Source organism: Saccostrea cucullata, unplaced genomic scaffold (genome assembly GCF_032062105.1).
Source record: "Saccostrea cucullata isolate Sc308-1 unplaced genomic scaffold, CSIRO_AGI_Scuc_v1 ctg2219, whole genome shotgun sequence".
Lineage (NCBI taxonomy): Eukaryota > Metazoa > Mollusca > Bivalvia > Ostreida > Ostreidae > Saccostrea > Saccostrea cuccullata.
The window spans coordinates 22,228-310,585 of record NW_026930392.1 but is presented as its reverse complement, the minus strand read 5'-3'; the positions used below and the strand labels follow the sequence as shown (position 1 = coordinate 310,585).

Here is a 288,358-nt window from a genome sequence, read left to right as displayed (position 1 = left end):
ATCCGGTCCATATCTTTCTTATGGATATACTTGGTAGGTTCTAATTTCACACAAAGATTGCTTATGACCTAAGGTGTGTCATGACCTTAACCCAAGGTCATTTGAGGAAGTTCAAGGTCTTCGGAAGAAAAATTTCATAATTCGTGTCCGGTCCATATCTTTCTTAGCGATAACCTTGGTAGGTTCTAATTTCACACAAAGATTCCTCCTGACCTAGAAGTGTGTCATGTCCTTGGGTCATGGTCATTTGGGGAAGTTCAAGGTCACTAGAAGAAAAAAAAAATCATAATTCGTGTCTGGCCCATAGCTTTCTTATGGATAAACTTGGTAAGTTCTCATTTCACACAAAGATTGCTCATGACCTAAGGATGTGTCAGGACCTTGGGTCAAGGACATTTGGGGAAGTTCAAGGTCACTTGAAGAAAAATTTTATAATTTGTGTCCGGTCCATATCTTTCTTTATTATGGAAAAACTTGAATCTACTACTTCACACATACATTGCTTATGACCTGAGGTTGTGTCCTGACTTTGAACCAAGGTCATTTATGCAAGTTCAAGGTCACTTACAGAAAAAGTTCATAATTTGTGTCTTGTCCATATATTTAGTCTATTTTTTTTTTATTAAGCTAAGCCTTTGTTTCATTTATAAAAAATATAATGAGCAATTACATTTGCACTAAAAATGTTTTAGCATTTCTCTCTTCTCTTAGATCCATAAAATATTCATGATTTACCACTTCTGAAAAACCCAGCGGGGGGTATTTTGTCCCGTTTGGAGAGTTCTAGTTTTTCTCAGCTTTCCCCTATTAAAACTAGATCAAAATTACTTTTAATTTCTTTTGTAATGAAGACATAGTGATATATAATCACATTTTTTTAAAAAACATTGAATCCAATACTGCATGCCTAACTTAGCGTAATTATCACGCCTTGTTTGACCTAGTTTGTCACCTCAGGCAATTGACCCCCTATAATGAAAACAAATTACAACTAGATCTTTTTGTCGTTCAACAAAAACGGAGGGCTTTTCGATCCACTTAAATCAGGAAAATTAAAAACAAAATCAATATTACACAGTAAAAGACATATGGAAAAATATCGGAAAAGTTCTTTTGATATTTATACTGAATTTGAAACATAATAAGTCTTCGTCCATCCACGGCTAGTCAAAGAGACATAACTCTTTCATGAATTTTTAAAACATAGGACAATCTACTGTTCTTCAATCGTCGAAAACTCCTATATGGGGGCAAAAAGTAACCCCACGGCCCATTATTTTTAAATTGTACTCTTTATGCTTGATGCAAAACCAAAATTAGCTTGAAAATTCGTTGAGAAATAAAAAAGTTAAAGAGAAAAAGCTGTTTTCTGTACTGACCCCTATAATTCCTTTTATTTTAGGGAAATTTATTTCTCTGACCAAACCAGATTGAGAAAATGCTAGAGTCAATATTCAGGTGAAATATTCTAAGAATTGCTTGCTTCCGTTTTGAGATAATGGAACAAGATTGACATCAATTTTAACATAGAAATCTCCATAGGCAATTTTAAGGGAGTCATAAAACCGGAAGTACTCTTCAGATGTATACCAAAATTGAAACATAGAGAGCATACTAGACTACCGTAATTTCGGGATTAAAAGTCGATGGGGTATATAGGTCGAAAGGCTCATTTTCAGCCTTAATTTTTGAAAAATCCTAAGATAGGACGAACTTACTATATAGGACGAGGCTTTGTTTCCCGTTTTCTAAAGATTCTTACGCAGATACTACGTATCAGAACAGGTAAACCCTAAAATTACCGGGGTTATTTCGTGACATGAACGTATCAAGAAAATAAACAGGTATTTTAATGGGTACAGCATTAAATAAAGTTTTTAAAAAAATGTATTTAAACTTCTTTGAATTGTGTTATTATTACTTATTTCTCTCCAACTTGCCTGTTCAATGCCTCCGTAGTTTCACACTGTTATTAAATCAGAGGCATAAATAACACGTAAAGACGTTATTATTTTACAGCTATAATTCGGGAAATACCGAGACCAAAGAATAGTAATTCCGATTTCAGAACAACTTGGACACATTCCTAATAAATTTTATTCAGATATTATTTACCGGTGGACGACAATTACTTCGATGTCCGCCATTTTTATTTTATAATTGAGAGTACATTCACAATTTTACTGTCAACATGAATTTCACGGCTTTGTTTGTTCAATGATGTGTAACACTAATACCCTATCACGGCACGTGGGTTTGTTAATCATGCCCCGCAGGCATTAAACCAACACAGGTTTTAACACCTTTGCGTACACTGTGTAAATCCCTTTATCTATCAGACAATTAAAAATTCTGTTAGAAGTCAATCTTTGTATACCGGTAATTCAATGTACTTCTTGTGTACGAAGCTTTTAATAATTATCATAATTAATTAAAATTTAAAAAAAAACAGTAGTTCTTAGCGTTTTTTTTTTGTTTTGGTAATTAAATTTAGGAATTGAATGGCAACAAATTATTTCACTCATTTTACAATCAAATAAACATAAGACAATAAAAGATATTTTAATATACAATTTCAATTTATCGCTACTAATAAATGGTAAAAACACTACAGTACTGTTGTGATCGTGAAAATTTTCCGTATTTTAAATTTTGATACAGTTGCGGTTTTACTTTTAGTACACGATCGCGACTTCCTAACTTCACAAGATGGATACCGCATGATGTTAATGGATAATACGTTGAGGAATTATTTAATAGATGAAGCAATGTTGTTCTCCTTTGCCATCAACGGATAATTAATGGAATTTATTTTGTAAGAAAGCTATAGAATAAATATTTTATTGTTTACCGGGGCTTTAATTTTTTTTGCGAAAAATAATCAAAAAAGTTACGAAAGTGGCACAAGTTTGCTTTGAAATTGACGTAAATTTTACTGATTTGGGGACATTTTTCGTAAACTTGAGCCTTAAATAGGTCGAATTCTGAATATTGGGCGACCCCAGTGGTTCTGAGGAAAAAAGTATCGACCTATATTCCGTAAATTACGGTACAAACAGATGGGCAAAGGGAGGTATCTCTTGCACAATTATTTTTTAAAGACTTAAGTTAAAAATACAATATTTCAGGTCTCTAAAACTCCTATAAGGGGTCAAAAAGTGACCCCACGGCTAATATTTTTTAAACTGTCCTTTTCATGCTTAAGTCAAATCTGAAAACTATTTGAAAATCCATTAAGAAATGAAAAGGTTACAGAGAAAAAGCTGCTTTATGTACTGACCCCTTAAATTCCTTTCATTTTAGGCATACATGTTAACCTATTGTGATGAAAAATAGGGAGATTCAGACCTCAAAAGCGGTAGCATTGCGCGCGTGTTATTTAACGCTTGGATTATCGATATCTTTCATGTAATATACATGTATATTATAAGCCTTAAATGAAATCAGGTACCTACACTAATTAATCTTAAATATCAACAGCAAAGAAGAAGACAGAAACACCTTAAGTTTGACATAAATTGTACAAATTCAAATATTTTTCATGCTCATCATGTTGCTTGGATTGGCTGCTTTACTTAGCCTTTTGAAGAGTGATCTTTGCTGATATAGCCTAGAAGCAATAATTCTGAATGTTCATTCAGTTTTTTTAACAAAACAAATGATGACATGGTTTAATCTAGATCTAAAACAAGTTCCTATCTTTCGTTATATAAATCAGATTTCCCGCGATGATCGAAAACGAAAGTAGAGATGTGCCACATGGCTTGGTCAATCGAGTGATTTCTATTGACTTTATTGATAAAATTGTGAGCTTCAGTGCTTTTAAAGACGATGTCAAATGTTTTCATCTAATTCTTAAAAGCTGTATCTCCTTTTTCATGGCAGGGATGTTGATTAATTTATTGAAACCAATGTAATCACTGGTAGTCTTGTGTTGTTGTCGTTGTCAAATCCGTGCTTGAAATCTATGTACAAAAAAAGCGTTTGTATGATTCCGAGTCAAATCACGCGATATCTAGCGAGATTTTATGAGAGTGGCTTCAAAAATGGATACCCAAGCGAACCAAAAATACTTTAGACGCAGCTTTTGTAGAAAAGCGGTAGATTTCTGAATTAAATCGGTAGGCGGGAGATGGAGTGAAAAAGCGGTAGACTCCCGCCTAAATCGGGAGAGTTAACATGTATGTTTTAGGGATATTTATTTCCGTGGCCTAACTACCTTGAGAAAATGCGACAGTCAATATTCCTGAGAAATATCACAAAAATTGCTTCCTTCCCTTTTGAGATAATGGAACAAAGGTGATTTAAAATTTAACATAGAAATCTCCATACGTTATTTTAAGGGACTCATAAAACCGGAAGTACTCTTCATATGCATATGAAAATTGAAACATAGGAAGTATATTAGACCCCAATCAGGTTGACAAAGAGAGATAACTCTTACATCATCATTTTTGAAAAAAACTTAAAAATATAATATTTCAGGTCTCTAAAACTCCTATAAGGGGTCAAACTCCTATAAGGGGTCAAAAAGATATTTTTTAGATTGTTCTCTTTATGCTAAAGTCAAATCCGAAAACTGTTTGAAAATTCATTGAGAAATAAAAAAGTTACAAGGAAAGGTCTGTTTTAAAGGATGACCCCTTGAAATCCCTTATTTTCTTGAATTATAATTTTATATTCTTTTGAGTTCGGGGAAATATCAGAGTCATTGTGTATTTAAAATATTACAAGAAAATCTTGATGATTTAAACAGAAAATGGCCCACAACTTATTTCAATTTAACATAGAAACTCCCATAGACTATTTTCAAAGACCCTTAAAACCGGAAGTTCTACTCTGGTCGATATGAAACTTATAAGATATGTTCTACTAATTAGTTCTAATATATTTTTATGCTCAAAATAATTTTCTAAACGTTATTGTAACTTTTCAGAATTTTATCCCCCCTTTTTCAATGTTTGAAGTCTTATATCTCGAAAAGTATCTGTGGTCAAAAATTACATACGCTTACTTTTTTATTGGATAAGGTCTCTAGAATTCATATCTCAAATTTGGGAGTCTAGACACTGAAATTAAAAATGATATAAGGTTTTTTAGAAATTTTACTATTCCTTTTGTCGAAACCGGAAGTGGCAATACCGGAAGCTCTTTTTGTTTCACGCACGAGACATTTCCAAGTGCTATTTATTGGTTATAAAATAAAACACCTATTCTTAAAGGTACTCCCTAAACGCTGAACGATAGAAGTGTTCAGTATAATAATAATAATAACTAGACCTTATTTTTGTCCTTCAACAAAAACGGAGGGCTTTTCGACCCCTTAAAAATCAAGAGCTTAAAAAAAAACTTACATGATTTTAAACTCATAAGGTTCAATTTCACAAAAGTTGTTTTAAGATATATACTGAAATGGAAACATAGCGAGTCTCTATGTCCATTAGCGTCCACTCAAAGAGAAATAACTCTTTCATGAATATTTAAAACATTCGAAAAAATGCTGTTTTTCAATCGTATCAAACTCCTATAAGGGGTCAAAAAATGACCCCACGGATAATAATTTTTAAGTTGTACTCTTAATGCCCGATGCAAAACAAAAAATAGCTTGAAAATTGGTTGAGAATAAAAAAGGTAGATAAAAATAGCTGCTTTCTATACTGACCCTTAAAATCCCTTATATTTAAGGGATTTCTATTTCCAAGACCTTACCATTTGGAAGCAATGCTAGAGTCATTGTTCATGTGAATTACCACAACAATTGCTTGTTTCACTTTTGAAATAATGGAACAAACGTGATTTCAAATTTAACATAGAAATCTCCATAGGATATTTTAAGGGACTCATAAAACCGGAAGTACTCTTCATATGCATATCAAAATTAAAACATCGAGAGCATATTAGACTTCAAACAGGTTGACAAAGAAAGATAACTCTTACACCATCATTTTTTAAAAGACTTAAAAATTTAATATTTCAAGTCTCTAAAAGTCCTATAAGGGGTCAAAAAGTGACCCCACGGACCATAATTTTTAGACTGTCCTCTTTATGCTTAAGTCAAATCTGAAAACTATTTGAAAATTCATTGAAAAATAAAAAAGTTACAGGCAAAGGTCTGTTTTCAAAGTTGGCCCCTAGAAATCCCTTATTTTCCAAAATTTTAATTTCATACTTTAATGATGTCAGAAGTGTATCAGAGTCATTCTGTATACAAAATATTACAGTAAAATCTTGAATACCTTAGGAGAAAATGCGCCATGATTAATTTCATTTTAAAATAAAACTTTTAAGGGTAATAAAACCGGAAGTTCTCTTTTGATACATATGAAACTTACAGTATATGTTTTACTTATAAGTTCTAGCATATTTATATGCCCAAAATAATTTTTGGTACGTTATTGTGACTTTCAAACATTTCATCCCCCCTTCTTCAATGTTTGAAGTCTTATATCTCGAAAAGTATCTGTGGTCAAAATTCACCTACGCGCACTTTTTTCTTGGATTAGGTCTCTAAAATTCAGATCTTAAATTTGGGAGTCTAGACACTGAAATTAAAAATGTTATCAACTTCTTTAGAAGTTTTAGTTTTCCTTTAGTAGAAACCGGAAGTGACTATTCCGGAAGTTGTTCTTGTTTCACGCACGTGAGATTTACATTTGCCATTTAGTGATTATAAAATAAAATACCTATTTTCAAAGGTACTCCCTGAATCCTGAACGATAGAAGTGTTCAGTATAATAATAATAATAATAAACAAGACGAAAACAATAGGTCTTTTCGACAAAAGTCGAAAAGCCCTAATAAAAAAGACGAAAACAATAGGTCTTTTCGACAAAAGTCGAAAAGCCCTAATTAAGAATGCAGTTTATTTAATTAAATCTTACACACTTAGAAAGTTTGTACAATCTTACACTCTGTAAATGGTCTGTTCAAAAATAAAATTATACTGATTCCGATGCTGCCTCAATTTGAATCCCCGTGAATTCAAAGATACATAACTCTTGATTAAATATTTTGTCAAGATTAACACTTGTCAATTTTCGTAAACAAAAAATCGTCAATTTTTAGCTCTACTGCTCAGAGACCAGAAAAGCTTATGCGATAGTAATGCGCCCGACGTCCGTCCGTCTGCCTGTCTGTCTGTAAACAATTTTTCAAAATGCTACTTCTCCTACAGTTTTGGTCTGATTTCAATATAACTTGGCACACAAGTAGACTATAAAATACACTTAGATACACATTTCTGTGCATCGGTTTTTAATTTCGATGAACGGTGTTGCTGTGGTTACTAAAAAAAGAAATTTCTGTGAAATGCTTTCAAAATCTACTCCTCCTACAGTTTTGGTCTGATTTCAATATAACTTGGCACACAAATAGACTACAATAAGATACATAATTCTGTGCATCAGTTTTTGATTTTGATGAACGATGTTGCCATGGTTACTAAAAATAGAAATTTCTGTGAAATTCTTTCAAAATGCTACTCCTCCTACAGTTTTGGTCCGATTTCAATATAACTTGGCACACAAGTAGACTGCACTAAGATACATAATTCTATGCATCGGTTTTTTATTTCGATGAACGATGTTGCCATGGTTCCTAACAATAGAAATTTCTTATTCTTTCAAAATGCTACTCCTCCTACAGTTTTGGTCCCATTTCAATATAACTTGGCACACAAGTAGACTACACTAAGATACATAAGTCTGTGCATCGGTTTTTGATTTTGATGAACAATGTTGCCATGGTTACTAAAAATAGAAATTTCTGTGAATTGCTTTCAAAATGCTACACCTCCTACAGTTTTGGTCGGATTTCAATATAACTTGGCACACAAATAGACTACACAAAGATACACAACTTCTTGCATAGGCTTTTGATTTTGATGAACGATGTTGCTATGGTTACTAAAAATAGGATTTTTTTGTGAAATGCTTTCAAAATGCTACTCCTCCTACAGTTTTGGTCGGATTTCAATATAATTGGCACACAAGTAGACTGCACTAAGATACATAAAATGTGCATCGGTTTTTTATTTTGATGAACGATGTTGCCGAGGTTACTAAAAATAGAAATTTTTGTGAAATTGTTTCAAAATGCTACTCCTCCTACAGTTTTGGTCTGATTTCAATATAACTTGGCACACAAGTAGACTACACTAAGATACATAAGTCTGTGCATCGGTTTTTGATTTTGATGAACAATGTTGCCATGGTTACTAAAAATAGAAATTTCTGTGAATTGCTTTCAAAATGTTACACCTCCTACAGTTTTGGTCTGATTTCAATATAACTTGGCACACAAATAGACTACAATAAGATACATAATTCTGTGCATCAGTTTTTGATTTTGATGAACGATGTTGCCATGGTTACTAAAAATAGAAATTTCTGTGAAATGCTTTCAAAATGCTACTCCTCCTACAGTTTTGGTCGGATTTCAATATAACTTGGCACACAAGTAGACTGCACTAAGATACATAAAATAGTGCATCGGTTTTTTATTTTGATGAACGATGTTGCCATGGTTACTAAAAATAGAATTTTTTTATCAATTCTTTCAAAATGCTACTCCTCCTACAGTTTTGGTCGGATTTCAATATAACTTGGCACACAAGTAGACTATACGAAGATACATAATTCTGTGCATCGGTTTTTATTTTTATGAGCAGCAAGGATCATTTTTCTATTTATTGCTGTTTTAAAGTTTCAAGTCCCAACTGCTACTTTTCTCTTCCTTTGTTTTAAGTATAAACTAGTAGAGCTACAGTCTCGACAGAGACTTCTGGTTCAACTCGTCAATATAACCACGTTTACAGTATATCTCAAATTTTCAGATACACATATTATCCCCAATAAAATTTCTTAGTCCCATCAGGTTTTGAAATACCATATAAGTGGAAATTTTAGCGAGACGTAAATTTAGTGATTTGACCTTAAAAATGGGTATTTTAATTTTAGCGATTTTAAAATGCTCACTTAAGCAGATATAACAACTACAACGCAATTAATTTTTAGCGATATTCAATTTGAGTGATCTCGGGACCCTCGCTAATAATGCCAAAATTAAATCCTCGCTAAAAATTCTACTTATACGGTAATACAAGTTTGACTGTACTGTACACAGGGTTATTTTCACTTTCGCACCTGCCAATAATTTTGCTTCAATTTAAATTTGCCAAGCCAAAGTTCTGTTTAAGAAATAATGCTGTGTTATTTGGAATTCATTCCATTTTAGATTTGCCTACATGTAATTTGGACCAAAGAGGCAAAAGTAAAATGGTGGTGAAAATTTCCCTGTATGAACTATTACTTATAAAATTCATGAAAATATACACTGATTATTTAGTACTCTCAATACTTACAATGCATAAACCCCATCACAGACAGAAGTTGTGGAAAATATTAAGACACTTTTTATTTGTTTTAATGTAAATGTAATGCAGTATGTATTAATTGATTTGAAGATGACTATATTTATCAAGATTTGTTGCAAGATGATGACATTCAAATAAACTAATACTGATAACATATTTTGTAGGCATTAATTTTGATTTAAACAAGTTGAAGGGTTCAGAAGGACATTATTACAATGCAACAGCAAAGGACTATGACTACATACTTAATATCTGTGGCCCAGTAACAAATACATTGTGTGACAGTAAACCTGATCATGTCTCTAACCCTGGAGTGTGTCAAGTCAAGCATGGAGGAACAGCCAAGTAAGTGTGTCAACTCAAGCTTCGTAAGTCTGCTCAGTCAGGCATGGAGGAACAGCCAAGTAAGTGTGTCAACTCAAGCTTCGTAAGTCTGCTCAGTCAATCATGGAGGAACAGCCAAGTAAGTGTGTCAACTCAAGCTTCGTAAGTCTGCTCAGTCAGGCATGGAGGAACAGCCAAGTAAGTGTGTCAACTCAAGCTTCGTAAGTCTGCCCAGTCAATCATGGAGGAACAGCCAAGTAAGTGTGTCAATGCAAGCTTAATAATTCTGCCCAGTTAAGCATGGAGGAACAGCCAAGCAAGTGTGTCAATGCAAGCTTCGTAAGTCTGCACAGTCAAGCATAGAGGAACAGCCAAGTAAGTGTGTCAAATCAAGCTTCATAAGTCTGCTCAGTCAAGCATGGAGGAACAGCCAAGTAAGTATGTCAATACAAGCTTAGTTAAGTCTGCTCAGTCAAGCATGGAGGAGCAGCCAAGTAAGTGTGTCAATGCAAGCTTAGTAAGTCTGCTCAGTCAAGCATGGAGGAACAGCCAAGTAAGTGTGTCAATGCAAGCTTAGTAAGTCTGCTCAGTCAGGCATGGAAGAACAGCCAAGTAAGTCTGTCAACTCAAGCTTAATAAGTCTGCTCAGTCAGACATGGAGGAACAGCCAAGTAAGTGTGTCAACTCAAGCTTAATAAGTCTGCTCAGTCAAGCGTGGAGGAACAGCCAAGTAAGTGTGTCAACTCAAACTTTAAAACAGTAAGACTATAAAGTCAAGCTTGGAAAGACAAGTTAAGTTTGTGTGTCAAATCAAGCGTGAAAACACAGCTTAAATGTAGTAAATCAACCAGTTCAAGTATAGAGGGACAGTCGAGTTGGGGAGTCAACTCAAGCACAGAGACAAAAGATATTCAGTCTGCCAAGTTAAGCATGGAGGAGTAGCCAAGTAAGTGTGTCAACTAAAGCATGGAAACAGCCAAGAAAATGTATCGACTCAATCTTGGTTTGTCTATTTTGTTATGCATTATGGTCAAATTCAGAGATCTGAATCAGATTGCTTCACTAGCCAAGGGTTTCTGATACACTTCTGTCCTCATGAATCCCTGGCCTATGGTGCTATCAAAAATTGTGGCATCATCAGAAATTAAAAGTGTATTACCAGGGGTTCAAAATTTTTTTTGTCATGGTCAAGTCCAGGACTTGAAGAGTAAATTTTAGGCAAGTCCGAGGAAGAAATTTCAGAGTCCATATTTACCTATACATCATTAAATTTATGTAACTTATAATTTATTTTCATTTGTTGCATTGAATGAATAAAGACTATATGTATTAATATATGTTTTATTTTTCCTCCATAAACTGTCATTTAGTCATACATGAGTATTTCAACACAATACCAGACTGATAGATTACTGGTACATTACAATAACTTTTACAAATACTCACTACTGAATAAACCTTCTGTTACAATAGAAATTAGAATGTGCTGTAAGTCACAGCTAAAACCGAAATTTAACAAACTCATTGCCATTTGTCATATAGCAGGAAACATGAGGAATTGCGTAAAAGCAAGAGTCTAACCGCAACGGAAAATAAAAATACGGATTGTATTTTCGAAACGTTCGTGATGTTTTATGGGTATTTTAATGCCCACAAACCCACATTTTTACTTAATACATTTGAGAATTTGCTTTATTTTTAGCTTTACGATCATTTTTTTAACTTATAAGAAAAAGATAAACAAGAAACATAGCCAAGTCCCAGGACTTTGGCGAATTATAAATGCCGAGTCCGGATCCGGAATTTGTTAGTCCGGGACGTCGGGCTTGAGGATTTTTGAACCCCTGATTACAAAAATTAAAGTTTTTAAAGATTTATTTACAAGAAGGTATTGATTAATGTTTTTCTTTTGTTATAATTTAAAGTGCAAATCTACATCTTCAGTCTAGATTCTAAGCCACATATTTTGCACTTACCCTGGTAGTTTAAGATATTGGATGACACCATTTATAGAGTGGCGTGTTACCTTTAAAAGGTCAAGATCTAGTAAATGTCTTTAGACAAACTTCTTGGTGCTAGATCGATTATGACGTCATAATCCCTTTCAACTTTCTTTTTCGCGTACTTATGGCTCTAATAAGATTATGTAGAAAATAAAGTACTTTAATGAATTTAATTCAAATTACATGAAAAGTAGTCCGGATACCTATATTAAATTTGACATTATTTTAAAAAGGAGGCCATGAACATTCAAATTACCATTTTCTGAAAGAATGTAGGCAATCTGGATAAATTTTCTTTGTATGATATGGAAAAAACTTCCATATTCACGACTGCTTTTCTTAATTTTTCATTGGAAATGACAGTTTAACGTATGATTTTTCATCTTGTTTACTTACAAATTATACCCGAAACACCTTATTTGACCAAGCTAAATTTATAAAGCATCATTAAAGGAATTTATTTCTCAGTTTTTCAAAGAAAAAAATTGCTGAATAGTCAAATGTCGATCGAATCCATTCACAACGGAAAAAAAAAACAACTATTTTTTAACACCGTAGGGCAAGGGTTTATGAGGATAGAAGCATATCCAAACCCTTGGCTAGTGAAAGATTACTATTGCTTTCAGTCCAATTTACTTGATAAATTGTATGAATATATTATCTAAGCAAGGGATGTAAATTATTGACCTTGTTCAATATTTGTCTTTTCAGTGATACCTTTGTTACTGGACAGGCCAATAGCAATCTCACATACTATGATGGATTCATCAAAATAAAGTATGAGAATGGAGCTTCGTATAACAGCAAGCCACCAATTCACCGCCGCACAGAGATAACCCTGATTTGTGACCGTCAGGCTGGACCAGGGTCTCCCCTTTATGTGGATGAGGGGTTGACCACTCCTGGAACATATACCTTTTCCTGGAAAACCGAGTTTGCCTGTCCCAGTAGTCCCATAGAATGTACAGCCACAGGGGGAGGCAAACAGTATGACTTATCCAGGTAAACATTGCATATTGGACCAACTTTTCATGTGGTTCTTTTTTGTTGTTTTCTTCTGAAAAGTATAGGATTGGAACATAAGAATGGGACTGTACAATACCAGCATTTTTTAACAGTATTATTATTATTATTATTATTATGTTTATTCAGGCAAAGAGTCAAATTCATTACAAATCATAATACAAATTACATTCAAAAATTAATTAGGGATCGCTTAAAAGTTAACAGTATGGTTCTTTTAACAATGCTTCAATCTATCATTATTTTTGATGGAACAATGTGGTTTCAATAAGATGAATAATTTTGATATGGCAAAGATATCCCCTTTTTGTTGTTGCCCCCTGTCATTGATGATGAATCAACACCTTACAGAGTACAGATAAAGCTGATAATACTTGATATCGCGATATAACTTAGCAGAACTCTTTCGCGATGGAGGTAGGAAAAGTCTGTTAGCTGGGGGCAAATGTGATAGCAAGTGCAGTGAGGCAACACGAAGCGCCGCTCACTTAGCAAGCTCAATAGACTATCGTGTACGAACGAAGGAAATTCGGGTTGTAATCTGCACATTGTTCCAAGTAATTTTTATCTCTCAGCGTTAAAAAAATTCCAAACTCCCAATAATCCTTTGCGGTGCATAGCAACATGGTGGCTAACTTACTTGAAAAAAAATTACAAACAACGATTTAATGCAATCTTCATGCCACAAATTTATTGTTTGCGTTCTAAGTCAACAGGACTTTTTATTTGATGTCATACTTTCGTCACTTAAACGGAAACTTCCGAAAAGTTCGGAATCTCGATCCCAATGCCTGTGAAGTGATTTCTTTTAATTCTTTTTTTAATGAACTGAGGATAGGCAGTGCAAGTCAAAGCTGTGTAAAGGTTTTTGATAATAAATAATTGCGCTCGCCCCAACGGTCGCACTGTAGAACATATTATTTAATGCAGTGCAAGATCGATCATTGTAGAATTTATAAGGACAGATAATAAAAAATCCTGGTAGAATATCTTGCTAAACAATCACTGAACCATCCTAATCATTTTTTGAGAGGAGCCAATCCTAAAATGTTGCATTTTTTACGATATTTTTAACTAAGTGGACTCTTCTCATTAAATTTTCATTAAAAATTGTCACATTTTAAAGATGATAAAATGTTCTAGACTTTTCTTATTTGACAATCTACTGTTTGGAGTTCAATCCTTGGCAATACATTGTACTTTCGGCATAAAATTGTTCGAATCATTCGATTGTCACTACTGTAAACAATGTCATGTGCCCCAGAGATTTAGAGCTTTCTCGACTCCTTCACAAAAGAGCGAAAGTAAGTTAGGTAACTGTGAGGTAATCGCGATATTACGTATTCCTCAGTTTTAGCAATCTAAAATTTGATCTATAATTATTTATACAATATGTAAAACTAAACAGGATGTAAATTCAACAAAGGAAATCTCATGAAGTAATTGAAAAGGGAGAGATGTTGCAAGCATGGCTCAGCATGCCTAATTTTCTTAATAAGGGTAACCTTACAAAACACATAAAACTGGATTTAAGAGGCTTGAGGCTTTTGTTTTCAGAATATCCAGTTTTTTAAAATTTATTTATTAATAAGTACATTAAATATACTTTGAGGAGAGTATTAAATACTGATTGGGGTTTGGGTATTAAGCAAAGTCAGTGATATTTTACCAGTAAGTGAGAAACTACTTGGGATAAACCTAATCAGAGGCCACTTTCCAATCTTAGCTATCAGACAGTGTGTATAGACAAATGTGCAGGATATATTTAATTATTCTCATAGTTAATGAGAGGATGGTATCAAGTAAATGTACTCTGTAGTTCTACAATCACTTTCTGTCAATCTATTTGAATTAACAACTGTATATTAATTGTTTATTAGATTATGCCTATTAATTTAGAAACACTCAGATGAACACTATGACCCATGTTCCTCTATTTTTAGCTTATCTAGAGGTGCAGCACAGGGAAATTGGGCCATAGTGGATGACTCTACCCCTAACTCCAGGGACAAGTTTTACATCAATGTGTGTAGTCCCTTAAAGGAGGTCCGTGTGGGGCCAGGCTGTAGTCCTTTTGCTGCTGTGTGTCAGACTCACTACAAGAATGGACAGGTACCAGTACAACATTGCATTCAATCACTTTAAATGCCAAAGCAGTACAAATAACTGGGAAAAAGAACAGAATATCAAGGAATATCTGAAGATGAAAAGTCAAAGAATGAAGCTATATACAGTATGAATTGCAACTGAATTTACAAGATCAGGAAATCTTTATTTTCAAATTTTATTTGACTGCAATAACTTTCTAAGGAATAAAACTAATTGAAACATATACATTGTCCTATGATGGATGATTTGTAGGAGGAACTGTTGTTTGATAATCTTGGGGAGGTGACATCAGGGCCCACTGTAGATCGGGAGGGTCAGCTTACACTCCGATACGTCAGTGTAAAGAATGAGTGTCAGGATATCAACAACCAGAGGAAGAACTGGACCACCAGCATTCACTTTGTCTGTAAGAGGGGAGCACTGGTAAGTCAAACAGGGGACACTGCTTAGTCAACAGTCGGATTCGGTATCGGTATATAAATACGGGTTGGTCACAAGATTAAATTCCATAAAGCCCGAAGGGCTTTATGATGAATTTAATCTCGTACCAACCCGTATTTATAGCCCGATAGATGTTTTAAAATGGATCTTATTACAGTACAAGCCATTTGTTATCATAGCTTATTTGTCAGACCAAAACTTTATAACAACTGACTATGATAATAACCATAGACAGCTGAGATTCATCTCCGAGGTCTGACATGAACATGATTTAATAAATAACATGCCTGCCGTTTTTACACTATATAGAATGTGTTATATTATGTAACTTCATATTGAAAGGTTTATTTTGAAATACAAGTTACTGTAAACCAACTATTATTCGCGTCATCTTTTATTCATGATTCGTCAGTTTGAAATCAATCCGCGACAACAAATGTTCGTGACCGGGGTTACATTCTCTTCAATTACTTTTTAACATTATTGGTTCGCGACGATAAATATTCGCGAACGATAGTAGGTCGCGGAACTCACGATTATTTCTCGCACGCGAAAAAAAGTTGGTTTACAGTAGCTATTAAACATATCATTTTACATTTTTTACTTACTGTTTTAACATTTTGTATAAATAAATTCACTTTCCTAAAGCTTAATAATCTCCGAACTCAATCTTCTAGATGTCTTGGCATCCATCTTGTTTACTTTCATATTGATCTACTTTCGTTTTTACCCCTATGATCAATTCAATCTATCAATCATTCGTTGGCTTTTTTTACATTGCATATTAAATAAAACACAACAAAAAGAGAAAATGTATATAAAAAGTAAATAAAGAGTATATAAAAACATACAAACGAAAGAACATTTAGTATTTTATAGTTACGGTATCAAAATAATGTAACAACATAACAGTGCATACATTAAAATTGTTTCTATAATTCTTTTTCATTTTTTTTTCAACCTGGAACTGAACATATTCAAACTATTAAGTGTCAGGGAAAAATCATCTCAAACACAAGCCCAATTATTTTCTTCTTTGCACCCAAGCGCTAATTTACACTTAATGGTGCCGTATAATTAGAACTAATTATTGATAACTGATGAGCATGTAAATCAAAGCCGCTTGGACAGGCTGGTTAACAAGTTAATTTCACATCACTTCTTAATTAATTGGACAGTTCATAAATGTGATTAATTATGAACATTGATCAGGCACCAAGCGTAAGAAAGCTTGGGTTAACTGACACTAAATTTATAGATTCAACACATTTTGGTAAAATACATTTATTATCAATGTACAATTCAACGTAAACAAAAGAAGAAAATTAGATTGCACTTGGTTTCCTGTTGTTGTGTAATGTACTTTGTGAAATAAACAAACTTCAAGTTATCGCTCAGGTAAGTGCGCTGGAGTGTGACTTATCCCCCTCAGTCAAGCCAGTGTGTGTAGACAAGCGACAGCGCGTGGCCCACAGGTGTTGACAAGTGTTATCTTTTGTTTTGTTGATTGTCTCAAGAGTGAAAAAGGTGTGAAAAAAATTTTACGGAGGAAAATTTTCCATTATAGTAACCGAAGTTCACACTTTTACCTATGATATTAACGTAAGAAATTAACATTTAGTTATTAAGAAATGGTTTTGTGTTTTAAATATCTATGATAAAAAACGGAGTATGATATAAAACCGGTGTTATAATAAACGGCTTGTACTGTACTTATATTTACATTTGTGACTTATCCATACTTTATATTTGCCTGATTGTGACTTTTAAGGTGTAAAATACATTATTTTTCAAACCCAGCAGCATGTATGTAATCCACTGAACGCACGTTGACCCTTTATGACGTCACTGAGAAATTACATGGAACGTTTATCCATGCGCACATCCATGACCTCTTGACCCTGTACCAGTATTTATACAGTTATAAATACGCATTGCTTTCAGTAGTGTTAATTAAAGGAAAACACTTGCAAATGTAAATATATGTTTATAAAGTATAAAATAAGGATTAATATATTCTGATAATTGGAGAAAAATAGATTTTATTTTATCATGTTTATATTGCTCCATATTAAAGATACACTAAAGTACAGAGTCTGTCAGACAGGGGGGGGCCACTACAGCACTACCAATAAGCTATACTGTTGATTCTTAAGTATAGGAGAGGAAATTATTATATCATAGATATGGGGAAAAGAGATACTCAGAAACTAAAATGACTCGATGGTGTTAAATGTTTTATCTCTGAAATATGTTTTAAAAATCCTGATCAGTGGTCCACTTGTGAATTCATATTCTCTTAATATTATTATGCATGTAAAGGGAAAACTCATGAGCAATACTGTAAACGTATTACATTTGGCGGTGTATTCTTTTTAGCGGCTTTGGCGGAACGCAACAACCGCTAAATCAAGTACAACGCTAAATGTCTCGCATATAAACACATACATAAGAATATGAAGAAATGCGCTAAATCAAGTCTACGCTAACTTATTCAAAAGTCATTTTCTGCCAAATATCGTACACGCTAAATATAATACATTTACAGTATGTAAGAAAAAACCCGTGAGTTATACGATATGAAAAAATACAAGATTTACAGCAAAAGATGTTAGTTAAAAAAAAGCAGCTTCTTTGTATTCTGTATTCAGTATTGTCAGATATGTATGATCCATTTCTTTATTTCACCCCTTGTACATGTATAACTTCTGTCCATATAGACTTAATCATTGAATGTATGCATTCTTGGTTGTAAGATCAGAATTCAAAATTAAATAGGCTACTACGTTTTTTACTTGCCCAGACAATCTGCTATAACCACAGAGTTAAAAATACAAGCATTCTAGGAACTGTTCTACCATGGAGTTTTCTCTGACTATATTTGTTGTCAAATATTATGATTTAATGCAATTTTAAAGCAGATGAAATGATTTCTGACCATTTGTTGTATAAACAGACCAGTGGTCCGAGCCCCCCTCAGAAGATAGGTCAGTGTGAGTATTCCTTTGTGTGGGAGACAGAGACAGCCTGTCCAGTAGCCGACACAGATACCGAGGACGACAATTGTACCATCAAGGACCGCAACTCTGATTACACATTCAACCTGTCCCCATTAAAACAGAGAGGAGAGAAAGATTACTATGAAGTGAAAGCCACAGGGACCGACAAAATTAGGGTTAGTTTACTTCTACCAAGTGGTTGTCATTTAAAATGAAACATTGTGTTTTAACTATTAATGATTATAATATTAAAGCTTAACAAATCATTAAATGGTATAAAACAAACATATATATTAAGGATATCTGATCCTCAGCCAGGAAGGATAACTCCAAAAATTAATATTGAATTTAAAATGCATCAAAGTGAAGCTTGAAAATGATTTTTTTCATGCAACAATTTTCATTTTATTCATCTTTATATAAAGATTCAAGGTTTTTGGAAGTCATAGAAAAGGTCTTATAAAAGTTGATATTTGTACCCTATAATAGGACAAAAAAATTAATACAGTTTTAACGAAATAAGATTTTCTTGAATCCAGCCTTAGATACCAATTGCTTATTAGCATGATATGAAATAAGAAGTGATTTGTGGTGTCTTGTAATTATAGCAAAAGCCTTTTACACAGTGTATTATAGAATACATGATGGAAAAAGAAGACAAAAAATACCAAATAAGTATAAAAATCTTGAAAATTTCTCTGAATGCCTGGATACATATCATTTTTTAACTTAAAATATATTTGTTGATCAATTTCCAATTAGAAAATGTGTTGCTGATATTCCAAATTGCTTTTTCTACAAAAATATTGGAGATTTGACAATTTTCACTATATAATATGATTAACTTTAATCTTTAACTTTAAGGAAATACTGTGGATAAATTTACATAACTTTGTGGATTCAGAGTTACTTTTATGAGTATTTTTGATTACTTAAATGCTAATTTCATAAACCTGAGGATAGGACTACCTTAAATACCGTATATACTCGTCTATAAGTCGGTCCGCCTATAAGTTGGTTGTCTTTTTAAAGGTTAATTTGAAGGGATTTGTCTTTGACCCGCTTATAAGTCGGTACAGTTTTTTGCCAGAATCGTTTGACAGCTTAAATCAATTTAATGCACTGGTGGTTTTAGCTGTTTTCTATTCATATTTTTTTTTTTCGAAATAATGCCGATATTTAATTTTAGATCATTTAACAAATAAGTAATGCCTACTTCAGATAAAAATAAAACTATCAAAATAAGTAAATACTTGTACTATACGTATAATCTTTAAATGTATAAATGTTTATACATATATAGACTTTGTTCTTCAGACGTCGTTGGAAATATATATGAAATGCTAAGTTTCACTTTGCAGACAAAATACCAATATCTTTATGACTCGCCTATGAGTCAGACATAGAGTTTTGGACTAAAATTTAACTCCCAAAACACCGACTTATAGGCGAATATATACGGTTTACAAAATTTTTTTTCACTAATTTGTCAATATTTTTAAATCTAAAAATCCAATGAAATATGGGCCTATACTGTAGATAACGTTTTACAAGAAGAATCATCACATACAATTCATTTGTTCTTGCGGATTCAACAGCAGAGATTGAGCACTACGGGAATACAATGTAAACTTGCCTGTAGGTGTGATTGATAGCTGTTTACGCTCTGTTACAGTTGAACCTTTGTGGCAGTATTAACACCAGTCACTGTGCTCCAGTAGAGGGAGCTAAATCAGCTGCCTGCCTGGTAAAAAACCCTGGATCCACCCAGGGACTGGCCACTGTCAGCCACACTCTTGACTACTCTGAGGACGGACGACTAATGATGACCTTTGACGGGGTCAGACAGGATAATGGTGGGTGACTTACATTTATAGTAATAATTTAAACTAGAAAGTAGGAGAGTCATTGCATCTAGAATTTCCATAAGGCCATAACGGCATAAACTCAATATATCTGTAAATGTTACAGGACAGAGAACACAGGTGATCATTCTGTTCCTGTGTCGACAGAATATCCCCCTGGGGGCCCCTGAATTTGTCCGTAAGGAGGAGAATACTTACTACTTTGACTTCAAGACTTCGCTGGCGTGCCGACCTCAGCCTGTGGACTGCTTGGTTCAGGACCAGAGAGGAAATCAGTATGATTTATCCCCCCTGGCCAGGGCTGGCTCTAACTGGCAGGTGCTGGATACAAGGCCCCACTACTCAGACCTAACATATTACATCAATGTCTGTCGACCTATCAACACTATAGCGGGATCTACATGTCCTGGTAGGTACTGATCTCAAAAAGCAACACAATAGCAAGATCTGCATGTCCTGGTTGGTACTGCATGATCTCAAAAAGCAACACAATAGCAGGATCTGCATGTCCTGGTAGGTACTGAGCTCAAAAAGCAACACTATAGCAGGATCTACATGTCCTGGTAGGTACTGAGCTCAAAAAGCAACACTATAGCAGGATCTACATGTCCTGGTAGGTACTGAGCTCAAAAAGCAACACAATAGCAGGATCTACATGTCCTGGTAGGTACTGAGCTCAAAAAGCAACACAATAGCAGGATCTACATGTCTTGGTAGGTACTGAGCTCAAAAAGCAACACTATAGCAGGATCTACATGTCCTGGTAGATACTGAGCTCAAAAAGCAACACAATAGCAGGATCTACATGTCTTGGTAGGTACTGATCTCAAAATGCAACACAATAGCAGGATCTACATGTCTTGGTAGGTACTGATCTCAAAAAGCAACACAATAGCAGGATCTACATGTCCTGGTAGGTACTGAGCTCAAAAAGCAACATTATAGTGGGATCTGCATGTCCTGGTAGGTACTGAGCTCAAAAAGCAACATTATAGCAGGATCTACATGTCCTGGTAGGTACTGATCTCAAAAAGCAACACAATAGCAGGATCTACATGTCCTGGTAGGTACTGATCTCAAAAAGCAACATTATAGTGGGATCTGCATGTCCTGGTAGGTACTGAGCTCAAAAAGCAACATTATAGCAGGATCTACATGTCCTGGTAGGTACTGAGCTCAAAAAGCAACACTATAGCAGGATCTACATGTCCTGGTAGGTACTGAGCTCAAAAAGCAACATTATAGTGGGATCTACATGTCCTGGTAGGTACTGATCTCAAAAAGCAACACAATAGCAGGATCTACATGTCCTGTAGGTACTGAGCTCAAAAAGCAACACTATAGCAGGATCTACATGTCCTGGTAGGTACTGAGCTCAAAAAGCAACATTATAGTGGGATCTGCATGTCCTGGTAGGTACTGGTCTCAAAAAGCAACTAATAAAATTCAATTTTTATCCGTTTATACATATGGGGGATGGTGTTTTAGTTGGAAATCTACAATATTAAAAAAAACTTTGCTCTTTAATCAGGTTGGGGGGAAACGTAAATTCCGCTATAATAGTGGTATCTCACTATTATAGTGAAATTACGCTATATTTCCTGCCGTGGATACCCTCAGTTTCATTGGATACCATGCAAGATGTTTGAACCGCAAGTCATGGTGGGTATTAAAATGAACAAATACTGTCATGCTTGCATGTTTTGAATTTTAATAAATTTTCTACCGTTGCGTTTAATATTGCGAGCACTCTTTTTTTAACGGAAGTTGCATTTTTAACATAGCAACCGATGATTGCAGGGTATTTAAGCCTGTTTGAATCTCACTTATTCCTCATTAATGTGCACAAATTGATGCTTGTTACAATTGTCAACTCGGACTGGAATGGGTTTATGGAATTAAACAAGAAAAAGATCATTTCTGTCTGCATGGTTACGGGTATGGAGGCCCGTTATGGTAAACGTAAAAACCCAATATGGCAAATATTAAAAAGAGTATTATACTCTTTTTTTATGTTACATGTACTGATAAAATCAATTATATCCTCTGTTTCGCTTTATCTTTATTTCCTCCCGTAAGAGATTGCATGAATATGAACATGTCAAATCATATATATAAACATCACAAAATGAAAATAGGAAAATAAGTACAGATCAAATTAGGAGGAAAAAAGATAAATGTGTACAAAATCCAATTAATAAGAAATAACCCAAAAATACTTAAATAAACGATTGTAGAAAATGTTTCTAATTTTTAATTTGGCTGGCTAAATGTTGTGTAAGGAAAAAAGACTCAATTTATTTTGATGTCAGGAATATTTTACAAGAGTGCCTATAACCTTATTTTAACACATATTCAAATAATCATTAATCGACAATCATTTCAACTCCACACAAACGTATCTTATTTATTAACGCTTAATGGTTATGCACTTAGGCAAGAACGATATAACTTTAAAATCTGAGAGAAATAACTTTAGGTTTTTTTTTTTCTTGTTGTTCAAAAAAACATATAAATCTAATTATATTCATATGAAATGAAAGTATATCCCAAAAAATCGCACTAAAAGTATAAATTTTTCAGACTTCTAGATTTATACCAAAGTGTTGTTGTTTAAACCACAAGGAATTGACTCAATTCAAATTTTCAACAATTAAAAATCGGTCGCAAACAATTTTACATTTAAAAAGTACTTTCACGATTTTGAAAGCATATCCATGCAATGGAAGCACAAGATATTCAAAGCTGAACTAGAATTTTGAAGCGTATATTTTCATCTTCAATAAATTCATAATATTATTTATCATTGACTTTATTACAGCGATGAATCCATCTGATGAGCAAATGCACTAAAATCTCTAGGTACTTATTTTTTTTTCCTTTCAATTATTTATTTGCTTTGAAGACAGTCAAAAATTAAAAAGAGTGAACCACGTGCAGATATACTGGACCTGTATCACGTGATAATGCCCTTGGTTTCTGCAGAAGAGGCTATGCTGCAAGGCGCTTTGCAAAATGTAGAAACAAAATTATCCTTGTATCATTTGCAGCTGTAACATATTCAAAACAATTTTTACTATTATATAGTTAAAGAGTTTTTCATTTTTTTCACCATGCACTATGTGCCACGTCATTACTATCCGGAAAATCATAATTTCCTTTTATATCTATATAGTACTTTTTGTAAACTCTTTTTATATACTAGTGGTCAAAATTATCAAATATCTTGATGAAAAATGAAATTGAAACATTATAACAACGATATTAATATTTAGTTTAAAGCAATTTTTACTTATGATTTTCTACATGTTATCACTGAAGAATTATTTTACTGAACTATTACAAAAATAACTTCTCATTTTCCATGTGTACTATCTAACACAACCACAAGAAGATCGGCCGCAGCAGCAGCGACCGATAATGATTGGTCTTTACGTTTACCATAACGGGCCTCCATACCCGTAGCCATGCAGACAGAAATTATCTTTTTCTTGTTTAATTCCATAAACCCTTTCCAGTCCGAGTTGACAATTGTAACAAGCATCAATTTGTGCACATTAATGAGGAATGTGAGACTCAAACAGGCTTAAATACCCTGCAAACATCGGTTGCTATGTTAAAAATGCAACTTCCGTTAAAAAAAAATAGTGCTCGCATTATTAAATGCAACGGTAGAAAATTTATTAAAATTCAAAACAAGCAAGCATGACAGTATTTGTTCATTTTAATACCCACCATGACTTGCGGTTCAAACACCTTGCATGGTGTCCAATGAAACTGAGGGTATCCATGGCAGGAAATATAGCGTAATTTCACTATAATAGTGAGATACCACTATTATAGCGGAATTTACGTTTCCCCCCAACCTGTTAATTAAATGGATCTAAATGGTACTACTTGACATACAGGTGGTCCTGTAGGGGGGTGTCAGGTGTCCAAGTCTGGGCGGGCGTACAACATGGGATACATCCAGTCCCAGCCTGTGGTGACAGGGAATGGCACCCTGACCCTGAGGTACGCTGGTGGTGACCGATGTCACAAGGGTCAACCCACCGAGTCCTCACGCAGCACCAGGATCAACTTCTTCTGCTCCCCATCAGAGGTCAGAGGTTACATGTTTCTCTTAAAAATGTATCCACTATATTAGGTATAAAGAGTAAATACTTCTTACTGATATGTATGTCTCAAAATTGAGAAATTTATGTTCCAAACAAATACATTCATTTTTGTCCTCTTTATCAAAGTAAGAGAAAAGATTTCTTGCATGAAAAATACAATTGATGTATAAATGTGTTACTTAAAAATGAGAACACTTGTCCATTATTTCTCTCACAGCATAGCCCTAGCTTTGAGGGGGAGACCGACACATGTGAGTACATTTTCAACTGGCAGACACCAGCAGCTTGTAAAGTACAGGTAATTAATCATAATGCTGATTTATTATTTCTATATTATTATAGTATTTACAGTGTATATGTACATGTATGTTATTTCATTTTAGTGAAAAATTTTATATTATCAGTCATGAGGTCATTCATTGTGTGTATAATTTTATATTTTGTGTTGTATGTGTCGTTTTCTGGTTTGACAGAGGATTGTGGGTGAGAACTGCTCTGTATCAGAACATGTGTATGGTTACACGTTTGACTTGACTGGTCTCAGGAGAACAAGCAGTAACTACCAAGTCAAGGCTGGAGATTACTTGTATGAGCTGAATGTGTGTGGACCACTGATCAAGTCCTCTAAGTGTTCCGATTCTACCATTGCTTCCTGTCAGACAAAGCCCGCAGACAGTGGATTTAATCGAGATGCAGGTAATAGAAAGGTCATTGGGAAGTTACTAAAGATAGGTAATATAAAGTTACTAGGTATAGATGATCAAGGATAGGTAATATAAAGGTCATTGGGAAGTTACTAAAGATAGGTAATATAAAGTTACTAGGTATAGATGATCAAGGATAGGTAATATAAAGGTCATTGAGAAGTTATTAAAGATAGGTAATATAAAGTTACTAGGTATAGATGATCAAGGATAGGTAATATAAAGGTCATTGAGAAGTTACTACAGATAGGTAATATAAAGTTACTAGGTATAGATGATCAAGGATAGGTAATATAAAGGTCATTGAGAAGTTACTACAGATAGGTAATATAAAGTTACTAGGTATAGATGATCAAGGACAGGTAATATGAAGGTCATTGGGAAGTTACTAAAGATAGGTAATATAAAGTTACTAGGTATAGATGATCAAGGATAGGAAATATAAAGGTCATTGGGAAGTTACTAAAGATAGGTAATATAAAGTTACTAGGTATAGATGATCAAGGACAGGTAATATGAAGGTCATTGGGAAGTTACTAAAGATAGGTAATATAAAGTTACTAGGTATAGATGATCAAGGATAGGAAATATAAAGGTCATTGGGAAGTTACTAAAGATAGGTAATATAAAGTTACTAGGTATAGATGATCAAGGACAGGTAATATGAAGGTCATAGGGAAGGTACCAGATAAAGGGACTTAATTTTTGTAGGTTCAAGTAGAATAAAATTTGTACGAAAAGACTGAAAGAAAAGATAGATAGTATAGAAAAAACAATGTATATATAGGATATACAGTAATATATACATTTGTGGTATCTTTCCACTATATAAACATACAGAGAGAAAATATCTTCAATTCTATATGAAGTTTGTTGGAGGTCAAAGGTCAATACATGACCGAATCACACGGCGCAATAATATCTACCGTTACTTATTAGCAGAAAATGACTTGCTTTTCATGTATGAAAATAAACAAAATAAGCAAGTAAAATAATTGTTTTATTTACAACGTAAACAAGTACTTCATACATTTTTTGAAGATCAATTTAACCTGTGCACATCGAGAATTTTCGACAGAATCTAGCCTTTGTTTACACGTTGTATGTCACTTTTGTCAACTGCACAGTCTCTTACTTTTTATTTTATCCTAATTTTTGTTAGACCTTAAGTTAAATCTTCATGATATAGGCTAAAACTATATTTTTTCATTAAATTCTACTCACGATAAATGTGTAAATCAATTGAAAAATATCAAAGCATTGCAATCACGCCACGAACAGCTGGGAAACACCTCCATCGGCGTTGTCGTACTTCAATAAACTGCCGCCAGTGTCTCCGCGTGTTAACATCATAAATATACCTTTAGTTGATTAAATCGTAGATTAAATGTTTTTGATCAAATTTAATACTTGATTGCAAATGAACTGGCTCGGACAAGTGTCTCAATTCATCGGATCCATCCATCCCTTTCAGGCGACCGAAATTCCTCCAACTTTTTAACATCAATTCTCGGACGTGTTTCCTGTGTCTTTTCAGCATTAATGATCAATTTTCACAAATAAAATATTCCCAGACAAAAATCTATTCACTATTACTGATCACAAGTAGCCTTTAACAAAATATTCCCTTCGAAATAGATTTCTTAGCCTGACGAATTCGAAGCGTAACCGCCTTTCAAGCCGCTTTACACCTTACGTACTTTTGACGGAAATCTACGGCGACCTGTTAGTGCAATATTTATATCCGAATATATTTAATTTAATTTTTAATTGTCCATCTCAAATGTATATATAAGTAATAAATAACAAGTTTATAAACTTCAATGGGAATTGAAGTGGGTCGGTACGTGATCAAATCTTCTGAGAAGGCCTTCGGCCTTCACAGGATTTGATCATGTGACCGACCTACTTCAATTCCCATTGAAGTTTATAAACTTGTTATTTATTTCTTAATTAAGTTACTGGTCATCAGCTACCAGATATGAGGTGAAGTGACTAATACATGTATTGTGGTTACAAGTATATGTCAAGAACAGGTATATATATCATTAATCTATTTTAATTGGGGTTGTGGTCATTGTATGTTCAGTGTAAGGAGTACCAACAAAAACATGTGGTTTGTTTTAAATTGTATGATTACCTTGGGACAAAAGATAAGCTATAATGCCCCCTTTCAAAGAAGGGAGGGCATATTCCTTTGCTGCTGTCTGTCAATCAGTCTGTCTGTCAGTCCACCATCAGTTTCTTTTCATTTTCTTAGCAGAGCTTGCACATATTGAAATGAAACTTGGTATGCAAATTTATGTAAGAATGTCTAGGTCAAGTTTCATTTCGGCAATCAAGCCATTTTAGATAGAGTTAGGCCCCTTGGACTTAGAAAAATTCCAGTTACCAGTATTTTCATTGCAGAGTTTGCTAACATTGAAATGAAATTTGGTAAATAGATTTATCATTAGAATATCTAAGTCAATATCTGTTTTGGGTATGATCGAGCCATTTTGGACAGAGTTATGCCCATTGGACTGAAAAAAATTCCAGTCATTTGGGGGAGGGGGGCAGAAGTGTTGTACAAACATCTTTTGCTAGCTTTAAATTTGCTGCCTCTTATTTCTTTAGGCCACAGCAGTAGTAGATTGGTGTACAACATTGGGGAGATAACTCTAACCTACAAGTCTGGACAACTCTGTCATGGCAAGTACAATCGCAGCACAGTGATAACATTTGTGTGTGATCAGTCAAAGGCGGGCCAGGATGGACCCAGCTTTCTGAACGAAACAGAGGACTGTACCTACCAGTTTGTGTGGCCCACTTCCAAGGCCTGTACCCCATTTAAAGTCGGGGATTGTGGGGTGAGGGGCCCTAATGGGGTGCAGTATGATCTCTCCAGCCTTTCCCTGAATGATGATAACTACCAGACAATAGACCACATGGCCAGGAAAAAGTACATCTTTAATGTGTGTCGCTCACTTGTTCATCAGAGAGGTAGAATTTTATTTTATTTAAAACCTCATTTTTCATATATCTGTTGAATCAAAATTTTTATTACTCTGCATGTTAAGTGATATATTCTTTAGGATGTAAGGGAATGAAGTGCTTTTTTTTCTACAGTTTTTGTTGTCAAGGTTAACTTTAATCTTGTTATGGTACATTTCACCCTGTAGGTGAGACCTGCCCTTTTAATTCCGCTGCCTGCATTGTTGATCTCGGTGAAAAAGATCCAAAGTAAGTTGTACCAGATTTTTATACCTGATGATAACCTAAGTCACTCAAACAACCTGTTTTTCAAATAAATTGCTCATTGAAATTATTGATCCAATTTTAGCCATATTTTGGTGCTGTACATAGTATATAGATAAAGGGAAATGAAAATCATGAATATTGTAAAACCAGCAGACTGTATATAGCCTTCAAAATATTCTGTAAAGCTGAATATATACTAGTAATAATTTGTAGTCCTGGTAATAAATGTAGTGATACCTTTATACTTTAACTTGTATGCAATAATGTCCCCTGTGTGCAGGTTTAGTTGATCAGTATTCTGTGACTGTTCTATGTAATTTAGCAATGAACAATGATTTTGCAATATCATATGTAGCTAGTACTCTATTACATTATAACTCTGAAACAAAGGTTTCTTGTGTCCATGTAGAGTTTAGATGTAAAATGGGAATAAGTTGACATCATAAATTTTTTGAAGAAGGAAAGTATTTTGAAAAACTGCTCTCTTTCTGTTGACCTATAAGCTAACTAGCTACATTATAATGTACATGATTGTATATTACATGTTTGTTTGATGGTAACTTTGATCTGCAGTTTTGCAATATTTGAATCCAGGTTGACACTGGTCGGGATATTAGTTGATATCATGTTGGAAAAAAAATTTCACGATACATATAATATTGACTGGAAAACAAGTTGCTCAACAGATAAAGATTTTTCACTGTAGATTGTTGAATGACATTTTTACCCCAGTGATTAAAGGTATAGTGTTCTGTTTTTAGGAAGAAATTTCACAACATTGGGGAGGTGAGTGAGCAGCAGGTAGCGTTTTTGGACGGTCACTTACAGCTTGTTTACACAAACGGGGAGGTGTGTGGGAGTCACCCCACCAAACATGTCTCCACCCGGATCCTACTCTACTGTAACAAGGACTCCATTGTACGTAACAGTAGGCTGGAAATCTTTACTTTTATTAATGGATTGTTAGTCTGTTATGTAATGATGTTAAAGTATAACGTTCTCTGTAGGATACCTCCCCCGCCGGACACTTTCAGGTGGGATGTGAACACAGATTTGTTTGGCAGACAGCTGCGGCATGTCAGATGGAATCTCCAGATGTCACTGGAGGAAACTGCACGGTCACTAATCCCAAATCAGGTACGCTTCAGCTTCAGATAAAATCAGTTCATTTCCATTGCAGTTACATTTATTTAATGAGTTTTCAGAAAAATGTGACTCCTTCACAATATTCATCTAAAAACTCGATGAACATACCTAAAAAAAATTCCTGAATATTATTAAAACAAGGTATCTTTTTGACACACTGATTCCCCCCTGTATGGCAGCTTATGGTAAGGGTTGAAGTTTCTCAAATGCAAGTCAAACTCTAAGATCAAGGTCAAAGGTAAAAAAAAAAATTTTAGTATTCAAAGGAAGGTCTTACCACAAGAAATGCACCTGTGAAATTTGAAAGCCCTAGTGTTAACTGTTCAAAAGTAATGATAAAGGTTAATGGTTTCAAAAAGTTATGCTAAGGTCTAGATCAAAAGATCAAAAATATTTATATCCATTGAAAAGTCTTGGTGAAATATATGGAAATAACAAACAGTATTCAAATCAAAAGTCCATAAAACAATACAAAACAGGAGCAGATCAAACACGGACCTCCAAAACATCAGAGGTGGATCAGATGTCATGGAGGAGCAGGGATCCCCCTGCCGACCCGTCACAAATGCCGTGTGCTTTTTGTCATGATTGGGATATAATGGAAAAATCAATACTCCATATAGTGTAATTTTTTTTAACTTTGTTTAGTGAAAACACAAATGAAGGATGAAAGCCTCAACAACAACTGTTCAAAAGTTATGGCCAAGGTTAAAGTGAAAGGGAGTCAAGGTCAAAATTTTAAGCTACCAGACAGCAGATTGAAAGTTTTTACAGACAGAAAAACAGACCAGTGAACTATATATTTCAAAACTTCAGTTAGGAGGGCTGATGTTATCATTTTAATCATTGTATCTTACAAAATTCTGCAAATGTGCCTGCAATATTCAGATTTCATGAAAAAGTAATTTAGACCAACTGTTTGACATCAAAATAGGAGGAATTCTTTTTGTACACATTTCTGCAAATAAGGACCTGAAGTTGAAACATCCACACTGGAAAGCAAAAATAAAAAGCATTAAAATAATGAAATAAGATAGGTTAACAATACACATAAAGTATGAATATTATTAAGCATATTGATAAATATTTCATCTTATCAACTATTCTATTCTGCAGGATATACCTTTGATTTGCAGTCTCTCAAACAAACAAAAGGCTACAATGTGTCGGACAGAGCAGACCACATGTTTACCCTGAATGTTTGTCAGCAAGTCAGTGGAACCAGATGTCAAGATAAAACAGGCAAGTTACCTGAGTGTTTGTTTCAATTAGTGGAACTAGATGTCAATTAAATAAAGAAATGTAATCAAAGACTGCACTAAATTTTGAGTGCTCTCAACATTTTTAGAAATTCACACCTTTCTAAGTCTATAATTATATTTTTTTCTATGAAATCTTGACACAAAATCAAAACACAGAAACATTTTGGATAGTCTTTGTCATTTCTAGCTGTATTATTTTGAAAATATTAAAGATTAAGTAGTAGAAAGGTTATGTTTTTTTAATTCTTGAACATTTACGCTATGTTTTTAACTGTTGCAGGTGCTTGCCAAGTAGAAACAAGAGGCCAGTTGAGGTCATTTAATGCCGGGAATGCTAACACCAAGCTACAATATGACGACGACATTCTGTTCCTTAATTACACAGGGGGAGATAAATGTCACAATGGTCAGTTTGAGCGGAATGTCATCATCAGTTTTATTTGTTCACTGGATGCTGGGCGAGGCCACCCAGAATTCATCGCAGAAACAGACGACTGTACCTATCAGTTTGTGTGGCACACTGAACTAGCTTGTGAGAAACAGGTAAAAACTTATTTCTGAAGCAGATTTTCCAACCAGCAAGTTGCAACTAAAATTCTCAATATATTTTTGTGTTGCATTGTTATAACTCAGGCAACTAAATTATCATTAGGTTTGAATATTTAAGGAAACCTAAGATACTACATGTATACCATACTGATTATTTTGCTACAGTGTACCAGTAACAGTATTTTTTGTAATTGTTTTATAAGTAAAATTAATTTTGACAATATTTCCTCAATATCAATGAATAGAATTAGGCAACAGGCCATGTACAAAGAAAGTACAAACATCTGATTTTAATATTGGGTATTTCTGATTACATTAATGAATAGAACTATTATTGACAACATCAAGATAGCTATTTTACTTCTATATTCAGTGGCATATTTAAAGGAGGGGTAATATTGTGAATCATTTTCATTCCAAATATTTATCACATTGACCGATATTTTTTTTTCCTTTAAGACTATTAAAATCTTGATAAAAAATATTATCCCTTTGAACCATTAGCAATTAAACCAGACCCAAAATAAGACTGACTTCTGTTTTACAAGGTGAGGTGCTCAGTAGAGAAGGATGGTTACACTATTGATCTGGCTCCCCTGATAAAGAAGTCTGGCCATCACCTGGCCGTGTCTACAACCAGACGCGGATCTAACACTAACGGTACATTCTACATCAATATCTGTCGCCCTCTTAATCCTATATATGGAAAGCTCTGTCCACCTGGAGCTAGTGCATGCTGGGATAGAGTAGGAAAGTCACCAATCGTAAGTGTATTCACAGTAAATTGTTTTTCTTTTCTCTCTTAAAAATTAGAGGATTTATTTTAAAGTTTTTGCTTTCTATTGTAAGTTCACCTGAGCTGAAAGCTGAAATGAGCTTTTCTGATCACCTGTTGTCTGTCTGTCTGCCTAGTTGTCTGTTATCTGTATACTTTTCCCCTGGGGATACATAGGACCACCATAGGAAATATATTTTTACATTGAAGTGTATAGGAAAAATCTTTTAAAAGTTTCTCATAAACCACCATGACCACTGGACTAGAAAAAGTAAATCTTATGTGGAAGTTCCTGAGGTAATGTAGATTCTAAATTTTTAAAATAAATAATTACTGCTGGGGTTAGGATGGGGGCTCAATTACATGTATGTATTACAAGGGGGAACATCTAATGAAGAATAGCAGGGCCAAAGCTATGTACTAGGTGAGTGTAATGGCTCATGGACCTCTTGTTCATTATAACTGTTTGCATGAATCTGTAGGCATGTTGACGAACCTATCTTAAGACTAAGAAATGTCTTAAGATATACTTACGACATTTCTTAAGACTAAGTGGGGTTTTTGAAAGTATTCTAACTTAAGAAAGTTCTTAAGAATGATCTTAAAGTTGGGACAGCTTTTGACATATCTTAAGTCTATCTAAAGCAAAAATGGCCGCATTACAGTCATACAACATTTTAAAATGTGCAAATTTTAGCGATTTTTTAATCTTTATTTTAATGAGGGAATTCAGACACTTAAAAAAATACATAAAACACAAAATACACCATCTTGAAACCAAACGCCTATGATTGTTTTTTGGTTCGACGAAATCGTCGTATTAGACGTGACAGAGTATTTAGAGATATTGATAACCCTTTTGACTACCTTGATGATGAAGCTATGATAAAAAGATATAGGCTTTCAAGACCCTTAATCCGTGATTTATTTGAACAATTTCAAAATAAACTCAAAAGTCCTTCTATGAGGAAATCTTCAATATTCTCCTAGGAAAGCATGTAATACCGGTATCATGTGTATTTCTTGTCATATATACCCCCCTTTGATGTTAAATTACGTGTCTGAATGCATCTACTTTCCAAGAATACCCATGGTTAGAATTTTTATGACATTCAGTGCCTCATGCAGATGCACGACATACATATTAAGTGAGATGTAATCTGTTACATGTTACAGTAACAGAATAAAACAATTGAATCTCACTTAACCTGAGAGAGGGAGAGAGAGTTTACATGTTACTATAACAAGACTAGTATAATGTTTTTTCTCGGTGACCTCATAGGTGTAGATACGGCCGCCCTCTATACCAAAAATTGGAGTTCAACCAATTATTCCCACAATTTTTTTCTGCGTAGGATTTTGTCTTTTGGGTGGGGTGGTTGGGGATGGGGAAATCTCCTCCAGTTTTTCATGCTTCCCTCTGATTTTGCGCTGCCTTCTATTTCGTTTCAGACATGTAACAGGGTCATTTCTTCTTCACTTCTTCTACCATTCTACAGTGGTCGATGTTATTTGTCTTAATAATTTTCTCATATATTGCCTACAATGCTTTTTTTCTTTGAAGAATTTGTAGATACGTTGGAAAACTTTGAAAATAAAATGGCTCTGTGTTTCTCCACCTCATCAAGCAGTATTTCGATTTCAATCTGAGAAAATTTAGGGCTTCTCTTTCGACTCATCTGCTGGGTGTTTTCTCGTCGAACCAGAAATTTTCAATGAATAAAGATTCCGAGGAGCAAATTGGCGCGCTTTTCATCGTTCAAGAATTCTGAATAATCAAATTGTACTCTATTTGAATTTGATATTTCAGTATATTGTCGAAATAAGATGATGAATTTAAAAATATATATTATTTATATATTATAGATTTTTTAAAAAAATCATTTTTTTCATATTTTTGTTTACTCTTTTAATATTTTCATTACGATGACAAGGAAAAATGACAACTCTCTGATTCCTGAAAATGGCTTAAAACTTTGCGTATTTCTATGTCATAATGATTTAAGACGTCTTAGTTTAGGATAATCATAAGATAGCTTTGAAAAACAAATTATGATAATATGATGATCTTAAAATTTTACTGTCTTAGGAAATTTTTTTTGTGCAATCTTAGGAAATTTTCATAAACATGCCTGCTGATATCTTTGTGTTATACACTTTGCTTTATGTTGGTTTACAGATAGAAATTAAACTACACGTTTTTGTTTATTATACAGAGTCTAGGTAAAGCAAGGACCCACCCACAAGTTGATCCAGTCACCAATAAAATCTACCTTCTGTATGACCATGGGTCTAAGTGTCCGACCGATGCCTCTACAAATATTACCACTAAAATTATCTTCAACTGCAGACCAGGACCATCTGCTGTAAGTCAGTTATTAATATAGTAATTTAGGGGAAGAACATTAACTATGGCCTCAGCGTAAGAAACACTGCCCTTATAATTTGTAAAACTTTTTTACAGTCTAACTTTGATATAAATGATATAATAATCAAATGACTTTTTAGCTCACCAGAGCCAAAGGCTCAAGTCAACTTCTCTGATCAAAATTTGTCCGTTGTCTGTCGTCGTCGTTGTAAACTTTTCACATGTTCAACTTCTTCTCAAGAACCACTGGGCCAGTTTCAACCAAACTTGCTACAAAGTATCCTTGGGTAAAGGGGATTTAAGTTTGTTCAAATGAAGGGCCACGCCCTTTTCCAAGGGGAGATAACTATGAATTAGAGAAAAATTAATGGCATTTTTAAAAAATCTTCTTCTCAAGAACTACTGGGCCAGGAAAGATGAAACTCTTGTGGAATCATCCTCAGGTAGTGTAGATTCAGATTGTTCAAATCATGACCCCCGGGGGTAGGGTGGGGCCAAAATGGCCAATCAAAGTTTTACAGAGGAGTATATAGAGTAAATCTTTAAAAATCTTCTTCTCAAGCATCACTGGGCCAAGAAAGATGAAACTCATGTTGAATTATCCTCAGGTAGTGTAGATTCAAATTTGTTCAAATCATGACCCCTAGGGGTAGGGTGGGGCCAATATGGCCGATCAAACTTTTATATAGGAATATATAGGAAAAATCTTTAAAAATCTTCTTCTCAAGAACCACTGGGCCAGGAAAGATGAAACTCATGTTGAATCATCCTCAGGTAGTGTAGATTCAAATTTGTTCAAATCATGACCCCTAGGGGTAGGGTGGGGCCAATATGGCCGATCAAACTTTTATATAGGAATATATAGGAAAAATCTTTAAAAATCTTCTTCTCAAGAACCATTGAGACAGGAAAAATGAAACTCATGTGAAATTATCCTCAGGTAGTGTAGATTCAAGTTTGTACAAATCATTACCCCCAGGGCTGGGGTGGGGTCAAAATGGCCGACCAAAGTTTTAAATATATAGGGAAACCTTTTAAAATCTTCTTTTCAAGTACTTCAAAGCCATGATTAGTAATATTTATATGAAATCATCCTCAGGTAGTGTAGATTCAAGTTTGTTCAATTCATGATCCCCTGGGGGGTTAAAATTCAAGCCCCCCCCCCCCCCCCCCCCCCCCAACTTCAGTAAACTTGCAGTTCTGGGTTCGTATGCATAAAAAATCAAAGAATTTTTCTTAAGTACTATACTTATTCCCAAATCAAACTGCTTAACTAAGAAGCATACTTTATGTTCCATGCATAAAAATTCTACGTGCCTTACTTAGTGCATCTTAGCAAAGCATATCACTTCTTGCTTAAAATAAAACGTCACACAATGGTGTGACGTCATTGCGGGTTTTGACGATATTGAATCTCCCGTTCTACGTCATCATCATCGTCTGAGTATGGCAGAGAAAAAACGTAAACCGAACTGGACACTGGAGGAATGTTTACATCTAACGCGTTTATTTAACGATAATAAGAAAATTCCTCGACACGGTGGATTGGTGAATTCCGAAGTCAGCCCCGTTACATAACTGCAATTTTCCTGTTGCGAAATAGTGAAGAGCAATCATGACTTGTAAATTAGTTGGTATGCTACAATTTCGACTTGTTGCTGGTGAAACGAAATCGTCAATCAGCGTCCCGATATGTTCAATTCCTTGTCTATCAAAACGGTAGCGTGTGATAAGTCCTACAGCATTGTATTCCGTAAAGGGATCTAATCTCGGCTTAAAAACACGGCGTTGTCTTTGCTGTCTTGCAGCCATTTTGCTGTGGTAAGCAAAATGCTTAAAAACTTTAGACAAGGTGAGGGGTTGTTTAACTTTAAGCTAATTCTAAGACATATAAGTAAGAATAAGAAACGTCATGCAATCCACTTACAATGTTAAGTGACGTACTAAGTAAAAAACGTCACTCTGCTTAAGGTAAATCAGCACTTGAGCATATACTTAGCAGAATAACAATTTTTATGCATATGAACCCTGATCTGATATGTGCTTTCTCCAAGCCAATGTGCTCAGGTGAGCGCTGTGGCCACTGGGCCTCTTGTTTTTGTTGAGATATTCTATTTGAGAAATCTTTTAGTGAATACTGTAAAACGAGATTATATGGCGCACTACTAATTTTAGCGCCTTTGGTGCAAGAGCCTCTGAGCGCTAAAATTTATTTTGTGCTAACGGATCTCTAAATATTATTTTTTGTGTGTGTTCAAAGCATTCACATAAGTATACATATAAACCGGAACACGCGATTATGTAATGTCGAAAGGTCCTTGGATTTTTATATACACACTAGCACTGTAGGATAAATCGAGAAAGTTCTGCCAAATTATAATTTAATTGAACTATCCTTATCATTAGCACCTTCAAGTTAATGTCGTGTCAATCATCTATCGCCTCGAGGTAAACAGTGCAATCAAGCATGGCGATTGAGTTTGAAGATAATGCCTGATTATGATTACCGTTTATCCAAGTAACTTTCTTTCTAAGCATGCATTGTTTTAATATGAATAAAATGCGCAAGTACTCCACGTTTTCTTTTATTTAAAAAAAAATAACAAAATAAAATCGACATTATGCCACGTCCATGTGATTGCAACACCACAGTTAAGTTGACAAATGATTACTTACCAGTATATACGGGAGTGCTATTGTGTTTCCGTGCTTGACTAACCAAAAAATCAAATACGGGCGTGGATTAAAGAAAACAATATCATATTTATATATTTTGATGACAAGTGCAAGCACCAAAATTTATTTGGGCCAATACATCCACACTTGCATTGTGCTAAAATACATATGCGCCCTCGTTTTACAGTATCTGAATTTAATTATGATCATTACAAACCCTGGATAATCGGATTGTACTTTGACTTTTTAGGGTGTGCCAAAGCTGGAGTATGTAAATGGATGTCAGTATATATTTGAGTGGGACACCAATGTTGTATGTGAGAGAAACAAGACTGAGGTTCCTAAAGGCAATTGTGTCTATATGGACCCCATCACAAGGGCCACCTATAATCTGACAGGCCTCAAAACCAATCAGCCAATTCAGGTGAAATTTTTACCTCAATCATTGCTTCGAAATTAAAGTTTTTGCTTTTTTCTTAATTTTGAGAAAGCAATTGAAATACCCAATCATTTTTTTTTGTTTGAAATTTTTTTAAATAAAGTTACTTTGATTGCACTCTCCATTACTGATTATGATCATTATGTGATAAAATTTTCTTAATACATGTATTCAGTTTTAAGTTGTTCTTTTATTCTTTTTATAAAATGAAAGAAATTGTGTTCTGTTAAAATATTCAAAAAGTCATTTCTAGATTATGCAGCTAACAGTTTGTCTGCAAGTGCACTGCAGATACGAATCTTGAAAATGTATCCTATTACTCTATTAATGTTAAGTTACAACAGCGGCTGTAGCAAACATGTCAGGGATGTGTGTTATACTCAATGTTCATTCTTTCTTTTAGCTGACCAGAAATGGTGTGAAGTACTTGATAAATCTCTGTGAAGGTTTTGGTGCCAATTATTCTGGTTGTGAAGATTCCTCCATTTGTCGCTGGAATGGGGTCAAAGGTCATGGTTATGGCAAGGTCACTACTGGTCAGTTTATCTCTAGTGAGGAACAGCTGAAACTGGTCTACAACAACGGAGAGGACTGTCAAGGTCTTACTTTTTCTCTGCATATTTGTTTTGTGAAATTAAAAATGAGATCAAAAGTGAGCATGTCTAAGTTTTATTGCCGTGAAGCCATGAAGATGAAATGGGCTCATTACATTTCATCTGAATTTTGACTTAAACTCTTGCAATGGCCATAGGGAGTAATGTTTATGAAATCTACATCCTTGTTCGAGTACAAGCTCTGTTACAACACACTTTGAAAAATTACGCACTTTAAAATTTTTTTTCAAAGTGCGTTAAATTTGGGACCAAATTAACGCACTTTGAAAAAATAAAATTTCTTCTCAAAGTGCGTTAATATCGACCATATTAAAACTTGAAAAAATGTGTATGGCTTGGTCAATATTCTTAGGTATGATAAATAATTTAACCTGTTTGATAAATTCTTTGGGGATGAGGTCACTTCAGGATGTGAAAGTGTGAGCTTTTGATTTTTCTATGCTTTGAAAATTCTTTTCTCTCTGAAATGTTTTACTGTAATTATTTTTTTCCAGTTTGCGTGCATTTTATGTAAACTAAAATTTATTGAAAGTTTTCAACGTCGTACTTGTTATGCAAATGCATATATGTGGGTGTAACATAGGCATCGGTACCGGAAGGGGTAGGGGGATTGGACACACAACTGTTTTGCAAAGATATACATATAATTATTATAGGCACATTGAAAATTGGGCTTACCTTGGGGGGGGGGGGGGGGGGGGGGGGGGGGGGGGGGGGGGGGGGGGGTCCACTTTCAATTTGCTACCGACGGCTATATACAATGTATAAGAAAAAAAGAGTTAAGCTGAGAGACCCTCTACTTCTCCTTGTTCTCAATGAGGTTAAATGAGTACATGTAAATTTAAAAGTTTTTCGAAAGATATAATTATTACAAATTGATTCTCTCAATTACTTAAATGTAAGTCTAGAATTTTTTGTTTTATGCATATTTTTTCAAAGTGCGTAATATGTCCCCGCGGTAAAAAATGCATATATACACTCTTAAAGCACTTTGAAAATTTTTTTCAAAGTGCATTGAGTGTGTCCCAAATTTAACGCACTTTGAAAAACATTTTCAAAGTGCCTTGATTTTGTCCCAATTTTAACGCACTTTGAAAATTTTTTTCAAATTGCGTAATTTTTTTAAAGTGCGTTGCCACAAAGCTCAGAATTCAAACTGCAGAATAAGTCCCTGTTGTTTATACCAGAGAATGTCATTAATTATGTTAATTATGTTTGTATACAGGTAACAGCCAGGGAGTCATCAACTTTGAGTGTGAGTTGTACACTTACCCAGGAACTCCCACCATCACAGTAAGAGCCTCTGTTTATAGAGAGTAGAATTAGTTGACCAATCAGTCATTTGTTGGAGAGAATTACTTTGATATAAAAAGCAAAGGACCATAAGATTTTCTCCTCAATTTACATAACTTTTGTATTTTTGTGTCAGTTTAAATGTTCAAACTGTATTTCAATGTATAAATTTGATCTTCTTTTGTGGCCCCACTTAACTCCAGTGGACATGATTTGAATAAATTTGAATCAGCTCTACCTTGTGGAATTATTCCAGGATGTCATGATTTAATGAACTTGAAAGTCTTCATTAATTATAAATGCTTTCACACAAAAAGAGTCTAACTCTCTTTTAATCTTTTCTTAATTGTTTCTCCCTTCATTTTAACAAACAAAACAACGGTTAATGTTCATATAGTGTTGTACAATTCATAATATATAACTTAAAAGCAAGAATGTAATATGTTTTACGGTGTGACCGTTGGGGCGAGCGCAGTTTATTTACTATCATAAACATACACATGTACTGTCTATCATTCAAGAAAAAGAAAGCAAAAAGAATAAAACAAAACAATAAAAAGAAATCATTTCCCAAGCATTGGGATCGAGATTCCAAACTTCTCGGAAGTTTCCGACAAAATCGGAAATACCCGAACCGTTGAAGTGACGAAAGTATGACGTCAGATAAAAAGTTCTGTTGACTTAGGACGCAAACGCTAGTTTTATGGAAAAGAGATTGCATTAAATCGTTCTTTTCAAGTAAGCTGTTGCTATGTTTTAGCCACAATGTTGCTATGCACCGCAACATGTTTTCCGAGTCTCAGGGAAGCAACCGACATAACTTCGTCAAAATTCGTAAGTTTCCGGTGACGTCATTTGTATCATTTCCGAAGGGCAAGATGAAGGCTGGTGTTGTAGCATGGGGGTATTTTTTTTAATAAGGTAAGGCAAAATCATTTCGTTACAATTTCGGTAAGAAACAATGTTCCTTTAATTTTTTTACTATTTTTGATTTATTCGCGCAAAGGACATTGGGTAGTGCAGGAATTCTGGGAATGTTGCACAGAGAAATTTGGCTGACGTATGTACAGATTTCAATCCGAATTTCCTCTGTTCATACACGTTAGTCTATTGAGCTCGCTTCGCGACACTCGCTGCGCTCGCTATTACTGTCCCGGTTAGGTTGGTAACAATGTATACAACAATTATGAGATAACAAGATATGTGACAATAAGTAAATGACAAGCTGAACACTCATTTCAGTTCACCAGTGAGTGTCAGGGGACATTTCACTGGGGTACCAGGGCTGTGTGCCCCACCATAGCTGACCAGTGTACGGTGGCCAAACATGGACATGTATATGATCTCAGTGTGTTGTCACGGCAACAGGGAAGCTGGAACTTAACAGATGCACAAGGAAACACGTGAGTGTGTTCAACAATCAGAATTAGTGGTCTGTGATAAGTGTACACCTGTATCATAAAATGTAGTAGCTTAGTACACATACATTCATCACCTGCATACTTGCCAACTCACCCGATTTCGTCGGGTCACACCCGATTTTTCAACCCGTAACCCGATTATTTTTTATGACCCGGCGGGTCATGCTTATCACCCGATTTTTGCTGAACAGCCCGAAAATCTCCCGATTTCCGGATTTGGTTCGTAAATTAGGTTGCACTTTTAATTTCCAGTTACAACCCAAGCTTAAATCTACGTAAACAATGCCGATGGATTAATTATCAGTGCAGGTGTGAACAATTAACTGGGTGAAATGTTTTGACAAATCAATGTTTGAAGTCAATTAAAATGGCTTCCGATAGAACTAGATCGTTATCAGGGCCAACAGGAACAAATTGAACCAAACAAACGTCTCTGATTGAACCAAGAAAAAAGAGAAACGATATTTATGTACATATCAAAGAATCTTGGAAAAAAAAAAACTTTCATTCTAGATAATATAAAGTGATCGAAGACAGTGTAGGCCTAAATTCACATTTAAAACATATTGCAGTAGTTAGTTAATTATGAGAGAGGAAAAATAACTTCGATCAAAACTGAAATTGGTATACTTTCAAATTTAGCAGAAACTGAAAAGTTTTTTGTTTTTTTTTAAATGCACACTTACTTCAGGTCAATACTCAAATATGAAACCTTCAATTCTCATTTTTAACATGTAAATTAAATCAAATTATCTATGAATTTTTTGTCATAGTAAATTAAATCCTTTTTCAATAAAAAAAAATTCCCAATACACAAATACTTTGTATATATATATATGTATAAAATTTAATCATGGTAAATATGTCGTGAATGTCTTTACGCGTTATGACCAGATTTTTTACTTTCCAAATCTGGTCATGACCAGATTTTTACATGCTGGAGGTTGGCAAGTATGATCACCTGTTGATTAATATTGCATGGATGAAACAATGTTCATGACAAAAATAATTCCATTATGATTTTCAATTTTCATATAATTTCTAATTGGATGGAAAAACTGTGTTAAACAAAAGTGTTATAAATTTATGGTTTGTTTTTATCATTTTGTTTCTATAGTAAGTATCTCTTTATTAAAGGAATGAATTAATAGCTACCCATTTTATACGGTATAAACTGGGTTGGGGCAGTTTATGCTTTATGAACCGCAAATCAAATACAGCATTACAACCAGAATTAAATTATGTTCCTTTGTAGTTACTGGATAAACATTTGTCAGGGTGTTCACAATGGGCCGGGTACAGGGAGCTGTTCTGACCAGTCTGCGGTGTGTCGCCGTACTCCAGATGGCAGGGTTCACAGTCTGGGAATGGTCACCTCACAGAGCCTTGTTATAGGGGGTATGTCAGTCATGTGACATATTATTCCTGTTAATCTTCTTGATTGCATTGTCAGTTTGAGTAATTTTATTACAATCTAGCTGTTTCCCACTATTGTACCAAGTAAAGTAGCCTGGTGCCAAGATAAGAGAACTTTCAGTCAGCATATTTTTATGCCCCCAGATCGAAAGATCCCAGGGGTTTATTGTATTTGTCCTGTTAGTCTGTTCCTCTGTCTGTCTGTTGTCAACTGTAACTTAGACCATAACTATTGAGAAGGTGAGGTTATGAATTTCATATTTCACACTTGTATTCCTTGTGACAAGACCTTTCTTTGGGTACCACCAAATTTGACCATGACCTTGAAATTTGACCTACTTTAATAAAAAACACACACTTTAACCATGGCCATAACTTTTGAATAGCTGGAGCTAGGGCTTTCATACTTCATATACTGTAGAAGTACTTTTTTCTGCGAGGTATTAATTTATGCTCTGTACGCAATCACAAATTTATGCGGAAATTTGTCCAGTTAATATACATGTAAGGTATATAGGGACGGTCTAAGAAATCAGTGTAATTTTCTACCTGCGTATTCAACAGAAATTGAGATTCCACATAATTATGACACTGTGGAAAAAAGTACATCTACAGTATGTATTTAATATATTGTGAAAAGACCTTTAATTCTTTTTAGCTCTTCTGAGCCAAAGGCTCAAAGAGCTAATGCTATGGCCATTTGTGCGGTGTGTGTTAACTTTTTAGAATATGGGCCATAACTCAAGAACCCCTTGGCCAATTATTGTCAAATTTGTCACAGGGTATCCTTGGCCCAAGGGCTACCATTTATACTAAAATTAGGGGTGGGACCCTAAAACAAGGGGAGATAATCCCGAAAATAAAACCAAAAGTACTGGTTGCTAAAAAATCTTCTTCTCCAGAACCACCAGGCAGATTTTCACCAAACTTACATACAAGGGTCGGGATATGTTGAAGATTAAAAATTGTTCAAGGCATGACCCTGGGGCAAAGGGCGTGGTCTCAAGGTCACTTCAAAGTTGACCAAAATTTACATCTATTAAAAACGTTGATATTTTGCTGACTATAAAGACTAGGATCATCAAATCTTGTAAGTTGATGCATCTCAGGACTTGACATCATGTTAATACAAAAGTAGGTCACGGTGACCTACTTTTTAAATTTTACGGGCTTTTGTTTTCAAATTGATTTGGAGGCATATTTTGGACACTTTAAGGCCTATGATCATAAAACTTTGTCAGTTGGTGCATCTTGGGTCCACTAACAACATCAACTTAAAAGTAGGTCATCGTGACCTACTTTTTAAATTTTATGGCTAATCTTTTCTAAAACATTTAGTCCCATTATTTCATACACCGAGAGGTTTAGAATCACCAAATCTTGTAAGTTGATGCATCTAGAGGCCTTAAAACATATTTATCAAAAAGTAGGTCACTGTGACCTACTTTTTGAACTGTGCAGGCATTTGTTTTCAAATTGTTTATAAGGCATATTTTGAATACTATTAGACCTATGATCATCAAATTTTGTCAGTTGATGCATTTTTGGTCTTCAGAAAATGTCGACCAAAAAGTAGGTCACTGTGACCTACTTTCGACATTTTATGGCTAGATTAAAGTATCTCGGGTACTAATTGGCTTAGAATCATTAAAGTTTGTTAGTTGATGCATCTTGGGTTTTCGGAGATTAACGACCAAAACAAAAAGTAGGTCACAGTGACCTACTTTTGACATTTTTGGGCTATATTTTAGTATCTCAGGTACTTATTGGCTTAGAATCATCAAACTTTGTCATTCGATGCATCTTGGGTCTTCGGAGCATGTCGACCAAAAAGTAGGTCACAGTGACCTACTTTCGACATTTTATGGCTAGATTTAAGTATCTCGGGTACTAATTGGCTTAGAATCATTAAAATTTGTTAGTTGATGCATCTTGGGTTTTCGGAGATTAACGACCAAAACAAAAAGTAGGTCACAGTGACCTACTTTTGACATTTTTGGGCTATATTTTAGTAACTCAGGTACTTATTGGCTTAGAATCATCAAACTTTGTCATTTGATGCATCTTGGGTCTTCGGAGCATGTCGACCAAAAAGTAGGTCACAGTGACCTATTTTTGACATTTTATGGCTAGTTTTTAGCTGCAATAATGTAGCCCTCTCCGATTTTTTTTTATCTGATATTTTCTGGAGAGGGCTACAATTCCATAGCATCTCCGTAATGGTGCAAAAATATTTTTTAAATACGAGCGACTGCAGGCCGAATAAATTGTTTTTACATTCAACTTACTTCTAATAAGACGAGATTTTTATTCACTGTCGACATCATAGCTCGTTAAACGCGAAAACCATGTAAAATAAATCTGTGTGATTTCTTCTCGCTTATTTCGCAGCCATGACAGTTCACGCGTGACGTAGTGAGAGTTGCGCTTGAAATTTTGAATAACTCAATAAAGCAAATGTCGAGGTAAATAAATAATTGTGATGAATAGTAACACTAAACATCGATGAATAAAATCATTCCATGTGTCATTCTTTCGTAAACAGCGATATTTAGGCTTAAAATAAGGTAATTCCAAAGAAATCCGCTCCCTGTAGATCCTTAATCTCATTGGCTGTCTCAAAATAAAATCTGTCAAGGTCAGTAAACATGGCAGATAAATTTAAGTTGTGATGTTGACATACACGAAAAATACTGATATATTGATTGTTCTGTATATTTCATGTTCGATTTATGTATGGGATAACTACATTTTGGAAGTTCAGGTAAGGCATATAAATAAAATAGCTGTTTACAGACAATTTGAGACGAAATCCGTGCGGGAGCGATCCACTCCCGCTCTGCGCCATTAGAAAGATCCTAAGGAGTTGTAGCCCTCTCCCAAAAAAAAAAAAAAAAAAATCGGAGAGGGCTAAATTATTGCAGCTAGCTAGTTTTATGTATCTCAGGTATTAATTGGTTTAGAATCATCAAATTTTGTTATTTTATGCATCTTAGGTTTTCGGAGCATGTTGACCAAAAAGTAGGTCATGGTGACCCACTTTTGAATATCTCAGGTATTGATTGGCTTAGAATCATTAAACTTCAGTAGATGCATCTCGGGTTTTCGGAGAATGTCGACCAAAAAGTAGGTCAAAAAGTATGTCACAGTGACCTACTTTTGTCATTTTATGGCTATGTTTAGGTATTTCGGGTACTTATTGGTTTAAAATCATCAAACTTTGTTATTTGATGCATCTTGGGTTCTCGGAGAATGATGATCAAAATATAGGTCACGGTGACCTACTTGTGACATTTATGGCTATATTTAAGTATTCTAGGGTAAATATTGGCTTAGAATTGTCAAACTTCAGTGCTCCAAGTTGCGACTAAAATGGTCGCATTTGCGACCAAAAAATTGATTTTGCGACTAGAAATGAAAACACACTTGCATTTTCGCGACTGAGAAAATTTGGGCTGAAAACGTCCAATTTTTAAGATCGGGATCGAGATTTCATTTGTAAAGATTCTCTATCAAGAAAATGTTTGCAGACATATACTTAAATACACTTTACAAAGCGTTGCATGGACTTAGATCACGTAATGTTATGACAGCATGGCATGCTGTACAAAGTTTGATAGAACCTGAACCAGAGACGTGGACAAATAATGTTCCTGATAGAATGGCACCCAAACTTCGTACACTTTAAAAGATCCGACCTTGTTATTGAAGCATTTGACCAATTGCTTGCATATCACAATGAATCATGATTGTATTATCATGCTAAGGCCATAATAAAAATATTCCTAGATTCTCATCCCCGCCCGCCCCGATTTTATACCCCCGCCTCGATTTTTTTATTTCTGTTTTGCTTTGTCTTAATTCTGATCGGGATTGATATTCATCTACCATTCTACTTTCGTTTTAAATCCCGCGAAAATCGACATGATTTTGACAGCTGAAAACATAGTCATTGCTGTAATACATGCGTATATATATATTTTAAACAAGGGTCATGGGTTGAAAAAGATTGGTGATGTGAAGTAAGAGATAATTGAACCTTTACAATGAATTTTATTCGGGTATTGTAGATGAAATTACACCGATTGACCAGGTCAATAAGAAATCTGCAAAATTGAAAAAATAAAAAAATATAAGATAAAAGCCGCCCGCCCGTCTCGATTTTTAAAAAAATTCGGATGAGAATCTAGCAATTTATTTATTATGGCCTAATAAAGAGTGTTTTGGAGGCATTTATAATGACTGTGTAATGGGTTAGGTACGTAGTAGTAAGTAAACCTGACAAACAGCAGGCAAAGTCCTGTCTCAACAGCTGTCAAGCTTGTATTTTCATTTGATAAAATTTTATTTCTGTAATCAGATTACTTGTGTTCTTCTGTACAACCACAAGGGTACATGTATTCAATAAAAATATTTCATTCAACCTAGCAAATTTTTATAGTCACAGTAATAAGTAATCTATGATATAATAAAGACATAATACATATCCTTATTTAAATTATCAAGTTTTATTTACAAAGTGTATTTTTTTTTATGGCGAGTGAAATATTTGATTATGGCGACCAGAAATTCTGAAATGGCGACCAAAAAAATTTTTAGGTCGCCATTTTGCGACCTGAGAGCAAGTGTGACTTGGAGCACTGAACTTTGTCAGTTTATGCACCTTGGGTTTTCGGAGAATATTGACCAATAAGTAGGTCATTGTGACCCACTTTTGAATATCTCAAGTACTTATTGGCTTAGAATCATCAATCTTTGTCAATTAATGCATCTTGTGTCCTCAGAAAATTTCAATCAAAAAAGTAGGTCACCATGACCTACTTATAGTATTTTATAGTTACATCACAGGGGCATCTTATCCACTCTGTTCTCTACTTCACATATAAAAATACACAAGGGAAGAATCGAAAGTAGCACACGATTTTTAAAAAAAGTCAAACAACAACTTACTTGAGAAAAGTTACACAAATCCTGAAAGGAACTAGCGCAAATAATGTCCTAGTACTTATCCAGGCTAAAATATTCCAGATATATCCATCGAAAATAGCTTTTATCCAACTAAAACCCCAGCTTTCTGCACAGTGTGAATCTCTACGCCCAAGAAAAGATAACTCACCCAGATGACAATAGGGTAGTGCCCGAAGTCTTCCAATGGCACTCGGAAGGCCTCGGGTACTACCCTTTTGTCATCTGGGTGAGTTATCTTTTCTTGGGCGTAGAGATTCACACTGTGCAGAAAGCTAGGGTTTTAGTTGGATAAAAGCTATTTTCGATGGATATATCTGGAATATTTTAGCCTGGATAAGTACTAGGACATTATTTGCGCTAGTTCCTTTCAGGATTTGTGTAACTTTTCTCAAGTAAATTGTTGTTTGACTTTTTTTAAAAATCGTGTGCTACTTTCGATTCTTCCCTTGTGTATTTTTATATGTGAAGTAGAGAACAGAGTGGATAAGATGCCCCTGTGGTTACATTTAAATATCTTCAGCCCTAACTGGCTAAGAATCATCAAACTTTGTCAATTGATGCATCTTGGGTCTTAGGATAGATTGTCTAATTTAACAGAAGAGTGATTCAAGGCCCTTGGGCCTCTTGTTTACCTTGACCTAAGAGTTTGACCCACTTATTTATTTAAAACTTTAACCTTGGTTCTAAACTTTGAACAGTTAGAGCTAAGGCTTTCATATTTCACATGTGTATTCCTTGTAACAAGACCTTCATTTGGGTACCAAACACTTTTGACCTTTGGATTTTGACATGCATTCTAGAGAATTCAGTTTTTGCCATAAGCTGCCATACAGGGCTATCAGTGTTTCACAAATTAAACACATCTTGTTTAATTAAATATACAGTAAGTGTATCTCATTCAGGCTAGTTATTTTTCAGCCTAGACTGAGCTTATGAAGAGAGCAGAAAAGAGTTGTGTGTGCACACTGATTTCCAAAGTGTTAGATGTATTTTTCCAGAATTTGTATCCATTATTTTTTTTTATTTTGACAGATGATGGGAAAACATTAAAACTTGAATATTCCAGTGATGATTTAGCCTGCACCAATAAACACAGACGGAGTGATAACCTGAAGACGAGAACTGTTATACAGTTTGAGTGTGGTCATTCTGTTGGGGGACCAGTGTACATTCCCAGGTAATCAACACAGTTATAGAATAATTCACATTTCAGAAATGATGATGGACAGCGTTGGACTGCTGTATAGATAGTATGAACCAATCAGAGGGCATCAGAATTCCAGATCATTTACTTATTTAACTTATTTATACTATAAAATCACGTATTTTCATGGGGTCAAATTTTTGTGGTTTAAGGAAAAATATATGTTTGTGGGGATTTGATTTCATGGATGGAGGATTGTTGAGTAGTTATATCTGTAAAAAAAAATACATTTCATGGTGGAGGTAAATTTTTGGGTCCTTTCATACCTTCAAAACCACAAAAATTAAACCCCTATGAATATTAAGTGATTACAGTATCATAATTCAAATACACAAAAATATTTTCACTTTTCTCTCGATTTTTTGTCCTTAAATTAGTTTTAGGACATTTTTGAAGTTTTGAATTATAATAAAGATAGGGATGTCAACGAATAGTCGACTATTCAACTGTCAGTCGAATGGACCGATGATGGAATAATGAAACGACATTCGAATATTAAATAAATGCAGGAAAAGGAGGTGATTTTTAACTCAAAATTAATAAAGCGTCATTCCTCAAACCATCATAGTATCTGCCCTCAGACGAATAAGAGCTTCAACACAGTCACAGTATATAAATAAATTTCCACATTGTATATATGGAAAGTACAGTTACTGTAATAATATACCGCGATAATTATGTCTCAATTACTGACAATTAATGCAATCGAATGTTAAACTAAGGAAAATAAATATTTTGACATCCCTAAATAAGAAATTAATTGAAATGTTCAATATTTACATTAATTCAAAATTAATTTACAGAGGCTGAGCATATGTTTTTTTAAAACTCTCATCGATAGCGTAGCGAAAAGAGTTTTTGATGTATAAATACGCTATCGATAAGAGTTTTAAAAAAATGTTCTGAATAGTCAAATATCGTTCGAATAATGCAATCGAATGTTTGACTAAGGAAAATAAATATTTTGACATCCCTAAATAAGAAATTAATTGAAATGATCAATATTTATATTAATTCAAAATTAATTTACAGAGGCTGAGCATATGCTGCCCGTGTATTACGCATTTCTTGTTATTGATATTGTAGACTCTCCAGTACCCGTGATTGTGTGTTTGAGTTCAAATGGAAGTCCATCGTTGCCTGCCAAGTGGAGAGGTAATAAAATTATTCTTTATATTATTATAAAGAAACTGTAAAACAAGGTAGCATTTCAATGATTGTCAAATGATAAAAGAAATAAAAATAAAAGACTCTTTAAGAAATTTTTGCTTTGAATTAAAAAGAAATGGGTAAATATTTGTTTCATTATAGACACAGTGTTCAAGAAGACAAAGGCAAAATAATGGACCCCAAATCTGGTTCTATGATAAATATCACTAAGTTGTATGGGTAAGTTGTCTAACAATTTGTAGCATAGCTCCTTATGAATAAAGGATAAATTATTAAAAATGCAATTTGCCTTCTTATTAAACATCATTGTCCATAGTGCATGTTATCATTTTAAGAATGAAAGGTTTGTTTATTTTGTTTTCTTACTATAGATTTTGACTATTAGTAAGGTGTATATTTACAATCATTTTTAGAGGATTTATTCCTCCTCTCAGTCAGTTTTGAAGGTGCATTTCCTAGTGTAATAAAGGAAAGGAAATTGTCTTATAAACTAATTCATGCATGTGACATCTGGCATCTTTCTTTCATGAAGTTTAAAATGATCTGTATTGTCCATTGAATGATACTTTTATTTTCATTTTCAGTATTTTCATATTTATGCCCACTTAACAATTAATTTATGTTGAATGAAAAATCCACCCCCCTACAGAAAAAAGTCAATGTATACACATCCCCATCAGTAAAAGTTGTGAAATGTCCACTGTTTTTTCTTCTTTATCAGCCTGTACACTGTGTCTGGTGGCTCTACAGATTACCAGATTGACTTGTCAGGAGAGAGAACCTCCTGTTCTGGGCAGACAGTCGTGTGTAAGCTAGACAAGTCCCAGGATACACAGACACCTGTAGGACTCAAAGCAGGCCGCCAGTTCTATATTGAAGGTAGGGTGAAAGTTTTATATCAAAGGCAGAGTGACAGTTTATATTGAAGTTAGGGTTAAAGTTTTATACACTTTTAATTATGGAAGTTAGCCACTTAAAATTGGAAGTTACGATTCTCGGGCCTGTGTGCAACTATTTTGAGGTAGCTGTTTTGCAAGTTTTATCTTGTTTTTGATACAATTGTGGCGGTCAGCCAGTGGCCAGATAGCTCAGTCGGTAGAGCACCTGACCGGAGATTCAGGGGGCCCAGGTTCAAATCCCGGTCTGCTCTGCTGCATTTTCTCCTGTTCTGTTCCGTTTGGTGCCATGCCATGCCCTTGAACTGACAGGTGAGAGGCCTGCCATGGATTAGCGTGGGTTGGGGTCTTTTGGGGCCATAGACCTTTAAGGAGGGAGGATCATGGCAGTTAGCCTGGTTTGATCGCTGATGGCCAGATAGCTCAGTTGGTAGAGCACCTGACTAGAGATTCAGAGGGCCCAGGTTCAAATCCTTTTCTAGTTTGAAGCATTTTTCTCCTCTCCCATATGTTACACAATGAAAATTTGAATATATGGAGACCAATCTGGAAATAAAAAAAATTTGCCGTCATTGCCTCAGAGTTTAATATTGGAATAAATCTGAAATTTTATTGAAAATTTGAGTCTTTTTTCAGATGACATTGTAGAAGTGGAGCTGAAAACAAAAAGGAACTGTGATAAAGATCCTCAGAAGAAAGTGACCAGTATAATACAGTTCCACTGTAACCCTGGTGGAGTGGTAAGTTACCAGTATTATACAGTTCCACTGTAACCCTGGGGGAGTGGTAAGTCACCAGTTTTATACAGTTCCACTATAACCCTGGGGGAGTGGTAAGTTACCAGTATTATACAGTTCCACTGTAACCCTGGGGGAGTGGTAAGTTACCAGTATTTTACAGTTCCACTGTAACCCTGGTGGAGTGGTATGTTACAAGTATTAAACAGTTTCACTGTAACCCTGGGGGAGTGGTAAGTTACAAGTATTATACAGTTCCACTGTAACCCTGGTGGAGTGGTAAGTTACCAGTATTATACAGTTCCACTGTAACCCTAGGGGAGTGGTAAGTTACCAGTATAATACAGTTCCACTGTAACCCTGGGGGAGTGGTAAGTTACCAGTATTATACAGTTCCACTGTAACCCTGGGGGAGTGGTAAGTTACCAGTATTATACAGTTCCACTGTAACCCTGGGGGAGTTGTAAGTTACCAGTATTATACAGTTCCACTGTAACCTGGGGGAGTGGTAAGTGACCAGTATTATACAGTTTCACTGTAACCCTGGGGGAGTGATAAGTTGCCAGTATTATACAGTTTCACTGTAATCCTGGGGGAGTTGTAAGTTTCCAGTATTATACAGTTTCACTGTAACCCTGGGGGAATGGTACACGTAAGTTACCAGTATTGTACAGTTTCACTGTAACCCTGGGGGAGTGGTAAGTTACCAGTATTATACAGTTTCACTGTAACCCTGGGGGAGTGGTAAGTTACCAGTATTATACAGTTCCACTGTAACCCTGGGGGAGTGGTAAGTTTCCAGTATAATACAGTTTCACTGTAACCCTGGGGGAGTGGTAAGTTACCAGTATTATACAGTTTCACTGTAACCCTGGGGGAGTGGTAAGTTACAAGTATTATACAGTTTCACTGTAACCCTGGGGGAGTGATAAGTTGCCAGTATTATACAGTTTCACTGTAACCCTGGGGGAGTGATAAGTTACCAGTATTATACAGTTTCACTGTAATCCTGGGGGAGTGGTACTTGTAAGTTACCAGTATTATACAGTTCCACTGTAACCCTGGGGGAGTGGTAAGTGACCAGTATTATACAGTTTCACTGTTTTACAGTAACCCCAGGGGAGTGGTTTGATCATATAAACAGTATAGGGGTTAAAGGGGGTGATAATTTTTAATATGAAAAAAAAACAAGTACTATTTTGGACACCACTTTTTGTTTTTTGACAGAATAACCCTGAATTTCTGTTTGATTCGGTGGACTGTACATACATGTTTACTTGGGAGAACCCTTTCACATGTGCACATCCCATTGTGTAAGTTATTCAAAATTATATACAAGATAAATCGGAATTTATAAATATTTTGTCTAATATATTTTAAAAATACCAACTACATGTAATCATTTCTTACTATTTCATGAAAATAAAGTGTTAAGAAAATATGATGATCGATTAATTAATATTAATTTCCACAAGTACTGTGATTATTGGACTGTATGGTGTACCTGGTTATTAACAGTGTGAATCCTCAGCCTATAGGAGATAAGACATCATCACATACATCATCATCCAGTGTCAAATCTAAAACAGTGGGCACCATTGTAGCTGTCTTCCTTACCGCCATTGTTATATGTCTGCTGCTGATCGTGTTCCATAAGAAGGAGAGAAGGTCTGTAAATACAGTATTGACACATATCTATTGTAAGCATATTAAGGAATGCACAAACACATAACATACATGTACTTAAAATTAAAGTGTGTGATTTTGTTGCTTTGGTTGTTCCATCATTGTTTTAGACCACATCTGTGAAGCCTTTTTAGTTAAGATGAACGTGTGCTGAATCAGCATTCCTGGGATTATTCATTCAATAGAGAGATGATTGCACCATTTAATTTTTAGAGATGATAGCATTATTCAACAGTTAGAGATGTGAAAATACCATTTGATTATACCCCTGTTCTTGAGGAGAGGGGGGTATACTGTTTTACCCTTGTGTGTCTGTCCGTCTGGTTAGCTGTCTTTGTCTATGCCTAACAAATTTTTGGTTGAGTTTTCTCAGCAACTACTCATGGCAGATGCTTGACATTTTAGCACATTCTTTGCTGAGGCATGCATATACAGGAATCATTATTTTTCAAATCTGCTGTCAGCTTCTTGGTTATCATGTGTGTCTGTCCAAACCATACATAACAAATTTTCGTCGCAATCTGATGTCAACCTCTTGGTTATTATGTGCATCTGTCCGTACCATACATAACAAATTTTCGTTGCATTTTTCTCAGCAACTACTCATTGCAGATGCTTGAAATTCTAGCACACTCTTTGTTGAGCCATGCCATATGGTGGGATCAATTTTTGTATGAATCTGACATTAACTTCCTATTTACCTGTGCATCTGCCAGTAACTGCACTTGTGTTTATTATTGTGGTCATAGTGTATATTCTCATCAGAGCAGGGGTATTACCAGACCTGGGGTAATGGTAATGTGTAATGGTAATGCATTGTAATCATTACATTTTTTCAAAGTAATGGGATGTAATGTGTAATGGATCCATCTTTCAATTACAAGTAATTGTAATGTAATGCATTACTTTAAAAAAATGTCAGTAATGACCAATTACTTTTCAATTACATTTCAATTACATTTTGTATATTTGTCTTTTTTGTTTATTTTTAATCTGAAACAAATAAATATCACTAAGAGATTATTTATTTTATTTAATAATGTTAGTCTTAAAATTAAAATCCTATATCCTACAATTTTTTTTAAATATATTAAATGGTAATTGATAGACATACTAAATAATTGTTTTAATAGAAAACTTCTTGACAAGACAATTGTAAAATCAATTGAAGAGAACCAGAGAAAAAATATTAGAAGAAATCATTAGGTTTTTAAAAAGAAAGGTATCGAAAGAGTGACATTCATACATGTAGAGTGAGACTTCCTGTTAAATTAAGATACATATTACATTTTTCTATTTTCCCCCTTTTCATTCTGGTAAAATGGACTTGGTAAACATGATACAAAATTAGTAGGATTTATTGTAGACATAGATCTAGAGAGAAACTAAGGCCAAATATAAATATACTGATATTTTTGGTAGCTTAAGGCCTCAAAATTCAAATCCTGTATTTAGATACAGTGTACTTGTAATTATCACCTTTGGTTGTGTTTAATTTATAGCTTCATTGATTATTCCTGTTCAGCTAATTAGAAGTGCTAATTGATCCGTTAAGTATTTTAATACTCATTTTACATTTATAGCATTATCTGTTAATTAAATATTAGTTTACATAAAACATGTAGAAGGAAATGTTTAATAAACAATTTATTAAAAAAACAACAACAGGGAAATTATTAACATCAGATATTGAACAAACAACATTGAAAGTGTTTCTTTGTCAACTGTTGATTGAAATGGTAAAGTACATGAACATGATACATGAATCCAAAATCCAAATACCACTCTGATTTATAGATCTGAGGAAAAGCATATTAATCGAGCAAAAAGTGTGAAAGTTAATTTATAGGTGTAAATAGTGTGGTCATATTAGTTTTGTGTTTTTCTCTGATAAAATCTAATGTGTAATGTAATTCATTACTTTGACAAAGTAATTGTAATCTAATTAATTACTTTTCTGAATGAGAGTAATGGTAATTGTAATGATAAAAGTTCCAAAGTAATTGTAATTAAGGTCTTCCGTTTCCAACGGAAGACCTTCTACTGATTCTGAAGATTAAGATTATTCTTATTATTCTTTTTTTTTTTTTCTTCCTAGACGCCAACTTTGAGGCCTCATATCTCACTCATTTCTCAATGGATTTTGTTCAAATTTTCAGACATTATAGACGGTAATAAACTCTATCAGAATGCTGTCGATAATTTCAAAAAGTCACTTCCGGTTTTGAGTTATTTCCCTTTAAACGAAAAATTATAGGCTTTCATTTCCAGACAAAGGCTCAGAGACAGAAATTTTACTGGTTTTAGATAACAGAAAGATTGAAGTTGTGCACATCGATTTTTGTTTTTCGATTTCTCTATTCAAAATGGCGCTATACAGGGGTCAAAAAATAGAACGCCTAAAAGAGCGAAAATTTACACATGTTTTCCTTTTTATCTTGAAAACTAAAAATATTTTGTTAAGACATGTTGAACAAAAGTTGTGCATAATTGCAAGAGCTTTCATATAATTCTATTCAAAAGGGGCTGGCCCCTATGATTAGGGATTTAGGGAGCTTAAAAGTTTTTGCTTTATAGTTCAAAAACGGTAAATATTTCGATCTGGATTATATGAACAAAATTGTTCTTTGACACCTTTTTAATCTGATGAAAATGTTTTGTGTTCGATTACACCGGGGGTATTGCGTAATACGTAGTTGAAAGCAGGCCAGGTAAACAGGTAGCGTTTTTCTTTCGGAAAGGAAATCAGACCTCTTCATGTGTATAATTTACACAAACTTCCTATCAGTAATAAATCCTATGGTATTTAATGTTAATTTTCTAAATAGGGCTTTATACGTGCTTTACGGTTCACTAATAAATTATTTATAACGATTAGTCTTTCTTTTTTATTTATTATTAATTAGTTTTACAGTGAAAAGGTCTTCATAAACGGAATATATTAAATCCATCTTTCTACATTGATTATTATAACAATGATAAGTTATTTTAACTTTATGCATCGAATAATTCACGATCATTAGTTGTATACATTTGGCGATCTACAAGATCGCCTAGATGTTTTTGTAACAGTTATGTAATCCAACGCGCAAATCCCACGCTGTCTATCTAGGTCACTAGTGTACCAGCCACCTTGTCGTAAACAATGCAAGTGTCTGTGATCGTGTTTAAAATCCATTGTGTACAAATACCTATCAATTTATAGAAAATCATGTTTTTAATTTATCGAATCAATAATAATACTTCACCGATCTCTCATTTAATCGTAATTCGAAACACTGGTGCATAAATCATTTTGAATTGTGATCGCTTTCTTTGGACTGTTCACGCAAAATTATTTCTCTATTCCATGTAATGTATTTTATTTAAATTGTAATTGAAAAGGGGCTTCGGCAAATAATTATAATTAGTGATGGAAGTCTTGCGATACGTAATGTACTATTATGTACGTTTTATTTTTAACATCACTCTTTTGTTTCTTCATTATTTTTATCGATAATAATAAACATTGAACGTTAAAAAAATACTTTAAAATATACTATTATTAACGTTATAAACAGTTTACATCCAGCTTTGTCACTTTGTGTCTAAAATTTTGTAGCCCAGTCCTCATTTACAAGCACATGTCCGCAGATATTAGCGGGTATGTCGATTTGAAAATCTGTTGTGTACTCCGATAGTTACAAATGGAAAATTGGGTTTGAAATCATGTCGACTCCTTTCATATCATTCAATTTCACTTTATTTCAGCTTGTTTTAATCAATCGTAATCGCTTGTGCATTTATTCCTTTCAAGTTTTATGCCTTTTGATAGCCGGAAAAAAAAAACACGAGCAAGGTTTACACCACTTTTTCCTGTATTTATCGAAGTGGTAATTGTTTTATGAATCTAAACTACATGTACGTAACACAAGTGAACTTGTGATGAAAATTCATTAAAAGAAAATAAAGCAAGAAAAAGTTAAAGTTTGTATTTTGCAAAATAAATCAAGTCACATAAAACAAAGACGAGTTGTAACGCTCACACACGGACACACACACAAACGTTTTGGTAACTCGGAATAGTCCAGAGATAAACTATATTTTTCTTAATGACGGAATGTCCAGTGCATCTAATTTTCACGTCCTGGATTGTCCACGGCGGATCTAAAACTGACTCTCTCACACAACATACGGGATTCACTCAAACTTCAATTAACTCATTTACGCAATTATCACACATACGAGTCGGACACTCTTTGAGGCAGAGGATTGACACTAATTCCTAAAATAAATATTGAGTGACAAATTACTTTTTGCTGTCTAAACATTAATTGCTAGATAAAAGAATGTGAGCATATGTCAAAAATAAGCATTGAAAATAATTCTTTTTATAAAATTAACTTCTGTTACATTTTAAAATAATTCTTTTTAGAATTTACTCTGTGACATACGCATGCATGATAATAGTAAGTGGAGTTAACGTTTCTAATACACAGGGGGAAATCCAACATGAAATTAAGCACTTTTGAGTTTGCAGTTATTTGCTACTAAACTTGAAATGATATTGTACAGAATGGTATACTATTTCGTCCAATAAACAGAATATTATACATGCCTTTACATGTACAATGTCAGTACGAATTTAATTGACGCAAAGCATCAAATTGGCATTGGCTGCAAAGCAAAACATTCTTTCACATGCAAGGAATTCTAAGCTGAAATAGTTTTTCAATTCTATTTCAGGCTGATTTCAAAGCAAAATAAAAAAATAATTTTACCGCATTTGCTCATAAATAGATTTATCGATGTTAAAAAAACAAACATGTTCAATGATGTATAAGAAGAATTTATTGTCATCAAAATGAAGGTGTAAGCCTGTCCGACCTCGATACCCTGGATCTTTATTACGTGATAATGCTCATGGTTTCTGCAGAGCAGGCTATGCTGCAAATCGCAGTGCAAAATTAAAAAAAAATATCTTCATGATCTTTGTGTCATTTGTAGATGAAGAATAAGTTCAAAACAATTTTTACTAAAAGTTGAAAAACTCCTCATTTTTTTTTATTCACCATGCACTATAACCACATCATCATTATCCTGAAAATCAAGAGATTTCTTTTCAAATCTTACACACTCTCAGGCTGGGGAGTATCTGATGTAAACTCTTTTTTATGACCATAAATTATCGATCATGAGATATTAATGGCAATGAAATTGAAATATATTTCAACATTTAATATTAAGTTTAAGCAAGATTTTAAAATATTTTACGCATGATTTTTACTTGTTATAATTTACGAATTATTTTATTGAAGTAATAAAAAAAGAGTCTCATTTCCCCATGTGCACTCACTAACACAATCACAAAAAGATTGACCGCTACCGCAGCCGATAATAATTACATGTTTTATATGTATGAACTTTTACATAGAAGACTGACCAAACATATACATCCAGAGCTTTCAGAATACGGTTTTACAAAATTAGAAAATTCGTTATTGCCAATTTATCATGAAATATAAATTGAGTTCTTTCCTTAATTATTGAATTCCTATGTATTTAACTAGGTTCTTAAATTATCGATTCGCTCTGATATTTGGTTGTATAATGATTACAGTGATATAAACGTCAATCTGGTCAGTCGTTGTTGCTGGACGACGACTTGTTTTCTCCTCTCACAATGGTAGCGCGTATGAACAGCGTTATGAACACAAACTTGTAAACAAAACAAGTAACAGCTTTTCAAAAAGTTTGCCTGACTTAATATATCAATATCTGTAAGAGAAGTGATAAACCTTTTGAGCAATACTTTTTTGCGTTTTTGAAATACACTGTATGTCTTTTTACTTGAGAACCTTGTAAAAATATTTAATTATTTAACTTGTAGAAGAACGATGCCTTTGCTGCATTCTGAAGATCGAGTTGTTAACAGAATGGTTAATGTACGTGGGTTTTCTCCCACTCCCCGGGCCTTATCTAGGGAAGAAGACTACATATGTATTGTTAATTTATACGCCATGACATCCCCCCTTTTCACAAACTTTGAAAATAAACATGCCAAGAAAACCTTAGCATTCTCTCCGTATAGCATACTTAATAAAAGCCGAATTAACATTAATCTGTGATTCTCCCCCTGGGAGACATGCGGAAGCAATTAATGTCTGCAGTTTTGAGGGAGGGATCTTAAAATTTACTGGGTTAAAATTATTGGTAGAATATTAGTTATTTAGAAGCCTTTGCCCCCCCCCCCCCATTGTTCTTTTTCGGGTGGGAGGGGGGATGAAATTTATTATAGTAAAGTAATTCTTCAATAAAATAAGTTGCCTTTCAATTTTTTTTTACGTAATTCAATTTAAAAATATTTTTTCTCAGTACAGATAAATTGACATCGGGTTGTTGAAGTACCGCGTGGAAATATAGATAAAAGAGTACCAAATTTCCGGAAGTTTACATCATTTCCTGGTTGATCTAGATGGAGACGAGTACTGAATGGGTAGACGTTACCCGATTGGCTATGTGTATATTTTCATTTTAAAGTGAATATTTTCTTTTGTTTTTTTTTTCTTATTTTCTTCAGTCCAATATTTTTTTTAAAAATAAACGTATTTTGTAAATAAAGATATTTGACAGTAACTTTTTAGGGTATTTGTACTACTTCCTGGGGTGGAAGTTTATTTTTTCTTTAACTAAGAAAGCTTAAAACCTAGGATCCACCCCCAGAAGTCTGCTGCCGTAAATTGTCTTGCTGGCGTTTTGGGAATATGGGTGATTTGCATCAATTACACTTTTATTGACTCCATCGCTGTCGAAATCGGACGAGATTTCTTGGCATGAGCATGGATGATGTATATAGACCCTTTATCTGTGGAATATGGAGTAAAATTTATTCAATGTAATGATATTATCAAAATATACTATAGAAGGGACTTCTAACTCCGTTTTTACTATGAACAGGAAATGTAGAAATTTTTAACATCCGATGATGTCGATACATTCGAGTTTGTTTTTCGACCTCTGACGAAAAGACCCTTGATGATGCGATTGACTTTTCTGCAAGTAAATTGATCTACCCCTGGATCTAAATTTAAAGCTACACCTATTCTGAAATCTGTTTTCAAATCATTCATTGTGAACATTTTAGAGAATTGATATAACTAAATACATATGTTGTAGGAAAGTATTTTCTCCAATAAAGTAAACATGCAGTAGTAGCTTGTGTTCATTGATCTTTTTTTTTTCTGAAAGGTGGGTACTATAATTTTTTGGGAACGAAATAGGTAAAACCAACATTTAGGCCTTTGTGGAAAAGACATCCAAGATTTCGCACAGGTAATTTCTTTCGTAAGATCGTCTGGAACTGCGTCGATCGTTTGTGAACGGACTAGTCGATTAAAATTTGGAATAAACCAACGGGGGGGAAACATTTTTTTTGTTTTGCATGTCCATATTCTGATACTTACGATTCATATGTTGTTTTAAAGGAATAAGATAAAATTTGTAGACAGAATTTCTGAATCATAAGAAGATGGAGGTTAGAACCTTTATTTAATTCCATGGAAGTTTGCACCCCCATTCACACAATAGAACACTCCAAGAAAGGGCGCGAAGATCGCTTACTTGTGACATTTGGCGCGAAAAGAGCGATTCACCCCTTTCGTAGAATATAAATAGACTGATCCAGTAGTATAGAAATGCAGAAAAAAAGATACACGGACACGTTGAAACGGTAAATCACATGGAATAATCTGTTTCATGCAAACAGAGTAATTAAGTAAATACTGCATTATTTTGCATCAGTAAAATCATTGTTTCCCTGAAAAATGTTTCTTTAAAAATGCAGGCATAAGATTTCCAATGTAAATCAGCTTGCGCAAAATCTAGCTCTCTAGATATGATCTATTAGTTTCGGATCAAGCAATTATCAATCCTTATACAGCCTGACGCCGTGACGTCAGGCAATAAACGGCAATTCACAATCAAAGTACTCAGAAGTACTGAAAGCCGGGTCATTATATGAACAAAGACCGTGGTGACAGTTTAAAATCAATTTCAGACGTATAGAGGATATGTTACATACAAAAATATCTCAATGGCATGTATATTAAAATGTTTTAAAAATTAAATAAAATATAGCTAGAAATTAACAGCGTAAAATATTTATCACATGTATCGTTTCGGGGTTTTATATACAAACAGAAGTAACTAATCACAGATGCAGCAAGATTAATTAAGGTCAAACGACTCTGCACTGATGTGTCCTCAGCGGAGAGTTTTACATCAAGTCATTAATGGTGTTCCCTGCATTTGTGTTAGCCTGATAGTACAACCTTTATTTATAGAATATGACGCAGACAGGGATACCTGGTGAAAACCTTTCGCACCTTTTAAATTGCTTTGTAAAATATTAGTCAAAGGAGCCAGGAAAAATATTAAACAATTTTATATTTTAATAAAAATATTCGATTTACTATTTCTAAAGGTGTTTGCATGGATTTTGTTTTCTCAACAGCGGCTGGGCGTACGCACTATATATTTACTCGTAAACTCAAATTGGAGGTGAAGAAGCAGCATTTCCCATTGCTCACCGTCGCAATAGCCGGGCATTGCTTTACGAACAATGAGCCCGGCTAAAAAAGGAAAACCAGAAGAAAAAAGATGTCTGTATAGATGAAAAACACAACTTATAAATTTGTTTTTGAACGACCACATACGTTTCTTTCTTTCTCCCATGCATTTCGACTATACAGAAAAAAGATCACTAGAACCTTTGGTTATATTAAAAGAAAGGTGTTGGACCTTCAAATGGCACTATATCCGAACAGCTATTATACAGTCTATCAAATATCACGGCGTTAATAAAAGAATTATTTAGATATTTCAAAAACTACTAATTTCATTCTAAGAAAAGCCACGCAGCTGTATACAGACATTCCAAAATAATGTTTCATGGAGCGACAGGTTGTTAAATTCCTCTCATCACTATAAGTACCCCATCCCTTAAAATGAATAAGAATGTCCTTCCGTCTCTCCTTCTGTCACACTTTGCCTTTAGCTCAGTTCAAAGCTCAGTTTCAAACAAACTATCCAAGATATTTTTATCAATCTTAATATACTGAAAGAAAATAATTAGAGTTATGCAATTGCATTAACATTTTTTAAAACTAGACTTTATATACATGTATATACCTCACTTTTCTTAAGTTAGTGTTTAGCTCAGTTTTAAAAATACCATTTAAAATGCTGCTATCAAACTTCACATGTTGATGCATATTGATGAGAGCTATTTAATGGCATCACCATTTTTAACTTGGCCTTTCTTTCGACCTTGACCTAACTCTTTTTATCTCAATTTTAGCTCTAACGAGAGTTAGTTATTGCTTAGCACAAGGTCATTTGGAAAGATCAAGGTCACACATACAAGTATTCCTTTACAGTCTTTTTCCTCTCGAAACATTGTAAGTTGCTTCTCTTACAAGGTTTTTTACTTGTATATCTCTAGTATGTGGCTTTTGACCTCGACTCAAGGTTACGTCTTCTAGTTCGTAACTCCAACGGAAGACTCTATTCGTTGCTTTGCAACAAGCTCGGCTCTAGTTTAATGCATTACATTTCAAAGTAATTGACCCCAGGTCTGGGTATTACTAGTGAGCATTGGCTCACAGAATTCTTCTCTTTCAAAATATGATACGATGGCCTAAGCGGTATGTAAGAATTGTTGTATTTTATTATAGGGATGCTGTGATCTCAAGAATAAGAAGCTTTACCAGAAAACATTCCGCAAGTTACAGATATACTGAGGTAAATAAAGGAAACAAAGGATTGGATATTGTATGTTGTTTTAGAATCATAAAATTAATAGTTAGATTAAACTTCAGTCAGTAAATGATTACTAGTACATGTTTGTTAGATTAAACTTCAGTCAGTAAATGATTACTGGTACATGTTTGTTAGATTAAACTTTAGTCAGTAAATGATTACTGGTACATGTTAGTTAGATTACACTTCACTGTCAGTAAATCATTGCTGGTACATGTTAGTTAGATTAAACTTCAGTCGGTAAATGATTACTGGTACATGTTTTTTTGACTTCAGTCAGTAAATCATTGCTGGTACATGTTAGTTAGATTAAACTTCAGTCAGTAAATGATTACTGGTACATGTTTGTTAGATTAAACTTTAGTCAGTAAATGATTACTAGTACATGTTTTTTTGACTTCAGTCAGTAAATGATTACTGGTACATGTTTGTTAGATTAAACTTTAGTCAGTAAATGATTACTAGTACATGTTTGTAAGGTTAAGACATTGATTGTTGTTGATACTGTTGTGAGTTTAGACATTGATTGGTGTTGATACTGTAGTGAGTTTAGACATTGATTGGTGTTGATACTGTAGTGAGTTTAGACATTGTTTGGTGTTGATACTGTTGTGAGTTTAGACATTGATTGATGTTGATACTGTAGTGAGTTTAGACATTGATTGGTGTTGTGAGTTTAGACATTGATTTGTATTGATACTGTAGTGAGTTTAGACATTGATTTGTATTGATACTGTTGTGAGTTTAGACATTGATTGGTGTTGATACTGTAGTGAGTTTAGACATTGATTGGTGTTGATACTGTAGTGAGTTTAGACATTGATTGGTGTTGATACTGTAGTGAGTTTAGACATTGATTGGTGTTGATACTGTAGTGAGTTTAGACATTGATTGGTGTTGATACTGTAGTGAGTTTGGACATTGATTGGTGTTGATAAAGTAGTGAGTTTAGACATTGATTGGTGTTGATACTGTAGTGAGTTTAGACATTGATTGGTGTTGATACTGTAGTGAGTTTAGACATTGATTGGTGTTGATACTGTAGTGAGTTTAGATATTGATTGGTGATGATCCTGTAGTGGGTTTAGACATTGATTGGTGTTGTGAGTTTAGACATTGATTGGTGTTGATACAGTTGTGAGTTTAGACATTGATTAGAGTTCATACTGTAGTGAGTTTAGACATTGAGTGGTGTTGATACTGTAGTGAGTTTAGACATTGATTGGTGTTGATACTGTAGTGAGTTTAGACATTGATTGGTGTTGATACTGTAGTGAGTTTAGACATTGATTGGTGTTGATACTGTAGTGAGTTTAGACATTGATTGGTGTTGATACTGTAGTGAGTTTAGACATTGATTGGTGTTGATACTGTAGTGAGTTTAGATATTGATTGGTGTTGATCCTGTAGTGGGTTTAGACATTGATTGGTGTTGTGAGTTTAGACATTGATTGGTGTTGATACAGTTGTGAGTTTAGACATTGATTGGAGTTGATACTGTAGTGAGTTTAGACATTGATTTGTGTTGATACTGTAGTGAGTTTAGACATTGATTGGTGTTGATACTGTAGTGAGTTTAGACATTGATTGGTGTTGATACTGTAGTGAGTTTAGACATTGATTGGTGTTGATACTGTAGTGAGTTTAGACATTGATTGGTGTTGATACTGTAGTGAGTTTAGACATTGATTGGTGTTGATACTGTAGTGGGTTTAGACATTGATTGGTGCTGATTCGGTAGTGAGTTTAGACATTGATTGATATTGATACTGTGGTGAGTTTAGACATTGATTGGTGTTGATACTGTAGTTTCCTTATTTTTTCGTGAGTACTTATTATGGCAAATGGGCTCTTCAACGTCAAATCGTGAGAATAATACATGTAATTCACAAATGGATGGTTGATTAAGAGATTTAACATAGATTTCAGTACCATAAAAATGAAGGCAAGTAATTCTATTTTGATGTGGTGCTTATTGTGAAATTACTGATTATTAATTCCATGCATATATTTAGGAATTTACAGTATGTATAAAATAAGGCAAATACACAGATGTTTTCTGGAGATTAGGAATATTGCTGTTTCACAAAGCCTGTTATCCAATACTTGAATTCTCTGAGAGAACTTTATGAAAGGAATGGACTTAGTACGATAGTCAGATAAAATGTGTCTTGACAGGGTCATTTTATGCAAAAAGTGAACTAATCTCTTTTGACTGTGTAGAATTAACAATCAGACATTGATTGGTAAATAGTAAAGCCATTAATTGGTACATGTAGAATAAAACAGTATTGGATTTGTACTTGTAGAATATGGCACGTAAAACATAGACTGGATCATTAGGTATTTGTCAAGGCACCTAAACATTGATGGTACATTTTGTAATAAGTACATAGAAAACTACACTCAGAGATTGTATTGGTGTATTTTAGAATTACATGTGTAAAGCTAAGTCAATGGAATCCAAAGACTCTAATTTAGATACAGTTGTTATTGTTTGTTTTTTTTAGTGGTGATTACAGGTCCATTGAACAAAATTATAACAAAGATGAAATATATATAGAGATAAGGAGTATTATTATATATTAATAATATAAATGTTTCAAGACTGAAGTAAAAGAAGCAGTCTCTGTATCATATTGTCAGTCATTAAATTACAGTTATAAAGATAACACGGGAGAGTGATAATGACCAGACATAAGAGGTAGTTGTAAAATAGGGTCTTATTGTGTTTACAGCTACCCTCCAGTGAAGATGCAGATGACCTTCTCCCAGAGATCTCTGCAAATGACCTTGGAATAGAAGGGTCAGTACAGACTTCTTCAAATGATGATGAAGTCAACATTTTACAAAGTGAGGCTCCTCCTCCTGTGTGCAGTTACCATGACGACAGTGATGAAGAGCTATTAGCTTGATGACTGAAATCCTAAGATCCATATCAAACTCACCACTATCATAATGTTCTGTGATGTGTGCCTTTATGTCAAATGTAAAGTGAAAGAAGAATGCAGTTATATGACAAAAATGTGCACTTGTGAAATATGTGAGATGAACATTGGTGATTGATGTGTGAATGTGTGGTGAGCACTGGTGACAAATGTTTGACTGGGTAGTGTGGATTTAGGACAAATGTATATCTATGTGTTGTGAATTGGTGCCAGATGTGTGACTATGTGGTGTGTACTAGTGGCAAATGGGTGGTTGTGTGGTGTGCTATGGTGACAGGTGGTTGTGTGGTGTGCTATGGTGACAGGTGGTTGTGTGGTGTGCTATGGTGACAGGTGGTTGTGTGGTGTGCTGTGGTGACAGGTGTGTGATGGTGAAACTACAGGTGTATGACATTGTACACTGGTGACAGAGGTTACTGGGTATTACCTTGATATGTAACTGAATTCTGTCTTTCATTTTGACCACTTCTGTAGTGTAAATACTCTTAAATCTCTTAATGCTCTCAAGAAAACTTTATGATGCTTAAACTGAAAGTGTATGTATTTATTAGGTCAGTGACCTATTGCTATCCGTTTTCATCAGTCGTCATGCTTCGTGTGTTAACATTTCAGCTTTATTTCCAGTTTTGGCAGAAAGCATCTATGGGTGAAGGGGAACAAAAATTAAGAATTATATGGTCCCTGCCCCCCTGGGGCCTGAGGGATGGGGCCAAAACCACTAAAATTAATGCAATCTTTTAAAATCTTCTTCTTTACTCCAGGACATCAAGCAGTCAATCTGTTGGCATGATTGTTATCGACACTGAGCCCTCTTCCAAAATTGTGAAATCCATGGCCCCAGGGTCAGGGGTTCTAGTGCTAGGGCGGGGCTCAATAGATTATACAGTGAAAATGCATTATTATACCCCATGCAACAAGTTGAGTAAGGTATAATGTATTTTACCTTTCTGTCAGTCCTGGTTTTTTTAGCTCACCTAATGGGATTTTTCTGATCACATTTTGTTTGATGTAGTCTGTCTGTCTGTAAACTTTTCACATTTTCAACTTCTTCTTAAGAACCACTGAGCCAATTTTAACCAAACTTGGTACAAAGCATCCTTAAGAGATGTGGAGTTTAAATTGTAAAAATAAAGGGCAAAGTCCCCTTCCAAGGAGAGATGATCAAGAAAAGACAAATATAGGGTGGGGTCATTAAAAAAATCTTCTCAAGAACCAATGGGCCATAAAAGCTGAAACTTATGTGGAAGCATCCATGGTTAGTGTAGATTTTAGATTTTTAAATCATGACCCCCAGGGGTATGGCGCAGTGTTTTCCTTTTATTTCAAAGTAAAGGGTTAGAGATCAGTTGTAAAAGTCTTGGGTATGAGGTCTATGAACAAAATCTCTGTGGACCTTACAACAAATTGTTATTTCAAAGCGGCATTTTTGTCAAGTGGTCAATTTGGTCGGTTGCTGGTTCTTAGGGAAAACACTGAGGGCGGGGCCATAATAGGGAATCCAAGTTTTACATAGAAATATATAGAAAAATCTAAAAAAAAAAATCTTCTCAAGAACTAGTGGTACAGGATAGCTGAAACTTATGTGGAAGCATCCTGGGGTAGTGTAGAGTCTAAATTTGTAAAATCATGACCCCTGGGGGTAGGGCAGGACTACAATAGGGAATCCAAGTTTTACATAGAAATATACAGGAAAAATCTTTAAAAATCTTCTCTAGAACCAGTGGGCCAAAATAACTAAAACTTATGTGGAAGCATCCTGGAGTAGTGTAGATTCTAAATTGTTAAAATCATGACCCCAGGGGGTAGGGCTGGGCCACAATAAGGAATCCATGTTTTATATATATAGGAAAAAATCCTCTCAAGAACCAGTCGGCCAGGAAAGCTGAAACTTATATGGAAGTATCCTTGGGTAGTGTAGATTCTAAATTGTTAAAATCGAGATGGGTTGGTGGGGGGGGGGGGGTGGGGGTAGAGAGCCACAATAGATATAAGAAGATGGGAAATGTGATAAAAAACTGCATCACCAAAGTTACTCAGGTGAGCAATGTGGTCCATGGGCCTCTTGTTTTCTCACAACCCCTCATAAACTGCTGTACAGAATTTTGTCAAACTTTGCAGACATTTAGGACACAATGTGTAGATGTGCATATTACCAGGAAAATCTGATTCCTTTATTTTTTCCGGGAATTTCTGCACTTTTACACTTAGATTTTTGGCGATATCTTGAATATAGAGATGAACAGTTTGTCAGCGCAACTACTGTAGAAGCACAAATTTTCGTGTGGATAAAATTTCATTGATTTGTCATCTAAAACAGTTTCGTGGGCATTTAATTCCGTTGTTTTGAAAGTTACCCTATTCAGTTTATAATCATATAAAATTTCGTGTGGGATTTAATTTCGTTGATAATTGTTAATAACGAAATAAACGAAATTTAATCCCCCACAAATATTTGTGCTTTTACAGTACTCATAAACCGCTGCACTTTGTCTGAAAATAAATTAGTAATTAGTGCTTTGAAATCTGCTCTTTGGTTAACAATTTATTATGAAATAAATTTTGAATTATAAGGCCCCAGGATCAGTGGTTCCTGTGGGATGGGGTGCATCAGTGTTGGTTATAAAGTGGAAATATATTTTCACTTTGTTACTCTGATCTACCTCTGGGTATTAAGTAACCGAAGAAAGCATGCTAAGTGTATAGTTATGATAAAAACATTGGTGCCTCTTTTAAAATTATGAATTTCATGTCTTTTGGTTTAAAAAAAAACATGAACCAAATTCAATTTTTGGAAAGTTATTACATGATACTCAGGTGACCTATAAATATAAGACCTGTTGGCCTCTTGTTTTACAGAACAATTTGTATAGTTTTGAACTTGTGTATGTTAATTTATGACTGTGTTTAAATTTCATCTGTAGAAGTTTACATTGCTACATGTTTAAGCCCAAGCATTTATTCTCACTCTGGGCTAATTGATTTGATCAGCAAAAAAGTTTCCCATATTTCATAATGGTATAATTTACTTCTTACAGTGTTCATGATTACCAGTATATACATGTGATTGAGTTTACAGATTACTGGTTTTGACAGTGTGAAGTCAATGATTTCAGTATGTGTCCAATTCAGAGTAAAAATTTTGTTTGTTAAAAATGAAAAAAAGTTAAACTTCGATAATTTTGAATATATCTGCAGGAAGAAAACTGCTCTTTGCATATCAACATAATCATTCATATTATACAATAGTGAGGAGAATTACATAGAAATGAATGCAGTATGGTTGACAATTCTGTATTTGATTAGACTTGGGTGATAATGATGACTTGTGATATTTAGGAACTTTATTTATGGAAATTCTAATATATTGTGAACAAAGGATGAGTTTTGAAATATTGGTGTCTGTGATGACAACATCATGAAAATGTGAAACCCTGATTATTTTACTGCCTTGATGTTGTTTTGTTATATTCTTTCTTTGATTTAATAGAAGGACAATTTATAAATAATAAACATTGTATTCATTAATAAGAATTAAAGTTTTGTTTATTTGCTCTAAATGATTCATTAACATATGAGTATGTTTTAGGTCTGTTTCATGTAAGTGCCTCAGATTGTTTATGCCCTTGAAATAATTCTGTCATTATTTATTATAAACACTAGGTAACAAAACATATTTTTGATTATTCCTGCCTTCATAATTGTCTGATGCCTTTTCAACTCTTCTGGGCCAAAGGCTCAAAAAGCTAAATATAAATATCATTCCAAAACTGGTTTTAAACACGAACCAAATTCAGTTGCTGGAAAGTTATTACCATATGTGATATTCAGGTGACCTATAAGGCCCCTGGGCCTCTTGTTACACATAATAAAGATGTGATCTCTAACTAGCAAGTTGCTTAGGTGAGCGGCTTTTTATCTGGTAATAACTACTTATTAAGTCGTAATAAGGACTTTTTATTAGCTCACCTGAGCTGAAAGCTCAAGTAAGCTTTTCTGATCACATTTTGTCTGTAGTCTATCTGTCTGTTCGTCTTTAAACTTTTCACATTTTCGACTTCTTCTCAAGAACCACTGGGCCAATTTTAACCAAACTTGGTACAAAGCATTCTTGGGTGAAGGGGAATTTAAATTATAAAAATAAAAAGCCAAGTCCCCTTCCAATGGGATATAATCAAGAAAATACAAAAATAGGGTTGGGTCATACATAATCATCTCAAGAACCACTTGTCCAGAAAAGCTGAAAGTTTTGTGGAAGCATCTTGAGGTAATGTAGATTCTAAATTGTTTAAATCATGACCCTGGGGGGAGGGGGAGGCCAAAATAGGGAATCCAAGTTTTACAAAGAAATAGATAGGAATAAACTTTAAAAATCTTCTCAAGAAGCACTGGGCCAGAAAAGCTGAAAGTTATAGTAAGTATTACTAAGTAAGTAAATATTTTTAGCTCTTCTGAGCCAAAGGCTCAAAGAGCTAATGCTATGGCCATTTGTGCGGTGTGCGTAAACTTAGAATATGGGCCATAACTCAAGAACCCCTTGGCCAATCAGTACCAAATTTGTCACAGGGTATCCTTGGCCCAAGGGCTACCATTTATACTAAAATAAGGGTTGGGACCCTCAAACAAGGGGAGATAATCAGGAAAACAAAACCAAAAGTACTGGTTGCTAAAAAATCTTCTCCAGAACCACTAGGCAGATTTTCACCAAACTTACATACAAGGATCAGGATATGTCGAAGATTAAAATTTGCACGGGGAATTACCCTGGGGCAAAGGGTGTGGTCTCAAGGTCACTTCAAAGTTGACCTAAATTTACAATTAATAAAAACGTGTATATTTTGCTTACTATAAGGAGTAGGATCATCAATTCTTGTAAGTTGATGCATCTTACGACTTCACATCATGTTAATACAAAAGTAGGTCACGGTGACCTACTTTTTAAATTTTGCGGGGATTTGTTTTCAAATTGATTTGAAGGCATATTTTGGACACTTTAAGGCCTATGATCATCAAACTTTGTCATTTGATGCATCTTGGGTCCTCGAACAATGTCAACTTAAAAGTAGGTCACCATGACCTACTTTTTGAACTTTATGACATCCTTTTAAAAACATTAAATCCCATTATTTCAGACACTGGGTGGTTTAGAATCATCAAATCTTGTACTTTGATGCATCTTGGGACCTTATAACATATTTATGAAAAAGTAGGTCACTGTGACCTACTTTTTGAATTTTGCCGACATTTGTTTTCAAATTGTTTAAAACGCATATTTTGATTATCTTCAGACCTACGATCATCAAACTTGGTCAGTAGATGCATCTTGGGTCTTTTGAAAAATGTCGACCAAAATGTAGGTCACGATGACCTACTTTTGACATTTTATGGCATTATTTAAGTATCTTAGGTATTTATTGGCTTAGAATCATCAAACTTTGTGAGTCCATGCATATTTGGTTTTCGGAGAGTGACGACCTAAAAGTAGGTCACGGTGACCTACTTTTGACATTTTATGGCTTTATTTAAGTATCCCTGGTACTTATTGGCTTAGAATCATCAAACTTTGTGAGTTGATGCATCTTGGGTTTTCGGAGAGTGACGACCAAAAAGTAGGTCATGGTGACCTACTTTTTTTATTTTGTGACTATAATTAAGTATCTCTGGTACTTATTGACCTAAAATCATCAAACTTTGTCAGTTGATGCATCTTGGGTTTTCGGAGAACGTCGACCAAAAAGTAGGTCACAGTGACCTACTTTTGACATTTTATGGCTATATTTAAGTATCTCAGGCACTTATTGGCTAAGAATCATCAAACTTTGTCAGTTGAGGCATCTTAGGTTTTTGGAGAATGTCGACCAAAAAATAGGTCACAGTGACCTACTTTTGAATATCTCAGGTACGTATAAGCTTAGAATCATCAAACTTTGTCAATTTAGGCACCTTGGGTTTTCGGAGAACCTCGACCAAAAAGTAGGTCACTGTGACCTACTTTTGACATTTTATGGCTATATTTAATTATATCTAGTACTTATTGGCTTGGAATTATCAAACTTTGTCAGTTGAGGCATCTTAGGGTTTCATTGAATGTCCAACAAGAAGTAGGTCACAGTGACCTAATTTTGAATATCTCAGGTACTTATTGGCTTAGAATCATCAAATTTTGTCAATTTAAGCATTATGGGTGTTTGAATAATGTCGACCAAAAAGTAGGTCACTGTGACCCACTTTTGACATTTGATGGCTATATTTAATTATCTCTGGTACTAATTGGCTTAGAATCGTCAAACTTTGTCAGATGATGCATCTTGGGTTTTCAGAGAATGTTGACCAAAAAGTAGGTCATGGTGATTTACTTTTGAATATCTCAGGTACTTATTTAATTAGAATCATCAGTCTTTGTCAATTAATGTATCTTGAGTCCTCAGAAAATTTCAATCAAAAGGTAGGTCACTGTGACCTACTTATGGTATTTTATAATTATATTATAATATCTTCAGTTTTAACTGGCTAAATATTATCAAACTGTGTAAGTTGATGCATTTTGGGTCTTATGATTCTATTAGAGTTGGAGGCTTCTAATAGAAGTGATAGGTTGTACAATTTATCAGAAGAGCGATTCAAGGTCCTTGGGCCTCTTGTATTATAGTGACATGTGTACAGACAACAAGTAAATACAATATAAACGTATATACATCACACCCGGCCCATTGGACCTATATGTCACTTTAATATATGTACAGTATTACTATAAGTTATATGGAAGCATTCTGGGGTAGTGTAGAAGATATATGAAAGCATTCTGGGGTAGTGTAGATTCTAACTTAAAGGTACTTGGACACAGATTTGAAGTTAATATTTTCTCTATAATATTACGACTTATATATTTTAAAAGCATTTCACACAAAAATTAATTAAAAATATTATCTCATTTAAAAGTTAATAAAATTTTAATTTTTTTGGCGGGTTTGATTGACACATCCTTGCACTTTCAGAAATTTTAACTTTATACTTAATCCTTTGGAAAAGTGACAATCTTGTTGTGTATGAATGAAAAATATTACTACTATAATCCAGAAAATTCAGAGTAGACATGTTCGAAAGCAAAACAAACACACAATATATTGTCAGTCCGTGCAGTTGTGGTGAGCAGATTTTGGCGATTAAACGCACCCAGTGAATCGTTACAAAAACTGTGTACATAACACAAGTGTGCTTGATTTGCTAAACTCTGTACACAATGGAATGACAATACTTGTGAAGGAGTTCTGCTTTCTAACATTTCTACTCTGAATAAAATTATTTTTCTGGATTTAAGTTTTAATATTTCTCATTAATACACAACAAGATTGCCACTTTTCCTAAGGATTAAGAATAAGGTTAAAATTTGTGAAAATGCAAGGATGTGTCAATCAAACCCGCCAAAAAAATTAAAGTTTTAATAACTTTTAAATGAAATAAGATTTTTATTTAATTTTTGTGTGAAATGCTATTAAAATATAAAATTCGTGATATGATACAGAAAATATTAACTGCAAATCTGTGTCCAAGTACCTTTAAATCATGACCCCCTTGGGTAGGGTGGGGCCACAATAGGGAATCGAAGTTTTACATAGAAATATAAAAAAAAATTTTAAAAGCAGAAAAGCTGAAAGTTATGTAAAAGCATCCTGGCATAGTGTAGATTCTAAATTGTTCATATCATGAACCCTGGGGTAGGGCGGGGCAACAATAGGGAAAGGGGATTTGAATTTTTTAATACTTGAGAATGTAACTTTTTCAATAAAGCTTATAAGTTTTTCCCTATATATTTCTATGTAAAGATTTGATCCATCATTGTGGTCCTGCCCTACCCCCGGAGTCATGATTTGAACAAACTTGAATCTGCACAAACAGAGGATGCTTCCACATGAGTTTCATCTTTCCTGGTCCAATGGCTCCAGAGAAGAAGATTTTTTTTTTTAAAAATCCTATATATTCTTAGGTAAAACTTTGATCCTTCATTGTGGCCCCGCCCTACCCCCTGGGTCATGATTTGAACATACTTGAATCTACACTACCTGAGGATGCTTCCACATGAGTTTCATCTTTCCTGGCCCAGTGGTTCTGGAGAAGAAGATTTTGAAAGATTTTTTCCTATACATTCCTGTGTAAACCTTTGATCAGTCATTGTGGCCCTGCCCTAACCCTGGGGGTCATGATTTGAACAAACTTTAATAATCTACACTATCTGATGATGCTTCCACATGAGTTTCATCTTTCCTGGCCAAATGGTTCTGGAGAAGATTTTTTTAATGATGTCATTAATTTTTCATTAATTCATAATTATCTCCATTTGGAATAGGGCTTGGCCCTTTATTTGAACAAACTTAAATTCCCTTCACCCAATGATACTTTGTGGCAAGTTTGTTTGAAATTGGTAAAGTGGTTCTTGAGGAGAAGATGAAAATGTGAAAATTTTACGACGACGACGACGACGACTACAGTGAAAACGACAGACAACGGACAAATTTTGTTCAGAAAAGCTCACTTGAGCCCTCGGCTCAGGTGAGTTAAAAAAGTTCAAACTTATGTGAACGCATCCTTGGGTATTGTAGATTCTAAATTGTTTAAATTATAACCCTTTAAGATTGTCAAGGTATATAGGTATACAAAGGGGGAATCTGTTAAATGACAGAATGGCCAAAGGTACTCAGGTGAGCTATGTGGCCCATGTGCCTCTTGTTAGCTCACCTGAGCCGAAGGCTCAAGTACTTTTTCTGATCAAAATTTGTCCATTGTCTGTCGTTGTTGTCGTAAACTTTTCACATTTTTATCTTCTTCTCAAGAACCACTTGACCAATTTCAACCAAACTTGCCACAAAGTATCCTTACGTGAAGGGGATTCAAGTTTGTTCAAATGAAGGGCGAAACCCTCTTCAAAATGGAGATAATTATGGATTAATGAAAAATTAATGGCATCTTTTAAAAATCTTCTTCTCCAGAAACATCGGGCCAGAAAGATGAAACTCATGTGGAAGGATCCTCAGGTAGTGTAAATTCAATTTTGTTTAAATCATGACACCTGGGGATAGGGAGGGGCCACAATGGCTGATCAAAGATTTACATAGGAATATATATGAAGAATCTTTAAAAATCTTCTCCAGAACCACTGGGCCAGGAAAGATGAATCTTCTGTGAAAACATACACAGGTAGTGAAGATTCAAGTTTGTGCAAATCTTGACCCGTGGGGGTAGAGCGGGGCCATAATGGACGATTAAAGTTTTACATAGGAATGAATACATCGGAAATTTTGTAAAACTCTTCTTTTTTAAGAACCAAGCCATGATTGGACATATCTTTATGTATTAAGCATCCTCACTGATTCAAGTTTGTTCAAGTCATGAACTTGCTGGTATCGTCGGCCACAATTGGGGATCAAAGTTTTACCTAGAAATATCAAGTATTTTTTTTTTTCAGAAAAGCCATGTTTAATCATATTGATATGGAGGCATCCACGGGTAGTACAAAGTCATACTGGTTCAATTGAGGACTCCCAGGGGTAGGGCTTGGCCCTAATGGGGGGGGTTCAAATGAATAAACAGGGGGGAAATATCTGCAAAGGCATTTGTTGTATGAAAGCATCATCAGTTAGTTGGTAGTTTAAAATTCCAGACACCCCCTCCCCCATGTAAACTCAATACTGAAGTATTCTGCTTTTATTTTCTAGCCAATGTGCTCAGGTGAGTGATGTGGCCCATGGGCCTCTTGTCTCGTTATTTCGACTTTCTTTGAAAAGTTGTAATTTAACGATTTTTTTTAATCTCATTTTAACGGCTTTTTATTTCGTAATTACGACCTTCTTTAGATAAAAAGTCAATATTACGACTTAAGAAAGTCGTAATAATGAGATTGTTACGACATAAATAATTGTATTAAAGGGGCGTGGACACAGTTTCAACTGATTTTTAAAAACCAATTTTAATGTTTACAATTCATCATCTATTGATTAGCAAAAATTTGAACATCATTTGTTGATTAACAAACCAGATACAGAACTTAAAGTTCTTCATAATGTAAACAAGGCTCGTGCCTTGTTTTTGTTTACATATAGAAAATATCATATTTATAACAAAATGAAGTTCAGTGAATCAATAGTAACTGTCAAATCGTATTTAAATTTAACTTTTATTTGAAATTATCTACTTTGAACCTACATATATAAGTATATTAACCTGTGTAAACAAAAACATGACACTAGCCTTGTTTACATAACAAAGGTTTGGAGCTCTAAATCTGTCTTGTATCTGGACAACTGGCGTTCAAATTTTTGTTGATCATTAGAAAGACCCTAGTAAAATATTTGTAAAAATGAAAAAATAAATTTTGAAATTTAAGCTGAAACTGTGTCCATACCCCTTTAACGAGATAAAAAGTCGTACACGATAGCAAATATACATGATGCATAAGCTTTCACTGAATCCTAGTGAAGATTCATTATAAATCTCGCCCCCGCGAAGTTATTCAGAAGCATTTATTTTCTCGCAAATATTCATTTCATTATATTGATATCGATATCACTACATGTACATGTATAAGATACAAAGATATAAATAATACAAGTTTACAGCCCTTTAAAGTTTCTGTAGGTATTCCCACACTACATTGTATCATTATTTTTTCCTTTCAAATTACAGTGTATGCCATAAATATATATTTGAATGAGAAAATAATTTTTGGTATAATTATATAGGAAAAAATGATAATGTGGAGATATCTTACGGCTTTCATAAAACAAATTTTGCTCTTTCATTCCGTCGAACCACAGATATATATTGACTTCATTCGACGGTGATAGTGCTATTGTGGCTATTGTTGTGTGATGTGTTGTATTTGTATTGTTTCATCTTGTATATTATTAGTAACATTTAGTTTCTTGAACATTCCAGAGTGGTCAACATGTTCGGTCATTTGATCTAGAACATTCTTAAATTTTGTGTATGTCCAGATTGTTCCAGTAATATCATGTTTTAATAATTTCTAGAATATTCTAGATTTATGATACTATATAAATACCCTGTCAATTCGATGCATATACAATACTTTTGTCGTATGAGCACCATTGAGATATAACTGGGATATATATTTTCACTGGGACATTGTGTGCAGCAACAGACACTTTGATGTATGTATTTTTAGATTCTTGCTAAGTTTGTACTTTATGATTTGTATATATTAATGTTAATAAATTATTGTTAAGTTTAAATTGTGTTATTGATCTTTGCTGGCATTTAGGGTTATTCTGACCCATAACAGAATTGGGGGCTCGTCCGGGATAAAGAATTTCTTGCACTTTTGCAGTTTATTGTCAGAATTTTGTTTATTGAACCGTTAAATTTGATTATAAGCCAGCAGAAATCAGCATGGTGTTTTCGGTCACAGACTTTCTTAGTTCACCAAGTATTCAGGTTTTTGATACGTTAAAAAAGGATGACTTGATCGCATTAGGTTGGCATTTTGGGTTAGATGTTAAATCCTCTCAAAAAAAGCAAGACATTAGAATTAAGGTTGCAAACAAACTAGTAGAAGAAAACATCTTTGAAAAATACGATCTTCCAGAATACACAGTTAAATCAGAGTTAGGCTCTTATAAAATGGCAGAATATCAGTTTCAATTAGAGTTAGAGAAAATGCGACTTGAAAGAGAAAAATTAGAAAGAGAAAGAGAAAGAGAAGAACGACAGCGTGAACGAAAATTTGAATTAGACAAATTAGAAAGACAAGAGCAGTTTGAATTAGAGAAATTAAGATTACAGCACCAACCAGAACCGTCATTTGTCAAGACTGAATTTGATGCAGCAAAAAATATTAAGTTAGTTCCAAAATTTCAAGAAAAATCTGTAGACAAATATTTTCCCCAATTCGAAAAAGTCGCAGAGAATCTTAAATGGCCACAAAATGTTTGGTCAACAATGTTACAAAGTGTACTGGTTGGAAAAGCGGCTGAGGTATACTCTGCACTAGGGGTAGCTGAGAGTTCAGACTATGAGAAGGTCAAAGCATCAATATTAAAAGCATATGAATTAGTACCTGAGGCGTATAGACAAAAGTTCAGAAAGTATAGAAAGTTTGATAATCAAACATTTGTTGAATTTTCACGAGAGAAAGAAGATTTATTCGATCATTGGTTTAGATCTAAGAAACTTGATAAAACTTTTGCTAATTTGCGCCAAGTCATCCTGGTAGAAGAGTTTAAGGAATGTGTTTCTCAAGATTTGAAAACACATTTAGAAGATAAGAATGTGAAAACTCTTGAAGAGGCAGCAGTCATATCTGATACTTATGCTCTGTCTCATAAAAAGAATTTTGTATCAAGATCTCAGACTAGCAGTAATTCTACCAATTCAGACACATATAAAAAGAGTGGTTCAGGGTCTCAGTCTTTCACAAGTTCCCAGTCTCCATCCCAAGGTGGTTTTAAGTCCGGTCCAGGACGTGTTGAAGGATCGTCTGGAATAGGGTCGCTTCCTACTTGTAGTTATTGTAAGAAAAAGGGTCATCTGATCAGTGAATGCTTTAAACTTAAGAGAAAAAGTGATTTTGATAAAACTCAACCACATGCTTGTGCGGCAGTTAGAGGTGATAGAGAAGCCTTAGTTTCGATTTGTTCTGACAATCCTGATGTCCAGGGTTCACAGTCCAGTTCTGTTGATTCTATGGAGGATTATAAGCCCTTTATGTCTCAGGGATTTGTTTCACTCGGTGACTCTAGCGAAATAAAACCTGTCCAGATTTTGAGAGATACTGATGCTGCACAGACGTTATTGTTAGAGGGTGTGCTTCCTTTGTCTGAGCAGACTTCTACTGGTGGATCAGTTTTATTACAGGGTGTGGAGCTAGGCGTCATTGATGTTCCCCTGCATAGAATTAGTTTGAAGTCAGATTTAGTTACTGGACCTGTTATCGTAGGTGTTCGACCTACTCTTCCCGTTCCAGGCATTTCCTTGTTGTTAGGCAACGATTTAGCTGGTGGGAAGGTTGTACCTGATCCTATAGTTTGTGAGAAAATCAATCTAGATGTCATGTGTTATGATGAAGATGATGACATTTATCCAGCCTGTGCTGTTACTAGAGCGATGGCCAGAAGACGAGAAATGGAGGCAGACCATACTCAAGCCTTTGACGAGACGAATTCCTCTGTTGATATTGATTTGAATGACACTTTCTTATCTGACCTTGATGGCACTCAAACAAACATGGAACCACACAATATCAAGAAGCCAGTGAAGAATGAACTTTTACCAAAATTTAGTGGTGAGGATGTTGAGTTACATACACCATTAAGCCAATACAAGGACATCCTCAGCCGAGAACGTTTACTCTCTGAACAACATAAAGACCCAGATATCATTCAATTTAGTAAGAGGGCACTTCCACCAGAAGAGGCTACTAAAGTTGGAGAATGCTTCTATATGAAAGATGGCATCCTTATGCGAAAATGGCGACCACCTGATGTTTCTCCAGATGAAGTGTGGCGTGTTGTTCACCAGATAGTGGTCCCAGCTGCTTATCGTCGAGATGTCATGAGTTTAGCTCACGATACACCTATGGCTGGTCATTTAGGTATCAATAAGACTTATAATAGGATTTTGAGTCATTTTTATTGGCCTAAGCTAAGAAAGGATGTTTCGAAGTTTTGCAAGTCATGCCATGTCTGTCAGATGGTAGGTAAACCAAATCAGAAGATACCATCTGCTCCTCTCCAACCCATTCCAGCTTTTGAAGAACCGTTTAGTCGAGTGTTGGTGGATTGTGTAGGACCTTTGCCTAGGACTAGGTCAGGAAACCAGTATTTACTTACCATTATGTGTACATCCACTCGATTTCCTGAAGCCATACCTCTAAGGAATATAAAGGCAAAGAGCATAGTTAAGGCCCTAACCAAGTTTTTCAGTTTTGTAGGAGCACCCAAGGCAATTCAGTCGGATCAAGGCTCAAATTTTATGTCGGGGTTGTTCCAGCAAGTCATGCATGAGTTGGGTATAAGGCAATATAGATCAACTGCTTATCATCCTGAGTCCCAGGGAGCGCTAGAACGTTTTCATCAAACCCTAAAAACAATGCTGAAGACCTATTGTTACCAATATGAAAAAGACTGGGACGAAGGTGTTCATCTTGTGCTATTTGCTGCACGAGAAGCAGTCCAGGAGTCTCTTGGGTTTAGTCCTTTTGAATTGGTGTTCGGACATACAGTTAGAGGTCCTTTGAAATTGTTGAAGGAAAAGTGGCTGACTGAGACTAGTGATCTTAATCTTTTAGAATATGTGTCTGATTTCAAAGAAAAACTTTACAATGCTTGTAAATTAGCACAAGAAAATTTGAAGAATTCTCAGATGAAAATGAAAATGTGGTATGACAAAGATGCCAGAAATAGGGTGTTTAAGCCAGGTGATAAGGTTCTTGTATTTTTACCCATTCCTGGTCATCCTTTACAGGCCAGATTTCATGGCCCTTATGAAATTGAAAGCAAGATCAGTGATGTAAACTATGTAGTTAAGACACCAGGTCGACGTAAAGAGAAACGGGTTTGTCACATTAACATGTTAAAAGAGTATTTTGAAAGGTGTGACCGAAATTCTGTAAAACCAGTTTCCACTTTAGCCAATGCTAAGACTGTTCAAAATTGTTTTGAAAGTGATACGAGTGTAGAGATGAATGAGAAAGATTGTAATCAGAGTGTCCACTTAAAAAACTCAGAAATTTTAGCTGATTGTGATGCAAAACTTGGACATTTGAACATTCACCAAAAAGAAGAAGTTCAAAACTTGATGAATGAGTATCATCAAATCTTTTCGGATGTTCCAAAGAAAACTAATGCAGCTTGTCATGATGTCATAGTTGGCGACGCTCTGCCTATCAAACAACATCCGTGCCGTCTCAATCCAATAAAATTGCAGTACCTAAGAAGGGAAGTGCAGTACATGTTGGACAATGACATTATTGAACCTAGTAAAAGTAATTGGAGCTCACCGTGTATTCTTGTACCAAAACAGGACGGTTCCTACCGATTATGTACAGACTTTAGAAAGGTGAATTCTGTTACCAAAACCGATTCATATCCAATACCTAGAATCGATGACTGTATTGACAACATTGGAAACGCGAAATTTGTCAGTAAATTTGACCTGTTGAAAGGCTACTGGCAAGTACCGTTAACGGAAAGAGCAAAAGAAATATCTGCTTTTGCTACACCAGATGGACTTTACCAGTATAAAGTAATGCCTTTTGGCATGAAAAACGCACCGGCTACATTCCAAAGGATGATTCACTCCCTTCTTCAAGACCTTGAGAAATGTGAGGCCTACATTGATGATGTCGTCATATACAGCAACACATGGGACGAACATCTCCGAATCATGCGTGCTTTATTTGACATTTTAGCTAAAGCAAACTTAACTGTGAATCTTGAGAAGAGCGAATATTGTCATGCTTATGTAGAGTATTTAGGTCATAAAGTAGGTCAAGGTTATGTTACACCCATTATGGCTAGAGCGGAAGCTATTTCAAAGTTCCCGATTCCTACAAACAAGAAAGAATTAATGAGGTTTTTGGGCATGGCTGGGTTTTACAGAAAATTTTGTCCAAATTTTTCCTCAGTTGTTGGTCCACTTACAAATCTTTTACAAAAGAGGGTTAACTTTGAATGGACAAAGGACTGTGAAAAATCCTTTCATAAAATCAAATCTGTCCTTATGAGCAACCCAGTTCTGTCAACTCCAGATTTTTCTAAGCAATTTAAGCTTACTGTTGATGCTAGTGATGTTGGAATCGGGGCAGCTTTGTTTCAAGAACATAGTGATAAGGTAGATAGAGTTGTTTCTTATTTTTCAAAGAAACTTACAAAATGTCAACAAAAGTATTCCACCATTGAAAAGGAATGCCTTGCTTTGTTGTTAGCCTTACAGCATTTTGATGTTTATCTGAATGTTACTTTGCATCCAATTCTTGTATATACGGATCACAACCCCCTGACATTTTTGCATAAATTGTCAAACAAGAATCAAAGACTGACTAGATGGAGTTTGTTGTTACAAGAATACAACTTAATAATTAAGCATATCAAAGGCAAAGACAATGTTATTGCAGACGCCTTGTCAAGAGTATCGTAAACATTCTAGGTTTTGTATTAATGTACCTATGTTTTAATAATATAAGTTTTCATTGACATTCAAACTTTTTAAGGGGGGAGGTGTTGTGTGATGTGTTGTATTTGTATTGTTTCATCTTGTATATTATTAGTAACATTTAGTTTCTTGAACTTTCCAGAGTGGTCCACATGTTTGGTCATTTGATCTAGAACATTCTTAAATTTTGTGTATGTCCAGATTGTTCCAGTAATATCATGTTTTAATAATTTCTAGAATATTCTAGATTTATGATACTATATAAATACCCTGTCAATTCGATGCATATACAATACTTTTGTCGTATGAGCACCATTGAGATATAACTGGGATATATATTTTCACTGGGACATTGTGTGCAGCAACGGACACTTTGATGTATGTATTTTTAGATTCTTGCTAAGTTTGTACTTTATGATTTGTATATATTAATGTTAATAAATTATTGTTAAGTTTAAATTGTGTTATTGATCTTTGCTGGCATTTAGGGTTATTCTGACCCATAACAGAATATTTATATATTATCTTTTCTGGTTACATGTTACAGATTTTTTGATATTTCAAACAGTCCATTATTCATTTGTCAGTGTTTAATTTCTCAAACCGTCTATTATTCACTAATATCATGATCGAACTGTCAGGGTTTTAACCTCTTGAGTTAGTTTATTTTCTAACTATGGTCATTTTGATATAACATGTTTCTGTGTCCATACACGGAGACGCGGCTGTCGATTGGAAGAATTCAGACTGGGCGTTTAAAGTTTGACTTGGAATATTATCCTCAGACAGGATTATTTGTTATATAAAAGGGTCAATATGTATGCACATTTTGTTTTATCATGGATTTAGGGCAACGAATCACTGGAAAACCATGTGCCCCCTCCCCCCTCCTCCTACTTCGATCCGCTATCATTTGCGACAATATACTTTTTGTTTCAAGCAGACTTAGACGTTTTTTTTAGAACTCTACATCTCGCTCTACAGATAATACTTTAACACAGAAACATATGAACGATTAGTTATGCATGTTGAAATTGACTAATTACATGTACACTAACGAAGAGCTTGCTCTAAATATTGGAAACTAATTATTTTTATACCTTTTATAGTCTTTCTTTTTGAAAAAAACCTATTCTTACTTGACAAGGCCCGGAGTCACGGGCTCTTCTCAGTTTTAAATTATCGTCTTTTCCAATGAAAAATAAACTTCATAAGAAATTTGATATTTATTTACACCGCGAACAGTTCATGAAAGTTCATTGTGTCGTGAAACGGAAAAAGTTTCGTGCGAAATAATTTTATTCATCGTGTATACTATATTTTGAGAATGTTTGCAATAAACTAGGCAGAAGAGGCGTGCGGTGATGTCTATTAAGTAAGTAAACTTCAGATAAAGGTCACAGTGAAGTGTGACAAATTATTCCACGACCTTTTTGAACCCCTTATCGAACACAGAATCAACGTGTTTACCTGTAGCTGCTCTGGGATATTATTAGAAAGTGAACGAACAGCTCCACCACCAGGCGCGGAATCTGAATCCAACAAGCACCCAGATATATTGCATGACTATTTTAAGGTAGGTATTCAAATTAATTCTACAGTTATATTTTAGGTATAAAGTATTTGGAGTCGATTTGTCAAAATTTCATAATGCCGCAGAAAGAAATTTGGAAACGAGAGTGACTTTACGAGTACATTTTCCTTTCTGGCTCTTAATTCAGAAGATATGGCCTTTTAAACATAAAAAATATCCTTGGAAAAACGTATTGTCAAATATGTTTTAAGCTTGTCATAAAAGATTGCCTTAGGTTAAAAGAAGCATTTATTTAGTAATATATCATGCAGAGAAAAGTAGATGCACATATTTAATGAATGTTTACAGACATTAAATCGTTTAACTTAAAGAACTATATTCGGTATATTGCATATCTTTGCCCCCACAAAAATCAAATTTTGAAAAATTCTTAAAAAGTGTTGTATTGTTTAAATTGTATGAAAAATACAAATTAGCAAAACATATAGCTTCAAAGTAGGTTATTGACAATTTTTGTTTTTTGACGTCACAAACTAGTCGGATTTTACATTATTTTTTAAAAAAGGACAAAATGGACAAAATTCCAATAATTTTAGCTATACTAGAATAGGTTAAAGCCTTACTACATGTATGGGTTATAGCCTCACTACATGTAACTGCAGAACTGTAGCTCTCTGCTTGAGAAAATTCGGACAGATAAACCAGAGAGCTACAGATCCAAGCGTTGTAAAAACCCTCGATTTACGTCAACGATTTTTTGTCGCTCACTATGGGTATTTTCCCGTGTATTTTATACTTTCCCCAGCTTTGAACATAATTTTAAACGGTATTTAATAATTAATCATACATTAAACTTCAATTCCTGATCATTTACTTACCTCTCAACGCTAACAAATGGCTGTTTGTGGTTACGGACGTCGAAATGGAACTCTTTTAAACCGACATTACAAAACTATACACAAGACTGTTTCGGACCGTTAAAAGGTAAACAAAGTATAAAATATAAGAGTTAAATATTTGAATTATTTAAGGAATGAATTTAATAGCTACCCATTTTATACGGTATAAACTGGGGTTGGGGCAATTTACGCTTTATAAACCGCGAAGCGGTTTATAAAAAAACGTAAACTGTTCCAACCCAGTTTATACCGCATAAAATGGGTAGCTATTAAATTCATTGCTTATAATTTAATTTTCATTCATTTAATGTAAGAAAAAAAAAATGATTGTTCTAACAAAATGACTTCATTTTGTACAAAATTTGAATGTAACCTCAGGCGGATTGATACGTTTTTGACGCAAGTCATTGTGACGTAGGCAACCCATTTTATACGAAATAAAGTAAAAATTTTTATCCAATCAAATACAGCGTTACAACCAGAATTAAACTATTATAGGATACCATTCTAAAAGCCAGAGAAAGCTTAAACTATACGAAATAAATACCTAAAGTAGCGACAAAAAATCGTTGGCGTAAATCGAAGGTTTTTACAACGCTTGTATCTGTAGCTCTCTGCTTTATCTGTCCGAATTTTCTCAAGCAGAGAGCTACAGTTCTGCAGCTACACTACATGTATGGGTTATAGCCTCGCTGCACGTATGGGTTATAATCTCACTACATGTATGGGATATAACCTAACTATATGTATGGTTTATAATCTCACTACATGTATGGGTTATAATCTCACTACATGTATGGGTTTTAACATCACTACATGTATGGGTAATAAACTCACTACATGTATGGGTGATAAGCTCGATCACAACATTTATGGGTTATATCCTTGATCACAACATGTATGGGTTATAACCTCACTACATGTATTGGTAATAATCTCACTACATGTATGGGTTATAACCTCACTACATGTATGGGTTATAACCTCGATCACAACATATATGGGTTATAACCTCGATCACAACATGTATGGGTTATAGCCTCACTACATGTATGGGTAATAATCTCACTACATGTATGGGTTTTAACCTCACTACATGTACGGGTTATAACCTCGACCACAACATGTATGGGTTATAACCTCGATCACAACATGTATGGGTTATAGCCTCACTACATGTATGGGTAATAATCTCACTACATGTATGGGTTATAACCTCGATCACAACATGTATGGGTTATAACCTCGATCACAACATGTATGGGTTATAACCTCGATCACAACATGTATGGGTTATAACCTCACTTCATGTATGGGTAATAATCTCACTACGCGTAAGGGTTTTAACTCACTAAATGTATGGGTTATAACCTTGATAACAACATGTATGGGTTATAACCTCACTACATGTATAGGTTATAACCTCACTACATGTAAGGGTTAACTTATAACCTCGATCACAACATGTATGGGTTATAAACTCACTACATGTATGGGTTATAGCCTTATAGAAATTATCACTAATTGTACTAACGCTTCTTTAATCACTAGTATTTCATCATATGCTAGACGTATGTAATTAGCCCCTTCACGGTAACTGCGGTACTACTGCTTTGCAGGGCAAAATAATAACTTTTGGCGAAGTTTTTGTTGACAGATAATTAAATGACGTATCTTTAACAATTACTTTTACGTCATATTTCACCAAACTATATCATTTTGCCCTGCAAAAGAGCAGTACCGCAGTTACCGTGAAACGGTCTATTGTATTCTCGAAAAGTTAATAATGTTACCAAGCTTCAATTTCTGAAAATATCTGACAATTTTCTCAGAAGTTTGCTAATCTCATACTCTCCACCTCACAAACTAATTCTTGGTTCTTAAAGTTTTTTCTGGAGCACTTTGTTATTTATCGCTTATTGCCCATCCCACCCATCCCTATCTTTTAACCTTTTTATTAGCCTTTCAATTAACTTCCTAGAAATCTTTCACCCCGTAGAATATTTCATTCATCAACTTCTGCCTTAATATTGGAGAATTGGATTGATACAAAAAAGTTGCGCTCATCTTTGGATTACGGAATTATTAATGCTAATTACAATTGTCCATTAGCATGCCCTACATCAAACGTGGTCGATAATGCTACAGTGTAATGATTGTAATTCGTATCTAATATGTATATTAAAAAGATGGTTGGGTTTCTCATATATCTACATGTATTCAATTTGAAATATTGGGAATCAGGTCTTACAAACAATCTGTTTGAATTTCCGTGGGAACCATTTGCGCGCCGTTGTAAGCAGAATATTTTAATGTTGTTGTTGTTCTTTAATGCCTATCTCGAGAACTCTTTACTCATAATTCTTTAATAAATTATTGTGCGGCATCTTCTTAAAATGAACACTTGGAAATAACAATGAACATGCAACGTATTTTGTGGATTTTAGGGACTTTATTACCTGACAGCTTAACTATGAAGTTTGACGATATCTTGGTGAGGATAGGAGAGTTCGGATTTTACCAGAAGCGGCTCTACCTGATTCTCTGTATACCTGCTATAAACGTGGGCTGTTACATGATGATGTTAGTCTATACCATGCATATACCGGCACACAGGTGACAGACTTTTTCACTGTAAAGTCATTTCGATAATTACTGATTATATACTGACAATTCGCTGATAAAGAACAAAGTACGGTATTAGCAGTAAGAAGATGGGCGTATTTGGCGAGTGATCTGCAGGAATCATTTGTACGAAACATTTATGGTTCAAATGTCCATGATTTGGTTGGCTGAACATATCTAGTCAGATTTTATCAACATGTCCATAGGTTTTTTTTTTATTTAGTTTGAAAGACATTGTGAAATTGTAACATTTATGTCCGTTTTTCCTAGGGGTACTATAACATAGTAATGTTTCACAAAAAATAAACACCTAAAATATTTAATGCACGGATGCATGATACGTGTACATGTACACTGTAGAATAGAAGATTAGAATTGATTTCGCTAGAAAACCAAACTGATCCAAAATTTATCTAATTCAAAATTTTAATACATCAGTACATAAAACGTAACTGACAAAATAAATGGTTGTTTGCAAGGAAAAAAATTAACGCCCCATGCCAGGCTCGAACCTAAAACTTTCTGCTTCGAGTGCACTGAACAGGTACCCCAACTTACTGAGCTTTCATCGCCACACATGTACAGATGATTTTAAAAGGACAGAGAAGCACCACATTCACACATTTGGATTTTTTTGGGGAAAGTTCATTTTTCGTGGTCTCTGGGTCTTCTCTCCATTCTTTAAAAAAGTGTATTCGTTTCTTTGAATTAAAATACACACAAATAACATTTCAAAATCATGGAGAGAAGACACAGAGATAGAAAAATTTTAAAATAACGTGTTTAAAATCGTACCATTTTGTACCAAATGTCTGATCTGGACAATTTTCAAGTTATTTTTTAGTAAATCAAAGCTCAATTTTGGGAAAATATTTTCCTTTCCTGTTGCACAAGAACCCGATAAATAAAGAGAATGTTAAAATTTCATCTGACATGTCGATAGAATTCCTGCCGAAAGCCAATCAAAAGCGCCCTCATTCTTTGCCGCAAAATTGCTAATCTTTTATACATATAACACCGTGTGTATCCAAACATGCGGGGTGTATACTATGTTGTGCGCGGGGTGTATGCTTCCGAAGCGAGAGAAAGGGGGTCGAGGTACGTTCTTTGTCCGTTTTCTCAACTTACGGATATTTTTCGCCATAAAGCAAATAAAAATCCTGATTTCTATGTAATGTCACCCTAACACTAACAGTTTAAAAAGCTAAACATTTTCAGGTATATTTCCGCAAATATTTCGAAAGATTCTGCGTCGCCATTGCATTGCATTGCATTGCACAGTCATATTAGGCCTATTTCCGCGAAAGCGAGGTGACATTAAGAGCCATTCTCTGTAATGATTTGAAATTTTATATAGGAGCTGTGGCACGCATAGTCTCAGAATTTCTCCAAACTCTCTATGATAAAAGTCATTGATACTCTAAACTGAAATCAGGCAAAAATTGGTTGCTATGTTTTATAGTTACCATGGCAACATGCCGTAAAGTTCGAAAAATGGCATTTCTTAACATGTTTAGAGTCCCATAGTTAACATTTGCGGCAAAGCAAACAATTGGTAATGACTGTTTCCAAAAGCTGAAGGCCAGATGTCTCAAATGCATGATAAACATGTTTGGTAAATCAACTATTACATACGTTACTATGGTAACAAAGTATTCAAAAGTTAAAAAAAATATTCATTGAATTTTATAAAGTCTTACACGTAAAAATAAAAAGCAATTATAGGATGAAATGTGACCAAATAATAGAAAAAAGAGCCTTGAAACATATACCAAGAACAGAATATGATATTTCATTTTGGTTGGCAATGGTTGCCAAGGTTTTTATACCACAGAGAGCCTTCAAAGTAACATTCTGTATGTTTAAATCTGATCTTATCTTTTAGAAAAGCACATTTCCTCATAACTAATGATCAATTTTACAAGATGTTGGTGTGCTCTAAGTTTTCCCATTTGAAAAAATTCAGATTAGATTCTTTAAATAGAGCGTTGCTATGGAAATAAGCAGAAAATATATGCTTAAAAACCTGAAAAATATTTACTTTCCTTGGATACGTACCCTTAAATGTAGATTCCCAAAACTTTTATGATTGATATTTATTAACAGCTAACTTGACTTTTAATTTTGACTATCATCCAATCTCTAAGTGGATGCAAGAAGTTGGCACACAGGGTTTAATATTGATATAAAGTTCACAAAATCGAACATTTTCCCTTCGTGGTAACCATAGCAACAGTGTTGTTTTATTCATCAAATTTTATCAATATGTGATATTCAACTTCAGTTCTAACAGATAAGAACTATTCAAGCTGAGTCCTTTAATTTGTTTCTTGATTAAATGGCAATTTAATTCTTAATGCAGCGAAAAATAATTCACTTTTAAGCACTGGTACTTTGTTTCCATGGTAACACTGCAAAGTAGCAATTATACACAATATTTCTTGTGGTTTTGGTGTTGCAAGGTCCTAAGGATGCATATTTGCCAGTCTTGAATTTTCATGTATTTCCTCAAGTCAGTAGCATTAACCCAATCTTAGTTACTTGTTTTGCATGGTTACGCTGTGTTACCATGGCAACCATAAAAGTTATTTATAGAATAATATTGCTTATACTTATATACTTAAGGTCAAACATTTTCATTGTTTTTCTAAAGTCTTTGATTGAGTTTGAGCATGTAACACCTACCATTAGTGAATACGGAGTGTTTTTCAGCATATTTCACCATTTTAAACGTATTCCAAATGTACCCTTGGTTACCACTTACTTAGAGATATATTCTAAACAGTTTCTTTACAGTATAAGAGACATCAAGGTGTCATGTTTTTGTGAGAATGGTTTGTTTGCTTTTTCTAGTTTTTATTAAGCCACAGTCAAGATTTAAAGTAGCTGAAAATCTCGATTTTTCAAACTTTTCCGGCTGTTGCCATAGCAACCGAGACACATAGCAACGAAATTTTGTTTGATATTTGTTTCTGGTGTCAAGTACTAAGCATGAGTGAAGTTTCATCAAAATCGGTGACCATGCGTGGCAACAAAGTTTAAGTGGTTACAGAGAATGGCTATTAAATCTCATTCTTCTGTCCGTCACAAAAACTTTAACCTTGCCCATAACTTTTGATTTGGTGGAGCTATGACTTTCATATTTCACTTGTGTATTTCTTATGACAAGACCTTTCTTTGGGTGCCACCAAATTTGACCTTTTTACCTTGACCTTGGAGTTTGACCCACATTTACACAAACATTCCAAACTTTTTACTTTGGCCATAACTTTTGAATGGTAGGTACTAGGACTTTCATATTTCACAAATATATTTTTTTGTGGCAAGACCTTTTATTGGATACCAACAACCTTGACTTTTTGACCTTGACCTTGGAGATTTACGTACTTATGAAAAAACTTTACCTTGACCATAACTTTTGAACGGTAAGGACTAAGGATTTCGTACTTCACATATGCAATTCTTGTGAGAAGACCTTTCATTGGATACCAAGAACTTTTACCCTTTGACCTTGATCTTGGAGTTTTAACTACTTTTTAAAAACTTTAACATTGGTCACAATTTTTGAACGGTAGATACTAGGACTTTCATATTTCATATATGGCGTCTTTGTAGCAAGACCTTTTATTAGATACCAACAACTTTGACCTTTTGACCTTGACTTTGGAGATTCACGTTCTTATGAAAAAAACTTTAACCTTAATGGTCATAACTTTTGAACGGTAAGGGCTAGGGCTTTCATACTTCACATATGTAATCCTTGTGAGAAGACCTTTCACTGGATACCAACAACTTTCACCCTTTGATCTTGACCTTGGAGTTGACCTACTTTTAAAAACTTTAACTTTGGCCATAATTTTTAACTTTTTAACGGTTAGGATTAGGGTTTTCATCCTTCACATATGCATTATTTGTGACAAGACCTTTCTTAAGAAACCAACAATTCAGACCCTTTTACGTTGGAGTTTAAACTACCTTTCAAAAATATATCCTCGACTATGACTTTTGAACAGGTGGTGCTAGGGATTTTGTATTTTACAATCATATTTCTTGTGAGAAAAACCCTTCTTTGGGTAATTATATATACATGTATATATTTATTTTGCATTAAAAAAATTCAATCTTCTTAATCTTGCCATTCGGGGTCGTCAGTGTTTCACAAACACATCTTGTTCCTTATATTGAGAAGAGACAGAGCTTTCATATATGACATGTGCATTACCTGTGACAAGATAATTCCGAGCAGATAAATACTTGTGCAGACAAGCAAATTCAAAGAATTGTGGTCCTCCGCTTTCGGTGTCTTTGTGGGTGAGATGTTATTTTTTTTATGACATATTGTGTTTAATATGAACACCCTATATCATTTATTTAGAAATTATCATTAAAGTTGATTTTTTTTAAATGTCAATCGTGAGGGTCAAGGTCAAGGGGTAAGAAACCATAGCATATACGTGTATGCAACTTCCAGCTGGTAAATCGGGGCTCGCAAGCTCGTGCATTTGTACAGCCAACTTGAGACAATATTCACCAATATAATGTTCAATAACCCTATATCATGTAAAAATCCTACTCCTAGCAAGGTAAGTATAAGTATATACAGGTGTATGTGCATTATAAATGTGCGCTTTATATTGTCCCAAAACGTACAATAACATGTTATAAAATCTTTGCAATAATGAGTTAGATATACATTGGAAACACATGTCACTTAAGGACAGATGATACAAGCAAACTTTTGTCAAAGAATTCGAAAATAACAACTTGGGTCATGTTTGAATAGATGAAATTAATAACTTTCACCGCGTAGTTTTTAATTTTTTACTCAAATTCGGACAAAAATGGAATTTAAAATGAAAAATGTTTGTATAGATTTATAAGGATGGTTTCAGAAGGGCAGACTTTTGAACATCACAGAAGGTTTACTATTTCTTCATATTCTAGAAATTTATTATTTGCATCATTTACAATGAAATTAGGCTAAAAAATATTATCAATCCAGGCAGCCATCAATTTTTTGTTTGTATCATCTGTCCTTAATCCTTAATTGAAGTGCAAGCAGAAAACCAACATCTACGTTCTAAAGTTAAGGTATCCGAAACAAAAAGTACTAATTTGTATGCGCCCGGATCGATAGATCCGAGGCGTATATTGTTTTTGTCCTGTCTGTCTGTCTGTCTGTTTGTTTGTCTGCAAACTTTAACCTTCGCCATAACTTTTGAACCATGAAAGATAGAGACTTCATATGTGGTACGCATACACCACTAACTAAGCTCTTTCAAATGACACCAAGGTCAATGACCTTGTGACTTTGACTGTGGCCTATATGCTAAAAATAGTTTTTTTTTCTGCAAACATTAACCTTTGCCATAACTTTTGAACCATGAAAGATAGAGACTTCATATTAGGTATGCATATTCTACAAATCAAGTTCTTCAAATGACACAAAGGTTAATGACCTTGTGACCTTGACTGTGACTTATATGCTAAAATTAGCTTTTTTCAAACTTTGTTGCCGCCGGGCGCATAGCCATAGTGTTTCACAAACACATCTTGTTACACTTGTAATTCAGGTAAAAATTGTGAATACATGTATATTTATTTTAAGTTAATTTTTTCTGTGGTATTTTTATTTATTACCTACCTACGAGATGATAAGGGGATACGCAGAATGTGAAAAGTTTTGCACCCTCGCTTGCACGTTATGAGTTCACAATCTATTACAATTCCATTATGTTTGCATGTATTACATATTACAGAGATGAAAAAAGAATTTTTAAACTTCATTTACTTTTTTCTTGTAACGCATGTTTATGACAAGGATGGATCCAGGAAATATGCCTAAAGCGGGAGGGGTGGCATACAAAGCAGAAACAATCATGTACAAACATGTACCGTAAGAAATATAGTTTACTGATGCAAAGGAAATGGGTCCTTATGTTCTAATTCACCAGTTCAACCGAACATAAATTATTTATAAATTCAAAACTCCAACACATGTTTAGGAAGGGCATCGCCTGCGTCTGTGCAACAGACATTTATTACACATAAATGTTACAAATATTCTAAATATTCTTCTTTGAAACAACATTCTACAAAATGAAAAACGAAAATGTTAAATCATATCAGATATATACATTATAAAGTAGGGTGGGTGGGCGGGGACTTGTTGCACTAAGCGCAGCGAAACCTCGAATAACCTCTAATTCTTAATACCTGGAGACAGGTAAACTTCCTATTCCGCACGATTTCATTTGAACTCATATCAATCGTTAAAATCCAATCAAATCTTAGATACTATAAATACTACCTAAACACGTAAACAAACAACACAACGTGTTTCCGACACCAATTATAAATATATTAATATTTTTAACCACAAAACTTTCATACACTCTCAAAAATGGATGGAAAAAACATTTGATAAGGGTAGGCTTGTGATGGACCAAACCGACATATAATTGTTTGTGGAATATCTGTAAATGTATACAAATGCCTCTTATAAATATTATAGGATTAAACGTTCTTTTTGAAAAATTTATCGATGTGTAAACTCTTGACATTTTACTCACAAACTAAATAAAAGTGCGAATTTTTAAAAATATCTAAATTATTTCTCTTTGAGGCCTCCATACAATCCGTTATTTCTGGACGGCGTAGGAATACATTTTACCGTAAAGGAACGTAATCGAGATGAATTTCGATAGAGTTCAACTTAAATTGTCAAAACAATCGATAAATAAACTTACAACAACTAATCGAATGTTGTTTAAGTCAACAAATATCGTAATTACGAGTTTACTTCAGAATAGTTCGTCTTTGACCATGGCCATGTTGACATAAACAACAACTCTCATAGCGAAAGTGAGCAGACCGACGACGCCTTCAATTTTCACTTGTTTATTCAAATATTGAGGAACAATATAGAAAGTAAATATGAATTTGATGCTAATAGGGCAAGAGTTTGAGGTACGTTTCTTTTCCCTGTCAAAACGATACAGACTGAGCTTATTTTCTACGTATGAACGTTGAAATAGCGATTTTTAAAATTCACACTCGTGATCGGACAGTGACATAAACATTTTCACGGCGTCCATCAGTTAGGCAGTCTAGTATTTGCCAGTTTTGTTTAAGCCCTAATTAAATTTAAAGTTTCTTGTATTCATTATTTAGCCAGAACAGACCCAGAAATAACTGCTTTCATTGTTTATTCGATAACCTAGTAGTGTCATCAAGAAAGTAGTTCTGATTGAAAGAATTTATCGATGTGTAAAAATTTTCTGGAACGTGTTCTCGTCCAATCAAAACACAGGAAATCAATAGATAAAATGAAGATTGGAATTATTCAGTTGTATTCTATATATCGGGGAAATTATTGGAGAGGGCCCGCCCCTCCCCGGTTCCTACGGCTATGCTTTTTCAAGAAAATTGAAACTCCCTTTTTATTGAATGGTTCTATTGCTTATAAAATTGAATTATCTGAATTTTCCCAGAAGCATGAATGGCCAGGACCCGTAATTATAGGTGAGCATTTACGAATGGAGACAGTGGTCATTCAAAGAATGACGTGAAGAATGGTGTGACCTATTGTTTAAGTAATGGAGAGGTCATTTGCACCAACTCAACCATGAAAAACAGGAAGAGTTGGGTGACCTATTGTTAAAGTAATGGAGGGGTCATTTAAAACAAATCAACTATAAAAGTCTATACCTTACTGATTCTTTATCATATCAATATGGAAGCATCTAGCAGTGATGATGAAATTTTCTTGACTCAGCGACATTACAAGGTTGATACTACAAACAGTGACTATGACACTGATAATTTAGTATCTGATATACTTGGATTAGAAGAAGTTCAGCCCAATCTCAAAAAACCTGTTCAAAATGAGCCATATGCGCCTCAATGCTCCGATATTAGCGATGCAGATGACGATTTACTCGTTCTGACGGCAGAAAAGGTGGAAACAGAATGCCGATTTAGCGATCTAAAAACGGACAAGGAAATTTCAGAACTACAAACAAAACAGTTAAGTTTTCAAGTTTTACAGATGTATATTTCTATTTTAATAGCATGTTTTAAAGAACAGGATAATTTACTATAAGGATCGAAGATGAAAACAAGATGCAATATCAAATTTAGAATGATGATTATTTTCTTACTCAAAATTATTTCATTTCAGGTTTGCACCCGCAACTAGATCGAAAATACGGTGGGCCGTCAGCACATTCAGAGAGTGGCAAAGATTTCGGAATGAAATGTCGAAAAGTCGATCGGATATTAGTCCCATTCTTGTTGATATTGACAAAATGACAATGGATGAGTTGAAGTACACAGTGTCACGTTTTATATGTGAAGCCAAAAAAGTAGACGGATCGGAATACCCCCCAGAAACATTGTATAGTTTTGTGATCTGTTTACAGTTATACATGGATACCCTTGGATATAACTACAAGTTTTTAATTGATGATGAGTTTTCTCAAATAAAAAACACCTTGGATAATGTTATGAAATCAAAGGCCAAAGATAATGTCGGTGGCGCAAAAAAACAGGCTTTACCAATTACAGAGGACGAGGAAGATATATTGTGGTCTAAATGTATTCTAGGGGACACCAATCCTGAACAGCTTCTGTATACATTACTCTATCTAATTGGCCTTCATTTCGCTTTACGTGGGGGACAAGATCATCGAAGTTTAAGAAGAGGAGACCGTTCACAATTATCTGTTTCTGAGGATGCTCAGGGGAAATTTCTTAGTTATACGGAGGACACATCAAAGAGTAATCAAGGTGGATTAAAACATAGAAAAATTTCCAAAAAATCTGTCCAAGCATATGAAAATAAGCAAATGCCTAACAGATGTATAGTGAAATATTATGAGAAATATATTAGTAAGTGTCCCGATGTAAAAGTGTGTGACGCGTTTTATCTTCGCCCACTTGCAAAACCAACTGAGGAACAATGGTATTCTGTTCAGCCCATTGGTAGGCATAAACTTGCAAATGTTGTTTCTGATCTGTGCAAACAGGGAGGACTACATGGATTTAGAACAAACCACTCGTTACGCGCTTCAGCAGCAACTCGACTGTATCACGCTGGCGTGGATGAGCAGCTTATTTCGGAGGTAACTGGCCATAGATCGAATGCTATCCGGAACTACAAACGAACAACCGCAGCACAAAAACGGAATTTGAGTGAAATTCTCCAAGGACATAAAGACAGTGATATTGATATCAATAACAATAGCCATTGTAAATGTGTCAAGTCCGGATCCGATTTTCAAGTCTCTGTAAATATTTCATTTAATAAAAAGTGAAGTAATTTTGCTTGAAATAAAAATTATCAAAAGTTATTGTGTTATACTAAATATAACAATGGTTGACCTACTTTCCGAACGCTCCATTCCTTATAAATAATGGAGCGTTCAAACAAAAGAATGACGTCACAGGTGGATTTTAATCATACGTTGATGGCCTAACGGTTCACCTTTCAGAAGTGTTAAGTTAAAACCTAGGGTTAGTAGGGTAGAACCATGTAACAAATAAAGATTATTTATTTGTAGTTTAAAAACAGTACATATATGAATAAAATACCAAACAAACGTTTATATTCAAAACAAAATATATTTACTGGTTTCAGGGAGAAAGTCAAGATGCAGGTGCATTTTGGTTAGTATTATTGCAACCTCACAACATCTGAGGATGAAAAATATATTTAAATACAGAAATCAAGTAAACTGATTGAGAACCAGGAAATAAGGTAGTGAATGTCAATCCCGAATTACTTCTATGGTCAAAAAAAGAATACTTTAGTATTTTGCGTAAGTCTACATAATTTTGCGTGGAGTTATCGCCCTTATAATATTAAATGACATCATTTTTTTTGCATAAATAGTCAATTTTGATAACTAAAATGAAAAGATCAAGAATAGACATTCCTTATATTTCTTGTAAGATAACGATGAAAATGTTTTCTTTATTATGGAAAAAGAATTATTTCCACTTCTTAAATTGTAAATAATAATAAAACATTGATGTATAATACATATGAATAGTTTATTTCCTATAAGGAAGAAGTAACTGAGTTAAACAAACAAAACCAAAAAAAGAAAGAGAGAGTGAGAATGTGGTGAATATGAGAGAAAGACAGAATGGGAGGGGAGGAGGAGTGAGAGGGAGATATAGAGTGAGGGAGAGAAAAGAGGCTGAGAATGGGGGATCACTATCTCCCGTTCTATCTAAACCCTCTATGATCTCCCTGCACTTTCTCTCCTTATCACATTTAGCCTCCTACTATCTATCATAGAAGAGAGAATGTGAGTGAGCAAGTAATAGTGGGGAGAGAGAGGGGAGATTGAGAGTGGGGAGAGAGACGGTGAGAGCGGGGAGAGAGAGAGGGTGAAGCGGGGAGAGAGAAAGAGAGTGGAGAGGGAAGAGAGAGAGAGTGGGGAGGGAGAGAGTGAGGAGGAGTGAGTGAGAGTGGGGAAAGAGAGAGATAGAGTGAGTGAGAGTGAGGAGTGAGAGTGGGGAGAGTGAGGAGTGAGAGTGGGGAAAGAGAGAGAGTGAAGAGTGAGTGAGAGTGGAGAGAGTGAGTGAGAGTTGGGAGAGAGTATGAGTGGGGAGAGAGACTCAGAGTGGGGAGAAAGGAAGGTGATAGCGGGGAAAGGAAGAGAGTGGGGAGAGAGTTTGGAGGGGATAGAGAGAAAAGGGGCATATTAATTACAGTATGTGTTGGTTCGTCTGTCTGTCTGTTCTGTATATCTGTAACAAATAAATCCACACAATGTTCAAAATAAATTAAGATGTAAACATATTTTGATGAAATATGAGTAGTCATTTAGTGAATACTAATTTTCACTAACTACTCTTAAGTTATACAGACAGACAGACAGACCGATATTAATATTCCACAATGGAAGCAGGTGACGAAAAACAAAATCAATACCGGAAGTCCTGAAAATGTTTTTCTTGTCGAAATCCTTTCATTCTGTCAATTATCTTATTACTTATAGTTCCCTACTAGTGAAACTGGAGGGGACTGTATATTTCCATCCAGTCTGTCCGTCTATCTGTCCCTCTGTCTGTTTGTCAGTCTGTCTCACTTGGTTTTCCGCACTTCATTTTAAACGCTCGAAGATAATGAGCTGATTTTTGTTCATCTTCGCAAGCCAAGGTTTCTGATACTCTAATTTCCTCGTGAACCATTGGCATTTTCAAATCTGCCAGGCACGTACAGACTGCGTCATCGACAGAAATAAAGACGCGTTTTAATAAAAATTAAATCGATTTTTTAAAGAATAATTAAAAAGCAGAAATTGAGTTATGTTTATTTATTATTTATATTACAAATCTGAAGCTTCAATATTGATTCTTAATCACATATTTAGAAGATATTGGATGAAAGCATAGCTATTCATAGAATTGCATGTTATCTTATGGATCGTTATTTACTTGCGTTTTTCATTCCTGATATTAAAGAGCCATGATGTATCCAAAACGCAGATATCGTCACCTTCAAAAAACAATTGCTGATTGGTCTACAGCGTGTACCGAATCCCAATCAGAACTCGAACCCCCCAACCCCAAACTTTTATTAACACCGTATGCCAAGGGATTGTGAGGAGAGTAGCGTATCAGAAACCCTTGACTAGCGAAGATGAATTTTGGTATGTGAGTGTATCTTGCTTTTCGTTCCACTTCGACGTTTTTTACGGAATTACCTTCTTAATATTTTTTCCCAGGGTTTTTTGCACTTTTTTCTAATCGCTTGCAGATATTGAGCTGATTTTCAGCATGGTACTTACCTTGATTATTTATAGATTAAGTTTGCATTTCGTTCTGCTTCATTGCATGGTTTTGACGGAATCATGGCATTTTTAATTTTTTATAATTGGGTTCACGATTGGGCTCGCAATGCACTAAATTAATGTCGTGATGCACTTAATTAATCTTTTAAACGAGACTGTCATGATTTGAAGCTTTATAGTGACAAACCATAGATCAAGTTTGATTTTTTGGGCATAAAATTGTTTTTAACCACGTAAAATGAGCTGTTCTGATCAAAACATGCATACACTGTATGTGTCAAATGGCATTCAAAGACGTCGTCTTTCTTTTTAAGGCAGATCGAAGTAATTCCAAGATATTTTATTCATAAACAAGTAATAACTGAAATGTCCATATTTTTGTGTCGCTTTTTCATACACAAGGTCTAATAAAATGAACCCTAATGAGAAAAGGGGATCCCGGTGGGGGACATGTATCGCTTATGCAATACTCTCAGAATGTTTGATCATTTTATTTAGCAAATATAGCAAATATTGGCTAATATCATTTTTATGCTTCAGAACCATAAGTTTTGCAATACAACTGTTAAATTATAAGTAAGGTCAACTACTAGAAAAAAGACAACTCACTATTTCCAGTTTTTCCTTTCTTCACTGTAATTCTGTAGGACAATTAAAGTTAAGGTACCCTAGGATGGATAATAAAAATAAGTAGATAAATGCATAATAATGATGGAATATTAAAACCAATAGAAACTTCTTTACATTGATAAATATTTCAGAGTGTACGTTTAGAATTTCAGATGACGCATAGCATGTTAAAATTATGAGGTCGCGTCTGAATTTTTCGTAAAATCTCGACGTTCTATTAGTACCACTCATTCTTTCATGCATTCTTGTTTATATGTAAAAAAAAAAAAAAAACTTGTATTATTTGTATTCATATACCCCAGTTGGGATCTTTGTCTTAAATAAAAACTTGAAACTTGAAACTTGTTCTGATATGAAAGGTATTTTCGTAATCGTGAAAGGTATTTGGCGTTATTTTTTAAATGCATACATTTGAGTTATATATAAATTATATACCATTTGATTTTAAAAATCCTAGTCTTTTTAAAATATTATGAACGAAACAGATCTGAAACGCGGCATTTTTTGACCAAAACTGTACTTTGTTCTTTGAAAAGTCACTACAACAGACAGCTCGGTAATATTTAATTTCTTGCATCGGCGTCGGAATCGGGGGGGGGGGGGGGCATTGCAAACATATACATTCTATAGGCATTGAAAGTTTGGGTTTACCTTTTTTTGTTGGTCTACCCCCCCCCCCCCCCCACTTTCGATTTGCTTCCGACGCCTATGTCTTTAGAATATCATGTATACATTGTTACTATTTATAGATGTAAAATTCCTGGATATGAAAATGATACATATCTTGAACAAAATGAAAAGCACAGACAACTGATAAATATAACCATTCCGCTCCCTGAAGATCCGCATTCTGTTCTGAGATATGACCGGTGTCACGTCATCGGACGAGAGAATAACGTCACGACTCTTAGGAAATGTAATGAATGGGTTTACGATACATCAGTGTTCGAAGAAACATTCTCATCAAAGGTTACCTTTAATATAAAGATTATTTTGTTCATAAATTCTTTCGAATTTTTAAAGTTTTGGTTTTATCACAGAAAAGGTTTAAGATCACTTTTCTTTGTTTTAGGTGAATTTAGTTTGTGACGATGCTCTGAAAACCTCCCACGCCCAGATGATATTCTATTTCGGTGTGTTGGCTGGCGATGTGGGGTTTGGGTGTGTTGCCGATGTGTACGTACATTATACGAATGTATATACCTATGCATATATAAAATTAATTTGGAAAAAATTACAAACTTAGAATAATTTCTGTTATTAGATTTGGTAGGAAGAAGGCCTTGGTAATTTCTGCAGTTATTCAGGTTGTGTCAGCAGTCAGTGTGGCCTTTGTGTCCAATTATTACGTCTTTGTTATCCTGAATTTCTTTGTGGGAGCTGCATGCCATGGCGTCTTTGTTCCAGCTAGCGTTTTAAGTAAGTATTTAATTATGTTTGTATTAATAAACACATATTGAAATACCTTCTATTGCATATATTATACTGTTTGTTCATTCTCTCAGAAGAATTTTGAAAAAAGAACGATTTACATGTACAGTTACTCTGCAGTTTCTTGCCAAGGTTTGCATGTACATGACTTTCCAGTAAAAGTGGTACTCGTAAGGCTCTTGGATCCCTGTTGGAGTTTTGACGTTTAAACATGACAGTACTAAGTACAGGTAGAGACTGTTACTGAGAGTATGGTGTGTTCCCATTTTGCCTTAGGGTCATACGCAATGTAGTTTGAACTTTATTGGATTTTTCCCTGGAGTTGAAGAGTTCCAGTAAGTGAAAGACCCCTGTGAAATTCTTTTAATGTCTATATATGGTGTTGTACACCTCTTCTTAAACAAATTTGGATGGGAAAAAATCTTAAATTTAAGTTTAGTATATTTTATAGATTTTTGTTTGAAAAATGCAAGAATTTTCATCATTTGATATGTGCTCAAAACCCCTGGTACTGCATGCTGATTTTTTTCTAAGAACATGTATGGGTAGAATAATGTTAAATATAGAATATCTTAAAAAATTATCAGTAAGTAAGGTACGTTGTTTATGTCCTTAACTGTGAAATTCAGGTAAGAAAAAGTTAAAAAGTACTAAGGCGAAATGGGCATAAAAAAATTAGTATTTGTAAATATTATTACTATGTTGATATAAAAGTTTAAATAATTTTTTTTTTGATTGAATTTAACAGTTAATGGGAATTTATGAATACAGTGAATGAAATAATACATGTAATACCAAGTATTTAAAAAAAAATACTTTAAACTAAATATATTAAATCTTCATCACCTTAATTCACCTGAGAGCTTACTAAGGCGAAATGGGAATGCTAAATATTACCGTTAAGGCGAGGGGAATAAACCGAGAGTACTAGTATCAGGGGCAGGAGAAAACGACAATATATGACGTATTCACTCTGAATTAACGAAGTGTTAAAGGAAGGCGGAAAATGGACAGATCTTCTCTGACCCTCTTTTGAAACAGGTTATTTACATGTATCTAATCATGCAAATCCTAACTAAAATATTTAAAAGCAGTCAAAAGAAACTTCGGGAGAATGTATTCGAGAAGTAGTGAAATTTATAAAGATGAGGGTACTTGTGAAAACTCAAATATATTACTAAATGATAATGTATCTCATTTGAATCGATAATTAAACTATAACATGCTCGAACAATTTCTGAAACATGACATTCTATTGACAAACAAGTTGAAGAGACAAGTATACATACGTAGGACTCCAAAGTGCGATGGGACTCTAAATTAAGTCCGATGGTTTGACACGCCAAAGTCCGATGGCACAGAAAACAATTAACGTCTATGACGTCACAGTACTATTGCGCAAAAATGCGATGCCACGCCATGCCATAAATAAATGCAAAATATCATAATTTCACAGACTAATCCTAGTCTTTTGGATGTAGGTGCGAAACTAAGACTTAACAGTCGAACATTGAGTATCATCTCTAACCTAACTATCACAGGTGGGTGCAGGACTAATCTAAATCAGTCCAACAGTGTGCAAGGACTAAACCTAAAATCTCTCGGGTGGCTTCGAAGAAACACCTTAGTGTTTAAGGACTAACCCTTATCACCCGAATGGTGTACGAGGACTAACCCTAATACCTCTGGTGGGTGAAAAAAAGCAATATCAACAAAAACGTATATGTGAGACGAATACTGAATCAATGGATTTTGAGTGCAGAATAACGACATAACGTCGGACTATTGTGACGTCATAAACGTTAATTGTTCCTCCGCACCATCGGAATTTGGCGTGTCAGACCATTGCACTTTAGCGTCGCGCGTAGGTAACGAACCATCGGACTTTGGCGTGACCATTGGACTTTGGCGTCCGTAAAGACAACGAGCCACCGGGGTTTGGCGAGACCATCGGACTTTGGCGTCACCATCGGACTTTGGAGTCTTACAACATATCAACAATCTCGTTTAAAAAGTCAACATTTAGCATTTTCATGGTCAATGATATTATCAGCAAATAGTCAAATGTTTACTGACTTTTTCCAACAAATTGTTATGTTTTTATTTATACACTTATCAGTCTACAGATTTAACATTATTCTGATCATGGCAAGGAGCGTATTGCGGTCGTGGCCGATCGACAGGGGAGGTAAATCCTCTGTAGCATCTGATCCAAGCGATGATTTTATCAGATGTTCATGTTTACTCTACTCCCATTTTGTATTTTGAGCGTGTATACATACTGTTCATATTCTCCAGATTATATCCATTTGGGTTCAGTAAGCGAACCTGTTGGAATCAGGAACCCTATAACGTGATTTGTCTTGATATGGTGTTTTTGTTCTGTGTTGAAAGAGGAAAAGGCACTAGTTTGTAATGAATTTCATGCCTTTCAACTGAAACATAGACAAATGTTTTCATTGCTTTCAGTTTACAGTATTACCTGGTTAAGTTAAGTTTGGAATGATTTTCCTTCGATGAAGTTGACGGATAAACCCTTTAAAATACTATATAATTTCATTATTTAAATAAATTTCATAATAAAATCTCATATTTTTAAATTCTTTAAATGCCGATGATAAATTTCAAGGCAAGTTTTATTTTGCTAGGTGTTGAGATGGTGGGTCCCTCTAAGAGGGTAATGACCGGGATTCCTATCCACATGTTCTTTGCCGTGGGGCTGCTGTACCTGGCGGGGGTGGGGGCCCTCGTCCGACACTGGCAGTACCTCCAGCTGGCCGTGGCGGTACCGTGCGCTGTTTATGTCCTCTATTGGTGGTAGGTTATTCGAGGCTGATGATCTGAAATTAAAAACAGCTCTCTATTTTGCCAAGACCTAGAAAAAAATAATTTAGTTGGAGGAGTTCTTCCAGCAAATTTTTCTAAGAGCTCGATGTGAAATTGGGAAGTTTGTTTTCTGTATGAATTTTTTATGAAAGTATATTTATTATTATACATTTATTGCATGATAGTGAGGGAAATATGAAGACTTATTCAGCCAAGAAAATCATATTCCCCGAGGGCTTCGCCCGAGGGGAATATGATATTTCTTGGCTGAATAAGTCTTCATGTTTCCCGAACATTCATGCAATGAATTGTTTATTATACCGAAACAAGCAAAACCTTTGAAATAAACATAAACTTTCAAATTCGGCGCCTCTCTCAAATTCATTTACCTTTTTACGTAAAGTTACTATAAAACCCCTTGTTCAACACATTATCATAAGTTTTGTGACGTAAACCATGCAGGCTATTGTGACGTCTACTTCTTTCGGGAGTTTTCGTGCAACGAGCGAGAACTATATTGCGGGAAAATACATTAGGTGTTCCGAAGAGGTGGAATATGAGGAAAAGCGTGCCGACGGCCGGGAAATATGAAGTTTTACGGCCCGATCACATGATAACTTAGAACCAATCAGATAATGCGTTGTTTAGAATATTTATAATGAGGTGTAATAATATTATTCATTATATATTAATAAATACAGGTACGGGGTCAAGAGGTCATAGATGTTCATATGGATAAACGTTCGACGTAATTTCTCTGTGAAGTCACAAAGGGTCGACGCGCGGTCAGTGGCTTTACAAACATGCTGTTGGGTTTGAAAAAAAATGCATTTCACACGTTAAAAGTCACAAACAGGCAAATTTAAAGTATGAAGAAGTCACAAATGTAAATATAAGAAATAAGGTATCATTTTTTGAGTGTTATTGGGATGTAAAACGGGTTGGCACATGATCAAATCTTCCATAAAGCCCTAAGAAAAGTTTGCTGCATGAAGTCCTCCAACTAAATTATTTTTTCTAGGTTTTGGATATAACTCCTCTTGTTCATGTTGACGTATTTCAGGGTGATACCGGAATCCCCTCGGTGGCTGCTGTCACAGGGAAGAATGGAAGAGGCGGAAAAAATCGTACAACGTGTCGCTAAAGTGAACGGATTTGACGTAAAGGGAAATCTGATTGTGGGAGAAAAAATTGAAATTCCGAAAGGAGAGAAGATTTGGCACGTGTTTAAACACAAAGTGTTGTTTGTTCGGGCAATGATATTGTTCGTTAACTGGTAAGAAAAAATATAATATATATAATGGGTGGGCTGCAATAAACCATAACCAATTAAACTGAAGTATATTTTGTTAATTTATGACAAGGTTTAAATAATCAATTTAATAATTTCATTATTCAATGATTTATGATTCTTCCAAAAATAAATAAATAAATAAATAAATAAATAATAAATCGTGTTTAACTGAAGGTAACGATCATGCATATATGATTATTTTGTCAATTGTTAATTGATCCTGAGTTCTTTTCAGGATTGTTATTGCTATGGACTATTACGGAGTAACCATGCATGTCGGAAATATAGGAGGAAACTTCTACCTGAATCAGTTTATTCTAGCAATTGTTGAGTTTCCAGCAAAAATTGCCACCATGCTTTTGTTGAACAGAATAGGGAGGCAGAAGTTACACTGCTTGATAATGATCATAGGTGGCGCTGCCTTACTGTGTACCATATTTCCAGTTCTCTATGGCAAGGAAGGCAAGGCAACTGTAACTCTTTGTTTTAACCCATAATTACGAGGGTTGTTAGAAAAGTTCGCGGACACACTGAATTACGGAAAATCTATTGTGTACTGTGAAGTATGACTTATGTCTGAATAAATTCCTACATTTTGTTTATTAGTATGTAAAAAATCAGGTCCATTTACTAAAATCTTGAAAATTTACAACGATTTTTACTATGATGTCATAGGATTCACGGAGCAATCCCTTGACGTAAGGCGACGTGACAACCAGATTTCAATCCGTTATGCTTTGTCGCAGTTCTATAAATCTTTCCTTTCTTCAGATTCTCTGCAGTAAATTGATCAGGTTTGAAAACTGCAAAACCATATAGGCACAACGTCCATGCGATAAGAGGGTATTGAAGTATCGATGGAGTTAATCATTCAATATGTTAATCCTTCCATTGATATGAAGTCACAATCATTTGAAAACTTTTGTCCTTTGTGTGTGTTGGAAATTTCCGGCATCATCTTGAAAATTTTAATTTCTTTTTAGACATTTTACTGTCTACACACATAATTTTTACGCAGTGCAGTGCTCCATGACGCTCAATGACGTTCCGATTTTTGGCTGTGTTTTTACGTGTTTATCATTTATAAATGGCTATAAAACAGTCAATTATTCTCCAATTTAATTCAAAATTTCTCCAAGTGACGTTTCATGAATACTTTAGCGATAGGTAAAATATCATAAATCTCTTTGCGTTACAATTATGCAATTTTAAATTTTAATCAAGAGTCTTTGTAATGTAAACGTGCCAAAATGGAGCATGCTCCGTGAAGCAAGATTTATCAGAATAAAAAGCCGTTTATTTTTCAATGATCACCGGAGAGCACCAAATTTTTGTATATTTATTGGAAAATAGGTTAAGATTTTATCTGGAAAGTTTGACCGGTTTCGTGGAAATAGCGCGCTCACAATAGAACTTGTCCGCGAACTTTTCTAACACCCCTCGTACAATGTCTGCTTGGTGAAAAAAGGAAGGGTTCTCTTTTTGAAAAATTATTAGTGTGTGAACTATTTAAACTTTACTGTCATGAATTATATATGACAGTGCTTAACTGAGAACTTAACTGTGCTTGAGAATTTCGTGAAAATTTAAGGTTCTTTAGAGGTATTTTTTTTATATCAATACAGAGTTGAGTAGTCTGACACTGGTATTATCAATCATTGGTAAAATGGGGTCATCAGCGGCCTTTGGTGTAATCTACATCTACACGGCGGAACTCTACCCCACCGTGGTCCGTAATGGTGCTATGGGAACCAGTTCCTGTATCGCTCGATTTGGCGGTATGGCTGCCCCTTATATAGCCTCAACAGTATGTATATATTTACCACAACAAACTCATATTCTAGACTTGACTCTCGGGCGCCACTGACCTTTGTCGATAAAAACAAGCTAATTCGGAGAGTTGATGTCTCCCGCTGAAGGAAAAGAGAAAAGTATGTGCGGATCCTATAGGGATGGGGGTCGAAGGGGGGACACTCTACGAAGGCAGGCGGATCCACAGAGAGTAATAGTATAAAATTTTATGCAATACGGAAGAGCTTATTCTATGTAAGAACAATTTCTAAAACGACGAAAACGACTTGATAAACAAGTTGATGAAGCAAAATATCAGTAGTCTCGTTTAAAGCCATCATTTCGTAATATCTATGATCGATACAGTGTCCTTGTCAGCAAATACAATTTATCAATTAATCATATATAGTGTGACCGGTCAGCAGGAGATATTTACTCCTCCATGACACCTGATTCCACCTGTTTTGGAGGTCTGTGTTTGTTCTGTTCCTATTTTGTAATCTTTAATGGACTTTTGAGCTCGAGTACCGTTCGTAAACTCCACATACTAGTATTTCATTGCTTCTCGAGATATTTGCCCGGAAATTAAAAGTTTACAGAATATAATGAATTTACGAACTTGACTTTAGACCTATTTAGCTCAAAATACCATTAAAAAGTGATCTTCCTTAACTTTAGTTAGGCAAAAAGAAATCATGGTATAACATTTCATTGAAAAAATGTCAAAGGCTTCTAGAGATATTTCGTGGAAACCAATGTGTTTTTACATCAGAATTATTACCTTGTCCTTTGAAAATCGATGGACGTCTTCCTTAGGCCATTGGAATTTCATTGCAAAAGCTTTTCGTGGTATTGCTCGGAAACGAAAGTGTTACAGACAGACAGAAATACAGCTAGACAGACAGACAAAAATAATATCCCCATACTTTATAAAAGCGGGGGGGGGGGGGGCAATAAATAGGCATGTTCCTTTGGCAAGCGCTCGGTACTTTGAAGTGAAAGTTGTAGGTCTTTCCGATGAAACTAGAAAACAAGAAGCCCACGGGCCTTATAGGTCACCTGAGTATCGTGTAACAACTTTCAAACAATTAAAATTGGTTCGTGTTTTTCCCGAGAGGCCATGAAATTTGCAATTCACAATTTTGAAAGATGCACCATTGCTTATCATAATTATAAACTTAGCATGCTTACTCTATTTACTAGTACTTAATACCCAGAGGTAGATCAGAGTAACAAAGAGAAAATGCACTTCCACTTTATAACCAGTTGTGCACCTCACCCCAAAGGAACCACTGACCCTGGGACCACATATTTCAAAATTTTGCAAATTTTATCATAAAATGGTTGATTAATACTAAAGAGCAGATTTCAAAGCATTAATTTATTTTCAGACTATGTACCCCCCCCCCCCACCCCCTGACCCTGGGGGCATAAAAAATAACCATTTTGCTAGATGCACCTTTCTTCATCATAAATATATATAATACTTGGATCATTGGCATAAAACCCAGGAGCAAAGGAAAAGATTTTCAAAGATTTAATGCATTTTCACTATATAATCAATAGAGCTCCGCCCTAACACCAGAACCCCTGACCCTGGGGCCATAAAATTCACAATGTTGGAAATGGCTCTCTTGCTCATGATAACTATGCACTTAGTTAGTTTTTTTAATACCTAGAAGCAAAAAAGAAGATTTTCATAGAATAATGCATTTCACTATATAAGCAATAGAGCCCTGCCCTAACACCAGAACTCCTGACCCTGGGGCCATAAAATTCATAAATCTGGAAGAGGTACTCTTGCTCATCATAACTATGTGCTTAGTTAGTTTATTTCATACCCAGAAGCAGAGATGAAGATTTTCAAAGAATAAATGCATTTTCACTATATAATCAATAGAGCCCCGCCCTAACACCAAAGGAACCCCTGACCCTAAGGCCATAAAATTCACAATTTTGAAGAGGCACTCTTGCTCATCATAACTATGTGCTTAATTAGTTTATTTGATACCGAGGAGCAGAGAAGAAGATTTTCAAAGAATTAATGCTTTTTCACTAAATGATCAATAGAGCCCCGCTCTAACACCAGATCCCCTGACCCTGGGACCATAAAATTCACAATTTTGGAAGAGGCACTCTTGCTCATCATAACTATGTGCTTAGTTAGTTTATTTAATACCCAGAGGCAGAGAAGAAGATTTTCAAAGAATAATGCATTTTCACTATATGATCAATAGAGCCCCGCCCTAACACCAGAACCTCTGACCCTGGGGCCATAAAATTAACAATTTTGGAAGAGGCACTCTTGCTCATCATAACTATTGCTTAGTTAGTTTATTTAATACCCAGAAGCAGAGAAGAAGATTTTCAAAGAATAAATGCATTTTCACTATATGCTCATTAGAGCCCCGCCCTAACACCAGAACCCCTGACCCTGGGGCCATAAAATTCACAGTTTTGGAAGAGGCACTCTTGCTCAACATAACTATTTACTTAGTTAGTTTACTTAATACCCAAGAGCAGAGAAGATTTTAAAAGAAATAATGCATTTTCACTATATAATCTATATAGTCCCGCCCTAGCACAAGAACCCCTCACCCTGGGACCATGAATTTCACAATTTTGGTAGGACTCAATGCTCATTACATTCATGCCAACAGTTTGCCTGCTTGATGTGCGGGAGTAAAGAAGAAGATTTTTAAAGATTGCAATAATTTTGGTGGTTTTGGCCCCACCCCTCAGGCCCCAGACGGGCGGGGACCATAAAATTCACAATTATTGTTCCCCTTCACCCATAGACGCTGTATACCAAATTTGGTTGAAATTGATTCAGTGGTTTCAGAGAAAAAGCTGAAAATTGTTCAAATGTTAACACACGACGGACGACAACGGACGAAAACGGATAGCAATAGAGATCACCTGAGTTACTCAGGTGACTTTAAAAAACGAGCTTTGATCACATTATATATAAAGTGGCCCTGTAGGTATGCAATTTACTGACTAACGCCTTATATATAGGTATCATTTTCAATATCAATATAAAGTTATTTTTTGTCTTAGCTGAATCTTTGCTTTTCTTAAATAAAAAACTGAGAAAAAAATCGAAGTGGTAAATTATATTGCTATTTATTTTTATCACTAAATCGGATTTTCAAAAATAGAGCTAGATACTTTTGCCATACAAACAAGTTTATACAACTGCACAGTATGCATTCTAGTCTGATGAAAGAGGGCTGGGCATTCCTTAAATTGACCACTAATACTAAGATTTGATAAGCCTTTAGCTCTTTCGGCTATTACAGAAATACAAAATAACAAAATAAATGAAAGCCTAATTTTGGGTCTATTTCTATTCTATAATGTACATATATAATATGTACATGTATTGTGGTTTGTGGATGCTTATATTGAAGCTGTGAATAAAGAAGTCTTTTATTGACAGAGTGAATATGTGAGTGGGAAGTTTGGCCAGGCCTTGCCGTTGGTGATATTTGGCGGTTCCGCCGTCACTGCGGGGTTTCTCACCCTCCTCTTACCGGAAACACTTCACAGGAAGCTTCCGGAAACCATCCAAGATGGCGTCGAATTTGGAAAGTACGTCATTTCAAAAATTAATTTATTGTATTATTTGCTGGTCATTGATTTGAATCGTTCACAGGTGCTTGGGACCCTTTGATGTCAAAATAAGCATGACATTCTTGTTAAATTGTATATTATTGTTTTTTTTTTTGGCAGAAAGAAAGAGGAGCCGACCATGAATGACTATTCCAAAAAAATTAAAACACCACATCCAAGTTTGTCTTCCTTTGATAATACTGCATTTGAGTAAGTTGACAAGTATATATCTTATACGTGGACATTGACGTTTTTGTTAAAATAAATGATTCATATATATCCATTGTATATCAAAATATTACATATGAAGAATCAAGTCAGAATAATTTAATTTTTATTAATGGAACTTAATATTTTTATTAAATATCGGGGTCTTTAAAGGTCACACATGTGCGCACGGACCAATCTGACGTTGAGCTAATTTCATTATAACGTCAAATATTTGTATTTTGAATTTTAACACATGTTCTTTGACACACTCTACATTTCTTTTTTTATGGTGCCACTCTTCCAAGTGCTTGCAAAATATTTATTTTCTCAAATTCAAAACAATGCACAAATATTTACGAGCGTCAACTCATCAATATAAACTGCACAGCCCAGTCCGACGCTGCGCTGCGTCATGAATAGAACTCTCCCATTTTCAAATTACATGTGTTTTTAAATTCTTGTAGCGTCTTCGAATTTGTACACACTGTTGAAAATTCGTGTATACCAATCTCAAATCAATAAACTAAATACATTTCAATAATATAGAGTTGTTTTAACAAATATTTTGTCCTTTACGTCTTTTCAAGCGTATTAAACATAATTGTTTGATCGGACGCTGTCCCGTTCGGACGACCGACGTTGCTTTTTCTGTCGAGTATTGTTACATATTTGTTCGGGTTTTTGTTTAGTATTTTCACTGCCTATATAGTAAGCAAGACTTAAGATATCAAAATATGATAATAACCTCTTTATGTTACATGTAATTTTTATTACGTTTTGACTTGATTTATATAAAAAATAATAATTTTAATCCGAACACTTTATGTCTAAGTTTATAACATTTTAACCTTGGTCCGTTCGCACTATCTGCGATCTTTAAAGACCCTGATTTTTACAAAAATATTAAGTTCAATCAATAAAAATTAAATCACACTGACTTAAATTTCATAAGAAATATTTTGATATACAATAGATTTATACACCATTTATTTTAACAAAAACGTCATAATGATTGTCCACGAACTTTTTGGACAACCCTCGTATATAGCGGTGTTCATTTCTACATATTAAGTTTAAGTATCTTTTTTATTTTATTAAAACTTTGTTTTATTTTTCCATTTCCTTTATCTTATAGATGTTCGCTACATTTAATTTTAGCAGATCATCTCACCCCGTGGAACTTCGTTTGATATGGTCTAAACTGACCCCATAAACTACAACTATTTAATTTGATTTTCCCGATCTATTTTTAGATCAATGTAGAGGATATAAATCCTCGTATTCACCTGGAACGTCACGTGCAGGTCAATACAGCGTAGTATTTTTTTTAACATAGTTGGATCTCAGCCAATCAGAGAAATGTAAATTATTCAATCATATAATAATATACAATTGTTGCTGTTTTTTTTAGGTCAATACAAGGGCTCGGTGAATATTGTACTCCTCAGATGGCTAAATCATTGTATTGACCTCAAAAAACAGCGATAAGTGTATAATATCACACGGGACGTAAAACAACAAACAGTCAATCGTCTGTTCGCAAGGATGTACATGTATGATATTCTCGTAAAATAGCTGCAAGTAACTTTGAAACATTGCCATACAATGTACCACACAGAAAACAGATTTCCCCAAATTCGACTTTTCTACACGTAACAAAGTAATTTTATAGGTTCTAAAAGAAAAAAAAAATTATACGAGCCATTTTTGAAAAAGTACATTTAAAAGACTTTCTTAGAAATGTAAATCTACGGAAGCCCGTTGAGGCCAGTTCAGAGAGCGAAATATTTTTTATTGCGTTTAAACGCAAAACACTTTGTGTTTAATCGCAAAAGATTGCGATTAAACGCAATAATTATTGCGTTTAATCGCAATAATATTTTTGCGTTTAATCGCAATAACTTTTGCATTTAATCGCAATAACTTCTGCGTTTAAACGCAATAACATTGCGATTAAACGCAAAAATTATTGCGTTTAATCGCAATAATATTGCGTTTAATCGCAATAATTTTTTGCGTTTAATCGCAATAATTATTTGCATTTAAACACATGCAGTAATTTGTTGCATTTAAATGCAATACTCTTTCCATTTTATCGCAATAATCCTTCCTTTTAAGCATTCATTTTGCATTTAACCACAATGATTCATTGCGTAGTTTGAAATCAAACATCGGCTAGCCAAAAATTATTATGAATACTATGGTCTGATTCTTTAAAGAAGAACCGTTTGGTTCTGTGTCTTTTTGCAAAATGTTGCAGTGTGTGAGATTTGAAGTTTAACAAGCTAATTCAGAGAATTCGTGTCCCCCGCTTAGGGAAAAAGTCGGCTCCCCCTGACTGAATTTGTAGAATTATTAAATGTATACATGTATACTGAAGCAAATAAAATACATGTATGTCAATATGCATACATGTATAAAGATTTGATTGCTTATTCTTTATTATGTGTATAGAAGATTTTTTTTTATATGGAATGTTTATCACAATGTAATGATGATTTTATAACCTCATAAATTTTTCATTTCACATGCTGAATACTATCATTTAGTAAAAAAAAAAAGTATTTATAAAAAAAAAAAAAAAAAAGAAAGAAAGAAAGGATCGACCGAGAATCGATCCCGGGACCTCTTACATATGAAGCGAGAGACATAACCACTAGACCACGGAATCGCTTTACGCGCTGTGAAGTATATGCAGAATTGAAGTCACATACATGTATATATTCATGTTTTCATGTTCGGTATTCTCAAAATTTTACACAATCCATGGTGTTTGATTTATTTAGCCTTTATTAAACAGTTCTAATAGATGTAATAAGAACATAAAGTCCGCCGAGAACCTGTTTTATACGCAATAACTCTCCTCATGCCCCTGCGCTAAAAATAGCGCCATGTAATACTATAAATACTAATAAAACAAACGGGGCGGGGCACTTTGAGAGGGGCGAGAGACGTCCTAGGGAGTTTTGGTATAAAATTACATTGCATAAGCTCAAAATCTTCTTGAAATATCGCCCGGAAATGATAGTATTACATACAGACAGAATGTATAAATTTACGACCTTGAACTTTGACCTTTTGACCTCAAAATCAATAGGGGTCTTCATTAGGCCACAGGGAGTTGTTATATAAAATTTCATTGCAATAGCTCGAATGGTTCTCGAGATATCGTGTGGAAACGAAAGTGTTTTAACAGACAGAATTTGCTTATTTATGACCTTGACCTTTGACCTTTTGACCTCAAAATCAATAGGGGTCTTCTTTAGTCCATAGGGAGTTGCTATGCTAAATTTCATTGCAAAAGCTCAAAGGGTTCTCGAGATATCGTGTGGAAACGAAAGCGTTACAGACAGACAGAAAGACGGACGGACGGACGGACAGACGGACGGACGGACGGACGGACAAACCCAAATTAATATCCCCCACTTTTCAAGCGGGGGACAACAATGGCATCCTAAGAAACAACCAGAGTTTCTTAAACCTATTAGAATCCAACACTTTTAAAACAGCCATTAGTCAATTCCTTAGGTATCACAGCAAATTAAGAATGTTTCAGTGGTATTAATAACCATATCAATTTGGTAGTACAAATCAATCAATCTGTTTTCATTTGATTTATTTTTGATTTCATATGATTCCATCACCTACATTTTCGTGTTCTCGTGTTTAATGTATGTGATCAAAGGAAAGGTTGTGAATATACAGGAATATAGACATCTTTACATGCTAAAGCTTTGTTTCATTCTAATGTTGTCTTTGTTTTTACAGACCGACACCTCTTTCTCCTCTTTATATCCATGAAAATGATTTAATCATTCAGAAAATACTTGTTCAGAAGAATCTGATTCTATAATGCTTAACAATACACAATTTTCCTCATTGGTTAATGTACAAAAGAAAAAAGAAACGAATATCAGCGTGGATTCATTGCACTCTTCAAAAATCAATAGAAATGATTGCTTTTAAATACAAATATTATTGCGTTTAATCGCAATATTATTGCGTTTAATCGCAAAAGATTGCGTTTAATCTTCTAAAAAAATACAATATAGTCATGTTTCACGATTTTCTTTTTTTAACAATTCTAATATTTTTATGCCACCCTCTATTTGAAGGACGGAGGGTAAATTGCTTTGCTGCTGTCTGTCGGTAGGTCGGTCTGTCTGTCGGTCCACCATCAATTTTCGTTCATTTTTTTTTTTTTGCGAAGAGGTTGCACATATTGAAAAAAAAATGGTATCCAGATTTATCATAAGGATACCTAGGTCATATTCTATTCTGGATACGATCGAGCCATTTTGGACAAAGGTATGCCTCCAACTTAAAAAAAATCTAATTATTTTGGGGGATGTGGGCATATGTTTTACAAACATCTCTTATTTCAATGAACGATTTCTCAGTCTTCGTAAATTTATTTGAAAAGGCACAGTTTATATTTTATATCTGCTATTTCTATATTTCAGGGGAACTACGTTGTAACAAAGAAGAGGTGTAGTGAATACAATACTTCATCCTTATATAACATTATAGCATAATACATTTAAATATTATAATTTGCATTTAATCTATGTCTTATATAATTACATCTATATTCATGATATTTGTATATATTTTTGTAAACGTGTTCTCTTATATATACTAGTATATAACTATATATACACTAGACAAAAGTGTTAACGCACCACTTCTTCATCCTCATCTGTGAACTGAAGATTTGCTTGATCGGTACTAGTATACTAGTATTATAATTATATGCCATTATTTCCAAATCAGTGGGATTGACAAATGTCTTGGTATCATAAAAACACCCCTGAATGACATTCTTGACAGAAAACAAATTTCCAGATTGCACTGTGCACCATTTTTTTTAAAACAGATATGCAATTCTTGGAAACTAAAGGTGGTCCGTTGAGATTGCCACAGAAGTAGTCCCCCATTAATAAATTAAATGACAAACAGTCATTGACTATCGTATCGCCTAGTAATTATCCGGTACCTTAGTTTCCTTAACAAATCCACCCAACTTCCGGTTGACCTAGTTTTGTGGATCAATTTTTAACTTACTGTATGCTGGAAACTTAATGCCCTGGCTATCTATAGTAAACATTTTTATGTTTGATATTCTAGTTGCAACAATTTTTCATGTTAGGAATTCAAATTTGTTTTATTGTTTTTATTTTTCATTTCATTTTCTCTAAGGAAACCCGATGCAGACGCCATACTGTCTGCGTTTTGCACGCTCTTCTAGCTTCAAATGCCGCATACGGCGTAACTTTTTTCTGAGTTTTTAATTAGTACAAATGTAAAGAACACCAACACGAAGAAAAATAGAAAATGTTTTTCTTCACAAATGGAATAGACACGATTTTAATCTTTTCTATAAATTGGCAACGCTTCAGTAAACATTGTATTTATTTATAAGATTTGATATTTATTTATTTTTTACTAAACTAACATAATTATAAATCAAATACAAGTTTTTAAAAGTAAAATATTAATTCTCTTAGGTGGTGCGTTAGCAATTGTATCTAGTGTATACATGTATTGCATATATATATTGTATACTGTATTGCCTATTTTCTTTTGCAAAAATATTGGAAGTGTAAAAAATTATATCAAATTCATTAAAAAGCTGTTTTAGCTTGTTTGAACCAAAGGTTCGTTTGATTTTTTTTGGCTCACGGTATCTGTCTTTATGTTCACTTTTTTACGATTTTGACTTCATCTCCAGAATCACTGCACAATATCAACCAAACTTATCACAAAGCATTCAAGTTACATGTATAATTATATAATTCATAACGCAGTTAACAACATGTAAATATCACTATTCATCATTGCAAATTATAACCAAACCATTGCTACTCGAAATTCGTAAATATTTTATTCCAACACGTTCATGAACTACTCTACCGACTTCCATATTTTAACAATATCATTCTCTTCATACTTATAATTTATCAAATCGTTGAAATTGAGAACCTTACAGGACCGTCAACTTTGGGTACAAGCGAATCAAAAAAAGGGCTTCAATTCCAATAATCTGTTGCTTTTTTTCTCTTCCTTTGTTGTTAGTACTAGCGAATAGTAAAAGAGCACTTGGTGAGCTACAGTCTCTAATGTTGAGCTTTCTTTTACCTCTTGTAAATTGTTACCAATGTTTGTCACAATACTCTCTATCCAACTTCCCTTTCTCTCCCTCTCCCTCACTCCCATCTGCTCTCTATTTTTCTCTCTTTCCCTCTCCCTTTGTACTATCCGTACTCCGTAGCTGCACCCTTATATCCCTACCCTTCAATATTCTCTCTCCCACATCATCTCTTACTTACCTTGCCATTTGTCATTTGCAAAAATTTTGCAAAATTGTTAAAAACATTCTGATTGTACACAAAAGTGTTTTCAAGATCCTAAAGAACCAAAATGAATTATAACTACCAAATCTATTATATATTAGATTCCGAAACTTCATAAAAATCCTTACAGAGAGACATAGCGGGTTCCTGTGCAACAACATTTTCAATAAATGGTGTAAATCAGATGTGGATACTTTTACACAACTATTCCATACGATAAATTAAATCCAGGCTTTTGACAGCTGCTTTTTCAATAAAAAATAGAACTCATAAATTTACTTACCTTGACGTTAGTCATTTGCAAAATTATTTTGATAAAAAAACATTCTGATTGTACACAGAAAAGTATTCTAAAGTCGACATCAAAAGGACGCTTGAGTTTCTGATTAACAATATGTTGTTTTTGGAGACTAGGTCTTCCAACAATCTATTGGAATTCCCATGGGTAGCAATTGCGCCGCGTTATTAGCAGACCTATTTTTGTATTCATATGAAGCAGAATTTATGAAAAATCTTATGCGTGAAAAGAAGAAAACACTTGCTGTGGCCTTCAACTCGACATTTAGATACGGTATATTGACGACGTATTGTCAATTAACAATTGTTATTTCCATTCTTATGTCGATACGATATATCCTGGTGAGCTTGAGATAAAAGATACCACAGAGTCTAACCCATCTGTTTCAAATCTGGATATTTTACTTGAAAAAGACGTTAATGGTAATCTAACAACCAAGCTCTATGATAAACGTGATGACTTTAACTTTTCTATCGTCAACTTCTCTTACTTTTGCAGCAATATACCTTCATCATCTGCATAAGGAATGTATATATCTCAGTTGACGCAAGAGCATGCTCTACGTATGAACAATTTCTAAAACGAGGTAAATTATTAACAAGCAAGTTGATGAAACAAGAATATCAACAGTCTCGTTTAAAGTCAGAATTTCGTAAAATCTATGGTCGATACAATGACCTTTTCAGCAAATACAATCTATCACTGAGACAAATGCTGACTGACATTTTTCATACTAATTGTTAATCCATTATTTATACACTGAATTGACGTCGGATTTTTCCTTTATTTCCTGATCATGACAAGGTGCACATGGCAGGTGTGAGCGGTCGGCAGGAGATGCTCACTCCTCCATGGCACCTGATCCCACCACTGATGTTTTGGAGTTCCATGTTTGCTCTGCTCCTGTTTTGTATTGTTTTATGGACTTTTGATCTTGAATACTGATTGTTATCGCCATATATTTCAATCTCTCTCCTCTCTTCCTCCCTACTCTCCTTCCTCTCTCTCTTACACACTCTCCCTCCTAAACTCTACCCTCCCCTCTACCTCCCCCTCTCTCTTCCACTCGCTCCATCTCTCTCCACTCTCACTCTTCTCTCCACTCTTTCCTCACTCCCACACTCCCTCTCCTCACCCAACCCCACTCTCTCTCCTCACTAAATCCCACTCTCCCTCTCCTCACTCATTCCCACTCTCTCTCTCTCTCTCTCTCCTCACTACCACTCTCTCTCCTCACTCACTACCACTCTCCTCCCACTCCAACTCCTCCCTCCCCCACACTCTCTCGTCTCCCTCCAGAGGGCAGAGTATGAGAGAGTTATCCCCATACTACAATCAGGAGTATGGAGTCGAGGAGTTATAGGAATAGGGTAGGTTAAAAGAAAGGGAAAAGTCTCCCTTCCTTTTTTTCCTTACCTATGTCTCCCTCTCCCAACATATTTACTCTCACACCACTCTCTACCTCTTTCTTAACCTCTCTTTTCTTCTGCTTTACAACTTTTCGACATTTATTCTTCGAAGAAAACTATATATATGGAAACACAATTAAAAAGTTATAGTGTTTTGTGTCTGGCATTACTCATCTCCAAAATTTACAGTACTGTTTTGTTAGATTCAAACTAAATCACAACCAATGATTCCTAATTATAATTTTGAACATTCTTGAAAAATGAATTTTCCAAAGAAATGCATCTGTCTATTTATAATCACGTAATCAACCAAGGAAATTTGCAACGCATACAAAACGTTTACGCAAAGAATTAACGCTTCCCAATCCTACTTATACATTATACTAGTATGTTTAAGTCATATTTTCCATACTATTTTTGTTTACAGCTTTTATTGTTAATTAAGAAAGACTGTGCATGATAGAAACCTACATGATTATTCACACATAGGTTGCAGTACTGAAGTAATGGCACCAGATCCAATTTCTGATGTTTCAAAGGACCTTTGCAATGCAAGAATGAAAAGATTATTTTGCTACGGTCTGGCTGATGACAACAAGAAGACTCTGAAACTGTACAGCCAGTGACGATTCAAACATTGATCTTCGAGTATATACAGATCTAGATCTATGATACAAAATTGCAAACTAATTATATTGCCAAAATACTATTCTGAGAAAGGGGCTGTGATCTTCGGACTTGTTCAACTTATAATATTTTGAAACATTATTTTTCTATTTAGAATTTCATTCATAGAGCAGACTTGCACCACATATGTTTTAGTATGTCACTATATACAGCACTTTCACAAAGAATTTTTAGTAAGCAATAGCGATGCTTCTGCTAGTTGGTAAAAAGGGAAATAGATCAATCTCATATAAATAAATAAAATCAATCGTATCTATTAGAGTGTAAAGAATGGACCCCCCTTGAATCATCAGACGTGGGATCAGCTGCCTGAGAGAAGTAGGCGTCCCCTGCCGATCTGTCTCCTAAACATCATTTTCAAGGAATATATCTTTGCTTTATGTTTTAGTATATATTATCTTCAATTAGGTTCTGTCAAATTTTCAGATTTCGGTTTGTATTCAAAGCTAGACACTTAGGGTATGAATCCTCCTTTCCCCCTCTCTTTTTAAATCTGGGGTCGACTCACCTTTTCCTATTTTTTATTTAATTCTAATATATGCAGAATATGTTATCGATAATGTAACCCTTTTGTCTCTATCGTTTTCTACTGATACATCGTAAAAACTATTTTTATATATCAAATGGAAAAGGATAAACAGAATAATGTAGAGACGAAAGGGTTACACTATTGATATTAATGAATATGTGTGAATGTCAACCTTAGATATAATTCTAAATAATTTAAAAGAAAAAATGGCATGTTAAAGTGGCAATATCACGCATCTCTTCAAAAACAGACTTGTTAAAATTTTCCTATAGGATTTGGAATTTTTGAATACGCATAAATGTATACACTTTCCGAAAATTACAAATTTTATAAGTAAATAATTCTGATTATTTCATTAAAATTAATAATTATTTATGGTACATAAATATATACATCGCAACGTGTTCGAGGTTCCACATTCCATGCTATACACGCACATGACGCATGCGTATAGTTTTCATAAACAAAACAGCATGGTAAGAGAGGGAATCCCGGTAGGCCTGCTACATTGACAAAGTCGACCAAAACGAATTTCAATTGTGTATGTGACCAAAAAATTAGTAGGGAGATTAATATAATTATTGGATCAAGAAGAAATGGGACCTCGGCGACATTCACGTGGGGCTCGCGAAGGTTCTACCCTACAGGTTTGTTGATACATGCTATCATTTCTCGTATCTCTATGGCTTTCAAAGAAAAGAAAAATCAGTATAAACTCAACATAAAAATGCACTTATGACATATAAAAATTATTGCCATTAGAAGTGCAAATTGTATTGGAACTGCAGAAAGATTTTCTTTGACATTTTGCCGCGATGAAGTATGATTTGGTGGATTTTCCTTTCCAGCACCCCAATACACAAAGCGTCAACATTTGTACTTAATCATGTTAAATTTGTCTGAATGCAGACTAAAATGTTAACTATTATTTATTTATTTACCGGAGAGTTAAGATATTTTGATTCTGAGAATTGCTTTTATCTAATATTCCATTATAATTGTAAACCATTGTATGCACGTGCCATTTGAGAAATCACGTGGTACAAGTAAACAGGTCTAAGTAGTACGACCCTTGATTTTCCGGCAGATTCTAATTACGTTAATTTTGAATGAGGAGGGAATATTTATTTTTCTCAAAATGCTTACTTCAACTTTTTACCTTATTCCTGAATGATATATTGTGTAAATTTGAATGAAAGAGCACACGATTTGCAGCCGTATTGCCACTTTAATATGTAAACAGTTTACTTTTTAGGAATTTTGCAAATTAAGGTATTTTGTATTTTTTTTCTGAAGGATGTGGACAGACTCAACATCAATTTGTTGGATGCAACGTCAGGAATTGCTACTTAGCGTTGTAACGTCAAAACGACGTCAATATGAATCGTTTATGTGCAGTGTAAAAATTTATGTATTTAAAGAATTACATGTAATCCAACTGAAGTAATTATTAATAGTTATTTGTTGATAGAACCTTGGGTAAATATACTTTTTTCGATGAAGCAAATCATCAAAACAAATTACGCTGTATTTTAAATTTTCTATCATTGTTTTCTCTCTCGCATATGAAAACAACATTCTGCACTCGCATGGATTTAAAATTATAACAGTTACTACATTTGTATTCGATAATCGTTTTATGGTGATCATTAAAAGAAAATAAACAGAAAAAGCAATTTAAGGATACAGAGAGGTGATAATCAAAGATTAACATGTTAAGTATGAAGGGTACAACAATATGCAAATAAATTAATAGGAAATACACATTGACGTATGTCCCGAATCGTGCATTCTTAGAACGTCAGACGTCATTTTAAGCAGCTGGGGTCATTTCCGCTAGACATTCTTTATTAATTTTCTTATTAACCAGTAAGAACTGATGAAACCTATATGTATCAAAAGTAATTTCTCAGTACTTTCCACTGATATAAATTTTAATAAATATTGCCTCTTGAATTTGGAATAAATCAATAAGCTATTAACTAATATATATTTGACATGGCGTCATTTACGCAGCAGGACATATTTGCAAGACACGGATGATGTCTGATTAAATACCTTAGCACCTGGAAAATTTTCATTATTCAAAATATGTACAGGCGACATGCCTAGTGTAGTTCATGCAGTGATTAACGCAATGGGTTTTCTTAAGAAATAAAGGAGAAAATATTCAGTGGATGTAAATATAAAAGTTTAAAATTGGGTTTTTTTTTTTCGAGTTCTGATTGGGATTCGGTACACCCTGTGGACCAATCAGCAATTATTTTTTGTAATTGACGATATCTGCGTTTTGGATACATCTTGACTCTTTAATATCGGGAATGAAAAACGAAAGTAAACAACGATCCATAAGATAACATGAATAGCTATGCTTTCATCCAATATCTTCTAAATATGTGATTAAGAATCTATATTGAAGCTTCAGATTTGTAATATAAATAATAAATAAACAAAACTCAATTTATATTTCTTAATTAGTCTATTAAAAAACTTTGATTTAATTTTTATTAAAACAATCGCGTCTTTCGACTTCACCGTATGCCAAGGGTTCACGAGGAAATTAGCGTATCAGAAACTTTGGCTAGCGAAGATGAACAAAAATCAGCTCAATATCTTCGAGCGTTTAAAATAAAGTGCGGAAAACCAAGTGGGACAGACTGACAAACAGACAGAGGAGCAGATAGACGGACAGACTGGAAGGAAACATACAGTTTCACCAGTTTCACTGGTAGGGAACTACATTGTACGTAATAAGATAATTGACAGAATTAAAGATTTCGACAAGAAAAACACTTTCAGGACTCCCTGAATTGATTCTGTTTGTCGTCACCTGCTTCCATTGTGGAATATCAATATCGGTCTGTCTGTCTGTATAACTTAAGAGTAGTTAGTGAAAATTAGTATACTGTATTTAATAAATAACTACTCATATTTCATACAAGATGTTAACATCTTAATTTATTTTGAATATTGTGTCGATTTATTTGTTACAGACATACAGAACAGACAGACGGACTAACACATACCGAAATTAATGTGCCCATTTTATCTCTCTCCCCTCCCAACTTTTTCTCCACACTCTCTCTTTCTCCTCCCTACTCTCACACATTCACTCTCTCTCCCTGCTCTCTCTCTCCCACTCTCACCCCGCTCTCTCCTCCCTTTCTCCCCACTCTCTGTCTCTCTCCCATTGTCACTCTCTCCCCACTATCACTCTCCCCCCACTCTCACTTTCTCTCCATTCTAACTCTCTCTCCTCACACACTCTCTCTCTATCCCCACTCTTACTTGCTCACTCACATTCTCTCTTCCAAGACAGAGGTTGAGATAGTAGGAGGCTAAATGTGATAAGGAGAGAGAATGCAGGGAGATCATAGAGGGTTTAGATAGATCGGGAGATGGGAATCCCCCATTCTCACCTCTTTTGTCTCCCTCACTCTATATCTCACTCCTCCTCCCCTCCCATTCTGTCTTTCTCTCACATTCACCACATTCTCACTCTCTCTTTCTTTTTTGGGGGGGGTTTGATTCTTTACCTCAATTACTCTTTACTCCTAGGAAATAAACTATTCATATGTATTATACATCGATGTTTCATAATTATATACAATTTAAAAAATGGAAATAATTCTTTTTCCATAATAAAGAAAATATTTTCATCGTTATCTTAAAAGAAATATAAAGAATGTCTATTCTTGATCTTTTTATTTTATGTAAATTTATCAAAATTGACTATTTATGCAAAAAAATTGATGTAATTTAATATTATAAGGGCGATAACTTCACGCAAAAGTATATAGATGCAAAATACTAAAATATTCCTTATTTGACCAAAGAAGTTATTCACTATCTTTATCGCTTGTTTTCAATCAGTTTACTTGAATTCTATATTTTAAATATTTTTCATCCTCAGATGTTGTGAGGTTGCAATGATACTAACCAAAATGCACTTGCATCCTGACTTCCTCGCTCTTCTACGCTGAAACCAGTATATATTTTTTGTTTTGAATATAAACGTGTTTGTTTGGTATTTTATTCAAATATGTACTGTTTATAAAACTACAAATGATCTTTATTTGTTACATGGTTTTACCCTACTAACCCTAGGTTTTAACTTAACACTTCTGAAAGGGGAACCGTTAGGCCATCAACGTATGAGTAAATGCTCACCTATATAATTACGGGTCCTGGCTATGCATGCTTCAGGGAAACTTCAAATAATTCAATTTTATAAGCAATAGAACCATTCAATAAAAAGGGAGTTTCAATTTCCTTGAAAAAGCATAGCCGTAGGAACCGGGGAGGGGCGGGCCCTCTCCAATAATTTTCCCGATATATAGAATACAATAGAATATTCATAAGAGGCATTTGTATACTGTACATTTATAGATATTCCACAAATAATTATATGTCGGTTTGATCCATCACAAGCCTACCCTATCAAATGTTTTTTTCCATCCATTTTTGAGAGTGTATGAAAATTTATTGGTTAAAAATATTATGACCCATTTCCTTTGCAGCAGTAAACTATATTTCTTACGGTACATGTTTGTACATGATTGTTCCTGCTTTTTATGCCACCCCTCCCGCTTTAGGCATAATTCCTGGATCCATCCTTGTCATAAACATGTTACGTTACAAGAAAAAAAGTAAATGAAGTTCAAAAATTCTTGTTTCATCTCTGTTATATGTAATACATGAAAACTTAATGGAATTGTAATAAATTGTGAATCCATAAGGTGCAAACGAGGGTGCAAAACTTTTCACATTTTGCCTATCCCCTTATCATCTCGTAGGTAGGTAATAAATAAAAATACCACAGAAAAAATAAACTTAAAACAAATAACATGTATTCACGATTTTTACCTGGATTACAAGTGTAAAAATCAGTACTTTTTGTTTCGGATACCTTAACTTTAGAACGTAGATGTTGGTTTTCTGCCTGCATTTCAATTAAGGATTAAGTGACATGTGTTTCCAGTGTATATCTAACTCATTATTGCAAAGTGTTTATTACACGTTATTGTACGTTTCGGGACAATATAAAGCACATTTATAATGCACATATATACTTACCTTGATTTAGGAGTTGGAGTTTTATATAATATAGGGTTATTGAACTTATATTGGTGAATATTGGCACAAGTTGGCTGTACAAATGCACGAGCTTGCAAGTGCATTTGTACACCCAATGAGTGCCAATATTCACCAATATAAGTTCAATAATTCCTTTATTATATAGCTGAAACATTTCCTCATAATTTATAATAATTAGTATTCAAACTAAAAAAAACTCAAATTAATGATTTTTTAGTATCGGTAATCCTGTAAGTGTTCAATATCGCATCATTCCGATGACCCTACCGAGCGTTATGATTTGGTTATTTAGGTTTTAATGGGTCTAATACATGTACGTACTATAAAACTTTTTAATAAATATCTTTCTTTTTTGTTTAAAAAATAAACACGACTTACCTAGATGCTACTTCCTTTCTTTAATTTAGCTCTGAGAATTTGATCAGACGACTTTTTTTGTTAGAACGGGGCGATGAATAAAACGTCAAGATATAGACCCTTTCTTATGACATATTTTGCCTAGGAGTTATTCCCCCTAGCCGCCATATTGCAGTGCAAAGTAGTGAATTTACCTCTTTGAGCAACCAATTTTAAACATGCATGCAAGAAATATATGGGAAAAAATATTACAATCTTAGAATGATGAATTAATAGAGTATTTAACAAACGTATATTCATAAGAAAAATATTGTTAACAGTAACTTGACCTCAGTGACCAGTATAACAAATTGAACTTGGTTGAATAATGAAGGGATCTGGGAATGATCAGGTTCATTGATACTCTGATAAGAGAGATAACTCTTAATGACATAAATGTCTATTTTCCTTTATAAATTTGTCGGATTGAGTGTCTTTTTTGTCCAATTTTGCCCCACAAGCTATGCTATAATTGTTTGTATTTTACTCACAAAATACAGTAATGTTCTTTTGGAAAATCATTAAGGTTCAAGCATCACTTTATATGAGTGAGCAGATGGTTTATGAACCTTCTATCAACTACACCAAAAGACATCAGTACACGCGGCGCGTCTTTTACTACCACTTTATTCCCTGTTTTCAAAATTTTTTCCATTCATGAATATTTATTATTTATTTAAGAAAAAAGGTATCATATTTAAACATCTATCGGGATATAAATACGGGTTGGTCACGAGATTAAATTCCATAAAGCCCGAAGGGCTTTATAATAAATTTAATCTCGTACCAACCCGTGTTTAATTTATAGCCCGAAAGATGTTTAAAAATGATACCTTATTACTTATACTTACATTTGTGACTTATTTACACTTTATATTTTCCTGATTATGACTTTTAACGTTTGAAATACATTATTTTTCAAACCCATTATTTAAACGGTATGTATGTAATCTACTGAACGCGTGTCGACCCTTTATGACGTCAATGAGAAAGTACGTCAAACGTTTAACCATACACATCTATGACCTCTTGACCCTGTACCGGTATTTATACAGTTAAAGATACATACTGCTTACAGTAGTGTTATATAAAAGAAAACATTTGCAAATGTAAATATTCATCGTTAATTTATATGTATATAGAGAATAATACATACCCTTTTCCATATCACATCCTGTATCAGCCCGAGACACCAATATCAGCCAGAGGGCCGAAGGCCCGAGGGCTGATATTGGTCGAGGGCTGATACAGGATGTGATGTGGAAAAGGGTATGTTTTATTATATTTATTACATACTTAGTAATAAAATACAGTTGAGAAGAAAATAAGTAAATAATCATGCATGCATGGACTTCTTACATACATGTACATAGTCTAATGTCTCATAAGATTTGGGTTTGTTTCTATTTCTATTTCAATGCTCTTGATCCGTAATTTGAAAATATTCTATAGTATTACATGTATTTGTAAATTAAGATTAACCTTATTTTCAAAAAGTTAAAATTAAGAGAATATGAACCCACCAAAAATTGTGTATGAGTACAAGTACTGTTATTGTGGTTTAATTTACTAAGGGTGTGATATTGACGTCACAATAGCCGTATCAGCCCTGCAGGGCTGATATGGATTTGCAGGGCTGATACGGATATCAGCCCCGCAAATCCATATCAGCCCTGCAGGGTTGATACGGCTATTGTGACGTCAGCCATATCGCATATGCAAAAAACCTGTATTTATTACTAAGTGTGTAATAAAAAAGATTAACAAATACTATCGATGGAACTTAAAATATATAAAAAAAAAAATATACCCATTAATGCGTCAAATGTGTGTCATGAACATCGATATAAAGTGAATAAGTTGGTTAAAATGTCGTTCGCAGCACAGTTAAGGTGCAATATGGAAATATCGACAATATTTTGTAATCAAAAGTGTATTCATAATCGGGATGGGGATTATTTTTAGTTCATTATTTTTATCGGATAATAGTAATTATGGTTAATAACTACATATGTACATATTGAGGACGATTAGATTTTATATTTAGACTGTTTGTCACGTGATTTTGGCACATTTACTTGAAGTGCTGATGTTACCTATACATTTCACTAGTGCAAGAGCATTTATTTACCAAGTTAAAAATTCCAAGTTTATTTATAAATATTTTCAACACGCCTTGTAGTTTCTGACAAGTGCTACGATCCTATCTAAATTCTTCAATTATTTTTAAGATTTCATCAGGATCGCAGCACTTTTCAGATACCTTAATACTTCTAAAGGTGAATTGTAAAAGCTTCCAATGATCCATTGAGTGTATGCCTTTGCTCTAGATCGATTTATTAAGAACCCCACATTTAAAGGTACTTGGACACAGATTTGGGGGTAATTTTTTCTGTATAATATTACGACATATATATTTTAATAGCATTTCACACAAAAATGAATTAAAAATCTTATTTCATTTAAAAGTTATTAAAACTTTAAATTTTTTGGCGGGTTTGATTGACACATCCTTGCACTTTCACAAATTTTAAGTTTACTCTTACATGTAATACTTAGGGAAAGTGGCAATCTTGTTGTGTATAAATGAAAAATATTAATACTATAATCCAGAAAAATCAGAGTAGACATGTTCGAAAGCAAAACAAACACACAATATATTTTCAGTCCGTGCAGTTGTGGTGAGCAGACTTGACGGCTGAACACACCCGGTGAATCGTAAACAATCAACAACAAGTTGCTGTCCTTTAAAAAAGGACTTCAATACGTGGACCATATGCATGTGTTTCTAACCAAAATTCAATTTAAGACATTTTTTTAGGTGTAGTGAATATTCATGTAGGTTCGTTAACATTTCCTACAATAATCTGCCAACTTATGGCTGATTGTAATCTCAAAGCCATTTTTAAATTTTATCTCCCGATTAGCCTTTAGCTTTGTCAGTTTAAAAAATCGGGCTATTTTGGTACATGTAACCCATAATGGCTAAGACTTAAAACCTGTTCTGGATTTTTACGGAAGAAATCTATCATGGGAAAATAGATCTAATGGTTCACATGTAGCACAGCTCTGTGGTACGCAGATATTGTTCTTTTTGTCGGACCCCTCCCCCCCAATTTATTGCTACATACCTCTATCAAACGGTATTTGGATTGCTTAAAATATCGAATTATTTCGCGAGCCTTGAAGCACAAAACTAATGCCGGTAAAATTTGTTTTATCTTTTAAAAGTTAAAACTAGTCGTTGAATGATTTGAAAAGTTACATGTTTCTATATACTCAACTTCTTCGTACTTTTTAAAATGCTTGTGCCACAGAGTCAATGTTTACGTTGAATTATTTGAAAAGTTACGTTTCTATATCGAATTATTTCGCGAGCCTTGAAGCACAAAACTAATGCCGGTAAAATTTGTTTTATCTTTTAAAAGTTAAAACTAGTCGTTGAATGATTTTTGTGCCACAGAGTCAATGTTTGGTTCGTTTAAGAGAATATACATGTACATAAGTATATGTATAAGAGAGAAATTCGAATTCGCCAATGAATACATGTATATAAATACGGTATGCAGATTTGAAAGCATGATTTGCCAACGAAGGACATATTCTAATTCGAGTAGGGCGAATTATTCTACGGACAAGTTGCCTTAGGTGCGAATTTCTACATTCTCGCGCATGCGTAGCCTGTCGTTTGCCCATGACATCCGGTTCAACCTCGCTTATATATTTACTGCGTGGACCTCATGGTCCTAGCAATAACAGAGCTCCTGCCCTGTTTACAAAAACCGTGTACATAAGACGGGTGTGATCGATTTGCACACAAGATTTAGTTCAGAATGACAATACTTGTGAAGGAATTTTGCTTTGTAACATTTCTACTCTGAAAAAAAAATATTTTTCTGGATTAAATTTTTAATATTTCTCAATAATACACAAAAAGATTGCCACTTTACCGAAGGATTAAGAATAAAGTTAAAATTTGTGAAGGTGCAAGGATGTGTCAATCAAACCCGCCAAAAAATTTGAAGTTTTAATAACTTTAGTTTAAAATGAAAAAAAAAATTAAATAATTTTTGTGTGAAATGCTTGTAAAATATATAATTCATGATATTATACAGAAAATATTAACTTCAAATCTGTGTCCAAGTACCTTTAAAACATCCGATGTACTCGCATACAAAAATACGGCAGTGTCAATTAAATACGTAACATACAGAAAATATATTAATAAAATTGTGTAGAAGACACTGAATTCAAGTTAATGGCCTATAGAATATCTGTGAAAAATTAAGTTATAGAATACATTTTTCGTTGAGAAAATATTACTTGATCTGCCTCGCATTGCATACAGACAATGTCACATTTTACGAAATGAGGTCACATTGACAAGTTTATGTGGGATTTAACTATTAAGGGGAGACAGGGCATGCACATGTCACATGACTAAAAAGACATATTTAACGTTGTTAAAATCAACAGTTCTTGTGTGATTTTATTCTAAATTCTAAAACTGTTTTTTAAACATTTAATTTTAGAATTTATTATTCATAAAATTTTTAAAGATCTTGCCATCATTTAGATATTGTGAAGTTGCCCAATCCACACATTTGTTTCTCTTTACCCTACAGTTTGACGCCAGTGACGTCATAGACGTAGTGTTTGAATTTTCAGTGCAGCGAGATAAAGTACACACACCCGTCATGATCAGTTTTATTTCATAATAAACAGGTCACAGTCAATTTCTGAAGCAGATGTTTTTAATTAATTTTTTTCGTGTTTAGTAGCAGAGATACTCTCTATTTAGATAATTTTGAATGCTTATGTTTTCGTGTGACGTCACAATTGATTTCCCACACTTGGAAAATACAAATGTGAAGCGTTTTTATCATGCTAATACATGTACGTCTAATTCAACGATGTCCCGTGCGATATTGAGGTAAGCTTCACCCTGTGATATTTATGCAGTAAATAATTACGATGAAGGACTGACATTCAATCGTAAATTTAGAAATATTTATTGAGAGAATTTTTTCCCAATGAGGTTTTTGTCGTTGAAGCTGCCTTGAAAAATGCAGAAATTATCCCACCCAAATACTATATAAAATTAAAACAATTGCTTTCAGATAATTTAAACACTATGAATATTCTGAAATATTTGAGTATATAGTGTTATCTATAATATTTATCGTTTGTGCGTAAAAATTCGCATGATGGACTCCGTTATGGGACCGTAAACATGAAGTATCTAAACTCCATACAAACTCTACACCGGGCGGTATTTGTGGGGCGATATCCATGACAGGACCGTTTTAAAATGTTAAGTACATATCAAATTAGTTATATAAAAAATACGAAAAAAAATTCATTGACAGGAATTTTTTCAGCTAAAGGTCCTGTTCCTCCTTAACGATAAAACAGCATTCTGTAGTAAGTTTTAATGTAGTTTGATGATTTCTTAGAGGTTATATTAGCACATCGCCTCATTTTGTGGTATTTTAAATAATTAGACTCCGTCCCCTTTTTGTAACCTTAATTAACTGTGCTGCGTTTTTCGTATTGAATTTAACCAAAATTCATATTGATCATAAGCGACAACCAATACATTTTTGACTGTATGAATGGAAGATAGGTCAGTGAACTTACATGCGGAATATAAAATTGGTTGTTGCATGTGAAAGGGTCTAATTCTAGGAAAGATCGCTTATTTTACACTATTTTTAACGAATTTGAACAAACGTTCCATGTTAAGCGCGTATTGGTGACGTCATAATGAAAAATCACGTCATTTTTTAACCTTTAGAATTTGGTTCGCATCTTACTTACTTCAATGCTCAATATTAAGTACGGGTCTCTGTAAGAATCAGACAATATGTGTATAAAAGTGAATCATGAGGGTTCACAGAATTCGATGATTTTACAAACATAGGTTTCTCTTACACTATGAACAACGTATGTAAAATGAAAATTATTTTGGGTCCTGGTTACTATGGAAACATGGCCAAAGAAATTTTCCCTAGCAACCGGTCAAATTTCCATGTTTATGGACAAATATATCACTAAACTTAGAGGCTTGAAATTGAATGTGAATATTACCAGAGGGGTTCTTAAATAGTGTAATCATAAAGATAAACATTTCAAGTGATAAAACCATGTAATTCATACAATTTTTATTTTAAGATATTTCTTTTACGGGCAATGGAAGATATGCATGTTTTGCATTTCTTGCTGATTCAGCATTTTTGTCAATTTGGGCAATTTTCAAGGCCATATATCTCAAACTTCTGGCACAATACAAGAGTATGGTATATTTTACATAAAGGCAGAGGAATATCCTTTTTGGAATTTAAATTCAAAAATGTGTGTTTTTTAATATTTACAATCGGTTGCCTAGCAACAAAAATGGATGTTTTGATTAAGAGAAAGAGACAAATTGTCAAATATGCGAGTTATTTATGAAATTAAATCTTATCGGTGGATACCAAAATCAATTTTTAAAGTAGAAACATGTTTCTGAGACTTCTTCGTGAATCCAGGAATATTTTGCAAATACTAATCGCCATAGTAACAGAAAATTCCCCATAGCAAAAAGAAAATAAATCCACTTTTGACATGCACTATGTTTGTAAAGATTATTCAGTGTTTGACAGACCACAGTGATTTAAGAGCATCAGTACATTTTTTGTACTTTATTAGTCCCCAACCCGTGAAACTGAAGGGGGCTATAGGTTTCCTCTGAGTCTGTGCGTCGGTCTACCTGTCCCTATGTATGTCTGTAAGTCTGTCCTACTTGGGTTTCCACCCTTATTTTCTAAACGCTTGCAGATATTGAGCTGAATTTCGGCATGTGAGTGTATCTTGGTGAGTCACAGATAAAGTTTGAATGTCGTTACGCTTCATTGATTTTTGATAGATTTATGGCGTTTCAATTTTTTTCATAATGGTTTAAGATCGGGTTCGTGCTGTGCTAAATTCCAAAGGTCAACATTGTAAACATGAAGCCAAAAGAAGATGTTAAAAAAATGAGTTGAATTTCCGTCTTTATGTGTTTTATTTTTTTTTTTAGATTAAAGGCATGCATAACCCCAAAATTTTCACATCAAACACTTTTACCTTGGTCATAACTTTTGCATATTATAAAATGACATTCTAGAGAAAAGGGGGAACCCGGTAGGGGGCATGCATTGCTTTAGTCCAAAAAATCTGACGTTTTCCTGGCATGTAAAATATCAAAATGGTAAAAAAGCCAGGAAAACGTCAGATTTTTCGGACTAGCATTGCTTATGCAATAATCTCAGAATGCTTTTAACGTTTACCCATGGCAACAAAAATGAGCATGTAGCAATCATGGAAAAGTTATTAAGCGCTATATGGCATTTTTTAACATGTTTAGAGTGTTATAGTTAACATATGTACCTATAAACAAACAAGTGGCAAGGTTCCAGGCCATAAAAGTTAGACGAGTTTTTCTTTCGATCTCAATCTCACAGTTACATGTAAAGGGGTTGAAATAAATGTACAACAAAATATTAGAGAAAAGAGCCTTGAAACATTTTCCAGGGACGAAACCAAAGCAAGCCTTCAACTGTAAAATATGCATGTTTTTATTTTATCCTATATTAAAAAAAATCACATAAATAACTCACTCAGATGATCAATATAAAGACATTGTTTTGGTCATAATTAATACAGATTTTCACATTTCAAAATTTTCAAACTTTATTCTTCCAAAAAGAGCAGTGCTAGGGAATTAAGCAGAAAAAAAATATGCATCAATTAAAATTTGAAGCAAAAGGCCCAGGGACCACATCCCTCACCTGAGCACCGTAGCATGAAGTAACTGAACTAATTTAAGGACACTTGGTCTTTGGGAGTATAGTACATAATTATGTACATGCACTGTGTTACAGTTTCTATCGAACATGTACAATTTTGCAAAGCCTAGCCAGTGAAATTCATTTTTAATATTTACAATGCAGTCATCATTATTTTCTATCCTTTTCTGGAGACATGCTTGAAGAATACAATTATCACTACTTAAAAAGAAAAAAAAACAATATATAAGTATTTTCTTTTCCCTGATCAGTTCAAGAGGAAATTCACCTAATTCACAATATATTACCATAATGTAATATGCATTCTGAAAAGGGTACATAGTGCGGGGTGCAGATATAATTATATATGTTTTGTTGTACAATTTTTAGTGTATTGATGTATACGGTATACCTATTGAATACATCAAAACATCCCTCCTTTTAAGTAACACTATATATCATTGTAAGTTACAAAAACAGTTTGATTAATCTTTTGAAATTAATGTTTTTCAAGTTTAAAAAAAAAATACCATACAAAATTAAAGAGAATTTGTACACTTCGATTGATTGATTGTGTATATTGATAAACGTCTCTCTCGATCGAGAATTTTTCACTCACATGGAGACGCCACCACTTCCCGGTGGAGAGCTGCAAATTTTGTCATATACTTGGCACTTAGGGCCATTGAGCAGGGAGGGATCTTTTTTCGTACCAGCACCTACTGCGACACGGGACCTTGGTTTATACGGTCTCATTCGAAGGACCGGTCTCCACGTCCCACAGTGGGATTCGAACCTTGGACGTAAGGATTGACTCCTTTGCGACTCTCGAGCAGACGCTTTAACCACTGCGCCACGCAGGCGACTGTAGACTTCGAAAGATGTCTGTCGATTTTGGAAATCCATTGCTTGGTAAAAATATATCATCTCATGCAAAGTGATCAATAATGCTATGAACGCTAGGGATAGAAATTTACAGTACAAAATATTAGGCTATAATTTTTTTTTGTCCCACATTTATATGGCAAGTATTGACTTTGGACAATTGCAAGCACTTTTTCTGTATTTGCCCTGCTTAGTGCATTGATTCCCTATTGATGTATTGTATTAATTATACTCAATTTGGACAATTGTTTCAAACAAGGGATGTAGCAACAGCGGGCCAAAGGGGTGGGGGCTGCCCCCCCCCCCCCCCGTTTTTTCGAACGTAACATCACTGTAGGAAATGTTTATTAAAAGGCACCCCTCAACTTTACAGTTACAGTTAAGGGAAGTAAAAGAAATGTATTACCCGGTATTGCATTAAAATAAAATTTGGTGCTAGCTGAAGGTATGCTTTTATTGTAAAAAAAAATACATAAAAATATCATATACCAAATATACAAACAATGCTATTTCAATAAATATTTTTTAAACACCGGGAGCAAGCCCCTGTACACCAAGATTCATTTTTTAACTTCATAAAAAGATTGCTCATGAGGAAAACTTAGTGTGGTAAAAATTGTAAATCATGCTAGTGTGAACATCTAACCGTCTAAGCAAGCTACTCTAAGTATACATGTATACAGTGTTACATAGAGATTGTGTCTGACCTGACATATGTCTACATTGTCTCTCATCAACGTGTTTTACATGTAATGTAATATTTTTATTGCGAATTGTACCGGGGTCGGGGGAGAGTCAGGGCAGAGGCCCCTTCAGGTGTCACAATTTTCAAAGCAGAGGAATCTCGGTTAAATGCATGAAAGCCAAAAATGGAAAGAAAAAAGCACAGGGGCTTGCTCCCGGCGTGTAATAATTATTTATTAAAAAATCATTTAGAGAGTAATCCAAGGGAAGTAATTGGGAAGCAAAAATGCTTCAAAATACAGAAAAAATTAATATTCACCTTTAAAATTCTTTTAAACATATCATTTGCCCACCGAATTTTATTTAAAAATGTTTAATAAAATGCATAAAAGAATTTTAGAGATAAATATTAATTTTTTCTGTATTTTGAAGCATTTTTGCTTCCAGTTACTTCCCTTGGATTACTCTCTAAATGATTTTTTAAGTATAAGTTACATCATAGATGCCGAGTAGTATTGATTGTATTGTTTTCATAGGGCGTGAAAATCGAGGGCGCGGAGCGCCCTAGATTTCCACGCCCCATGAAAACGATATAACCAATAGTACGAGGCATTCTATGATGTAAGCAACTTGTCGCATGTCTGATGACGTAAATCTCATTAAGAATATCAAAATTAAAAAAAAAAAATGTTGGCCTGATTTCTGCCACCTGCAGTGATATATGAAGAGGCGTGGAATGTATATGTGATATGGGATATATCACCACAGAAAGATCAAAGAAAATCACTGCAGATATGCGACAAAATAAAATGTTGGCCTTGCTTTGTCTATGCTTAATTTGAAAATCATTAGATTTTTTGTCTTAAGCATTTAAAAACAGCCAAATTTACCATATTTTGATATTTTCGAGTACCTAGCATGACCACTAACAAGTGTGAAATTAAAATTGAACCGTAAACATTGTTGTTTGAATCTCTAGCATTGGTTTAAAAAAATTATACACAAATTTAATTATCTCCTTTCATTCTGGACATCTTGATGAAAAAAGCGCAGATTTTCATGATTTACAGAAATGAGAAAGTCTGTATCCCGTTTCCATGGCAACGGTAAACTGAGGTTATAATTAGCTCACCTGAGCCAAAGGCTCAAGTGAGCTTTTCTGATCAAAATTTGTCCTTTGTCTGTCGTTGTTTTAAACTTTTCACATTTTCATCTTCTTCTCAAGAACCACTGGGCCAATTTCAACCAAACTTGCTACAAAGTATCCTTGGGTAAAGGGGATTCAAGTTTGTTCAAATGAAGGGCCACGCCCTTTTCCAAGGGGAGATAATTATGAATTAGAGAAAAATTAATGGCATTTTTAAAAAATCTTCTTCTCAAGAACCACTGGGCCAGGAAAGATGAAACTCATGTGGAATCATCCTCAGGTAGTGTAGATTCAAGTTTGTTCAAATCATGATCCCCGGGGGTAGGGTGGGGCCAAAATGGTCGATAAAATTTTTACAAAGGAAGATAGACCAATTTATTTTAAATATGTTCTTATCAAGAACCACTGGGCCAGGAAATATGAAACTCAGGTGGAATCATCTTCAGTTCGTGTAAATTCAAGTTTGTTCAAATCATGACCCCTGGGGGTAGGATGGGGCCAAAATGGCCGATCAAAGTAAGTTTTACATAGGAATATATAGGAAAAATCTATTGAAATCTTCTTCTCAAGAACCACTGGGCCAGGAAAGATGAAACTCATGTGGAATCATCCTCAGATAGTGTAGATTCAAATTTATTCAAAGCATGACCCCCGGGGGTAGGGTGGGGCCAAAATGGCCGATCAAAGTTTTACATAGGAATATATAGGAAAAATCTTCTTCTCAAGAACCATTGAGACAGGAAAGATGAAACTCTTGTGGAATCATCCCCAGGTAGTGTAGATTCAAGTTTCTTCAAATCATGACCCCCTGGGGTAGGGTGGGGCCAAATGGCCGATAAAAGTTTTAATCACGATTATATAGGGAAACCTTTTAAAATCTTCTTTTCAAGTACTTCAAAGCCATGCTTAGTGATATTTATAGTTAATCATCCTCAGGTATTGTAGATTCTAGTTTGTTCAAATCATGATCCCCTGGGGGGTTAAAATTCAAGCCCCCTCCCCCCTCCCCGCCCTCAGTAAATTTTCAGTTCTGATCTAATATGTGCTTTTTTCTAGCCAATTGCTCAGGTGAGCGATGTGGCCCCTGGGCCTCTTGTTCAAAAATACTTTTACATTTCACAATCAATCACACATTTGTTTAAAATTATGACAGAAAAAATTCAAATCTGTACCTATGCGTTGCCAACCAATTTTGATAATTACGGAGAATTGGTCTTAAAATGCTTATGTACAGAGACTTTAGAGAATAACTTTAGCTCCTTGTAATGTATTATTTTATTAACGTTATAAGCTCAGTAATATTGCTATGCATTAATTAAGATAAAAAATTACTATTGTTAAAGTTCAACACTATTTTTTAATATTTACCAAATCATCATTTCTAGACGAAAATGATCAAATCTGTGATTGAGTGCATGTCAAAAGTGAATTTATTTTCTTTGTTGCTATGGGGAATTTTCTGTTGCTATGGCGATTAGTGTATGCAAAATATTCCTGGATTCATAAAGAAGTCACAGAAATATGTTTTTACTTTAAAAATTGAATTTGGTATCCACCGATAAGATTTAATTCCATAAATAACTCGCATATTTGACAATTTGTCTCTTTCTCTTAATCAAAACATCCGTTTTTGTTGCTAGGCAACCGATTGTAGATATTAAAAAACACACATTTTTGAATTTAAATTCCAAAAAGGATATTCCTCTGCCTTTATGTAAAACATACCATACTCTTGTATTGTGCCAGAAGTTTGAGATATATGGCCTTGAAAATTGCCCAAATTAACAAAAATGCTGAATCAGCAAAAAATGCAAAACATGCATATCTTCCATTGCCCATAAAAGAAATATCTTAAAATAAAAATTGTATGTATTACATGGTTTTATCACTTGAAATGTTTATCTTTATGATTACACTATTTAAGAACCCCTCTGGTAATATTCACATTCAATTTCAAGCCTCTAAGTTTAGTGATATATTTGTCCATAAACATGGAAAATTGACCGGTTGCTAGGGAAAATTTCTTTGGCCATGTTTCCATAGTAACAAGGACCCAAAATAATTTTCATTTTACATACGTAGTTCATAGTGTAAGAGAAACCTATGTGTGTAAAATCATCCAATTCTGAGAACCCTCATGATTCACCTTTTGTCTGATTCTTACAGAGACCTGTACTTAAAAGACGAAAAGGAAAAGTTTAAAATATTGAAAAATTTGCGGCAAATTACTGCTTATACCGTAATTTGTTCTTCCTCTGTAATTGATCAGATTTGAAACGTCAACTTTGAAAGTAAATATCTCTTTATTTGCATGTGCGATAATGCCCAACTTTGGTGCCAGGCACATTACTGGAAGAAGAAGAAATAAAATGGAAAATCTTTTATGTAGCATTTGAATTTTCAGAGTACTGGTATAATTGCCGCACTTTCTAAAACTTTGCGATAAGAGTTTTTGTGTCCAATGCCCTTTTCACTACTATTTTGATAAGTTCAAAGGGAGTTCGAAACATCTCCGGAAATATCACGCCCATCAATTTTTGGTTTTGACACAAGTGTTATTCACAGTCGCATAAACGCTTTCTCATTCGATATCCTATCATCTGCCTACCAAAGCAATCTTTTAACATGGAGTATTATTGATGTGGAAAAATGGCAGCCACCCTGTCATTTCGTTGGTTAGATATATTGGAAAAGGAATTTGACAAAGCCTTCGTAGATTTAGATTTACTTCTAGGGGAAATCGATCCAGATCAATGTGAACTCACGTATGATGGGAGGCAGAAGATGACTGCACTCAGTGCTGCGTTTGCTCAACTTTGCCACAAATCTCAGACCGTGTTCCAGTCCAACGCTAAAATAGAGGTTTACTGAACATTATACGCTGATCTGCATTTAAAACTGAATTGCCATTTACACCAGAAACAATGTTTCACCTATTTTTATGTTTTTTCTTTTGACGGTGTGACAGTAGTGCCTTTCATAACACACTGAAGCGGATATCAATAAAAAAAAACCTTACCAATTCCGGCATAATCTCCCGATGAACACAAAATTTAGCCATATAGCTTGTTTTAGAAATAATATCACTTCATTAAACTTTTCAGAATAGCTTTGTTTAGCTAAAGTCCGAATTTCTCTTTGCCCAGTTGTTTACAGGTCCAACACAATACCCCGATAAAGGTATATAGCTTGATAAAGCTATATAGCTTTATCAAGGTATTACAAATACCTTGATCAAGGTATTTTATGTAAAGAAAATACAAAAAAATTCTTCAAAAAATAAATTTAAAAGTAGAATAAAAATTATGAGTTGAGGTCAGTGTGTCCACTCGTGCATGAAAAGCACTATGGTATCAAAAAGACAGCATAAAAGAACGTCTCCTCACACGACAAGCTTATATACTGATTTCTTTGTGTTTGAGTACTTTACATGCATGGGTGAATTTACTGACAACAACTCAGAACTCGACTTTCAGTATTTAATTTTCAAAGAATTTTTTTTTGAATTTTCATTACATAAAATACCTTGATCAAGGTATTTGTAATACTTTGATAAAGCTATATAGCTTTATCAAGCTATATACCTTTATCAGGGTATTGTGCTGGACCTTGCTAATCATGAGAACTCTCTAAATTCACTTACATTTAATGTAATGTAATCATGTTAATAGTGGTTGTGGAAGTTGACCAGTTGACTAACTGGCTAGATCAAAAAAAAAATGTTGATGGTGCTACCGTTATGGCGATAGCAGATATTTCTTTTGTTATAGTTTATATTGGGTTTGTAAAGTGGCACCTGTCATTTGACGTGTCTAGACTCTGACGTCAGATGATGTCGTTTGTAAATTACCAAAAAGAAGCCTGAACAGTGCTGAAAGTAAAGGAGGAACGTTTCATTCACTATTTATCTTCAATATTTACCCATTAAATCAAGGCATGTTATCCTTTAGTTGAACTTTTGCTGCTATTCTCGCAAGAACGTAGCTTCAACAAGCGATGCATTGTGGGTCCAGAGTTACTGAGGAAAAAAAATCTGATCAATGAATGTGCATTAGTCCGAATTTTCTCTTGCCCAGGCATTGCTTTAAGAGCTCACAGTGACGCTCGCTACACTTGTTATTAATATGAAAGATTGAGGGACTCATTGTGTTTGTAAATTGTAGGCACAGCTAGTGGACATGAGGGCAGACCTGGTAGAGATGAGATCAGCTAAAGAACATGTAGAGAGAGAACTCCACAATGTGCTGCTTCAACTACATTCCACCCAGCTTCAGATTCAGTCCCAGAAAGGAATTGAAGTAGATTCCACTACAATCCAGAAAAAAGTGGTGAGCTTCAGGTCTCCCTGTGTAAATTACATTGGTTGAATCATTATAATCAATGAAGCGCAGCTCAGTCATTCCTGTATAATTCATACATTTGCCAAGTCTATAGTATTAAAAAACGAATTTAAGAGAGCAATGATATAATTTTGTATTTGATTGAAAAAGTAAACTTCCCTTATTAATAAACTGAAATTTTACACGTAAATCTTTCTTCATTTTGTTTTTTTGGCTATTCCAACCCACCACAAGCAAGAACTCCGTAACGGAGGTTATAACTCAGAAAAAGCAGCTGTAAAGTTATAAAAGTCTTTGTTCATGTTCTAATTTTTATTGAACCTTGAAGCTTTATCAATTTACAACTAAATTATAACAGAAGAAAATCTGAACTGCAAACATAAAAAATATTGACTAAATATGTGTAAATCCAGATGACAGAATTTTTGGACAATAAAATAAACGCTGTTTTCCAGTAGGAGTATTGCCAAGCAAACAGAATATTACATTACTTGACCACTTGATTTGAAAAATTAAAGAATATATCTTTAAAATTAAAGACCTTTTTTGATTATAAATTGACCACTTTTTAAAGAAAAGTTGATATACAAATTGCTCCAAAATTGTAACGGAGGTTACACAAACTCGTTTTGAAGATTAAGAGATAAAAACACTTTGTAAAACGTGTCAAACACACTTTAAAAAGAATGTATTTACACAATTAAGAGAAGAACTAAACAGTTCCCCCCCCCTTTTTAAAGCAATTTACCAAAAAGTGTGTTTTGTTATGGAGGTTATTCTGAATATTTACAAAAAGAGTAAACCGAATTTTAGACTTCCTATTGGCTTTACAAACTTATGTCGCTCAGCATGACTAAGGGTCAATCAACTTAATCAAATATTTATTAAAATATGATTGTCTTTTTTAACTGCAAATGTGAAAGTGAAGATTTAAACTTCTATAACCTCCGTTACAAAACATACAACCTTCGTTTCAAAGAATTGGTGTGAATGAGTTTACCTAATGGTGAATTTAAATTAAATAACAATTAGAAAACATACTTTATTTGTAAAAAAAAAAAAGGATAAAAAATATTTGTTTTAATGTTTTTAGGCAAATACATTTAAATTAAAAAAACAAAACATAATTTTAACTTCCATTATGAAATACCTTACTGAACCTTGTAAAAATGAAGTGATTTATTGAGTCATTATGAAGTGACTGTCACACATCAACATAATTTTTCAAGAAAACTTATTTAATATATCATAATATATGAAAAATTCACTTAAAAACACAAAAATCCATTTTTTGCAGAAAACCCCAACCTCCGTAACATCGCTGGTTTTACGTATAAATGAGTATAATTTCCTTGTACACTGCTGATAGTTCACATAAGGGTGACCTTTTTGTGCCCGTACGCATTACGGAATATTAGACATTTACAAAAAGAAAAAAAATCTGCTATCATTTTTATGCCCCGCAATGAATATGGCCAGGGCACATAGTGTTTGTCATGTCCGCTTTCGTCCTTCTGTCCTTCTGTCACACTTTGCGTTTAGCTCTGTTTAAAGCTAAGTTTCAAAGAAACTATCCAAGATATTTTCATTAAACTTCATATGCTGATAGATATTGATGAGAGCTATGCAACTGCATCAACATTTTTTGACCTTGACCTTTCCTTTGACCTTGACCTCACTTTTCTTAAATTAGTGTTTAGCTCAGTTTTAAACATACCATTCAAGATTGTGTTATCAAACTTCACATGTTGATACAAACTTGCACGGATGATGCATCTCAGGATGAACGCTACCAGACTTGCTTCTGATGCTGGATCTGACCTGCATTTTCCAGATGAGTGACCAGGTTAAAGTTTTTGGAGCAGGTCTATTCCTAAGGAACTATAAGCCCTACTTGGACCAAACTTGCATGGATGATGCATTTAGTGATGGACACTACCAGATTTGCTTCGGATGCTGGATCTGATCTACATTTTCATTCCCAAGTAACTATAAGCCCTACCTGAACCAAACTTGCATGGATGATGCATCTAGGGATGGACACTACCAGACTTGCATCGCATGCTGGATCTGACCTATATTTTCATTCCCAAGTAACTATAAGCCCTACCTGAACCAAACTTGCATGGGTGATGCATCTAGGGATGGACACTACCAGACTTGCTTCGGATGCTGGATCTGACCTATGTTTTCATTCCCAAGTAACTATAAGCCCTGCCTGAACCAAACTTGCATGGATGATGCATCTAGGGATAGACACTACCACACTTGCTTTGGATGCTGGATCTGAACTATATTTTCCAAACAAGCAATTCAGCTGCATCACTATTAAAGATATTCTGATCAAATTTTATACACATACAAATTTTCATGTTGCTTTACTAATATATCCTCGGCAGGGCATTCATCTCCTATGGACATATTTCTAGTTATTTGTAATATGCAAAAACATCTAAGTTAAGGCCATTTTTACCATAATATTTTCAAAAATACCTTTATTCTATGCTTTAAACACATTATGATTTTTATATTCCATTTTGTTGTCAACTTAAAGACTAAACTTCCAGCATTATCTGGTAGATTTAAACACCTAAAATGCTGCACACGTCAGATTATGCTGATTTTCTGTTATGTAGGTTATATGTTAAGGAGGTTAGAATTGTTGTTTAACTTTCCTTACATTTGTTTTTTGTTTACTAAACATACCCATTGATGTCAATTAATTGCCTTGAAATAGTACTTCACATAGCCTCTGTTTCTTCACAATCATTGTCACGTAGGTTAGGTTCTTATATGCGACATTATGAAAAATCCGTATTTTTAAAAATTTTGAACACGGTTTTATTAATTTGCCTAAAAAAAGATTCTGTGCTAAAGTTTTAATGTATTTTAGACACGAAAACACAGTTTTAGCTGTACTAACGATATACTATTATATTATCTTAAAAAATAGTCAAACACTGTTACGGTAAGTTAGGTGAAATTTGGCGACAGCGATGATCAAAGGTTTGTTTAAAAATTGTTATTCATTTATCAATGAAAGTTTCATTTATGTAATTTTGTGTGTTTCTTCATTAATTAAAACAATTTTTGTTTATTTAGAACAAAATGCGACCAGGTAATGCAGATTCAATCGGCAAGGTATACGATGGCGACATCCCCTTTTACACGATTCCGGGCTTCCTTTTGTGTAAATACTCAGAGAAAAAATATAAAAAAATACAACAGCTAGTGTTTTTTTGTGTGGCAAAATATGTTAACATAAAGGGTCCAGGAATAATTTGAATATCAGTAACCATAGCATTGAAATGTATTGGCGACAGCACATTTTTTCATTTGTATGAATTATATGGGAATGACTGAGCTAAAATGTTTGAAGAAGGTAGTGGTAAATAGGATCATGATTTCAAATTTTTATCCATCTTTATCACGAATCAGGTGATCAGAATATATTTTCAAGGTTGTAAACAAAACATTACAAAAAAAAATAAAGAATATTGATGTATATTCTTTGTGCTTACTTTTGTTTATGGAAACTTTTTTCAACAAAAACTTAACTATATGCACATGACTGTATTTGTCTGTAATTCATGTGATTCATAATTGTTAAACATAAAACAAATCTCTTGCTTTTGTAGGAAGAAGAAATGAAAGTTAAAACTGGGGGAGCCTCGAGCCTGGAGCGAGTGGAGGCGGAGGTGAAGGAGTTACGGAGTGAGAACGAGGAGCTGAGACAGTATATACTGGCTCTACAGGGAGAGGTGTACGGGGCCAGGCTAGCTGCCAAATACCTAGACAAAGAACTAGCAGGAAGGTCAGTGTCTAGTAGACAAATACCTAGACAGAAAACCAGCAGGAAGGTCAGTGTCTAGTAGACAAATACCTAGACAGAAAACCAGCAGGAAGGTCAGTGTCTAGTAGACAAATACCTAGACAAAGAGTTATCAGAAAGGTCAGTGTCTAGTAGACAAATACCTAGACAAAGAACTAGCAGGAAGGTCAGTGTCTAGTAGACAAATACCTAGACAGAAAACTAGCAGGAAGGACAGTGTCTAGTAGAAAAATACCTAGACAAAGAGTTAGCAGGAAAGTCAGTGTCTAGTAGACAAATACCTAGACAAAGAACTAGCAGGAAGGTCAGTGTCTAGTAGACAAATATCTAGACAGAAAACTGGCAGGAAGGACAGTGTCTAGTAGACAAATACCTAGACAAAGAATTAGCAGGAAGGTCAGTGTCTAGTAGACAAATACCTAGACAAAACTAGCAGGAAGGTCAGTGTCTAGTAGACAAATACCTAGACAAAGAACTAGCAGGAAGGACAGTGTCTAGTAGACAAACACCTAAACAGAATTAGTAGGACTAGTAGACACAAATATATATAAATATAAATTTCACCAATAAATTGTTCTTTATACATTCTGTAGAATACAACAGATCCAGTTGTTGGGTCGTGACATGCGAGGGGCGGAGCATGACAAACTCTGGAATCAGTTAGAAGCGGAAATCCACCTCCATCGACACAAAACTGTTATACGTGCATGTAGGGGGCGAACTAACCGAAAGAAAAAACTCCAGATGCCAGAGGGGCATGTGAGTAAGCTTGTTTCTAAATATAATTTGCAAAAATAAATTTTGAGTATTAATATAAACATGATAAATAGTCAATTAATTGCAACTGAAGCAATGAAATAATGAATGTATGTCACATTATCAACCTGATTTAAAATTTATCCTGTTATTTAACTGTAAGATACATAGAGAAGAATGAACAAATTGAAATTGAACTCTCAATGTATGGATGAGCTTTGGTTGTAAATTTGCATGTATATGAATGTAACTGATTATGGTAAAAACTGTGTAATTGCAGCTACTATAGTTAATTAAGGAATCACTGTCTAGTTCGTATAGTATGCCAGGGCATCAACGATAGTGGGAAACATGGGATAATTTGCATAATGGGCGAAGCCCGTTGTGCTTAAATTATCCCATGTTTCCCACTATCGTTGATGTCCCTGGCATACTATGCGAACTAGACAGTGATTCCTTATATTTCTGTTTCACTGTGAAATAAAATTGTAGATTTATATTTTTAAAATGTTGACATAGATTTAAATTACATGAAGACTCCCTTGCCAATTTCCATAGCCCTCTCCCACTGACGTCAAACACAATTGCAGCCGCACGAGATTTTCATGCATATTTGGCATCCTTGGCGTCAGACACAGAGACAGATGTGCACGAGATTTGCATGCATATTAGGCCTCCCCATTTCCTGACCTTTTGACCTGCCTAATTTACATTCCGACAGGTTTATCAAGAAAAAAACTCCGCTAAGTTTCAAAGTGTTATCACAGAGACAAAAATAAGAAATGGAAATATTAACATTTTAATTCATTTAAGAACATTTCCTCCTCCAGACCTTTTCTGATTTCAAAGAAGCTTGAAGTTTAGACTGTAAAGAAATGTAATATTAAAATTTGTAGATCAGTATTAAATTCTATGGCCATTGCTACTAAGAATAGAAACAAATATTTCTTAATATAAAACTATGAACAAGGCAGATTATCAGTATGCTTAGACTCATCATTCTGTTAGCTTTTTACATTTATTTGTCCAATTTTTCCTTATACATTAAAAGTTGTTCATGATATACCATTTTTAAATATTGCATCTCCCTTAGTTTTTGTGTAAATAAAAAATGACTGGTTGAAGGGTTGTCAATCTAGTTAATTTGGGTGAGATGAAAGAACAATGCTCAACGACAGTGGAAGTACAGAGGATTCGATCCATTCACAGAATAGTAAACAAAGATCATATTATATGTTGTTTTGTATCAACAATTTTCATATTTATATATATAAATTTTGTATACATTGATTGATGAAGTATGAATATGCTGATGTGTGATGTCTTTTGCGCCAGGATTTCCAGTCCCTGCGTAAACAACATGGTCTGGGAGAGACAAGAAAAGTGACCATCAAGAAAGGAGAAGAGGAGGGTCTAGGCCTGTCAATCACAGTATGTATAACCTGTCAGTCTAAATATGTACAAAGAGGGAGGGTTTAGACCTGTCAATCACAGTATGTATAACCTGTCAGTCTAAATATATACATAAGAGGAGGGTCTAGGCCTGTCAATCACTGTATGCATTACATAAATATGTGAATTGTTAATCACCAGCTTATGCTAGCTAAATAAGGAGTAATCTGAAAGTAGAGACTTTAGAGTAGATGATTTAATTTTTGAATAGTCCATATATATAATATTGCAAGTAACTACAAGAAATCTTTATGAATGTGGAGAAGATTTTTTCCTTTTGCTAAAATGTTTTTATTACTTTGTCAATTAAATATAATGTCATTTAAATTAATGACTTGTTCTTGACAGGGAGGAAAAGAACATGGTGTTCCAATTCTGATCTCAGAAATCCATGAGGGTCAGCCAGCAGACAAATGTGATGCACTGTACGTAGGAGATGCTATCCTGTCTGTCAATGGTATAGACTTGCGGGAATCCAAGCATGCTGAGGCCGTCCATGTACTGTCACAACAGGTGAGGTATAATACTCATATCACAACAGGTGAGATATACTCAAATCATAAAAGGTGAAGTATCATACTAAGGTCACCACAGGTCAGAAATCGTACTCAGGTCATCACAGGTCAAAATCATACTGAAGTCACCACAGGTCAGAACAACAGGTCAGAAACCATACTCAAGTCACCACAGGTAAAAAATCATACCCAGGTCATCACAGGTCAAAAATCATACTCAGGTCACCACAGGTCAGAAATCATACTCAGGTTACAACAGAGTGAATGCAGCTAAAAACAATTCGTATTTGTTGCTGCAATTTGCTCTGTACTGGATGATCTTCTGACGTATTAAAAATAAGCAGCTGCTTTGAGAACCCTAATTTTTTGTCATAATAATTACTGTATACAGGGAAATTTTCGCCTCCATTTTATTTTCACCCCTTTCGCTCTAACCTCGTTTGGGTGAATTTAAAAAGGGGCGAATTCAAACTCTACAGTATAATTTCTTTAACTAAACTGACTGGGCGAATTTAGAATGGGGCAAAATTATTTGCAAGTGTGAAAGGGCAAAAATAAAGCGGGGTGAAAATAACCCTGTATACAGCACTATGGTAAGAAAGCTTTAAAACACAACAATGACTCCAAATGGTACTGTTTACAGCAATAATGACCTAGGAATCATTGCACGTGGGATATAATGACCGATCATTATAATTAATGACTGCTAAAAATGACCTCTTAATCAAAAATTCCTTTTTGAGTGAAGTTAATGCATAAAATAATATAAAATATTCTAGAAAAACAACTTATTTTTAAATTGAATTCTGTATTAGATGTTTACTGTGTATAGGAAAAGTAATCGTTAGTTATAACAATATATGTCGATATCAACCAAATATTGTTTTGATCAGTAAATCATGATGCAAAAACTTAAATGACTTGCAGACGTCAATGTAAACAACTTCACTACGGAGTGTAGTGAATCCCGATCCAAGAGAGAAACTGATAACAATAGCGGTTAGAGATTCATACTTTTCAATATGTATCTCTATAATAAAACAATTGATTACCCCTTGTGAGTTCAACATGGTGAAATAAGGACCCTCGACCTGGCCCACTCGATGACCTGCCCTGACCTGGGCCGCTACAGGTCATCTCGTGGGCCAGGTCTCGGGTCCTTATTTCACCATGTTGACCTCAAAAGGGATAATTAATTGTATAATAATATGTCATGAAGTGATGGTGATGTTTGTATAAGTCAGCAGTTGTGATATTTTATTTTATTAGCTGGGCAACGTAGAGCTGGAAGTGATGTTTGTATAATTCAGCAGTTGTGATGTTTGTTTGTATAATTCAGTAGTTGTGATGTTTGTTTGTATAATTCATCTGTTGTGATATTTTTAGGTCACCTGAGTTTACTATTTCTATCTGTTTTCGTCCGTCGTCGTGCGTCGTTTGTCGTGCGTCGTTCGTCGTGTGTTAACATTTGAACATTTTTAGCTTCTTCTCTGAAAGCACTGAACCAATTTCAACCAAATTTGGCATATAGCATCTATGAGTGAAGGGGAACAAAAATTATGAATTTCATTGTCCCTGCCCCCCTGGGGCCTAGGGGATGTGGCAAAAACCACTGAAATTAGTGCAATCTCTAAAAATCTTCTTTACTCCTGGACATCAAGCAGTCAAACTGTTGGTATGATTGTAATCAGCATTGAGTCCTCTACCAAAATTGTGAAATTCATGGCCCCAGGGTCAGGGGTTCTAGTGCAAGACGGGGCTAAACAGGTTATATAGTGAAAATGCATTATTTCTTAGAAATTCTTCTTTTCTGCTCCTGGGCATTAAATAAACTAACCAAGTGCATAGGTAAGTTGAAAATGACCGCCTTTTCCAAAATTGTGAATTTCATGGCCCCAGGGTCAGGGGTTCTAGTGCTAGGGCGGGGCTATATAGATTATATAGTGAAAATGCATAAATTCTTTAAAATTCTGCTTTACTGTTTATGGGCATTAAATAAACTAACCAAGTGCATATTTATGTTGAATTAGACTGCTTCGTCTCAAATTATGAATTTCATGGCCCCAGGGTCAGGGGTTCTGGTGGTAGGGTGGGGCTATATAGATTATATAGTGAAAATGCAAAAATTCTTTGAAATTCTTCATCTCTGCTCATGGGCATTAAATAAACTAACCAAGTACATAGTTATGTTGAATAAGGCTACCTCTTCCAAAATTGTGAATTTCATGGCCCCTGGGTTGGGGGTTCTGGTGCTAGGGCGGGGCATAAATGATTATATAGTGAAAATGCATAAATTCTTTAAAACTCTTCTTTTCTGCACCTGAGTATTTAACCAATGAACTATGCACATAGTTATGAGGAGGAAGGATGCCTCTTTGAGATTTTTGAATTTCAGGGTCCCTGGGTTAGGGCTTCTTGTGTTAGGGCAGGGCTCTAATTTTTATATAGTGAAAATGCATGAATTCTTTGAAAATCTTTTCCTTTGTTGTTGGGTATAATGCCAATGATCTTAGTATATATTTATGACAAAAAAAAAACTGCTTCTTCCAAAAATGGTTAATTTCCTGGCCCCTGGGACAGAGGTACTTTGAAGGGGGGGGGGGGGGTAACATAGTCTGAAATAATTTAATGCTTGAGAAATCTGCACTTTGGTATTAATCAGCAGCATGATGAAATAAAATTTTTAAAAATTTCCAAAATTTTGAAAGATGTGGCCCCAGGGTCAGTGGTTCCTGTGGGATGGGGAGCTCAACTGTGGACCTGTCCTAACACAAGAAGCCCTGACTCAGGGGCCCTGAAATTCACTAAAAGTGGAAATGCATTTTCTCTTTGTTACTCTGATCTACCTCTGGGTATGAAGTAACCAAAATAAGTATGCTGAGTGTATAATTATGATAAGCAATGGTGCCTGACTTTCAAAATTGTGAATTTCATGGCCTCTAGTTTAAAACATGAATCAAATTCAGTTGTTGGAAAGTTGTCACATGATACTCAGGTGACCTATAAGGCCCATGGGCCTCTTGTATTTTATTAGCTGGGTGACACTGAGCTGAAAGTGATGTTTGTTTGTATAATTCTGATCAGCAGTTGTGATGTTTGTATTGTATTTTATTAGCTAGGGGACATAGAGCTGGAAGTGATGTTTGTTTGTAAAAGTCAGCAGTTGTGATGTTTGTATTGTATTTTATTAGCTGGGCGACATAGAGCTGGAAGTGATGTTTGTGGCGCCTGATGAAGATAGCGATGATGAACAGAGTCAGGTGGGGGAGGATGAGAATGGATTCAGGTACGTTATAACATTAGATACAATGCACTTTATGTTAGTCAAAAATTCTTTTTTTTCTCCAAATTTTTCACCAGTGAATAAAACCTATAAATGAATCAAATGAGCTCTCAAATATTTGAATCGGAGTTGAGACCGTCGATGTGATTTCTGTTAACAGATACAGGATATATGATGAAGATGTTCTGAGCAGTAGTAGTGAGGCAGAAATACGCAGACATGTAGGTCAAAGGTCAGCTCTGCCCCCAAATGTCAATGGAACAGTGTCATCGTCTGCTTCAGTCCCACACAGTCCTTCAAGGTGAGAGGAAGATTTGTTTAAAATTATCAGTTTTACAGTATTTACTGGTCCTTTTTACAATGTAATAGGTGTATCGTGTTCACATATGTCAAGATTTATACGTTTTATTTTTAAAAATACAAAAAAGGCAAAAAAACATATAGCAGGAAAAGGATCTGCTTTTGAAACAATAATTGTTATAACAAGAAAGGAAACAATTTACAAGTAGAATAAATACAAGAAGCATATTTGACATGAATTATAAACGTGCTGATTTATTTTTACAGATTTGAACAATCTAAAGAGAACCTATCTGCTAGTCGTGTGAAGTCTGAGGGTAGAGTACCTGGTTCTCACAGTGTTGATGTGGGGGTGATACAAGCTAACGGTTTACAACAGACTAACTCTGTAGACCAGAACTCCATGTTTAACAGTGATTACACCTAGTCTATAGTGTCAATGTCTCGGTACCAGAGTGATGTGTAATATTCTATTTTTATGTGTATCATTCATTTTAAGGGCTTTTTTTCTGTATGATTTCTTTTAAAATGCCAATTATCAGTTGACAATTGATAGGTATAACTAAAATAAGAGATAACAAAAACTAAACCCTTTGTTTATATTGTGCTTTCATGCCATCATTGTGATACTTTCAATGTATACAAACTTCAAACCTTATATTTTTCCTAATCATTACATGTATATCTGTTGTTTATCATAAGCAGTCTGGAAATATGCATGGTATTTATTTATTTTTATTTATTAATCTGGCAGTTATATGCCTTAAAACACATATTTATTGTTTTAAAAGTATAATGACTACATGTAATTTATGGACACATATAAGTTTGAGTTACTTCTTTACAATCATTTGTAATATGCATAATCTATTCCTTGATAAGCTTGATTTCTGTATATTGTTGTAACTGAGAAGCAGCAGCATGGATGCAGTTGTTTATTGTATAATGTGGATCATCTGTTAAATAATACAAACTTAAGTCATCTGAATATCATTTAAGTAATTAATCGTAAAGGGAATTTTCTTTTCAGTATAACAATTTGACTGGACTGTATAACTGTTTTTCTGTTGGAATAACTAACCACTGCATACTAGGAATAAAATCAATATTCCCTTGGAGTAAAAAAAATATATTCTAAGAATTTTTTTTGTAGATTTACTGTCAGAGATTAGTAGGGGTGGGGTGGGGGCAAAAAGAGCCTATGAAATGACATTTTTGTTAAATAATATAAATCACGTCTCAAGGATATACTCAAAACTCTCTATTAACTTTGTAAATAAATTATTATAATTATGTTATTTGTAACAAAAAAGAAAAAAAACAATAACTGTCAGAGGGTAAACTTTTTATGAAAATATTTTATAAATTAACATATAAGTACAACAGGAAAGACAAAACAAATAGGCATGGTGTTCATCATGATCTGTATTTCTGTTCTTACATATGTACATGTATTTACAGCAGTTATTATTATATACAGATATTATTTTCTCTCAGTGGTAACTCGTCTGCAACTGTTCAAACATTGTCAAAAACAGCTGTTGTCAAGTAAAATATGGTGCATTTATTTTTGGTTACCTAGTCATATAAGTATATTGGATATTAAATTATCAGATTGATGGGTTTTTTTGAACAAGTAATTTGATCTTATCATTAAAGATTATAAATAGAAGTTGTTATTAATCAATTTGATTTCAGTTCCTTCGTTTACTTTATATACAACCTTGGTAGAATATTTCGACATTTTTCTCTTTATAACGTCTTCAAAAATGCTCAGATAATGAAAAGGGAATATATAGAAAATTATCAATCTCAAAAAGCCAACAACCTCCCCCCCCCCCCCCCCCCAAAAAAAAAAAAAACAAGAGGCCCATGGACCAATCACTCACCTGAGAAGCTTTGACCATTCCGTTCTTTACCAGATTTCCCCCTTGTAATACATATTGTGACCCCATCCTAACCAACTGATCATAATTTAGACAATTTGAAATCTACACTACCATAGGATGCTTTGATTCCCCATTGTAAAACTTTGATTCTCCATTGTGGCCCCACCCTACCCCCGGGGGTCATGATTTGAACAAGTTAAAATCTACACTACCCCAGGATGCTTCCACAAAAGTTTCAGTTTTTCTGGCCCAATGGTATTATCAAAGATTTTTCCTATATATTTCTATGAAAAACTTTGATTCCCAATTGTGGCCTTGCCCAACCCCCGGGAGTCTTGATTTGAACAATTTAGAATCTACAATACCCCAGGATGCTTCCACATAAGTTTCAGCTTTTCTGGCCCAGTGGTTCTTGAGAAGAAGATTTTTAAAGATTTTTCCTATATACTTTTATGTAAAAGTTTGATTCCCCGTTGTGGCCCCACCCAACCCCCGGGGGTCATGATTTGAACAATTGAGAATCTACACTACCCCAGAATGCTTCCACATAAGTTTCAAATTTTCTGGCCCAGTGGTTCTTGAGAAGAAGATTTTTAATGACCTACCCTATTTTTGTCTTTTCTTGATTATCTCCCCTTGTGAGGGGACTTGGCCTTTCATTTTAACAATTTTAAATTCCCCTTCACCCAAGGATGCTTTGTACCAAGTTTGGTCAAAATTGGCCCAGTGCTTCTTGAAAAGAAGTCGAAAATGTGAAAAAGTTTACAGACGGATATACAGACAGACGGACGGACGGACGGACGACGGACAAAATGTGATCAGAAAAGCTCACTTGAGCCTTCAGCTCAGGTGAGCTAAAAAAAAAAGCAAACAAATCTGTGAAAAGGACAAATTACACGGGCCCCAGTAAAATCCAGATGTAGGATGAGGTGCCCACAAGAAGTAAACATCCCCTGTTGCCTGCTTGAGCCATCAGGTTTACGAAGTCTTCCATATTCAAATCTGGTATAAAACTGAAAGCCTTATAATGGTAGGAAACAAGTCAGGCAAATCTGCACTCAATCGTATGTTATATTTGCAAATAAGGTCATTTAAATGACCGTGGGATTTACGAAATGCTGCCTTAAAACGAGGTTGTTGAAATCCTTGTAACATCAACTTATCCTTTAGTAGTCTGCCTCGAATTGGTGGAGCATGATCTTGATTATCAAATAAGTTGGGAGATGTTAACAACAGTTGCAGGTGATGTACATGTAGTGGGATATTTCTACTGTATAAATAAGGAAAATTGAGGATGGAAAAGTTGACGTCATCTGGTTTGTCATACAATTTAGTTGTTAGTTGGCACATATCGTGTATAATTAGATAAATATCAAAACATGAAACAGATGTGGCAGACACTATGGTGTCTTTTATTTCAAGTTTTACTGATAGACAAGTTGTACATCGAATCGACATATAAATGAAAGTAAATATTGTTAATTGGTGCATACATTTATAATACATCGTTGATATATCTAAATGTTCATTAATGGCCCAAGTAAATGTTTTCTTTTAATGTACAGGGTAGATGTTTTTTTTTTAATTCTACTGCAAAGGAGTATAAAAACAGGTCAGCTAATGAAGAAACACAATTAACTAGTGCCCATTAGGTACCGGTATCCAATTTACATCATTTTCCAGGCGAAGCACACATGGTTATGTATCTTTATTTATTCATGGAAAAAATCCCCCAACAAAATTAAAAAGAGTTCTTGATCACTCGACCACTGCTTACGAAAAACTACAGGGGGATCAAATTAAATAATGCTCTGAGTAAAATACTTTACTCTACAGAAAATAAAATACACGTGTCCTTTATTGATTTTTTATTCCAAAATTGAAATGTTGTGTTCGTGTACTTATTTTAATTTTCAAATAAAAATCAGTAATCGTCACATGTACATGGTCAATATTCTTTAGATACAGTTATTACAAATAAATATTCCATTCTATGTTCTAATCATGTTTTTCTGCCTGGGCTTGAAGTCTTAATTAACTTACAAAGAAAGCGCAGAAATTAGTAAAGAAAATAAAGGTAAGAGAAGCCCTATTTGATTTATCAAAATCCGCATCAATCTACTGGTACAGAATGATGGTATGAAATAATGTCATTCTGCGAATTTTATTGATAAAAAAAGACTGATCAAACTCATTGCTGATGTTCACGTCAAAATTCTAAAGAGAAAAGCTATTTTGGGCATGCACGTTAGCTTTTATCATTTTAAATTCATTAAAATATCCAGGACTTAGAAATGAGAAATAAGATGAAAATATGAAATGCCGCACAATGAATGCATTAAATGATATTCAATGCAGAAAACTATACAAGTCTCTTTTACATGACATTGTTCGGCAATTACAGTAATACCACCTCTGTTTAAATGCTGCAGTCAGTTTCACTTATCTTTTTTTCGGCTGAAGAATGTACAATGCTATACTTCGTGTCCTCAGTCGACTGTGTTGCAGCATTACCTGAAATACAGAAGCGATCTTATACTTCACAAAAGATACATGTATTGAAAGAATAAGAAAGATGTTAAACAAGAAAAAGATTGTTACCCCTCTTTAACACAATGACAATGATTATGATGATAACAGCGATAAAAACGGCTTCTCCTATCCCTAGCGCCAGAGGTAAAGTCCAAGATGTACTGGAATAAAACAATAAATTAATGTTTACACAAGTGTATTATATGAAGTAATTGAGTTCATTGTTATTTCGATTGACACAGCTTTTAATATGATTCATCAAACAGAGACGGGCTTGACATATTTCCTAATAAATGTTGTATGAAAAGAAATATTCTCATCAGGGACCAAAAATGTATATTCCTTATATACACGATATAATGGGGAAATTTCAACGAGACGTAAATACTTAATTTAGCGATTTGTCCTATTGATTGTATTAAAATGCCAAAATTAAATCCATGCTAAAAATCTGCTTATACGGTATCATTTTGTAATACTTATACTATAAGAAACATAATAGGATATATCATAGACAAGAAACTGTTAATAAGAGATTCTTCTAATGTTACTAAATGAGGGTATCAATTCCAACTTGACTGTTTTTATTTACAAGTAGGCCTGGTCAATTAAGGATAAAAAACAGGGAGACTTCAGCAAGTCTAAAGTTTCGCTAGCAAAAAGAAAAAACAATCTTCTCAATATCATTCACGGACACAATTCACTTACTTATCTTCAAGTGTCCCTGACTCCTTGGACGTAGAGTTGATCGTTGTAGAAATTTTGTTGACGGTTTTTTCGTATTTTGAGCTAAAATTTTCGTATTTCAAAATATAAACCAGAAGTCTCTGTCGAGACTGAAGCTCTACTGGTTTGTACTATATCAAAGGAAGAGAAAAGTACTTAAGCAGTTGGGAACTGAAAATTCACAACAGCAATAAATAGAACAATGATCATTGATTAAGTCTCTTTTTGGTCTTAGTGTAGTCTACTTGCATGCCACATTATATCATAATCAGACTAAAACTGTATTTGGAGTAGCATTTTGAGAGTATTGAACAGAATTTTCTATTTTAAGTAACCAAGGCAATAATTTTCATCGAAGTCAAAAACCGATATATAGAATTGTGTATCTTAGTGTAGTCTACTTGTGTGCCAAGTTATATTAAAATCAGACCAAAACTGCCTGAGGAGTAACATTTTGAAAGAATTTCACAGAAATTTCTATTTTTAGTAACAAGGCCAACATCGTTCATCAAAATCAAAAACCGCTGCACGGAATTATGTATCTTAGTGTAGTCTACTTGTGTACCAAGTTACATGTATATTGAAATCAGACCAAAACTGTAGGAGGAGTAGCATTTTGAAAAAAAAACTGTTTACAGACAGACGGACGCCAGACGCATTACTATCGAATAAGCTCTTCTGGTCTCTGACCAGTAGAGCTAAAAATATGCTAAAAATATAATTTCGGATATAAGGTAGAATCTAGTAAATGAAAGATTGACGTATCTCTCCGCCTAAAGATTGCTTAGAAAAACTCGCTCTCAAAACATGCAGAAATAGGAATGAAGGAACTCTAAAGTGAGTATCGAAAACATATACGAGTGCTGTTCGAAAAGTTTGCGAACTTTGGCAATATCTTTTTTTTCTTATTATATTTTTTTTATATTATGTGTATTCAAATTTTGAAGACATATTTAACATATTTTATAACAATAAATCTAAATTTTGAATTAAAAAATCAAGCATAATACTTCAAAAACTTACTCAAAAATTTAAAACTGCTAAATGGGATCATAGAGAAAATCAACGTAGAAGTACCGTCGATAATGTATAAATAATGTCTGTATTCATACCTCTGAAAAAAGGAGGGAAACGAATAAAAATTCTGTATGTCATAGTTTAAATTGTTACATTATTTTATAAATGCACATAAATGTGACTTTTTTGTTTTATAAAAAGGAAATCATTATTTATCGCAGGAAACATGTAGCTGTAGTCCTCATTAAAGAGACACTGTGGGTATATTCGATTAAGCGACACGAGTTACACGAGTCACTAGAGTTGTAAATAAAACAACCTATCTTCGACACGGGTGACCAACTCGTGTTACGCGAGTATACTCCTCAGTTTACCTGGAGCAACAGGTGGAAAAAATGGCGGGAAGTGAAGTCGCATTGCAAATGCGAAAACTGTTTCGGTGTTTGTATAATTAGAAATTAAACGCTACCCCACACTATTTTCCAAACACAACTCTCTACTTTTAAAAAAGCTTCCTCCTCCTTTTTGTTACAATAAAGCCAAGCAAGAGTGAAGTCGTATTTTATGAATAAAGAAAGAGGGCGTATAAGGCGTGTACAATCCCCCGCTCTGAGGCAAAATGTTTCTCAATTTTCAAAATTCACAGAAAAGTTATATTTTTCTAAAATCATGTTCTCAGTAATGTCATCTTCAAAACCTTTTATCATTTACTTTTACTGAACGACTTATTATTTGATAGTCTTTATTTCAAAGTTGTCCGTTAAGCATATTTAGTGGAAAATGGGTTTACTAGAGCTACAAAAAATGATCTTTGAACATGAATGGGTCAAGTCTCCATTCTTCTTTAACGCTTAAATGATGGAAACCGAAATGAGAAATCTATTTCATTTGTCCAAAAAATGGAATCTAAACCCATTCTATATGAAAATCGAAAATTTCTGAAAAAATTTACACTTCAACAAACCCGTTCATTTAAATCACAATGACAGACGTCGATAACGCATGATATACTTCACCCCTACTAATGTGTTCGGAACCTTTTATTTTTCGGTATTCTGCAAATTATAAAACCCGATAAGTTCAGAGTAGCTCTGGCAGTGGCTCTGGCGAGAGTTAGCAAGACTTCAGCGAGATAGGGTAAATTATTCACGGAAATGTGGCTAGGAAGTGACTAGCACGTGGAGGCATGGTACATAGAAAAGTATGTTGCGTTTCAGTTTTCACCACCCTAGAATCAGCTGATAATGTATGTTGAAATGTACTTCAGTCAATCGATATCTTTTACATTCATTCAAACTAAAATAAGTATTCTCTATAATACAATTTTCTGCAGTCATGAATTCAAATTTCTTTTTGGACAAATATTTTTTCATGGGAACCCGGACTATATTTTTTGGCGTCAGATTAGCAAATGAGGCACCAGCACGATTTTAACTGACCAATCAGCTGAATGAGTATTGCATTATGGGTTACTACGAATACTACAGGAATTTTACGCTTGAAAAAAAAGGAAAATCGTATGGTAAATGAAAAGCATTTTTAAAAATATTATTTTCATGCTTATAATAACAAACAATTCATTTGTTAAATAAACGGCGGAAGTCTAGGTTTCTGAAGTCATACGGCAAAACAGGCGCGGATCCAGAATTTTTTCAAAGGGGGGGGGTTGAAGTATTTTTCGAAAGGGGGGTTGAAGGCGAAAACAGTTAAAACGTACGTTGAACACATACATATAGTAAAATAACTCAATAGAATATCGATACAGGGTGGAGTATGGTTTTTGAAAGTGGAAGGTTGATTTATCTGGGAAAAAGTACCAGGAAGTTTTTAAAAAAGAAAGGAAAATAAATCTCTGAACCTGAAAAACCTATTTTGTAAAGGGATGGGGTTTTATTTTATTTTTACAACCGAATTTCTTTATATATTACAACATTAGCCTTTCACCTTACATTTTCTATAGTAAAAATACAACAAAAAATTGGAACTTTCTTATTTCTCTTTCTTTTTTGCAAATCGAAAGGGGGGGGGGGTTGCAACCCCCGTAACCCCCCCTCTGGATCCGCCACTGCAAAAGTAATTTGCGTCTGTATTAATGCCTTCGTTGTACTTTCGGTGAATACAATTGCCAGGTGAATTCCCTGGCCGAAAACGTGATCACGAACGTAAACAAAGTTTTGTCCATTTAATTGCATAAGAGATGCTGCTCGTTTTCCTTACCCTTGAAGCGCTTGTGTTCTGAACTAGACACAAACTACATTTTATTAAACTTTTTTTTCCATTTGACAACAAATTAAAAACGCCCATAACAAAGGTTTGTCAGTGTAGATGATAATGCACATTTTTTACCAGCGAATGGGTCACTAGTGAGCTCTAATTTTCGCCGAAAAGTATAAGATATATTGTTATTTTAACACCCGGGCCTCCTTTAGTCACCCTTTTTCTGTTGAAAATCATGAAAGTCTTTCAGAAAGGTCTGGAAACATTTATTACAGGACATCTTTTCAGAAGAAACAGGCTATAGCAATATCATGTTTACTGCCGATTTTATTTATAAAACCGGTTCTACCCTATAACCTTTGAATAGATCAACCTAAACCACGTGTCTTGAATTTAAATCACAATAACATTAGTAGGGGTGTACTTCGTAGCGTAGTGAAAGCAGTCGGTTTCAGACGAAACCCTGCGCTTAGTATTAGTGGAGTGAACAACCTAGAAAAAGATGCTTCGTTTTCGAGTTTAATGGACCGGCATACCCTACGGCTGAAAGTTATATTTTATAAAAGAGACACCCCTCCTCTTACATTTTCGCTCGGTCGTAGAATTTTCTCAAGTCAAATTTTTTTTAAGGGGGATGTATAAGCCATATTGGATCTAGTCTGGTGTAAAATAAGAAATACCAAGAATGCGCTTAATACTCCACTAAACTAGCCCAAAGTTACTCAAAGTGCTAATGCATTAATTACCTACTGTTAGAGACCAAAATTAGTAAACAATTAAGTTTATTTTGTTTTAATTAGGAGGAAATTAATCATGTTAGAACTGCGCAGCTACCGCATTTACGAGATGATAAATGCCTTGAAAATGGTGTAAGTTTGATTCATTGATAATATGGCTACAACCATTTGTTTCGCTTTTTTTCTTGTCATTATCCATAATTCTTGAAAATTTGATTTTTCATATGGGTGTCTTCCTGAGGCAATGTGTTTATTTCGTCCGCCATTCCTCTGTCACACAGAGTTCGAATAACATTGATTTTATAATAAATGCGACCATAATAACATCAAGACAAGAAATTACTAAGTAATAATCAATAGGTTATATTACTTACTACTTTTATTTGTTGCATCGCATCATCTGATTAATGAAAAAACGCGATTTTAACCCCACTCCAGCAAATCGGGAAAAACTGTTCTGTTTACAGTTCGAGTTTCCTCGATAAAATTATTCCACTGAGCACGTGGTTGGCATGTGCATATATCTGCTGTGGATAGATCCGTTTATTACCATGATTATATTTAATTTTTCATGGAACAAGTCTTGATAATTTGTTGGTTTCTTTAAAACTCAAGAAAAAAAGATATAAATGTCCTAAACATATGTGTTTACGGCGGGTCTTTTTTCTGTGGCGATAGAAGTTATTTTCAAATGGGGCACTGCAAGGAGGATGCTTAGCATTTAATTTGAAAATGTTAAACAATATGCGGTGCATGAAAAACAAATTGTAATTACATGTCTTACATTCGAAAATTGGTACATATGTATATTTTGTTTAGAAATTAGATAGAAAAAATAAGCAGTTATAGGATTTCCTTCAGGCACCTCACATAAATAGCTAGATTGTTTGCAATGACCAACACATTGTATGGAGTAATGTTTGGACATAAAAACGCATCATGTCTCATTATGTTGACAACGTTGTAAGCTCTCGCTCATTGAACATACGAAGCTTGATAAAATATATTAAGTTGTTTCTTTGAAATTTAGAAGCGAGTACAATGTTTGCAAAGAAAGGTCCATTGCATATGCTATGTCTATCATCGCAAAAAAAGTTAGAGCCCCCCCCCCCCCCCGAAAATCCTATGTTTGTTTTTCAAAATAGTGCAAAAGATTAAAAAATTTGGCATTACTAAGTACGTGATGGAATATGTACTAGCCTTATAAGACCACTTGTTATAAAATATTTGGTTGCCCTCTCTCCCGATCTACTGCCTGGTCCAAATAGCCCGACTCTTTTTTTTTAACATCCCATTAAATGATATTTTTTTCTTTTTCTTCCGTCAACAATTATGTTTGAATTTTAAGGAATTTCTTTCTCACCTATAAATACGGACCCAATAATTTTTCCCTGAGTTTAGAGGACCACCAAACGTCATTTTAAAGATGGTATAAAATATCTAATTATGTTGATTTTTTTCTATGTTGATTTTTTTCTTTGTAAAATTTTAATTTTGACAATATGGGCAAATAGAATTTTCGTCACAAGTACCTGCATGACGTCATTTTCAGACTGTGACATCACAAACAAGGAACAAAACTTCAGCATATGCTATTTATAGAACTTGTGTTTGGCTATGTTTCTAATCTGAATTGTGGTTTTGTAGATATAGAGATAGTTCGAACTTTTTGATCACCCCTCGTACTAGTAGGTATTAAAACAAGGTCATTCATATCGATTATATGTGTCTTATTTCTTTTGTGTTTCATAGGTGATAATTAAAATTTTGATAGATGATATACTAGTAAGTTATCTATGGCAAACTTACAAACTCTTAATTTTTAACTTTGATGGTGCTTATTTTTCCTTACCTGGAATCAAAAGACTTTAAGATTTTTTTTTATCAATACGTACACTATTTAACAACTGTTCGATAATAATACTAAATAAATTACTTCAAGCAACACTATAACATCTTTCCTCTTTTAAAAGTGTTCATATTATTTGAAATATTTTGCAACTGTAATTCTCTTCTACATTTAAAGATAGTTATGTCCCTCCATATTAAGAAGAGGTCTGGACAACAAAATTCTGTGCTAAAAATAGACCACGTGCTGCTATCCATGAACTACTTTCATGGTTCTTTGCACTCTTTTTGAAGACAACGGTGCCTTGTTTTGAACTTAAAATTATCATTTAAAAGTGCAAAATTTAGACATTTTCTCAACAAATGGTTGTAGATAGAACATTAATGCACAGTTTGCATATTTTTTTGGATTTTTTAAGGCTCTATTGAATTCTGTAGCTGCGCAGTTCTAAAGAGCATATCAAAAGCATTTTTCTGCAAAAGTATAGATTATATATACACAACATGCATTCAGTTATGCATATTTATTGTATCTTTATCATAAGGACTTAAAATTTGATCAAAATATAATGTATTTTAGCCATTTGAAGAAATGTTTACATTTTGTTCTCACTTCACTAAAGGTGGCTGGACATCCCCCTTAAACTTGCGATGAAAGTGACAAAAAAAGGGGGAGTATTTCAGTCGTTTACTTTACTTGCTGATATTTTTCTTTTTTAAAGATAAATCATTGAATAAAAAAAATACTAGTTTCTGTGTAATAGGATAGTTACGGGTATCTAAATTTACAAGCTAGATTAATTTGTAATATTATTTGCCCCCCCCCCCTTTTAATAATCCTATGTTTTGTTATAGAAACTGTGTTACTTTCAACAATAAAACTCACCACAATTATTTCATGCAAAAAAAAAAAAAAAATGAATATTTACTTAAGTGTTAGAAAGATATATATGAGACAATGATTTGTGATCACATAATCCCCACGTGTTTTAAGGATATCTTCACTCTTAAGTCTTGTATTCAGTTTACTTGATCTAAAATGTTTTGTATATCGGAAACTGATAAAATTATATAGAATTCTACTACGATTATTGGCTACTTCAAAGCCGCGGACATTATTCTCCAATAAATCACGAACGTCATCAAATAATTATCAGATCAGAAACACGTATAAAACCTGTGCAGTTGAAATGTACATTTGACTTAAGAATGAAATACGTATTTAAACCACATTGATGTGTCGTCTTTTGCAATTTAAACACTGTATATTGCAGAAAGTGGCTGATGAATGTAGGCTTCTAAGGCCAAGCGGGGCTGTTTCCCGAACCTCCCTCCGCCATATTTAAACTCCGTGATTTTGGTAATAAAGTTGTTAAATAGGAAACTGATTTTGTTATTGTATATTCAGAAAGATTAATCTTTTTAAGTTACAAACAATAAAAGGCTATTTTAATGCAGCAAAAGCTCAAATTGTCTGCACTCTATTCACAGGTAAACAGATAAATTTACACTCTGGTGTTAAATGGAACAGCGTTATAGCAGCATGGTGACCTAATTCGATTCTCTATAGAAAAACGATCAGTCGTATTTTAGGGCTGCTAACTACATGTAGCAGAATAGAAATAAAGTCCTTGTTTTCGTGCATGATGCAGAATAACCTCCTCGATCTCGTAATGTTGTCTGACATATAAAAGCCTCGGCTTTTATCTTTCAAACAACATTAGGTTATTCTGCAACATTCACGAAAACGCGGACTTTATTTTTTAAAACCATCATGCCTGTGATAGTGGCCACATCGATCAGACTATTGTTAAGAATATTGAATTAGCTTAGAACTACTTTTAATAAAATAAGGCTAATATTCAGTTTGAATTAATGAGCATTTGAAAGTTGTTTTTTTTTTCAATTTAAAAAATACCTAAAGGACAAGCATGTAACTTTTCTTTTACATTTCTGTTTGAACAAGATATCTTGCATGATTGGATATTGCCTTTCTGCGTCACAAGCTATACAGATTAACGCAGAACTAATTTTTATGAAAGAGAAGAGAAGAACAATTTTAGTATCTCATCTGAAGAACTTTCCTTCACTTTAAAGAAATTATTTCATGTTTCCGTCGGAAATATATTTCATGTTTTCTATAGCAAACACATGGACTTTGTAAAATTTTATAAACTAAGGGATACACAGTTTGTTTACGCATTTCATCATTTACATACTGCCAAAATTAAATAACATTCTTTTCAGTACATCTGATAAATGTAAGGCTTTAAAAAAATCAAGATATAAAGTTTTCAGTAAGCAGGTAAAAAAAAAACCATGCACGACATGCATTTTATTTGGATATTGCATAGTGATAAACATTTTGCACTGTTCTAATTATTTATCTACCCAACTAAAGTATCTTTTTAAAAGATCCGCTATCATTACTTTTAGCTCTTTTGCAAAGTTTCTACAGTCAAGTTTTCAAATAAAACATATTCTTGCAAAGTTAAGAACAAAGATATACATGTAATCCAATGGTTAGAGATTACAGCTCTAGCAAATGTGTTACGCCATTAATTTGACCGCTTCACCCCTTTCCAAGAATTGCAACTTCATCATCAATACGTGTTAAAAGTCTTTCGAAACCCCTAAATCCTTACAATGTAATCCGCTGAATTTATGAGTAAACGGATAGTCGAAAGTTCATTAGATTATCCATAAATTTTCGAATCATAGACAACATTACATGATACAAAAAATCAGCTTATGAAAAATATTAAGACTTTAAATATTTTGTTGTCCTTTGGATGAGACTGGAATACCGAAATCCAGTGTGAGAGCAGAATTTTTATGTAAGTTACTTAAATTGCTTAAAAAAGAGCGTCAAACAATATCTTTAAAAATAATGAATCCACATCTGAACAACAAATTGCGAAAGTTCGTCATATTCCGTTTTTAAAAAAAAGGGGGGGGGGCGTGGTGGGTGGGTGGTGATGAAGGGTGATTTTGTTCTTTTTTATTTTTCTTTGCTTTTCTGTACTAAATACTACGTGATTGTTACGTTAAGAATAACATGTACATTTGCATTAAACCTTTAAAATTTAATTAAAAATACTTAAGACAAACCTTTAATCTTACAGACAGACAAACGGGCATAGTTATTCAAATTTTCGTTCTTTTTCCATGAAATCAATATATTCACAGCATAAATAAAATTCCTATACAAATTTACATTATTTTAATTAATTCCTTGATCTTTATCTTTTATGTTCAATGTTATGGTCATATTTCATTCACTGATCTTTAATCTCCTATTATTTTAAAATTTGACCATAGAATTTTCTACGACCGGGCAAAAATTATTGCTTGACAATATATCTGACCAAAAAAGTACAAATCAGCCGTAGGGTAGGGTGGTACATTAAATTCAAAATTTTGACGGTCTTGTCACTCCACTATATGGAAAGAGTTCGAATCATACGTGAAGCCTTTTCTTTTTTGTTTTCACATATCTTAAAAACATAAGTAAGAATATAGTATTAATAAAATATTAAAACAATGAAATACAGAATTAAATGTGTAAAAGATGATATAAATAATATAATTTTGAAAAACGTAACCTTTAGAATTGAGAAATGTCTTTTCTCAGAGCGGGAGATTGTCCTCGCCTTGTACGCCTCCATTCTTTGGTGCTGAAGAAAATGGGACCTACATCCCCCTCCTCCAACTAAATAGGATTTTCTAGTATGAGTAATGTCTTTTTTATTGTCAAGTTTTTTTTTGTGGCCCCCCCCCCCTTTTTCCAAAAAGATGATACGCAACTATCATAATTAATGCTATTACATTGTATATTTTTGAAGACGTTCTTATTCTACTTTTTTTTAATCTTAATAAGAGGAGGTATTGACTTGTTAAACAATATTGCAAGGATAAATAATCTAAAATATACATGCTGTATCTGTAAAAAAAAAAAATACATTATGTAATGTTGAACAATTAATTTCTCAGCTTTGAGGTTTTGTTAGAAATTATCAGTTATTCCTTATTTGATAATTGGAAATTGTTTATTAATCAATTGTTTTTCCTATTCAAACCAGATATACAGGGAATAAAGCCTACGTATACTGTTTTCCCGCCATATTTAAATAAACACTATACAACACGAGATGTTTTATTTAGATCACTAGAGTTCAATCAGTGAGCATGCGCGTATTTAACACTAGTGCGACACGAGTTGTTTTAATCGAATACACTCTGTGACGCACAAAGGGGAAAATTGACAAACGTAGAATTTTTGCATGACCCGTGTTAATTTTGTTAAATTCCTAAAAGTATTAGGTTTCAGAAAATTACAGATTTCAGAACCTAGTAAAAACTCTATTTGTATGGAGAGAGTAAAAATAATTTCAGTAGGCCCATAACGAAAATATTGCTAAATACTTCTTCCTCCTTGTTGTAGGCGTGCGCAGAAAGGTTGAATAAATTTCCATAGTTACAATGGTCTCAAGTACCAAGGAATGAATGTAAGTAGACCAAAAAGTTTAATGAAATCTTTTTAAAACGTTGTAAGAACATATTTCTCACCTTTGCATGCTCCAGTTGAATGTTGTTTACAAACTTTTCGAACAGCCTCGTATAAAAAAGTACATAATTGGATCAATGTATAATAAAAATATAAATTATACCATAATATAAATGTAGGTTTACCTTTCTGTTGATTGTGTCTTACTCAAAGATATAAAACAGTCCTGGTCTGAAATGAATACATTACATGTAAACAAAACCTGGTAAAATCTTTTTTGACTTGTGGTATTTAGTTTTACATTTCCCTAAACCCAAACCCGTAATGATAACATTAAAAAAACAAAAAGTAAGAATTGTTTTTTTTAAAATCCAGTATCAGTAAATTTAGAGGCATAGACTTAACCACTCTCTAAAAAGCAGATTGTGATATTCTCTGTTTCAGTATAGACATCAATTTTGCATGAAATAAATAAAAAATCAAGATGTGTCTGTGAAACACTGTTGCCCCAGTATAGCAACATAGCGAAGATTAAACTTTTCTTGAATGCAAATTTGATATATTGGTACCCATGGTAGGGTATTCTCACTGGAAATACAATTGTGAAATATGAAAGTACATGTATGCCAAGATTAGAGTTTTTTCATAAGTGCAGAAATCGGAAATCTCCCAATGTCAAAAGGTCTCGGTGGTATTCAATAAAAGGTCTTGCCACAAAGAATACATTTGTGAAGTATGGAAGCCCTAGCCCTAACCATTCAAAAGTTATGGCCAAAGTTAAAAAAAATAAAAAGTAGGTCAAACTTCAAGGTCAAAGGGTCAACAATTCTTGATAGCAAATGAAAGGTCTGATCACAAGTAATAATATTAAAAGTATGAAAGCATGAAAGCACCAACCCTTATCCTTCAAAAGTTATGGTCAAGGTTTTTTTTTAAAAGTAAGACGAACTCCAAGGTCAAAGGGTCAACGTTCTTGGTATTCAATAAAGGGTCTTCTCACAAGAACTACATATGTGAAGTATGAGAGCACTGCCCACAGCGTTCCAAAGTTATGGCCAAGGTTAAAGTTTTTTTTATAAGTATGGAAATCTTCAAGACCAAGGTCAAAAGGTCAAAGTTGTTGATACCCCATGAAAGGTCTTGCCACAAAGAATACATATGTGAATTATGGAAGCCTTATCCCAAACCGTTAAAAAGAAATGGCAAACTTTAAGGTTAAAAATTTTAAAAAGTAAGTCAAACTTCAAGGTCAAAGTCAAACGGTCAAAGTTCTTGATATAAAATGAAAGGTCTTGTCACAAGGATTAAATATGTAAAGTATAAAAGCACTATAGCTCTAACCCTTTTAACGTTATGGTCAATGTTTGCTTTTTAAAGTAGGTCAAACTCCTATGTCATGGTCAAAGGGTAAAAGTTTTTGGTATCGAATAAAGGGTCTTTTCACAAGGATTACATATGGGAAGTATGAAAGCCCTTGCCCTTACCATTCAAAAATTATGGTCAAGGTTAAAGTTTTTTCTAAAGTACGGAAATCTCCAAGGTCAAGGTCAAAAGGTCAAAGTTGTTAGTATCCAATGAAAGGTCTTGGCACAAAGAATACATATGCAAAGAATAAAAGTCCTGGTATCTACTATCAAAAGATATGGCCAAAGTAAAAATTTTGGAATTTTTGTGTAAAAGTACTTCAAAAAAGAGATCTTGTCACAATGAATACACATGTGAATTAAGGAAGTCAAAGCTCCATTAAATCAAAGGTTATGGGCAAGATTAAAGTTTTTGCGGACAAACAGAAAAACAGACAGACAGACAGCTAGACAGACGGACGGACACGACAAACTATATACCCCCGAAACTTCGTTTACGGGGGCATAAAAATCAGTATAAACATGCTTATACTGTTCCGCTCTTTACAATTTTTTTTAAACCAATGGTTCCTTTAAATTTAATTATAACCAGCTTGATAAAAAACACTAATTATATCCTTACAGCAAGAACATGTACATGCATAATTATGTGAATAATGGAACAAAATTATGTGAATAATGGAACCACCCTCTATTTATAGCAGTATAAGAAGGCTGGAGTTCTACGTTGAGAACATTTATAAAATTGTCGGAGATGAGTTTTGCAAAAAAAAAAAAAAAAAAAAAAAAACTGATGACATTCCGATTGGCACTAATTGTGCTCTTTATAAGCTGACCTGTCATTATATTCTTAGATTTTTTTTCAAGAACTTCCATGTGAGAATAAGAAAACAATTTTCCGTTGCCTTTAATTCGAATTCTACGAAAGCCTACCGTTCACGGTAGCCTAGTGTTAGAGCGTTCGCTTCGTGATCGGGAGGCCCGGGTTCGATTCTCGTTCGCGGCGCCGGGTCAAATCTAAGACGTTAAAATAGGTAGCGACTGTTCCTTCGCCAAGCCCTCGGCATCAGAAGTGAAAGTCATGGGTCTTTAGAATATGACCTTAAAAACGTAGGTCCCGTGTCACGGTAGGCGCTGGCACGATAAAGAACCCTCACTGCTCAATGGCCCTGAGTGCCGAGTATAGGTCTAAATTTGAAGCCCTTCACCGGTGACGTCTCCATATGAGTGAAAATTCTCGAGAGGGACGTTAAACAATATACAATCAATCAATCAATCTACGAAAGCCTATTAGGAATAATCTATGGGGAAAAAATTTAATGGCGATATAAGACATTTCCAAAAGGCGTAATAACGCGAAAAAAGCGTTAACACGCCTTTCCAAAAGGCGTAATAACACCAAAAAAAGCGTTAATACGCCTTTTCAAAAGGCGTTTCTACGCATATCCAAAAGGCGTTATTCCGCCTTGACAAAATGCATTATTACATCTTTCCTAAAGGCATATAACGTCCTTACAAAAGGTTCAAGAATATAAAAAAAAACTAATATTGCATAAGTAAAATTGGTTTTGATTCATTTTTTCATATAATTATTAACATAATACAAGAATATCCGAGTGATTTTTACGCCGGACATTTAAACGAGGCGGACCAAATATTATGCGACACCGGTCATTTCAACTTCCTTTACAGTGTACATGTGCTAAGTATTATTCCATCAATATATATGAGCTTGTATACTTTATCACTAAATAAAATCAATTTTGGAAAGGCGTAATAACGCCTTTTAAGAAGGCTTAATAACGCCTTCTAAAAATGCGTAATAACGCCTTTTTTCGCGTTATTACACCTTTTGGAAAGGCGTTAGAAGGCCCTTTTCGCGATATTAGGCCTATTTGAAAGGCGTTATAACGCCTTTTAATTCTTATCCCACAGATTTACCCTAATAGCGTTTCGTAGAATTCAGATATATTGTCGATGCTTTATCAATTAACAATGTATGTTATACTTTCATTCATATGTCGCCTCGATATATCCCATTGAACTTGTAGAGAAAAATATATGATTAATAGAATGATTAGGTCAGTTCAAGTATTAACTGATAAATCACATTGGCTGGGAAAGAGAATTTTGATTGGCTTGAATATCACTTTACAGCGAGTGGCATCTAATTTTTATTTAAACACATCAGTATTCGGAACTATTCCTTTATCTTCGAAAGCCTGGAAGGCTCATTCGAGATTCGAGTTTCGAAATTCAAGATCCAAACTAACCAATCAAAAGTGGGTTCAACATTTAATTACTCCCTTAATTATGTTTTACTACTAGTATCAAGAAATCGTTAGATTTATTTATAACAAATGGGTCATTTACTAAAATGATAATGCTAGAAAAATTTGTTTTATGTATCAAACCGAAATAAAAATGAAATTTAGATTACATTTTGGAAAAAAAAATATATAAAATCTTGTTCTTCTCATTAAATAAAACAGTAAATACGTATATATATAAATATTATGTGGTCTTATCGTTGAATTGCGAATTAAGTAGGTCGATCGAATTTTTTTTAAATTATAACATTGATGAGGGAGAAAATTGTTATTATTATGAAATATTAAAGATCGTCTTTACATTGCACAGGAATTCAAGGGTATATTATATTTCATTAAATTTATAAACAATTGTACATCTCTGCAGTGAGACTTGATTGTTGAACTTTTGATTTATATGTTTTACTAGTATATTTCAGTCTTTGTGCATAACGCTATGGTCAGAGACTAAATATAAAGCCGTAATGCTACATTTCTGCAGCTAATTTAGACTTATTTACGTATAGGTTGCATCATAGATGCCTCGTACTATTGATAATATCGTTTTCATGGGGCGTGGAAATCTCGGGCGCCATGAAAATGATATAACCAATAGTACGAGGCAATCTATGATGTAAGCAACTTGTCGCATATCTGAAGACGTAAATTTCATTGAGAGTGTCAAAATTCAATAAAAAAATTGACCTGATTTCTGCCTCCTGCAGTGATATATGAAGGGGCTTGGAAAGTATTATCGCATATGTGACATGGGATATATCATCACAGAAAGATCAAAGAAAATCACCGAAGATATGCGACAAAATTTGATATGCAATAGAATAAATTCAAGTACATGTATGGATTGTATATATAGTTTTTAATCAATTCGAGAAATCTAAGCCTTAGACCAAGATAAGTAATTGAAAACTTCTTTATTATGTCTTTCCTCCATTTGGAAAGCGAACGCGATCTTTCTTTATCAGTACTATCATTGCCTTTCAAGTTTTTTATGGGTACACTAAAAAGCATTTTAACCGATAAAAGATACTATAGAAAACAGGAACTTTATGCTTGTGTCAATTGCAAAATAACGTCCAATAACCATGATAAACCCCTGTCTTTAGAGGGAGGGGGCTAATTACAATGATTTTTAAAAAGTTATTATTTCCTATGTGCCTGAACAAAGAGAAATCATTATCTTTACGTATTTAAGGGGCTAGGTGATTCTTGATTTCACAAACTTGGTCACTGGCCACTTTCAAATACCACGTTACAAACTCTATCCATTGTGGAACTGGCATTACTAATAATCACAGAGACGTAGCATCGCAGCCAGAGAAAAATATTATTTCAAGTATGAAAAAACTGACAAAAAAAACTGCCCAAACCCGAAAATCCTGCTTGGAGGTGTGGAAGTTGAGAGGGAGGTCGAACTTTATTCAGTACCTAATTTTTTAGAAGGTGGCTTTATATAGCCACAGGCTATTGCTGCTGGTCTAGGCTATGAATAAACAACACGTAAACACACGGGGACCTTAGCTGATATTTTTGCAGAGTCAAAATAATGAATGTAGACTTGTTTCGATGTTTAAAAATGAAATGTAGATAGTTAAGAAATACTTTCAATTTATATATTTTAAAGACATTTCGTTGATGGACACAAAGCCTGATGCCTGATATTTGCCGTTATCAAAATTTCTCGCTTCATTTTTAAAGGGTAAATCTTATTAGAGGCACGATAGAATTTCAAAATAGGAATGAAATAGATAAGTAACTTTTGTCCGCCAATATATAAGATAGCCGATTTACTTGAATGATAATTAAAATATTGTCCATAACTTTAATACAAATAAATCTTCACAAGGTCCCATTTGAGCGCGAGATTGGTTCCTGAGGGAAACTCAACTATGTGCATCAATGAAACTCCTTAATTTAAATGGAGTTATCCAACTTGTTTTTAGCAAAGAAGAAACGTGACGCTGCTTTAGATACTTTGTCATTATCATCCGTGTGTCTTAAGGCGACACAATACAATAATTTATTTATTTATGCATTATCTATTTGAATTTTGGTTTTTTTTTTTTGATGAAAAATGTACTTAAGAGTAGTGAAAATTTTAAATCACAGTGAGAGTTAACAACACTTTACTTTTTAGTACAAAAATAAAAAATTATAAATTAAAATACACGTACATGTATTGTGAAAAAATTAAATAAACTTTTGTAATTTCCATATCATTCTACAAATTCTTACAAGATTTTATCTTATTGAATGCAGTCGCCATTTGACAAAGCAGGTTTGCTCTGGAGTCACGGACCTGAAGGAGTCCATCCTTACGTCGCGGATTCAACTGCGGGACACGCCCTTGATTCAGATCCCAAAGCAGGTTTGCTCTGGAGTCACGGACCTGAAGGAGTCCATCCTTACGTCGCGGATTCAACTGCGGGACACGCCCTTGATTCAGATCCCATGCCGCAGTAAAACTCTTGCTGCTCAAAATTTATTCTCGAAAGGGACGTTAAACAAACAAAATCATTCATGCCACCGTCTTTCAGTACTCACAGTACTCTGATTTTTCATACACTAGCACTAACCCTTCTTTGACTATACTGCACCAAAATATATGGGTGGCAACCGACCTTAAGTACATTTTCATTCATAAAAAAAAATTATGTTTGGAAAAATGTGCGGTGTGGGGGTGGGGTCATTGTTAATCTTTAGACACTTTGCACTTTATGGTAAGATATTTATTCTAATATCAACCCTGTCAACAAAGAAGACAATCCAATAAATATAAACTTCTAATATATAAATCTTTTTTAATCTTAAAGAAGCTACAATATAAATTGAAGTATATTTCTTTAAATTCGTTCTGATATATATAACACTCTTTCTTGCATTGTAATTGAATATATTCAACTATTTCTTGATGGTAAAAACTTAACAAAGAGGAATAATTGAAACTTAAACCGACTTTTGATTGGTTCGTTTGAATCTTGAATCACGAAACGAAACTCGAATTTCGATTTTCGAATTTCGAATCTCGTATTTTGAAACTCGAATCTCGAATGAGCCTTCTGGACTTTCGTATTTATCTGTCTAGTACAAGCTAAACCGAATTTTGTATCTGTTAAGAAAGACCCGATCTATTCGAAATTCTCTACTTGAAATGTGATATCAATGAAACAATGAAAATTTATTTTATGAATTAAATAGATTAAGATATACTCACATTTGTAAACTTCTGTTGATCTGTAATATGTAGGGCATGGAGATGAAAATTGTTTACAATCCGATTCCACATTGTAATTATTCTGTATCCGTGATCCAAACAAATTAAATTCTGGACATAAACCACCTAAAGTTCAAGGGGTAAAATATTATACCTTGAATTTTACTTTTCATGAGTGAAATATCTTCTTTTTTTTTTTTACTTATCACAATTAAGTAATTATATTGTTGTGTGTTCTTTAGAGTTTAATCTCGAAAATTACCTTTTGACACATTGAAATGAAATTAAAATAAGATTTCGAACAGTAAACGAGTTAAAAAAAATTCCTTTAAACAATGCAAATCAGGAACACAGCATAAATGGACCTCCAAATCATCAGAGGTGGGATCAGGTACCATGGAGGGGTGAACATCCCCTGGTGACCGGTCACATTCGCAGTGTGCTCCTCGTCTTAATAGCATTTAAAATAACAAATGATGGTCTAACAATTCGTTTGAAGGACATCTGACAGCATTTGACTTAATAAAGAGAGAGAGAGAGAGAGAGAGAGAGAGAGAGAGAGAGAGAGAGAGAGAGAGAGAGAGAGAGAGAGAGAGAGAGAGAGTATGTTGTTTAACGTCCCTCTCGAGAATTTTTCACTCATATGGATACGCCAACACTTTCCGGTGGAGAGCTACAAATTTTGTCCTACATTCGACACTCAAGGTCATTGAGCAGTGAGGGATCTTTTTCATGCCAGCATCTAATGCGACACGGGACCTCGCTTAATACGGTCTCATCCGAAGGACTAGTCTCCACTTCCCACAGTGGGATTCGAACCTGTGACATAAGGATCAACTCCTTACTTCGCGAATGTAGAGCAGACACTCTTACCACTGCGCCACGCGGGCGACGAAAGGGAATGAGCGCGTGAATCAGAAACAATATTTATGATCTACCCAGAAAGTCTACCATTTCATTAGAATTTTGCTGTGCAGGTGATTTATAATTAATATGGTTAGTCTGTCAGGTCATCTGACATCTGAACCAGTTTTGTTGATTAAAGTCCAAAATTAAAGACATTCCTGCATTGAGCATTTTCTCTACAGCTGTCCCTATGTCCTTTTCTTCTGTCTCGCAGACGCGATCGCCTAAAGGGCGCCCTTGGAGAAAGAATCTTTTAATGACCTAGAACTAAAATATCTCACACAATGATACATGTAGTACATGGGTAATGATGTTATCCAGTGGTCAGGATAAAACTTAATATACAGTTACTCACAAAAAAAACCCCATCTCATTACATTTCACACATTTTATGTACTGCACAAATGCATGCAGAACGATGCAAACGGGAACATATGTGTTGATTTGCGTATAAGGGAGGATGTTGTGATTATGATTTGGTGGAAAGGCAAGAACTTTTATACCTATTAAATTTCGTGGTGGAGCGCAGACTTCTACGTAGGAATCTCTTGATGGATTCATAAGACAGTGATACTGGAAATTATCAGGAGAGGTACACGATTGATTCACGACATGACAGGCTTTATCTGCGGCTTTGGCTGTCCATTCTTTGCTGCTGACTGGACATTTCTCCACAAATTTGACGGTGGCCACAGAATCATCACAGCCTAGTGTTACTGGATGTGATATAAACTGAAACACATATTTATAAAGATTTATAAATTGTTAATAAAAAGGTATCATGATTTAATAAAAAATTAATCTTTTAAAAATTTTCTTCTCCAGAACCATTGGGCCAGAAAAGTTGAAACTCATGTGGAAGTATCCTCAGGTAGTGTAGATTCAAGTTTGTTCAAATCATGACCCCGGGAATAGGGGCCACAACGGCTGATCATCAAAAAAAGCCCCTGGGGGTAAAATTTGAACAAACTTGAATCTACACTACCTGAGGATGCTTCCATATGAGTTTCATCTTTCCTTGCCAAGTGGTTCTGGAGGAAAAGATTTTTAAAGATTTTTCCAATATATTCCTAAGTAAACCTGTGATCGGCCATTGTGGCCCCGCTCTACCCCCGGGGATCATGATTTGAACAAACTTGAATCTACACAACCTGAGTTTCAAATTTCCTGGCCCAATGGTTCTGGAGAAGAAAATTTTTAAAAGATGCCATAAAGTTTTCATTAATTCATAATTATCTCCCCTTAGAAGAGGGCTTGGCCCCTCATTTGAACAAACTTGAATTCCCTTTACCCAAGGATACTTTATGGCAAGTTTCGTTGAAATTGGCCCAGTGGTTCTTGAGAAGAAAATAAAAATGTGAAAAGTTTACGACAACGACAACAACAACGACTACAACGACAACGACAGACAACGGACAAATTTTGATCAGAAGAGGTCACTTGAGCCTTCGGCTCAGGTGAGCTAAAGACACCGTGCTGCATGAAAATTCTGTAAGCTTACTAGAATAAAACTGACTAATATACAGACCAACGAATGTGAACGAGAATTCGCACATTTTGGAGAACTGCTGGTGTAAATCTATTTCATTTCATTATCTTATCTCTAATCTCTTGAAAGTCGGTGTGCAATACAGGCATTTGATGTTAGTTTTTTACATAAAAAGGGTCTTGATTTATAAATACGCTATCGATGAGATTATTTTTTCAGCAAAAAAAAAAAATGATCCGAATAGTCGACTATCGTTCGAAAAATGCAATCGAATGTTCGACTTAGGAAAAGGAATATTTTAGCATCCCTAGTATTAAAACTGGAGATATATTGCAATGGTATCTATCACACTACTACAATTATTTCTATATTAATTACAGTTGTATCACTTTAATCATATATTAAGGCCACATAAATGCAAGTGTTAATTAAAATAAAAACGATAAAAAAGGAAAGGGTTTTCATATAACATTAAGTAAAAATAATCTATACGAGGGCTGTTCAATAATTCAATAATGTCCTTAACTGTATGACATACAATACAGATATCATATGACATTAAACTTGACTTTCTCCCATTAGTGAATCTTTAATGAACTTATAACAGTTTATGTGACCACTTTTCATCACATAGTTTCATCGTGAGAAGCTGGGAAACAAGGGCTATTCGAGACACTGCATTATAAATGAATGGTAAAGAATCAGTAAACTAGAGTGAAAATAAAAGCTTCATTAAAACTGCTGTAAAACTCGTTAAAAATTCCAAAGAAATATTCACTGAAATATGTTACATTTACAGCAATCAATGCCTGTTTTGTAGACAAATGAGCAGGTGGATTTCAATGATAAAAAATTATATAATGGGCATCAAAAATGGGTACCGTCCTTGCCAAAAAAAAAATTTAACAACTTATGTACTGTTCGCCAAATTACAACAAATAATATTTGATGATGTATGATTGACTTCAAGACACATAACAAATTTGATAGACATCATATCGGGAGTACTTATTATTTTTTTTTAAAGAAATGTTTGACGGTAAAAAAGCTTGGTACCCAAAGGTCACCCTATATTTTGAAAAATGAGTGAAAACGACAGCGTGTTCGAAAGTCTTAACAATTATTTTAAAATATGATTAACTGTAGTTATCCACGTTTGTTTTATATTCGAACAGATATTGGAACATAAATCTATTGCTTAAAACCCTCAAAACAAAATTAACCATAAGATGTACTTGATAAAAATAGCAAAGGTCTGACAAGAGCAAAGGTATGCAAGAGCACAAAGACAGACTTATATGCAATTTTCTTAAAATATTAGTGGTATTGTTGTTCAAGTACGTATTCGGGGAGACAGTTTAATTTCTGGAGGAGTCTAGAAAGCAATTTTTTTTGCAAAAAAATCTAAAGGCTTATTAGAGGAAGGACCCAAAATGTGGAATCCACTATATTGAATTTCTTCATGACAGCGTCCAAACCCACATGCCCTGAAGAGTAAAGGAGTTGTCGGGATAGACAGAAAGTTAGTGTTTTTTCACATTAACAATATTCGCAAGATCTTTGACCGTTTGACTTGTTTCTTTTTCCAAACTTGAAAAATACACCTTTCAGAGGGAAGAAACAAGTCCAGGAAATTATTGGATCTGTCATTTTCCAGTATACTAAGGGTCATACCTAAAAATGAGTTCTAAAGACCAAATCATTGAAAAGCGTCTTTTGCTTCTTTCTGAGCACCGAGGACATTATTATTGAACAGCCCTCGTATGTTCCTCTTTTTTGAAATCAAGTGCAAGAAATAATGTTTTAAAAAATTATCAAATTTATATGATAGGAACTGCCAACATCTCGAGCTATTGTATAAATATTGAATGTAGTTGAGAGTGGCATTGAAAATGAAAATTTTTGTCATGTACTATGGCACGCCGATTGGTTCAAAAGTATTTTCTGCACAACGATCAAGATTTTATACACGAACTAGATGAAAAATATACACGAGTAAAATAAAATTGCACGTATAGGTAAAAATTGCACATAGTTTGAAATATTTTAACACAAACATAACGAAAAATACACGAATCCGAAATTTTTTACACGATTTAGGGGTATAATATGCACAAACAAAAATAAAAAATTGCACGAGCAGAGGAAACTAAAAATTACACAAACAATTTTACTGCGCATACAGCTGCGCATATCATTATTATGCACATAGAATATTCATCGTGTTCTTGGTTTTCTGTACTCTTTATCTCTTCATGTATTCTTAGCTGGATGTAATCGAGAATAGAAAATGGCGTTGACGATGGCATGTGCTTTACTTTGCTCCTTTATTTCTTTGCTAAAACTCGATCCGATTTCTAGCTAATGCCAATCGAACAAATGAAGTGTTTCCATGTGATCTATATGTGAGAATACTTCAAAGTTTTTCGAAAATATTACGTTTTTTATGGCGTCGAGCTTTAGCTTGTACATCTAGCTATGAGGAAATCTCTGACTGCTCACCGCTTTCTTCATGCGCCAAATAATATAGTACTCGAACCAAGACCTTCATGTATCTGGCGTAGGAATATACATGCCAATTTTTGCGTTTATTCCATAAATTGCTTGAAAATCATACAATTTCAACAGTTCTGTAGATAGTTGCCAACTCACCCACTTTCGTCGGGTTACTTTTCGACCCTTAACCTGATTATTTTTATGACATGGCGGGTCATGCTTATCGGCCGATTTCCGGATTTGGTTCGTAAATTAGGTTGTACTTTTAATTTCCAGTTACAACCCAAGCTTTATCTACGTAAACAATGCCGAGGGCTATGTGCAGTAGGCAAGTAAATTATCAGTCCAGGTGTAAACAATACGCAAGTTTCGAGATTATCTCCCTTGGTGCGCTCTTTCGTTGGGAAGGGGAGTTTCGTTGCCGCGTAAACAAACAGGTGGGACAAATGTTTGATATTGGATACATTGTATCATCGATATACTGGTTTATCATAACTACATGATTGTCGGGATTCACTCTACATTTCGAGAATAACCGAATTAATTTAAAGACCTCATTTTTTAAAGCAAAAAATCGTAACAAAAAAGAAAATGTCGGTTGATGTGAGACTTTTCAGACGAGGGAAGCTATTTGGACCTCTAATAAAAACGGTACACATGCATCTGAACATTGTACGTAGGCGATCTAAATGACACATTGATTCTCTTCCTTATTACAACTTCAAAAAACCCACAAACTTTTTGTTTGTACAATCAAGAAAATCAGTTACTTTTTATTAAGACTATGACGTTTATTTCGTTTTCAAGTACCTATAATTTAAAGTAAATTTGTAAATATGCATAGTTGAACTTGATAAAATCATCAAATACATCACAGCTTAATATCATTATCTTTTTACAACATTTAATAAATTTTAAAATCCATAAATATCGTTCATTTATTTATGCACGTTTGTATACAGAAACAACCTGTCCCACCTCCATGCCGAAATAGATACTTTTTGCGCCTCTATCACAGAAGAGTTACAATCTCGAAACTGGCGTATTAACTGGGATTGTTTTGACAAATCAAAATTTGAAATGGCTTCCGATAGAACAAGATTGTTATCAGGACCAGCAGGAACAAATTGAACAAAGAGAAAAAGAAACGATAGTTATGTACATGTCAAGGAATCTCGGAAAACAACTTTCATTACATAAAATAAAGTGATCGAAGGCAGTGTAGATCTTTCTGTACATTTAGTACACATTGCACAAGTTAATTATATTAATTAGGCCTAAGAGAGAGGAAAAGTAATTTCAAACCCCCTAAAATTGGAATCTCAAGTTTAGCACAAGGGACCTATATACTAACCCCTGCACGAGTAACAATATAAAAGCAGGGGTTCGAGTCAGAAGAATCTTGGATTAATGAGTTGAATGTTTTTATTTCATAAATGCTCAAATCGGGATATTTTATTTACAACTAAGCTATATAATTCTATAGACATATGCATGCTTTTAAACATGCCAGTAATTTAACAGTTTCAATGCCATATCTAAAGCGCGGCGCCATTGTGGCCCTTCAGGCCTTTGATCTTATATTGACCGAGATCCTAACCAATATATGGAGGTATTATTTTGATGCCGGAAAAAAATTGTGACAAGAAGGAATCGTATAATGCGGGAAAAAAACATTGCATATGATGCACTCGACTTCGAACTAAAAGTACCTGACGATAAACAGAACGGCTGACTAGGATCTTGATTTTCTAAAAAAAAAAATGTTAGAATTATTTTGTTTTGTTTTTTATTTAAATAAACTCTCTATAGCTTTTGAAAAATTCTAGTTTATAGATACAACTTTAACGGAAATTATTTGTATAAATATAATAACACTTGCATAAACAAACGATTAATAAAGTTGATTCTTCATGAAATTGGCAGAATTATTGCTGATTATAATCATTAGGCTGTAGAATTAATTTTGGTACTTTTCATTTGTACCTATTTTATTTTCTTTACCACTCGGAATAGGACATTATATATACCTATATTCATTTGGCTGGATATATATTTTTTTAAACTTAAGTTGGGATTACCTTAGATGTACACAGCATGTTTTTAGATCTAATGTCAAACATTAAAAAAAATATTTCATTCTAATAACACATGTATTCATATTTATAAAAAATCAGGATATCAGTTTTGGTTGGAGATCTTTAGCCTACTTTGTTATGAATTCCTTCCATGAAATCTCATATTTTCAGTTATAAACTACTCAATTAAAAAAAACATGACATTTCTTGTAAGCATTACCCTCATTCATAATGGCGATTACATGATAAATGTTTTCATTTTAATAAAAAGGACCAGATAAAAGGAGAATATATATACTCTTATGTGCTTTATGTACATGCGCTTTTGTGTTTTTTTTTTTTTTTTTGTTACTTTTAAAACATTGTGATTTACTAAATACATCTGTACGTATAATGTTACAAATAGGATGCAATAAAAAAAATTGGAATGGATACAGCAGTGTCATAGAATGCGTTTTTTCACTCTTGAAAAATGCAAATAATTCATGTTCTTTATGGAGCTCGATCTTTGGAAATATTTTCCAAGACAACAAATTCTGTTTACATTTCGAATTCGACTTCATGATTTTTTAAAATTATTTTCCAAACACTAAGTTTTTTTTACAAAATTACTCTTTTACCCAAATATATGGCCATTATAAAGAAAAACATGATTATATTATTATGAAACGAAATTAATCGTCAATCAGGCCTGTAGACCCCCCCCTTATTTTCGAGTATAGATTTTGTTATAGTAATTATTTTCTTTACATGCTGATTGACCCCAACCACCAATTTTTAACTGTTGTTAGATCGAACGCAGGCAAATCCCAGGATATCGTTCGGCTATTTCATGTACCCTTAAATTCTTAAAAATATATTTCAGGCACGTAGCATCAGGAGGGGGCTGCCCCCTCTCCTTTTTTTTTTTTGGTGTTGTTGTTTTGCAAACAGAACCTACTTCCATTGTAAAATGTCCACTGAAAGCCCCCTTTTTTGTTGTTGGATTAGAATTGAAGGTGCCTCACTACCTCAACGAAATAGGATTTTCGAGATTGAACGCTTTACCTTATTTTGCTCGTTAATTAGGTTTTTTAGGTAATTCCCCCCCCCCCCCCCCCCCGCCCCCTCACTTTAAAAAGCGATATTACATATGTATCTGCATATTATAATTTTAAATTTTGTTTAACTCCTTTATATGCGTTTTAGTTATTCAAAATAATCTACACTAAACAGACAGAAATTAAGCTTAAATTCACATAAGTAAAACGACTGCATAATTTTACTAAATTTTCATGGATTCATGTATTTATGTAATCACCACACGTTGTTCAAAATTTAAGACTACATGTACTACTTTTTCACATTCATAGTTATTTCAAAAAATGATATATTCGTGTCAATATTAAAATTAAAGTTGCGCAATTATTTGCTCGTTTTTTTTTTTTTTTTTTTACTATTTACTTCTAAAAATGTATCTGGCAAATTCCACAACCCAGATGACAGCAACATTGCTTCAAAATCTCTGTATGAATTGCTAATAACCTTCAATCAAAAGGTATTATTGATGTGTCAAATAACAGTTACTATAAATCGATTAGCGTACAGGTGTCTTTCATTCCAGAACCAGCAGGGAGGAATCTCTCGATATGAAAAGGTCACGCACATCCTTAATTATTACCAAAGTACACACAGTGGGTGGTGGAGGAGAAGAGTTTGATTTGTTGTTAACTCTCCTGTAGTACTTCACGCTGTTTTTATTTATTTGCCTTTACTATGATAATATCATTGTTTTGAACTTTCAAAAGATATTGCTATATAGAGGTATAACATAAAAACACGCAACTGATAATATATATGCACCCCCCCCCCCCTTTTTACGTTATCTATACATGTGTAGAATATTTTTAATCGGGGGGTGTTAATTTATATGCATATTGTGTGCCTGTCAATTTTTACATGTGTAAAACACGTTGTGCATATTTTTGAGAGTCTAGCATAATTCTGAAAGACTGAATCTTTTTTAAAAGATTAATATTGTTAACACATTACTCATCCTCTTGTTTTATAATGTTTCAAGCATCTAAACCACACTGAGCTGTTCTCTAATGAATATTAATGAAATGTGCGCAATGAGGATGCGTCGTATATTATGTCGACGTTGTATATTCTCACTTGTGCAGTTTTCGTTTTTACGTTTGTGTAATTTTCTCATTAAATCGTGTAAATATTTTGTTAATTGTGTAGTTTTTGTATAGTTTGTGTAAATTTCAATAACTTTGTGTGTATTTTCCTCACTTTGTGTAAGTTTTGTCTTACTCGTGTAATTTTTGTTTAAGGTCGTGCAGAAAATACTTTTGAACCAATCGGCGTGCCATAATGTACCCCAAGAAAATCATTGTCAACCGAGGCGCAACCGAGGTTGACTATGGTTTTCTTGGGGTGATTTTTTTATTAGTTACATACTGTATAAATCATGCACAGCAGAACAATTTCCATGTCAAGGAATTCTAATATGGCAGATGTAGTGTCCAGTCATATCACCTCTTTCATCCAGAAATACCTTCCTGCTAGATATAAACATCCTCATAAGGACAAGAAATTTTAAAATAATGAAAGTATAGAAAAAACGTTGTACATGTAAATATTCTCTTATGCAATTGTAGTAAAACAAATTGATAGTGGTATTAAAATATCAATCGGCAATGGTTAACTTGAGCAGAGGAATTTGCTTAACCATCCTCAGTTTGACTTTAGTGTTAATGTTCTTTTCATCTGTCATAGTTTATTTCAAATTCTTTAACGAATAACAGAAAAAATGTCGTGATCTTTATTTATAAGAAATGTTACCTTATAATCTCTGACACGAACCATTCACCCTCAAGGAAAATGTAGTTAAATATTATATAAAATGCACACACAATTATAATTACTTAATTTACTAGTTTTGTGAAAACGAATAACGAAGTCTTTGTTCCTTCTTTTTTTTTAAAACAGAATGAGGTCAGCGTTGCACATTGTTGCACATAAAGCGAAACTAAAACTAGATGTCACAAGATAGTATAAGGTGCACATTAGTCCCAACTGATGAGCAATAAAGCGTATACTTTTAAAATCTATAAATAAAATGCAAAAAAAAAAAAAAAAAAAAGAGAGTGAGGAGGTGGTTACGATTGGCGAATCTAAATTACTGACCATTTCAGATGAAACTGGAAACAAACAGTGGACTTCTTTAAAAAGTCAGTCATAAATAATTCAATTAAATCTTGATATATATATAGAAGAGATGAAGAAGAAATAAGTTGTGGTCATTGATTAAGAACATATATGCAAACAATTTTCTTTTATATCCGAGTCTTTAAGACAAAGAAGCGTGAATTTATACGGGCAAGGAAATAATGGTAAAGCAAATTGATAACACTTGGAATCGTGTATTTATGATATATCGGAACACTCTAAGACATGTATAAGAAATACTGAGAACCAGAAAAAGCACTTGATGGGAAAAGCATCATTTTAACCCCTATCCAACTGATCTCTAAGGTAAAACTATTTGAATATCTACAAGTCATTATCATTAATATTACAGAAGATGATCTGGTTACCGTATTAACTGTAAGAAGTTCTATGAACAAAGTTTTAAGGTACCCGATTGCCTTCTGTAGGATGTAAATGAAAATTGATATACTTTATTGCACAAGTACGGGGTACTACCAATCATATTCCAAAACATGTATTGATTATTGTTTAAATATTAGAGGGATTTGAAGATGAAGAAAAAGAACAATGATAAAAGTATAGGTCCATCTATCTTTAGAAAGTGTTTTTGTACTGAATAAATGCATCAACTTTCTGCTTCCTTATTATAACCAAGGTAAAAAGAGAACGCAAGCGAACAATTATCATTGTGTGCATCCCATTAAAAATACTTCAACCTTGAAGGTAGACTTAATCTTGTGTAACCGAAACTTAAAACACCGTGGTAGGGCGTCAAAATGTATGTCTAAAATGTCTGCCTTTCATCAAAATTCAGTAAGTAAAATATCAATTTTTTTTTTTTATAAAATAAGGTAATTGGAGCATGTACAATCATTTGAAATTCACGTTTTCTTAAATTTGGATATTATATCACGACTTACATACATGTGTTGCTGGACCAACCTTTTATGTTATTAAATGTGTTAAAAATTATATATATATATATATATATATATATATATATATATATATATATATATATATATATATATATATATATAAAAACTACGAATATCGGGAAGTGATTGATTGACATACATCCTTCCACTTTCAAAAGATAATATTTCATAAACTACACACAGAATTATGATTGTCCTTTACGAATACAGGTGGAAAAAACGTAAACATTAACATTGATAGATCGGGCTCGTGTCAATAGACAAACACAAAAGTTTTACCTTGATGTTATGTACAATTATTGTAGTCGTTGAAATTTAAGAATGTTAATATGAAGATTAAATTCATAAATCGGAACTTAAACTGAATTAGAAATTATTAACAAATCTGCATTGTACTGAAGATATAAATGATAAAATTTGATATATAGCAATATTGAATTAAAAAAAGTTCACTTTTATTTTACATGACATATATGTCTATTAGATATTACCTGTTGTTATGATGCTTCACCCCACATTTTATCAGATAAATGACAATAATTGAACTTATAAATGATAGTAGCACTTTATCAGATCAGTAAATATTACGTTCCATTTATATCATTTAGTGTTATGAATAGTTGTTTACATAGCGTGTTTTGGAGGATAATGAATGTATACTCACCGTCAATAGAAACGCAACACCCTAATTTTAGGGGTGAAAATTACATACGGGATATAACTATGTACCAAAAAAGTTAGGACATCTTTTACTTTGCCAAATCGGTTATTTAACGGTTGAATGATTTTCATTCCATGACCGGAAGTTGATTTTTAGCTCCCTGAACAGAAATAAAATATTAACATTTTTAATAAAATTATTGTCAATATTTTGGGTTTTCAAGGTTTTGTACCTGTTAGTCATAAGTCTTGTACTAAAAGTCCGGAAAAATATCCTTCTTTCTCTTCCGGATGTGATGCCTGTATTTCCTCAAAGTTACTGAAAGCACGCATTTTCATTGCTTATGTAAGAATTTTTCAAAATAAAGAAAAGGGAGAGCTACAGATGCAAATATACACTACATAACGACTTTTCGGGCTCATATGTTTCAAAAGCATGAATGGCAGTTCCTTGACCGGAAGTCCAAGGGTTACTACACTACGCCAAGTTAGAGAAAATTCGACCTCAGGATCTGAAAAACAGGCATTTAAAAAAGGACAAGAATATTTATTTCGCTCAGATTAAGACATTGATAAACTTAATGCATGATAGAATTCGGGCTGCTTATGTTGTACATGACGGACTAGCACGTTTTAATTGAATGGTCGGAGTGGGGGATGTTTTAAAAGTTATGTGTTACTTTCTAAGGTCTAAAGATAATATTTAAAGTTCAAATGAAGTATCATTGTTTTGTAAATTTACTTTTTACATTTATGTATTCATTCTTAATCTTATCTTTAAACCTTATAAAGTAACACATAACTCTAAAACATCCCCCCTTCCGACCATTCAATTAAAACGTGCTAGTCCGCCATGTACAATATAAGCAGCCCGAATTCTATCATGCATTAAGTTTATCAATGTCTTAATCTGAGCGAAATAAATATTCTTGTCCTTTTTTTAAATGCCTGTTTTTCAGATCCTGAGGTCGAATTTTCTCTAACTTGGCGTAGTGTAGTAACCCTTGGACTTCCGGTCAAGGAACTGTCATTCATGCTTTTGAAACATATGAGCCCGAAAAGTCGTTATGTAGTGTATATTTGCATCTGTAGCTCTCCCTTTTCTTTATTTTGAAAATTTCCAACATTAGCAATGAAAATGCGTGCTTTCAGTTACTTTGAGAAAATACAGGCATCACATCCGGAAGAGAAAGAAGGATATTTTTTCCGGACTTTTAGTACAAGACTTATAATTAACAGGTACAAAACCTTGAAAACCCAAAATATTGTCAATAATTTTATTAAAAATGCTATTTTTTGATTTCTGTTCAGGGAGCTAAAAATCAACTTCCGGTAATGGAATGAAAATCATTCAACCGTTAAATAACTGATTTGGCAAAGTAAAAGATGTCCTAACTTTTTTGGTACATAGTTATATCCCGTATATAATTTTCACCCCTAAAATTAGGGTGTTGCGTTTCTATTGACGGTGAGTATATATTAGGTGTATTTACACATCAATGCATGCATAGCCATCATTTTTAAGGGACAAAGGGCAAAAAAGAATGACAAGCATAAAATCATGTAACAAAAAACCTGAAATTCTGTTACCTGAACAAAGCCAAAAATGACTAGTATATTAATCTACTGTATTATATTAAAATAAATGAAGCGTTCAATCTACATGTTGGGAAAGTGACTACAATTTTTCAAAACTCAGTAGTAAAAAACGTACCTTTATTGAAAACATGCATTCCTTATGAAACATATCATAAAAATTAGTCATCTATGTCAAGTGCAGTCTATTTTTAAGTATTATTTAGAGTACGAGTTTCCTACTGTATCAGAGATACAGGGCGGGGCTTGAGGCGAGAGCGATAGCTCGAGCCGGGCCCCGCCCTGTATCTCTGATACAGTAGGAAACGAGTATTCTAAATGACTTGTGACATGACCTTTCTAATGACCTCACCAATTTACATTCGTATTTGGGGACATATCTCTCAACCAATCAGATGATTTTAGCAGAAAATTGATTTAGTATCCCATTTTAAGCATTCGCAACTGAAATGCCGAGTGAGGTGGACGTGCAGGTAATTATTTACTATTATTTTAAAAATAATTATTTGAGGGATGCATTATATAATTTGTTTTCCAAAAAATTTATTTAGATTTGATTGGGTAGGTTTCTTTTTTTTCTCTATTCAGCTCTTGCTGACATTTTTTTTTAATTTAAGCTACGAATTAATGCAAAACATTTTTATATATAAGAATCATATGATCATATGATCATATAAGCATAAGATGCTTACTCCTCCATGGCATCTGCTCCCATCTCTGATGTTTTGGAGATCCGTGTCTGCTTTGCTCCTATTTTGTATATTTTTATGGACTTTTGATCCGAATACTGTTCGTTATCTCCATACATGTATGTTTCATTCATGTCAATATAATATTTCTGGAAACGTTTTATTTACATGTGTCCCAACATGCGAGATAAAACTGTTGTCATGTGACTATTTACGACAACATATGGTATATGTAAAATTTGTTGTTATGAAAATTTCTTTTTCTATTAAGTTTCCCATAAAAAATGACGGATTTTTATATCAACTTCAAATGTGTTGATATCACATTGCAACATAATTTATCACATGTGAACATAGTTACTAGTATCTTGCAAGTTAAAATTGAAGAAATTAAACTATTACTTCATGACAAACAAACTGTAAATATTTTAGGACTTTGTGAAACCTTCTTGAATGACCAAGTCAGTGATTCTGAATTGTATATTGAGGGTTTCGATATGGAAAGAAAAGATCGCATTCTGAGAGCAGGTGGTGGAATTATTGTCTACATTTCTAATAATATAAGATATAAACGTAGGCCTGATTTTGAAATCAATAATATTGAAACAATTTGGCTGGAATTAAAGATTAAAAATTCTAAACCAATTTATTACTGTTCAGCATATCGTCCACCATCTGCTCCCTCCTGCTGGGCAGAGGACCTGGCTAGAGAGATTAACTGTGCCTCCTGCTGTGACGATGCAGAAATTATCTTAACATGTGACTTTAATGTAGACTTATTCAAAGAACCCCCACAAAGTTGGACATATGCTATGGAAGAGTATGGTTTTTCACAATTAATTACAACACCAACCAGAGTAACTAATACCTCAAGTACCCTAATAGATCACTTTTACACCAATAAACCAGATAACATGTGTGAAGTAAATATACCTTTTATAGCCATCTCTGATCACTACCCAATATGTGCCACTAGAAAAACAAAATGCATGCCGCAAAAAGGAAAACATATAGAAATTCAGTATAGAGACTTCAAAAAGTTTGATGAAAATAAATTCCTCCAAGACTTAAAACAAATAGAATTTAACAATCTCCTCCAGATGCATGACCCTAATGAAATACTAACTGAATTCTATGAATTATTTAATAGCGTCCTTGACCAGCATGCACAGATTAAAACAAAACGAGTAAAGAGTGAAATCCGTCCTAAATGGATGACACAAGAAATAAACAATGCTAGACATTTACGGGACTATTACCACAAAGAAGGAGACATGGAGAACTATAGAATTTATCGAAACAAAGTTAGCGTTCTTATAAACAAATCAAAATCTTCTTACTATAAAACAGCGATTGAACAGAGTTCAAATCCCAAAGAAATGTGGAACTATCTTAATCAATTAACATGTAATCTTAAGAATACAACTCCATCTCATGTGTCTTCTAATGGTGAAATTGTTGACAATTTACAGGATATTGCAAATACTTTTAATAACCACTTTATGGATGTCTCTAACAAGCTTCTATTGGATATGCCAAAACATGATTATGATCCTAATATATTATGTAATTTTGTTAGGTCTAAGCTTGATGAAGAAACATTGTTTAGTATTCATCAAATTGAGGAAAGTGAAGTTTATAACATGTTAAATTCTCTAAATATCAATAAATCAGCTGGCATTGACTTCATTGGGCCACGTCTTCTGAAAGTCACATCTAAATATATATGTAAACCTATAACTCATCTTATTAACGCTAGCATAGCAAGTGGTATTTTCCCGACAAATTTAAAACAAGCCAAAGTAACACCTATTTTTAAGAAAGGTGACAAAGCTGACCCGAATAATTATCGTCCTATTTCTATTCTACCAACTATATCTAAATTGATAGAAAAACATGTAGCTAAGCTAATACAAAATTTCACTAATGAATTTGATCTACTAACACAATCCCAGTCGGGGTTTAGGGAACTCCATTCCTGTCAAACTTCACTTACAAAACTAACAGAAAGTTGGCTTACTGCAATGGATCGTGGTGAATTAATCGGTATAACATTTATAGATTTTAGTAAAGCATTTGATTTAGTGAATCATGATATTCTTCTAGAGAAATTAACCCATTACAAATTTGACCAAACAGCTATAAAGTGGTTTAAATCATATCTTTACGATAGGACCCAGTGTGTTAAATTTGGATCATGTGTCTCCAATATTCTACCCGTCACAGCAGGAGTGCCACAAGGGTCAATTTTGGGCCCACTTTTATTTTTATTGTACATAAATGACCTTCCATTACATGTAAACAATTCAAATATTGATATGTTTGCTGATGATGTAACTCTGTATTCTAATAATAATAATGCAAGATGTTTAGAAAATACACTAAATTCAGATCTTTGTGAGATTGAGAAATGGTGTGCTCAAAATCAAATGGTTTTAAATGTAGATAAAACAAAATGTATGTTAATGGGAACACAGCAAAGAAAATCAAAATTAGATAATCCAAATTTACAACTTTATGCCTCAGACAAAACAATTGAAATGGTTGAAACTGAAAAAATTCTTGGTGTACATATTGATGATAAGTTACAATATGCAAATCATATTGACTCGGTTTGTAAAACGATAAATTATAAGTTATTTACTCTTCGAAGGATTAAGAAATTTCTCCCTCTACATACCAGAAAACTATATTACAATGCTTATATTTTACCATCTATTAACTATTGTTTGACTATTTGGGGTAATGCCCCCAAGCAGGACATGGACAGATTATTTAAATTACAGAAAAGGGCAGCAAGGATTATTCTTGACGCAAGTCCAGATTCTTCTTCTAAACCACTGTTTGAGAAACTTGGATGGTTAACAGTTTATGAGCTAGTTGATCTATACAAATACATATTATTATACAAAATTTTCAGTGGAACGACTCCCCAATATCTTTGTAATTTATTTGAATTTCATTCTTCTACTTCTTATAATCTACGATCTGAAAGTAATTATGATCTAAGATTGCCGAAATTTCGTACAAACTTATTCAAGACATCTTTTCAGTATTCAGGTGTACATCTATGGAATAAACTTCCCCAACACATTAGATTCTCTCAATCTCTACGAACATTTAAGCGTAATATAGAAAATTACATCATCAGCTGTCGCACAATTTTTTGAGGACAATAAGGTTTCGATATTGTATATTGTATTATGATTGTTAAAACTATACATGGACATTATATTCATTATCGTATGATTGTAATTCCTTAAACATATTACTATTATATATGATGAATTGTATTCTGTATTATTTTTTGTATTTGATATATATAGAAGGCCCTGGGGAAGAATAGTGCATGCACTAACCAGGTTACCTTCTTTAAATAAAGTATTTATTATTATTATTATTATTATTATTATTATTAATAACTATTCAACAGGTAGTTACTGCATTAACTTAAAGATAATTTAACTATCGTTCGTGCAACCAGATCCTGGAAAAATGAGTAACTCGTACATTATCGAGAATATTTCATTTATTAAGAAAATCATCATCATTGCCCTTTACAGCTCGAGTACGTAGGGCAGCAACAAACTTCCTCTACTCTTGTCTATCCTGGGCCTGCCTCATCAAAATAATTAAAATATAATGGCAATGTCCATGTTTTGCTATGAGAAACTTAAAATACGTGTCGAATAAAAAAGTAAAATAGGACAGGCACGTAGCATCGTTTTTGAAAGTGGGGGGGGGGGGGCAACCTGAGAAAATTTTTTTTACTTACCTAAAAAAAAAGTGACAAGCAAAAAAAAAAAAAAAAAAATTAAAAATTGCCCAAACTCGAAAATCCTATTTCGTGGGGGGGGGGGGGGGGGGGGGGGGGGGGAAGGGGGTAGTGGCCAACATTTTTTAGGGCCAAATTACTTTCACTTCCAATTTTTTCCTACAATTCTTTGATGTCACTAGTCACTATACTATGGTAAAAATTGGGGGGGGGGGGGGGGCAACCATCCTTTCAATGAACATTTTAAATAGTAAAGGTAATGTTGGGGAAAAAATTGGGGGGCCAGGACCCCCCTGCCCCCCCCCCCCCCCCCCCCCGTTGCTACGTCCCTGTAGGAGGTGCACAATGGCAAGATGGTAATAAAGATTCTGTGAAAGTTTCATTAAATTTCACTCTGTAGTATAAGAGGAGTTGCGGATAAGAAATGGGTACTCCAAAGCGTAACAGACGTACAGACGGACGGAAATACCGATTACTATATACCCTCCCACTTTTCAAGCGGGGGGGGGTATAAATATATATTTATGAAGATGAAATGAAAGCGCTGTTACAACGCCAAATGTAATAACACCGCAAAATGTAATAACCTTGAATTCTGCTTGTTGTTTTCAAGGTCTACAGTAACCTTTAAAATAATAGGCCGTTAGTAAATACATGCAGTTCTAACGTATAGTCTTAGATGAAGTTATCTCTTCAGTAGTTAAATTTATGCTCTCAGTTTTAAGTTATGGCCCCAGCATGCAGCCAAGAAATATTTGGAAAAAAAAACCGCATGGTTAAATGTTTATCTAAAGTATTATTAAACCCCCGCTTGAAAAGTGGGAGGGTATACTGTTATCGGTATGTCTTTCCGTCTGTCCGTCTAGCTGTACGTCCGTCCGTTCGTCTGTCTGTTACGCTATGGGGTACCCATCTCTTATCCGCAACTCCTCTTATACCACTGAGTGAAATTTAATGAAACTTTCACAGAATCTTTATTACATATTGCCATTGTGACCTCCTATTTTACTTTTTGATCCGACACATATTTTGGGTTTCCCGGCCCTAGCAAAATGGACTTTACCATTATAACCATATGGGAGGCGGGGGTATCATTTAGTGACCTTATTGCTCATAGTGCCTCTAGTTTTTTGACAGATTCAACAATTTTCAAGTCTTAAAATGCAATATATCTTCAGATAAATAGTTATGCAAAACACGAAGCATCAAAAAATCGATATAATATTAATTATACCCAAGTGTTTGTTTTGGTTGATACTTCCCTGTATTAAGGAAGTAATTCCATTGATTAATAAATACATTTTGTAAATTGAATGAATCAAATTTGAAAATAATCTCGTGAAAGGAAATGATAATAATAATCCTCCTTTTATTTTCTTTTTTTGAAGTCAGTACATTAACGAGATGCAACAGGTAAGAAACTTTACGAAAATTCCATTACCAAAAGAAAATATGTTAATAAATAATCACTTATTCTCACATTTTTTAAGGATGTTGAATATATTTTTAACGAGTTTATTAATAACGGTATAAAATGATCTTTTTCAATCAATGCGATGATTTAGCCACCTTCGGAGTACAATTCAAATATAGTCCTCGGGATCGGAGATAATGCTGTATTTCTCCATATTTCTCCGGTTGCTGAGTCTTAGTATTAACCTCAAAACAGCCAAAATTGTATAAATGGTATTAAGAAAATTATTATTTTTACTCGATTTAGTACAAATGGAATAGAATGCTGCGATGACCATATCTGGAATATCACAGCCAAACAATGCATACGTAAGAATAAATTTTTCTTAAATTCTATTAAGTGGATTAATTCAATCAATTTTTAATTTACTGTAAACCAACTTTTATTCGCGACGACTTTATTTCGCGATTTAGTAGAGGTAAACTAGATCGCGACGATTATTTTTCGCGATCAAGCCTATTTAGGTTCTCTTGTGAATAGACACATAGACTTTAAGAACCGGTTCGCGGCGAGAAGTATTCGCGATGACGAGGCTCTCGCGAACTTCGCGAAAATTTCTCGCACGCGAATAAAAGTTGGTTTACAGTAATTATTGTTTTCACTTTATTTGCTCATGTTCAAAAACTTGCTGTTCTCGGTGACTAGCTAAAATTGCTTAACTTTATTGCCGAAAAAATGTGCAAAATAATTGCAGTCAAGGTAAGCAATATGGTATTTTTGATATCAGTTCTAGGGTCAATGTGAGATTGTACTTTTCTAAAATTTAACTCGATCGTAATAAAAGGGTAATTATGCCCCTTTAATCGAAGATTTGGGGGTGTATAGTTCCTGCTATGCCCGTCTCTCTGTCTGTCTGTTTGTTTGTCCGCAAGAACTGTCACCTTGCCCATACCTTTTGAGTGTATGGGGCGATGGAATTTATATTTCACAGTCGTATTCCTTGTGACAAGACCTTTCTTTGCGTACCAACAAATTTGACCTCTTGACCTTAGATTTTGTCCCACTTTCATAAAAAACTTTAACCTTGGTAATAAATATTGAACCTTTGGTGCTAGGACTTTCATGCTTCATACGAGTACATGTATTTTGTCTGACAAGACCTTTCAACGGGTATACTAGTAAGTATTTTAACCTTTTGACCTTGACCTCAGAGTTTGATCCACTTAAAAAAAACTTTAACCGTAGCCGTAACTTTTGAACAGGTAGTACTAAAGCTTTCAAGTTTCACATATGTATTCCCTCAGACATGGACTTCCTATGGATACAAACAATTTTGACCTTGTAGTTTTACTTGCATTTCAGAAACCTCAACCTTCGCCATTAATAGCAGCCATACGAATGCATCAGTGTTTCACAGACACATCTTGCTTTTTATCATCTTGTTCGTAGGAGAAAAAAAAAATCTTATAGTTTTTTTTTCAAAATGTCTTGTTTTTTCGAGTCATTTAGATAATAACTTTGTTTTGAGAAAATCCGATGAATACTATTATATTATACTATACTATATTATGATTAAAAGTACTAGTATTGAAATTATTGATACAAGTTTTGTAAAATGGGTTTTTATATATTTTCATAACATTATCTGAGCTGTTTTCACCACTGTAACCACTTTTTAACTAAAAAAGATTCCTCTTTCGATTATTTAACTTACACGTTTTTTTAAAAAAATTTTCTTTAAAAAAATTATAAAGATTAATGTTTTAACCTCTGTATACACCCAGCTTGCAGCCCTGGATATGTTGGGAGGAATTGCACTGTGATGTGTCCATATCCTCTCTACGGGTTTCTATGTAACTCTAAATGTGACTGTTCGGAAGGCCTTTGTAACAGAGTGACTGGGTGTCCCTTCTATAACGGATCAGGTAATTTCTACTTACCCACTTTGTCTTGTAATCTTTCCAGTGAAATATTTTGGTGGTTTGTAAAATGTCTTCATTGTATGATTGAATAATACCCAGCTCTCTGATTGGCTGTCTTATTAAGAATTTATCATTTTTTCACAAAAAAATTAAATTTAACTATTTTACATTACACTCCCTTTAGTTTTGATGAATACTTTTGGCTTTTTAAGTCTTTTTACCATTAAACTATTGACTGGGCTGTTTTTGTGAAAAAGAAAAAGAAAAAGAAAGAATTAGGTCATGTGACTAGTCTGTATGTTTAACTAGTCAGTCTGCCATTAACTGTATATTTTGTCTTAAGCCCTGCCAATTAATTGCTTTACATCTGTATACGTTCTTTTAATGTGTAATGTAGTTTTAGTTTTAGTTATTTGTTTGTTCAATACATGACATTTTTACTCAATTGCGTTTTTAATAATTCATACAAGAGGATAAGCAAAAACAAGCTGCGAATAGCCAGATTTGTCTTGACTCATTACAGGAAAATTTGTGGATCCAAATTATACATTTGATTGTATCCCTTTGTTTTTTAAATATACATATAAACTAGGACAATCTGTTTCATTTTACAGTTTCAGATGGTTTTCAGAGTGATATAGGACATGGTGCAAGTGTTCAGTTACAAGAGACGACGACGGCAATCCTTAACGGTACCGATCTGTGTACAACTGTAGATTTAAACACAACGTTTTCCCCGAATTCACAAAACTACATCAACAAAATATTGTTGAAATTGATAAGGGGACTTGGTTCATTTTGTGCCCTTTCGTATACAGTGTATTTTATTATCTTTGTATACGATATCAACAGAAACAGGCAAATATCACAACAAAACAGGGGTTCAACTGAAAATATTCCAGTTGAGGCAATTCAGTCCTATCCTAATAATGAATACTACAGGGTTATCTAAAATATATGACACTATTTTGAAAAATATGCATATTTCTCAAGCCATTCAGAACTAAAATCTTTAAAATAAACATCGAAAATATATCAAATTGAGGGTGAAATGGCTGAACTTTATTTATAAAATACAATTTATATCTAATTTCAGACAATTTATCCAAAATAATTCAACAATTGAAGGTTGTACTGAATTTTATGAATTGAATCAATCAAGTTTCTTTGAACTTGTATATTTTATATGCATAATTACTCTGATGGAATTCCGCTAGATTTTTCATTCGTAAAAATGTCAGTCCTAAAAACACCACAGTTGCCAGAAGGATATGATGTTTTTCAAGAAAGCTGCTTGACATCAGAAAAAAAATCAACAATGACTATTGTGAAGATTTTCTGCATTCTGTAGTTTATTATACAATGTATAACATTTTTGAAGAAGTATTCCCATTATATCACAAATATAATATTTTTATCCATATGCCCTGAAAAACTGCCGAATCACGCCGGATATAGTTATATTCCACCGGAAACAGTTATATTGCCCTCCCGAACACAGTTATGTTCCCTCGTGTGCAATCATTCTGCATATCAAATACATGTACTTCGGGTTCGAAGTTCACAGAGGCAGTTGCTAAGCAAACGTAAACAGTTCCGCGAAAATTGAAAAGTCGAGACAACGTCTGCGATTTTTTATTTGAATTCAGAGGAATTAGATAATTCATTTGAGGAGAAGAATTCTTTAAATATAACAAAGGTTATCAACACAAGTGTCAGCATACTGAAAACATTCTGCCATTAAAAAAGGTGGGGGTATTTCTGAATTATACTCAACGCACATATACATAGTGTTCAATAGATATGTTCGATGATCGATTTGGGTTCAATGCTTAAAAATGTTATATACCATAAATTGCATGTCTTAATTCTCGGACAGCATTATCAGAATATTTGCCCCTCGGTGACAGGAAAGCCCTGGAATGTTATGTCGCCCTCTGCCTTTCCTGTCACCTTGGGGCAAATATTCTGGTATGCTGCCCTCGAAGCCATGTAATATATGTATAATACCCCCCCCCCCCCGCTTGAAACGTGGGAGGGTATATAATAATCGGTATGTCCGTCCGTCCGTCTATCTGTACGTCCGTCTGTCCGTCCGTCTGTCTGTTACGCTTTGGGGCTCCAATCTTCTATCCACAACTCCTCTTATACCACGAAGTGAAATTTAATGAAATTTTCACAGAATCTTAATTACATCTTGCCATTGTGACCTCCTATTTTACTTTTTGATCCGACACATACTTTTGGTTTCCCGGCCACAGCAAAACATGGACTTTGCCATTATAACCATATTGGAGACAAGGGTATCATTTAGTGAGCTCATTGCTCACCGTACCTCTAGTTTAATTTTGTTTGTTTAATGTGTGTCACACTGTATATAATTAATTTGTGTTAAGTTTTATGTTATTGATACGTTTATAACGGTATGCCTACATAGTCCTTGTCAATAAAGAGAACTGAATTGGAATTTTTCCTTTAATACACGCAAAATGTATGAACATTTTATTATTAAAAGTACTAGTAGTAGAAAAGAATGGGAAATAATCATATATTTATCTACACCTTTAATGATGCTATATGTATAAAACAGTTCTATAAAACGATAAAGAATGCAGTTAAAGTGATATGCATTTAGATCTAAAATAATGTGAGCTGAAATATAATACTTACGAGTATAGAGGTCTTTCTTTAGGCAACTTTTTGAAAAATACATACTAGTATATTAAAATCAAGCATTTTCACATTGTAACCCGACATAGATTAATTAAAACTTTTTTGCACGTAATTTCGAACCTATAAAGTAAGCAACATTCTAGATTTTCTGACCATTAATAATTCGTTGCATTCGTCTTTTAATTTTTTCTTCTTTTGGCTAAATATTTTCACATGTGTACAGTGCAATGTTTTCAATGTCCGAAAATAAAATTATTAGTGAGGAGAAGTTTTCTGATTTTAAAGAGTCATTTTAAACGTCTAGCATTTCTTGGATTGATATTTCTATTAATAATTCCCTTAATCTCCAGGGTGTGTATCCTTTTATCACTAGAAATACAGCTCCATGCTACATTTAAATTTTTAGGAAATATACAGTGTTACTAACGGTAAAAGACTGACAACGGAACGGAGCTCGAGGTTAAACATAAACGATACTTATTTCATGTTCTTGGTTCATAAAGTATATTTCAAGTATAATGCAATCATCTAATAAGTAATTCTAATCTCGGTGATAAAATTCTAGTGTAAGGGTATCCTGTGGAGATGACAGTGTTTGGAATGAAACTCTCAGAAAATGTTCCGGTAAGCAATGTAACAATAAGAGCTCTACATACAACCATTTAAGCCGACAATAAAATATGCGGCGGTCAACGTGCCATTCAAAATATTTGTCTCAAACTAAAACTCATCTTCTGCTTTAACATTCTTCATAACTATTAGAAGAATTCTCATTTGCTTATCAATTATCAAAGAAAATTAATAATATGGCAGTTGCTGATTATACAAAACATAAATATTAACATCAGGGTTGGGTCAATTACTTGAAAATCTAAAAAAAATCTAAAAAAAAAAATACCTTCAAAAACATTGATGATATAGTCAATTACATGCAATTATAATTACATATACATTGATTTTTAACAAAGCTTATTAATTACTTCTCATGATCATGATCCTGACAAGTCCACGGCGGTTGTACCGTAGGCAGGGGATGTTCACTCCTCCATGGCACCTGATCCCACCTCTGACGTTTTGGAGGTCCATGCTTACTCCGCTCCTATTTCGTATTGTATTATAAACTTTAGAGCTTGAATACTGTTCGTTATCTCCATAATTTTCTCTTCAATTACTTTGATTGATTCTTGTTTAACGTCCCTCTTGAAGAATTTTCACTCATATGGACACACCACAACTTGCCGATGGAGAGCTGCAAATTTTGTTCTACACTTATCACTTACGGCCATTGAGCAGGAAGAAATCTTTTTCGTGCCAGTACCTATTGAGACACGAGATCTCGTTTATACGGTCTCATCCGAAGTACCAGTCTCCACGTCCCAAAGTGGTATTCGAACTTGCGACTTAAGAATCAACTCCTTACTTCGCAAATCTAGAGCAGACGCTCTAACCACTTCGATACGCGGGCGACTTAGATAACTTTAAAGAATGTAATTAAATTCACATCAATTACTTCAGTTTTGTTTTTTAAAAATCGTAAAGAACATATACATGAATAATTTGAAGCAGCGAAACTATTAATTTTACCTTTCGAATTGACCTTATGTTTATGCTTATGCCGTTTAAACATTATCAAATATTAAATTGTTGAATAAAAACAAGCTCATGTCAAATAGTACTGAGTTGCATCATTAAAGATAAAATACCTCATCTAATATTTTACTTGAAAATTGAGCATTTGAGATGTAATTGAAATGTTATTTAAATAAATTACACATGACATTTTTGGAAAACTTTGAAAAAAAATGTATTTAATTACAGTAAATTACAATTACGTGTACTTATTTCAATCACCCTATCCTTGATTAAAAGATAATAATTTGTAGAATGTAAACCAGGGTTTGTTGGGCGTAATTGTTCCTTGATGTGCCAGTATCCTTATTACGGCTACTACTGTAGCGAGATATGTGAGAACTGTACAAAGGAAGTATGTGACCACAGAACAGGCTGTCCGGAGAGAGGTAAACAAATATAAAACACAATAAGTCGGTCAGGAAGATAGTAATCGGTTAGACATTTTGTTTTTCAAAAATTTTCATTAGTCCAAAATATAACAACTAAAATATACATGACTGTACGTAAATTGGAAAGCCATTTTCTTAAAGTAAGAGAACAAGAAATCTCTGCATAAACTATGATATTTTAGTGTTTAACTTATTTAAGCTAATTTGTTGTATTTGGAATGATACATGTATCACTGGTTTGCTCGTCCGTTTGTGAAGTGTTTAAATTACTATTTAAAGCTGAACACGACTCGTAAATAGGCAGACGCCATTTTCGATAGCATTATCTACAATACATCAATACAAGTAGAGCTTTTTAAAAAAGCTTACCGTCTTTAGCAACAACCTTAAAAAGTAAACTGATCTACACCTTTCAGGCTGTATAATTCTTTTGAATATCTTGATTTTGTATAAATTCTACATTAGCTTTATACCAGCATTAGCCCTATCATAAACTTGACTTGCCGAGATCTTTCGGCAAACCTCGGCTGATTCCGTAACCTTCTTCAAACAAGAAAGGGGAAAAGAATAATAACAAATTGTAAAGCCTGAAAGCAATAAAAATCAAATTTTATTTACAATGAAAATAAAGAGACCTTTTTAGTTATTGCTATAAAAAAAATATCATGTTATTTAGATTTAATTGCTGCTGATTTTGTTTTTCGTTTTGTCAATTTTTTAAGATTGAAAATCTTGCAAAATTGTTAAGTCGTGCGAAAATTAGATCATCAGAAAGTTATCTCCCTTGCCTTGGACAACATTTCAACCAATGCAATTATTGCAAGTTTTCTCATCATGCAATTTCTACCAATCACAAAAGAGAGGAAGTGCATAGTCCAAAGACTGTAAAAAAAACTTCAACTATATAATACCGTCTTCCAAGGAAGACGGTAACTAGGGTATACTCGTCGCATTCGTTACACCTGACTGCTTTATTGCCACGGGTGTCGGCGTGGAATGGCGACCCGTGTTCGTGCTGGTTATCTTGCATTACCTTTGTTTATATTTTTCGCTTTTACGTTTATCTGTGTTGTTTGTATACTGCACTGCTTATACAACTATAATTGTAAATTTATTTGGTATCTTATTTTCCTGCATTAGACGAAGTATTACGTTTACTATTATTCTCGCTACCGAGTTTTGAATAGCATACGTCCGTCTACAACGGTGTCGACCGATGACACTGAACAGTTACTAAGTTTTGCCCTATTTATAGGGGTCTGCAAGTAGCTAGACTCGAGAACAAAAATGGCGGACAAATTCCTTTTATGAATCGTTTTCAGCTTTAAACACCATATCGCGGATACTTCGACTATGCTGTAATATTATTTTGTTTGTTTGTCTGTATTTGTGCAACGTCTCTCACTACTATTAGGACGACGCCACTCGCTGGTGGCAGTCCACAAATTTAGACCTATACTCGACAATCATAGCAATTATGCAGTGAAATAAACGATTTAAAACAGAAAAATTATTTATAATATAATATTATAAATATCTTCTTGTGTTTATATAATACTGTTACAATGTATCAAAAAAGCAATATTCAATGTGCTTTTGTGACACAATTAGCCGGTTAATCAATCAGAATGTCCTGTCGTTAAGGAGCTGGCAAATCTTTATTCAATTGCCATCTTTTATGAAAAAAAAAAAATTAAAAAAAGATTAAACTTGAAAAATATACTAAAAGAATCATTTGATTTTCTAGGATATATCGATCAATTACTTCTATTTTCAGACATATTTATAAAAAATCAATATTTTAAAATCCACACTTTTCCCAGCTACTACGAGACAGACATATCGGAAAACATTCAAAAGAGTGACCAAACAGAAGATAAAAAACGACGTAATGACGAAAAGCCTCAAAGAATCAGGTTAGACAAGGAAACATATAATGGTTCTGGTAAAAATATAGAAATATCAGAGGACATTGCTTATTGATAGGATTCATCTCACCTATACATCTTCGACGAATCATTCTTTAAATTGACTTTTGAACAGGTTACTTTTTCATGCAAAATATCTTTTAGATTTAGATTAAAATAATCATTGAATACTTATCATGTTCAATGGTACACAATCATAAACGCCCGAAGCGTAAGTATTCAACTTTAATTTTGCTTAAGCGGAAAGTCTTAGAGCAATGTGAACTGTATTTTGAGGATTTTACTTTGTTGTGTAAATAAAGTATTCGACGATTCAAATAGAATGATACTAAGCAATTGAAAGTGACATGTATGATTTTAATTGTATGATGGAATGTAAAGTATTGTGGGGGAAAAACCAAAATTTGCACAGGGTAATTGAAATGTAATTTGCTTTAAAAGAGCTTCTAATTATTTTGTAGCAACAACGTGCAATTTATAAACAATCACTTATTTCTATACACTCCATCTTAAATATCCGATCAAAAAATACTCACTAAATTACCTAAAAGTTAGCACTCTAACGGTAATTTGCAACCTGTGTTTTCCCGATATGTTTTTCTAAAGATTTTGGGTACATTCTGAAAAACTTTTGTTACAGTTAGCAAATTATTAAATAAATATTCTAATACTCAAATTTAAACATTCCTGACTTGAATGGGAAATCGGCGTGATTTACAGCTTACATTTTGTAAATAAGAGACAATGGTGGAGAAAAAAGTTCATTCTTATTAAGGTAAATCCTTTTCAATATTGAAGCAACCTTTTTTATTGTTTAATCTTAATTTTAATTTTTTATAAAACCTTTTCCTATTTTTAATGTGCATTCTACTTCCCAGTTGTGATCTATAACACTATTTATTGATTCATTAGCATGTCAAGTTCATCCTACAACTAATATAATGCAGTTGGGTGCAACGCTTATAATTTTCTTTCTGTACAGAGTCTTAGGAAATGAACCTGGAAAAGCAATTGAACAAAGGTATGTAAATCCGATATCAATTTCATATTCTTGTGTAAGAATCTTAAAAAGATATGCGAGTGAGTTTATTTGTGTGTTTTATCAGCAGTGTAAACGTGACCTGTAGGGATGACAGTGTTTGGAATACAACTCTTAGAAGATGTATCGGTAAGAATCAAACACATGAGAACTTTTGTTTCCACAGTTCAGTTCCAAGTGATTCCGCTTTTAAAACATATGAACTGGACAAAGTTTACTTAATAAAGGCTTTTCATACTATTATACTAGAAAGTGCTTACTTCCCTGTTTCAGTTAAAAGTACTTTTCAGTACTAATCCATATTTTTCAAGCAAATTATGGATTTGTGTTGCATTTTCTTATCTAAAACAGATATTATATCAACACATTATGACTGTACCATACTATGTGACATTTAAACTTCAGAATGTAACCCTGGCTTTGTTGGACGGAATTGTTCCATATTGTGTCATTATCCTCAGTATGGCTACTTATGCAGCAAGCGGTGTGAGAATTGCAGTAATGGAACATGTGACCACAGAACAGGCTGTCCAGAATCAGGTATAAAATATAAAAGTTAAACTCACTAAAACAGACTTAATTAAACTTAATGAAACATGTATATCAAATAAATCAATCATTTTTATGGTATATTACTACTTATTACCTTTTCATGATAATTATTTTTTACCTTCAAGAAAAAACAGCATTTCTTTTTACTGTGAGTCAGTCACAGTGGGAAATGACTACAGTGACTACACAGAGTACAGACAAGGATTCCATAATACCAAACGTTACAGAATCATACCAGACAAGGAAACAAAGCAGTAATGAATTGAACAGGAAACTTAGAATTTCTGTTACAACGCTCGGTACGACTTGTGCAGTACTTTATATGGTGTATTTTGGTTGGCTTCTACGTGATAAATTTAACACAAGGAACAATTTAATTACGACCAACGATTTATCTGATGATGCAGCTGCTTATCAAAACATGTTAGGTTCAGACATAGTAACAATAACATTTGAATGAAAATCAAACCAGATAAATTTAGACGATACTAAACTTACTAGGACATGCTGTATACATTCCTTATTTTACGCTTGTAATTAATGTCTTTGAGACATATATACTAGTACATGTAACATCAAATCGTGGGAGATAAGTTCTTCGCGAGTGGACGGTTGATCTCCATGCACTTTATACATATATTTCATACTATACCCAAACTTCCATCTTTCATTTGCCCCAAAACCTAATATTCTTCAATTTATGAGAATCATGAGAATGGCAATATAAATACTGTAAAAGCAAGAAGTTTCGTGGGTTGGTTCGATTTTTGTTGTTTCATAGGCATGGAGAAACCCACAAAATTATGACCACCACAAGATTAAAATTTCATGTACATTACAACAAAACATTTCCTAACAATGAATTCAAATCCTCATAAATCAGTACATTTTCCTCAGACCTCGAAAATTTGACCCCACGAAAATGTGCAATTTCACAGTAATAAACTAATAGGTATCGCACAGATTTTTTAAAACAATTTTGAAATATCAAATGGAAGAGCAATTGTTTTTTTGTTTTATTAATGTTCTGTACATGATAAATCAAACTGTGATAATGGTCTCTGCAAATTGTTCAATGATAATAAGAGGTACGACAACATTTGCAGGTAGATTTTTGAAGAGGACTTAAAATTTAGATATATTTACTTTGTTGCAGTGAGGGATCTATTTCTTGCTAGCACCTACTGCGCTGTGGAATTCGAACCCGTGACATAAGAAAAACTTGTATCTCCACGACTAGGGCAATCGCTCTAACCACTGCACTAAGCGGACGACAGCCACATAAAGTACATTTGAACTAGAGTACATCCAATCTATTACCACGTTCATTGTTATCACAATCCAGAATAAATCAAATCAAAATTTACAAATTTTCACTATAGTGTAATACTGATCAATTCAGTCAATCAAATTTTTACAATGTATTCAGTATAATCGAATAGAGTTTTTTTTCCTATCGAGTTATCTTAATAGTTTACAAAATTTTGTTACATACATGTAAGGTATTGTTTTGAAAGAGCGCTTGCTTAGTAGTGGACAGATACATCTAGATAGGATTAGATTGAAGCTCGGATCGTGACAAACATGTGTCAATACATGTACATAGTAACTGTTATTCACCTACATCTAACGCTCGGCACTTTTACGTCAAAAGTCATGGGTCTTTTGGAATTGAACTTAAAAACTTATGTTCTATATACATGTAAAAATACATCTTAAGGCATTCAAATTGTCTTTAAAATTTCGGAGTAATGAAGTCAATAAGGACCTTATTATTTTCAAGATAGTTTTTTTATCAGCACAATAATGCTTCTCTCAAATAAGTTTTTTTGTTTTCATTTCTTCCAATTGCAAGTGAGGAATCATTGGCTTTTAACGCTTCTTGTTCATGGATGTTCCTCGGTGAACCTAAAATTATTCAATTTTTTTTCAATTTAAAGTTAAAACAAACAATAAAACAATTTTTAAATATGATTCAATCGTTTTCTGACCTTCACGTCTTCTCTTTATAAGGCATTTAAACACAATATTAAGAATGATGACTACTACTGCTACACACATACAGGGTATAATAATTATTGCATAAACTGGAAATGGAAGGTTCGATCTGGAAATGAAAAAAAATTAATGAATATACACGTAATATATGAAAGCTCTGCAATATTTTTTTTTTAAAATTATCATCGGTATTTTCAAGGTGAGTAAAAATTTTAATATAAAGGTCATGAGGTTGGAAATGTTGGTAAACGAGGAAAGTTCTTGACACGAGCTATACACATGCATGTGAAATACAAAAGCCTTTAAGTATCAAAAACAGTTCAAAGGTTATGACGAAGATATATGTTTTTCAAAACTAAGTTATTCACTTAGACAAAAGAATTGACCTACAGGAGAGAACAATTTCCCGGAAAAAGTGACATTTAAAAATTAATCTTTCTTTGTTGTTTTCTACAGTATATATGTCTAAATTTTTAAAATTTGTTATTTATACTTAATATTTATTATTTACAACTTTACAATAAACCTTCAAAGTTGGCCAAAACATCATTTTGTCCGTTAAAGCGTTGATTTTTGCATGTATTTTGGTCTAGAAGTCCTTCAGGGCAGGTCTGCCCCTAAATAAAACTGTAATATTTTGATAGGTTGGGATGTAAAGAATAATTTAAGATAGGATTTTTTAGGGGCAACCCTGCCCTAGGGTCGAAATTCCCAAAAAACCTACCAAAAATAAGGAAACCTAATTTTGATAATCTGCTTAAAATTTATGCCCTACTATGTTATATTCAGACTAGCTCAGTTGGTATGTGTGCTAACTTTTACACTATCGATACTTTCTTTTTAAAGTCGGGGGTTCGAATCCACTTGGTGCCACACTTTTAAAGTTTTAATTTTTCGCCTTTTCAAAGCCTATTTTAATTTTTTTTTTATAGTCTTGTGCATTTTCTTTTAATTACCTATCTTTTATGTATGCCCATTATTGGTATAAGAAACACTAAAGAGAGATCAAATTGTAACAATCCAATGTACAGTTGTCATTCAGGCAGAACAATATAAGCACACTTTCTCCGAGGACAAGAATAACTCACTTTGTGTTACTCGATACAGGTATTATTGGCAGCATTAAGCTGCGATGAATTTCAATTGTATATATTCCTTAGAATTTAATCACATTGACTTTGGCTACATATTATATCAGTAACTGTTTTTCCTTGGATTTCAGTTATGCCTATATAGTTTGCGCACATTGATGACAATTTTTTTTTATTTTCACGGATAAATAGCATAGACATAAAGAATAGAATTTCAGAGACAGTATACATTACCATTATGCACAATGATAAATAAAAAAAATATCAATTATTACACTTGGAGATAACAAACTCAGAAAATCAATGAAAGGGTTCCTCCTATCTCTACTCACTGAAATAAAGATTTAGGAAAAACAAATTGTTATATGTATTCAGCCTAATGTCATTAATCAGAACGGAAATTAACAAGTTTTTTGTAGAGAATAAAACCAAGTCCGGTCCTAAAGGTCAGATCCCTATTTATAATGAAGTGATCCTTTCAAAGTTGAGCTTAACAGGTCACAAATGCGGGAACGCCAAGAAATGCTTTGCCTCAACTGTTAATTCTGGCCAATATTTTTTTGAAGTAGGCCATTCTCCAAGACCATTGGTTTATAAATTTTGGTCTCCAAGGGAATTAGTACTTGTCAGAAAAATAAACAAATGAAGCCCCACCACTAACCAACCCTTAAGCTTAATGACGTAGAACTTACTCGTTATGCATTCCCTTTGTTGTCTTAGAAGTATTGCCTCCTAGTACATGTATGTTTATTGTGGTGAAACCATGTGAATCCAAACTGCTGAAAGCAATCCAAATTAAAAAATATATATAAATTTGTTTTTACACATTTTTGGAATTGTAAGTTGTTTATAAGTGTCACTCTTAACCTATAAGAATGAATTCGGAATTTCAATAATTAAAAAAAATAAATAAATAAAAAAATGATCAAAAATCATGGAGATATCATGATATCTGACAAAAAGAATCCTAAACATTTAAAAAAAAAATCAATTTAGTTTAAAAAAAGAAAGTATCTATAGGAAAGGTTTACTAGACTAAGTTTACTAGTTATTTTAAAACTGGAATTTTCAGATTTGCATTTTGTATTATGCATTTCTAATCAAATGGCTTAAACTACAAAATACAAACTTACATGCATTAGTTTAACTAGTGTTGTATTCAGTAAAATTGTAAAATAGATTTTCCATTTTGGTTAACTAATACACATTTATAAAATTATTCCAATGAAGATAACGATTTTATTTTATTTTTTGTATAAGAAGTAGTGACAGATTTTATTATTCTGTTTTTCAAAGTGATAACAATATGATTGAAAAACAAAAACAAAACAAAACGCACAATTATTTTTCAAACCATGTTAATTACAAACAACCTCTGTGATTAATAAATTCTTCAAATATTACTTATGTGTTATCAAAACAAAATCCTTTGGTTTATAGTTTATTTTCATCATCTTACATGTTAAGGGATTAAGCATTTAGGTTTCAATATTCAGAACACAATCATATATTGCTGTTAATACTTCTAGATTGTTCTTAATGGTTACCTCGTATGCGCTTGCGGGTAACAAGTTTTATCTATATCAAAATATAGGCAGAATAACAAAGTTATATTATCTTCAATAAACATTCAAACATTACTCTAACAATCTACCACATCGATATGTTTTTTTCTGAAAATTGAAGACCCGAATAAAAAGAAGGACCCTGAAATTAGAAGAAAAAATGGAAATGGGTGCAAAGGAATTCTGCTCGTTGATTGGCCTGATATATAATATTTATACCCCACCCCACCCCACGAGACAATTTTCTTTTTCAGGTTTTAGAAATGCACACAATTTTAATTTTTTGAGAACAAACCACATGTTGATATGCATCATAGCAATATCTATATATGAGTGATAGAAATCTAATAAAACTAATTTTACATGTAACAAAACAACTGAAAACTCGCCTTTCACATGGACTTTGCCAATACTTATAGCTAGTCTGACCAATCAATGTACATCATTAAACTAAAGCTTACCAATACCCACATTTGTAGACGTCCGTGGATCTGTAGTGATATGGACATGACGGTGTTCCATTCACACATGGACATCCATAGTTATTTTCGAGCCGGAAACGATGGATATTGAACTTTGGACAGAACTGACCTAAATAATTTTTTTCAGACATTCAATAGACACCAAAAATATGCTGGAGGGTTATTTCGCTACTCAAACCTTTTATATGAAAAGGTATAATTTAAATAATTTAAAATAAATTTAATATTTATTATTGTTTAAAGGAAATGTCATTGGAAGCAAAAATAGTTATAGTTATACATGTATAAAGGATATCAATCTTGTTATACTTTAAATTTGCTTAGATTTATCAAATGATCTTTGTGTACTGTTGGATCAACAGTATAGCTAACCAATGTACACCAAAGTATAAATTTCTGATCATTTATTGAAGATGAAGCAGATGTGGATGACATGTGATGCGATGATTTGATGATTTGGTGATTTAACGATTTGGTAAAAAGCTACAAAATACAAGAAAACTTAATGTACACACAATGACTGAATGCATGAACATGCAAACATAGCACATATGAACTGATCTCAAATTCGCATGAAGATATACAAAGGGAAACTATTTCAACCTATTTCTGTTGTACAATAAGTTTAAAGAATTTAGACTAGGTTTAAATGATTACAATTACCGATTATCAATATACACACATCAATCAAAATTAGGTTCAAAATGGCCGCCATAGATCGAGTCACATGTATAGAAAACTGTGTACAATTAAACTCATATTTCTCGAATAAAAACAAATCTTGCAAATAACATCTTTGTTAGATAAACAATTTACATCAATAAACTTACATTTTGAGCTGACCAGGATCAATGAAAATAATGAAAATATGGTAAAACAGGTGGACAGAAGCAGGTTGAAAACCCGCGAAATACAGGAAAACAATAACACAAAAGAGTTCCACAAAAATAAGATAGGTCGTACATAAAATAATTCTGATAACAGCACACTCCCCGTCTGGTATAAAATACCACTACTAATATACGTGACAAAATAAACTAAACATGAACAAATACAGTATAACAATTCAATCTAACAACACAACTAATTCATGTACAGGTCTCATGAAGAATGCAGGTTTGCCATCACGAATCACTCGGATCTGAACTTTTCGTACTAAACCGTCATCGCTTGCGAATGTTTTTTCAACGATACCCATCGGCCAGTAGTTTCGGTGCACTGCAGAGTCTTTAACTATCACAACATCACCCGGTTTCACATTTGGCTGTCTGTCCTTCCATATACGTCGCGATTGCAGTGTCTTTAAGTACTCTCTTTTCCAATATTGCCAAAATATGTCAGCTAACACTTGGGCATGCTTCCACTGTGCACGATGAACATCTTTGATATCCAAGGAGTGGGATATCACAGGTAAGAAATCGACCTTTCCTGTAAGGATCATAGATGGGTTGATAACAAGAGGTTCCTCCGGATCTGTGGATATTGGCGTGATGGGACGCGAGTTAATTATAGCACAGACTTCACACATAAAGGTCACCAGTACTTCATGTGTTAGAGGTTTGAAACGTGATTCCAGTAGCATAGAATCCAGAATTCTTCTTGTGATCCCGATGATTCTCTCCCATATACCCCCCATGTGGGATGCATGTGGTACGTTGAATTTCCAAGTAATTCCTGATGTCTCTAAGAACTCTTGAACTGGTCCTTTTTCTACTCTTATTGTGTTGACTTTCATTTCTTCGGCAGCTCCAATGAAATTCGTGCCTCGATCAGAACGTATCAATTTCACTGGGCCTCGTATTGCTAAGAATCGTCGTAAGGCATTGATGAAGGAGGAACTCGACATCTCCTCAATGACCTCGATATGCACGGCTCTGGATACTAAACATGTAAATAGGATTGCCCAACGTTTACTGTTGGCAGCGCCTCCTCGAGTTTTACGAGTTACAATTTCCCAGGGTCCAAAGGCGTCGATACCAATAGAAGTGAATGGTGGACCTGGAATCAATCTCTCTGCTGGCACATCAGCCATTTTCTGAGTTTCTCTGTAGCGTCTCAACTTACGGCAGGTTACGCACTTGTGTATGAGGGATGATATCACTCGTTTAGCTCCAATGGCCCAATAACCTCCTGTGCGAACTGCTCCCTCAGTGAAAAGCCTTCCTTGATGTTTGGTTTTCTCATGGAAATCCCGTATAATCAAACAAGTAATATGACTTCCTTTCGGTAATATGATGGGATTTACTTCCTTAGCAGGTACTTGATTGGCTGCTGCATTGATCCTACCGCCAACACGAAGGAGTCCACTTTTATCAAGGAAGGGTGACAACTGTGCAATCTTGCTATCTCTGGGTAATGACTTCTCATCGATAATGAATTCAATGTCTCTTTGAAAATGTTCTTTCTGAAGTTCTCTGAGAACTAAACACTCTGCTTTCTGTACATCATCAATGTGAGATGTAGATTCCTTGTCTTGCTGAGAATTCTGTGAAGTCTGTAGCTTCCTGACAAGTTTCTGAAGAGTCATAACTGCACGAATCAAAGATTTCCAGCTGGAAAATCGCTCAAATCGCTCTGTTCCTAGTTGACTGGGTAAGTAAGGTCCAGTGCTGATTTTTGTCATCAGTGGTCTCACCTCAACATCATTGTCAGGTTCTATGAGTGAAAAACTTTCACTATCATCATCTGTCCTCTTTGCTTCACAGAGCCACTGCGGTCCAACGATCCATGGAAGTTGCATAATATCCGTATTGTAAGAGATGCTCCTGGTGCAAGAGTCAGCAGGATTTCTATCTGTAGAAATGTAATTCCATTGGTCGGCACTTGAGATTTTCAGGATGCGGTCAACACGATTACTCACATAGGAATAGAAGCGGCGAGTACGATTGCTGACATATCCTAGGACCACTCTACTGTCACTGTAGTAACACATACACTCCAATGGAATATCCAGTTGTATCGATATTATCTGTGCTATTTCTGTCGCTAAAACCGCAGCACAGAGTTCTAGACGAGGGATGGTGTGTCCCCTAGATGGCGCTAACTTTCCTTTTCCCATCAAGAATCTCACACTTGAATGTCCATCATTGTCTGTCACTTTCAGGTATGCTGATGCGGCTATCGCCTTTTCTGAGGCGTCACAAAATATGTGTACTTCTACAGTCTTGGCTATGCTAATGGATACATGTGATAACATCCGTGGAATGGTGACATCTTTCAGGATCTGAAGAGATGATATCCACTCTGTCCATTTTTGAAGATGTTCCGATTGTAAAGGTTCGTCCCAGTCGGCTCCTGTAGAGGTCACTTCTCTCAGGAGGATCTTTCCACTTAAGGTTATCGGAGCGATAAATCCTAAGGGGTCAAATAAACTGTTTACATGTGAAAGGAGGCCACGACGTGTGAATGGCTTCTCTTCTGCCGGGATAGTGAATCGGAACGTGTCGTCATTCAGACTCCAGCACAATCCAAGACTTCTGTGTACTGTGTCATCACTGTCTATTTCTTTCAGATTTTCACCATGGTCACTTGGATCAAATGCATCCATGACAGTTCTTTTATTTGAGGTAATCTTGTGAAGTCTCAACTTGCCTTCGCTCTGCATTGTAGACTGTGTGCGTTTCATAAGACTGATGGCATCAGTCTCGGAAGGTAAGGAAATTAGCCCGTCGTCTACATAAAAATTGCGATTGACAAAGTCCTTTACGTCTAAGTCAGCATTCTCCACAGTTTTACGAAGACCATAGGTCGCTATGGCTGGAGATGGGCTGTTCCCGAATACATGGGCCGTCATCCTGTATTCTATGAGAATGTCATCTGGGTTGTTGTTCCTGTACCAATAAAATCTGAGGAAGTCACGATGTTTCTCATCAACTCTGAATCGATAAAACATCTGCTCAATATCAGCGGTCATTGCGACTTCATCCTTCCTGAACCGTAGAAGAATCCCCAATAAGCTGTTCACCATATCTGGACCAGACATGAGCATACCATTTAAGGACGTCCCTTCAAAGACCGCTGACGAATCAAACACTCCTCTGACTTGTCCTGGTTTTTTCGGATTTTGTACACCAAACAATGGTAGATACCAGCAAGGGCCATCTGATTCCGAGGAAGAAGGTGCTTCTTCTGCAGCTCCACTGTCTAGTACTTTATGCATAAATGTCACAAATTGTTCTTTTTTCACAGGATCCTTCTGCAAACTACAGTGAAGTATTTGAGCACGACGGTAAGCTTGGGGTTTGTTGTTTGGTAAGTAATCAGGAAGTTGTCTAAAGGGTAAAGGTGCTGTCCAGTACCCTTCCTCATCCTTCCTAAATGATGTGTCCATCAGCTGTAAGAAGACACGATCTTCAACTGATAGGCCAATTTCGTCATCTCGTAAAGTCTTTGTGAATACATTGTCACCACGAAAATCACGATCACTCAGTGCACTTGTAGAGGTCGATATATGATCCTTGATATGCAGGTAGTTTTGACATGGTTCATTGCAGGTTGCACTTCCGTTACCAAGAATTGACACTTTATTCACACATACAGAGTCACGAGGATGGATCTTTCCTAAACAGACCTCACCGATGATTACCCATCCAAGCCCTAGTTCTAAGGCATATGGCGTGCCTTTCGGACCCACAATCTGTTGTTTAATATGATGAGCTTCAGGTAGGTCTCTTCCAATTAGTAACCGAATCTTGGAGTTTGGATCAAACTCGGGGATGAGAGATGAAATATCTCGTAGATGGTCAAAGGACTTAGCCACATCTGGTGTTGGTACTTCCGACAGTTCATTGGGTAAGTCATCACACTCAATAAGAGAAGGCAGCTCGTAAATAACTGAGCCATCAACGGAGCGAACCATAAGGCCATGAGCTCTCCTACCATATCTCACTGTGTTTCCAGAACATGAGGTGAGTGTATATTTGGTGGGTTCACTTGTAATGTTCATGACATCAAGTAAGTCAGGTGATGCGAGAGATCGATTACTTTGGTCATCCAGTATTGCGTACAAACGTACTGTAGAGTTTGGAAAGTCTGAGTGAAACACATCCACAAGTAAGGTTTTGCTGCAGGAACGGCCTTTATACCCTTCGCCGCAGAACTGTGTACATGAAGTTGACACTCTGTCAGTTGTAAAGGATGTAGTAGGTGTGGTATCAGTTGTTGCTGCCACAGGTCCAGCAGATTGCGTAGATTGTGAAGATGTCTCTGGTTGCTGACGGTTAGCCTCCCCGCCGTGAACACTTCCTCTTTGTACATAGGATCTTTCTGGGTGTAAGGCTGTAGCATGAGAATGACTACCACACGTTCGACACTGAATGTTCACTGTGCAGTCTTTAGGTAAGTGTTTAAAGGTACAACATCTGGTACAAATGCGTCTACTCTGTAGAAAGTTCTTGCGCTCTGTAAGTGGCTTAGCACGAAATCCATTACATTCGTGTATGCTATGGTCCGCCTTATGATATGGACAGCGATTGTAGTTTGATCTTGCATTTTCGTTCACGTCCGTTCTACGAGCATGTACACCAGGAGTCCGTGATGCTGGCATCTTGGTAACATTTCTATTACTTGGAGTCACTGATCTGTTGAACATAAATGCAGGATCGTTTCTTATAGCACACATTTCCTTTATGAACTGTACAAAAAAGGAAAATGGTGGAAAATGTACAGTATTGTCCCTTTTGTAAATGGATGCTCTTGAGATCCACTTCTCCTGCAGATGGTATGGTAACTTCAGCAATATGGGGTTGACACCTGCTGACGAGTCGAAATAAGCTAAGCTGGTTGAAAACTGTGGATTAGCCTTCAGTGATTCTACTTTTATCAAAATGTTCAATAAGTCATAGAGTCTACTGTTTTCATTAGGAGCAATCTGACGAATGTTTTCCAGCTGTAATCGAAGAGATGACTCAATCATTTCTGGTCTCCCGAACATCTCATCTAGTCGTTCCCATATCAATTTCACTGCACGGTTCACTTCTCCAGGATTGGCATTCCTAATGCTGCTTGCCACTTCTTTAGATTTTCCAGACAGTCTGTTGATAAGAAGATCAAGTTCTTCATGCTTTGAAACCTTGATTTCACTCATAATGTTTAGAAATGAACACTTCCACGAATTATACGATTCTGCCTTGTCATCGAATGTTGACAGTCTCTCAGGTACAAGCTGTTTTCGCATCATAAACAATGTCAGATCTGATAGTGCGTTTTCGGACACAGGGTTGTTAGGAAACTGTTGAGCTATGGGAACAGAATCAAACTGAGTAGGAGGAATGGCAGATGTTGGTTCCGCAGGATGGAAAACTGGTGCACTGGCTGAAGGTAGAATGCGGTTTGTATAACTCTGTATTGGTCGGTAAGGCGTTGGAATGGGTATAGTTTTGTCCGGAACAGGAGTATGTAAGTTTGAACTCGCATCGTCATTTTCACGGAAATTCAGACTTTCGACATATCTTCGTACCTGTTCATCTTTGCTTTCAGACTCTATATCCAATGACAAAGAACCTTCAGACTCCTCGTCCATGATCACATTTTCCTCTTTCAAAAGTTTCAGATTAATGTCTAATTCCTGTTTCTTCCTATGCACTTCAGCTTTCCGAGTGATTTCCTCTTCTTCTAATTTTAACTTTTCCTTCTGAAGTTCTGCTTCTTTCTTTAAGAAATCTAATTTCTGTTTTCTCTTTCCTGAACTTGCGCCAGATATATGGGAAGCAGTTTCCACCAAGTCTAGACGCAAAGTCTTTATTTGCTCCAATGAATTTTCAACAATCTGTTTCGCTTTCACAAAAGTTCCCGAAAACCTTGTATCTTCATGTTTGGAGGCCTCACTGTTTGTACGTATGAGGAAATCTCTGTACTCATCAGCATAACTGAGATATGGTTCAAAGGCTGCACGAATATCAGCATCAAATTTGCGTAATGTTTTTATGGTTTTGTCACTGTCTTGTATACTCAGAATAATGTCTTCAACTGTGCTCCATAACTTGTCGATACGTTTCTTATAATCAACACACTTAGCTTCGAATACCGCTAAACCCTTCTCCGTTGGAACATGTAAACGCTTCTCTGATTCTTCCTGTTTATCTGCCATGATGACTGTGTTGTGAAGATCCCTGGGTCATGTAAATCTTTTTACTGTACTGTTGGATCAACAGTATAGCGAACCAATGTACACCAAAGTCATAAATTTCTGATCATTTATTGAAGATGAAGCAGATGTGGATGACATATGATACGATGATTTGATGATTTGGTGATTTGTAAAGACGATGTGGTAAAAAGCTACAAAATACAAGAAAACTTGATGTACACACAATGACTGAATGCATGAACATGCAAACATAGCACATATGAACTGATCTCAAATTCGCATGAAGATATACAAAGGGAAACTATTTCAACCTATTTCTGTTGTACAATAAGTTTAAAGAATTTAGACTAGGTTTAAATGATTACAATTACCGATTATCAATATACACACATCAATCAAAATTAGGTTCAAAATGGCCGCCATAGATCGAGTCACATGTATAGAAAACTGTGTACAATTAAACTCATATTTCTCGAATAAAAACAAATCTTGCAAATAACATCTTTGTTAGATAAACAATTTACATCAATAAACTTACATTTTGAGCTGACCAGGATCAATGAAAATAATGAAAATATGGTAAAACAGGTGGACAGAAGCAGGTTGAAAACCCGCGAAATACAGGAAAACAATAACACAAAAGAGTTCCACAAAATAAGATAGGTCGTACATAAAATAATTCTGATAACAGCACACTTTGTGATGCTAGCCATGCGAACATCGACACTGATTTCAGCTCGTTTTTCTGCGTACTTTGTAAGGCATTTCCCGTAAAATGGTGGCCCACGTGGTGCAGTGGTAAGAACGTCTTGATCTACATTTGCGGTGTAAGGAGTTGATCCGTATGTCGCGGGTTCGAATCACACTGTGGGACGTGGAGACCGGTCATTCGGATGAGACCGTATTAAAACCGAGGTCCTTTCGCATTAGGTGATGGCACGAAAAAAATCCCTCAATATAGGTCAAAACTTGCAACTCTTCACCGCAAGTGTGGGCGTCTCCATATCAGTGAAGAATTCTCGTCTCGCGAGGGACGTTAAACAACGTACAGCAAAACAATCGTAAAAAGTGTTTTATTACAAATCCGCCTTAAGGATTGCCAAACTTTTCACTGCTCAGATACACTGTGAGTCCAATCGATGCAATCATATGATGAAAAAATATTGGGTTCCTTGATAAAATGTAAGGTAAACTGATCTAGACAATAACCGAAATATATGGGGTCTGAGAACAAAAATGGATATCGTAAGTCGTACATAAGCACGAATGTGAGATTTTTTACTAATACATGTATACGTAGCTAAAACACAGAGAGTAATAGTAAATTTTGATGAAGTTTGTTGCACTTCCAATGTTTATTTTCGCAAATTATGCATACACAAGGGGTAATTAAAAAGTATGCGAACTAATTGAATAATTCCCATTATAGGAAATGATCGTAGTGTTTCAGCATGTTTAGTGTTGAAAATTATTTTAAGTAGCCCTCTACGATTTTAAGGCATATCTGCAACCGTCCTGCCCATGCGCGAATCACGTCACGGCGGTCACATGTTATGCTCTTTAGCGTTCTGTTACATAAGCTAAAAGATTTTTCCGACTTTTATATTTCTTACCATGCACGTTATTTTTTTTTGTATAACAAATACAGTCCATTTTTCAAAAATGGCCACATCTCGGCAATTTAATCTTTCTATAATGTCATATTTCTCGCTAAAGTAAGGTTTTCTTTTTGTAGCATTAACTGCGCCGCGTAAAGCAGATAATTCATTCTTCTATATTTGAAAGACTGTTATCCATTAAGCTTACTCCTATCAATTTAATTCAAACCTGTCATTATTCGTCTTGTAGCACATATTTCAAACAGTCGTTGGTTATTTGGATCCAGAAGACAGTGATACTGGAACTGATCTGGAGACGTACAGTTTTGAGGAATGTTGTGGCACCGTTTTCTGCCCGATGCTTTCGTCCATTCTTTCAATGATCGCGGACAGTCATCAACGAATACAATCGTGCTGATAGAGTGTTCACAAATGATTGAGTTAGATTCAATCTAAAAACAGAAATCGAATTAAAAATCTGAAAATAATTGCATGAAGAAAATTTTGGTACACACATGTAACCCGGGTCTTTTTCTCAGGATCCTCATAATCGATGTTTTGCAAAAATAACGGATCTATTTTTTTCTATCTATTTCTTTACCTCTTAGCATTTAAGTTTCCCTATAAACATGAAAATCTCAACCAAAATAAAAAAAAAATCAAAATCAATAGTTTCTATAACCTTTGCGAACTAAATGCTTTTAATAATTTGTGACTCCTTGTTCTCGTTGCATGTATTGGGAAAAATGAAACTTTACAATCATAAATATACGATATAAACTTACTGGTGCAAAAATAAAGAAAAGTAAGGCCCATGATGACTGTTGTTTGAATATAAAACTATATCTGACCATGGTTTCTGAAAAAGACAAGATGAGTTTGTGAAACACGGATGCTCCAGTACGGCAGTTTAAGGCGAGTGTTGAAATTTCTCAAATGCAAGTCAAATTCAGAGGTCAAGGTGAAAAGGTCAAAATTGTTGGTATAAGAATTTCCTGTTACAAGAAATAAATGAAATATAAAAGGTCTTGTAATAACTGTTCAAAAGTTATGACCAAGGTTAGAGTTTTGATAAACTCGGGTCAAAGTCAATGATCAAGCTAAGAAGTCAAATTTGGTGGTACCCACAGAAAGGTCTTGTCACAAGGAATACACCTGTGAAATCTGAGAGCTCCAGTCACTCAAAGATATGGGCAAGGTAAAAGTTTTGCAAACAAACAGACAAACAGAAGACATGTTAACATGATGGACGGTGTTGCCGTGGTTACTAAAAATAGAATTTTCTTAGAAATTCCTTTTAAACGCTACTCCTCCTGTAATTTATTTCAACTAAATTAACACCCGCGCAAGCGCAGGAAATTGAATTTTTATATAATTATATAAAGTTAACATTTAAAACAGAAAACTAAATACAGTATACACTGTATTTTAGTTGTAAATTGTAGATTTTACTGACAGACTTATAGAGGGAAGAAATACTTTGTTCAAAATCCCGCATGAATTAAATGTACGTCACATCCCCACCCACGTTTTGTGAAAACTTGAAAAATAAAAATTTATTTGACGTTCATGTGAAACCACATACATTTTTATGGATATTGCACTTCAGATATTCTCATTTCATTTTCATGAAGGATAAAGGCAGCGAATATATACAATTTACAATTTAAATTGATTTTTGGGGGGTTTGGGGAGTTGTGGGGTAAAAATTCTCAATTTCACAGGTACATGTACTTGGGTCATGGTTTAATTTATAATTATAAATGTACACTTATCGATAACTAAAAAGTTTCTTTTTACATAGCAATAAGGTACATACATGTACATATTCATAAAACAAAACCCATGTACCTGTGTAAAACTAAACTTTTGCCATGTGTCTGTATAGGATACTTAAATTATGCTTAAGGAATGACTGCCTATTTAGTATTGTGTGCTAGAGCATCAACGATAGTGGGAAACATGGGCTAATTTGCATAACGGGCGAAGGCCGTTATGCATAAGTTATCCCATGTTTCCCACTATCGTTGATTTCTCTAGCATACTTTACTAACTAGACATTCATTCCTTATATACTCACATTCAATAGAAACGCAGCACCCAAATTTAAGGGCGAAAATTATATTCAGGTTATGACTATGTACCAATAAAGTTAGGAATCTTTTACTTTGCCAAATCAGTTATTTAACGGTTGATTGATTTTCTTTTCTTTACCGGAAGTTGCTTTTTCGCCCTCTTAACACAATTCAAAATTTTGCATTTTTAATAAAATTTTTAACAGTATTTTGGGTTTTCAAGGTTTTGTTGTTGTTTATCCTAAGTATTGTACTAAAATCCGGGGAAAAATACTTCTTTGATTTCCGGATGTGATGCCTCTATTTCCTCAAAATGACTGATAGGAAGCATTTTCATTGCTTATGCTGGAAATTCTCAAAACAAAGAAAAAGGAGTGTGCAGATGCAAATATACACTATATAACGACTCATCAGGCTCACGTGTTTCTTGACCGGAAGTCCAAGAGCTACTACACTACGCCAAGTTCGACCGCAGTATCTGAAAAACATGCATTCAAAATTGCCCAAGACTATTAGTTTCGCTCAGATTAAGACATAAATAAACCTAATGCATGGTAGAAATCGGGCTGCATTTGTTGCATATGATGGACTAGCATGTTTTAATTGAACGGTCGGAAGGGGGATGTTTTAAGGTAGGATTCTTCTCATATTTCTTGTATTTAAAAATTAATGAAATTTTCACAGAATGAAGAAGACAATATCACTAAGTGATGGTATCACTGAGATTATATTTGACCGTTTTATGTTAGAAGCAAGGTCAGGTCAAGGTCATTACTTCTTTCCCGGACATTTATAATAAAAAAAAATACTGTTGCAACTTATGCGATCGTAATTTCCATTTCAAAAGATTGTCATGAACGTTTTTCTTTTTGCATAAAAAGATATTACCAGAAAGGACCTATAACATGATACTACCAAATTGACATAAATAATTTAATAACTAACATGGATATTGGCTAATCCGAATTTTCTGAACTTTTTTTTTATTTTTTAGGATATGTATTGTATTAGTTATTTCTATATGCTTCCTATATTTAAAATTTTCTCATTTTCACATATGGTGAAGTCGTCACATAAAGATACAAAATGATGCCCAAAAAAGTTTTGATCGTCTACTAAGAGAAAAAAAATACTTTTTACGGATCTTTTGCTCAAATCTGTACTTAAATAGGAAGCTTTTAAAAGCTTACATAGTTTAAGTTCGTTTGAAAAATCATATTTATTTGATATATTTAGGAACTTTAGTCCCTAATTATTAATTAATCTTACATTTTAAAATTTCTTCAAGCCTTCGATTGTGTAAAAATTATAATTAAAATCATTGTTCAATTATAACTTTGAGAGACAGAAAAGACGATATTTTCATACGCCACCATTCCACCAAAATATAGTCCCTGCTAGTTTTCAAACGAGGTTTATCATTTCTAATGGACTTTTACGAGAAGCTCTGACTTTTACAGTTGACGAAATACTCTCACACTAGGATAGTGTACGGAAGCTCTTTTACGATATAATAATTTAGCTCAACATTTAATTCAACGAAAATAACGGGCTATTTCAAAGTGCAGATTAATTGTCTTTGAAGAAAACGACAACCATCCTACCCTCGAATCCAGGCCTTCACATACAAATGCCCCTAACACCATTACCATGACCACCAGAAAGGTTTTCTTTTCCATTATCAATTCTGTACCTCCGTAGATGTGAATGTTTAATTGTCCAAGTAAACAGTCAACCGTAAAAGTAAGTGCTTCTCGTAAAAGTCCAATTTAAAGTTGTACTATTGTGATGAGGAAAGAAAAATTGGTCTTTTAAATCTCTTACACCCAAATATATGACATATAAGCACATGTACTTTGAACTTTTCATCTAGTCAGAAACCAGAGAAGAATCCTACCTTAAGATTTATTTGTTACTTTCTAAGGTCTAAAAATATCATTTAACATTTAAATGAAGCATCATTTTTTGTTAATTTACTTTTTACCTATATATATTCATTTTCAATGTTATCATTAAACCTTAGAAAGTAACACATAACTCTTAAAACACCCCCCCCTTTTTGCTATCAGCCATTTTGAGGAAATATAGGCATCATATCCAGAAAAGAAAGAAGGATTTTTCCCGGGATTTTAGTACAATACTTATGATTACCAGCTATAAAACCTTTGAAACCCAAAATATTGTTAAAATTTTATTAAAAATGCAATTTTGATTTCTGTTAAGGGGGCTAAAAAGCAACTTCCGGTAATAGAATGAAAATCATTCAATCGTTAAATAACTGATTTGGCAAAGTTAAAGATTTCCTAACTTTTTTGGTACATAGATACAACCCATATATAATTTCCCCCCTTAAATGAGGGTGTTGCGTTTCTTTTGAATGTCAGTATATTTCCATCTCAATGTGAAATAAAATTGTAGATTTAGATTTTAAAAATGTCGACATAGATTTAAATTTCACGAGGACTCCCATGCCAATTTCAATAGTCCTCGCCCACTTACATCAATCACAAAGGCAGCTGCACGAGATTTACATGCATATTTGGCCTCCTTAGCGTCCGACGTAAGACAGATGCGCACGAGATTTGTATACACATTAGGACTCCTTAGCTCCTGACCTATCAACCTGCCTAATTTACATTCCGGTAGAATTATCAAGAAATCAACTCCGCTAACTGTAAAAGAGTTATAACAGAGGAAAGAACTTAGAAATGGAAATATAATGCTTTAACGCCATTTGTCTACTTATATTAATAAATATTAGTGGCTTTCCCGGCAACAATATGTTTCTAATAATTTCCAAGCAAATTTTGCTCGTTTTTCCAAACTATTGTTTTTATTTTATTTTAATTTATCTAACATCATTTGTTGTCAAACAATTTAATCAAATAACTCGTTAATTACATAATTTACAATTATTCATTGATTAAAACAATGTAGCAAAAGGGACATGATGTTCTAGAAGCTTCCGCCAATATTGAGATCGGTAATTGACGAAAATAATTTGCATTTTTTGCCTTTAAGTCGGTTATCACAGCTTATTTGTTTTATATCATTTAAATCAAGTTTTGATTGAATAATTCAGTGATGATATTTTATGAAATAAATAATCGATTATTTTTTGTTGTCAGTTTCATTAAAATTTGCCAGTAGCTTAGATCCGTCAACCGGAAACGCCACCATACTCACGTTGATGCTATTTCATGGCTGTTTTCGGAAAATTGAAGTAGAGTTTTAATTTTATGTACGATACTTGCTATCCGAGTGAAATCTTGTATGTAGTGTAGTATTAGAGGAGTAAGCAAGAACTATTGTGCACCCGTTTCGGAGTTTGATTGCAAAATTTATTGCAGCCCGGAGGACCGGGCTGCTCTATACATATAAGTTTAAGTGTTGGTGTATGGGGATAGGGGTAGGAGTAGTTATGCAGAATTAAAGGCTTTCTAAACATTGAAAAGATTGTTAATCAGAATGTTCTTTCTGTTTATAAATTACGAGATGCATAATATATTTACTTCCATAAAGTGAATTTTTAAAAATATATGTGTGTTTCATATTTAATATATAAAGTTACTTATCATTTACTATCGAAACAACGACATGCCCCTTTTTTTAGAACATCGAATTTTACTTCTCGGATAAAAACGCACTCTGCATAGTTCGTGTTTTATACTCAAAAATTGAAAATTAATACATTTTTAAATATAAATGATGCGTATGTCTAACTTCAATTTATATTTTATGCAGCCAACATTTACTTGAGGAATTGATCAAGTTTAAAATGGTATCGTTTTTTTATTGATTTTTATCCGACTACAAGTTTTTTTTTTTTAAAAATTGCGACTATCGTCTCCATCAGTAAGACGTATGCCTTTTTACACATATCAAAGCGGATTGTTGATCAAGACTCATTTTCATTGTTTACTTTATATATTTCCCGGGCGACAATTGATGGTTACATCAATGTTTTCTTGTTAATTTATAAGTATAGATATGCTAGTAACTGGCAATCAAGTAGACTACACTAAGTTACATAGTTACATAGTTTAATGCATTGTTTTTGATTTCGATGAACGTTGTTGCCATGCTTAATAAAATTAAAAATTTCTTAGAAATACTTTCAAACCGCTAATCTGCCTGGTGAAAAGTTTCAACTCAAAGTGCTAATTTTCTTTTTTTATACGTACAGACCAGCCTCATCAGAGACTTCTGTTTTTATTAGTTCACCTGAGCTGAAAGCTGAAGTGAGCTATTCTGATCACAATTTGTCTGTAGTCCGTCTGCCCGTCTGTCTGTCCGTCTGTAAACTTTTCACATTTTCGACTTCTCCTCCAGAACCACAGGGCCAATTTCAACCAAACTTGCCAGAAATCATCCTTGGGTGAAGGGGATTCAAGTTAAGAAATAGTGGAAATTTGATGGCATGTTTTAAAAATCTTCTTCTCAAGAATCACTGAGGTGAAACTAATGTGGAAGCATTCTCAGGTAGTTTACATTCATGTTTGTTCAAATCATGGCCCCCAGAGGTAGGGTTGGGTCACAGTGGACGATCAAAGTTTTACATAGAAATATAAAGGAAAAATCTTTAAAAATCTTCTTCAAAGAACAACAAAGCTTCATCAGAGACTTCGTACCAAAGCATCCCTAGGTAGTGTAGATTCAAGTTTGTTCAAATCATAGCCCCCGGAGGTTGAGTGGGGCCACAATGGACCTCCAAAGTTTTACATACGAATACATAGAAAAAATCTTTTAAAATCTTCTAAAGAACAACAAGGGCATGATTGGTCATTTTATAAGGAAGCGTCCTCAGGTAGCCTTGATTCAAGTTTTTCAAATCATGAACTCCGGGGGTAGGGTGGGGCAAAAAATGAAAGTTCAAACGTAAAGGGAAAAAAGCCACAATAAGTCAAAGAAATATATAAGCATGCTTTGTAAATTCAAGAAAATTCAAATCATCCCCCCTCATACCTTTTTAGGGGTAGGTTGGGATCGCATGCATTTAAGCTTGTCAAAAGTGGATTTATTTTTGTTTTTTTCCCAGCCACAGTGCTCAGGTGAGAGATGTGTCCCATGGATCTCTTGTTTAAATAGAGATAGAAAATGATCGGTTTTGATGTTACAATGTAAGGCATGTTTTGTTTCTTAGCACACAGGTGTTTTAGTTCCAAACATTTTCTCAAATATGTTTAGAAATTTGGCATGTCTTTCAGCTTAACATAAGAAAGAATTGACACCAAATGTATAGGAAGTGTTTGGAATCAACATTATTTTGAACAATAAATTTACAAAAAGAAATACATCAAAACAAAACTGTATTTGGCATAACAACCAAAAGACAGCAAAAAGTTATTGAATAATCTGCCATGAATTTTATAAGGTGCTAAAAAAATAATACGCTTTGTTCAGAATGTATGAATTGCTTTCAGAGTACTCTGAATACTTGAACCCCTTCACTTATGGTACCATAAAGGTATATTACTGTATATCATCTTTTTGGAAATTTTCTCTACTTTTAAATTATATATATAGAAAAAGTTTATGTCTTAATGTCGGTATTTAATCGATTTTACGTTTTGAAGACAAACATGACTTTTTGAAAATGGCGTAATTTTCCAAAGCAATTGCCGATTTTCCCGACGATTGACATTTTTTTCCTGATTAACTTTATATAGAAAGTATGATGTATTCTTAAAGCATATTTTCTCTGCTTTTAAAATATGTAAAAATTATTGTTATTACTTTAAAGTATTTTTTAAAAACAAGAATTTTCTTGCACTTATGTGTTTTTCTCGAATTTTTTCGTAATTTTTAAACAAAGCTCAGTTTTACGCATATTTCTGAGCTAAAATAGGGAAAACAAAATAAAGCCGTTAAAAGTAGAGAAAATTTCTTTTTCAACAAGCCCTTACTGGTCTTCTTACGCTCAGTATTTTCTTAATCACGATAGTTTGAATTCGTGACCTTCGCATAGTTTTTATGGAAAAATCGGTCAATATTTACATGTAACGTCAAGGTAGATATTTTTGCGCCTTACTCGGAACAACATATTCTTTTAGAAGACTTTTTTACTATTTGAATATATACTTTTACTGAAATAAATGCATTATACAAAAACAAAAAACAAATATATACTATCGTTCTGCTTTTTCTGAAGTGAAATGTTTTTAATACAATGATATTTTTCATCTATATCATTTTGTAATGATGTATATTTCATGTAGTGATGTGCAATGATGCTGATAAAAAATGTAGATTCCCTAAACGTCTCTACTCGAAAAAAAATTATTGTTTTAATATGAATGGAACGCGTTAATACTCCATTTCTTTTATTTAAAATAGAATTAGAATAAAGTCTTACATTGTGCCACGTCCATGTAATATTGCAACACCACGGTAAAGTTGACGAATGTTTACTAATATGGGACTGTTATTGTGTTCCCGTGCTTGCCTAACCCAAAAAAGTGAAAATGGGCGTGGATTAAAAAAAACATCACATTTATATACCCGGGTATTTTGATGACAAGTGCAAGCGCTAAAATTTATTTGCGCCAATGCATTCCAGGCGCGTAGCATCGTTTTTGAAAGGGGGGGGGGCAGCCAGAGAAATTTTTTTTTTACTTGCCTGAAAAAGTTGACAAGCCAAAAAAAAAAAGGAAAAAGTTGCCCAAAGTCGAAAATCCTATTTCGTGGGTGGGTGGGTGTAGGTAAACTTTTTCTCAGTCTCAACTACTTTCAGTACCAATTCTAATACTACATTTACGGTACATCACTAAAAGTGGGGTTGACAGTTGATGAAGGAATGTTGGACAAAAAGTAAAAATGCTCTTCAACATTTTGTGGAAGATTTAATCAGTCTGATTTGGAATTCATCTTGCAATATTTCTGGATTTGTAAATTTGGATATAGACGTCACATTTTTCAACTTATTGACTAAACAGTTTTGCATCAAATATTGCCAATGCCATCTATTATTATTATTTCCCTCCAGCCTCAAAGATGGCATGTCAAGTCTTTATTATACCCTTTAAGCTCTGTTATACCAGAAAAATCTTTCAATGAAATCATTTAGTTTATTTTTTCCTGTTAGATTAAATCCATGAAAATAAAGGTTATCTTAAATTTTAATGACATCAAGAGAGTTTTTTTTGCTTTACAAAAAGATTTTATACATGTTTTGATAGCATGATATGCTAGGGGTTTGTGAGAAGAGAAATAGATCAAATTTCTTTGCTTGCATAATTTGTAATTTGCTATTTTTTTTACCTCAACTATTACATGATTTATCCATGATTAAAGCATTTCAGAATTGATATATACTTACAATTTAAAGCAGAATTCTATACTGATATGACCTTGACCCTCTTAGAACAAGAGTGTCAAGGTCAATACTTAATACAAATAATGTTCTTTCTTTTTTTTTGCCCATATCTTATATATAATATCATGGAATACCGGTATACAAAAAGTGTCTTGAATTTGTCCAGAATGTGAAATAACAAACATGTACTATATAGCCTAAATATTGAAAATGCTGTTGCTTAGCAACCACTTAATGGTCATTAAACAAATATTTAAACTTAAATGATGTATGGATATTGTAGTTCTGAACCCCCTTGCGAGTATATTCAGAATTTTCCATTCCAGCATCCACAGTGTAAAATTTTAGCAAGAATATTGAAAAGTGTAAAAAAAAAATTATGAAACTTTTGCACTTATTTGACCTTTGACCTCCATTTTTTCTAATAAGGTCAGTCGTTGAGTATCTGAAAAGTAATAAAATATCATCTCTAAAAATTCCCTACAAAATGGTATGCATTATACCTAGCTTCCTAATTTAATAATGCCATGTCAAAAGGTCTTCATAATCACGTAAAATGCGCCGGTAGAGAAAGAGTTAAATTCAGGTGAAACAAGGATATAGAATTAACTTTAAGACAAAACTATCACTAGAACTGCACTGTGATATTCGATTATTTGTTTTATTAATTAAAATAATACTGCAGATACATATATTTTTATCTTTCCATCATTCTATCTTTTCTTCAGTTGACGTGCCTCGAGCTTAACCATCGGAAAATTTTCAGCTTCTTCTCTGAAACTGCTCATTCAATTTCAACCAATAATGGCATATAGAATCTAGATGTATGAGTATGAAGGGGAACACAAATTGTGAATTTCATGGTTCCTTGCCCCCTTTGGCCCAAGGAATGGAGCCAAGACCACTATAATTAATGCAATCTTTCAACATCTTAGTGAAGTTTACATGTGTGCCAAGTTAGATTAAAATCAGACCAAAATTGTAGGAGGAGAAGCGTTTAAAAGGAATTTCTAATTTCAAATTCAATTTCTAGTTATAATGACTGCAAGGGTGTTTCTTTTGAAATTGTGAATTTCATGGCCCCGGGATTAAGGATGGAACTCTATTGATTATACATGTATAATGAAATACATCACTTCTTAAAAATCATCTTCTCTGCTCCTAAGTGATAAGCAAATGAGTTACCTTTTTAAGTATGATGGGCAAGGTTCACCGGTCCTTCTTCCAGAATTGTGAATTTAAAGGCCCCTGGATCAGGGATACCGGAGGGGGAGGGGCTCGAATGATTATGTAGTGAAAACTACTTCATGCTTTGAAATGTGCTTCTTGGTATTAATTAAACATTTATTAATAAATATATTAATAAATGTGCATTTTCTAAAAGTGTATAATGTGTGGCCTAAGTGTAAGGAGCTTCCGTGGGCTGGTCCTCTGCTGAATATTATTGATTAGTTGATGTATGCTGTTTTACTCTGCCTAAATGTATTAAATAACCGAACAAATCATGCTATGTGCATATATAGTTGAGATAAGCAACAGTGCCAAGATCAAATAGACACATTTGAAAACTAGCTAGAGGTATTGTGAGCACTGGGCTCACTAAATGATACCCCCGCCTCCCATATGGTTATAATGGCAAAGTCCATGTTTTGCTGTGGCCGGGAAACCAAAATTTGTGTCGGATAAAAAGTAAAATAGGAGGTGTACAATGGCAATATGTAATAAAGATTCTGAGAAAGAATATTATTATTGAAGAATAAGGTTCACTTTTGCCTTAATTGGCCCTGTGAATTTCTGAAAAACTGAAACTGCATAGTTTTAATTATATGTAACAATGCATTGAATTGCACTCAGATCTTTGGTGACTGTGTATCTATCAAAAATGACGTAATTTTCTGGCTAGTCAATGCATTATGACGTCAAGAAAAGCGTCAATTTCCTCATATACTGAAAAAGTCTACAAAAATGGCTAATTTTTAAAGCTATTTTTCAATATTTAATATGGAGCGCAACCTCTGATCTAACATGTGCAACTACTAAATGATAGAGCTATTTCTGGGAATTAAAAGACATCTTGTATTTTTTAGATCACAGAGTGCGTTGATATTACTTTTCTTCACTGAAAGTACTCAATTATACCTGTTTACCATTAAATTCAAGAATATTGCAATTTATAAAGCAAGTTCTCCAATTAAGATCTGGGCTTTTAGGAGAAATTTTTTTAATAGAAAGTGAAAGCTATTCTATTTTATTGCTTCAAATGGAAAATTAAGTGTTAATCAATCGATTGGTATATCTACAGGGCCATTTTACGCATAAAGTGAACCGAGCAGGGACGGGGTCAATAACTTTAAAAAGTAATAAATTAAATTACAATTATTTTGACTTTTTTTTCAATTGAATTACAATTAAATTACAGGCTCTCTAGACGGACAGACGGACGGACGGATATCCCGATTACTATATACCCTCCCATTTTTCAAGCGGGGGGTATAAAAATATGTTATTAGGCATGGTGTATCTTTGTGGTTTAAATCATAACTTTTATTTACAATACAGTAAAGAACTGTTCAAGATCATTTTGATGTAGTTGCCTCCACACAAAACCTACATGTACACAAATTGCATGGGATATGATATTTGATTAAAAGGGGATTTCAATGGAGCAAAATAAGTCACAACTATAACCCCTCAAATTAAATATTTCTTTTAAAGGGAACATTCTAAAATTGCTATTTAGGTTGAACATTTTTACGTTAAATAATACTTGTACAAAACATAACTTTTTCAGATACAAAATTCATTCATAAAATTCTGTTTGAATGTTAAAATAATTATGAAATTGAAAGTTTGTCTTTTCTGAAACTAGCAGATCATTTTTAATTGAAATAATTATCTCCATGCATTGGCTTTGTCATCTAAATCAAGGAATGAATACCTCTTTAGAGGGATACATGTAGGTGTAAGGTCATGTGGTCAGCACAGCGAGTCATTCAGTTGTATTGTGATAACCCGCATGCTGACCAGGCTAACATTAGGCACGTCTATTTTGAAGACACTCCTCCACCCCTGCATTCCTACCCCTTAAAATGGGTATTAAGGTGTCATGTAAAGTCATATATTTGATTAATTCTGGCTCAAATTGTTTATACTGTTTTTATATTTATTTGTTCTTCTACTATCCTTGGCCTATTTTGTTTTGATGTGCCATCTTTTTGCTAACTTTTTCATATGATGTTTTGATTGTCTTGTCTTACAGATACTTTTTTCTAGTCAATTTTGGGGATCAGACATTATCATTTTTTACGGAACTGCTAATCAAAGCTTGTGAATCTGATCCCCTTCTTGTTTGTTAAGTTTTTCACATTTATACCGACATTATTCATCTCTATGAAAGTGTTTTATTTGACTTATACAAAATCAGCAAAAACAAGCTACGGTGAGCTTGCCTATAAGTATAAGAATACATAAAGTACATTATTATTATAAAATAATCTGTCTTCTGTATAATTGAAGGACTGAAGATATGTTTTGCAATAAAATAAAGAAAGTATAATGGGGAGGTCGTGGTGACAATATATCATATCATGCATGTGTATTATATACAATAACTGAATGTAATTGAAAAAGTAATTGAAATTACATAGTATTTTTTAGTGTGATTAATTAAATTACAATTAAAAGTATTGCAATAAAAAATGTTCAATTATAAATTATTCCCAATTACTTCAAAAAATGCAATTCATTACAGTCAATTACAATTACTTTTTTCAATCACCCCATCCCTAGAACCGAGTTCTTTCACCCAGTGGTATAAGAGGAGTTGCGGATAAGAGATTGGTACCCTAGAGCGTAACAGACAGACAGTCGGATGGATGGACAGGGTATAGTTAATTAATAGGAACATTGTCAAAACGAAGTGGGAATTTGTGTTATATAATTATATTGTATACATGTACAAAACAAGGGGAATAGGGAAAACCAAAGGTCTGAGCGTATACAACTATTATTAATAAGTGATTACAAAATGACAAATTAATAAAAAGAAACCTTTTTAATATAAACAGAATAATGTTTGATGATTTTAGACTTTGAATCACACTTACCTGTAGCGACCCGGATAATACACCTGTACAATTGACCAAGTGTGCACAATGCAAATTGTCTGCAGTTTTTGCGAACAATAGAAACTGGATTTGAAAGATGAATACAGTAATAAGATTGAATGGTGTTTCTCTTTTAAACAGGAATTGTTAAAGGTTAAGATATCGAATAGAATTTCACAATACAGATTTGTGAAGGCAGAAAAGATAAAGAGATAACCAAATACTGGTAAATAATCAGAAAAAACACACAAAGAGAGAAAACTCTTTCTTACAGATTAAAGATGTGGATAAGCGAAGATGTGCGGTTTTTCTGCAAGTCTGCAGGAAACATTGGACTTACAAACATAAAAATGTTTTTATGCGGAACAGAAGTGATTTGCATCGGTACCGATATCAAACTAGTTTCATGCCAGAGAAATCTTTGATCATATAGACTTACATCTCCATTTACATTTAAAGGATTACTGTTGATTAATAAATAAACTTTTTTATAATGATTGTACGGGATTTCCCGATCTTTTACAGATTTAAAGTATGTTCTCAGACTGGAAAGACTCTTTTGCGGTTTATCACAATTGTTATTTTCAAAGTGCGTATGACATTGGAGGGATGGGGTATTTGAAAAAAGTTATAGCAATTGACTGTTATTAATTACATTTTTTAAAGTAATTGGAAGTAATTTGTAATTAAACAATTTTCCATTACTTGTGCTTGTAATTTAATTAATTACACTGAAAAAATACCATGTGATTTCAATTACTTTTTCAATTACATTCAATTACTTTACACAGAACACATCCAATATTGTCACCACTACCTCCCCATTTTACTGTCTTTTATTTAATTGTTAAACATATCCTCAGTCCTTCAATTATAAAAAAAATCTTAAGTTAATGTTTACAAGCAAATCTGTTCAATGATTGGTTTGATAATAATAATCTAGTTTCTTTCTAATCATAATGTAAAATTTATTTATTTGATTTTTTGTTATAGATTTATCTAAATTTTGTTCCACTCTTCTTAGGTCTATTTGTTATGAAACACATTTATTATACTTCAAAGTTTTCTTGTTTGAGCAATAATAGAGAAAAAGAATGTGCACGTCATAGTTAAGTTCTTTCTTGTTGGGAAGAAATAATTGCCCTCCTAATCACAGCTATAAATTGCAATCAAAACAAAACTCCTCGAAGGAGGTATTCATTCCATGATTTAGAAGGTGTCTTCTACCTATTCCCACTTTTTAAAAATCTCAATTCCACCTCTTCCCACTTGCAAAGAAAAATAGATGTTTTGATAGTTAATTTGTTTTACAGTAATTCGACTTATTACATCTGCTCTTTAGATTTACCTGTATTTTGCACATTTTAAGACAGAAAATAATGAATACATCTATGAGAAAATATGATTTATTTCGTATTTTTTAAAATAATAAAAAGGTCTTGCAAGAAGAAGCAATTTTATATCTTTATTTAATAACATAAATAAATAGAATAGTCGAAAAAAAAGCACTCAAATAGGTAGATTTTAGAATGAACTGGTTAAGTGGAAAGATATAATTTAATTCAATTAAAACTCCATTTTTTCTTTCAAATATTAGTAAAAGTCTGATTTATAATTTAATAAAGCAAATATACCTGTCCTCTATTCCAATAGGTGTTCGTTAATCATTGATTGTGCAGCACTTATATGTTTTCATAGTTAGTTATTTGTTTACACAAAAATTCCACCTATTCCCACATAAAATCTTACCTCTTTCTACCTGATTTTCAAAAAGTAGGAATAGGTACAGTACCCGCATCGCTATTCTTTACAATTCTATCGTGCTCTATCGTGCGTGTATCCTATCGTATCGTGCGTGTATCCTATCGTATCGTGTTTTCCGTTTATCGTGTTTTGCGTTTTCTATCGTGTTTTCCGTTTATCGTGTATTGGGTTTATCGTGGAGATCGTTTATCAGGTTCTATCGTGTATCGGGTGGTGCGTTTATCGTGTATATTCGGTAACCCTCGCTTTTTATCTTTACTAAAGAAAGAAACTACTGAGCTAGTCCGAGTTTCTTTTTCGTTTTGTTAACTAAAATAAGATTACTTCAACCGAAAAAGAGAAAAGAAAGTTTTATCCGTTTCTTTTTATTATTAAAAGAAATATTAAAGCGTAGAATAAAAAGAATAAATAAATAGCGTATTTCATAAATAAATAAATTGATTTTAATTAATGATCATATAAATAAATAAAACAATTATTAAAGACGATGAAGACAAATATAACTTCTTAAATCATTTATTTTTGATTTGGCGATTGTGGCCACGACCTACAAAATACAATATATATTTTATTAATCGTTATAAGATAACTCCTTATAAACCTTATCCTTATAAAACTTATATCCTTATCCTTATAAACTTTATATCCTTATCCTTATAAACAATGTATCCTTATCCTTATAAAGTCCTGAAGATTTGAATACTGACAACATTCAAGCTGGTACTGGGTTAGCAGATACTCAGCAGAAGTTGTGAAAAAATAATTGTTTCATGGAAGGCGTCTCGAAAAACCGCCAAATGGTTGTCCGTTGAAAATGACAACCACCGCCAACGAAGTTAGGTGGAATGAGAGACGCAAAATATGTGTAGGTGTGACCACATCTTGAAGCTTAATCTACATATTCAACCTTTTATAGAAAAACATATTCTTGCAAAGCCCTTTGTAAGTTATACAGCAAGAAACCATTACCGATGTACGACAGGTGAACTCCATCACTACTAAACATATCATTTGAATCCCAAGTAATCTCTGGGTATTTGATAAAGAATCCACCATTGACAGTAACTAAGTGATTCATAAAATTATTGAGTCTAACAGTAGCAAGATTTTGAGATTTTGAGTTTGAACTAAAACGCCATGAAATTCTTGGCAAAATATTAGACCAACCAATTGTTGTGCTGGGTAGTAGCTCCTCAAGTTTTTTGAGTGTTGAACACATATTTGACCGTAGTTGCAGCAATGGAATTTTACCTATATCATTCCCTCCACAATGAATAATTAAAATTTCTGGAGGTGATTCATAACGTAACAAAAGTTTTATTTTTGGAATAAGGTCAAACCATTTCATAACTCCCTTTCCCTGCCAAAAAATTCTGTAATTTCTTCGTTTTAAACCTAAATCCACACCATCAAAGGATTTTCTTGCATAGTAGAATGCCCATTTAATAATTGAAGAACCAACAATCCAAATAACCTTTTCATCTCCTATATAAAATACAAAAAATTCAATCAAGGACATTACTAAATCCTAATATACCTTTTGAAGGCATCTGAACTCCATCTACCTTGCTTTTTTATTTCTGTTTCCGAGTGACCGTAAGAGAAACTATCTGACTAGGCACTAATACGGAAAGAGTGAGATTTGTACTTGGAGTTTGGAAGACCGGCTATCTCGCGAGACTTATTTAATACTGAACAGAATTGAAACCTTGTTAGAGGACTACCATCCATATGTTTAAATAACTGACCCTCAAATTTCGGTCTCATGGTGAAGTACCTTACGTTTTCAATCAGTCAACTGAACAGACAGAATTATTTGTTTGAATCAAACATACGGATGCCCCTTTCTTAAGTTGGTCAGTTTTTGAAAAAGGAACTCTAAGCTCTACGAAATTTTCCCCAGAATTTTCATTTTTTCTAAATTTTACATGTTCAATAGAAATAATTTGATTTGCTAGATTTGAACTACTAAAGGTAAATTCACCGATTCTAAGAAAAGCATGATAGGCTACCGAAAATGCCGTTGAAAAAAGAATGGCCTCGAAATTCGACGAACAAACTAAATTTGTTGCTTTTATAAGTTTCTCAAGAATGTGTTTTGTAATAGGAAGTCTACAATCTTTGGAATGGTTTGACCTTTTGATTCCTTCCAATAATTTTCAAAGTTTTTTGTATTGTCACAGAAACCCAATATTTTGCATTTGAAACTTATTCCTGATATATAGGATGAAATAGTAGAATGAGCCAAACCTTGCAGGGATAAATGAGCAATAAACATACAAATGTGTGGAACAGGTGGGGGCCAAACAGTACAAAGTTCATACAAAATTCTGAATTGCTCAAAGCTTTTTAGACTAGTGGAATATGTTTGCCTTGTATTTACTGATACCGAATTAAGTGTGAAGCGTTTAATTTCAGTTCCAAGATCAGTTTTACAAAATCTTCTGGAATAGGTGTCGGATCTTGATTGGAGTTGGGGGCAAGAACTCGAAACCTGGTCCACTCTTTGCGAGAAATAGAATCCGCTATAGCATTATTATAACCATCGATATGACATGCTTTAAAGTAAAAATTGTTTACCATGGAATGTAAAACCAATGGCCTAACCAATTCCATAACTCGAGGAGATTTTGATGATTTTTTGTTTAAAATGGAAACTAAAGCTTTGTTGTCAGTGTGCAGCATTATTTTCTTGTCGAGAAATTCATTCTTAGATAAGAAAATTGCAAGTACAGTTGGCACTAACTCTAAAAATGTTATGTCTAACATAATGTCTGGATTCTTCCAGCTATCTGGCCAACCAAAATATGCCCATTGCTCATGAAGGTAAACGCCGCATCCTAAATGTTGATTGCCTGTACTATCGGTGTAGAGATGAAGTTGGTCATTAGACAACCAATTAACAGTCATGAAATTTAAACTGCCATTAAACCTGTGTATGAAATCTAACCACACAAGAAGGTCCGATTTCATTCCCTTTGTTACCCTAATGAAATGACTTGGGTTTTTTATTCCACACATAGCATCACAAAATTTTCTATTAAAGGCCCTAGCAGATGGAATATCTTTAGCACAAAAGTTCAGAGAACCTACCAAAGATTGTAATTCTCTCAGCGTCACTTTTGTTTTTTGTAACATATCAAGCAGTGATTTCTCTAGGTCGATAATTTTTTCATCAGGAATTCAAATAACCATCTTATCTGTATCAATTTCTATACCCAGGAATGTAAGTACCGATTTTGGGCCCTCTGTTTTCTCCTCTGCAAGAGGGATGCCAAAAGCAGAGCAGGTATTTTTGAATGATAACATCAACAGGTTACATGTTTCTAGCTTGTACCCAGCAAATATGAAGTCATCTAAGTAATGGTTCAGAGTGTGAACTCCAGTTTTTACTTCTACTACCCACTGAATAAAATGTGCAAACTTTTCCCATAAAGCACAACTTATTGAACAAGCCATTCGTAGACACATATCGTAATAATATTGATCATTGAACTTGAAACCAAGTAATTGATGGGCAGAAGGGTGAACCGGAAGTAATCTAAAAGCTGATTTCACATCCATTTCTCCCAGATAAGCCCCTTTCCCCAGTGACCCTGCCATGTCTAAAACCTCGTCAAAAGAAGTGTATTGAACAGAACAAGCTTTGGGGTCTATGAAATCATTAACAATAAAATTAGAAGGATAGGAATGAAAGGTGGTGAATGAGACGCCAACCCCCATCCTTTTTTGACACTACTCCAATAGGTGATAGCCTTAAATTGGACAAAGGTTCATGATTGAAAGGACTATTCGACCCAAAGAAATTTCTTTGTCAATTTTTTCTTTTACCTCTTTTGGGTGATCGTTCACAGAAACTAAATTTTTACAGGTTGTTGACACTCTTGGACCTTCATGTAGATAAAAACCTAATTCAAACCCGTTCTTTAATTCATTAGCTACAGTTTGATTTGGAAAAATTCACAGATAAGGACACATATTATTCAAGTTAATTGGTGTTAAACCTGTTCTTACGAAAGGGGCCTGTTGAATATTTGCTGCCTGGCTGACGAAAAATTGAGAAGGGGGCTTGAAAAGCCCTAGAGGACGGTGTCCTCTGTACAGCTTGTTTATTAGGACAATGAACTGCAGGATGTTTCTTTTGACACTTTAAACACTGGTGTTGATTTTGACAATTTTGCATGCGACAAGAGCCTTTGTTGTATTCATAATAAAATTTTTAGCTGCCTTGAGAATTTTTATTTACTGAGTTAGTATTTGGGGTTATGTAAAGAAGCCAAAGCTCCGGGTCGATTTTGTCTCAGGAAATACTGTTATCTTTGGAAATAAATCTTATTATATCATGGTAAAGCAGAGAGTGATTGTCAAAATTTAAACAGTAACTCTATTTTTCGGAAATGAAATTATAATCAATCACCTGGTCTTTTTTTAATGATTTAATGGAACTGTATGATTTATTTTGTCAAAATTAAATACTATTAATATTATTTTCTTAAATGAATCAGAGTTACTGGAGAAAGATTTTTGGTAAGCTTCGATGTATGCGTACACAAAAAGCAAATAAATAAATAATAAGCAGGATATTGATATGTATCTTTTGTTCATGCAATTTTCTATTTTTTCCCCTTGTTTATCGTCTGATAATATTAGTAATATGTTTACGCCTCTGATCTGCATGTATGCACAATTATTTAAAGTCTTGATGTTACAAAATAATAAAACATAAGATCCAGATGATTTAAACACCGATTTTGGCCGTATACGTTCAAATTTTATATTAATTTTTTTTAATATTTTATCACTATATTTAAAATAAGTTAATTATAAATTCCTTGATATATGTCTAAATTAATAAAAAAAAATCAAAATTATAAAATATAATGCATGAAAATATTCTACCCAATTTATAACACCATGGCTGTTACTATAAAATAGAAGTTTTTCATTAATTCTTATCGGGTACAAGTCAAAACGGCACCTGGTGAAAACGGCACTTAAGAAATATGCAAAACGGCACTTTATAGTAGTCAAAACGGCACTTTCGAAAAGTCAAAATGGCACTTTTTTAATTTTGAGAATTTGATATAGTTTATACAGAAAATGGATCTTTAAATTACATTTTTAGTAATAAATGTGTATATTATTATTAATAAAAATGTTTAAAAAATGTTTTAGAAAAAAAATAGATTAATGTCATACGATAATCATTATACTTTTGTATAGTGGTTAGATTTTTCAAATGTACTTCTTCTTAAATTATATGTCTATTATTTTTTACAAAAGAGATCAAATCCCAATTATATTATTATGATCCTTTGAAATTAAAAATTTATAGTATTGCAAATATGTATACTGCTCTGTTTTGGGGGTTGCCAATCACAGTTGACTAATTAGAAGCCATGCAGTATGTCTACTTAAAATACACTTGTAGGAATAAGAAACAAAAGACCGTTTCACACCTCCGGGTCCCCTTCATTGATCTGCTGATCATGCTCATCAATTTGCAACCATATACAGTTACTCTTGTGTATTTCTTGACAATATGTCAAAGGGATTGTACACAAGTTAGGAAAACTTAGATATTCTTCTCTAAACTGTACATAAAATCTGAATAGCCATACAACATTAACTATTAAGTTTTTTACAATTTGAAACTTGTACATAGAAGAACAAAAACATCATTTTTTTATTATAACTGAAGAATATCAATTTGTTTATATTTAATAATATGGATTAAATATTAAGACGATACAATGTTGATATTGTTACAAAAAATAATTCCTATAGATGATAAAATGATGCCGGTATTGTTTAAAATCTTGTTTTTGAAGATAACATTATATTTAAAAACAGTGCTGTTATTTCATTAATTAAAAAAAGGAGACTAAAAGATGAAGATACAGATATTTCAAGAAATAGAATGAATAAAAATCATTTCAAATTTACTATTAAAATATATGAATCTGTGGAGAAAAGTATGTATATGCATAGGTTCATACAGAATTTAATTATATATATATCACAAAGATTTCGGTACTACGAATCACCGGAATGCCCTGTAATCACCGAAATGCCCCAAGAAATCACCGAAATGCCACCGAAAAGCCCCTTATATTGTTAAGAATAAACAAAAAAATAATAAATATTGATGAAAATAACTGTTATAAAGCCTAGATACCAAGTAAAAATTTCATAATTTTAGCGTAAGTATTTTTATTTGAAGATATGTGCATGTAAGTATCAAAGAAAGATAACTCTCACTGATTAAAGACACGTGCCAAAATAGTTTTATTTATTTTAATTTTCCATATTTTTCGTTTAAATATATTCCAAACAATAAGTTATTCTTTATAAAAAAATTTGTTTGTAATATTATTGACGTATTTTCTTGATTTCTAAAAAAGGAGGACACGTGTAATTTTACAGGAAAATTCTTTATTAACAATGTATATATTAATTTACATTTATTATCAAATAGAAAGATTTTACGTTTATAGTATATAAACAAAAATATATGCCATATATGACTTTAATCAAAATTTATTTTTTATTCACTGAACTATAAGAATATATGCTTGGTATAATCAGGGACTTATATATGTCCCTGGTATGTACATTGTTTAATTTACAAGGGTTGATAGTGTATTATAAATATTACATGTACATGATGTATGAATTAAAGTTTTGCTGATCTAATTCGTAAATTAATGAAATTATATTATGTTCACACTATTTGTGAGGAAAATAAATCATTATACACTTTTTTTCATTTCAGCACAGAAAAGAACTGCAAATGAAAGAAATTTAATAAAATCTATAAAAATTATAAATTTATTTCATTCTTGTATATATAAGATGACAAACTTTTTTGGTAGTTTCATATTTTACTATAAAAGATAAAAAAAAAATAGAACGAAGACAAAATTAATTTGATTTTATTGTGTTCAATGTTCAATTGGTTTGAAACAATTGGATATCTGAAATAATAATTATGTTTACTATGTATACACAGTGATTAAATAATTGATCTAGTGACAGGTGTGTAGTATTCTTATGTCATGTTACATCATCAGGTACATGACAATCAGTGACCGAAATTACGCACGTGCGCTATACAAACACAGGAAAGGGTATCTTTTGCTAATGAACAGTTTACTACATCAATTGAAAATGAAATAGTAAAAGTTGACAATTTACCTTTATTTTTTTTAAGTTGTTGAATGGGTTTAATACAATGACAATGACAATGACAATAATTTATTCTCTTAAATGTACAAACATACATTGTAGAGAGGAGGTAGGAAAATGTACAAACACAATACAAAAAAATATAATACATGCATTATAAACAGTACAAAGTATCATGTTCAAGTTCATGTCAATTATTTTCATCTATAATTTGTTTGTTCCTCTGGGCCGCTATCCTGGAACTCCTCGTCATAGTCTGGATCGTATAACTGGCCGTTCACGTAAAGTTTGTCCCTGACCATCCTAACCGTGTCACCTTGTTCGCGGAACTGCCTCATCACAGGGTAGAGGGTCCTTCTGCGATCTTCCACAACAGCTGGAAATTGTTGGTGTATTCCATAAAGGCTGCCCTTCAAGCGATATGCACAATCTAACACCAGGTCTACATCTCTTTGGTATACGAATCTAGCCACTATTGGCCTGGGTCGACCCCGGGTAAAACGTCCAAAGCGATGTACATTACATGATTTATCAAGCACTTGCTACTTCCGAAATATTCGCTAATATACAAAAGAAAAGATCCGTAATTGACCTGACTGACAATGTATCTAATCAAGTAACAAATTAAAATAAATAATTATTTTAAAAAATGAAAACATTTTCATTGATTAACGCAGTACAGAGTTTAAAAACTTTTTTTTTCCTTTTGTGATTGCATTTGTCTTTTGAAAAAATTTTCATGTCGATCGTAAATTATCACAGGAGTTGGTCTACCGGTATCTTCTCTCTCTCTCTCTCTTTCTCTCTCTCATTTTGTTTGGTAAAACATAAACTTTATAGTCCTTAAAATTAGATATATTTAATAAAAGATAAATTTACTCCATAAATAATGACGGGTATTTAGATTTTACCGCCAGACCTACATGTATTTCCCCAGACAGGCGTCGGCAGGCGTATAAATTGTCCAACCTGGTTCACAAAAAGTCAATTAAAAAGGAAGAAAGAAAAAAAAGAAAAGAACACAAACATTTAATAAAAAAAACTTAAATAAATCAAAATTCCCCAAAACTTCAACTAGTTTAAAAAAAAAAAAAACAGTGTACGTATGATATACGTATCTGTAATAATAGCATATGCACTTGACTATAAAAATTAAGATTAGGAACCTATACAGACCATATTTTAACATTATATTATTCAAAGGTCATGAAACAATAACGGTGACGGGTCACAATCATTTGTCATCATTTTTTTCTGAGAAATATCATTATTATTTTATATATATCTATTAGGCTACGTTGATTTCGCTTCCTAGAAAATTATCATCAAATACGAGTTATCGCCCTTTGAAGTAGGCGAGCACAAAACCTGAAAATAATTAATTTTACCGTCAGTTATACTTTAATGATAAAAATAAGAATTAATTTTTACGAAAAACATCATGTAAAAACATATGTGTGGGCATTTCGGTGATTTTGTTGGGCATTTCGGTGATTTGTAAGGGCATTTCGGTGATTACGGGGCATTCCGGTGATTCGTGTTACCCCTAAGATTTCATAAAAACTTATTACAGTGTATACATGTTTTCTTGGAAAAAATGGACCCTCCCAGAAAAAAATATAATATATCCTTATATACTCACACACAAATATATATCAAATTATCATTGCATATATAGTTTTTTCTTCTATAAGTGCCGTTTTGACCAAATGCCGTTTTGACTAAGTGCCGTTTTCACTAAGTGCCATTTTGACCAAGTGCCGTTTTGCATAATCCAGGTGCCGTTTTCACTAGGTGCCGTTTTCACCAGGTGCCGTTTGAACCATAATTCATTTTATCTGGCATTAGATAACCTAAAAATAATAAATACAGGGAAAAACATGATGTTTTTTAACAGCTTACCTTTTCGGCGTGGAAATAAACTGAAAATATAATCCATGGGGGTGTCAAAACAAATCGAAGACCTTTCCTTACCAGAAAACTGACACGTATGTGTAGCTCTCTAGTCAGCACACTGCCTTCCTTTGCGGTCAACACCCCCTCCCCCTTCTCCCCTAACTGACACCTCGGCCCGTGTGTGTGATGTCGACCGTCAACATACCTGCACTGATTTCTCACCTGGGGCCAATTAGTAACCTCAATTACTACCTGGTTCTAATGAAATGCATCTACTTATTTTCGGGATTTTGTTCCTAACTTGTGTGAACAAACTTATAAAAGATTTAACTCAAAATATATTAAATAATTGTACAATTTACATGTATGAGTTAAAAAAATCATCTCATTGCTTGCATTGAATTTGAAATAAAAATTCAAATAAATCAATTTAATGAAATGAAGTTCCTAAACTCAATCCGCTGATTTATTTCATTTTGTACAATGTTTCCATTATGCTTATGTAAATAAGTCTGTTAATAAACTTAAAAAAAATACTGCACTTATGGTACATGCACTTTCGGATCATCGGGTTTTCTGCGTAATACGGACGAAATTAATTCTAGAAAACAATTTCATTGATCGTAGAAACGGATGAAATAGTTCTAACATTCTAAACTATGAAAATTAGATCGCATTATTTTTTTTACGGTATCTTATAATTATAAAATAAAAGAAGGGCGTCTGATTCCGCCGTGACCATGCAAGACAAGTACATACACCTGATCAATTTATAGTATTAATCGATTTCATTCCATAGGTATATAACTTTATTTAAGAATTCAATATTATATTTGGCTATTTGGGGCTCGTAACATAAAGCTTGCTAAGTTTTTGACTTAAGTAGGGTCGTAAGTACGGTATAGGCATAATCTTACATGTAGGACCTGACTAAGTACTACTTAAGTATGTCTTAAACCGTAACTTAAAACGAACTTACATGTAGCTAGGTCTTAGCTAAGTCAAACTTATGCTAAAAATATTTCATATGAGTCAACGTATGGTTTTTGATTTTATATAGATATATTGCTAAAAGTGATTCAGTTAGGGTTTTAATTATTTACATATTAAAGTTTACGTCATTACCTATCGATTTAAGTTATGTTGGATTAGATTTCGTATTAAAATTATAATTATGTTATAAATTATTCGGAATGTTTGAAAACAAATACCGCACTGTCAGAAAGTGGCGATTTGTGGTTCATTGTAAATGTTCACGACAATTGTTTTATCACCTGAGTTGTTTTTGATTTACCAATTGTAACTCTTTTTTTTGACAAATGTTCACTTACCCTGTTATTATCGCAGACAAGAAAAGATAATCGACCTCCTCTCCACTTGAAATTGAAACTCTAAAAAGTTCAATACATTTTAAATCCCCGCCATGTATTAGGATGCGTGTCAGAAGCAAGCAAAAACTGCAGAAGTTTTATGATATACTCATTTGCTAGTTAATCAAGGATACAAAAAAAAAAAAAAAAAAAAAAAAATCGGGATATTTTTTCGTATGTCTCCATTTTCAGGGTTTAATAATTCATTTGCCGACTTAAACCTATTTTTTGTTTTTATTAGAAACAGTACACACAAAGTTTAATAGCAACGATTTATAATTATTTAGTCGGAAAAGTCGCATTTCACTCTTTTAATATTTGTTTATAAATTTTTGTGTTTTGTATTGTAAAGAAAAATGTATTTAACCATTCAATGTTTGTTAATAAATACGAGGTTTTAAGTATCTGATATATAAATGTGTACATGTACGTAAGTCAGAGCTTAGCGTAAACGCACATGTACATGATTTTTGGATACATCGCAGATTGTAAGCTTTAGACATTTAATACAAATATTTAATTTATTGCGTAAATTTCTTTCGTGAAATAACTTGGTACTTGTAGATAAATTTATTGAAAGAAAATTAAAATGTATATTTTTTCATAAATAATAAATCTATTTATAGAGTTGAAAATTTATAATACTACCCATGAAAAACGGTATATATATATATGTAAGGGATTTTTGTGCAACAATTACATGTATGCTAAAATATCCATAATAATACGAATCAAAGTTCAACCTCAAGATGAAAATTTTAGACATTAACAAAATAATCGTAAATTCACACCCTTGAGAAGAATTAAGAATTGAGAAGAATTAAAAAAAATACACTCTCCATTTCATAATAATCCATTTAATCATTGTCAATTTTCTTACATAAATAAACAACTTTTGTAAAATTACCACAGATATCTCAAGTTGTTTTTAGTGCAATAATTGAATGCACTTTATAATTTAGATTTGAAGCAATGCAAGTATTTAAATTAAAATATTGCAGTAACTAAACAAAATAATATTTTCGTCTCGTCAGAAAACGTTCCGCATTTTGAAACAATCCTATCAGATTTTGCGTTTATCCTATCGTGAAGATCGTTTATCAGGTCTATCGTGTTTTGCATTAATCGTGTTTTGCGTTTATCCTATCGTGCGTGTATCCTGTCCTATCGTGCGGTGTATCCTATCGTATCGCGCATGCATCCTATCGTATCGTGCATGTATCCTATCGTATCGTGTATCCTGTAAAGAATAACGATGCGGGTACTGTAGAATGAGCCGATTTAAAAGACAAAGCCAATGGGGATAATCAGGCTTGGGGTCAATTACTTTGAAATGTAATTAATTACTTTCAAACACATTGGTAATTTTGTCAATTACTTGCAATTACAATCACATTGATTAATTCGAATGTAAATAATTACTTTCAATTACTTTGACAAATGTAATTAAATACATTTCAATTACTTGAGTTTTATTTTTAAAAAAATCTTCAGAAGAAATGGGGGTTTTCCCAAAAAGTCCCAATATTAACCAAATTATGCATACATATAATATATTCAATGTTTTTTTTAAAATTGTAAATTCTTTAATATATATCTTTTATATTAATAATATTGGGACGGTTTATATGAAGGCTGATATGGTGTGTCAACGTAGAACAAAATTCTGATTAATTTAATTATATAACTTTTACATTTGCTTTTATTTCTTTGGTACTATGTAAAACATTGAACTCCAATTTAAATCAGTGAAACCAGAATCAAAATCCTAATAACATATCAAATTTTCGTATAAATAGCATTAGAAACAATGATTGGTGTCATGATTTTCAAAGTGTTGTTGGAATTGAGATAGGGTTTGGTTCAAACCTGCACAAAATTAGACCTTTACCTAATGCCCTGGGCAGTGTGGCACACTGTATAAACAAATTTAACATTAATTTAATGAAAGAGACACCGTGACGCACAAAGGAGAAAATGGACAAATGTAGAATTTTTGCACGACCCATGTTAATTTTGTTCAATTCCTAAAAGTATTAGGTTTCAGAAAATTACAGGTTTAAGAACCTAAAAAACCTAAAATAATTTCAGTATGCTCAAAACAAAAATATTGTAAATACTTCCTCTTCCTTATTGTACCCGTGCTTAGAAGAGTTGAATAAGTTTCCATAGTTCTTATGGTCTCAAGTACCCAGGAATGAATGTAAGTAGACTAAAAAGTTTGATGCAATCTTTTTAAAACGATGTTAGAACATATTTCTCACCCTGGCATGCTACAGTTGAATTATGTTTACAAATTTTCGTATAAAAAAAGTACATGATAGGATCAATGTATAATACACAAGAGGCCCCTGGGCCTTATAGGTCACCTGAATATCACGTAACAACTTTCCAAAAATTGAATTTGGTTTGAGTTTTAAACCAGAGGCCATGAAATTCACAATTTTGAAAGAGGCACCAACGCTTATAATTAAACTCTTAACAATGCTTCCTAGATAGTCACTTAATACCCATAGGTAGATCAGAGTAACTAAGAGAAAATGCACTTCAATTCTAAAACAGTTGTGCACCCTACCCCACCTCACAAGAACCACTGACCCTGGGGCCACATATTTCAAAATTTTGAAAATTTTATCATAAATGTTATTTCATCAAATATAGTTGATTAATAATAATGAGCAGATTTCACAGCATTTATTTACTTTCAGACTATGTACCCCCCCCCCCCCCCCCGATACCCCTGACACAGGGGGCTTGAAATTAACCATTTTGTTAGATGCTTCTTTCTCCATCATAGATATATAATCTATACTTACATCAATGGCATAATACCCAGGAGCAAAGGAAAAGATTTTGAAAGAACTAATATATTTTCACTATCTAATCGAAAGAGTCCCCCTCACCTTACACCAAATTGCAGAACCCCTGACACAGGGGCCATGAAACATTAAAATTCACAAATTTGGTTGAGGCAGTCTTGCTTATTATAACTATACTAAGTTAGTTTATTTAATACCTAGGAGCAGAGGAGGAAATTTTTTAAAAAATAATGCATTTTCACCATATAGTTAATCCCGCCCTAACAACAGAATCCCTGACCCTGGGGCCATAAAATTTACAATTTGGAAGAGGCACTCTTGCTCATCATAACTATGTACGTCGTTAGTTTATTTAATATCCAGGAGCAGAGAAGATTTTCAAAGATTTAATGCCTTTCCACTAATAATCAATAGAGCCCCACACTAACACCAGAATCCCTTACGCTGGAGCCATAAAATTCACAATTTTGGAAGAGGCACTCTTTCTCATTATAACTAGGTACTCAGTTTATTTATACCTAGGAGCAGAGGAGAAAAATTTTTGAAAAAAATAGATGGACGGGTAGGCGGACGTACATACCGATTACTATATACCTTCTCGCTTTTCAATCGTGGGGTATGATTAATTAATAGGAACATTGTCAAAACGAAGTGGGAATTTGTGTTATATAATTATATCGTATACATGTACAAAACAAGGGGAATAGGGAAAACCAAAGTTCTGAGCGTATACAACTATTATTAATAAGTGATTACAAAATAACAAATTGATCAAAAAAAAAAACCTTTTTAATATAAACAGAATAATGTTTGATGATTTTCGACTTTGAATCACACTTACCTGTAGCAACTCGGATAATACACCTGTACAATCGATCAAGTGTGCACAATGCAAATTGTCTGTAGTTTTTGCGAACAATAGAAATTGGATTTAAAAGATGAATACAGTAATTAGATTGAATGGTGTTTCTTGTTTAAACAGGATTTGTTAAAGGTAAAGATATCGAATAGAATTTCACAATACAGATTTGTGAAGGCAGAAAAGATAAAGAGATAACAAAATACTAGTGAATATAACTATGTATTTTATCAGAAAAAACAGACAAAGAGAGAAAACTCTTTCTTGTAGATTAAAGATGTGGATAAGCGAAGATGTGCGGTTTTTCTGCAAGTCTGCAGGAAACATTGGACTTACAGCCATAAAAATGTTTTTATGCGGAACAGAAGTGATTTGCATCGGTACCGATATCAAACTAGTTTCATGCCAGAGAAATCTTTGATCATATAGACTTACATCTCCATTTACATTTAAAGGATTACTGTTGATTAATAAATAAACTTTTTTATAATGATTGTACGGGATTTCCCGATCTTTTACAGATTTAAAGTATGTTCTCAGACAGGAAAGGCTCTTTTTCGGTTCATCACAATTGTTATTTTCAAAGTGCATATGACATTGGAGGGATGGGGTAATTGAAAAAAGTTATAGCAATTGATTGTTATTAATTACATTTTTTAAAGTAATTGGAAGTAATTTGTAATTAAACAGTTTTCCATTACTTGTACTTGTAATTTAATTAATTACACTGAAAAAAAACCATGTGATTTCAATTACTTTTTCAATTACATTCAATTACTTTATACAGAATACATCCAATATTGTCACCACTACCTCCCCATTTTACTGTCTTTTATTTAATTGTTAAACATATCCTCAGTCCTTCAATTATAAAAAATCTTAAGTTAATGTTTACAAGCAAATCTGTTCAATGATTGGTTTGATAATAATAATCTAGTTTCTTTCTAATCATAATGTAAAATTTATCAATTTGATTTTTTGTTATAGATTTATCTAAAATTTGTTCCACCCTTCTTAGGTCTATTCGTTATGAAACACATTTATTATACTTCAAAGTTTTCTTGTTTGAGCAATAATAGAGAAAAAGAATGTGCACGTCATAGATAAGTTCTTTCTTGTTGGGAAGAAATACTAGTAATTGCCCTCCTAATCACAGATATAAATTGCAATCAAAACAAAACTCCTCGAAGGAGGTATTCATTCCATGATTTAGAAGGTGTCTTCTACCTATTCCCACTTTTTAAAAATCTCAATTCCACCTCTGCCCACTTGCAAAGAAAAATAGTTGTTTTGATAGTTAATTTGTTTTACAGTAATTCGACTTATTACATCTGCTCTTTAGATTTACCTGTATTTTGCACATTTTAAGACAGAAAATAATGAATACATCTATGAGAAAATATGATTTATTTCGTATTTTTTAAAACAATAAAAAGGTCGTGCAAGAAGAAGCAATTTTATATCTTTATTTAATAACATAAATAAATAGAATTGTCGAAAAAAAAGCACTCAAATAGGTAGATTTTAGAATGAACTGGTTAAGTGGAAAAATATAATTTAATTCAATTAAAACTCCATTTTTTCTTTCAAATATTAGTAAAAAGTCTGATTTATAATTTAATAAAGCAAATATACCTGTCCTCTATTCCAATAGGTGTTCGTTAATCAGTGTTTGTGCAGTACTTATATGTTTTCATAGTTAGTGATTTGTTTACACAAAAATTCCACCTATTCCCACATAAAATCTTACCTCTTTCTACCTGATTTTCAAAAAGTAGGAATAGGTACATGTAGAATGAGCCGATTTAGAAGACAAAGCCAATGGAGATAATCAGGCTTGGGGTCAATTACTCTGAAATGTAATTAATTACTTTCGAATACATTGGTAATTTTGTCAATTACTTGCAATTACAATCACATTGATTAATTCGAATGTAATTAATTACTTTCAATTACTCTGACAAATGTAATTAAATACATTTCAATTACTTGAGTTTTATTTTAAAAAAATCTTCAGAAGAAATGGGGGTTTTCCCAAAAAGTCCCAATACTAACCAAATTATGCATACATATAATATATTCAATGTTCTTTAAAATTGTAAATTCTTTAATATATATATCTTTTATATTGATAATATTGGGACGGTTTATATGAAGGCTGATATGATTTGTCGACGTAGAACAAAGTTCTGATTAATTTATAACTTTTACATTTGCTTTTATTTCTTTGGTACTATGTAAAACATTGAACTCCAATTTAAATCAGTGAAACCAGAATCAAAATCCTAATAACATGTCAAATTTTCATATAAATAGCATTAGAAACAAATGATTGGTGTCATGATTTTCAAAGTGTTGTTGGAATTGAGATAGGGTTTGGTTCAAACCTGCACAAAATTAGACCTTTACCTAATGCCCTGGGCAGTGTGGCACACTGTATAAACAAATTAAACATTTATCTAATGAAAGAGACACCGTGACGCACAAAGGGGAAAATGGACAAATGTAGAATTTTTGCACGACCCATGTTAATTTTGTTCAATTCCTAAAAGTATTAGGTTTCAGAAAATTACAGGTTTAAGAACCTAAAAAATTCTATTTTTATGGAGAACGTAAAAATAATTTCAGTATGCTCAAAACAAAAATATTGTTAAATACTTCCTCTTCCTTATTGTACCCGTGCTTAGAAGAGTTGAATAAGTTTCCATAGTTCTTATGGTCTCAAGTACCCAGGAATGAATGTAAGTAGACTAAAAAGTTTGATGCAATCTTTTTAAAACGATGTTAGAACATATTTCTCACCTTGGCATGCTCCAGTCGAATTTTGCTTACAAACTTTTCGAACAGCCTTGTATAAAAAAAGTACATGATAGGATCAATGTATAATACACAAGAGGTCCACGGGCCTTATAGGTCACCTGAATATCACGTAACAACTTTCCAAAAATTGAATTTGGTTTGTGTTTTAAACCAGAGGCCATGAAATTCACAGTTTTGAAAGAGGCACCAACGCTTATAATTATACACTTAGCAGTGCTTCCTATATAGTCACAAACCTCATAGGTAGATCAGAGTAACTAAGAGAAAATGCATTTCAATTCTAAACCAGTTGTGCACCCTAACCCATCCCTCAGGAACCACTGACCCTGGGGCCACATATTTTAAAATTTTGAAAATTTTATCATAAATGTTATTTCATCAAATATGGTTGATTAATACTAATGAGCAGATTTCAAAGCATTTATTTTTCAGACTATGTACCCCCCCCCCCATACCCCCGATACCCCTGACACAGGGGGCATGAAATTAACCATTTTTTAGATGCACCTTTCTCCATCATAGAGATATAATTCATACTTAGATCATTGGCATAATACCCAGGAGCAACGGAAAAGATTTTCAAAGAATTAATATATTTTCACTATCTAATCAAAAGAGCCCCCTCCCTTTACACCAAATTGCAGAACCCCTGACACATGAAACATTAAAATTCACAAATTTGGTTGAGGCAGTCTTGCTTATTATAACTATACTAAGTTAGTTTATTTAATACCTAGGAGCAGAGGAAGAAATTTTTGAAAAAATAATGCATTTTCACCATATAATCAATCAAGCCCCGCCCTAACAACAGAATCCCTGAACCTGGGGCCATTTCCAAATTTACAATTTGGAAGAGGCACTCTTGCTCATCATAACTATGTTCTTATTCAGTTTATTTAATACCCAGGAGCAGAGAGGAAAATTTTCAATGATTTAATGCATTTTCACTATATAATCAATGGAGCCCCTCCCTTCCACCAGAACCCCTGACCCTGGGGCCAAGAAATTGACAATTTTGGAAGAGGCATTCTTCCTTATCATAACTATGTACTTGGTTAGTTTATTTAATACCCAGGAGCAGAGAGGAAGGTTTTTAAAGAAATGATGCATTTTCACTATATAATCTATATAGCCCCGCCCTAACACTATAACACCTAATCCTGGGGCTATGAATTTCATAATTTTATTAGAGAATTAAATGCTCATTACATTCATGCCAACAGTTTGACTGCTTGATGTCCAGGAGTAAAGGAGAGGATTTTTTATAGATTTTATACCAATTCAAGGAATCGATTCAGTAGTTTGCGAGAAATCACGTGTACTGTGAAAATGGAATAATAACTAAAGCAAAGCTCGTTGCAAAGGAACGAGAAGGTCTTCCGCTTGTTTGACCGGAAGTAACTTTATTTTTTTACAAAATTGAGAAATAACGCCCTAAATTAGTTTAAATCCTCTAAATGTATATTAATGAACTACAAAATAAGCCAGTTTTTGCTACTTCCGGTTTGTCTGGAAATGAGGTCGACGGACGGAAAATTGGGTTTTAGGCTTCCTGTGACAAATGTTACCCAAAAACTTGTCAAGAATGGCAAAAATACGCGTTTTTCGACTACTTCCGGTTTGGCTGAAGTGACGTCGCCGGACGCATTTTGACGACCCCAGTAGATTAAGTTTGACATTTTAAACAACTTTGCTTCTTAGACGTATTACAAATTCTCAATACTTTTTGAGATACAGTGTATAAAGGAAAAACTTTCGGCCCTCTAGGCCCTTAAATTTAGGGGCCAGTAGCCAGTTTTACTAAAGGTCGTAAGTCAAATCGTAGACGTAAGCGTAGACGTAGCCGTAACTTACGCCGATTTTGCGTTTTACTAAAAGTCGTATCTTACGATTTGACGTAGATTTACGTGAAAATCTACGTGTGCCCTATAGCAGTCGTAGGAAAACACGTAGCCTTATAAATATTACTATAACTTTATTAATATGACTAGTACTTTAATCTGAATGTATCTTTGGGGGATAAAAGTCATTAATTTTTTCACTAATACAATCTCATGTTACAATTTTTATTTCCCGTGATTTTTCTGGAGTTTATCGAATAATAATAACATGTCAACTTGTGCAATATAATGCCCTAATGGACATACTCGAAAATTTACGTAAAGATGAAATAAAAAAAATACGCAATAAATTTTGAAGTGTAGAGTATTCATAAAACGATTTGTTGTTTTAAAATCTTATAGGCACAAGTGCGGGGGAGGGGGGTACAGAATCAATTATTAAATTTATTTAAGAAATGAATGTAATATTTTTTCCTTTGATCGATGTATCAAAGAAAAATTTGGACGGAAAACTTCATCAATGCGCGTAGCGCATTGATGAAAAAGTTTTCCTTCCAAATTTTTCTTTGATACATCGATCAAAGGAAAAAAAATATTACAATCATTTCTTATCATTTAATTTTTGATTTTAAATTAATAAAATGAAACTTTCTTTCACTTTTCTATTAAATTTACGCATCAAAAACATTGCGCACGAATTCATCACAACAACGTTAACGTTGCTGAAATTCAAAAGGGCTCAAACGAAGAAACGTTCTCAAATATTATCGTGTCATTGCCAACATTCTCTGAAATAATTTATAGTTCTTTAACAGAAAAAAACTTACCTGTTGTGTTATCCCAATGGGTATATTTTCCACGGTAAGTTATCTAAGTTCGTAAATGTCAGGGTAAGCTACTCAAATATCCTAACATGCAATTCTAACGTTAGGTCACAGGAATTTTGGATTTCATTTGCACATCTTTTCAACTGAATTTCAAACCGAACATATAAATAAGTATCACAACCTGTCAATGCTGTAAAGCCTGAAAGAGTCTGCTTCCGACTGTTTAAGATAAAAAAGAATTCCGTCCTCATTCAGGCAGTGTCGTTTTTCTCGATCATTCGTTTCCCAAGATTGAACAGGTTTTGCCTAACGGTTTTCCCTGCTTTTAGCGTAAAAAAAAAACATTTCTTCAGAATTCTATTATTCATTCCAGATATCTCAAAACCAAACATTTAACAAAGTATGTTGATTTCTTTCCTTCTTTCCCAAAACTGTATTGTTGTTATGCAGACGATTTGATTTGTTTAGCAAAGGGGGATAATTCAAAATGAAACGAAAGAAGAAAATAAGCTAGGAACGTAACGGACAGGTTTCGAAATTCAGGAAAATATTTATTTATTTAATTAAAGGTATTTAATTATTCCTTCAAAAAGTAATCTGGAAGGGGGAATATACATGTAAAGACTGCCAAAGTAGTTCCGGCTGCTTAGTGCAAGCGAACTCTAGATTTTATTGATGCAGTTATCAAAACAATTTTTTATCCAATCAGAATCAAGTATTTTATAGAAATTAAATGATATACTGTATCATGTAAAAAAAAAAAGGACTCGTAAAAACGGGGAATCCCATGTTAAATTGGTATTACGTTGTCACATGAATTTTTAAGAAAATATAAAGTTGAAAAAAACAAACAAACATAAACCTCGATTTCAATCGCTATAAATATAATTTGAGCACTTGCAATTTATTTTACTATCATGTTACACCTATAAATATGAAGCCTGCATGTACAAGTACATCTTTACGGAAGAAAACTTTTTAAAAAATATTACAAAATTTTATTTGTTACGTAAAAATGACAGAGTTTCTTAACAAAAGCATTTTAATAAAAAATACCGCACACTGTAAAGGCCTTTCTTTTTTCCCGGAGCCATATGACGTCATAGAAGAATTTACGCAATGGATACAGAAAATTACGTCATAATTTAGAAATGCAAAGTAGAATGCACCTCTTGTAAAAGATTTTTTTTTATTATATGCAGACATGTTACATGATACAATGTATACTCTTATCAGTGCTTTGTTATTCATTGTATGTAAAGAATGAATTTCTAAAAAAAAAAAAAAAAAGAACAAAATTCACGGATCATGTGCTAATTTCTGTGACATTTTATCGCAAATCACATGGCTTCTTGTACATTGATAACATAAAAAAAAAACTAGTGAGAGAGAGAGAGAGAGAGAGAGAGAGAGAGAGAGAGAGAGAGAGAGAGAGAGAGAGAGAGAGAGAGAGAGAGAGAGAATTAGAAAATAACAATCTATGAGGGTCGATTGTAATTTTTTTTTTTCTGTTTTCAAATTTTTACAGAAAAGAAATTAGAGAAAGTTTTAGCAAACCAATATTGCATATTGTTATTAAGAAAAATATAATTATTAACAGTATGTTTTTTCTATCATGAACAATGCTTGGGCTTTTAATTTCTAAACACTTATAATGCACGACTAAGTACAATATTTTCAGCAATTAATTGAGATATATAAAGAGGAAAGTTTTTTTTTCAGAGTTTTATTTTTCAATGCGTGTTAATTTGGCAGTCACGTGTAACGCGCAGATACATGTACTGTATAACTTTTCAATATGCCCATAACCTAACTCGTACTCTTATGAAAACAGCCTGAAAAAAGTAATTTAAAAAAAAATATATGCAATTAGTTACTTCATACTTCTCTTGATTGGCTTATAGATTTTTAATATCTTTCTCCCATTTTAGGATTATATTTCTAGAATAAATGGATAATCAAAAATCACAACTGACATCTATTCTGATTTTTTTTTTAAATAAAGACTAATTTCTTATTCATTTGATAGCAAATTAATTAAAATCATTTTTAAAAAAAAACACCTCGGAAAATTAATTTTTTATCGGCAAAATTAATTGAAAATCAAGGAACCCCATCTTATCTCTATTATTTCTTTTACTGATAATTATTTTAATAGATTAATGATGCTGCCTGTTCATTTCAGTTAATTAATATTTCTTCTTGATTCATCTGAATAAATGTAGCTCATACGCATGCGTAGCTTCCGTTACTAGGTTAGTTTTTCTACCTTTTACTGAAGAGTTCCTGTCGTAAGTTACGAGAATCTTTACGTGTAGCGCTACGTTTACGGGCGCAGATACGACCTTTAGTAAAACGCTATCTACGCACACGTAAATTCAGTCGTAAAGTCTACGTTTACGTCTACGTCTACGGCAAAATTTACGACCTTTTGTAAAACTCGGTACAGCCCTTTTTGTGAGATATCATTTGAAAGATCTTTGAATTCTACACTTCTTTTGTTTTATATGTTTTAACAAAATATTTCCAGGTAAAAAGATATCCTAGAAAAGGTGTTTGAATTTTTGAAATTTGCGAGGTGACATTTTTCGGGCCATAACGAGCGCCGAAGTACTGCACTTCCGGTAAAAATGAAATACGTTACGCATATCTACAGAGTTTGGTCCATCATACCTGAAAGTTTCATATTTCTATCTAGAGCAATTGTTGCGAAAGTCTGGAGACAACCTGACCCTTCAAAAATCATAAAATCGGCAGTATTTCCGAACCGGAAGTAACGTCATCAAATCGGAAAAAAATGCATAATGTTCAAGTAATGTTACATAAATCCTGAAATTTTCCTTGAAATCCATCGAGCCGTTTTCGAGAAATCGCGTGCACAAAATCGGTAAGAAAAAAAAGAATAATAATAATAACTAGAGCAAAGCTCGTTGCAAAGCAACGAGTAGGTCTTCCGTCCTGTTTGACCGGAAGTAACTTTAATTTAAAAAAAAATGAGCAATGAAGTCCAAAAATTCTTGAACCCTCCAAATCTTTGTTAATCATTGCAAAATTAAGCCAATTTTTGCTACTTCCGGTTTGACCGGAAGTAACGACGACGGACAGAAAATTAATTTTTATGCTCCCAGTGACAGATGTTACCCAAAAACTTGTCAAGAACGGCAAAAATATGACCGGAAGTGACGTAGTTGGACGTTTTTTGACGACGCCATTTGATTGAACTTGACATTTTGAACAACTTTGCTTCTTTGATGTATTACAAATTCTCAATACTTTTTTAGATATTAAGGAAAAACTTTCGCCCCCTCTAGGCCCTTAATTTTAGGGGCCAGCCCTTTTTACAAGATATCATTTGAAAGATCATGTAATTCTACACTTCTTTTGTTTTATATGTTTCAACAAAATCTTGCTAGGTAAAAAGATATGGAAGAAAAGGTGTCAGAAATTTTGAAATTCGCGATAGGACTATTTTCGGGCCATAGCGAGCGTCGGTGCTTCGTACTTCCGAAGGTTGAAATATACCATATATACATCTTCAAAGGTTGCTCTATCAGCACTGAAAATTTCATGCTTCTGCGTTGGGCGCTTTTTGAGAAAACTGCCAGACAAAATGACCCTCTAAAACTCATTAAATCGCAGGAAACTCCGAACCGGAAGTGACGTCATCAAATTTGAAAAAAATGCCTTAAGTTCATATAATTTATCATTTATCAATGCTAAAAGTTTCATGAAAATCCATCGACGCATTTACGAGAAATCGCCTGCACAAAATCTGTAAGAATAATAATAATAAGACTAGATGCGATCTCGTTGCAAGCAACGAGTAGGTCTTCCGTCCGATATCTGATGGAATAAGACCTGTGTTGGGATAATTCCACTGATAGGATAAAAAATGTCAAAAAGGCACAAGGATTCTTCAAAATATGTTTAGAAACACAAAAAATTTAGGATCTATCAATTCCAATCAACTTCCGGTTCTACTTCTTCACTTCCGGTGCGACCGTATGTGCTCAAAACTACTTTCAACTCTACATCAAGCATGCAGTAATCATCCCTGAAAGTTTCGATGGAAAATGCTCATTTTTAGAAAAAATTTCCGCTTTGAACGAATCGTACTTCCGGTGGAAATATTAAGATGCTACGCATTCTTTAAATCTCTATAATGAACAATTACATTCATTAGAAAGTGAAAAAAATCGCTATAAATGTACATGTATTTAAATTACATGTTCTTCCGGTTTACAACGGAAAAGTCGACGGAAAAAATGAACAAATTAAAAGTATGCATATTGTTGGGAACATTATTTTGACCATCTTTTGTTCAATATTGCTTATCAAAATATTCACGCTTTTCGAAATATAAAGCGTCAAAGATTTAGCATTCTAGCCCCCTGTGACCCTTTATTACGTAACATATGATCAAAGTTTTAGTATATATTGTTGCAAATTGTTTAGTTGAATATCTTTGCTTCAGTAATGTATCACAAAATATTGATCATTAAAGAGTTAAAGACGAGAGATTTTTGGCCCCTCTATGCCCCTAATTTGAAGGACTAGCCCCATTTTCTTCATATCAAATGAAAGGTCTTACTATATTGCACAGTTTTTGTTATATATGTCTTAACAAAATATTAACCACTAAAAAGATATAAAAGAAAACGTATCAATTTTTGCGAGATGCGTATGAGCCTATTTTTCGAGCCCAGGCGAGCGTCAATGCCTTTTTACTTGGAAAGCTCTATATGCAAAATGTCACATCTACTATCCTTCCTCTACCTTCACTGAAAATCTCAAGTCGATATCTTCAGTCGTTTAGGAGGAGAGCTCAGGACAAGCCGACCCTATAAAAATCAGAAAATCGTCCATATCTCGCGACCGGAAGTGACGTCATCAACGACGAAAATTTCCGACAAGGTTCAGATGAATATCTATCAGATCTGAAAGTTTGGTGAAAATCGGGCCAGCCGTTTCCGAGAAATCCCGTGCACAAAATCGGTAAGAAAAAAATAATAATAATAGAGAAAAAGCAATAAGGTCTTCCGTTGGAGACGGAAGACCCTAAAAAGTTGAAAAGAAACAACAGAATAATAAGAAGGTCTTCCGTTGAAACGGAAGACCTTAATAATAACTAGATGAGATCTCGTTGCAAACAACAAGTAGGTCTTCCGTTCGATTTTTGATAAGATCATAAAACAATGTTTAAATGAATAAAAGTGTTCATATCAATTATTCAAAATACGTGAGAACACATTTAAGAGTGAAATCTATAAATTTCAAACAACTTCCGGTCTTTATAATTCACTTCCGGTGTGATCGGAAGTACTTAAAATGACCTCTAACTCCTCTCTGAGTGTAAAGGAATCATCCCTGATAATTTCGAGGAAAAATACTCATTTTTTGGACTACTTCCGGTTTGTAAAAATAACTTCCGGTGGACATAATATTACTTGAGACACTCTGTTTGCTTCCATAAGAAACATTTAAAAAAGAAAAAAAAAATAAAATTTTGCATATTTTTAAACTACTTCCGGTGGACAACGGACGCGACGGCAACAAAAACTTTATATCCTTCTCAAATCTACGAGTCATAATCTATCATCCCCGAAAGTTTCAGGACTCAGTCTCTTACCGTTTTCGAGAACACTTTCGGACAAAATGACACTTTAAAAACAGAAAAATGACCATATCTCGCGACAAGAAGTGACGACGGCAAAATACAAAAAAAAAACGCTTAAAGTTCAAATAGTTTCCCATCATTGCTGAAAGTTTCATGAAAAACTGTCGAAGCGTTCTCGAGAAATCGTCTGCACAAAATCGGTAAGAAAAAAAATAATAATAGTGGAAAAGAAACAACAGAATCAGTAGAAGGTCTTCCGTTGGAAACGGAAGACCTTAATAATAATAATAGAGAACAGAAGGAAAACAATAAGGTCTTCCGAAGGAAGTCGGAAGACCTTCATAAACACCACTTACTTTCATTCTTTTCATTTACAGGACCTTGACCTTTGATATTTGATTTTCTAGACACAGTAAAACCTATAGTATGCAAAGATTTGTGTAATGTATATTTTCAGAATACTTTTCAAAAGACTCCATAAAAACTTTCTGGAAAGTTTTATGGTCATTGTTTCATTTACCTAGAAGATATACATTTTAGCGGCCAAAAAAAAGAAGAAAGAAAAGAAATTCAGAAGTGCCTAAAATTTCTTTATTGATTATCGGAAAAACAAAATATACATTTTTATCTAGAATTTCTTCATATATCTTTCATGTCATTGGCTTCTCCTGTTATGATTAGTTAATTACCTTTCAGACATTTATTTTCTTTCATCTTCTTTTTCAAACATCAAATTTATTTTAATTTTATTTAGAATTAATTTATCTTGTAAAATATGCTTTTTTTTATCATGGAATCGGTTTGATGTTTTTCCCCTGTATATTCTAAGCTGACATGATTTGACTTTAATTTATGAAAGTCTGTCTACGAAACACTTCAGGATCCACCCCCGTATTTTAATTGTACGCATTTAGGTTGCAGCAATTTTAGTTTCGTACTACCCAGCTAACACAAAAACATTTTTAAAATGTTTTTAAAACATTTTCAAAATGTTGCGAAAACATTTTAAAAAATGTTTTAATCACGTGATTTTGTATGGTTTTTTAAACGTTTTTAAAACATTTTAGTGAAATATTTCAGCAAAATGTTGTCAGAACATTTTCTTAAAATGTTGCAAAAACATTTTCAATAATGTTTTAATCACGTGAATTTGTGTGGTTTTTTAAACGTTTTTAAAACATTTTAGTGAAATGTTTCAGCAAATGTTTCCGGAACATTTTCTTAAAATGTTACAAAAACATTTTTCAACAATGTTTTAATCACGTGATTTTGTATGGTTTTTTAAATTTTTTTAAAACATTTTACAAAATATTTCAACAAATGTCATCATAACATTGTCTTTAAATGTAACAAAAACATTTTCAAAAATGTTTTATTCACGTTTAAATTGTTTGGTTTTTAAAACGTTTTCAAAACATTAAAGTCGAGGTTACAAAAGTATTTTTCCTGAATTTTTACTTTTTCCCATTAAATAATGATATATTTATATTAAAAAAAAAACACAAATTATATTTAATTTTTGAACCTTTAATACAAACCCATATTCAATATGTTAATCACATTTAAATTCCATTTTCGGAACAAGTTTTAATTTATTTTCTTTCAAGTCACCGGGATTTTAAAGGTTGAAAACGGCGTCTAATCCATTCACTGAATTTTAAAAGAACAGAATCACAGAAATCCAGTGTTCACTGTATAGATCTATAAGACTTAGTTAGAATCTCCTACACTGAAAAGCCTGATAAGGAATCTGCCCCTCGGAAAGAATAGCACAATCTGTAAAGAAGGAAGATTGTGTTTGTATCAGCGTTCTACATCTAATGTATCTTAAGATGATCAATGAATAATACAAAAAATATTTAAAATATATAATTATATCAAATTTAAGTTATTTCCTCATTTGCATTGAAAAAAGCAGAAAAATAATTACTATGACAATATAATTGAAGAGTAATAGTATTTACGTACACCTTTGCCTTCACCAAAGGCGGGTCTTTTGAATGTGGGAATCTGAAAATACGGATGATGCAACCAACACCATGCTGTAAAGAAATTTCATTTTTAAATCAACATATTGTTTGATGATTAACATTTCACAAAGACAATGAATACTTGAATCAAGGATATAATTGTGTTGCCTTAAGAATGAAATATTCAAATCAAATATGTATAACCTTAACGCTTTGTCATTGCTACATATATTTGTACAAAGTTATTGATCATGCACTGGTAGTATAAAAGTCGTTTTTAAATGATCTTTTAAAGCCTATGATAAAGGAATAATTCTTACCATTCAAAGTTAATAAATCCCGAGGTTATGATTGTGGTTTATGTGGTGCGAAGTCTTCTCATTCAAATCGGTACGGAGTAAGCGCGCACATCTTGTTTACCAGAATTCAAAATTTGGCCTAGATAAGCAGCAAACCACTATACTCTGTAACGCGCTGCCCAGCAGGAGAATTGCATAATAGGTTATCATGACACTGAAACTGACCAGTGTGCCAATCCCTATCTAATGCCTCAGAGTAAAATTCTGGGAGTGGATCACAGATTTGATGAAGAACTTTTTTTTTTTTTAAAAAGAAATAAGAGTTTTATTTAATGCTTATTATTTTATACATTTATTTATATTTTAATTTTTTTTGTTTGCCTATCCTTTCATTAATTGATTTTTTGATTTGTTTAATCAAAGGACTTTATAAAAATTATGTCTGTTTAATCAATAAGCCAAAACTAGAAATCATTATAAAATACCGGGAAAAATCTTTCAATTAAAAACTTTCTACAATTCCTCATTTTAACACTATTCTTTCTATATATTCTTTTTTTTCTTCATAAACTAAATTTTAGGAAAATCGCAATCATACATTATTTGAATGTTTTAAGAACATTTTGAAAATAACAGCAGCAATGAAAAATGAATTTTTCAGAAAGAAAACACATTAAATTGAATGCTCCAAGATCATTCTCACGACATACTCTTAAAGTTACTAAATGAATTAAATTGTGCCGCAGTTACATAAATGTTTCAGAAACATTTTGAAAATGTTTCCAAAAAATGCTACATAAACTATAATTAAAATGTTTCAATTGTAGTGAAAATAATTATTTTAGTTAATGTTTTAAATAAACATTTTCACTGCCTAGGCCGAAAAATATCTGGAATTGAATGTTTTTAACCAACAGCGACATTAAGAATGTTTTAAAAATATTTTTAAAATGTTCCTTACAAATGTTTCAGAAACGTATATTGAATGTTTCCGATTTACACAATAAGAATGTTTCATTTCATGTTTTAAGAACGTTTTTAAAACGTTTTATAAGATCTTTTATATTTGGAAGCTATAAATACCCTTAATTGAATTAAGAATGTTTCAAAAACATTTTGACAACATTCCTTCCAAATGTTTCAGAAACGTATTTATGCAATGTTACAGATTTATGGAAAAGGAATGTTTCATTTCATGTTTTTAGAACGTTTTTAAAACGTAATATAAAAATCTTTGATATTTGAAAGCTAAACATACCTTTTGAAACATTTTTAAAACGTTTCAAAAACATTTTAGAAAAATGTTCCAAAAGGATTTAATCATAAGCTTCTTGAAAACATTTTTAAAATGTTTTTAAAATGTTTTAATGAGAAGAGGAAATGTTTTAAAAACATTTTAAAAATGTTTAGTCTGAAATGTTTCGAAAAAACCTTTTTACAACACCAATAAAATGTTTTGAAAATGTTTTGTGCTACCTGGGTAAAGTCTCCCGGTCAAATATCTTAAAACACTGAGATCTCTCATGTTTGATGTGATCTTCGATGTAGCAAAATGAAAGGAACCATTATTGGATACATGGCCAGTCTAGCAGAGCGCTTGTTAAAAAAGTATAGCTACGCAGCTAACAGGACCAAACCTTACTTTCGCTTTCTACGCTAACCAACCGTGCAAAGAACGATAACTCTAATTACGCAATAAAATGAAGAGAGCTTTAAAAGTAGTAATTTTTCAAGCCTCTGAAACTTCTATAAGGGGTCAAAAAGTGCTGAATTCAAATCTGAAAACTGTTTGAAAATCCACTGAGAAATAAAAAAAAAAGTTACAGACAAAGGTGTGTTTTCAATAATCCGGCTTTAAAAAAATCGGCAGAATCCTCAATACATGTTTGAAAAGAGACAGAAGTCATTTCAAACTGAAAAAAGTTAGAAACAAAGAAAAAAATTTCAACTGCCCCCGGCGAGATTCGAACCCCCGACAGTGTGACAAAGTTTGGATCAGTCATATCTTTACAACAAAGGCACGCAAGAAAATATTGAAAACATATTTTGAATTGTTAAAAGATACACTGTCAACCCTGTGAATCCCCAAGAAACATACTGAAAAACAAAAAAAAATTAAAAAATTGGACTTTTTGAATTCACTTCTGTTTGCGACCGGAAGTCAGAACGATGAAAAATGAAGGTCGATCTACACATCTATATTTGATGTTCTATCATGTCCGTAAATTTCAGTTTGATATCTATTGTCGTTCTCGAGAATTTTTTGCGACAAAATTCCATTTAAAAAATACAAATTTCCCTAAAAAACGTGAACGGAAGTAAATTTCAAAAAAGTGAGGGACATCCCTGGATTCAACCAGGCACAGCTGAGATATAACCTGTACCATGAAAAGTGGAATAATAATAATAATAAATAATAATAATAATAATAAATAATAATAATAATAATAATAGAAAGCAGAAGGAAAACAATAAGGTCTTCCGAAGGAAGTCGGAAGACCTTAATAATAAAAGTGAAAAAGAAACCTAAGAATAACAAGAAAGTCTTTCGCTGAAGACGGAAGACCTTAATAATAATAGGAAACATAAGAAAAAACAGTAAGATCTTCCAAAGGAAGTCGGAAAACCTTAATAAGTCGGTCAAGAAGATATTATTCGGTTAGAAAATTTGTTTTTTAAATTTTCATTAGTCAAGTATATAACAATTAAAATATACAAGTACGTAAATTGAAAAGCAATTTTCTTAAAGTAAGAGAACAAGAAATCTCTGCATAAACTATGATATTTTAGTGTTTAACTTATTTAAGCTGATTTGTTGTATTTGGAATTATCACTGGTCTGCATGTACGTTTGTAACGTGTTTAAATTACTATTTAAACACCGTATCGCGGTTACCTCGACTATGCTGTAATATTATTTTGATTGTTTGTTTGTATTTGTGTAACGTCTCTCACTACGAGGGCTGTTCAATAAATAATGTCCTGAACTGTATGACATACAATATAGATATCATATGAAGATAAAATTGGCTTTCTCTCATGATTTAATCTTTACTGAATTTATAACAGTTCATGTGACCACTTTTCATCACATAGTTTCCTTGTGAGAAGCTGGGAAACAAGGGCTTTTCGAGACACTGCATTATAAATGAATGGTAAAAAATCGGTAAACTAGAGTGAAAATAAAAGCGTAAACTTAGCTGCTGTAAAACTTGTTAAAAATCCTAAAGAAATATTCACTGAATTACGTGACATTTACAGCAACCAATACCTGTTTTATAGACAAATGAGCAGGTTGATTTCAATGATAAAAAATTATATAATGGGCATCAAAAATGGGTACCGTCCTTGCCAACAAAACATTATAACACTTATGTACTAGTTTGCCAAATTTCAACAAAAATACTTGATGATGTATGATTGACTTTAAGACAAATATCAAATTTGATAGACATCACATCGGGGGTAGTTTACACTGTTTTCAAGAAAAGTTCGACGGTAAAAAAGCTTAGTACTCAAAGGTCACCCTATATTTTGAAAATTGAGTGAAAACGACAGCGTGTATGAATGTCTTAAGAATTATTTTAAAATATCAGTAATTGGAGTTATCCACGTTTTTTTGATATTCAAACAGATAACGGAACTTGAATCTATTGCTTAAAATCCTCAAAACAAAATCTACCATAAGATGTGCTTGACAAAAACAGGGAAGGTCTGGCGAGAGCAAAGAATTGCACGAGCACAAAGACAGATTTATATGCAATGTTCTTAAGTATTAGTGGTATTGTTGTTTAAAGTCTTATTCGGGGAGACAGTTTAATTTCTGGATGATTCTAGAAAAGCAAATATTTTGCAAAAAAATCAAAAGGTTTATTAGAGGAAGGACCCAGAATCAGGAATCCACTGCATTAAATTTCTTCATGACAGCGTCCAAACCCGCACGCCCTGAAGAGTCAAGGGGTTTTCAGGATACACAGGTAGTTATTATTTTTTCACATTAACAATATTCACCAGATCTTTGACCTTTTGACTTATTTCTATTTCTAAATAAAACACCTTTGATTATGTTGAAACAAGTCCAGGAAATCATTGGATCTGCCATTTTCCAGTATACCAAGGGTCATACCCAAAAATGAGTTCTAAAATCAATCAGAAATTTGATAAAAAAGGTTACAGACATGTGTTGTAATTAAAAGAGATTAATAAGTAAAATAATGAAGACAAAATCATTGAAAATTTTCTTTTGCTTCTTTCCGAGCACCGAGGACATTATTTATTGAACAGCCCTCGTATTATTAAGACGACGCCACTCGCTGGTGGAAGTCCACAAATTTAGTTCCATAATCGCCATCAGAGCCATTATGCAGTGAAGTAAACTATTTAAAACAGAAAAAAAATATTTTATTACATTAACTTCCAACGTTATTAGAATTCTTCTTGTGTTTATAAATACAGGTAAAATGTATTAAAAAAGCAATATTTAATGTGCTTTTTGCGATACGATTAGCCGGTTAATCAATCAGGAATGTTCTGCCGTTAACCAGCTGGCAAATCTTGATCCAATTGCTATCTTTTAGGAAAAAAAGCCAAAAAAACCCCATTAAACTTGAAACATTTACAAACAAATTATTTGATTTTCTAGGATATATCGATCAATCACTTCTATTTTCAGACATATTTTAAGAAAAATAAATATTTTAGAATCCACACTTCTTCCAGCAACTATGAGACAGACACATCGGAAAACATTCAAAGGAATGACCAAACAGAAAAGAAAACACGACGTAATGACGATAAGCCTCAAAGAATCAGGTTCTGGTACAGATATTTTATCATTCAGATAATTTTCTATTAATTTTTAATTTTACTTTACTCTTATATTTGTATGTTAACCTATTAAATATTCATTTAAGTAGTCTAGATAAGATTCTCTTTGCCGTTTTTTTTAACATGCATTTACGGGCATATTGAGCTGATGCTGTGCAAAATTTTGGTAAAGTTACATGTTTTCCACGTCAAAACGTGACAATGGCAAACTTTTTATAGAATTATCAGAGGGCATTGATTATTGAAAGGAATCATCTCACGTACATGTATCCTCGATGATTCATTCTTTAAATTGACTTTTGAACAGGTTACTTTTTCATGCAAAATATCTTTTTGATTGAGGCTTAAAATAATCATTGAATACAAATCATGTTCAATGGCACACAATCATTTACGCCCGAAGCATAAGTATTAAAGTTGGATTTTGCTTAAGCGGAAAGTCATAGACCAATGTGAACTGTATTTTGAGGATTTTACTTTGTTGTGAAAATAAATTATTTCGATGATTCAAATAGAATGATACTAAGCATTTTAAAGTGAAGTGTATGATTTTTATTGTATGATAGAATGTAAAGTATTGTGGGGAAAAAAATGAAAATTTGCACAGGGCCATTGAAATGTAATGTGTTTTAAAAGAGTTTCTGATTATTATTAAGGTAAATCCTTTTCAATTATGATGCAACCTTTTTTATTTTTTAACTTTAAATTTTTAAAAAACCTTTTCCTATTTTGAATTAGCATTCTACTTCCCAGTTTCGATCTAATAACACTATTTAATGATTCGTTAGCATGTCAAGTTCATCCTTCTACAACTAATCTAATGCAGTTGGGTGCAACGCTTATAATCTTATTTCTGTACAAAGTCCTAGGAAATGAACCTGGAAAAACAACTGAACATAGGTATGTAAAACCGATATCAATTTTATATTCTTGTGTAAGAATCTTATAAAAAAGGTATGTGAGTGACTGTATTTGTGTTTTTATCAGCAGTGTAAACGTGTCCTGTGGGGATGACAGTGTTTGGAATACAACTCTTAGAAAATGTACCGGTAAGAATCAAACACATGAGAGCTTTTGTTTCAACAGTTCAGTTTCAAGTGATTCCGCTTTTAAAACATATGAACTGGTCAAAGTTTACTAAATAAAGGCTTTTCATACTATTATACTAGAAAGTGCTTACTTCCCTGTTTTAGTTTCACGATCATATTTCAGTTGAAAGTGCTTTTCATTACTAATTCATCTTTTTCAATCAAATTATATAGTGTTGCATTTGCTTATCTAAAACAGATATTATATCAAAATTATGACTGTAACATACTGTGTGACATTTAATCTCCAGAATGTAACCCTGGCTTTGTTGGACGGAATTGTTCCCTTATGTGTCAGTATCCCCAGTACGGCTACGTATGCAGCAAGCGGTGTGAGAATTGTAGTATTGAATCATGTGACCACAGAACAGGCTGTCCAGAATCAGGTAAAGAAAAACGAAGTAAGAAAACTCACTATAACACACTTGAAAATATGTCTGTAAAATATATAAATCATACATTTTGGTGGTATAATTGACTTTTACTGACAAGTATTAAGTATTACTTTTAAATGATTATTTTTTATCTTCAAGATAAAACATCTCTTCTTTCTACTGTAAGTCAGTCACAGTTAGAAATGACTACATTGAATACACAGAGTACAGACAAGGATTCTATAATATCGAACGTTACAGAATCATACCAGACAAGGAAACAAAGCAGTAATGAATTAAACAGGAAACTTAGAATTTCAGTTACATCGATCGGTATGACAATGACAATTTTTTTTATAGAATTATCAGAGGGCATTGATTATTGAAAGGAATCATCTCACGTACATGTATCCTCGATGGTTCATTTTTTAAATTGACTTTTGAACAGGTTACTTTTTCATGCAAAATATCTTTTTAATTGAGACTTAAAATAATCATTGAATACAAATCATGTTCAATGGCTCCCAATTATTAACGCACGAAGCATAAGTATTCAAGTTTAACTTTGCTTAAGCGGAAAGTTCTAGAGCAATGTGAACTGTATTTTGAGGATTTTACTTTGTTTTGAAAATAAATTATTTCGATGATTCAAATAGAATGATACTAAGCATTTTAAAGTGAAATATATGATTTTTATTGTATGATAGAATGTAAAGTATTGTGGGGAAAAAATGAAAATTTGCACAGGGCAATTGAAATGTAATGTGTTTTAAAAGAGTTTCTGATTATATTATCGCAACAAAGTGCAAATTTATAAACAGTCGCTTATTTCTATGGTTAAAATATCTGGTCTCAGGATCATGTAGCAGACTTAGACTTTTTTTTTCAAATATTTAATCGTCTGTAAACTGTCTGTTAATTATTTAACGCATCTCTTATTTTGCAGATTACAAAAATTTTTGTAAAGCAATATTATACATTTATTGACTGAGTTCGATGGCAATATGCGTTTTGTCGAGGGTTGACAAAACGCATTTTGCCCTCGAACTCAGTCAATAAATAATTTGTTATACCTTTCATTTTACTATTTTTTTTTTACCAACATGTATGTTTTACTGTCTTCCGTGAAGTGACCTCAGGACAGTCATTTTTGAACACTAACGAATGCAAATGAGATTAAGCTCCACCCATTCTGTGAGGTAAGTGGTCCAACATCCATCGACCGGTCCAACATCTCACTTAGCGGACAAACATCGATTTTTTATGCCCGCTCAGCAAAACATTAGAAATTTTACACTTTTTTCGTATAGATTTGAATAGAAATAAATTTGTAAATTAAGGTATGACAATAAAAAATATTTTAATTTTTGTCTATTTGACTTAATCAAACTTCTAGTACAACATGAATATATTAAATTAAGGTACTTCATGATCCAGGGCCCTTATCCTAAAATACGAACATAGACGACCAAAGTACCTATCATGCTACATCGTAACGGTAATTTGCAAGCTCTGTTTTCCCGCTGAGTTTTTCTAAAGATTTTGGATACATTGAGAAAAAGCTGTTGTTACAGTTCGCAAATTATAAATAAATATTCAAATATACACATTAAAACAATTTTTGGTTTGAATGGGAAATCAGCCGTGCTTTATAGCTTTCTTGTTTCAAATAAAAGAGACAATGGTGGAGAAAAAAAGCACATTCCTATTAAGGTAACTACTCTTAAATATCGAAGAAACTTTTTAAAATTTTTTTTTAACCTTGTATTTTTAAAATATCTTTTCCTATTTTGAATTAGCATTCTACATGTACTTTCTAGTTTTAATCTAATAACACTATTAACTGATTCATTAGCATGTCAAGTTCATCCTTCTACAACTCATATAATGCAGTTGGGTGCAACGCATATAATCGTATTTCTGTACAGAGTCCAAGGAAATGAACCTGGAAAAACAATTGAACAAAGGTATGTAAAACCGATATCAATTTCATATTCTTTTGTAAGAATCTTAAAAAGATATGCGAGTGACTTTATTTGTGTGTTTAAGCAACAGTGTAAACATGACCTGTGGGGATGACAGTGTTTGGAATACAACTCTTAGAAAATGTACCGGTAAGATTTGTTTTCACAGTTCAGTTTCAAGTGATTCCGCTTTTAAAACATATGAACTGCTCAAAGCTTACTTAATAAAGGATTTTCATACTAAATATGCTAGAAAGTGCATAATTCCATGTATTAGTTTCACGATCATGTTTCATTTGAAAGTGCTTTTCAGTACTAATCCATATTTTTCAAGCATATTATGGATTTGTGCTGCATTTTCTGATCTAAAACAGATATTATATCAATACATTATGACCGTACCATACTCTGTGACATTTAATCTCCAGAATGTAACCCTGGCTTTGTTGGACGGAATTGTTCCACATTGTGTCATTATCCTCAGTAGGGCTACTTATGCAGCAAGCGGTGTGAGAATTGTGGTATTGAATCATGTGACCACAGAACAGGCTGTCCAGAATCAGCTAAAAAATGTAAAAGTTAAACTCACTAAAACAGACTTAATTAAGCTTAATTGAAACATGTATATCAAATAAATCAATCATTTTTATGGTATATTGTTACTTATTACCTTTTTATGGTAATTATTTTTTATCTTCAAGAAAAAACATCATTTCTTTTTACTGTGAGTCAGTCACAGTGGGAAATGACTACAGTGACTACACAGAGTACAGACAAGGATTCTATAACGCCAAACGTTACAGAATCATACCAGACAAGGAAACAAAGCAGTAATGAAATGAACAGGAAACTTAGAATTTCAGTTACAACGCTTGGTACGACTTGTGCAGTACTTTATATGGTGTATTTTGGTTGGATTCTACGTGATAAATTTAACACCAGGAACAATTTAATAACGACCAACGATTTATCTGATGTTGCAGATGCTTATCAAAACATGTTAGGTTCAGACATAGTAACAATAACATTCGAATGAAAATCAAAACAGATAAATTCAGACGCTACTAAACTTACTAGGATATGCTGTATACATTCCTTATTTTACGCTTGTAATTAATATCTTTGAGACATACATACATGTAACATCAAATCGTGGGAGATTATTCTTTGTGAGTGGACGGTTGATCTAAATATGTTGAATGGATATCAGACCATAAAATGGGAGTTTTTATTTAGTTTTATTTTATGAGTTGAAGAATAATACAAAGACATATGGTATATATGTTGAGTACACGGCTAGACTTTTACCGACGATGCTAGACTCCTTGATAATAATTTTTATGCGGATGTGTCTTTGTGAATCAGTAGAGGTTCTTTTATTATGATAGATAATCGCTCAACTGAAAAAAAAAGTCATATTGAATTGAATTTTTTACAGCCCAAGTAGTAGGCTGTCGTTTACCGGTAGTCTTACCTGGGATTATGTAATTAATTTTATTTTTAATTTTTAGTAAATATAACACCTTGAAAAACGCCAGTTTCTTTGTGGAATATGACGGGTCAGATATGATAGTACCAACACCGCACGTAACGTCTAGGGACTCTGGTGTGGATGGGAACCAGTCTAATATTATAACAGCATAAAGACTCCATGTACTTTATACATATATTTCATACTTTACCTAAACTTCCATCTTTCCTTTGCTCCAAAACCTAATATTTTTCAATTTATGATAATGGCAATATAAATACTGTGAAATCACTACGTTTCGTGGGGTCTGATTTTCGTTGTTTTATAGGCATGGAGAGACCCTCAAAATTATGACACACCACTAGATTAAAATTTCATGTACATTACAACAAAACATTTTCCTAACCAAAATTTGACGAAAATATACTATTTTACAGTAATAAGCCAATAGACATCGCTCTAATTTTTAAAAACAATTTTGAAATAACAAATGGAAGATCAATTGTTTTTTTTTTGTTTTATTAGAGTTCTGTACATGATAAATCAAACTGTAGTAAAAACCCCGTTCAATCATTATAAGAGGTCCGCCAACATTTGCACTTAGATTTTTGAAAAGGATTTAAAATTTAGATATATTTACTTTGTTGCACTGAGGGATCTATTTCTTGCTAGCACCTACAGCGCTGTAGAATTCGAACCCGTGACATAAGAATAACCACATAAAGTACATTTGAACTAGAGTAAATCAAATCTATTACCAAAGGTCATTGTGATCACAATCAGAATAAATCAAATCAAAGTTTACAAATTGTCACTATAGTGTAATACTGATCAATTCAGTCAATCAATTTTTACAATGCATTCAGTATAATCGAATAGAGTTTTTTTCCTATCGAGTTATCTTAATAGTTTACAAAATTTTATTACATACATGTAAGGTATTGTTTTGGAAGAGCGCTTGCTCAGCAGTGGACAGATACATGTAGATAGGATTAGATTGAAGCTCGGATCGTGACAAACATGTGTCAATTAAAATACATGTACACAGTAATTGTTCTTCTTCACTCACATGTAACGCTCAACACTTTTACGTGAAAAGTAAATGTCTTTTGGAATTGAACTGAAAAACTTATGTTCTATATAAATGTATAAATACATCTTAAGGCATTCAAATTGTCTTTAAAATTTCGGAGTAATGAAGTCAATAAGGACCTTATTATTTTCAAGATAGTTTTTTTATCAGCACAATAATGCTTCTCTCAAATAAGTTTTTTTGTTTTCATTTCTTCCAATTGCAAGTGAGGAATCATTGGCTTTTAACGCTTCTTGTTCATGGATGTTCCTCGGTGAACCTAAAATTATTCAATTTTTTTTTCCAATTTATAGTTAAAACAAACAGTAAAAAAAATTTGAATTATGATTCAATCATTTTCTGACCTTCACGTCTTCTCTTTATAAGGCATTTAATCACAATAATAAGAATGATGCCTACTTCTGCTACACACATACAGGGTATTATAATTATAACATAAACTGGAAATGGAAGGTTCGATCTGGAAATGCAAAAAAAGATTTAAACCACTGAATGTGCTTGTAAAACGATGATGCCTTCTATCACAGGTCATTACTAGCTAAGGTTAAAATTCCCTGTCCCAATGAATATACCAGTGATATATGAAAGCCCTGCATTAATTTTTACTACATTATCAACGGTATTATTAAGGTAAGTAAAATTTTTAATATAAAGGTCATGAGGTCGGAAATGTTGGTAAACGAGAAAAGTTCTTGTCACAAGCTATACATATGCATGTGAAATACAAAATCCTTATCACAAACAGTTGCAAGGTTATGACGAAGATAAATGTTTTTCAAAGCTAAGTTAAATTTCAAAGTCAAACTTCACAGGTCACAAATGCGGTACGCCAAGAAAAGCTTTGCCTCAATTGTTAATTCTGGCCAATATTTTTTAAAAGTAGGCCATTCTCCATGACCATTTGTTAATAAATTTTGGTCTCCAAGGGTATTAGGTCATGTCAGAAAAATAAACAAATGAAATACAAGTACAAAAGCCCCACCACTAACCAACCTTTCAGCTTAATGACATAAAACTCACTCGTCATGTATTCCCTTTGTTGTCTTAGAAGTTTTGTCTCCTAGTATATTTATTGTGGTGATACCGTGTGAATCCAAACTGCTGAAAATAATCCAAATTAAAACAAATATATGAATTAGTTTTTACATATTTTTGGAATTGTAAGTTGTTCAAGTGTCACTCTTAACCTATAAGAATCAAGTAAGGAATTTCAGTAAGTTTTTTTTATAAATTAAAAAATGATCAGAAATATCATGATATTTGACAACAAGAATCCTATTATAGAAACATTTAGAAAAAAATCAATTCAGTTTCATAAAAGAAAGTACCTATAGGAAAGACAATTTTCTAGGAACCTGCATGTCAAAGCTCTTTTGATACAATAGTTTACAAGTTATCAAAGACCTATATATAATAAACAAATTCTAAGTATTTAAGTTTAATGTTTTATTCGAGTTGGCAGGTATTGTCCACAGTGGTCTACACAACAGTGGGGCAGCCGGCAAAATGGCATACCCCCAACATCAACATAAGTTGTGCCCTCCCTGACGGGAAAAGTAGCACGCTGGGTTGACCTCAATCGTGCTACGGACACATTTCAACACAAATTGTCTTTTAATTATATTATTTTGCTTTAGATTTACATTATATAAGATATAATTTTCAAAGTCAACATCACATATATCAACATCAACCATCACATATATCAACATCAACCACAAAAAGTCAACAAAATCAACAGTTCAATGGTTAAATTGAAGGTGACGATTTCGCCAATACGACCACTGTGAAGTATAGTCTACTGTCTTTCCCCGAACTCCTTGAAATCATGGATAAATCGCCAAGTTGACACCTGTCACGCATGGTATTCGGTCAGAGATCATTCCAAAGGTCCTAGAATACGGAAATAGCGGGCAATTCTGATCAGCACCGTCAGTCTCCTTCAACGAAATCTCTAATACCTGAAAAGACAAAAACAAAACCCCACAGCAGAAAAAGATTCTCAATAACATTTCCATAACTTTAATAAATTGGCTATACCTAACCCATGTAAAACAATGTAAACGTAAATTAAACAAACAAAAGGAGAAAGAGTATATACTTAACACCTAGCTCAAGGGTTGAGGTGGGAGGGTATTTCATAATACAGAAAAATAAATCGGATACTTTCATCACCCACCTTTCACTTTCATTGATGCATAGAAAAGGGGAGATAACCCGTAAACCTTGTAACTACGTACTGACACTGCATGGATGGATAAATAAATTCCGGCTTATCTCATTTATTCAATATTTCACAAAAAGGAGGTGAATGATGACATATAATTAAAGGATATAGAGCTTTGATAACGACGCATATTGTGAGATGAACTCAAATATGCGGTATTATCAAAGACCTATATATAATAAACAAATGTTAAGTATTTAAGTTTAATGTTTTTTCGAGTTGGCAGGTATTGTCCACAATGGTCTACACAATAGTGGGGCAGCCGGCAAAATGGCATACCCCAAAATCAACATAAGTTGTGCCCTCCCTGACGGGAAAAGTAGCACGCTGGGTTGACCTCATTCGTGCTACGGACACATTTCAACACAAATTGTCTTTTAATTATATTATTTTGCTTTAGATTTACATTATATAAGATATAATTTTCAAAGTCAACATCACATATATCAACATCAACCATCACATATATCAACATCAACCACAAAAAGTCAACAAAATCAACAGTTCAATGGTTAAATTGAAGGTGACGATTTCGCCACATGGGCACCGTAGGTGCCCACCGCCACCTGGTGGGGGTAGGCAACTTCAATTTAACCACCCACCATGGACTCCTAGCCTACTCAAAACCCTCAGCAACCCATCCATCGTGAACATCACTCTCTCTCATTTCCAACCCACTGTAGATTTATGCTGCATTAAAATAAATCTGGTTACCCTTCAAATTTACCGTGCTTTACCCCCCTCCCCCCTTTCCCTGATTTTATATCTTTCGAAGTTGTACTGCTTTGGGTCTCTATTTCTATTACTAATATCCAGCTATTTTACTCAGCCAGAAAGAAAGAACTAACTGGACTAATGTAAGAAAATAAAGTAGAAAATAGTCTTATCTAGATTTATCCCCCCTTTTTTTTATATATTGGTTTATTCATTTGAATTTTATTTCTTATTCATTTTTAGGTCATTTGAAAGAAAAATTTGTAATATACTTTCCTGCAAAGATTACAAACAAGATGAATGAGCACCTATACTCTCTACCCCCCCCCCCCCCCCCCCTTCAGGATGATTAAGTTGTTCCTGTATTGTAGACAATAATTTTAAGTGTTCACATTCCCACTCTGTCAAGTGCAGAACATGTTTTGTGATATTTTGTAATGTATCTTGCCAGTTCTGAAGAAATGAGCTTATCTAAGTACTACTTATTTTTTAAACCAAGCTCTTCCGAAGACCATGTAAAATTGATTAAATCTTGTATATACTATTTACCTTTGAAGCCAAGAAACACAATAGGGTACTTTGTATTTACCCCTAAGCATTTGTCAATGTAGATGGACTGCACAAGACATGTAAGGCACATATGACTAAAACCTTTATTCTAAATCCCTTTCCAGCTGATACTCTATCAAAAAGGCATGATCTTAATACACCTTAAGCTTCCTACTTTGGGAATTTTGGGGAGGGACCCCCCCCCCTTTCCTCCTGCAAAAATATGCTGTGGAATGGGTTATTAAAAATATAGACTTAAAATTCTTTTTAAGGCTGTAAAAAATAGCTTTATGATAGAGAGCATGAAAATCAATATGCTAAGTTAGTGTAAACCTATCCTTTCTATAGTACCCTAAAATGCTGTCGAAGTTTATCTAATCTTAGCACTATGAAACGTTAACTCCTACTCACTTGTGGATTTGTATTTGTATCCCCTAGCTAACCTATATTTTACTCCAGCATGCTAGAGGTTCACGACGAGATACTTTTGACTTGGCTCCGAGGTACATAAGGAGCGTAGGGACGTTAACCGAGGCTCTTATACATGTAGGAGTAACCTGTATTTGTACCCATTAGCTGATGCATGGATGTAAACTACATGTACATATGCAATTATGCACCGACTAATGCATCTTAATCCCATATGAGATTAATGTGTAAACAGAAAATAATTCAGCTAACTGCTCACATGAGGGATAAACACATACCATATTACATGCGAATGGCAACTGGGTTTGAACTGATATTTTCAATGAAGAAATGCCCCTAAGATATGCATATGTGTAAGCTAAAGTAAGCGCCTACTATTAAAAAGAAAATATTGTAGGGAATGGATCAGATTATAATCTAGCCTGTGGTACAATATGTATCTAACACCCCCCCCCCCCACCCCGAATTTGTATCTCTATGCTGTTTGGAAATCTCGCCTTATGTAGTTCTTTCATCTCATTTATTTATTTATTTTTTAAATCTTATAATTCCACATGAATAAAACCAGTTACCTAAACAATTTATCCTTTATGAGTTTAAAATCTGTGAATATAGAATTTTAACTGAAGCAAGTTTTATCTGTGTAAAAATAGCAAATCTTTTGTATCTAATAACTTTGAGACACAGCAAAAACCAACACTGACAAAAATTTAAGCCCCATTTTAAGCCTTATACTGGAAGTCTCATTATAACCCTCTTTATTTTATTTATTTGTTGACTTATTTATTATTATGACCATTCATACAGCATATGCCATAAGGAAAATACATAGAAAGACCAGCACTGCGAGCCTTATTCAAATGAGCCTGCATTGACTTTAGCACCTAAAGAACTCTGTAATTTGTCCCTCATCCCTTTGCGAAACTGAATTACTTGATTAAAACTGGTAAAAGTTCAGGGACTTGAAGTTGCATTTCCTATTTTGAGGTTCACTTTCCCTGATGAGAAAGATAACTCAAAGGAATAAATGTTAATTTACTAATAATTTTGACAAGATTAGCCTATAAATTATTATTTATTTTATAGTCTTTTATTTGTAGAATTATATTTAAATACCTAAAGATTTTCCTCTTGTATAAGTCTTAAAGAACATTGTCAGGAAATAAAAGCCCGTGCTGAAATTATTCTCTGTGTGAATTATCGACATTTGTGAATTAGTCTATATAATAAATTTAGTAAAATAAGTTTACCTGATTTTTCATGTTAACTTAAGATGGTACAAAACTTTTCATTTACTAAACACAACTATATAAAATACAAGGCCTTTATGCAGTTAAGGGGTGAGAAGTCATCAAATGTATGTGTCTTTATTGTGTTATAATGAAATCATCAAACCTACTCAAATAAGGTACAGGCCCTGTTAGAAAAATTCATATTATGTTCATATACACTGAAGACGGCTTCCAAATGAACAAACAGCCTGACCTTCATTTATTTCCTTTATATATAACTTTAACCAAACCAACGAAAATCTCAACACAGGATTTATATGTGAAACAAGCCTTTGGCCACCTCTTACTTAATCTGAACACTTATATATACATATATTAACCAGCAAAATAATAGCTAGACTTGCTAGATAATAGATATCTACATGTACTTAATTAAAATAAAATTCGGGGAATCCTATCTATATCAACTAGTGAACCATTGAGGCCCTAAATTACTATGCACACATTGTTATTGTTTTGGTTGAGTCTGAAGTTGTCCTCCTTGTCAAGCCCCCTAAGAGAAGAGATATCCGAATAGATGAGGATGCTGCTGGTCCTAATATAACTATTAATATGTAGATTTGACAGACAATGTACAATACAATTTGGGTGCATAGAACCTATGCCCCCAGCTTTTACAGCCTGAATTGTTCATTGCAATGCTTCCATCCAACTGAATTTTTTTTTTTTTTACTCAAAATCTATTTAGTCATCATTCGTATTTACTTACCTTGAGTTTTGTCATAGCATGTGTACATGTACAACTGTAAATATGTATAAACAAATACACATCTTATTTCATGTTAAATTCATATACATAAAAATGCATTAATTGTAATATAACATTCAAAAGCACCACAATTTGTTCTTTATTTTACTTCGAATTATTTTATTTCACAATTGATTACTGCCTTTGTTGCAATTCCATACCTTTCATGCCTCTCTTTGGACCATTGTTAAAGTTGAATGGCCTTGATTGAAAATTTATATCCTTTAATTAGAGTTCTGTTCCTATGTGAATCAGGGTAAATAACATTTCTAAAGACATGATACAATAGCTTTATCAAACTTTAATTTATTCTCAATCTGTATGTTTTCTATTTATTCACTGTTTTAAGGAAAGGTTTTTTTTTTTTTTTTTTTTTTTTAAATGTCACAAAATATTTTGAATAAACTGATAAATACAGCAAGCCAAAGTTACAAAACCATACTCATATTGTAAGAATTATAACTATGTACATATTCCCATTTCTAAACCCCCTAAAGATAGGCCAAGGGATCTATGTAAGTATCTAAATATAGGCTACCATGTGTACGGATGTTTGACTAATGACCTTGAATAACATGGACCGAATAAAGTTGAAGTTCAAACCTATTTTTAGATTAGCTCATTTTATTTAAATAATATTTCACTAAGTACGCTTTTCTTCATTCAAAATATACTGATGAAGTTGGCTATTATTACCATACTTGTATATCTTGTACCATGTGCCAGTGTTTAAAGTATGGACGGGAGGCAAATCCATCTGTTTAAATCCAATGAAATATTTGCCATCGAGCAATATCAATGTTGATAAGATAATCCATGTTAATTCTTTGACTGAAACTTAACTTTAAAAACTGGAAATTATGATAAAATATTTCATAATACAGAAAAATAAATCGGATACTTTCATCACCCACCTTTCACTTTCATTGATGCATAGAAAAAGGGGAGATAACCCGTAAACCTATTGACTAAGTACTGACACTGCATGGATGGATAAATAAATTCCGGCTTATCTCATTTATTCGTTTTTTCACAAAAAGGAGGTGAATGATGACAGATAATTAAAGGATAGAGCTTTGATAACGACGCATATTGTGAGATGAACTCAAATATGCGGTATTATTTTAAAACTGGACTTTTCAGATTTGCATTTTGTATTACATGTATGCAATTTTAATCAAATGGCTTAAACTACAAAATACAAACTTACATGCATTAGTTTAACTAGTGCTGTATTCAGTAAAATTGTAAAATAGATATTCCATTTTGGTTAATTAATACACATTTATAAAATTATTTCCAATTAAGATAACGATTTCATTTTATTTTTTGTCTAAGAAATAGTGACAAATTTTATTATTCTGTATTTCAAAGTGATAACAATATGATTGAAAAACAGAAACAAAACAAAACGCACAATAATTTTTCAAACCATGTTAATTACAAACAAACTCTGTGATTGATAATTTTTTTTCAAATATTACTTATGCGTTATCAAAATAATTTCTTTGGTTTATAGTTTATTTTCATCATCTTACATGTCAAGGGATTAAGCATTTAGGTTTCAATATTCAGAACACAAACATATATTGCTGTTAACACTTCTAGATTGTTCTTAATGGTTACCTCATATGCGCTTCCGGGTAACAATTTTATCTATATCAAAATATAGACAGAATAACAAAGATACATGTATCTTCAATAAACATTTAAACATTACTCTAACAATCTACCAAATCGATATGTTTTTTTCTGAAAATTGAAGACCCCAATAAAAAAAAGACTCTGAAATTAGAAGTAAAAATGGAAACGGATACAAAGGAATTCTGTTCGTTGGTTAGCCCGATATATAATATTTCTACACCACCCCCACCCCAGGGGACAGTTTTCTTTATCAGTTTATAAAAATGTATTCAATTTTAAATTTTCCAGACCGAACAAGCTTGTTGATATGCATTGTAGCAATATATATCATATGAGTGATAGAATTCTAATAAAAATAATTAATGTAAATGTAACAAAACATGTGAAAACCCCCTTTCAAATGGACCTTGCCAATTCTTAAAGGTACTTGGACACAGATTTGAAGTTAATATTTTCTGTATAATATCACGACTTGTATATTTTAATTATTGCATTTCACACAAATATTAATTAAAAATCTTATTTCATTTAAAAGTTATTAAAACTTCAAATTTTTTGGCGGGTTTGATTGACACATCCTTGCACTTTCACAAATTTTAACTTTATTCTTAATCTTTAGGAAAAGTGTCACTCTTGTTTATTGATTAAAAACTTTAATCCAGAAAAATAATTTTATTCAGAGTAGAAATGTTAGAAAGCAAAACTCCTTCACAAGTATCGTCATTCCGAGGTAAGTGTTGTGTACAGAGTTTAGCAAATCGATCACACTCGTGTTATGCACACAATTTTTGTAAATAGGACTCGAGCTCTGTTATTGTTGATGTTTACGATTTCCTGGGTGCGTTCAATCGTCAAAGTCTGCTCACCACAACTGCACGGACTGACAATATATCGTGTGTTTGTTTTGCTTTCGAACATGTCTATTCTGAATTTTCTGGATTATAGTATTAATATTTTTCATTTATACGCAACAAGATTGCCACTTTTCCTAAGTATTAAGAATAAAATCAAAATTTGTGAAAGTGCAAGGATGTGTCAATGAAACCCACCAAAAAGTTTTAATTACTTTTAAATGAAACAAGATTTTTAATTAATTTTTGTGTTAAATGCTATTAAAATATATAGGTTGTAATATTATAGAGAAAAAATTAACTTCAAATATGTGTTCAAGTACCTTTAAAGCTAGGCTCACCAATCAATGTACATCATTAAGCTAAAGCTTACCAATACTCACATTTGTAGACGTTCGTGGATCTGTAGTGATACGGCATGGACGGAGAACATTCACACATGAACGTCCATAAATTTTCGAAGTCGAAGAACATGGAAATTGAACTTTAGACAAAATTCTTAAGTAAATTATTTTTTCAGACATTCATGAAACATATGGAGATAACGACCTGTATTCAAGTTCAAAAGTCTATTAAACAATACAAAATTGGAGCAGAGCAAACACGGACCTCCAATCATTTGAATGAGTCACAAAGCATGACACTCTACTACGTATTAACGATTCAATGGCGACACGTGTGTTTTTGTATGTTTACTGCATAATATTCACTTCGTCACCGTGTAAAACCGTAAAGCTTCTTTATCACTTTATAAGCCCGACATTGAAAGACTTACATTCCCCCTGAATCAACTCTTTTTTACCCAACTCACATTTAATATTGGAGTTGTTTTAGAAGATTAATAGTTGTTTGAAAATTCGTATGCATGTGCAAACATTTAAATATTTTTTATGTACAAGAAACTTTTTGATATTATTTAGGGGTTCAAAAAATACTACGATTATGCATGTGAAAGTTATTATGCAAAGTAGTTACGACTAGTGTTGTGTTTTTCCTTTTATCTTCTTAGGTATTAAAAGTGCATCCGCATCATTAAACAAGGTTTTCTTTTATCGTAAGCTGCATTAACTAAAATTAAACAGTAAGCTTTTTCTTTGTGTTAACACTTGAGAAAAAAAAACATTTCCTTGAGATATGCAATTTTAAACTAAAAAAAAAATAAAATAAATAATGCCGCCAAAATCTTGTTTTTGCCAATATACATGTATACCAATGTTTATAACAATTTAAAATTCTTAAAACTGAAAAAAACAAATATAGTTCTTTCTCCCTCTCAAATGATTTAGTTGTTCAATTGAGTTTTTTTTCTCCTACATTTGTTATTCCTCCAATGTATTTTTCGGACGTAGGTATCTCAATGAATACATTTTTAGCTGATAGATTTTTCACATATTTTTAGATTCATACTGAACATAAAATTCCAGAGGTTAAAAATCTGAAAAGAATTGCTCCGAAGAAAATTTTGCTACATTGATATTGCAAAAGCCAAGAAGTACTCAAAGAAAATCTCGAACTTACCTTGACATGGAAAGAAGAGGAAAAAATACATTTAAAAAAATGTATATAACAAAAAAAAACACATACATTTTGTTTTAATTTTGTTATTTAAAGTTTGTTTCCCTATAAACATGAAAATCTCCAAAAATTTAACTTACAAGAGGCCAATAGGGCAACATTTACATAAATGGCTTTAGACAAAGAAAGATGGCACGCACTATGCAAATTTTAGGCAACAGTGCATTTTTCATCCAGCAGTTCATATTTGAATTTCTTTATAAAAATTATTCATTTGATATTTTCCCTTTTCATTCTTATGTTAAGCATTTATTGACAAATTTTGTGTAAGTTTGTTTCTTATATACTTCATTTTTACTGTTTATTTGAGAAATATTGCACTAAAATACTTATGATTGATAAATATATTCATGCACTTCTATACTATACGTTACTACTTTGTTCATGTCACATGTACGTGTTGTCTAGCAAATTAAAAATGCTATTTATAATTTAAATGCAGTAAAATATATAAAAAGAAATATGTGTTTTTTTAATCAAATAAGGATAATAAAACATTTAATAAATTCAAAGAGAATGCTTCACATACCACTCCTAGTATAAAAATTTCATGACCTCTGTTTTAGTTGTTGTAAGATTTTTTAATATATATTCTACATTCAAACTAGCTATAATTTGCAGCTCTCCGCCGGGAAGTGGTGGCCACCCTATCCCTGGGCTTTATATATTTAACAAACTTAAACCTACAATCAATCAATGAAACAAGCTATAAATAATGTGTACTAATTTTTACAAGGTTTGAAGTACTTTACATGAAGATGTTTAAAAGATGTCCCTATATATTCTTACATAAAACCTTGATCGAAGCAATTTTTGCAAAGTCACTTTAAAGAGATTCTTAATTGCGAAATGAGATGTAAAAATTGAGATAAGGAACATTAACAATCACAAGAGTTTCAGGGGCCACAGTCTAACCTGAGCACATTGGCTACGAAAAAGCACAAATATTCAGAACTAAAAGTTTATTGAGGTTTGGGGGGGGGGTGCCCAATTTATTTTAACCCCACAGGGGTCATGCTTTCAACAAACTTGAATTTACACTACCTGAGGATGATTCCATATAAATCTTACTAATCATGGCTTTGAAGTACTTGAAAAGAAGATTTTAGAAGGTTTTCCTATATATTCCTATGTAAAACTTTGGTCGGACATTTTGGCCCCACCGTACCCCTAGGGATCATGAATTGAATAAACTTTAATTTACACTACCTGAGGATGATTCTACATGAGTTTCATCTTTACTTGCCCAGTTGTTCTTGAGAATAAGATTTTTTAAAGATTTTTTCCTATATATTCCTATATAAAACTTTGATCGGCCATATTGGCCCCACCCGACCCCAGGGGTCATGATTTGAACAAACTTAAATTTACACTACCTGAGGATGATTCCACATGAGTTTCATCTTTCCTGGCCCAGTTGTTCTTCAGAAGGTTTTTAAAGATTTTTTTTCTATGTATTTCTATGTAAAACTTTGGTCGGACATTTTGGCCCCACCCTACCCCCAGGGGCCATGATTTGAACAAACTTGAATCTACACTGTCTGAGGATGATTAAACTTGAGTCTCAAGTTTCCTGGCCCAGTGGTTCTTGAGAAGAAGTTTTTTAAACTTTTTCAATCATATATATCAGATATAAAACTTTGATGGTGCCATAATGGCCCCATCTTATCCCCAGGGGGTCATGATTTGAATAAATTAAATCAACATTACCTGGGATGATTCTACATAAGTTCATCTTTCCTGGCACAGTGGTTCTTGAGAAGAAGATTTTTAAAACATACCATCAAATTTTCATTAATTCCCAATTATCTCCCCTTGAATTAGGGCATGGAAAGTTCATTTGAACAAACTTGAATCACCTTTACTTAGGGATACTTTGTGCCATCTTTGGTTGAAATTGGCCCAGTGGTTCTTGAGAAGAAGTTGAAAATGTGAAAAGTTAACGATGACGACAACGACGACGACACACAACGGACAAATTTTAATTAGAAAAGCTCACTCTGAGCCTTCGGCTCAGGTGAGCTAAAAGTAGCAAAGCAAACGTGGATCTTTAAAACACGAGAGATTGAATCAGTTACAGTAAAGGTGAAAGCATCCCCTGTCAATTGTTCACATCCGCCGTGTGCTTCTTGTCGTTATCGGAAAAAAGCAGACAAAATCCCCGCCAATTCAGTTTGTAAATTATGACCTGACAAATAGCATGATAAACGTAAGTTAGAATTCCGACATAATGATAGGTTTTCTTTTACATTGTTTTATGCAAGCCATGGGACCTGTAAAAATGATAAATGAGACTTTTGATATTTCTTTTACATACACATGTAAACGGTACTTGTGGACAGGAACCCAGCCTCACACACAGTTTATTGATAGTTGACCTTTAATGTACATAGTAAGTAGAATAAATACTAGTAAACATAAAGGATATATATAAGACTATATTATGACTTTTACTTCGTTTTGGATATGTCGAGCAAATAAACAATTGATTACAACTATTGTTAGTTGATAAATCCAAATTTTTCAATTGAATGCAACAAGCGTTTTCTTCTTACTGTGTTGCCAAGTAAACTCTGCATCACAAGAATATAAATAGATGGGTAACATTTGAAAAACAATAACTTTGAATCATTTTTCCAAAAATTTTGTTCCTTTTGTATTAATATAATCTTATTTTTTTTATATATATATATAATTTTTATCGTTGAAGTTTATGAACCGTGACTACCTGGACTATGACAAATGACATTTTTATTGCAAAATGTCATATTTTTTAAAATTTAAAGTAAGATTTTTTAATTAAACCTTAACATATGAATGAGAAATTTATAGAACATAGAACATTTAATGACATTTATATTACCGTGTTACTGTGTGTCATTCAATAAACAGTCTTGATTTACGCAGCTATCAGATCTGAAGTGTTTGCGAGGCTTTTGTTGTGTGTATGAATTATTTTATGAAGTGGTAATACATGTATCTACTTAAATTCAAACTTCAAGTTCTTTTACAACCTGACTTATATTTCCCCTGTTCTTATTAAGTACATGTAGTAGATGCATCCTGCATATAGTTATTTTTTAGCTATACTGTAATGATTAAATGTGTTATTTTTGTTCCTAAGCGCGCCAATGTTATCTCGAATTAGCAGGACATATAACATTTAATGATTTGATTTGCCAGTACGCTAATTCTTCACAAAGATAAAGGTCATCTAAGAAAATCTAAGTTCCATTGTATGATATAATAAAATATTACCGGTTTATTGTTTTGCATGCACGCTTGAAAACATTAGTCATACTTGAGCTAATTTACTACTTCTACTAGGTTTTATTCTGCAAAATCTCAGTGAATATTCTATTATCTTCTTTTGCTACTGAATGTCCGATGATAAGATTATTAAACAGGATTTAGCCGTCATTGCTTTTAAAAAATATAATGACAAGGATTTTAAGAGTTGTCCTTTTTTGGCTTTAAATATTGTTAGACTGTGCCTTGTTAAGATAATAACTTGACCATTATTTGTACTGTATACAGGGAAATTTTCGTCCCCGTTAAATTTTCGCCCCTTCCGCCCTTACTTCATTAGGGCGAATTCAAAATATTCAGCATAATTTCTTAAACAAAACTATGATTGGGCGAATTTAAAACGGGGCAAATTTGTTTTTCAGTGTGAAAGGGCGAAAATAACACGGGGCAAAATTAACCCTGTATACAGTATTTCCCTATATTTTCTTAAAATGCCTATGTCTTAAACAACGTAACTAGTACTACTACTAGAGTGTCTTAAATTTAGAGAGAGTGGGGTTAAAATAGACTTTGTCTGCTGCGCAATTCCATTCAACTGAATAAATTTTGTATAAATTAAACTACAGTACCTTAGGATACCCAAATGAATATGATCCTTTCCGTTTTATTTGAAAAAAAAAATAAAAGTAGTGGTTTAGTTGAAAATTATTAATGATAAAACTCAAGTAGAAGTAAATTTTTTCTTTCTCTTATGAATTATAACCGCAGAGCCTGCTGGGGAGCGTCAGTATACAAGAAGGATATAAAAGCTGTTTCTAAGATAACCTTCACATAAACAAGGTTTTTACAAACTGGATCGAAATTCATAGTCTTACAGCATGCCACTTTTTACAGCATGTAATAATTATTTTGAGAAACCTATATTGAATGCATTACTAAAATCAAATAGATTGGCTCCTTTCTGTTTTTACTTTCTACAATTCGAAAATCTATATATAAAGAATAAATCAAACTTGAATAGTGCAATAAACAATTAAGTTACAGGAATCAAAGAAAAAAGACTTTATTTGGGCCTTTTTGAATGAAAAAACATTTAACGTAACTTTTTTCACTTACCAATTATATGCAAGAATGATAATAAGAGACATGTTACTTTGTATAAAATTATATATTCGTATATATCAGTGTTAGTGAAAAAAAAGAATAATGTCTGGTTTTAATTAAGACATGACATTATTTTCATAGAGAATCTATTCGAAAAATCTGATAATGAATCACTGTGTATTGGGATAGGGGTGGGTGTTTAAAACCTCTGAGGTGAATATTTTATGAAAGAAAAATAATCTATATATCCAACGCTAGGGTGATATAAATAACATATTTATCGGATCTCTACACACTGATGCAAACTTGACATCATTATAATCACTGTGAGAAATTTTCAGACATTAGTTTTATTTTTACGACTGTGCATGCATTGAAATAATTTATTAGATGGAAGAGGTGCAGATTTTTTTAAGCTATATGTAATTGACAATTTTCAATAAAATCTAAGAGATATTCCGTTTCACCTGAAACGTAAAAAGCAGTGTAAGATTGTAAAAATAAAATCAAGAATCAAATTTAAAAAAAATTGTTTTAAATTTTATTTTGTGATTTCTGTCACATGCATGTATATTTAGCTAATATTACAACTAAAAGTGTCCGAAACTCTATAAGCGTAAACCAATTATTTCCTATAGACTGTGTATAAAAGTTGGTATAACATATAATTTTTTAAATCATTTTTAGCAATTCATCCCTTCATTTTTAATTTTTTTAAAACTGTACTTATGTGAAGCTGCATTTGTCTTAAATCTTATGCCTGAAAAGAAGAAAACTCTTCCTGTGGCTTTCATCTTGACATTTATATATATATCGACGATAACATTGATAATTTCCATTTTTATGTCGATACGATATATCTTTGTGAGCTCGAGATAAAAGACACCACAGAGTCTGACACACCTGTTTCTTAATTGAATATTTTAGTACTTGAAACGAAAGAACATTAATGGTAATTATCAATGTTATTGTCGATATATATAAATGTCAAGATGAAAGCCACAGGAAGAGTTTTCTTCTTTTCAGGCATACGATTTAAGACAAATGCAGCTTCACATAAGTACAGTTTTAAAAAAATTAAAAATGAAGGGATGAATTGCTAAAAATGATTTAAAAAATTATATGTTATACCAACTTTTATACACAGTCTATAGGAAATAATTGGTTTACGCTTATAGAGTTTCGGACACTTTTAGTTGTTATTAGCTAAATATACATGCATGTGACAGAAATCACAAAATCTGATTTAAAACATTTTATTTTTGCTTTAATACAATCTTACACTGCTTTTTACGTTTCAGGTGAAACGGAATATCTCTTATTAGATTTTATTTAAAAACGTCAAATACATATAGCTTAAAAAAAATCTTCACCTCTTCCATCTAATAAATTATTTCAATGAATGCACAGTCGATATATATTGAAACTAATGTCTGAAAATTTCTCACAATGATTATTATGATGTCAAGTTTGCATCAGTGTGTAGAGATCCGATAAATATGTTATTTACATCACCCCTAGCGTTGGATATATAGATTATTTTTCTTTCATAAAATATTCACCTCAGAGGTTTTAAACACCCACCCCTATCCCAATACACAGTGATTCATTATCAGATTTTTCGAATAAATTCTCTATGAAAATAATGTCATGTCTTAATTAAAACCAGACATTATTCTTTTTTTTCACTAACACTGATATATACGAATATATAATTTTATACAAAGTAACATGTCTCTTATTATCATTCTTGCATATAATTGGTAAGTGAAAAAATTTACGTTAAATGTTTTTTCAAACAAACAAATAAAGTCTTTTTTATTTGTAACATATCCTGTAACTTAATTGTTTATTGCAACAATAACAAGGTTTAATATATTTATTCTTTATATATATTTTTTCTGTTATGCCTGCTTGAAAAGTAAAAACATCAAAGGAGCCAATCTATTTGATTTTAGAAATGCATTCAATATAGGTTTCTCAAAATAATTATTACATGCTGTAAAAAGTGGCATGCTGTAAGACTATGAATTTCGATCCAGTTTGTAAAAACCTTGTTTATGTGAAGGTTATCTTAGAAACAGCTTTTATATCCTTCTTGTATACTGACGCTCCCCAGCAGGCTCTGCGGTTATAATTCATTAGAGAAAGAAAAAATTTACTTCTACTTGAGTTTTATCATTAATAATTTTTATGGTAAACCACTACTTTTATTTTTTTTTCAAATAAAACGGAAAGGATCATATTCATTTGGGTATAGTAAGGTACTGTAGTTTAATTTATACAAAATTTATTGCATAAGAATGGAATTGCGCAGAGAGATAAGTGCTGAGAATTTAACCTATTCTCTCTAAATTTAAGACACTCTAGTAGTAGTACTAGTTACGTTGTTTAAGACATAGGCATTTTAAGAAAATATAGGGAAATACTGTATACATTGAGTTAATTTCGCCCCTGTTATTTTAAGGCCCTTTCACCATGTGAAAAAATTTGTTCATTTTAAATTCGCCACACACAATGAGTTTTGTTTTAAGAAATTATGCTGAATATTTTGAATTTGCCCTAATGAAGTAAGGGCGGAAGGGGCGAAAATTTAACGGGGACGAAAATTTCCCTGTATACAGTACAAATAATGGTCAAGTTATTACTTAAAAAGGCACAGTCTAAGTTTTAAAGAAAAAAAAGGACAACTCTTAAAATCCTTGTCATTATATTTTTTAAAAGCAATTTAGACGGCTAATTCCTGTTTAATAATCTTATCATGGACATTAATAGCAAAAGAAGTTTGTATATTCACTGAGATTTTGCAGAATAAAACCTAGTAGAAGTAGTAAATTAGCTCAAGTATGACTAATGTTTTCAAGCGTGCATGCAAAACAATAAACCGGTAATATTTTATTATATCATACAATGGAACTTAGATTTTCTTAGATGACACTTTGAAATTTTGTGAAGAATTAGCGTATGGCAATCAAATCATTAAATGTTATATGTCCTGCTAATTCGAGAATTATCATGAAATTTAAAAAAATAACACATTTAATTTATTAAAGTATAGCTACAAAATAACTATATGCAGGGGCCATCTACTACAGTTTTCTTTATAAGATACAGGGGAAATATACAGTCAGGTTGTAAAAGAACTTCAGATATTGAATTTAAGTAGATACATGTATTACCACTTCATAAAATTCTCATACACACAACAAAAGCCTCGTGTGTTTTCACTTCAGATCTTTCATAGCTGCGTAAATCAAGACTTTTATTGAAAAACACACAGTAACACGGTAATATAAATGCCCTTAGGTCAATGTTCTATGTTCTATGAATTTCTCATTCATATGTTAAGGTTCGATTAAAAAATCTTACTTTAAATTTTAAAAAATATGACATTTTGCTAATGTCATTTGTAAAAAAGTCCAGGTAGTCATTGTTTCATGAACTTCAACATAAAAATTATATATATATATATATATATAAAAAAAGATTTTCCCTATATACCAAAGAACAAAATTTTTGAAAAATGATTCAAAGTTATTGTTTTTCAAATGTTACCCATTATTATATATTCTTGTGATGCAGAGTTTACTTGGCAACACAATAAGAAGAAAACGCTTGTTGCATTCAATTGAAAAATTTGGATTTATCAACTAACAATAGTTGTAATCAATTGTTTATTTGCTCAACATATCCAAAACGAAGTAAAAGTCATAATATAGTCTTATATATATCCTTTATGTTTACTAGTATTTATTCTACTTACTATGTACATTAAAGGTCAACTATCAATAAACTGTGTGTGAGGCTGGGTTCCTGTCCACAAGTACCGTTTACATGTGTATGTAAAAGAAATATCAAAAGTCTCATTTATCATTTTTACAGGTTCCATGGCTTGCATAAAACAATGTAAAAGAAAACCTATCATTATGTCGGAATTCTAACTTACGTTTATCATGCTATTTGTCAGGTCATGATTTACAAACTGAATTGGCGGGGATTTTTTCTGCTTTTTTCCGATAACGACAAGAAGCACACGGCGGATGTGAACAATTGACAGGGGATGCTTTCACCTTTACTGTAACTGATTCAATCTCTCGTGTTTTAAAGATCCATGTTTGCTTTGCTACTTTTTAGCTCACCTGAGCCGAAGGCTCAAGTGAGCTTTTCTAATTAAAATTTGTCCGTTGTGTGTCGTCGTCGTTGTCGTCATCGTTAACTTTTCACATTTTAAACTTCTTCTCAAGAACCACTGGGCCAATTTCAACCAAAGATGGCACAAAGTATCCCTAAGTAAAGGTGATTCAAGTTTGTTCAAATGAAGGTCCATGCCCTAATTCAAGGGGAGATAATACAGAAATAGTGAAAATTTGATGGTATGTTTTAAAAATCTTCTTCTCAAGAACCACTGTGCCAGGAAAGATGAAACTTATGTAGAATCATCCTCAGGTAATGTTGATCCAAGTTTATTCAAATCATGACCCCCGGGGATAAGATGGGGCCAATATGGCCGATTTGTTTTACATAGGATTATAAAGTTTGTCTGTCTTTAAAAAACTTCTTCTCACCTTGTCCATAACTTTGAGACTCAAGTTTAATCATCCTCAGACAGTGTAGATTCCTTTGTGAAATCATGGCCCCTGTGGGTACCACAAACTTTGACTT

General features: G+C 33.5%; 9 protein-coding genes and 4 long non-coding RNA genes across 13 annotated transcripts in view; 8 read left to right on the top strand and 5 right to left on the bottom strand.

The window, feature by feature from the left end:
* LOC134228394 (cation-independent mannose-6-phosphate receptor-like) overlaps positions 1-67,504 on the top strand; it is a 91,080-nt gene extending 23,576 nt beyond the window's left edge. The window contains exons 12-43 of the mRNA XM_062710045.1: positions 9,538-9,718; positions 12,412-12,702; positions 14,667-14,835; positions 15,085-15,255; positions 18,230-18,448; positions 19,948-20,128; positions 20,244-20,546; positions 24,046-24,239; positions 24,473-24,553; positions 24,729-24,951; positions 27,576-27,941; positions 28,121-28,181; positions 28,961-29,117; positions 29,207-29,336; positions 30,462-30,587; positions 30,888-31,150; positions 31,705-31,920; positions 34,148-34,297; positions 37,226-37,399; positions 37,818-38,013; positions 39,254-39,321; positions 40,564-40,724; positions 41,998-42,140; positions 48,159-48,303; positions 49,417-49,485; positions 49,642-49,719; positions 50,222-50,379; positions 51,033-51,136; positions 52,361-52,446; positions 52,652-52,801; positions 62,533-62,599; positions 65,356-67,504. Coding sequence (XP_062566029.1) covers positions 9,538-9,718; positions 12,412-12,702; positions 14,667-14,835; positions 15,085-15,255; positions 18,230-18,448; positions 19,948-20,128; positions 20,244-20,546; positions 24,046-24,239; positions 24,473-24,553; positions 24,729-24,951; positions 27,576-27,941; positions 28,121-28,181; positions 28,961-29,117; positions 29,207-29,336; positions 30,462-30,587; positions 30,888-31,150; positions 31,705-31,920; positions 34,148-34,297; positions 37,226-37,399; positions 37,818-38,013; positions 39,254-39,321; positions 40,564-40,724; positions 41,998-42,140; positions 48,159-48,303; positions 49,417-49,485; positions 49,642-49,719; positions 50,222-50,379; positions 51,033-51,136; positions 52,361-52,446; positions 52,652-52,801; positions 62,533-62,599; positions 65,356-65,532 — 5,258 coding nt within the window. The 3' untranslated portion in view covers positions 65,533-67,504. The remainder of the gene's footprint in view (positions 1-9,537; positions 9,719-12,411; positions 12,703-14,666; positions 14,836-15,084; positions 15,256-18,229; positions 18,449-19,947; positions 20,129-20,243; positions 20,547-24,045; positions 24,240-24,472; positions 24,554-24,728; positions 24,952-27,575; positions 27,942-28,120; positions 28,182-28,960; positions 29,118-29,206; positions 29,337-30,461; positions 30,588-30,887; positions 31,151-31,704; positions 31,921-34,147; positions 34,298-37,225; positions 37,400-37,817; positions 38,014-39,253; positions 39,322-40,563; positions 40,725-41,997; positions 42,141-48,158; positions 48,304-49,416; positions 49,486-49,641; positions 49,720-50,221; positions 50,380-51,032; positions 51,137-52,360; positions 52,447-52,651; positions 52,802-62,532; positions 62,600-65,355) is intronic.
* Positions 67,505-67,943: 439 nt separating this feature from the next.
* Positions 67,944-69,090, top strand: LOC134228385 (uncharacterized). Its single transcript, XR_009983984.1, has 2 exons — positions 67,944-68,181; positions 68,253-69,090. It is a non-coding gene; the product is annotated as an uncharacterized LOC134228385 (long non-coding RNA).
* A 13,904-nt stretch (positions 69,091-82,994) lies between these two features.
* On the top strand, positions 82,995-115,911 carry LOC134228392 (organic cation transporter protein-like). The gene is made up of 12 exons (XM_062710041.1): positions 82,995-83,302; positions 86,607-86,775; positions 99,971-100,190; positions 100,294-100,397; positions 100,486-100,640; positions 103,301-103,469; positions 104,542-104,754; positions 105,008-105,234; positions 106,398-106,579; positions 110,006-110,157; positions 110,299-110,388; positions 114,852-115,911. Exons 2-12 carry the CDS (start codon positions 86,633-86,635, stop codon positions 114,865-114,867), a joined length of 1,671 nt encoding a protein of 556 aa, XP_062566025.1. The 5' UTR covers positions 82,995-83,302; positions 86,607-86,632; the 3' UTR covers positions 114,868-115,911.
* A 22,399-nt stretch (positions 115,912-138,310) lies between these two features.
* LOC134228391 (Golgi-associated PDZ and coiled-coil motif-containing protein-like) lies at positions 138,311-150,601 on the top strand. Its single transcript, XM_062710040.1, has 9 exons — positions 138,311-138,543; positions 139,845-140,009; positions 143,660-143,835; positions 144,447-144,612; positions 145,945-146,040; positions 146,410-146,574; positions 149,768-149,862; positions 150,020-150,160; positions 150,427-150,601. The coding sequence occupies exons 1-9, from the start codon at positions 138,331-138,333 to the stop codon at positions 150,584-150,586; spliced, it is 1,377 nt and encodes a 458-aa protein (XP_062566024.1). The 5' UTR covers positions 138,311-138,330; the 3' UTR covers positions 150,587-150,601.
* A 2,836-nt stretch (positions 150,602-153,437) lies between these two features.
* LOC134228384 (uncharacterized) lies at positions 153,438-154,735 on the bottom strand. Its single transcript, XR_009983983.1, has 2 exons — positions 154,650-154,735; positions 153,438-154,562 (listed from the first exon to the last, which is right to left on the bottom strand). It is a non-coding gene; the product is annotated as an uncharacterized LOC134228384 (long non-coding RNA).
* Positions 154,736-155,284: 549 nt separating this feature from the next.
* On the bottom strand, positions 155,285-186,087 carry LOC134228390 (uncharacterized). Its single transcript, XM_062710038.1, has 6 exons — positions 186,017-186,087; positions 181,952-182,052; positions 173,947-174,175; positions 172,538-172,663; positions 165,818-165,863; positions 155,285-155,369 (listed from the first exon to the last, which is right to left on the bottom strand). Exons 2-6 carry the CDS (start codon positions 181,982-181,984, stop codon positions 155,285-155,287), a joined length of 519 nt encoding a protein of 172 aa, XP_062566022.1. The 5' UTR covers positions 181,985-182,052; positions 186,017-186,087.
* A 5,568-nt stretch (positions 186,088-191,655) lies between these two features.
* LOC134228382 (uncharacterized) lies at positions 191,656-195,220 on the top strand. The gene is made up of 4 exons (XM_062710032.1): positions 191,656-191,775; positions 192,083-192,144; positions 193,561-193,701; positions 194,313-195,220. The coding sequence occupies exons 1-4, from the start codon at positions 191,711-191,713 to the stop codon at positions 194,648-194,650; spliced, it is 606 nt and encodes a 201-aa protein (XP_062566016.1). The 5' UTR covers positions 191,656-191,710; the 3' UTR covers positions 194,651-195,220.
* A 5,063-nt stretch (positions 195,221-200,283) lies between these two features.
* On the top strand, positions 200,284-263,341 carry LOC134228387 (uncharacterized). Its single transcript, XM_062710035.1, has 5 exons — positions 200,284-200,308; positions 201,233-201,341; positions 201,427-201,488; positions 201,765-201,899; positions 263,199-263,341. The coding sequence occupies exons 1-5, from the start codon at positions 200,284-200,286 to the stop codon at positions 263,339-263,341; spliced, it is 474 nt and encodes a 157-aa protein (XP_062566019.1).
* On the bottom strand, positions 205,689-216,599 carry LOC134228389 (uncharacterized). The gene is made up of 4 exons (XM_062710037.1): positions 216,518-216,599; positions 215,962-216,184; positions 207,027-207,156; positions 205,689-205,779 (listed from the first exon to the last, which is right to left on the bottom strand). The coding sequence occupies exons 1-4, from the start codon at positions 216,584-216,586 to the stop codon at positions 205,689-205,691; spliced, it is 513 nt and encodes a 170-aa protein (XP_062566021.1). The 5' UTR covers positions 216,587-216,599.
* On the bottom strand, positions 231,903-234,595 carry LOC134228388 (uncharacterized). Its single transcript, XM_062710036.1, has 2 exons — positions 234,211-234,595; positions 231,903-232,477 (listed from the first exon to the last, which is right to left on the bottom strand). The coding sequence occupies exons 1-2, from the start codon at positions 234,593-234,595 to the stop codon at positions 231,903-231,905; spliced, it is 960 nt and encodes a 319-aa protein (XP_062566020.1).
* Positions 263,342-264,144: 803 nt separating the features above from the next.
* LOC134228397 (uncharacterized) lies at positions 264,145-268,116 on the top strand. The gene is made up of 4 exons (XM_062710047.1): positions 264,145-264,224; positions 264,315-264,373; positions 264,664-264,798; positions 267,452-268,116. The coding sequence occupies exons 1-4, from the start codon at positions 264,145-264,147 to the stop codon at positions 267,784-267,786; spliced, it is 609 nt and encodes a 202-aa protein (XP_062566031.1). The 3' UTR covers positions 267,787-268,116.
* LOC134228381 (uncharacterized) lies at positions 266,670-267,316 on the top strand. Its single transcript, XR_009983981.1, has 3 exons — positions 266,670-266,753; positions 266,836-266,900; positions 267,179-267,316. It is a non-coding gene; the product is annotated as an uncharacterized LOC134228381 (long non-coding RNA).
* A 1,273-nt stretch (positions 268,117-269,389) lies between the features above and the next one.
* On the bottom strand, positions 269,390-270,417 carry LOC134228383 (uncharacterized). Its single transcript, XR_009983982.1, has 3 exons — positions 270,335-270,417; positions 269,659-269,774; positions 269,390-269,573 (listed from the first exon to the last, which is right to left on the bottom strand). It is a non-coding gene; the product is annotated as an uncharacterized LOC134228383 (long non-coding RNA).
* Positions 270,418-288,358: the final 17,941 nt, after the last annotated feature.

Coding starts and splice junctions, on each gene's coding strand:
- LOC134228392 (XM_062710041.1), top strand. CDS start 86,633: ATGAAGTTTGACGATATCTTGGTGAGGATAGGAGAGTTCGGATTTTAC. Junction 104,755..105,007: donor ATGATATTGTTCGTTAACTG/GTAAGAAAAAAT, acceptor AGTTCTTTTCAG/GATTGTTATTGCTATGGACT. Junction 105,235..106,397: donor AGTTCTCTATGGCAAGGAAG/GCAAGGCAACTG, acceptor ATATCAATACAG/AGTTGAGTAGTCTGACACTG.
- LOC134228391 (XM_062710040.1), top strand. CDS start 138,331: ATGGCAGCCACCCTGTCATTTCGTTGGTTAGATATATTGGAAAAGGAA. Junction 138,544..139,844: donor AGTCCAACGCTAAAATAGAG/GTTTACTGAACA, acceptor TGTAAATTGTAG/GCACAGCTAGTGGACATGAG. Junction 149,863..150,019: donor GAGGATGAGAATGGATTCAG/GTACGTTATAAC, acceptor TTCTGTTAACAG/ATACAGGATATATGATGAAG.
- LOC134228390 (XM_062710038.1), bottom strand. CDS start 181,984: ATGGAAATTGTTCTGCTGTGCATGATTTATACA. Junction 172,664..173,946: donor TCCACCACGAAATTTAATAG/GTATAAAAGTTC, acceptor CTTGAACTTTAG/GTGGTTTATGTCCAGAATTT. Junction 155,370..165,817: donor AAGACACAATCAACAGAAAG/GTAAACCTACAT, acceptor CGAAAATTTTAG/CTCAAAATACGAAAAAACCG.
- LOC134228382 (XM_062710032.1), top strand. CDS start 191,711: ATGATAATAATAATCCTCCTTTTATTTTCTTTTTTTGAAGTCAGTACA. Junction 191,776..192,082: donor ACATTAACGAGATGCAACAG/GTAAGAAACTTT, acceptor TACTCGATTTAG/TACAAATGGAATAGAATGCT. Junction 192,145..193,560: donor CACAGCCAAACAATGCATAC/GTAAGAATAAAT, acceptor GTATACACCCAG/CTTGCAGCCCTGGATATGTT.
- LOC134228387 (XM_062710035.1), top strand. CDS start 200,284: ATGACGAAAAGCCTCAAAGAATCAG. Junction 200,309..201,232: donor GAAAAGCCTCAAAGAATCAG/GTTAGACAAGGA, acceptor TTGATTCATTAG/CATGTCAAGTTCATCCTACA. Junction 201,900..263,198: donor AACAGGCTGTCCAGAATCAG/GTATAAAATATA, acceptor TAAATATTTTAG/AATCCACACTTCTTCCAGCA.
- LOC134228389 (XM_062710037.1), bottom strand. CDS start 216,586: ATGGTCAGATATAGTTTTATATTCAAACAACAGTCATCATGGGCCTTA. Junction 216,185..216,517: donor TTTTCTTTATTTTTGCACCA/GTAAGTTTATAT, acceptor TTCTGTTTTTAG/ATTGAATCTAACTCAATCAT. Junction 205,780..207,026: donor GTCTACAAATGTGGGTATTG/GTAAGCTTTAGT, acceptor GATTGCTTTCAG/CAGTTTGGATTCACATGGTT.
- LOC134228388 (XM_062710036.1), bottom strand. CDS start 234,595: ATGGCAGGGTCACTGGGGAAAGGGGCTTATCTGGGAGAAATGGATGTG. Junction 232,478..234,210: donor ATCGGTACTTACATTCCTGG/GTATAGAAATTG, acceptor TATTTTATATAG/GAGATGAAAAGGTTATTTGG.
- LOC134228397 (XM_062710047.1), top strand. CDS start 264,145: ATGCAGTTGGGTGCAACGCTTATAATCTTATTTCTGTACAAAGTCCTA. Junction 264,225..264,314: donor GGAAAAACAACTGAACATAG/GTATGTAAAACC, acceptor TTTTATCAGCAG/TGTAAACGTGTCCTGTGGGG. Junction 264,374..264,663: donor AACTCTTAGAAAATGTACCG/GTAAGAATCAAA, acceptor TTTAATCTCCAG/AATGTAACCCTGGCTTTGTT.